Source organism: Balaenoptera acutorostrata, chromosome 21 (assembly GCF_949987535.1).
Source record: "Balaenoptera acutorostrata chromosome 21, mBalAcu1.1, whole genome shotgun sequence".
NCBI classification, from domain to species: domain Eukaryota; kingdom Metazoa; phylum Chordata; class Mammalia; order Artiodactyla; family Balaenopteridae; genus Balaenoptera; species Balaenoptera acutorostrata.
Window position 1 is genome coordinate 783,233 of NC_080084.1, and position 285,419 is coordinate 1,068,651.

Consider the following 285,419-nt stretch of genomic DNA (forward strand, 5'->3'; position numbering starts at 1 on the left):
CTGGCGTTTGGTAGCAAAATCGCCTATTCTGAAGAGAAACATTTCGTTGTAAGCGGGTTGCATCAGCCTTGCCTCATTTTCACAAGTGGCTATAAAGGAGGGCATTCAGTAGGCCTCACCCTTCAAGCCCACTCCAATTTCCTAGAGAAAAGACCAGGCCTCGGTGTGTTTTCCTGTGGCAAGTTAACTTTGCTTTCATTCCTTAGGGGGCACTTTCGCTCAGAATTGCCCTACCCCAAGAATTCAGGAATGTTCAGCCCGATTGTTTGAGAACAGCTTTTCTGGCTCTTTCATGGATGAAACCAACTGGGAAAAGAGCCGTTCTAAGCTGGGGACCATGGTGTTTTTCCCTAGTCTACACAGAAACAGCACTCTGAGGGAGAGGAGCTGCTGGCGTTTGGTAGCAAAATCTCCTATTCCTAAGAGAAACATTTCGTTGTAAGCGGGTTGCATCAGCCTTGCCACATTTTCTCAACTGGCTTTAAAGAAGGGCAGTCAGTTGGTAGACTTACTTGAGGCCCTGCTGCCCAGGCTGGAAATTTTGCTTTCATTCCTTAGGTGGCACATTGGCTCAGGACGACCTTACACCAAGGATTCACGGATGTGCAGCCCGATTACTTGAGATCACCCCTTCTGGCTCTTTCATGGATGAAACCAACTGGGAAAAGAGCCGTTCTAAGTTGGGCACCATGGTGTCTTACCCTAGTCTACACAAAAACAGCACCCTGAGGGACAGGAACTACTGGTGTTTGGTAGCCCAATCTCCTATTCTGAAGAGAAACATTTCGTTGTAAGCGGGTTGCATCAGCCTTGCCACATTTTCTCAACTGGCTTTAAAGAAGGGCAGTCAATTGGCAAACTTCCTTGAGGCCCTGCTTCCCAGGCTGTAAACTTTGCTTTCATTCCTTAGTTGGCACATTGGCTCAGGACTGCCTTACCCCAAAGATTCAGGGATGTGCAGCCCTATTAGTTGAGATCAGCCCTTCTGGCTCTTTCATGGATGAAACCAACTGGGAAAAAGCCGTTCTAAGTTGGGCACCATGGTTTCTTAACCTAGTCTACACAAAAACCGCACTCTGAGGGAGAGGAGCTGCTGGTGTTTGGTAGCACAATCTCCTATTCTGAAGAGAAACATTTCGTTGTAAGCGGGTTGCATCAGCCTTGCCTCATTTTCACAAGTGGCTATAAAGGAGGGCAGTCAGTAGGCCTCACCCTTGAAGCCCACTCCAAATTAACAGAGAAAACACCAGGCCTCGGTGTGCTTTCCTGTGGCAAGTAAACTTTGCTTTCATTCCTTAGGGGGCACTTTGGCTCAGAGCTGCCCTACCCCAAGGATTCAGGAATGGTCAGCACGATTGTTTGAGAACAGCTTTTCTGGCTCTTTCATGGATGAAACCAACTGGGAAAAGAGCCGTTCTAAGCTGGGGACCATGGTGTCTTTCCCTAGTCTACACAGAAACAGCACTCTGAGGGAGAGGAGCTGCTGGCGTTTGGTAGCACAATCTCCTATTCTGAAGAGAAACATTTCGTTGTAATCGGATTGCATCAGCCTTGCCACATTTTCTCAATTGGCTTTAAAGAAGGGCAGTCAGTTGGCAGACTTACTTGAGGTCCTGCTTCCCACGCTGGAAAATTTGCTTTCATTCCTTTGTTAGCACATTGGCTCAGGACGGCCTTAACCCAAGGATTCAGGGATGTGCAGCCCGATTACTTGAGATCAGCCCTTCTGGCTCTTTCATGGATGAAACCAACTGGGAAAAGAGCCGTTCTAAGCTGGGGACCATGGTGTCTTACCCTAGTCTACACAGAAACAGCATTCTGAGTGAAACCAGCTCCTCCCGTTTGGTAGCAATATCTCCTATTCTGAAGAGAAACATTTCGTTGTAAGCGGGTTGCATCAGCCTTGCCTCATTTTCACAAGTGGCTATAAAGGAGGGCAGTCAGTAGGCCTCACCCTTCAAGCCCACTCCAAATTAACAAAGAATACACCAGGCCTCGGTGTGCTTTCCTGTGGCAAGTAAACTTTGCTTTCATTCCTTAGGGGGCACTTTGGCTCAGAACTGCCCTACCCCAAGGATTCAGGAATGTTCAGCCTGATTGTTTGAGAACAGCTTTTCTGACTCTTTCATGGATGAAACCAACTGGGAAAAGAGCCGTTCTAAGCTGGGGACCATGGTGTCTTTCCCTAGTCTACACAGAAACAGCACTCTGAGGGAGAGGAGCTGCTGGCATTTGGTAGCACAATCTCCTATTCTGAAGAGAAATATTTCGTTGTAAGCGGGTTGCATCAGCCTTGCCACATTTTCTCAACTGGCTTTAAAGGAGGGCAGTCAAATGGCAAACTTCCTTGAGGCCCTGCATCCCAGGCTGTAAACTTTGCTTTCATTCCTTAGTTGGCACATTGGCTCAGGACTGCCTTACCCCAAAGATTCAGGGATGTGCAGCCCTATTAGTTGAGATCAGCCCTTCTGGCTCTTTCATGGATGAAACTAACTGGGATAAGAGCTGTTCTAAGCTGGGAACCATGGTGTCTTACCCTAGTCTACACAGAAACAACACTCTGAGGGAGAGGAGTTGCTGGTGTTTGGTAGCACAATCTCCTATTCTGAAGAGAAACATTTCGTTGTAAGCGGGTTGCATCAGCCTTGCCACATTTTCCAAACTGGCTTTAAAGAAGGGCAGTCAGTTGGTAGACTTACTTGAGGCCCTGCTGCCCAGGCTGGAAATTTTGCTTTCATTCCTTAGGTGGCACATTTGCTCAGGACGGCCTTACCCCAAGGATTCAGGGATGTGCAGCCCGATTACTCGAGATCAGCCCTTCTGGCTCTTTCATGGATGAAACCAACTGGGAAAAGAGCCGTTCTAAGCTGGGGACCATGTTGTCTTTCCCTAGTCTACACAGAAACAGCACTCTGAGGGAGACGAGCTGCTGGCGTTTGGTAGCAAAATCGCCTATTCTGAAGAGAAACATTTCGTTGTAAGCGGGTTGCATCAGCCTTGCCTCATTTTCACAAGTGGCTATAAAGGAGGGCATTCAGTAGGCCTCACCCTTCAAGCCCACTCCAATTTCCTAGAGAAAACACCAGGCCTCGGTGTGTTTTCCTGTGGCAAGTTAACTTTGCTTTCATTCCTTAGGGGGCACTTTGGCTCAGAACTGCCCTACCCCAAGAATTCAGGAATGTTCAGCCCGATTGTTTGAGAACAGCTTTTCTGGCTCTTTCATGGATGAAACCAACTGGGAAAAGAGCCGTTCTAAGCTGGGGACCATGGTGTCTTTCCCTAGTCTACACAGAAACAGCACTCTGAGGGAGAGGAGCTGCTGGCGTTTGGTAGCAAAATCTCCTATTCCTAAGAGAAACATTTCGTTGTAAGCGGGTTGCATCAGCCTTGCCACATTTTCTCAACTGGCTTTAAAGAAGGGCAGTCAGTTGGTAGACTTACTTGAGGCCCTGCTGCCCAGGCTGGAAATTTTGCTTTCATTCCTTAGTTGGCACATTGGCTCAGGACGACCTTACACCAAGGATTCACGGATGTGCAGCCCGATTACTTGAGATCACCCCTTCTGGCTCTTTCATGGATGAAACCAACTGGGAAAAGAGCCGTTCTAAGTTGGGCACCATGGTGTCTTACCCTAGTCTACACAAAAACAGCACCCTGAGGGACAGGAACTACTGGTGTTTGGTAGCCCAATCTCCTATTCTGAAGAGAAACATTTCGTTGTAAGCGGGTTGCATCAGCCTTGCCACATTTTCTCAACTGGCTTTAAAGAAGGGCAGTCAATTGGCAAACTTCCTTGAGGCCCTGCTTCCCAGGCTGTAAACTTTGCTTTCATTCCTTAGTTGGCACATTGGCTCAGGACTGCCTTACCCCAAAGATTCAGGGATGTGCAGCCCTATTAGTTGAGATCAGCCCTTCTGGCTCTTTCATGGATGAAACCAACTGGGAAAAAGCCGTTCTAAGTTGGGCACCATGGTTTCTTAACCTAGTCTACACAAAAACCGCACTCTGAGGGAGAGGAGCTGCTGGTGTTTGGTAGCACAATCTCCTATTCTGAAGAGAAACATTTCGTTGTAAGCGGGTTGCATCAGCCTTGCCTCATTTTCACAAGTGGCTATAAAGGAGGGCAGTCAGTAGGCCTCACCCTTGAAGCCCACTCCAAATTAACAGAGAAAACACCAGGCCTCGGTGTGCTTTCCTGTGGCAAGTAAACTTTGCTTTCATTCCTTAGGGGGCACTTTGGCTCAGAGCTGCCCTACCCCAAGGATTCAGGAATGGTCAGCACGATTGTTTGAGAACAGCTTTTCTGGCTCTTTCATGGATGAAACCAACTGGGAAAAGAGCCGTTCTAAGCTGGGGACCATGGTGTCTTTCCCTAGTCTACACAGAAACAGCACTCTGAGGGAGAGGAGCTGCTGGCGTTTGGTAGCACAATCTCCTATTCTGAAGAGAAACATTTCGTTGTAATCGGATTGCATCAGCCTTGCCACATTTTCTCAATTGGCTTTAAAGAAGGGCAGTCAGTTGGCAGACTTACTTGAGGTCCTGCTTCCCACGCTGGAAAATTTGCTTTCATTCCTTTGTTAGCACATTGGCTCAGGACGGCCTTAACCCAAGGATTCAGGGATGTGCAGCCCGATTACTTGAGATCAGCCCTTCTGGCTCTTTCATGGATGAAACCAACTGGGAAAAGAGCCGTTCTAAGCTGGGGACCATGGTGTCTTACCCTAGTCTACACAGAAACAGCATTCTGAGTGAAACCAGCTCCTCCCGTTTGGTAGCAATATCTCCTATTCTGAAGAGAAACATTTCGTTGTAAGCGGGTTGCATCAGCCTTGCCTCATTTTCACAAGTGGCTATAAAGGAGGGCAGTCAGTAGGCCTCACCCTTCAAGCCCACTCCAAATTAACAAAGAATACACCAGGCCTCGGTGTGCTTTCCTGTGGCAAGTAAACTTTGCTTTCATTCCTTAGGGGGCACTTTGGCTCAGAACTGCCCTACCCCAAGGATTCAGGAATGTTCAGCCTGATTGTTTGAGAACAGCTTTTCTGACTCTTTCATGGATGAAACCAACTGGGAAAAGAGCCGTTCTAAGCTGGGGACCATGGTGTCTTTCCCTAGTCTACACAGAAACAGCACTCTGAGGGAGAGGAGCTGCTGGCATTTGGTAGCACAATCTCCTATTCTGAAGAGAAATATTTCGTTGTAAGCGGGTTGCATCAGCCTTGCCACATTTTCTCAACTGGCTTTAAAGGAGGGCAGTCAAATGGCAAACTTCCTTGAGGCCCTGCATCCCAGGCTGTAAACTTTGCTTTCATTCCTTAGTTGGCACATTGGCTCAGGACTGCCTTACCCCAAAGATTCAGGGATGTGCAGCCCTATTAGTTGAGATCAGCCCTTCTGGCTCTTTCATGGATGAAACTAACTGGGATAAGAGCTGTTCTAAGCTGGGAACCATGGTGTCTTACCCTAGTCTACACAGAAACAACACTCTGAGGGAGAGGAGTTGCTGGTGTTTGGTAGCACAATCTCCTATTCTGAAGAGAAACATTTCGTTGTAACCGGGTTGCATCAGCCTTGCCACATTTTCCAAACTGGCTTTAAAGAAGGGCAGTCAGTTGGTAGACTTACTTGAGGCCCTGCTGCCCAGGCTGGAAATTTTGCTTTCATTCCTTAGGTGGCACATTTGCTCAGGACGGCCTTACCCCAAGGATTCAGGGATGTGCAGCCCGATTACTCGAGATCAGCCCTTCTGGCTCTTTCATGGATGAAACCAACTGGGAAAAGAGCCGTTCTAAGCTGGGGACCATGGTGTCTTTCCCTAGTCTACACAGAAACAGCACTCTGAGGGAGACGAGCTGCTGGTGTTTGGTAGCAAAATCGCCTATTCTGAAGAGAAACATTTCGTTGTAAGCGGGTTGCATCAGCCTTGCCTCATTTTCACAAGTGGCTATAAAGGAGGGCATTCAGTAGGCCTCACCCTTCAAGCCCACTCCAATTTCCTAGAGAAAACACCAGGCCTCGGTGTGCTTTCCTGTGGCAAGTTAACTTTGCTTTCATTCCTTAGGGGGCACTTTGGCTCAGAACTGCCCTACCCCAAGAATTCAGGAATGTTCAGCCCGATTGTTTGAGAACAGCTTTTCTGGCTCTTTCATGGATGAAACCAACTGGGAAAAGAGCCGTTCTAAGCTGGGGACCATGGTGTCTTTCCCTAGTCTACACAGAAACAGCACTCTGAGGGAGAGGAGCTGCTGGCGTTTTTTAGCAAAATATCCTATTCTGATGAGAAACATTTCTTTGCAAGCGGGTTGCATCAGCCTTGCCACATTTTTTCAACTGGCTTTAAGGAAGGGCAGTCAATTGGCAAACTTCCTTGAGGCCCTGCTTCCCAGGCTGTAAACTTTGCTTTCATTCCTTAGTTGGCACATTGGCTCAGGACTGCCTTACCCCAAAGATTCAGGGATGTGCAGCCCTATTAGTTGAGATCAGCCCTTCTGGCTCTTTCATGGATGAAACTAACTGGGATAAGAGCTGTTCTAAGCTGGGGACCATGGTGTCTTACCCTAGTCTACACAGAAACAACACTCTGAGGGAGAGGAGTTGCTGGTGTTTGGTAGCACAATCTCCTATTCTGAAGAGAAACATTTCGTTGTAAGCGGGTTGCATCAGCCTTGCCACATTTTCCAAACTGGCTTTAAAGAAGGGCAGTCAGTTGGTAGACTTACTTGAGGCCCTGCTGCCCAGGCTGGAAATTTTGCTTTCATTCCTTAGGTGGCACATTTGCTCAGGACGGCCTTACCCCAAGGATTCAGGGATGTGCAGCCCGATTACTCGAGATCAGCCCTTCTGTCTCTTTCATGGATGAAACCAACTGGGAAAAGAGCCGTTCTAAGCTGGGGACCATGGTGTCTTTCCCTAGTCTACACAGAAACAGCACTCTGAGGGAGACGAGCTGCTGGCGTTTGGTAGCAAAATCGCCTATTCTGAAGAGAAACATTTCGTTGTAAGCGGGTTGCATCAGCCTTGCCACATTTTCTCAACTGGCTTTAAAGAAGGGCAGTCAGTTGGCAGACTTAGTTGAGGCCCTGCTTACCACGCTGGAAACTTTGCTTTCATTCCTTCGTTAGCACATTGGCTCAGGACGGCCTTACCCCAAGGATTCAGGGATATGCAGCCCGATTACTTGAGATCAGCCCGTCTGGCTCTTTCATGGATGAAACCAACTGGGAAAAGAGCCGTTCTAAGTTGGGCACCATGGTGTCTTACGCTAGTCTACACAGAAACAGCACTCTGAGGGATAGGAGCTGCTGGTGTTTGGTAGCACAATCTCCTATTCTGAAGAGAAACATTTCGTTGTAAGTGGGATGCATCAGACTTGCCACATTTTCTCAACTGGCTTTAAAGAAGGGCAGTCAGTTGGCAGACTTCCTTGAGTCCCTGCGTCCCAGGCTGGAAACTTTGCTTTCATTCCTTAGTTAGCACATTGGCTCAGGACGGCCTTACCCCAAGGATTCAGGGATGTGCAGCCCGATTACTCGAGATCAGCCCTTCTGGCTCTTTCATTGATGAAACCAACTGGGAAAAGAGCCGTTCTAATCTGGGGACCATGGTGTCTTTCCCTAGTCTACACAGAAACAGCACTCTGAGGGAGACGAGCTGCTGGCGTTTGGAAGCAAAATCGCATATTCTGAAGAGAAACATTTCGTTGTAAGCGGGTTGCATCAGCCTTGCCTCATTTTCACAAGTGGCTATAAAGGAGGGCAGTCAGTAGGCCTCACCCTTCAAGCCCACTCCAATTTCCTAGAGAAAACACCAGGCCTCGGTGTGCTTTCCTGTGGCAAGTAAACTTTGCTTTCATTCCTTAGGGGGCACTTTGGCTCAGAACTGCCCTACCCCAAGGATTCAGGAATGTTCAGCCCGATTGTTTGAGAACAGCTTTTGTGGCTCTTTCATGGATGAAACCAACTGGGAAAAGAGCCGTTCTAAGCTGGGGACCATGGTGTCTTTCCCTAGTCTACACAGAAACAGCACTCTGAGGGAGAGGAGCTGCTGGCGTTGTTTAGCAAAATCTCCTATTCTGATGAGAAACATTTCTTTGCAAGCTGGTTGCATCAGCCTTGCCACATTTTCTCAACTGGCTTTAAAGAAGGGCAGTCAATTGGCAAACTTCCTTGAGGCCCTGCTTCCCAGGCTGTAAACTTTGCTTTCATTCCTTAGTTGGCACATTGGCTCAGGACTGCCTTACCCCAAAGATTCAGGGATGTGCAGCCCTATTGGTTGAGATCAGCCCTTCTGGCTCTTTCATGGATGAAACTAACTGGGATAAGAGCCGTTCTAAGCTGGGAACCATGGTGTCTTACCCTAGTCTACACAGAAACAGCACTCTGAGGGAGAGGAGTTGCTGGTGTTTGGTAGCACAATCTCCTATTCTGAAGAGAAACATTTCGTTGTAAGCGGGTTGCATCAGCCTTGCCACATTTTCTCAACTGGCTTTAAAGAAGGGCAGTCAGTTGGGAGACTTACTTGAGGCCCTGCTGCCCAGGCTGGAAATTTTGCTTTCATTCCTTAGGTGGCACATTGGCTCAGGACGGCCTTACACGAAGGATTCAGAGATGTGTAGCCCGATTATTTGAGATCAGCCCTTCTGGCTCTTTCATGGATGAAACCAACTGGGAAAAGAACCGTTCTAAGCTGGGGACCATGGTGTCTTACCCTAGTCAACACAGAAACAGCACTCTGAGGGAGAGGAGTTGCTGGTGTTTGGTAGCACAATCTCCTATTCTGAAGAGAAACATTTCGTTGTAAGCGGGTTGCATCAGCCTTGCCACATTTTCCAAACTGGCTTTAAAGAAGGGCAGTCAGTTGGTAGACATACTTGAGGCCCTGCTGCCCAGGCTGGAAATTTTGCTTTCATTCCTTAGGTGGCACATTGGCTCACGACGGCCTTACACCAAGGATTCAGGGATGTGCAGCCCTATTAGTTGAGATCAGCCCTTCTGGCTCTTTCATGGATGAAACCAACTGGGAAAAGAGCCGTTCTAAGCTGGGGCCATGGTGTCTTTCCCTAGTCTACACAGAAACAGCACTCTGAGGGAGAGGAGTTGCTGGTGTTTGGTAGCACAATCTCCTATTCTGAAGAGAAACATTTCGTTGTAAGCGGGTTGCATCAGCCTTGCCACATTTTCTCAACTGGCTTAAAAGAAGGGCAGTCAGTTGGTAGACTTACTTGAGGCCCTGCTGCCCAGGCTGGAAATTTTGCTTTCATTCCTTAGGTAACACATTGGCTCAGGACGGCCTTACCCCAAGGATTCAGGGATATGCAGCCCGATTACTTGAGATCAGCCTTTCTGGCTCTTTCATGGATGAAATCAACTGGGCAAAGAGCCGTTCTAAGTTGGGCACCATGGTGTCTTACCCTAGTCTACACAGTAACAGCACTCTGAGGGATAGGAGCTGCTGGTGTTTGGTAGCACAATCTCCTATTCTGAAGAGAAACATTTCGTTGTAAGCGGGTTGCATCAGCCTTGCCACATTTTCTCAACTGGCTTTAAAGAAGGGCAGTCAGTTGGCAGACTTCCTTGAGTCCCTGCGTCCCAGGCTGGAAACTTTGCTTTCATTCCTTAGTTAGCACATTGGCTCAGGACGGCCTTACCCCAAGGATTCAGGGATGTGCAGCCCGATTACTTGAGATCAGCCCTTCTGGCTCTTTCATGGATGAAACCAACTGGGAAAAGAGCCGTTCTAAGCTGGGGACCATGGTGTCTTTCCCTAGTCTACAAAGAAACAGCACTCTGAGGGAGACGAGCTGCTGGCGTTTGGTAGAAAAATCGACTATTCTGAAGAGAAACATTTCGTTGTAAGCGGGTTGCATCAGCCTTGCCTCATTTTCACAAGTGGCTATAAAGGAGGGCAGTCAGTAGGCCTCACCCTTCAAGCCCACTCCAATTTCCTAGAGAAAACACCAGGCCTCGGTGTGCTTTCCTGTGGCAAGTAAACTTTGCTTTCATTCCTTAGGGGGCACTTTGGCTCAGAACTGCCCTACCCCAAGGATTCAGGAATGTTCAGCCCGATTGTTTGAGAACAGCTTTTCTGGCTCTTTCATGGATGAAACCAACTGGGAAAAGAGCCGTTCTAAGCTGGGGACCATGGTGTCTTTCCCTAGTCTACACAGAAACAGCACTCTGAGGGAGAGGAGCTGCTGGCGTTGTTTAGCAAAATCTCCTATTCTGATGAGAAACATTTCTTTGCAAGCGGGTTGCATCAGCCTTGCCACATTTTCTCAACTGGCTTTAAAGAAGGGCAGTCAATTGGCAAACTTCCTTGAGGCCCTGCTTCCCAGGCTGTAAACTTTGCTTTCATTCCTTAGTTGGCACATTGGCTCAGGACTGCCTTACCCCAAAGATTCAGGGATGTGCAGCCGTATTAGTTGAGATCAGCCCTTCTGGCTCTTTCATGGATGAAACTAACTGGGATAAGAGCCGTTCTAAGCTGGGGACCATGGTGTCTTACCCTAGTCTACACAGAAACAGCACTCTGAGGGAGAGGAGTTGCTGTTGTTTGGTAGCACAATCTCCTATTCTGAAGAGAAACATTTCGTTGTAAGCGGGTTGCATCAGCCTTGCCACATTTTCTCAACTGGCTTTAAAGAAGGGCAGTCAGTTGGTAGACTTACTTGAGGCCCTGCTGCCCAGGCTGGAAATTTTGCTTTCATTCCTTAGGTGGCACATTGGCTCAGGACGGCCTTACACCAAGGATTCAGGGATGTGCAGCCCTATTAGTTGAGATCAGCCCTTCTGGCTCTTTCATGGATGAAACCAACTGGGAAAAGAGCCGTTCTAAGCAGGGGACCATGGTGTCTTTCCCTAGTCTACACAGAAACAGCACTCTGAGGGAGACGAGCTGCTGGTGTTTGGTAGCACAATCTCCTATTCTGAAAAGAAACATTTCATTGTAAGTCGGATGCATCAGACTTGCCACATTTTCTCAACTGGCTTTAAAGAAGGGCAGTCAGTTGGCAGACTTCCTTGAGTCCCTCCGTCCCAGGCTGGAAACTTTGCTTTCATTCCTTAGTTAGCACATTGGCTCAGGACGGCCTTACCCCAAGGATTCAGGGATGTGCAGCCCGATTACTTGAGATCAGCCCTTCTGGCTCTTTCATGGATGAAACCAACTGGGAAAAGAGCCGTTCTAAGCTGGGGACCATGGTGTCTTTCCCTAGTCTACACAGAAACAGCACTCTGAGGGAGAGGAGCTGCTGGCGTTGTTTAGCAAAATCTCCTATTAGATGAGAAACATTTCTTTGCAAGCGGGTTGCATCAGCCTTGCCACATTTTCTCAACTGGCTTTAAAGAAGGGCAGGCAATTGGCAAACTTCCTTGAGGCCCTGCTTCCCAGGCTGTAAACTTTGCTTTCATTCCTTAGTTGGCACATTGGCTCAGGACTGCCTTACCCCAAAGATTCAGGGATGTGCAGCCCTATTAGTTGAGATCAGCCCTTCTGGCTCTTTCATGGATGAAACTAACTGGGAAAAGAGCCGTTCTAAGCTGGGGACCATGGTGTCTTTCCCTAGTCTACACAGAAACAGCACTCTGAGGGAGAGGAGCTGCTGGCGTTGTTTAGCAAACTCTCCTATTCTGATGAGAAGCATTTCTTTGCAAGCGGGTTGCATCAGCCTTGCCACATTTTCTCAACTGGCTTTAAAGAAGGGCAGTCAATTGGGAAACTTCCTTGAGGCCCTGCTTCCCAGGCTGTAAACTTTGCTTTCATTCCTTAGTTGGCACATTGGCTCAGGACTGCCTTACCCCAAAGATTCAGGGATGTGCAGCCCTATTAGTTGAGATCAGCCCTTCTGGCTCTTTCATGGATGAAACTAACTGGGATAAGAGTCGTTCAAAGCTGGGGACCATGGTGTCTTACCCTAGTCTACACAGAAACAGCACTCTGAGGGAGAGGAGTTGCTGGTGTTTGGTAGCACAATCTCCTATTCTGAAGAGAAACATTTCGTTGTAAGCGGGTTGCATCAGCCTTGCCACATTTTCTCAACTGGCTTTAAAGAAGGGCAGTCAGTTGGTAGACTTACTTGAGTCCCTGCTGCCCAGGCTGGAAATTTTGCTTTCATTCCTTAGGTGGCACATTGGCTCACGACGGCCTTACACCAAGGATTCAGGGATGTGCAGCCCGATTAATTGAGATCAGACCTTCTGGCTCTTTCATGGATGAAACCAACTGGGAAAAGAGCCGTTCTAAGCTGGGGACCATGGTGTCTTTCCCTAGTCTACACAGAAACAGCACTCTGAGGGAGACGAGCTGCTGGTGTTTGGTAGCACAATCTCCTATTCTGAAGAGAAACATTTCGTTGTAATCGGGTTGCATCAGCCTTGCCACATTTTCTCAACTGGCTTTAAAGAAGGGCAGTCAGTTGGCAGACTTAGTTGAGGCCCTGCTTCCCACGCTGGAAACTTTGCTTTCATTCCTTCGTTAGAACATTGGCTCAGGACGGCCTTACCCCAAGGATTCAGGGATATGCAGCCCGATTACTTGAGATCAGCCCTTCTGGCTCTTTCATGGATGAAACCAACTGGGAAAAGAGCCGTTCTAAGTTGGGCACCATGGTGTCTTACCCTATTCTACACAGAAACAGCACTCTGAGGGATAGGAGCTGCTGGTGTTTGGTAGCACAATCTCCTATTCTGAAGAGAAACATTTCGTTGTAAGTGGGATGCATCAGACTTGCCACATTTTCTCAACTGGCTTTAAAGAAGGGCAGTCAGTTGGCAGACTTCCTTGAGTCCCTGCGTCCCAGGCTGGAAACTTTGCTTTCATTCCTTAGTTAGCACATTGGCTCAGGACGGCCTTACCCCAAGGATTCAGGGATGTGCAGCCCGATTACTCGAGATCAGCCCTTCTGGCTCTTTCATGGATGAAACCAACTGGGAAAAGAGCCGTTCTAAGCTGGGGACCATGGTGTCTTTCCCTAGTCTACACAGAAACAGCACTCTTAGGGAGACGAGCTGCTGGCGTTTGGTAGCAAAATCGCCTATTCTGAAGAGAAACATTTCGTTGTAAGCGGGTTGCATCAGCCTTGCCTCATTTTCACAAGTGGCTATAAAGGAGGGCAGTCAGTAGGCCTCACCCTTCAAGCCCACTCCAATTTCCTAGAGAAAACACCAGGCCTCGGTGTGCTTTCCTGTGGCAAGTAAACTTTGCTTTCATTCCTTAGGGGGCACTTTGGCTCAGAACTGCCCTACCCCAAGGATTCAGGAATGTTCAGCCCGATTGTTTGAGAACAGCTTTTCTGGCTCTTTCATGGATGAAACCAACTGGGAAAAGAGTCGTTCTAAGCTGGGGACCATGGTGTCTTTCCCTAGTCTACACAGAAACAGCACTCTGAGGGAGAGGAGCTGCTGGCGTTGTTTAGCAAAATCTCCTATTCTGATGAGAAACATTTCTTTGCAAGCGGGTTGCATCAGCCTTGCCACATTTTCTCAACTGGCTTTAAAGAAGGGCAGGCAATTGGCAAACTTCCTTGAGGCCCTGCTTCCCAGGCTGTAAACTTTGCTTTCATTCCTTAGTTGGCACATTGGCTCAGGACTGCCTTACCCCAAAGATTCAGGGATGTGCAGCCCTATTAGTTGAGATCAGCCCTTCTGGCTCTTTCATGGATGAAACTAACTGGGATAAGAGCCGTTCTAAGCTGGGGACCATGGTGTCTTACCCTAGTCTACACAGAAACAGCACTCTGAGGGAGACGAGCTGCTGGCGTTTGGTAGCAAAATCGACTATTCTGAAGAGAAACATTTCGTTGTAAGCGGGTTGCATCAGCCTTGCCTCATTTTCACAAGTGTCTATAAAGGAGGGCAGTCAGTAGGCCTCACCCTTCAAGCCCACTCCAATTTCCTAGAGAAAACACCAGGCCTCGGTGTGCTTTCCTGTGGCAAGTAAACTTTGCTTTCATTCCTTAGGGGGCACTTTGGCTCAGAACTGCCCTACCCCAAGGATTCAGGAATGCTCAGCCCGATTGTTTGAGAACAGCTTTTCTGGCTCTTTCATGGATGAAACCAACTGGGAAAAGAGCCGTTCTAAGCTGGGGACCATGGTGTCTTTCCCTAGTCTACACAGAAACAGCACTCTGAGGGAGAGGAGCTGCTGGCGTTGTTTAGCAAAATCTCCTATTCTGATGAGAAACATTTCTTTGCAAGCGGGTTGCATCAGCCTTGCCACATTTTCTCAACTGGCTTTAAAGAAGGGCAGTCAATTGGCAAACTTCCTTGAGGCCCTGCTTCCCAGGCTGTAAACTTTGCTTTCATTCCTTAGTTGGCACATTGGCTCAGGACTGCCTTACCCCAAAGATTCAGGGATGTGCAGCCCTATTAGTTGAGATCAGCCCTTCTGGCTCTTTCATGGATGAAACTAACTGGGATAAGAGCCGTTCTAAGCTGGGGACCATGGTGTCTTACCCTAGTCTACACAGAAACAGCACTCTGAGGGAGAGGAGTTGCTGGTGTTTGGTAGCACAATCTCCTATTCTGAAGAGAAACATTTCGTTGTAAGCGGGTTGCATCAGCCTTGCCACATTTTCTCAACTGGCTTTAAAGAAGGGCAGTCAGTTGGTAGACTTACTTGAGGCCCTGCTGCCCAGGCTGGAAATTTTGCTTTCATTCCTTAGGTGGCACATTGGCTCACGACGGCCTTACACCAAGGATTCAGGGATGTGCAGCCCTATTAGTTGAGATCAGCCCTTCTGGCTCTTTCATGGATGAAACCAACTGGGAAAAGAGCCGTTCTAAGCTGGGGACCATGGTGTCTTTCCCTAGTCTACACAGAAACAGCACTCTGAGGGAGACGAGCTGCTGGTGTTTGGTAGCACAATCTCCTATTCTGAAGAGAAACATTTCGTTGTAATCGGGTTGCATCAGCCTTGCCACATTTTCTCAACTGGCTTTAAAGAAGGGCAGTCAGTTGGCAGACTTAGTTGAGGCCCTGCTTCCCACGCTGGAAACTTTGCTTTCATTCCTTCGTTAGCACATTGGCTCAGGACGGCCTTACCCCAAGGATTCAGGGATATGCAGCCCGATTACTTGAGATCAGCCCTTCTGGCTCTTTCATGGATGAAACCAACTGGGAAAAGAGCCGTTCTAAGTTGGGCACCATGGTGTCTTACCCTCGTCTACACAGAAACAGCACTCTGAGGGATAGGAGCTGCTGGTGTTTGGTAGCACAATCTCCTATTCTGAAGAGAAACATTTCGTTGTAAGTGGGATGCATCAGACTTGCCACATTTTCTCAACTGGCTTTAAAGAAGGGCAGTCAGTTGGCAGACTTCCTTGAGTCCCTGCGTCCCAGGCTGGAAATTTTGCTTTCATTCCTTAGTTAGCACATTGGCTCAGGACGGCCTTACCCCAAGGATTCAGGGATGTGCAGCCCGATTACTGGAGATCAGCCCTTCTGGCTCTTTCATGGATGAAAGCAACTGGGAAAAGAGCCGTTCTAAGCGGGGGACCATGGTGTCTTTCCCTAGTCTACACAGAAACAGCACTCTTAGGGAGACGAGCTGCTGGCGTTTGGTAGCAAAATCGCCTATTCTGAAGAGAAACATTTCGTTGTAAGCGGGTTGCATCAGCCTTGCCTCATTTTCACAAGTGGCTATAAAGGAGGGCAGTCAGTAGGCCTCACCCTTCAAGCCCACTCCAATTTCCTAGAGAAAACACCAGGCCTCGGTGTGCTTTCCTGTGGCAAGTAAACTTTGCTTTCATTCCTTAGGGGGCACTTTGGCTCAGAACTGCCCTACCCCAAGGATTCAGGAATGTTCAGCCCGATTGTTTGAGAACAGCTTTTCTGGCTCTTTCATGGATGAAACCAACTGGGAAAAGAGCCGTTCTAAGCTTGGGACCATGGTGTCTTTCCCTAGTCTACACAGAAACAGCACTCTGAGGGAGAGGAGCTGCTGGCGTTTGGTAGCAAAATCTCCTATTCCTAAGAGAAACATTTCGTTGTAAGCGGGTTGCATCAGCCTTGCCACATTTTCTCAACTGGCTTTAAAGAAGGGCAGTCAGTTGGTAGACTTACTTGAGGCCCTGCTGCCCAGGCTGGAAATTTTGCTTTCATTCCTTAGGTGGCACATTGGCTCAGGACGACCTTACACCAAGGATTCACGGATGTGCAGCCCGATTACTTGAGATCACCCCTTCTGGCTCTTTCATGGATGAAACCAACTGGGAAAAGAGCCGTTCTAAGTTGGGCACCATGGTGTCTTACCCTAGTCTACACAAAAACAGCACCCTGAGGGACAGGAACTACTGGTGTTTGGTAGCCCAATCTCCTATTCTGAAGAGAAACATTTCGTTGTAAGCGGGTTGCATCAGCCTTGCCACATTTTCTCAACTGGCTTTAAAGAAGGGCAGTCAATTGGCAAACTTCCTTGAGGCCCTGCTTCCCAGGCTGTAAACTTTGCTTTCATTCCTTAGTTGGCACATTGGCTCAGGACTGCCTTACCCCAAAGATTCAGGGATGTGCAGCCCTATTAGTTGAGATCAGCCCTTCTGGCTCTTTCATGGATGAAACCAACTGGGAAAAAGCCGTTCTAAGTTGGGCACCATGGTTTCTTAACCTAGTCTACACAAAAACCGCACTCTGAGGGAGAGGAGCTGCTGGTGTTTGGTAGCACAATCTCCTATTCTGAAGAGAAACATTTCGTTGTAAGCGGGTTGCATCAGCCTTGCCTCATTTTCACAAGTGGCTATAAAGGAGGGCAGTCAGTAGGCCTCACCCTTGAAGCCCACTCCAAATTAACAGAGAAAACACCAGGCCTCGGTGTGCTTTCCTGTGGCAAGTAAACTTTGCTTTCATTCCTTAGGGGGCACTTTGGCTCAGAGCTGCCCTACCCCAAGGATTCAGGAATGGTCAGCACGATTGTTTGAGAACAGCTTTTCTGGCTCTTTCATGGATGAAACCAACTGGGAAAAGAGCCGTTCTAAGCTGGGGACCATGGTGTCTTTCCCTAGTCTACACAGAAACAGCACTCTGAGGGAGAGGAGCTGCTGGCGTTTGGTAGCACAATCTCCTATTCTGAAGAGAAACATTTCGTTGTAATCGGATTGCATCAGCCTTGCCACATTTTCTCAATTGGCTTTAAAGAAGGGCAGTCAGTTGGCAGACTTACTTGAGGTCCTGCTTCCCACGCTGGAAAATTTGCTTTCATTCCTTTGTTAGCACATTGGCTCAGGACGGCCTTAACCCAAGGATTCAGGGATGTGCAGCCCGATTACTTGAGATCAGCCCTTCTGGCTCTTTCATGGATGAAACCAACTGGGAAAAGAGCCGTTCTAAGCTGGGGACCATGGTGTCTTACCCTAGTCTACACAGAAACAGCATTCTGAGTGAAACCAGCTCCTCCCGTTTGGTAGCAATATCTCCTATTCTGAAGAGAAACATTTCGTTGTAAGCGGGTTGCATCAGCCTTGCCTCATTTTCACAAGTGGCTATAAAGGAGGGCAGTCAGTAGGCCTCACCCTTCAAGCCCACTCCAAATTAACAAAGAATACACCAGGCCTCGGTGTGCTTTCCTGTGGCAAGTAAACTTTGCTTTCATTCCTTAGGGGGCACTTTGGCTCAGAACTGCCCTACCCCAAGGATTCAGGAATGTTCAGCCTGATTGTTTGAGAACAGCTTTTCTGACTCTTTCATGGATGAAACCAACTGGGAAAAGAGCCGTTCTAAGCTGGGGACCATGGTGTCTTTCCCTAGTCTACACAGAAACAGCACTCTGAGGGAGAGGAGCTGCTGGCATTTGGTAGCACAATCTCCTATTCTGAAGAGAAATATTTCGTTGTAAGCGGGTTGCATCAGCCTTGCCACATTTTCTCAACTGGCTTTAAAGGAGGGCAGTCAAATGGCAAACTTCCTTGAGGCCCTGCATCCCAGGCTGTAAACTTTGCTTTCATTCCTTAGTTGGCACATTGGCTCAGGACTGCCTTACCCCAAAGATTCAGGGATGTGCAGCCCTATTAGTTGAGATCAGCCCTTCTGGCTCTTTCATGGATGAAACTAACTGGGATAAGAGCTGTTCTAAGCTGGGAACCATGGTGTCTTACCCTAGTCTACACAGAAACAACACTCTGAGGGAGAGGAGTTGCTGGTGTTTGGTAGCACAATCTCCTATTCTGAAGAGAAACATTTCGTTGTAAGCGGGTTGCATCAGCCTTGCCACATTTTCCAAACTGGCTTTAAAGAAGGGCAGTCAGTTGGTAGACTTACTTGAGGCCCTGCTGCCCAGGCTGGAAATTTTGCTTTCATTCCTTAGGTGGCACATTTGCTCAGGACGGCCTTACCCCAAGGATTCAGGGATGTGCAGCCCGATTACTCGAGATCAGCCCTTCTGGCTCTTTCATGGATGAAACCAACTGGGAAAAGAGCCGTTCTAAGCTGGGGACCATGTTGTCTTTCCCTAGTCTACACAGAAACAGCACTCTGAGGGAGACGAGCTGCTGGCGTTTGGTAGCAAAATCGCCTATTCTGAAGAGAAACATTTCGTTGTAAGCGGGTTGCATCAGCCTTGCCTCATTTTCACAAGTGGCTATAAAGGAGGGCATTCAGTAGGCCTCACCCTTCAAGCCCACTCCAATTTCCTAGAGAAAACACCAGGCCTCGGTGTGTTTTCCTGTGGCAAGTTAACTTTGCTTTCATTCCTTAGGGGGCACTTTGGCTCAGAACTGCCCTACCCCAAGAATTCAGGAATGTTCAGCCCGATTGTTTGAGAACAGCTTTTCTGGCTCTTTCATGGATGAAACCAACTGGGAAAAGAGCCGTTCTAAGCTGGGGACCATGGTGTCTTTCCCTAGTCTACACAGAAACAGCACTCTGAGGGAGAGGAGCTGCTGGCGTTTGGTAGCAAAATCTCCTATTCCTAAGAGAAACATTTCGTTGTAAGCGGGTTGCATCAGCCTTGCCACATTTTCTCAACTGGCTTTAAAGAAGGGCAGTCAGTTGGTAGACTTACTTGAGGCCCTGCTGCCCAGGCTGGAAATTTTGCTTTCATTCCTTAGGTGGCACATTGGCTCAGGACGACCTTACACCAAGGATTCACGGATGTGCAGCACAATTACTTGAGATCACCCCTTCTGGCTCTTTCATGGATGAAACCAACTGGGAAAAGAGCCGTTCTAAGTTGGGCACCATGGTGTCTTACCCTAGTCTACACAAAAACAGCACCCTGAGGGACAGGAACTACTGGTGTTTGGTAGCCCAATCTCCTATTCTGAAGAGAAACATTTCGTTGTAAGCGGGTTGCATCAGCCTTGCCACATTTTCTCAACTGGCTTTAAAGAAGGGCAGTCAATTGGCAAACTTCCTTGAGGCCCTGCTTCCCAGGCTGTAAACTTTGCTTTCATTCCTTAGTTGGCACATTGGCTCAGGACTGCCTTACCCCAAAGATTCAGGGATGTGCAGCCCTATTAGTTGAGATCAGCCCTTCTGGCTCTTTCATGGATGAAACCAACTGGGAAAAAGCCGTTCTAAGTTGGGCACCATGGTTTCTTAACCTAGTCTACACAAAAACCGCACTCTGAGGGAGAGGAGCTGCTGGTGTTTGGTAGCACAATCTCCTATTCTGAAGAGAAACATTTCGTTGTAAGCGGGTTGCATCAGCCTTGCCTCATTTTCACAAGTGGCTATAAAGGAGGGCAGTCAGTAGGCCTCACCCTTGAAGCCCACTCCAAATTAACAGAGAAAACACCAGGCCTCGGTGTGCTTTCCTGTGGCAAGTAAACTTTGCTTTCATTCCTTAGGGGGCACTTTGGCTCAGAGCTGCCCTACCCCAAGGATTCAGGAATGGTCAGCACGATTGTTTGAGAACAGCTTTTCTGGCTCTTTCATGGATGAAACCAACTGGGAAAAGAGCCGTTCTAAGCTGGGGACCATGGTGTCTTTCCCTAGTCTACACAGAAACAGCACTCTGAGGGAGAGGAGCTGCTGGCGTTTGGTAGCACAATCTCCTATTCTGAAGAGAAACATTTCGTTGTAATCTCATTGCATCAGCCTTGCCACATTTTCTCAATTGGCTTTAAAGAAGGGCAGTCAGTTGGCAGACTTACTTGAGGTCCTGCTTCCCACGCTGGAAAATTTGCTTTCATTCCTTTGTTAGCACATTGGCTCAGGACGGCCTTAACCCAAGGATTCAGGGATGTGCAACCCGATTACTTGAGATCAGCCCTTCTGGCTCTTTCATGGATGAAACCAACTGGGAAAAGAGCCGTTCTAAGCTGGGGACCATTGTGTCTTACCCTAGTCTACACAGAAACAGCATTCTGAGTGAAACCAGCTCCTCCCGTTTGGTAGCAATATCTCCTATTCTGAAGAGAAACATTTCGTTGTAAGCGGGTTGCATTAGCCTTGCCTCATTTTCACAAGTGGCTATAAAGGAGGGCAGTCAGTAGGCCTCACCCTTCAAGCCCACTCCAAATTAACAAAGAATACACCAGGCCTCGGTGTGCTTTCCTGTGGCAAGTAAACTTTGCTTTCATTCCTTAGGGGGCACTTTGGCTCAGAACTGCCCTACCCCAAGGATTCAGGAATGTTCAGCCTGATTGTTTGAGAACAGCTTTTCTGACTCTTTCATGGATGAAACCAACTGGGAAAAGAGCCGTTCTAAGCTGGGGACCATGGTGTCTTTCCCTAGTCTACACAGAAACAGCACTCTGAGGGAGAGGAGCTGCTGGCATTTGGTAGCACAATCTCCTATTCTGAAGAGAAATATTTCGTTGTAAGCGGGTTGCATCAGCCTTGCCACATTTTCTCAACTGGCTTTAAAGGAGGGCAGTCAAATGGCAAACTTCCTTGAGGCCCTGCATCCCAGGCTGTAAACTTTGCTTTCATTCCTTAGTTGGCACATTGGCTCAGGACTGCCTTACCCCAAAGATTCAGGGATGTGCAGCCCTATTAGTTGAGATCAGCCCTTCTGGCTCTTTCATGGATGAAACTAACTGGGATAAGAGCTGTTTTAAGCTGGGAACCATGGTGTCTTACCCTAGTCTACACAGAAACAACACTCTGAGGGAGAGGAGTTGCTGGTGTTTGGTAGCACAATCTCCTATTCTGAAGAGAAACATTTCGTTGTAAGCGGGTTGCATCAGCCTTGCCACATTTTCCAAACTGGCTTTAAAGAAGGGCAGTCAGTTGGTAGACTTACTTGAGGCCCTGCTGCCCAGGCTGGAAATTTTGCTTTCATTCCTTAGGTGGCACATTTGCTCAGGACGGCCTTACCCCAAGGATTCAGGGATGTGCAGCCCGATTACTCGAGATCAGCCCTTCTGGCTCTTTCATGGATGAAACCAACTGGGAAAAGAGCCGTTCTAAGCTGGGGACCATGGTGTCTTTCCCTAGTCTACACAGAAACAGCACTCTGAGGGAGAGGAGCTGCTGGCGTTTTTTAGCAAAATATCCTATTCTGATGAGAAACATTTCTTTGCAAGCGGGTTGCATCAGCCTTGCCACATTTTTTCAACTGGCTTTAAGGAAGGGCAGTCAATTGGCAAACTTCCTTGAGGCCCTGCTTCCCAGGCTGTAAACTTTGCTTTCATTCCTTAGTTGGCACATTGGCTCAGGACTGCCTTACCCCAAAGATTCAGGGATGTGCAGCCCTATTAGTTGAGATCAGCCCTTCTGGCTCTTTCATGGATGAAACTAACTGGGATAAGAGCTGTTCTAAGCTGGGGACCATGGTGTCTTACCCTAGTCTACACAGAAACAACACTCTGAGGGAGAGGAGTTGCTGGTGTTTGGTAGCACAATCTCCTATTCTGAAGAGAAACATTTCGTTGTAAGCGGGTTGCATCAGCCTTGCCACATTTTCCAAACTGGCTTTAAAGAAGGGCAGTCAGTTGGTAGACTTACTTGAGGCCCTGCTGCCCAGGCTGGAAATTTTGCTTTCATTCCTTAGGTGGCACATTTGCTCAGGACGGCCTTACCCCAAGGATTCAGGGATGTGCAGCCCGATTACTCGAGATCAGCCCTTCTGTCTCTTTCATGGATGAAACCAACTGGGAAAAGAGCCGTTCTAAGCTGGGGACCATGGTGTCTTTCCCTAGTCTACACAGAAACAGCACTCTGAGGGAGACGAGCTGCTGGCGTTTGGTAGCAAAATCGCCTATTCTGAAGAGAAACATTTCGTTGTAAGCGGGTTGCATCAGCCTTGCCACATTTTCTCAACTGGCTTTAAAGAAGGGCAGTCAGTTGGCAGACTTAGTTGAGGCCCTGCTTACCACGCTGGAAACTTTGCTTTCATTCCTTCGTTAGCACATTGGCTCAGGACGGCCTTACCCCAAGGATTCAGGGATATGCAGCCCGATTACTTGAGATCAGCCCGTCTGGCTCTTTCATGGATGAAACCAACTGGGAAAAGAGCCGTTCTAAGTTGGGCACCATGGTGTCTTACGCTAGTCTACACAGAAACAGCACTCTGAGGGATAGGAGCTGCTGGTGTTTGGTAGCACAATCTCCTATTCTGAAGAGAAACATTTCGTTGTAAGTGGGATGCATCAGACTTGCCACATTTTCTCAACTGGCTTTAAAGAAGGGCAGTCAGTTGGCAGACTTCCTTGAGTCCCTGCGTCCCAGGCTGGAAACTTTGCTTTCATTCCTTAGTTAGCACATTGGCTCAGGACGGCCTTACCCCAAGGATTCAGGGATGTGCAGCCCGATTACTCGAGATCAGCCCTTCTGGCTCTTTCATTGATGAAACCAACTGGGAAAAGAGCCGTTCTAAGCTGGGGACCATGGTGTCTTTCCCTAGTCTACACAGAAACAGCACTCTGAGGGAGACGAGCTGCTGGCGTTTGGAAGCAAAATCGCATATTCTGAAGAGAAACATTTCGTTGTAAGCGGGTTGCATCAGCCTTGCCTCATTTTCACAAGTGGCTATAAAGGAGGGCAGTCAGTAGGCCTCACCCTTCAAGCCCACTCCAATTTCCTAGAGAAAACACCAGGCCTCGGTGTGCTTTCCTGTGGCAAGTAAACTTTGCTTTCATTCCTTAGGGGGCACTTTGGCTCAGAACTGCCCTACCCCAAGGATTCAGGAATGTTCAGCCCGATTGTTTGAGAACAGCTTTTCTGGCTCTTTCATGGATGAAACCAACTGGGAAAAGAGCCGTTCTAAGCTGGGGACCATGGTGTCTTTCCCTAGTCTACACAGAAACAGCACTCTGAGGGAGAGGAGCTGCTGGCGTTGTTTAGCAAAATCTCCTATTCTGATGAGAAACATTTCTTTGCAAGCTGGTTGCATCAGCCTTGCCACATTTTCTCAACTGGCTTTAAAGAAGGGCAGTCAATTGGCAAACTTCCTTGAGGCCCTGCTTCCCAGGCTGTAAACTTTGCTTTCATTCCTTAGTTGGCACATTGGCTCAGGACTGCCTTACCCCAAAGATTCAGGGATGTGCAGCCCTATTGGTTGAGATCAGCCCTTCTGGCTCTTTCATGGATGAAACTAACTGGGATAAGAGCCGTTCTAAGCTGGGAACCATGGTGTCTTACCCTAGTCTACACAGAAACAGCACTCTGAGGGAGAGGAGTTGCTGGTGTTTGGTAGCACAATCTCCTATTCTGAAGAGAAACATTTCGTTGTAAGCGGGTTGCATCAGCCTTGCCACATTTTCTCAACTGGCTTTAAAGAAGGGCAGTCAGTTGGGAGACTTACTTGAGGCCCTGCTGCCCAGGCTGGAAATTTTGCTTTCATTCCTTAGGTGGCACATTGGCTCAGGACGGCCTTACACGAAGGATTCAGAGATGTGTAGCCCGATTATTTGAGATCAGCCCTTCTGGCTCTTTCATGGATGAAACCAACTGGGAAAAGAACCGTTCTAAGCTGGGGACCATGGTGTCTTACCCTAGTCTACACAGAAACAGCACTCTGAGGGAGAGGAGTTGCTGGTGTTTGGTAGCACAATCTCCTATTCTGAAGAGAAACATTTCGTTGTAAGCGGGTTGCATCAGCCTTGCCACATTTTCCAAACTGGCTTTAAAGAAGGGCAGTCAGTTGGTAGACTTACTTGAGGCCCTGCTGCCCAGGCTGGAAATTTTGCTTTCATTCCTTAGGTGGCACATTGGCTCAGGACGGCCTTACACCAAGGATTCAGGGATGTGCAGCCCTATTAGTTGAGATCAGCCCTTCTGGCTCTTTCATGGATGAAACCAACTGGGAAAAGAGCCGTTCTAAGCAGGGGACCATGGTGTCTTTCCCTAGTCTACACAGAAACAGCACTCTGAGGGAGACGAGCTGCTGGTGTTTGGTAGCACAATCTCCTATTCTGAAAAGAAACATTTCGTTGTAAGTCGGATGCATCAGACTTGCCACATTTTCTCAACTGGCTTTAAAGAAGGGCAGTCAGTTGGCAGACTTCCTTGAGTCCCTGCGTCCCAGGCTGGAAACTTTGCTTTCATTCCTTAGTTAGCACATTGGCTCAGGACGGCCTTACCCCAAGGATTCAGGGATGTGCAGCCCGATTACTTGAGATCAGCCCTTCTGGCTCTTTCATGGATGAAACCAACTGGGAAAAGAGCCGTTCTAAGCTGGGGACCATGGTGTCTTTCCCTAGTCTACACAGAAACAGCACTCTGAGGGAGAGGAGCTGCTGGCGTTGTTTAGCAAAATCTCCTATTCTGATGAGAAACATTTCTTTGCAAGCGGGTTGCATCAGCCTTGCCACATTTTCTCAACTGGCTTTAAAGAAGGGCAGGCAATTGGCAAACTTCCTTGAGGCCCTGCTTCCCAGGCTGTAAACTTTGCTTTCATTCCTTAGTTGGCACATTGGCTCAGGACTGCCTTACCCCAAAGATTCAGGGATGTGCAGCCCTATTAGTTGAGATCAGCCCTTCTGGCTCTTTCATGGATGAAACTAACTGGGAAAAGAGCCGTTCTAAGCTGGGGACCATGGTGTCTTTCCCTAGTCTACACAGAAACAGCACTCTGAGGGAGAGGAGCTGCTGGCGTTGTTTAGCAAACTCTCCTATTCTGATGAGAAGCATTTCTTTGCAAGCGGCTTGCATCAGCCTTGCCACATTTTCTCAACTGGCTTTAAAGAAGGGCAGTCAATTGGGAAACTTCCTTGAGGCCCTGCTTCCCAGGCTGTAAACTTTGCTTTCATTCCTTAGTTGGCACATTGGCTCAGGACTGCCTTACCCCAAAGATTCAGGGATGTGCAGCCCTATTAGTTGAGATCAGCCCTTCTGGCTCTTTCATGGATGAAACTAACTGGGATAAGAGTCGTTCAAAGCTGGGGACCATGGTGTCTTACCCTAGTCTACACAGAAACAGCACTCTGAGGGAGACGAGCTGCTGGTGTTTGGTAGCACAATCTCCTATTCTGAAGAGAAACATTTCGTTGTAATCGGGTTGCATCAGCCTTGCCACATTTTCTCAACTGGCTTTAAAGAAGGGCAGTCAGTTGGCAGACTTAGTTGAGGCCCTGCTTCCCACGCTGGAAACTTTGCTTTCATTCCTTCGTTAGCACATTGGCTCAGGACGGCCTTACCCCAAGGATTCAGGGATATGCAGCCCGATTACTTGAGATCAGCCCTTCTGGCTCTTTCATGGATGAAACCAACTGGGAAAAGAGCCGTTCTAAGTTGGGCACCATGGTGTCTTACCCTATTCTACACAGAAACAGCACTCTGAGGGATAGGAGCTGCTGGTGTTTGGTAGCACAATCTCCTATTCTGAAGAGAAACATTTCGTTGTAAGTGGGATGCATCAGACTTGCCACATTTTCTCAACTGGCTTTAAAGAAGGGCAGTCAGTTGGCAGACTTCCTTGAGTCCCTGCGTCCCAGGCTGGAAACTTTGCTTTCATTCCTTAGTTAGCACATTGGCTCAGGACGGCCTTACCCCAAGGATTCAGGGATGTGCAGCCCGATTACTCGAGATCAGCCCTTCTGGCTCTTTCATTGATGAAAACAACTGGGAAAAGAGCCGTTCTAAGCTGGGGACCATGGTGTCTTTCCCTAGTCTACACAGAAACAGCACTCTTAGGGAGACGAGCTGCTGGCGTTTGGTAGCAAAATCGCCTATTCTGAAGAGAAACATTTCGTTGTAAGCGGGTTGCATCAGCCTTGCCTCATTTTCACAAGTGGCTATAAAGGAGGGCAGTCAGTAGGCCTCACCCTTCAAGCCCACTCCAATTTCCTAGAGAAAACACCAGGCCTCGGTGTGCTTTCCTGTGGCAAGTAAACTTTGCATTCATTCCTTAGGGGGCACTTTGGCTCAGAACTGCCCTACCCCAAGGATTCAGGAATGTTCAGCCCGATTGTTTGAGAACAGCTTTTCTGGCTCTTTCATGGATGAAACCAACTGGGAAAAGAGCCGTTCTAAGCTGGGGACCATGGTGTCTTTCCCTAGTCTACACAGAAACAGCACTCTGAGGGAGAGGAGCTGCTGGCGTTGTTTAGCAAAATCTCCTATTCTGATGAGAAACATTTCTTTGCAAGCTGGTTGCATCAGCCTTGCCACATTTTCTCAACTGGCTTTAAAGAAGGGCAGTCAATTGGCAAACTTCCTTGAGGCCCTGCTTCCCAGGCTGTAAACTTTGCTTTCATTCCTTAGTTGGCACATTGGCTCAGGACTGCCTTACCCCAAAGATTCAGGGATGTGCAGCCCTATTGGTTGAGATCAGCCCTTCTGGCTCTTTCATGGATGAAACTAACTGGGATAAGAGCCGTTCTAAGCTGGGAACCATGGTGTCTTACCCTAGTCTACACAGAAACAGCACTCTGAGGGAGAGGAGTTGCTGGTGTTTGGTAGCACAATCTCCTATTCTGAAGAGAAACATTTCGTTGTAAGCGGGTTGCATCAGCCTTGCCACATTTTCTCAACTGGCTTTAAAGAAGGGCAGTCAGTTGGGAGACTTACTTGAGGCCCTGCTGCCCAGGCTGGAAATTTTGCTTTCATTCCTTAGGTGGCACATTGGCTCAGGACGGCCTTACACGAAGGATTCAGAGATGTGTAGCCCGATTATTTGAGATCAGCCCTTCTGGCTCTTTCATGGATGAAACCAACTGGGAAAAGAACCGTTCTAAGCTGGGGACCATGGTGTCTTACCCTAGTCTACACAGAAACAGCACTCTGAGGGAGAGGAGTTGCTGGTGTTTGGTAGCACAATCTCCTATTCTGAAGAGAAACATTTCGTTGTAAGCGGGTTGCATCAGCCTTGCCACATTTTCCAAACTGGCTTTAAAGAAGGGCAGTCAGTTGGTAGACTTACTTGAGGCCCTGCTGCCCAGGCTGGAAATTTTGCTTTCATTCCTTAGGTGGCACATTGGCTCAGGACGGCCTTACACCAAGGATTCAGGGATGTGCAGCCCTATTAGTTGAGATCAGCCCTTCTGGCTCTTTCATGGATGAAACCAACTGGGAAAAGAGCCGTTCTAAGCAGGGGACCATGGTGTCTTTCCCTAGTCTACACAGAAACAGCACTCTGAGGGAGACGAGCTGCTGGTGTTTGGTAGCACAATCTCCTATTCTGAAAAGAAACATTTCGTTGTAAGTCGGATGCATCAGACTTGCCACATTTTCTCAACTGGCTTTAAAGAAGGGCAGTCAGTTGGCAGACTTCCTTGAGTCCCTGCGTCCCAGGCTGGAAACTTTGCTTTCATTCCTTAGTTAGCACATTGGCTCAGGACGGCCTTACCCCAAGGATTCAGGGATGTGCAGCCCGATTACTTGAGATCAGCCCTTCTGGCTCTTTCATGGATGAAACCAACTGGGAAAAGAGCCGTTCTAAGCTGGGGACCATGGTGTCTTTCCCTAGTCTACACAGAAACAGCACTCTGAGGGAGAGGAGCTGCTGGCGTTGTTTAGCAAAATCTCCTATTCTGATGAGAAACATTTCTTTGCAAGCGGGTTGCATCAGCCTTGCCACATTTTCTCAACTGGCTTTAAAGAAGGGCAGGCAATTGGCAAACTTCCTTGAGGCCCTGCTTCCCAGGCTGTAAACTTTGCTTTCATTCCTTAGTTGGCACATTGGCTCAGGACTGCCTTACCCCAAAGATTCAGGGATGTGCAGCCCTATTAGTTGAGATCAGCCCTTCTGGCTCTTTCATGGATGAAACTAACTGGGAAAAGAGCCGTTCTAAGCTGGGGACCATGGTGTCTTTCCCTAGTCTACACAGAAACAGCACTCTGAGGGAGAGGAGCTGCTGGCGTTGTTTAGCAAACTCTCCTATTCTGATGAGAAGCATTTCTTTGCAAGCGGCTTGCATCAGCCTTGCCACATTTTCTCAACTGGCTTTAAAGAAGGGCAGTCAATTGGGAAACTTCCTTGAGGCCCTGCTTCCCAGGCTGTAAACTTTGCTTTCATTCCTTAGTTGGCACATTGGCTCAGGACTGCCTTACCCCAAAGATTCAGGGATGTGCAGCCCTATTAGTTGAGATCAGCCCTTCTGGCTCTTTCATGGATGAAACTAACTGGGATAAGAGTCGTTCAAAGCTGGGGACCATGGTGTCTTACCCTAGTCTACACAGAAACAGCACTCTGAGGGAGACGAGCTGCTGGTGTTTGGTAGCACAATCTCCTATTCTGAAGAGAAACATTTCGTTGTAATCGGGTTGCATCAGCCTTGCCACATTTTCTCAACTGGCTTTAAAGAAGGGCAGTCAGTTGGCAGACTTAGTTGAGGCCCTGCTTCCCACGCTGGAAACTTTGCTTTCATTCCTTCGTTAGCACATTGGCTCAGGACGGCCTTACCCCAAGGATTCAGGGATATGCAGCCCGATTACTTGAGATCAGCCCTTCTGGCTCTTTCATGGATGAAACCAACTGGGAAAAGAGCCGTTCTAAGTTGGGCACCATGGTGTCTTACCCTATTCTACACAGAAACAGCACTCTGAGGGATAGGAGCTGCTGGTGTTTGGTAGCACAATCTCCTATTCTGAAGAGAAACATTTCGTTGTAAGTGGGATGCATCAGACTTGCCACATTTTCTCAACTGGTTTAAAGAAGGGCAGTCAGTTGGCAGACTTCCTTGAGTCCCTGCGTCCCAGGCTGGAAACTTTGCTTTCATTCCTTAGTTAGCACATTGGCTCAGGACGGCCTTACCCTAAGGATTCAGGGATGTGCAGCCCGATTACTCGAGATCAGCCCTTCTGGCTCTTTCATTGATGAAAACAACTGGGAAAAGAGCCGTTCTAAGCTGGGGACCATGGTGTCTTTCCCTAGTCTACACAGAAACAGCACTCTTAGGGAGACGAGCTGCTGGCGTTTGGTAGCAAAATCGCCTATTCTGAAGAGAAACATTTCGTTGTAAGCGGGTTGCATCAGCCTTGCCTCATTTTCACAAGTGGCTATAAAGGAGGGCAGTCAGTAGGCCTCACCCTTCAAGCCCACTCCAATTTCCTAGAGAAAACACCAGGCCTCGGTGTGCTTTCCTGTGGCAAGTAAACTTTGCATTCATTCCTTAGGGGGCACTTTGGCTCAGAACTGCCCTACCCCAAGGATTCAGGAATGTTCAGCCCGATTGTTTGAGAACAGCTTTTCTGGCTCTTTCATGGATGAAACCAACTGGGAAAAGAGCCGTTCTAAGCTGGGGACCATGGTGTCTTTCCCTAGTCTACACAGAAACAGCACTCTGAGGGAGAGGAGCTGCTGGCGTTGTTTAGCAAAATCTCCTATTCTGATGAGAAACATTTCTTTGCAAGCGGGTTGCATCAGCCTTGCCACATTTTCTCAACTGGCTTTAAAGAAGGGCAGGCAATTGGCAAACTTCCTTGAGGCCCTGCTTCCCAGGCTGTAAACTTTGCTTTCATTCCTTAGTTGGCACATTGGCTCAGGACTGCCTTACCCCAAAGATTCAGGGATGTGCAGCCCTATTAGTTGAGATCAGCCCTTCTGGCTCTTTCATGGATGAAACTAACTGGGATAAGAGCCGTTCTAAGCTGGGGACCATGGTGTCTTACCCTAGTCTACACAGAAACAGCACTCTGAGGGAGACGAGCTGCTGGCGTTTGGTAGCAAAATCGACTATTCTGAAGAGAAACATTTCGTTGTAAGCGGTTTGCATCAGCCTTGCCTCATTTTCACAAGTGTCTATAAAGGAGGGCAGTCAGTAGGCCTCACCCTTCAAGCCCACTCCAATTTCCTAGAGAAAACACCAGGCCTCGGTGTGATTTCCTGTGGCAAGTAAACTTTGCTTTCATTCCTTAGGGGGCACTTTGGCTCAGAACTGCCCTACCCCAAGGATTCAGGAATGTTCAGCCCGATTGTTTGAGAACAGCTTTTCTGGCTCTTTCATGGATGAAACCAACTGGGAAAAGAGCCGTTCTAAGCTGGGGACCATGGTGTCTTTCCCTAGTCTACACAGAAACAGCACTCTGAGGGAGAGGAGCTGCTGGCGTTGTTTAGCAAAATCTCCTATTCTGATGAGAAACATTTCTTTGCAAGCGGGTTGCATCAGCCTTGCCACATTTTCTCAACTGGCTTTAAAGAAGGGCAGGCAATTGGCAAACTTCCTTGAGGCCCTGCTTCCCAGGCTGTAAACTTTGCTTTCATTCCTTAGTTGGCACATTGGCTCAGGACTGCCTTACCCCAAAGATTCAGGGATGTGCAGCCCTATTAGTTGAGATCAGCCCTTCTGGCTCTTTCATGGATGAAACTAACTGGGATAAGAGCCGTTCTAAGCTGGGGACCATGGTGTCTTACCCTAGTCTACACAGAAACAGCACTCTGAGGGAGAGGAGTTGCTGGTGTTTGGTAGCACAATCTCCTATTCTGAAGAGAAACATTTCGTTGTAAGCGGGTTGCATCAGCCTTGCCACATTTTCTCAACTGGCTTTAAAGAAGGGCAGTCAGTTGGTAGACTTACTTGAGGCCCTGCTGCCCAGGCTGGAAATTTTGCTTTCATTCCTTAGGTGGCACATTGGCTCACGACGGCCTTACACCAAGGATTCAGGGATGTGCAGCCCTATTAGTTGAGATCAGCCCTTCTGGCTCTTTCATGGATGAAACCAACTGGGAAAAGAGCCGTTCTAAGCTGGGGACCATGGTGTCTTTCCCTAGTCTACACAGAAACAGCACTCTGAGGGAGACGAGCTGCTGGTGTTTGGTAGCACAATCTCCTATTCTGAAGAGAAACATTTCGTTGTAATCGGGTTGCATCAGCCTTGCCACATTTTCTCAACTGGCTTTAAAGAAGGGCAGTCAGTTGGTAGACTTACTTGAGGCCCTGCTGCCCAGGCTGGAAATTTTGCTTTCATTCCTTAGGTGGCACATTTGCTCAGGACGACCTTACACCAAGGATTCAGGGATGTGCAGCCCGATTACTTGAGATCAGCCCTTCTGGCTCTTTCATGGATGAAACCAACTGGGAAAAGAGCCGTTCTAATTTGGGCACCATGGTGTCTTACCCTAGTCTACACAAAAACAGCACCCTGAGGGAGAGGAACTGCTGGTGTTTGGTAGCCCAATCTCCTATTCTGAAGAGAAACATTTCGTTGTAAGCGGGTTGCATCAGCCTTGCCACATTTTCTCAACTGGCTTTAAAGAAGGGCAGTCAATTGGCAAACTTCCTTGAGGCCCTGCTTCCCAGGCTGTAAACTTTGCTTTCATTCCTTAGTTGGCACATTGGCTCAGGACTGCCTTACCCCAAAGATTCAGGGATGTGCAGCCCTATTAGTTGAGATCAGCCCTTCTGGCTCTTTCATGGATGAAACCAACTGGGAAAAAGCCGTTCTAAGTTGGGCACCATGGTTTCTTAACCTAGTCTACACAAAAACCGCACTCTGAGGGAGAGGAGCTGCTGGTGTTTGGTAGCACAATCTCCTATTCTGAAGAGAAACATTTCGTTGTAAGCGGGTTGCATCAGCCTTGCCTCATTTTCACAAGTGGCTATAAAGGAGGGCAGTCAGTAGGCCTCACCCTTGAAGCCCACTCCAAATTAACAGAGAAAACACCAGGCCTCGGTGTGCTTTCCTGTGGCAAGTAAACTTTGCTTTCATTTCTTAGGGGGCACTTTGGCTCAGAGCTGCCCTACCCCAAGGATTCAGGAATGGTCAGCACGATTGTTTGAGAACAGCTTTTCTGGCTCTTTCATGGATGAAACCAACTGGGAAAAGAGCCGTTCTAAGCTGGGGACCATGGTGACTTTCCCAAGTCTACACAGAAACAGCACTCTGAGGGAGAGGAGCTGCTGGCGTTTGGTAGCACAATCTCCTATTCTGAAGAGAAACATTTCGTTGTAATCGGATTGCATCAGCCTTGCCACATTTTCTCAATTGGCTTTAAAGAAGGGCAGTCAGTTGGCAGACTTACTTGAGGTCCTGCTTCCCACGCTGGAAAATTTGCTTTCATTCCTTTGTTAGCACATTGGCTCAGGACGGCCTTAACCCAAGGATTCAGGGATGTGCAGCCCGATTACTTGAGATCAGCCCTTCTGGCTCTTTCATGGATGAAACCAACTGGGAAAAGAGCCGTTCTAAGCTGGGGACCATGGTGTCTTACCCTAGTCTACACAGAAACAGCATTCTGAGTGAAACCAGCTCCTCCCGTTTGGTAGCAATATCTCCTATTCTGAAGAGAAACATTTCGTTGTAAGCGGGTTGCATCAGCCTTGCCTCATTTTCACAAGTGGCTATAAAGGAGGGCAGTCAGTAGGCCTCACCCTTCAAGCCCACTCCAATTTCCTAGAGAAAACACCAGGCCTCGGTGTGCTTTCCTGTGGCAAGTAAACTTTGCTTTCATTCCTTAGGGGGCACTTTGGCTCAGAACTGCCCTACCCCAAGGATTCAGGAATGTTCAGCCTGATTGTTTGAGAACAGCTTTTCTGGCTCTTTCATGGATGAAACCAACTGGGAAAAGAGCCGTTCTAAGCTGGGGACCATGGTGTCTTTCCCTAGTCTACACAGAAACAGCACTCTGAGGGAGAGGAGCTGCTGGCGTTTGGTAGCACAATCTCCTATTCTGAAGAGAAATATTTCATTGTAAGCGGGTTGCATCAGCCTTGCCACATTTTCTCAACTGGCTTTAAAGGAGGGCAGTCAAATGGCAAACTTCCTTGAGGCCCTGCATCCCAGGCTGTAAACTTTGCTTTCATTCCTTAGTTGGCACATTGGCTCAGGACTGCCTTACCCCAAAGATTCAGGGATGTGCAGCCCTATTAGTTGAGATCAGCCCTTCTGGCTCTTTCATGGATGAAACTAACTGGGATAAGAGCTGTTCTAAGCTGGGAACCATGGTGTCTTACCCTAGTCTACACAGAAACAACACTCTGAGGGAGAGGAGTTGCTGGTGTTTGGTAGCACAATCTCCTATTCTGAAGAGAAATATTTCGTTGTAAGCGGGTTGCATCAGCCTTGCCACATTTTCCAAACTGGCTTTAAAGAAGGGCAGTCAGTTGGTAGACTTACTTGAGGCCCTGCTGCCCAGGCTGGAAATTTTGCTTTCATTCCTTAGGTGGCACATTTGCTCAGGACGGCCTTACCCCAAGGATTCAGGGATGTGCAGCCCGATTACTCGAGATCAGCCCTTCTGGCTCTTTCATGGATGAAACCAACTGGGAAAAGAGCCGTTCTAAGCTGGGGACCATGGTGTCTTTCCCTAGTCTACACAGAAACAGCACTCTGAGGGAGACGAGCTGCTGGCGTTTGGTAGCAAAATCGCCTATTCTGAAGAGAAACATTTCGTTGTAAGCGGGTTGCATCAGCCTTGCCTCATTTTCACAAGTGGCTATAAAGGAGGGCATTCAGTAGGCCTCACCCTTCAAGCCCACTCCAATTTCCTAGAGAAAACACCAGGCCTCGGTGTGTTTTCCTGTGGCAAGTTAACTTTGCTTTCATTCCTTAGGGGGCACTTTGGCTCAGAGCTGCCCTACCCCAAGGATTCAGGAATGGTCAGCACGATTGTTTGAGAACAGCTTTTCTGGCTCTTTCATGGATGAAACCAACTGGGAAAAGAGCCGTTCTAAGCTGGGGACCATGGTGTCTTTCCCTAGTCTACACAGAAACAGCACTCTGAGGGAGAGGAGCTCCTGGCGTTTGGTAGCACAATCTCCTATTCTGAAGAGAAACATTTCGTTGTAATCGGATTGCATCAGCCTTGCCACATTTTCTCAATTGGCTTTAAAGAAGGGCAGTCAGTTGGCAGACTTACTTGAGGTCCTGCTTCCCACGCTGGAAAATTTGCTTTCATTCCTTTGTTAGCACATTGGCTCAGGACGGTCTTAACCCAAGGATTCAGGGATGTGCAGCCCGATTACTTGAGATCAGCCCTTCTGGCTCTTTCATGGATGAAACCAACTGGGAAAAGAGCCGTTCTAAGCTGGGGACCATGGTGTCTTACCCTAGTCTACACAGAAACAGCATTCTGAGTGAAACCAGCTCCTCCCGTTTGGTAGCAATATCTCCTATTCTGAAGAGAAACATTTCGTTGTAAGCGGGTTGCATCAGCCTTGCCTCATTTTCACAAGTGGCTATAAAGGAGGGCAGTCAGTAGGCCTCACCCTTCAAGCCCACTCCAATTTCCTAGAGAAAACACCAGGCCTCGGTGTGCTTTCCTGTGGCAAGTAAACTTTGCTTTCATTCCTTAGGGGGCACTTTGGCTCAGAACTGCCCTACCCCAAGGATTCAGGAATGTTCAGCCTGATTGTTTGAGAACAGCTTTTCTGGCTCTTTCATGGATGAAACCAACTGGGAAAAGAGCCGTTCTAAGCTGGGGACCATGGTGTCTTTCCCTAGTCTACACAGAAACAGCACTCTGAGGGAGAGGAGCTGCTGGCGTTTGGTAGCACAATCTCCTATTCTGAAGAGAAATATTTCGTTGTAAGCGGGTTGCATCAGCCTTGCCACATTTTCTCAACTGGCTTTAAAGGAGGGCAGTCAAATGGCAAACTTCCTTGAGGCCCTGCATCCCAGGCTGTAAACTTTGCTTTCATTCCTTAGTTGGCACATTGGCTCAGGACTGCCTTACCCCAAAGATTCAGGGATGTGCAGCCCTATTAGTTGAGATCAGCCCTTCTGGCTCTTTCATGGATGAAACTAACTGGGATAAGAGCTGTTCTAAGCTGGGAACCATGGTGTCTTACCCTAGTCTACACAGAAACAACACTCTGAGGGAGAGGAGTTGCTGGTGTTTGGTAGCACAATCCCCTATTCTGAAGAGAAACATTTCGTTGTAAGCGGGTTGCATCAGCCTTGCCACATTTTCCAAACTGGCTTTAAAGAAGGGCAGTCAGTTGGTAGACTTACTTGAGGCCCTGCTGCCCAGGCTGGAAATTTTGCTTTCATTCCTTAGGTGGCACATTTGCTCAGGACGGCCTTACCCCAAGGATTCAGGGATGTGCAGCCCGATTACTCGAGATCAGCCCTTCTGGCTCTTTCATGGATGAAACCAACTGGGAAAAGAGCCGTTCTAAGTTGGGCACCATGGTGTCTTACCCTATTCTACACAGAAACAGCACTCTGAGGGATAGGAGCTGCTGGTGTTTGGTAGCACAATCTCCTATTCTGAAGAGAAACATTTCGTTGTAAGTGGGATGCATCAGACTTGCCACATTTTCTCAACTGGTTTAAAGAAGGGCAGTCAGTTGGCAGACTTCCTTGAGTCCCTGCGTCCCAGGCTGGAAACTTTGCTTTCATTCCTTAGTTAGCACATTGGCTCAGGACGGCCTTACCCCAAGGATTCAGGGATGTGCAGCCCGATTACTCGAGATCAGCCCTTCTGGCTCTTTCATTGATGAAAACAACTGGGAAAAGAGCCGTTCTAAGCTGGGGACCATGGTGTCTTTCCCTAGTCTACACAGAAACAGCACTCTTAGGGAGACGAGCTGCTGGCGTTTGGTAGCAAAATCGCCTATTCTGAAGAGAAACATTTCGTTGTAAGCGGGTTGCATCAGCCTTGCCTCATTTTCACAAGTGGCTATAAAGGAGGGCAGTCAGTAGGCCTCACCCTTCAAGCCCACTCCAATTTCCTAGAGAAAACACCAGGCCTCGGTGTGCTTTCCTGTGGCAAGTAAACTTTGCATTCATTCCTTAGGGGGCACTTTGGCTCAGAACTGCCCTACCCCAAGGATTCAGGAATGTTCAGCCCGATTGTTTGAGAACAGCTTTTCTGGCTCTTTCATGGATGAAACCAACTGGGAAAAGAGCCGTTCTAAGCTGGGGACCATGGTGTCTTTCCCTAGTCTACACAGAAACAGCACTCTGAGGGAGAGGAGCTGCTGGCGTTGTTTAGCAAAATCTCCTATTCTGATGAGAAACATTTCTTTGCAAGCGGGTTGCATCAGCCTTGCCACATTTTCTCAACTGGCTTTAAAGAAGGGCAGGCAATTGGCAAACTTCCTTGAGGCCCTGCTTCCCAGGCTGTAAACTTTGCTTTCATTCCTTAGTTGGCACATTGGCTCAGGACTGCCTTACCCCAAAGATTCAGGGATGTGCAGCCCTATTAGTTGAGATCAGCCCTTCTGGCTCTTTCATGGATGAAACTAACTGGGATAAGAGCCGTTCTAAGCTGGGGACCATGGTGTCTTACCCTAGTCTACACAGAAACAGCACTCTGAGGGAGACGAGCTGCTGGCGTTTGGTAGCAAAATCGACTATTCTGAAGAGAAACATTTCGTTGTAAGCGGTTTGCATCAGCCTTGCCTCATTTTCACAAGTGTCTATAAAGGAGGGCAGTCAGTAGGCCTCACCCTTCAAGCCCACTCCAATTTCCTAGAGAAAACACCAGGCCTCGGTGTGATTTCCTGTGGCAAGTAAACTTTGCTTTCATTCCTTAGGGGGCACTTTGGCTCAGAACTGCCCTACCCCAAGGATTCAGGAATGTTCAGCCCGATTGTTTGAGAACAGCTTTTCTGGCTCTTTCATGGATGAAACCAACTGGGAAAAGAGCCGTTCTAAGCTGGGGACCATGGTGTCTTTCCCTAGTCTACACAGAAACAGCACTCTGAGGGAGAGGAGCTGCTGGCGTTGTTTAGCAAAATCTCCTATTCTGATGAGAAACATTTCTTTGCAAGCGGGTTGCATCAGCCTTGCCACATTTTCTCAACTGGCTTTAAAGAAGGGCAGTCAATTGGCAAACTTCCTTGAGGCCCTGCTTCCCAGGCTGTAAACTTTGCTTTCATTCCTTAGTTGGCACATTGGCTCAGGACTGCCTTACCCCAAAGATTCAGGGATGTGCAGCCCTATTAGTTGAGATCAGCCCTTCTGGCTCTTTCATGGATGAAACTAACTGGGATAAGAGCCGTTCTAAGCTGGGGACCATGGTGTCTTACCCTAGTCTACACAGAAACAGCACTCTGAGGGAGAGGAGTTGCTGGTGTTTGGTAGCACAATCTCCTATTCTGAAGAGAAACATTTCGTTGTAAGCGGGTTGCATCAGCCTTGCCACATTTTCTCAACTGGCTTTAAAGAAGGGCAGTCAGTTGGTAGACTTACTTGAGGCCCTGCTGCCCAGGCTGGAAATTTTGCTTTCATTCCTTAGGTGGCACATTGGCTCACGACGGCCTTACACCAAGGATTCAGGGATGTGCAGCCCTATTAGTTGAGATCAGCCCTTCTGGCTCTTTCATGGATGAAACCAACTGGGAAAAGAGCCGTTCTAAGCTGGGGACCATGGTGTCTTTCCCTAGTCTACACAGAAACAGCACTCTGAGGGAGACGAGCTGCTGGTGTTTGGTAGCACAATCTCCTATTCTGAAGAGAAACATTTCGTTGTAATCGGGTTGCATCAGCCTTGCCACATTTTCTCAACTGGCTTTAAAGAAGGGCAGTCAGTTGGTAGACTTACTTGAGGCCCTGCTGCCCAGGCTGGAAATTTTGCTTTCATTCCTTAGGTGGCACATTTGCTCAGGACGACCTTACACCAAGGATTCAGGGATGTGCAGCCCGATTACTTGAGATCAGCCCTTCTGGCTCTTTCATGGATGAAACCAACTGGGAAAAGAGCCGTTCTAATTTGGGCACCATGGTGTCTTACCCTAGTCTACACAAAAACAGCACCCTGAGGGAGAGGAACTGCTGGTGTTTGGTAGCCCAATCTCCTATTCTGAAGAGAAACATTTCGTTGTAAGCGGGTTGCATCAGCCTTGCCACATTTTCTCAACTGGCTTTAAAGAAGGGCAGTCAATTGGCAAACTTCCTTGAGGCCCTGCTTCCCAGGCTGTAAACTTTGCTTTCATTCCTTAGTTGGCACATTGGCTCAGGACTGCCTTACCCCAAAGATTCAGGGATGTGCAGCCCTATTAGTTGAGATCAGCCCTTCTGGCTCTTTCATGGATGAAACCAACTGGGAAAAAGCCGTTCTAAGTTGGGCACCATGGTTTCTTAACCTAGTCTACACAAAAACCGCACTCTGAGGGAGAGGAGCTGCTGGTGTTTGGTAGCACAATCTCCTATTCTGAAGAGAAACATTTCGTTGTAAGCGGGTTGCATCAGCCTTGCCTCATTTTCACAAGTGGCTATAAAGGAGGGCAGTCAGTAGGCCTCACCCTTGAAGCCCACTCCAAATTAACAGAGAAAACACCAGGCCTCGGTGTGCTTTCCTGTGGCAAGTAAACTTTGCTTTCATTTCTTAGGGGGCACTTTGGCTCAGAGCTGCCCTACCCCAAGGATTCAGGAATGGTCAGCACGATTGTTTGAGAACAGCTTTTCTGGCTCTTTCATGGATGAAACCAACTGGGAAAAGAGCCGTTCTAAGCTGGGGACCATGGTGACTTTCCCAAGTCTACACAGAAACAGCACTCTGAGGGAGAGGAGCTGCTGGCGTTTGGTAGCACAATCTCCTATTCTGAAGAGAAACATTTCGTTGTAATCGGATTGCATCAGCCTTGCCACATTTTCTCAATTGGCTTTAAAGAAGGGCAGTCAGTTGGCAGACTTACTTGAGGTCCTGCTTCCCACGCTGGAAAATTTGCTTTCATTCCTTTGTTAGCACATTGGCTCAGGACGGCCTTAACCCAAGGATTCAGGGATGTGCAGCCCGATTACTTGAGATCAGCCCTTCTGGCTCTTTCATGGATGAAACCAACTGGGAAAAGAGCCGTTCTAAGCTGGGGACCATGGTGTCTTACCCTAGTCTACACAGAAACAGCATTCTGAGTGAAACCAGCTCCTCCCGTTTGGTAGCAATATCTCCTATTCTGAAGAGAAACATTTCGTTGTAAGCGGGTTGCATCAGCCTTGCCTCATTTTCACAAGTGGCTATAAAGGAGGGCAGTCAGTAGGCCTCACCCTTCAAGCCCACTCCAATTTCCTAGAGAAAACACCAGGCCTCGGTGTGCTTTCCTGTGGCAAGTAAACTTTGCTTTCATTCCTTAGGGGGCACTTTGGCTCAGAACTGCCCTACCCCAAGGATTCAGGAATGTTCAGCCTGATTGTTTGAGAACAGCTTTTCTGGCTCTTTCATGGATGAAACCAACTGGGAAAAGAGCCGTTCTAAGCTGGGGACCATGGTGTCTTTCCCTAGTCTACACAGAAACAGCACTCTGAGGGAGAGGAGCTGCTGGCGTTTGGTAGCACAATCTCCTATTCTGAAGAGAAATATTTCATTGTAAGCGGGTTGCATCAGCCTTGCCACATTTTCTCAACTGGCTTTAAAGGAGGGCAGTCAAATGGCAAACTTCCTTGAGGCCCTGCATCCCAGGCTGTAAACTTTGCTTTCATTCCTTAGTTGGCACATTGGCTCAGGACTGCCTTACCCCAAAGATTCAGGGATGTGCAGCCCTATTAGTTGAGATCAGCCCTTCTGGCTCTTTCATGGATGAAACTAACTGGGATAAGAGCTGTTCTAAGCTGGGAACCATGGTGTCTTACCCTAGTCTACACAGAAACAACACTCTGAGGGAGAGGAGTTGCTGGTGTTTGGTAGCACAATCTCCTATTCTGAAGAGAAATATTTCGTTGTAAGCGGGTTGCATCAGCCTTGCCACATTTTCCAAACTGGCTTTAAAGAAGGGCAGTCAGTTGGTAGACTTACTTGAGGCCCTGCTGCCCAGGCTGGAAATTTTGCTTTCATTCCTTAGGTGGCACATTTGCTCAGGACGGCCTTACCCCAAGGATTCAGGGATGTGCAGCCCGATTACTCGAGATCAGCCCTTCTGGCTCTTTCATGGATGAAACCAACTGGGAAAAGAGCCGTTCTAAGCTGGGGACCATGGTGTCTTTCCCTAGTCTACACAGAAACAGCACTCTGAGGGAGACGAGCTGCTGGCGTTTGGTAGCAAAATCGCCTATTCTGAAGAGAAACATTTCGTTGTAAGCGGGTTGCATCAGCCTTGCCTCATTTTCACAAGTGGCTATAAAGGAGGGCATTCAGTAGGCCTCACCCTTCAAGCCCACTCCAATTTCCTAGAGAAAACACCAGGCCTCGGTGTGTTTTCCTGTGGCAAGTTAACTTTGCTTTCATTCCTTAGGGGGCACTTTGGCTCAGAGCTGCCCTACCCCAAGGATTCAGGAATGGTCAGCACGATTGTTTGAGAACAGCTTTTCTGGCTCTTTCATGGATGAAACCAACTGGGAAAAGAGCCGTTCTAAGCTGGGGACCATGGTGTCTTTCCCTAGTCTACACAGAAACAGCACTCTGAGGGAGAGGAGCTCCTGGCGTTTGGTAGCACAATCTCCTATTCTGAAGAGAAACATTTCGTTGTAATCGGATTGCATCAGCCTTGCCACATTTTCTCAATTGGCTTTAAAGAAGGGCAGTCAGTTGGCAGACTTACTTGAGGTCCTGCTTCCCACGCTGGAAAATTTGCTTTCATTCCTTTGTTAGCACATTGGCTCAGGACGGTCTTAACCCAAGGATTCAGGGATGTGCAGCCCGATTACTTGAGATCAGCCCTTCTGGCTCTTTCATGGATGAAACCAACTGGGAAAAGAGCCGTTCTAAGCTGGGGACCATGGTGTCTTACCCTAGTCTACACAGAAACAGCATTCTGAGTGAAACCAGCTCCTCCCGTTTGGTAGCAATATCTCCTATTCTGAAGAGAAACATTTCGTTGTAAGCGGGTTGCATCAGCCTTGCCTCATTTTCACAAGTGGCTATAAAGGAGGGCAGTCAGTAGGCCTCACCCTTCAAGCCCACTCCAATTTCCTAGAGAAAACACCAGGCCTCGGTGTGCTTTCCTGTGGCAAGTAAACTTTGCTTTCATTCCTTAGGGGGCACTTTGGCTCAGAACTGCCCTACCCCAAGGATTCAGGAATGTTCAGCCTGATTGTTTGAGAACAGCTTTTCTGGCTCTTTCATGGATGAAACCAACTGGGAAAAGAGCCGTTCTAAGCTGGGGACCATGGTGTCTTTCCCTAGTCTACACAGAAACAGCACTCTGAGGGAGAGGAGCTGCTGGCGTTTGGTAGCACAATCTCCTATTCTGAAGAGAAATATTTCGTTGTAAGCGGGTTGCATCAGCCTTGCCACATTTTCTCAACTGGCTTTAAAGGAGGGCAGTCAAATGGCAAACTTCCTTGAGGCCCTGCATCCCAGGCTGTAAACTTTGCTTTCATTCCTTAGTTGGCACATTGGCTCAGGACTGCCTTACCCCAAAGATTCAGGGATGTGCAGCCCTATTAGTTGAGATCAGCCCTTCTGGCTCTTTCATGGATGAAACTAACTGGGATAAGAGCTGTTCTAAGCTGGGAACCATGGTGTCTTACCCTAGTCTACACAGAAACAACACTCTGAGGGAGAGGAGTTGCTGGTGTTTGGTAGCACAATCCCCTATTCTGAAGAGAAACATTTCGTTGTAAGCGGGTTGCATCAGCCTTGCCACATTTTCCAAACTGGCTTTAAAGAAGGGCAGTCAGTTGGTAGACTTACTTGAGGCCCTGCTGCCCAGGCTGGAAATTTTGCTTTCATTCCTTAGGTGGCACATTTGCTCAGGACGGCCTTACCCCAAGGATTCAGGGATGTGCAGCCCGATTACTCGAGATCAGCCCTTCTGGCTCTTTCATGGATGAAACCAACTGGGAAAAGAGCCGTTCTAAGCTGGGGACCATGGTGTCTTTCCCTAGTCTACACAGAAACAGCACTCTGAGGGAGACGAGCTGCTGGCGTTTGGTAGCAAAATCGCCTATTCTGAAGAGAAACATTTCGTTGTAAGCGGGTTGCATCAGCCTTGCCTCATTTTCACAAGTGGCTATAAAGGAGGGCATTCAGTAGGCCTCACCCTTCAAGCCCACTCCAATTTCCTAGAGAAAACACCAAGCCTCGGTGTGTTTTCCTGTGGCAAGTTAACTTTGCTTTCATTCCTTAGGGGGCACTTTGGCTCAGAGCTGCCCTACCCCAAGGATTCAGGAATGGTCAGCACGATTGTTTGAGAACAGCTTTTCTGGCTCTTTCATGGATGAAACCAACTGGGAAAAGAGCCGTTCTAAGCTGGGGACCATGGTGTCTTTCCCTAGTCTACACAGAAACAGCACTCTGAGGGAGAGGAGCTGCTGGCGTTTGGTAGCACAATCTCCTATTCTGAAGAGAAACATTTCGTTGTAATCGGATTGCATCAGCCTTGCCACATTTTCTCAATTGGCTTTAAAGAAGGGCAGTCAGTTGGCAGACTTACTTGAGGTCCTGCTTCCCACGCTGGAAAATTTGCTTTCATTCCTTTGTTAGCACATTGGCTCAGGACGGCCTTAACCCAAGGATTCAGGGATGTGCAGCCCGATTACTTGAGATCAGCCCTTCTGGCTCTTTCATGGATGAAACCAACTGGGAAAAGAGCCGTTCTAAGCTGGGGACCATGGTGTCTTACCCTAGTCTACACAGAAACAGCATTCTGAGTGAAACCAGCTCCTCCCGTTTGGTAGCAATATCTCCTATTCTGAAGAGAAACATTTCGTTGTAAGCGGGTTGCATCAGCCTTGCCTCATTTTCACAAGTGGCTATAAAGGAGGGCAGTCAGTAGGCCTCACCCTTCAAGCCCACTCCAAATTAACAAAGAATACACCAGGCCTCGGTGTGCTTTCCTGTGGCAAGTAAACTTTGCTTTCATTCCTTAGGGGGCACTTTGGCTCAGGACTGCCTTACCCCAAAGATTCAGGGATGTGCAGCCCTATTAGTTGAGATCAGCCCTTCTGGCTCTTTCATGGATGAAACTAACTGGGATAAGAGCTGTTCTAAGCTGGGAACCATGGTGTCTTACCCTAGTCTACACAGAAACAACACTCTGAGGGAGAGGAGTTGCTGGTGTTTGGTAGCACAATCTCCTATTCTGAAGAGAAACATTTCGTTGTAAGCGGGTTGCATCAGCCTTGCCACATTTTCCAAACTGGCTTTAAAGAAGGGCAGTCAGTTGGTAGACTTACTTGAGGCCCTGCTGCCCAGGCTGGAAATTTTGCTTTCATTCCTTAGGTGGCACATTGGCTCAGGACGGCCTTACCCCAAGGATTCAGGGATGTGCAGCCCGATTACTCGAGATCAGCCCTTCTGGCTCTTTCATGGATGAAACCACCTGGGAAAAGAGCCGTTCTAAGCTGGGGACCATGGTGTCTTTCCCTAGTCTACACAGAAACAGCACTCTGAGGGAGACGAGCTGCTGGCGTTTGGTAGCAAAATCGCCTATTCTGAAGAGAAACATTTCGTTGTAAGCGGGTTGCATCAGCCTTGCCTCATTTTCACAAGTGGCTATAAAGGAGGGCATTCAGTAGGCCTCACCCTTCAAGCCCACTCCAATTTCCTAGAGAAAACACCAGGCCTCGGTGTGCTTTCCTGTGGCAAGTTAACTTTGCTTTCATTCCTTAGGGGGCACTTTGGCTCAGAACTGCCCTACCCCAAGAATTCAGGAATGTTCAGCCCGATTGTTTGAGAACAGCTTTTCTGGCTCTTTCATGGATGAAACCAACTGGGAAAAGAGCCGTTCTAAGCTGGGGACCATGGTGTCTTTCCCTAGTCTACACAGAAACAGCACTCTGAGGGAGAGGAGCTGCTGGCGTTTTTTAGCAAAATCTCCTATTCTGTTGAGAAACATTTCTTTGCAAGCGGGTTGCATCAGCCTTGCCACATTTTTTCAACTGGCTTTAAAGAAGGGCAGTCAATTGGCAAACTTCCTTGAGGCCCTGCTTCCCAGGCTGTAAACTTTGCTTTCATTCCTTAGTTGGCACATTGGCTCAGGACTGCCTTACCCCAAAGATTCAGGGATGTGCAGCCCTATTAGTTGAGATCAGCCCTTCTGGCTCTTTCATGGATGAAACTAACTGGGATAAGAGCTGTTCTAAGCTGGGGACCATGGTGTCTTACCCTAGTCTACACAGAAACAACACTCTGAGGGAGAGGAGTTGCTGGTGTTTGGTAGCACAATCTCCTATTCTGAAGAGAAACATTTCGTTGTAAGCGGGTTGCATCAGCCTTGCCACATTTTCCAAACTGGCTTTAAAGAAGGGCAGTCAGTTGGTAGACTTACTTGAGGCCCTGCTGCCCAGGCTGGAAATTTTGCTTTCATTCCTTAGGTGGCACATTTGCTCAGGACGGCCTTACCCCAAGGATTCAGGGATGTGCAGCCCGATTACTCGAGATCAGCCCTTCTGTCTCTTTCATGGATGAAACCAACTGGGAAAAGAGCCGTTCTAAGCTGGGGACCATGGTGTCTTTCCCTAGTCTACACAGAAACAGCACTCTGAGGGAGACGAGCTGCTGGCGTTTGGTAGCAAAATCGCCTATTCTGAAGAGAAACATTTCGTTGTAAGCGGGTTGCATCAGCCTTGCCACATTTTCTCAACTGGCTTTAAAGAAGGGCAGTCAGTTGGCAGACTTAGTTGAGGCCCTGCTTACCACGCTGGAAACTTTGCTTTCATTCCTTCGTTAGCACATTGGCTCAGGACGGCCTTACCCCAAGGATTCAGGGATATGCAGCCCGATTACTTGAGATCAGCCCGTCTGGCTCTTTCATGGATGAAACCAACTGGGAAAAGTGCCGTTCTAAGTTGGGCACCATGGTGTCTTACCCTAGTCTACACAGAAACAGCACTCTGAGGGAGAGGAGCTGCTGGCGTTTGGTAGCACAATCTCCTATTCTGAAGAGAAATATTTCGTTGTAAGCGGGTTGCATCAGCCTTGCCACATTTTCTCAACTGGCTTTAAAGGAGGGCAGTCAAATGGCAAACTTCCTTGAGGCCCTGCATCCCAGGCTGTAAACTTTGCTTTCATTCCTTAGTTGGCACATTGGCTCAGGACTGCCTTACCCCAAAGATTCAGGGATGTGCAGCCCTATTAGTTGAGATCAGCCCTTCTGGCTCTTTCATGGATGAAACTAACTGGGATAAGAGCTGTTCTAAGCTGGGAACCATGGTGTCTTACCCTAGTCTACACAGAAACAACACTCTGAGGGAGAGGAGTTGCTGGTGTTTGGTAGCACAATCCCCTATTCTGAAGAGAAACATTTCGTTGTAAGCGGGTTGCATCAGCCTTGCCACATTTTCCAAACTGGCTTTAAAGAAGGGCAGTCAGTTGGTAGACTTACTTGAGGCCCTGCTGCCCAGGCTGGAAATTTTGCTTTCATTCCTTAGGTGGCACATTTGCTCAGGACGGCCTTACCCCAAGGATTCAGGGATGTGCAGCCCGATTACTCGAGATCAGCCCTTCTGGCTCTTTCATGGATGAAACCAACTGGGAAAAGAGCCGTTCTAAGTTGGGCACCATGGTGTCTTACCCTATTCTACACAGAAACAGCACTCTGAGGGATAGGAGCTGCTGGTGTTTGGTAGCACAATCTCCTATTCTGAAGAGAAACATTTCGTTGTAAGTGGGATGCATCAGACTTGCCACATTTTCTCAACTGGTTTAAAGAAGGGCAGTCAGTTGGCAGACTTCCTTGAGTCCCTGCGTCCCAGGCTGGAAACTTTGCTTTCATTCCTTAGTTAGCACATTGGCTCAGGACGGCCTTACCCCAAGGATTCAGGGATGTGCAGCCCGATTACTCGAGATCAGCCCTTCTGGCTCTTTCATTGATGAAAACAACTGGGAAAAGAGCCGTTCTAAGCTGGGGACCATGGTGTCTTTCCCTAGTCTACACAGAAACAGCACTCTTAGGGAGACGAGCTGCTGGCGTTTGGTAGCAAAATCGCCTATTCTGAAGAGAAACATTTCGTTGTAAGCGGGTTGCATCAGCCTTGCCTCATTTTCACAAGTGGCTATAAAGGAGGGCAGTCAGTAGGCCTCACCCTTCAAGCCCACTCCAATTTCCTAGAGAAAACACCAGGCCTCGGTGTGCTTTCCTGTGGCAAGTAAACTTTGCATTCATTCCTTAGGGGGCACTTTGGCTCAGAACTGCCCTACCCCAAGGATTCAGGAATGTTCAGCCCGATTGTTTGAGAACAGCTTTTCTGGCTCTTTCATGGATGAAACCAACTGGGAAAAGAGCCGTTCTAAGCTGGGGACCATGGTGTCTTTCCCTAGTCTACACAGAAACAGCACTCTGAGGGAGAGGAGCTGCTGGCGTTGTTTAGCAAAATCTCCTATTCTGATGAGAAACATTTCTTTGCAAGCGGGTTGCATCAGCCTTGCCACATTTTCTCAACTGGCTTTAAAGAAGGGCAGGCAATTGGCAAACTTCCTTGAGGCCCTGCTTCCCAGGCTGTAAACTTTGCTTTCATTCCTTAGTTGGCACATTGGCTCAGGACTGCCTTACCCCAAAGATTCAGGGATGTGCAGCCCTATTAGTTGAGATCAGCCCTTCTGGCTCTTTCATGGATGAAACTAACTGGGATAAGAGCCGTTCTAAGCTGGGGACCATGGTGTCTTACCCTAGTCTACACAGAAACAGCACTCTGAGGGAGACGAGCTGCTGGCGTTTGGTAGCAAAATCGACTATTCTGAAGAGAAACATTTCGTTGTAAGCGGTTTGCATCAGCCTTGCCTCATTTTCACAAGTGTCTATAAAGGAGGGCAGTCAGTAGGCCTCACCCTTCAAGCCCACTCCAATTTCCTAGAGAAAACACCAGGCCTCGGTGTGATTTCCTGTGGCAAGTAAACTTTGCTTTCATTCCTTAGGGGGCACTTTGGCTCAGAACTGCCCTACCCCAAGGATTCAGGAATGTTCAGCCCGATTGTTTGAGAACAGCTTTTCTGGCTCTTTCATGGATGAAACCAACTGGGAAAAGAGCCGTTCTAAGCTGGGGACCATGGTGTCTTTCCCTAGTCTACACAGAAACAGCACTCTGAGGGAGAGGAGCTGCTGGCGTTGTTTAGCAAAATCTCCTATTCTGATGAGAAACATTTCTTTGCAAGCGGGTTGCATCAGCCTTGCCACATTTTCTCAACTGGCTTTAAAGAAGGGCAGTCAATTGGCAAACTTCCTTGAGGCCCTGCTTCCCAGGCTGTAAACTTTGCTTTCATTCCTTAGTTGGCACATTGGCTCAGGACTGCCTTACCCCAAAGATTCAGGGATGTGCAGCCCTATTAGTTGAGATCAGCCCTTCTGGCTCTTTCATGGATGAAACTAACTGGGATAAGAGCCGTTCTAAGCTGGGGACCATGGTGTCTTACCCTAGTCTACACAGAAACAGCACTCTGAGGGAGAGGAGTTGCTGGTGTTTGGTAGCACAATCTCCTATTCTGAAGAGAAACATTTCGTTGTAAGCGGGTTGCATCAGCCTTGCCACATTTTCTCAACTGGCTTTAAAGAAGGGCAGTCAGTTGGTAGACTTACTTGAGGCCCTGCTGCCCAGGCTGGAAATTTTGCTTTCATTCCTTAGGTGGCACATTGGCTCACGACGGCCTTACACCAAGGATTCAGGGATGTGCAGCCCTATTAGTTGAGATCAGCCCTTCTGGCTCTTTCATGGATGAAACCAACTGGGAAAAGAGCCGTTCTAAGCTGGGGACCATGGTGTCTTTCCCTAGTCTACACAGAAACAGCACTCTGAGGGAGACGAGCTGCTGGTGTTTGGTAGCACAATCTCCTATTCTGAAGAGAAACATTTCGTTGTAATCGGGTTGCATCAGCCTTGCCACATTTTCTCAACTGGCTTTAAAGAAGGGCAGTCAGTTGGTAGACTTACTTGAGGCCCTGCTGCCCAGGCTGGAAATTTTGCTTTCATTCCTTAGGTGGCACATTTGCTCAGGACGACCTTACACCAAGGATTCAGGGATGTGCAGCCCGATTACTTGAGATCAGCCCTTCTGGCTCTTTCATGGATGAAACCAACTGGGAAAAGAGCCGTTCTAATTTGGGCACCATGGTGTCTTACCCTAGTCTACACAAAAACAGCACCCTGAGGGAGAGGAACTGCTGGTGTTTGGTAGCCCAATCTCCTATTCTGAAGAGAAACATTTCGTTGTAAGCGGGTTGCATCAGCCTTGCCACATTTTCTCAACTGGCTTTAAAGAAGGGCAGTCAATTGGCAAACTTCCTTGAGGCCCTGCTTCCCAGGCTGTAAACTTTGCTTTCATTCCTTAGTTGGCACATTGGCTCAGGACTGCCTTACCCCAAAGATTCAGGGATGTGCAGCCCTATTAGTTGAGATCAGCCCTTCTGGCTCTTTCATGGATGAAACCAACTGGGAAAAAGCCGTTCTAAGTTGGGCACCATGGTTTCTTAACCTAGTCTACACAAAAACCGCACTCTGAGGGAGAGGAGCTGCTGGTGTTTGGTAGCACAATCTCCTATTCTGAAGAGAAACATTTCGTTGTAAGCGGGTTGCATCAGCCTTGCCTCATTTTCACAAGTGGCTATAAAGGAGGGCAGTCAGTAGGCCTCACCCTTGAAGCCCACTCCAAATTAACAGAGAAAACACCAGGCCTCGGTGTGCTTTCCTGTGGCAAGTAAACTTTGCTTTCATTTCTTAGGGGGCACTTTGGCTCAGAGCTGCCCTACCCCAAGGATTCAGGAATGGTCAGCACGATTGTTTGAGAACAGCTTTTCTGGCTCTTTCATGGATGAAACCAACTGGGAAAAGAGCCGTTCTAAGCTGGGGACCATGGTGACTTTCCCAAGTCTACACAGAAACAGCACTCTGAGGGAGAGGAGCTGCTGGCGTTTGGTAGCACAATCTCCTATTCTGAAGAGAAACATTTCGTTGTAATCGGATTGCATCAGCCTTGCCACATTTTCTCAATTGGCTTTAAAGAAGGGCAGTCAGTTGGCAGACTTACTTGAGGTCCTGCTTCCCACGCTGGAAAATTTGCTTTCATTCCTTTGTTAGCACATTGGCTCAGGACGGCCTTAACCCAAGGATTCAGGGATGTGCAGCCCGATTACTTGAGATCAGCCCTTCTGGCTCTTTCATGGATGAAACCAACTGGGAAAAGAGCCGTTCTAAGCTGGGGACCATGGTGTCTTACCCTAGTCTACACAGAAACAGCATTCTGAGTGAAACCAGCTCCTCCCGTTTGGTAGCAATATCTCCTATTCTGAAGAGAAACATTTCGTTGTAAGCGGGTTGCATCAGCCTTGCCTCATTTTCACAAGTGGCTATAAAGGAGGGCAGTCAGTAGGCCTCACCCTTCAAGCCCACTCCAATTTCCTAGAGAAAACACCAGGCCTCGGTGTGCTTTCCTGTGGCAAGTAAACTTTGCTTTCATTCCTTAGGGGGCACTTTGGCTCAGAACTGCCCTACCCCAAGGATTCAGGAATGTTCAGCCTGATTGTTTGAGAACAGCTTTTCTGGCTCTTTCATGGATGAAACCAACTGGGAAAAGAGCCGTTCTAAGCTGGGGACCATGGTGTCTTTCCCTAGTCTACACAGAAACAGCACTCTGAGGGAGAGGAGCTGCTGGCGTTTGGTAGCACAATCTCCTATTCTGAAGAGAAATATTTCATTGTAAGCGGGTTGCATCAGCCTTGCCACATTTTCTCAACTGGCTTTAAAGGAGGGCAGTCAAATGGCAAACTTCCTTGAGGCCCTGCATCCCAGGCTGTAAACTTTGCTTTCATTCCTTAGTTGGCACATTGGCTCAGGACTGCCTTACCCCAAAGATTCAGGGATGTGCAGCCCTATTAGTTGAGATCAGCCCTTCTGGCTCTTTCATGGATGAAACTAACTGGGATAAGAGCTGTTCTAAGCTGGGAACCATGGTGTCTTACCCTAGTCTACACAGAAACAACACTCTGAGGGAGAGGAGTTGCTGGTGTTTGGTAGCACAATCTCCTATTCTGAAGAGAAATATTTCGTTGTAAGCGGGTTGCATCAGCCTTGCCACATTTTCCAAACTGGCTTTAAAGAAGGGCAGTCAGTTGGTAGACTTACTTGAGGCCCTGCTGCCCAGGCTGGAAATTTTGCTTTCATTCCTTAGGTGGCACATTTGCTCAGGACGGTCTTACCCCAAGGATTCAGGGATGTGCAGCCCGATTACTCGAGATCAGCCCTTCTGGCTCTTTCATGGATGAAACCAACTGGGAAAAGAGCCGTTCTAAGCTGGGGACCATGGTGTCTTACCCTAGTCTACACAGAAACAGCATTCTGAGTGAAACCAGCTCCTCCCGTTTGGTAGCAATATCTCCTATTCTGAAGAGAAACATTTCGTTGTAAGCGGGTTGCATCAGCCTTGCCTCATTTTCACAAGTGGCTATAAAGGAGGGCAGTCAGTAGGCCTCACCCTTCAAGCCCACTCCAATTTCCTAGAGAAAACACCAGGCCTCGGTGTGCTTTCCTGTGGCAAGTAAACTTTGCTTTCATTCCTTAGGGGGCACTTTGGCTCAGAACTGCCCTACCCCAAGGATTCAGGAATGTTCAGCCTGATTGTTTGAGAACAGCTTTTCTGGCTCTTTCATGGATGAAACCAACTGGGAAAAGAGCCGTTCTAAGCTGGGGACCATGGTGTCTTTCCCTAGTCTACACAGAAACAGCACTCTGAGGGAGAGGAGCTGCTGGCGTTTGGTAGCACAATCTCCTATTCTGAAGAGAAATATTTCATTGTAAGCGGGTTGCATCAGCCTTGCCACATTTTCTCAACTGGCTTTAAAGGAGGGCAGTCAAATGGCAAACTTCCTTGAGGCCCTGCATCCCAGGCTGTAAACTTTGCTTTCATTCCTTAGTTGGCACATTGGCTCAGGACTGCCTTACCCCAAAGATTCAGGGATGTGCAGCCCTATTAGTTGAGATCAGCCCTTCTGGCTCTTTCATGGATGAAACTAACTGGGATAAGAGCTGTTCTAAGCTGGGAACCATGGTGTCTTACCCTAGTCTACACAGAAACAACACTCTGAGGGAGAGGAGTTGCTGGTGTTTGGTAGCACAATCTCCTATTCTGAAGAGAAATATTTCGTTGTAAGCGGGTTGCATCAGCCTTGCCACATTTTCCAAACTGGCTTTAAAGAAGGGCAGTCAGTTGGTAGACTTACTTGAGGCCCTGCTGCCCAGGCTGGAAATTTTGCTTTCATTCCTTAGGTGGCACATTTGCTCAGGACGGCCTTACCCCAAGGATTCAGGGATGTGCAGCCCGATTACTCGAGATCAGCCCTTCTGGCTCTTTCATGGATGAAACCAACTGGGAAAAGAGCCGTTCTAAGCTGGGGACCATGGTGTCTTTCCCTAGTCTACACAGAAACAGCACTCTGAGGGAGACGAGCTGCTGGCGTTTGGTAGCAAAATCGCCTATTCTGAAGAGAAACATTTCGTTGTAAGCGGGTTGCATCAGCCTTGCCTCATTTTCACAAGTGGCTATAAAGGAGGGCATTCAGTAGGCCTCACCCTTCAAGCCCACTCCAATTTCCTAGAGAAAACACCAGGCCTCGGTGTGTTTTCCTGTGGCAAGTTAACTTTGCTTTCATTCCTTAGGGGGCACTTTGGCTCAGAGCTGCCCTACCCCAAGGATTCAGGAATGGTCAGCACGATTGTTTGAGAACAGCTTTTCTGGCTCTTTCATGGATGAAACCAACTGGGAAAAGAGCCGTTCTAAGCTGGGGACCATGGTGTCTTTCCCTAGTCTACACAGAAACAGCACTCTGAGGGAGAGGAGCTCCTGGCGTTTGGTAGCACAATCTCCTATTCTGAAGAGAAACATTTCGTTGTAATCGGATTGCATCAGCCTTGCCACATTTTCTCAATTGGCTTTAAAGAAGGGCAGTCAGTTGGCAGACTTACTTGAGGTCCTGCTTCCCACGCTGGAAAATTTGCTTTCATTCCTTTGTTAGCACATTGGCTCAGGACGGTCTTAACCCAAGGATTCAGGGATGTGCAGCCCGATTACTTGAGATCAGCCCTTCTGGCTCTTTCATGGATGAAACCAACTGGGAAAAGAGCCGTTCTAAGCTGGGGACCATGGTGTCTTACCCTAGTCTACACAGAAACAGCATTCTGAGTGAAACCAGCTCCTCCCGTTTGGTAGCAATATCTCCTATTCTGAAGAGAAACATTTCGTTGTAAGCGGGTTGCATCAGCCTTGCCTCATTTTCACAAGTGGCTATAAAGGAGGGCAGTCAGTAGGCCTCACCCTTCAAGCCCACTCCAATTTCCTAGAGAAAACACCAGGCCTCGGTGTGCTTTCCTGTGGCAAGTAAACTTTGCTTTCATTCCTTAGGGGGCACTTTGGCTCAGAACTGCCCTACCCCAAGGATTCAGGAATGTTCAGCCTGATTGTTTGAGAACAGCTTTTCTGGCTCTTTCATGGATGAAACCAACTGGGAAAAGAGCCGTTCTAAGCTGGGGACCATGGTGTCTTTCCCTAGTCTACACAGAAACAGCACTCTGAGGGAGAGGAGCTGCTGGCGTTTGGTAGCACAATCTCCTATTCTGAAGAGAAATATTTCGTTGTAAGCGGGTTGCATCAGCCTTGCCACATTTTCTCAACTGGCTTTAAAGGAGGGCAGTCAAATGGCAAACTTCCTTGAGGCCCTGCATCCCAGGCTGTAAACTTTGCTTTCATTCCTTAGTTGGCACATTGGCTCAGGACTGCCTTACCCCAAAGATTCAGGGATGTGCAGCCCTATTAGTTGAGATCAGCCCTTCTGGCTCTTTCATGGATGAAACTAACTGGGATAAGAGCTGTTCTAAGCTGGGAACCATGGTGTCTTACCCTAGTCTACACAGAAACAACACTCTGAGGGAGAGGAGTTGCTGGTGTTTGGTAGCACAATCCCCTATTCTGAAGAGAAACATTTCGTTGTAAGCGGGTTGCATCAGCCTTGCCACATTTTCCAAACTGGCTTTAAAGAAGGGCAGTCAGTTGGTAGACTTACTTGAGGCCCTGCTGCCCAGGCTGGAAATTTTGCTTTCATTCCTTAGGTGGCACATTTGCTCAGGACGGCCTTACCCCAAGGATTCAGGGATGTGCAGCCCGATTACTCGAGATCAGCCCTTCTGGCTCTTTCATGGATGAAACCAACTGGGAAAAGAGCCGTTCTAAGCTGGGGACCATGGTGTCTTTCCCTAGTCTACACAGAAACAGCACTCTGAGGGAGACGAGCTGCTGGCGTTTGGTAGCAAAATCGCCTATTCTGAAGAGAAACATTTCGTTGTAAGCGGGTTGCATCAGCCTTGCCTCATTTTCACAAGTGGCTATAAAGGAGGGCATTCAGTAGGCCTCACCCTTCAAGCCCACTCCAATTTCCTAGAGAAAACACCAAGCCTCGGTGTGTTTTCCTGTGGCAAGTTAACTTTGCTTTCATTCCTTAGGGGGCACTTTGGCTCAGAGCTGCCCTACCCCAAGGATTCAGGAATGGTCAGCACGATTGTTTGAGAACAGCTTTTCTGGCTCTTTCATGGATGAAACCAACTGGGAAAAGAGCCGTTCTAAGCTGGGGACCATGGTGTCTTTCCCTAGTCTACACAGAAACAGCACTCTGAGGGAGAGGAGCTGCTGGCGTTTGGTAGCACAATCTCCTATTCTGAAGAGAAACATTTCGTTGTAATCGGATTGCATCAGCCTTGCCACATTTTCTCAATTGGCTTTAAAGAAGGGCAGTCAGTTGGCAGACTTACTTGAGGTCCTGCTTCCCACGCTGGAAAATTTGCTTTCATTCCTTTGTTAGCACATTGGCTCAGGACGGCCTTAACCCAAGGATTCAGGGATGTGCAGCCCGATTACTTGAGATCAGCCCTTCTGGCTCTTTCATGGATGAAACCAACTGGGAAAAGAGCCGTTCTAAGCTGGGGACCATGGTGTCTTACCCTAGTCTACACAGAAACAGCATTCTGAGTGAAACCAGCTCCTCCCGTTTGGTAGCAATATCTCCTATTCTGAAGAGAAACATTTCGTTGTAAGCGGGTTGCATCAGCCTTGCCTCATTTTCACAAGTGGCTATAAAGGAGGGCAGTCAGTAGGCCTCACCCTTCAAGCCCACTCCAAATTAACAAAGAATACACCAGGCCTCGGTGTGCTTTCCTGTGGCAAGTAAACTTTGCTTTCATTCCTTAGGGGGCACTTTGGCTCAGGACTGCCTTACCCCAAAGATTCAGGGATGTGCAGCCCTATTAGTTGAGATCAGCCCTTCTGGCTCTTTCATGGATGAAACTAACTGGGATAAGAGCTGTTCTAAGCTGGGAACCATGGTGTCTTACCCTAGTCTACACAGAAACAACACTCTGAGGGAGAGGAGTTGCTGGTGTTTGGTAGCACAATCTCCTATTCTGAAGAGAAACATTTCGTTGTAAGCGGGTTGCATCAGCCTTGCCACATTTTCCAAACTGGCTTTAAAGAAGGGCAGTCAGTTGGTAGACTTACTTGAGGCCCTGCTGCCCAGGCTGGAAATTTTGCTTTCATTCCTTAGGTGGCACATTGGCTCAGGACGGCCTTACCCCAAGGATTCAGGGATGTGCAGCCCGATTACTCGAGATCAGCCCTTCTGGCTCTTTCATGGATGAAACCACCTGGGAAAAGAGCCGTTCTAAGCTGGGGACCATGGTGTCTTTCCCTAGTCTACACAGAAACAGCACTCTGAGGGAGACGAGCTGCTGGCGTTTGGTAGCAAAATCGCCTATTCTGAAGAGAAACATTTCGTTGTAAGCGGGTTGCATCAGCCTTGCCTCATTTTCACAAGTGGCTATAAAGGAGGGCATTCAGTAGGCCTCACCCTTCAAGCCCACTCCAATTTCCTAGAGAAAACACCAGGCCTCGGTGTGCTTTCCTGTGGCAAGTTAACTTTGCTTTCATTCCTTAGGGGGCACTTTGGCTCAGAACTGCCCTACCCCAAGAATTCAGGAATGTTCAGCCCGATTGTTTGAGAACAGCTTTTCTGGCTCTTTCATGGATGAAACCAACTGGGAAAAGAGCCGTTCTAAGCTGGGGACCATGGTGTCTTTCCCTAGTCTACACAGAAACAGCACTCTGAGGGAGAGGAGCTGCTGGCGTTTTTTAGCAAAATCTCCTATTCTGTTGAGAAACATTTCTTTGCAAGCGGGTTGCATCAGCCTTGCCACATTTTTTCAACTGGCTTTAAAGAAGGGCAGTCAATTGGCAAACTTCCTTGAGGCCCTGCTTCCCAGGCTGTAAACTTTGCTTTCATTCCTTAGTTGGCACATTGGCTCAGGACTGCCTTACCCCAAAGATTCAGGGATGTGCAGCCCTATTAGTTGAGATCAGCCCTTCTGGCTCTTTCATGGATGAAACTAACTGGGATAAGAGCTGTTCTAAGCTGGGGACCATGGTGTCTTACCCTAGTCTACACAGAAACAACACTCTGAGGGAGAGGAGTTGCTGGTGTTTGGTAGCACAATCTCCTATTCTGAAGAGAAACATTTCGTTGTAAGCGGGTTGCATCAGCCTTGCCACATTTTCCAAACTGGCTTTAAAGAAGGGCAGTCAGTTGGTAGACTTACTTGAGGCCCTGCTGCCCAGGCTGGAAATTTTGCTTTCATTCCTTAGGTGGCACATTTGCTCAGGACGGCCTTACCCCAAGGATTCAGGGATGTGCAGCCCGATTACTCGAGATCAGCCCTTCTGTCTCTTTCATGGATGAAACCAACTGGGAAAAGAGCCGTTCTAAGCTGGGGACCATGGTGTCTTTCCCTAGTCTACACAGAAACAGCACTCTGAGGGAGACGAGCTGCTGGCGTTTGGTAGCAAAATCGCCTATTCTGAAGAGAAACATTTCGTTGTAAGCGGGTTGCATCAGCCTTGCCACATTTTCTCAACTGGCTTTAAAGAAGGGCAGTCAGTTGGCAGACTTAGTTGAGGCCCTGCTTACCACGCTGGAAACTTTGCTTTCATTCCTTCGTTAGCACATTGGCTCAGGACGGCCTTACCCCAAGGATTCAGGGATATGCAGCCCGATTACTTGAGATCAGCCCGTCTGGCTCTTTCATGGATGAAACCAACTGGGAAAAGTGCCGTTCTAAGTTGGGCACCATGGTGTCTTACCCTAGTCTACACAGAAACAGCACTCTGAGGGATAGGAGCTGCTGGTGTTTGGTAGCACAATCTCCTATTCTGAAGAGAAACATTTCGTTGTAAGTGGGATGCATCAGACTTGCCACATTTTCTCAACTGGCTTTAAAGAAGGGCAGTCAGTTGGCAGACTTCCTTGAGTCCCTGCGTCCCAGGCTGGAAACTTTGCTTTCATTCCTTAGTTAGCACATTGGCTCAGGACGGCCTTACCCCAAGGATTCAGGGATGTGCAGCCCGATTACTTGAGATCAGCCCTTCTGGCTCTTTCATTGATGAAAACAACTGGGAAAAGAGCCGTTCTAAGCTGGGGACCATGGTGTCTTTCCCTAGTCTACACAGAAACAGCACTCTGAGGGATACGAGCTGCTGGCGTTTGGAAGCAAAATCGCATATTCTGAAGAGAAACATTTCGTTGTAAGCGGGTTGCATCAGCCTTGCCTCATTTTCACAAGTGGCTATAAAGGAGGGCAGTCAGTAGGCCTCACCCTTCAAGCCCACTCCAATTTCCTAGAGAAAACACCAGGCCTCGGTGTGCTTTCCTGTGGCAAGTAAACTTTGCTTTCATTCCTTAGGGGGCACTTTGGCTCAGAACTGCCCTACCCCAAGGATTCAGGAATGTTCAGCCCGATTGTTTGAGAACAGCTTTTCTGGCTCTTTCATGGATGAAACCAACTGGGAAAAGAGCCGTTCTAAGCTGGGGACCATGGTGTCTTTCCCTAGTCTACACAGAAACAGCACTCTGAGGGAGAGGAGCTGCTGGCGTTGTTTAGCAAAATCTCCTATTCTGATGAGAAACATTTCTTTGCAAGCTGGTTGCATCAGCCTTGCCACATTTTCTCAACTGGCTTTAAAGAAGGGCAGTCAATTGGCAAACTTCCTTGAGGCCCTGCTTCCCAGGCTGTAAACTTTGCTTTCATTCCTTAGTTGGCACATTGGCTCAGGACTGCCTTACCCCAAAGATTCAGGGATGTGCAGCCCTATTGGTTGAGACCAGCCCTTCTGGCTCTTTCACGGATGAAACTAACTGGGATAAGAGCCGTTCTAAGCTGGGAACCATGGTGTCTTACCCTAGTCTACACAGAAACAGCACTCTGAGGGAGAGGAGTTGCTGGTGTTTGGTAGCACAATCTCCTATTCTGAAGAGAAACATTTCGTTGTAAGCGGGTTGCATCAGCCTTGCCACATTTTCTCAACTGGCTTTAAAGAAGGGCAGTCAGTTGGGAGACTTACTTGAGGCCCTGCTGCCCAGGCTGGAAATTTTGCTTTCATTCCTTAGGTGGCACATTGGCTCAGGACGGCCTTACACGAAGGATTCAGAGATGTGTAGCCCGATTATTTGAGATCAGCCCTTCTGGCTCTTTCATGGATGAAACCAACTGGGAAAAGAACCGTTCTAAGCTGGGGACCATGGTGTCTTACCCTAGTCTACACAGAAACAGCACTCTGAGGGAGAGGAGTTGCTGGTGTTTGGTAGCACAATCTCCTATTCTGAAGAGAAACATTTCGTTGTAAGCGGGTTGCATCAGCCTTGCCACATTTTCCAAACTGGCTTTAAAGAAGGGCAGTCAGTTGGTAGACTTACTTGAGGCCCTGCTGCCCAGGCTGGAAATTTTGCTTTCATTCCTTAGGTGGCACATTGGCTCAGGACGGCCTTACCCCAAGGATTCAGGGATGTGCAGCCCGATTACTCGAGATCAGCCCTTCTGGCTCTTTCATGGATGAAACCAACTGGGAAAAGAGCCGTTCTAAGCTGGGGACCATGGTGTCTTTCCCTAGTCTACACAGAAACAGCACTCTGAGGGAGACGAGCTGCTGGCGTTTGGTAGCAAAATCGCCTATTCTGAAGAGAAACATTTCGTTGTAAGCGGGTTGCATCAGCCTTGCCACATTTTCTCAACTGGCTTTAAAGAAGGGCAGTCAGTTGGCAGACTTAGTTGAGGCCCTGCTTACCACGCTGGAAACTTTGCTTTCATTCCTTCGTTAGCACATTGGCTCAGGACGGCCTTACCCCAAGGATTCAGGGATATGCAGCCCGATTACTTGAGATCAGCCCGTCTGGCTCTTTCATGGATGAAACCAACTGGGAAAAGAGCCGTTCTAATTTGGGCACCATGGTGTCTTACCCTAGTCTACACAGAAACAGCACTCTGAGGGATAGGAGCTGCTGGTGTTTGGTAGCACAATCTCCTATTCTGAAGAGAAACATTTCGTTGTAAGTGGGATGCATCAGACGCCACATTTTCTCAACTGGCTTTAAAGAAGGGCAGTCAGTTGGCAGACTTCCTTGAGTCCCTGCGTCCCAGGCTGGAAACTTTGCTTTCATTCCTTAGTTAGCACATTGGCTCAGGACGGCCTTACCCCAAGGATTCAGGGATGTGCAGCCCGATTACTCGAGATCAGCCCTTCTGGCTCTTTCATAGATGAAACCAACTGGGAAAAGAGCCGTTCTAAGCTGGGGACCATGGTGTCTTTCCCTAGTCTACACAGAAACAGCACTCTGAGCGAGACGAGCTGCTGGCGTTTGGTAGCAAAATCGCCTATTCTGAAGAGAAACATTTCGTTGTAAGCGGGTTGCATCAGCCTTGCCTCATTTTCACAAGTGGCTATAAAGGAGGGCAGTCAGTAGGCCTCACCCTTCAAGCCCACTCCAATTTCCTAGAGAAAACACCAGGCCTCGGTGTGCTTTCCTGTGGCAAGTAAACTTTGCTTTCATTCCTTAGTTGGCACATTGGCTCAGGACTGCCTTACCCCAAAGATTCAGGGATGTGCAGCCCTATTAGTTGAGATCAGCCCTTCTGGCTCTTTCATGGATGAAACTAACTGGGATAAGAGCCGTTCTAAGCTGGGGACCATGGTGTCTTACCCTAGTCTACACAGAAACAGCACTCTGAGGGAGAGGAGTTGCTGGTGTTTGGTAGCACAATCTCCTATTCTGAAGAGAAACATTTCGTTGTAAGCGGGTTGCATCAGCCTTGCCACATTTTCTCAACTGGCTTTAAAGAAGGGCAGTCAGTTGGCAGACTTCCTTGAGTCCCTGCGTCCCAGGCTGGAAACTTTGCTTTCATTCCTTAGTTAGCACATTGGCTCAGCACGTCCTTACCCCAAGGATTCAGGGATGTGCAGCCCGATTACTCGAGATCAGCCCTTCTGGCTCTTTCATGGATGAAAGCAACTGGGAAAAGAGCCGTTCTAAGCTGGGGACCATGGTGTCTTTCCCTAGTCTACACAGAAACAGCACTCTGAGGGAGACGAGCTGCTGGCGTTTGGTAGCAAAATCGCCTATTCTGAAGAGAAACATTTCGTTGTAAGCGGGTTGCATCAGCCTTGCCTCATTTTCACAAGTGGCTATAAAGGAGGGCAGTCAGTAGGCCTCACCCTTCAAGCCCACTCCAATTTCCTAGAGAAAACACCAGGCCTCGGTGTGCTTTCCTGTGTCAAGTAAACTTTGCTTTCATTCCTTAGGGGGCACTTTGGCTCAGAACTGCCCTACCCCAAGGATTAAGGAATGTTCAGCCCGATTGTTTGAGAACAGCTTTTCTGGCTCTTTCATGGATGAAACCAACTGGGAAAAGAGCCGTTCTAAGCTGGGGACCATGGTGTCTTTCCCTAGTCTACACAGAAACAGCACTCTGAGGGAGAGGAGCTGCTGGCGTTTTTTAGCAAAATCTCCTATTCTGATGAGAAACATTTCTTTGCAAGCGGGTTGCATCAGCCTTTCCACATTTTCTCAACTGGCTTTAAAGAAGGGCAGTCAATTGGCAAACTTCCTTGAGGCCCTGCTTCCCAGGCTGTAAACTTTGCTTTCATTCCTTAGTTGGCACATTGGCTCAGGACTGCCTTACCCCAAAGATTCAGGGATGTGCAGCCCTATTAGTTGAGATCAGCCCTTCTGGCTCTTTCATGGATGAAACTAACTGGGATAAGAGCCGTTCTAAGCTGGGGACCATGGTGTCTTACCCTAGTCTACACAGAAACAGCACTCTGAGGGAGAGGAGTTGCTGGTGTTTGGTAGCACAATCTCCTATTCTGAAGAGAAACATTTCGTTGTAAGCGGGTTGCATCAGCCTTGCCACATTTTCTCAACTGGCTTTAAAGAAGGGCAGTCAGTTGGTAGACTTACTTGAGGCCCTGCTGCCCAGGCTGGAAATTTTGCTTTCATTCCTTAGGTAACAGACTGGCTCAGGACGGCCTTACCCCAAGGATTCAGGGATATGCAGCCCGATTACTTGAGATCAGCCTTTCTGGCTCTTTCATGGATGAAACCAACTGGGCAAAGAGCCGTTCTAAGTTGGGCACGATGGTGTCTTACCCTAGTCTACACAGTAACAGCACTCTGAGGGATAGGAGCTGCTGGTGTTTGGTAGCACAATCTCCTATTCTGAAGAGAAACATTTCGTTGTAAGTGGGATGCATCAGACGCCACATTTTCTCAACTGGCTTTAAAGAAGGGCCGTCAGTTGGCAGACTTCCTTGAGTCCCTGCGTCCCAGGCTGGAAACTTTGCTTTCATTCCTTAGTTAGCACATTGGCTCAGGACGGCCTTACCCCAAGGATTCAGGGATGTGCAGCCCGATTACTCGAGATCAGCCCTTCTGGCTCTTTCATGGATGAAACCAACTGGGAAAAGAGCCGTTCTAAGCTGGGGACCATGGTGTCTTTCCCTAGTCTACACAGAAACAGCACTCTGAGCGAGACGAGCTGCTGGCGTTTGGTAGCAAAATCGCCTATTCTGAAGAGAAACATTTCATTGTAAGCGGGTTGCATCAGCCTTGCCTCATTTTCACAAGTGGCTATAAAGGAGGGCAGTCAGTCGGCCTCACCCTTCAAGCCCACTCCAATTTCCTAGAGAAAACACCAGGCCTCGGTGTGCTTTCCTGTGGCAAGTAAACTTTGCTTTCATTCCTTAGTTGGCACATTGGCTCAGGACTGCCTTACCCCAAAGATTCAGGGATGTGCAGCCCTATTAGTTGAGATCAGCCCTTCTGGCTCTTTCATGGATGAAACTAACTGGGATAAGAGCCGTTCTAAGCTGGGGACCATGGTGTCTTACCCTAGTCTACACAGAAACAGCACTCTGAGGGAGAGGAGTTGCTGGTGTTTGGTAGCACAATCTCCTATTCTGAAGAGAAACATTTCGTTGTAAGCGGGTTGCATCAGCCTTGCCACATTTTCTCAACTGGCTTTAAAGAAGGGCAGTCAGTTGGCAGACTTCCTTGAGTCCCTGCGTCCCAGGCTGGAAACTTTGCTTTCATTCCTTAGTTAGCACATTGGCTCAGCACGTCCTTACCCCAAGGATTCAGGGATGTGCAGCCCGATTACTCGAGATCAGCCCTTCTGGCTCTTTCATGGATGAAAGCAACTGGGAAAAGAGCCGTTCTAGGCTGGGGACCATGGTGTCTTTCCCTAGTCTACACAGAAACAGCACTCTGAGGGAGACGAGCTGCTGGCGTTTGGTAGCAAAATCGCCTATTCTGAAGAGAAACATTTCGTTGTAAGCGGGTTGCATCAGCCTTGCCTCATTTTCACAAGTGGCTATAAAGGAGGGCAGTCAGTAGGCCTCACCCTTCAAGCCCACTCCAATTTCCTAGAGAAAACACCAGGCCTCGGTGTGCTTTCCTGTGTCAAGTAAACTTTGCTTTCATTCCTTAGGGGGCACTTTGGCTCAGAACTGCCCTACCCCAAGGATTCAGGAATGTTCAGCCCGATTGTTTGAGAACAGCTTTTCTGGCTCTTTCATGGATGAAACCAACTGGGAAAAGAGCCGTTCTAAGCTGGGGACCATGGTGTCTTTCCCTAGTCTACACAGAAACAGCACTCTGAGGGAGAGGAGCTGCTGGCGTTGTTTAGCAAAATCTCCTATTCTGATGAGAAACATTTCTTTGCAAGCGGGTTGCATCAGCCTTGCCACATTTTCTCAACTGGCTTTAAAGAAGGGCAGTCAATTGGCAAACTTCCTTGAGGCCCTGCTTCCCAGGCTGTAAACTTTGCTTTCATTCCTTAGTTGGTACATTGGCTCAGGACTGCCTTACCCCAAAGATTCAGGGATGTGCAGCCCTATTAGTTGAGATCAGCCCTTCTGGCTCTTTCATGGATGAAACTAACTGGGATAAGAGCCGTTCTAAGCTGGGGACCATGGTGTCTTACCCTAGTCTACACAGAAACAGCACTCTGAGGGAGAGGAGTTGCTGGTGTTTGGTAGCACAATCTCCTATTCTGAAGAGAAACATTTCGTTGTAAGCGGGTTGCATCAGCCTTGCCACATTTTCTCAACTGGCTTTAAAGAAGGGCAGTCAGTTGGTAGACTTACTTGAGGCCCTGCTGCCCAGGCTGGAAATTTTGCTTTCATTCCTTAGGTAACACATTGGCTCAGGACGGCCTTACCCCAAGGATTCAGGGATATGCAGCCCGATTACTTGAGATCAGCCTTTCTGGCTCTTTCATGGATGAAACCAACTGGGCAAAGAGCCGTTCTAAGTTGGGCACCATGGTGTCTTACCCTAGTCTACACAGTAACAGCACTCTGAGGGATAGGAGCTGCTGGTGTTTGGTAGCACAATCTCCTATTCTGAAGAGAAACATTTCGTTGTAAGTGGGATGCATCAGACGCCACATTTTCTCAACTGGCTTTAAAGAAGGGCAGTCAGTTGGCAGACTTCCTAGAGTCCCTGCGTCCCAGGCTGGAAACTTTGCTTTCATTCCTTAGTTAGCACATTGGCTCAGGACGGCCTTACCCCAAGGATTCAGGGATGTGCAGCCCGATTACTCGAGATCAGCCCTTCTGGCTCTTTCATGGATGAAACCAACTGGGAAAAGAGCCGTTCTAAGCTGGGGACCATGGTGTCTTTCCCTAGTCTACACAGAAACAGCACTCTGAGTGAGACGAGCTGCTGGCGTTTGGTAGCAAAATCGCCTATTCTGAAGAGAAACATTTCATTGTAAGCGGGTTGCATCAGCCTTGCCTCATTTTCACAAGTGGCTATAAAGGAGGGCAGTCAGTCGGCCTCACCCTTCAAGCCCACTCCAATTTCCTAGCGAAAACACCAGGCCTCGGTGTGCTTTCCTGTGGCAAGTAAACTTTGCTTTCATTCCTTAGGGGGCACTTTGGCTCAGAACTGCCCTACCCCAAGGATTCAGGAATGTTCAGCCCGATTGTTTGAGAACAGCTTTTCTGGCTCTTTCATGGATGAAACCAACTGGGAAAAGAGCCGTTCTAAGCTGGGGACCATGGTGTCTTTCCCTAGTCTACACAGAAACAGCACTCTGAGGGAGAGGAGCTGCTGGCATTTTTTAGCAAAATCTCCTATTCTGATGAGAAACATTTCTTTGCAAGCGGGTTGCATCAGCCTTTCCACATTTTCTCAACTGGCTTTAAAGAAGGGCAGTCAATTGGCAAACTTCCTTGAGGCCCTGCTTCCCAGGCTGTAAACTTTGCTTTCATTCCTTAGTTGGCACATTGGCTCAGGACTGCCTTACCCCAAAGATTCAGGGATGTGCAGCCCTATTAGTTGAGATCAGCCCTTCTGGCTCTTTCATGGATGAAACTAACTGGTATAAGAGTCGTTCTAAGCTGGGGACCATGGTGTCTTACCCTAGTCTACACAGAAACAGCACTCTGAGGGAGAGGAGTTGCTGGTGTTTGGTAGCACAATCTCATATTCTAAAGAGAAACATTTCGTTGTAAGTGGGATGCATCAGACGCCACATTTTCTCAACTGGCTTTAAAGAAGGGCCGTCAGTTGGCAGACTTCCTTGAGTCCCTGCGTCCCAGGCTGCAAACTTTGCTTTCATTCCTTAGTTAGCACATTGGCTCAGGACGGCCTTACCCCAAGGATTCAGGGATGTGCAGCCCGATTACTCGAGATCAGCCCTTCTGGCTCTTTCATTGATGAAACCAACTGGGAAAAGAGCCGTTCTAAGCTGGGGACCATGGTGTCTTTCCCTAGTCTACACAGAAACAGCACTCTGAGGGAGACGAGCTGCTGGCGTTTGGTAGCAAAATCGCCTATTCTGAAGAGAAACATTTCGTTGTAAGCGGGTTGCATCAGCCTTGCCTCATTTTCACAAGTGGCTATAAAGGAGGGCAGTCAGTAGGCCTCACCCTTCAAGCCCACTTCAATTTCCTAGAGAAAACACCAGGCCTCGGTGTGCTTTCCTGTGGCAAGTAAACTTTGCTTTCATTCCTTAGGGGGCACTTTGGCTCAGAACTGCCCTACCCCAAGGATTCAGGAATGTTCAGCCCGATTGTTTGAGAACAGCTTTTCTGGCTCTTTCATGGATGAAACCAACTGGGAAAAGAGCCGTTCTAAGCTGGGGACCATGGTGTCTTTCCCTAGTCTACACAGAAACAGCACTCTGAGGGAGAGGAGCTGCTGGCGTTGTTTAGCAAAATCTCCTATTCTGATGAGAAACATTTCTTTGCAAGCGGGTTGCATCAGCCTTGCCACATTTTCTCAACTGGCTTTAAAGAAGGGCAGTCAATTGGCAAACTTCCTTGAGGCCCTGCTTCCCAGGCTGTAAACTTTGCTTTCATTCCTTAGTTGGCACATTGGCTCAGGACTGCCTTACCCCAAAGATTCAGGGATGTGCAGCCGTATTAGTTGAGATCAGCCCTTCTGGCTCTTTCATGGATGAAACTAACTGGGATAAGAGCCGTTCTAAGCTGGGGACCATGGTGTCTTACCCTAGTCTACACAGAAACAGCACTCTGAGGGAGAGGAGTTGCTGGTGTTTGGTAGCACAATCTCCTATTCTGAAGAGAAACATTTCGTTGTAAGCGGGTTGCATCAGCCTTGCCACATTTTCTCAACTGGGTTTGAAGAAGGGCAGTCAGTTGGTAGACTTACTTGAGGCCCTGCTGCCCAGGCTGGAAATTTTGCTTTCATTCCTTAGGTGGCACATTGGCTCAGGACGGCCTTACACCAAGGATTCAGGGATGTGCAGCCCGATTACTTGAGATCAGCCCTTCTGGCTCTTTCATGGATGAAACCAACTGGGAAAAGAGCCGTTCTAAGCTGGGGACCATGGTGTCTTTCCCTAGTCTACACAGAAACAGCACTCTGAGGGAGACGAGCTGCTGGTGTTTGGTAGCACAATCTCCTATTCTGAAGAGAAACATTTCGTTGTAAGCGGGTTGCATCAGCCTTGCCACATTTTCTCAACTGGCTTTAAAGAAGGGCAGTCAGTTGGTAGACATACTTGAGGCCCTGCTGCCCAGGCTGGAAATTTTGCTTTCATTCCTTAGGTGGCACATTGGCTCACGACGGCCTTACACCAAGGATTCAGGGATGTGCAGCCCTATTAGTTGAGATCAGCCCTTCTGGCTCTTTCATGGATGAAACCAACTGGGAAAAGAGCCGTTCTAAGCTGGGGACCATGGTGTCTTTCCCTAGTCTACACAGAAACAGCACTCTGAGGGAGAGGAGTTGCTGGTGTTTGGTAGCACAATCTCCTATTCTGAAGAGAAACATTTCGTTGTAAGCGGGTTGCATCAGCCTTGCCACATTTTCTCAACTGGCTTTAAAGAAGGGCAGTCAGTTGGTAGACTTACTTGAGGCCCTGCTGCCCAGGCTGGAAATTTTGCTTTCATTCCTTAGGTAACACATTGGCTCAGGACGGCCTTACCCCAAGGATTCAGGGATATGCAGCCCGATTACTTGAGATCAGCCTTTCTGGCTCTTTCATGGATGAAATCAACTGGGCAAAGAGCCGTTCTAAGTTGGGCACCATGGTGTCTTACCCTAGTCTACACAGTAACAGCACTCTGAGGGATAGGAGCTGCTGGTGTTTGGTAGCACAATCTCCTATTCTGAAGAGAAACATTTCGTTGTAAGTGGGATGCATCAGACGCCACATTTTCTCAACTGGCTTTAAAGAAGGGCAGTCAGTTGGCAGACTTCCTAGAGTCCCTGCTGCCCAGGCTGGAAATTTTGCTTTCATTCCTTAGGTGGCACATTGGCTCAGGACGGCCTTACCCCAAGGATTCAGGGATGTGCAGCCCGATTACTCGAGATCAGCCCTTCTGGCTCTTTCATGGATGAAACCAACTGGGAAAAGAGCCGTTCTAAGCTGGGGACCATGGTGTCTTTCCCTAGTCTACACAGAAACAGCACTCTGAGGGAGACGAGCTGCTGGCGTTGGGTAGCAAAATCGCCTATTCTGAAGAGAAACATTTCGTTGTAAGCGGGTTGCATCAGCCTTGCCACATTTTCTCAACTGGCTTTAAAGAAGGGCAGTCAGTTGGCAGACTTAGTTGAGGCCCTGCTTACCACGCTGGAAACTTTGCTTTCATTCCTTCGTTAGCACATTGGCTCAGGACGGCCTTACCCCAAGGATTCAGGGATATGCAGCCCGATTACTTGAGATCAGCCCGTCTGGCTCTTTCATGGATGAAACCAACTGGGAAAAGAGCCGTTCTAATTTGGGCACCATGGTGTCTTACCCTAGTCTACACAGAAACAGCACTCTGAGGGATAGGAGCTGCTGGTGTTTGGTAGCACAATCTCCTATTCTGAAGAGAAACATTTCGTTGTAAGTGGGATGCATCAGACGCCACATTTTCTCAACTGGCTTTAAAGAAGGGCAGTCAGTTGGCAGACTTCCTTGAGTCCCTGCGTCCCAGGCTGGAAACTTTGCTTTCATTCCTTAGTTAGCACATTGGCTCAGGACGGCCTTACCCCAAGGATTCAGGGATGTGCAGCCCGATTACTCGAGATCAGCCCTTCTGGCTCTTTCATAGATGAAACCAACTGGGAAAAGAGCCGTTCTAAGCTGGGGACCATGGTGTCTTTCCCTAGTCTACACAGAAACAGCACTCTGAGCGAGACGAGCTGCTGGCGTTTGGTAGCAAAATCGCCTATTCTGAAGAGAAACATTTCGTTGTAAGCGGGTTGCATCAGCCTTGCCTCATTTTCACAAGTGGCTATAAAGGAGGGCAGTCAGTAGGCCTCACCCTTCAAGCCCACTCCAATTTCCTAGAGAAAACACCAGGCCTCGGTGTGCTTTCCTGTGGCAAGTAAACTTTGCTTTCATTCCTTAGTTGGCACATTGGCTCAGGACTGCCTTACCCCAAAGATTCAGGGATGTGCAGCCCTATTAGTTGAGATCAGCCCTTCTGGCTCTTTCATGGATGAAACTAACTGGGATAAGAGCCGTTCTAAGCTGGGGACCATGGTGTCTTACCCTAGTCTACACAGAAACAGCACTCTGAGGGAGAGGAGTTGCTGGTGTTTGGTAGCACAATCTCCTATTCTGAAGAGAAACATTTCGTTGTAAGCGGGTTGCATCAGCCTTGCCACATTTTCTCAACTGGCTTTAAAGAAGGGCAGTCAGTTGGCAGACTTCCTTGAGTCCCTGCGTCCCAGGCTGGAAACTTTGCTTTCATTCCTTAGTTAGCACATTGGCTCAGCACGTCCTTACCCCAAGGATTCAGGGATGTGCAGCCCGATTACTCGAGATCAGCCCTTCTGGCTCTTTCATGGATGAAAGCAACTGGGAAAAGAGCCGTTCTAAGCTGGGGACCATGGTGTCTTTCCCTAGTCTACACAGAAACAGCACTCTGAGGGAGACGAGCTGCTGGCGTTTGGTAGCAAAATCGCCTATTCTGAAGAGAAACATTTCGTTGTAAGCGGGTTGCATCAGCCTTGCCTCATTTTCACAAGTGGCTATAAAGGAGGGCAGTCAGTAGGCCTCACCCTTCAAGCCCACTCCAATTTCCTAGAGAAAACACCAGGCCTCGGTGTGCTTTCCTGTGTCAAGTAAACTTTGCTTTCATTCCTTACGGGGCACTTTGGCTCAGAACTGCCCTACCCCAAGGATTCAGGAATGTTCAGCCCGATTGTTTGAGAACAGCTTTTCTGGCTCTTTCATGGATGAAACCAACTGGGAAAAGAGCCGTTCTAAGCTGGGGACCATGGTGTCTTTCCCTAGTCTACACAGAAACAGCACTCTGAGGGAGAGGAGCTGCTGGCGTTTTTTAGCAAAATCTCCTATTCTGATGAGAAACATTTCTTTGCAAGCGGGTTGCATCAGCCTTTCCACATTTTCTCAACTGGCTTTAAAGAAGGGCAGTCAATTGGCAAACTTCCTTGAGGCCCTGCTTCCCAGGCTGTAAACTTTGCTTTCATTCCTTAGTTGGCACATTGGCTCAGGACTGCCTTACCCCAAAGATTCAGGGATGTGCAGCCCTATTAGTTGAGATCAGCCCTTCTGGCTCTTTCATGGATGAAACTAACTGGGATAAGAGCCGTTCTAAGCTGGGGACCATGGTGTCTTACCCTAGTCTACACAGAAACAGCACTCTGAGGGAGAGGAGTTGCTGGTGTTTGGTAGCACAATCTCCTATTCTGAAGAGAAACATTTCGTTGTAAGCGGGTTGCATCAGCCTTGCCACATTTTCTCAACTGGCTTTAAAGTAGGGCAGTCAGTTGGTAGACTTACTTGAGGCCCTGCTGCCCAGGCTGGAAATTTTGCTTTCATTCCTTAGGTAACAGACTGGCTCAGGACGGCCTTACCCCAAGGATTCAGGGATATGCAGCCCGATTACTTGAGATCAGCCTTTCTGGCTCTTTCATGGATGAAACCAACTGGGCAAAGAGCCGTTCTAAGTTGGGCACGATGGTGTCTTACCCTAGTCTACACAGTAACAGCACTCTGAGGGATAGGAGCTGCTGGTGTTTGGTAGCACAATCTCCTATTCTGAAGAGAAACATTTCGTTGTAAGTGGGATGCATCAGACGCCACATTTTCTCAACTGGCTTTAAAGAAGGGCCGTCAGTTGGCAGACTTCCTTGAGTCCCTGCGTCCCAGGCTGGAAACTTTGCTTTCATTCCTTAGTTAGCACATTGGCTCAGGACGGCCTTACCCCAAGGATTCAGGGATGTGCAGCCCGATTACTCGAGATCAGCCCTTCTGGCTCTTTCATGGATGAAACCAACTGGGAAAAGAGCCGTTCTAAGCTGGGGACCATGGTGTCTTTCCCTAGTCTACACAGAAACAGCACTCTGAGGGAGACGAGCTGCTGGCGTTGGGTAGCAAAATCGCCTATTCTGAAGAGAAACATTTCGTTGTAAGCGGGTTGCATCAGCCTTGCCTCATTTTCACAAGTGGCTATAAAGGAGGGCAGTCAGTAGGCCTCACCCTTCAAGCCCACTCCAATTTCCTAGAGAAAACACCAGGCCTCGGTGTGCTTTCCTGTGGCAAGTAAACTTTGCTTTCATTCCTTAGGGGGCACTTTGGCTCAGAACTGCCCTACCCCATGGATTCAGGAATGTTCAGCCCGATTGTTTGAGAACAGCTTTTCTGGCTCTTTCATGGATGAAACCAACTGGGAAAAGAGCCGTTCTAAGCTGGGGACCATGGTGTCTTTCCCTAGTCTACACAGAAACAGCACTCTGAGGGAGAGGAGCTGCTGGCGTTTTTTAGCAAAATCTCCTATTCTGATGAGAAACATTTCTTTGCAAGCGGGTTGCATCAGCCTTTCCACATTTTCTCAACTGGCTTTAAAGAAGGGCAGTCAATTGGCAAACTTCCTTGAGGCCCTGCTTCCCAGGCTGTAAACTTTGCTTTCATTCCTTAGTTGGCACATTGGCTCAGGACTGCCTTACCCCAAAGATTCAGGGATGTGCAGCCCTATTAGTTGAGATCAGCCCTTCTGGCTCTTTCATGGATGAAACTAACTGGGATAAGAGCCGTTCTAAGCTGGGGACCATGGTGTCTTACCCTAGTCTACACAGAAACAGCACTCTGAGGGAGAGGAGTTGCTGGTGTTTGGTAGCACAATCTCCTATTCTGAAGAGAAACATTTCGTTGTAAGCGGGTTGCATCAGCCTTGCCACATTTTCTCAACTGGCTTTAAAGAAGGGCAGTCAGTTGGTAGACTTACTTGAGGCCCTGCTGCCCAGGCTGGAAATTTTGCTTTCATTCCTTAGGTAACAGATTGGCTCAGTACGGCCTTACCCCAAGGATTCAGGGATATGCAGCCCGATTACTTGAGATCAGCCTTTCTGGCTCTTTCATGGATGAAACCAACTGGGCAAAGAGCCGTTCTAAGTTGGGCACCATGGTGTCTTACCCTAGTCTACACAGTAACAGCACTCTGAGGGATAGGAGCTGCTGGTGTTTGGTAGCACAATCTCCTATTCTGAAGAGAAACATTTCGTTGTAAGTGGGATGCATCAGACGCCACATTTTCTCAACTGGCTTTAAAGAAGGGCAGTCAGTTGGCAGACTTCCTAGAGTCCCTGCGTCCCAGGCTGGAAACTTTGCTTTCATTCCTTAGTTAGCACATTGGCTCAGGACGGCCTTACCCCAAGGATTCAGGGATGTGCAGCCCGATTACTCGAGATCAGCCCTTCTGGCTCTTTCATGGATGAAACCAACTGGGAAAAGAGCCGTTCTAAGCTGGGGACCATGGTGTCTTTCCCTAGTCTACACAGAAACAGCACTCTGAGTGAGACGAGCTGCTGGCGTTTGGTAGCAAAATCGCCTATTCTGAAGAGAAACATTTCATTGTAAGCGGGTTGCATCAGCCTTGCCTCATTTTCACAAGTGGCTATAAAGGAGGGCAGTCAGTCGGCCTCACCCTTCAAGCCCACTCCAATTTCCTAGCGAAAACACCAGGCCTCGGTGTGCTTTCCTGTGGCAAGTAAACTTTGCTTTCATTCCTTAGGGGGCACTTTGGCTCAGAACTGCCCTACCCCAAGGATTCAGGAATATTCAGCCCGATTGTTTGAGAACAGCTTTTCTGGCTCTTTCATGGATGAAACCAACTGGGAAAAGAGCCGTTCTAAGCTGGGGACCATGGTGTCTTTCCCTAGTCTACACAGAAACAGCACTCTGAGGGAGAGGAGCTGCTGGCATTTTTTAGCAAAATCTCCTATTCTGATGAGAAACATTTCTTTGCAAGCGGGTTGCATCAGCCTTTCCACATTTTCTCAACTGGCTTTAAAGAAGGGCAGTCAATTGGCAAACTTCCTTGAGGCCCTGCTTCCCAGGCTGTAAACTTTGCTTTCATTCCTTAGTTGGCACATTGGCTCAGGACTGCCTTACCCCAAAGATTCAGGGATGTGCAGCCCTATTAGTTGAGATCAGCCCTTCTGGCTCTTTCATGGATGAAACTAACTGGGATAAGAGCCGTTCTAAGCTGGGGACCATGGTGTCTTACCCTAGTCTACACAGAAACAGCACTCTGAGGGAGAGGAGTTGCTGGTGTTTGGTAGCACAATCTCCTATTCTGAAGAGAAACATTTCGTTGTAAGCGGGTTGCATCAGCCTTGCCACATTTTCTCAACTGGGTTTGAAGAAGGGCAGTCAGTTGGTAGACTTACTTGAGGCCCTGCTGCCCAGGCTGGAAATTTTGCTTTCATTCCTTAGGTGGCACATTGGCTCAGGACGGCCTTACACCAAGGATTCAGGGATGTGCAGCCCGATTACTTGAGATCAGCCCTTCTGGCTCTTTCATGGATGAAACCAACTGGGAAAAGAGCCGTTCTAAGCTGGGGACCATGGTGTCTTTCCCTAGTCTACACAGAAACAGCACTCTGAGGGAGACGAGCTGCTGGTGTTTGGTAGCACAATCTCCTATTCTGAAGAGAAACATTTCGTTGTAAGCGGGTTGCATCAGCCTTGCCACATTTTCTCAACTGGCTTTAAAGAAGGGCAGTCAGTTGGTAGACATACTTGAGGCCCTGCTGCCCAGGCTGGAAATTTTGCTTTCATTCCTTAGGTGGCATATTGGCTCACGACGGCCTTACACCAAGGATTCAGGGATGTGCAGCCCTATTAGTTGAGATCAGCCCTTCTGGCTCTTTCATGGATGAAACCAACTGGGAAAAGAGCCGTTCTAAGCTGGGGACCATGGTGTCTTACCCTAGTCTACACAGAAACAGCACTCTGAGGGATAGGAGCTGCTGGTGTTTGGTAGCACAATCTCCTATTCTGAAGAGAAACATTTCGTTGTAAGTGGGATGCATCAGACGCCACATTTTCTCAACTGGCTTTAAAGAAGGGCAGTCAGTTGGCAGACTTCCTTGAGTCCCTGCGTCCCAGGCTGGAAACTTTGCTTTCATTCCTTAGTTAGCACATTGGCTCAGGACGGCCTTACCCCAAGGATTCAGGGATGTGCAGCCCGATTACTCGAGATCAGCCCTTCTGGCTCTTTCATAGATGAAACCAACTGGGAAAAGAGCCGTTCTAAGCTGGGGACCATGGTGTCTTTCCCTAGTCTACACAGAAACAGCACTCTGAGCGAGACGAGCTGCTGGCGTTTGGTAGCAAAATCGCCTATTCTGAAGAGAAACATTTCGTTGTAAGCGGGTTGCATCAGCCTTGCCTCATTTTCACAAGTGGCTATAAAGGAGGGCAGTCAGTAGGCCTCACCCTTCAAGCCCACTCCAATTTCCTAGAGAAAACACCAGGCCTCGGTGTGCTTTCCTGTGGCAAGTAAACTTTGCTTTCATTCCTTAGTTGGCACATTGGCTCAGGACTGCCTTACCCCAAAGATTCAGGGATGTGCAGCCCTATTAGTTGAGATCAGCCCTTCTGGCTCTTTCATGGATGAAACTAACTGGGATAAGAGCCGTTCTAAGCTGGGGACCATGGTGTCTTACCCTAGTCTACACAGAAACAGCACTCTGAGGGAGAGGAGTTGCTGGTGTTTGGTAGCACAATCTCCTATTCTGAAGAGAAACATTTCGTTGTAAGCGGGTTGCATCAGCCTTGCCACATTTTCTCAACTGGCTTTAAAGAAGGGCAGTCAGTTGGCAGACTTCCTTGAGTCCCTGCGTCCCAGGCTGGAAACTTTGCTTTCATTCCTTAGTTAGCACATTGGCTCAGCACGTCCTTACCCCAAGGATTCAGGGATGTGCAGCCCGATTACTCGAGATCAGCCCTTCTGGCTCTTTCATGGATGAAAGCAACTGGGAAAAGAGCCGTTCTAAGCTGGGGACCATGGTGTCTTTCCCTAGTCTACACAGAAACAGCACTCTGAGGGAGACGAGCTGCTGGCGTTTGGTAGCAAAATCGCCTATTCTGAAGAGAAACATTTCGTTGTAAGCGGGTTGCATCAGCCTTGCCTCATTTTCACAAGTGGCTATAAAGGAGGGCAGTCAGTAGGCCTCACCCTTCAAGCCCACTCCAATTTCCTAGAGAAAACACCAGGCCTCGGTGTGCTTTCCTGTGTCAAGTAAACTTTGCTTTCATTCCTTAGGGGGCACTTTGGCTCAGAACTGCCCTACCCCAAGGATTCAGGAATGTTCAGCCCGATTGTTTGAGAACAGCTTTTCTGGCTCTTTCATGGATGAAACCAACTGGGAAAAGAGCCGTTCTAAGCTGGGGACCATGGTGTCTTTCCCTAGTCTACACAGAAACAGCACTCTGAGGGAGAGGAGCTGCTGGCGTTTTTTAGCAAAATCTCCTATTCTGATGAGAAACATTTCTTTGCAAGCGGGTTGCATCAGCCTTTCCACATTTTCTCAACTGGCTTTAAAGAAGGGCAGTCAATTGGCAAACTTCCTTGAGGCCCTGCTTCCCAGGCTGTAAACTTTGCTTTCATTCCTTAGTTGGCACATTGGCTCAGGACTGCCTTACCCCAAAGATTCAGGGATGTGCAGCCCTATTAGTTGAGATCAGCCCTTCTGGCTCTTTCATGGATGAAACTAACTGGGATAAGAGCCGTTCTAAGCTGGGGACCATGGTGTCTTACCCTAGTCTACACAGAAACAGCACTCTGAGGGAGAGGAGTTGCTGGTGTTTGGTAGCACAATCTCCTATTCTGAAGAGAAACATTTCGTTGTAAGCGGGTTGCATCAGCCTTGCCACATTTTCTCAACTGGCTTTAAAGAAGGGCAGTCAGTTGGTAGACTTACTTGAGGCCCTGCTGCCCAGGCTGGAAATTTTGCTTTCATTCCTTAGGTAACAGACTGGCTCAGGACGGCCTTACCCCAAGGATTCAGGGATATGCAGCCCGATTACTTGAGATCAGCCTTTCTGGCTCTTTCATGGATGAAACCAACTGGGCAAAGAGCCGTTCTAAGTTGGGCACGATGGTGTCTTACCCTAGTCTACACAGTAACAGCACTCTGAGGGATAGGAGCTGCTGGTGTTTGGTAGCACAATCTCCTATTCTGAAGAGAAACATTTCGTTGTAAGTGGGATGCATCAGACGCCACATTTTCTCAACTGGCTTTAAAGAAGGGCCGTCAGTTGGCAGACTTCCTTGAGTCCCTGCGTCCCAGGCTGGAAACTTTGCTTTCATTCCTTAGTTAGCACATTGGCTCAGGACGGCCTTACCCCAAGGATTCAGGGATGTGCAGCCCGATTACTCGAGATCAGCCCTTCTGGCTCTTTCATGGATGAAACCAACTGGGAAAAGAGCCGTTCTAAGCTGGGGACCATGGTGTCTTTCCCTAGTCTACACAGAAACAGCACTCTGAGCGAGACGAGCTGCTGGCGTTTGGTAGCAAAATCGCCTATTCTGAAGAGAAACATTTCATTGTAAGCGGGTTGCATCAGCCTTGCCTCATTTTCACAAGTGGCTATAAAGGAGGGCAGTCAGTCGGCCTCACCCTTCAAGCCCACTCCAATTTCCTAGAGAAAACACCAGGCCTCGGTGTGCTTTCCTGTGGCAAGTAAACTTTGCTTTCATTCCTTAGTTGGCACATTGGCTCAGGACTGCCTTACCCCAAAGATTCAGGGATGTGCAGCCCTATTAGTTGAGATCAGCCCTTCTGGCTCTTTCATGGATGAAACTAACTGGGATAAGAGCCGTTCTAAGCTGGGGACCATGGTGTCTTACCCTAGTCTACACAGAAACAGCACTCTGAGGGAGAGGAGTTGCTGGTGTTTGGTAGCACAATCTCCTATTCTGAAGAGAAACATTTCGTTGTAAGCGGGTTGCATCAGCCTTGCCACATTTTCTCAACTGGCTTTAAAGAAGGGCAGTCAGTTGGCAGACTTAGTTGAGGCCCTGCTTACCACGCTGGAAACTTTGCTTTCATTCCTTCGTTAGCACATTGGCTCAGGACGGCCTTACCCCAAGGATTCAGGGATATGCAGCCCGATTACTTGAGATCAGCCCGTCTGGCTCTTTCATGGATGAAACCAACTGGGAAAAGAGCCGTTCTAATTTGGGCACCATGGTGTCTTACCCTAGTCTACACAGAAACAGCACTCTGAGGGATAGGAGCTGCTGGTGTTTGGTAGCACAATCTCCTATTCTGAAGAGAAACATTTCGTTGTAAGTGGGATGCATCAGACGCCACATTTTCTCAACTGGCTTTAAAGAAGGGCAGTCAGTTGGCAGACTTCCTTGAGTCCCTGCGTCCCAGGCTGGAAACTTTGCTTTCATTCCTTAGTTAGCACATTGGCTCAGGACGGCCTTACCCCAAGGATTCAGGGATGTGCAGCCCGATTACTCGAGATCAGCCCTTCTGGCTCTTTCATAGATGAAACCAACTGGGAAAAGAGCCGTTCTAAGCTGGGGACCATGGTGTCTTTCCCTAGTCTACACAGAAACAGCACTCTGAGCGAGACGAGCTGCTGGCGTTTGGTAGCAAAATCGCCTATTCTGAAGAGAAACATTTCGTTGTAAGCGGGTTGCATCAGCCTTGCCTCATTTTCACAAGTGGCTATAAAGGAGGGCAGTCAGTAGGCCTCACCCTTCAAGCCCACTCCAATTTCCTAGAGAAAACACCAGGCCTCGGTGTGCTTTCCTGTGGCAAGTAAACTTTGCTTTCATTCCTTAGTTGGCACATTGGCTCAGGACTGCCTTACCCCAAAGATTCAGGGATGTGCAGCCCTATTAGTTGAGATCAGCCCTTCTGGCTCTTTCATGGATGAAACTAACTGGGATAAGAGCCGTTCTAAGCTGGGGACCATGGTGTCTTACCCTAGTCCACACAGAAACAGCACTCTGAGGGAGAGGAGTTGCTGGTGTTTGGTAGCACAATCTCCTATTCTGAAGAGAAACATTTCGTTGTAAGCGGGTTGCATCAGCCTTGCCACATTTTCTCAACTGGCTTTAAAGAAGGGCAGTCAGTTGGCAGACTTCCTTGAGTCCCTGCGTCCCAGGCTGGAAACTTTGCTTTCATTCCTTAGTTAGCACATTGGCTCAGCACGTCCTTACCCCAAGGATTCAGGGATGTGCAGCCCGATTACTCGAGATCAGCCCTTCTGGCTCTTTCATGGATGAAAGCAACTGGGAAAAGAGCCGTTCTAAGCTGGGGACCATGGTGTCTTTCCCTAGTCTACACAGAAACAGCACTCTGAGGGAGACGAGCTGCTGGCGTTTGGTAGCAAAATCGCCTATTCTGAAGAGAAACATTTCGTTGTAAGCGGGTTGCATCAGCCTTGCCTCATTTTCACAAGTGGCTATAAAGGAGGGCAGTCAGTAGGCCTCACCCTTCAAGCCCACTCCAATTTCCTAGAGAAAACACCAGGCCTCGGTGTGCTTTCCTGTGTCAAGTAAACTTTGCTTTCATTCCTTAGGGGGCACTTTGGCTCAGAACTGCCCTACCCCAAGGATTCAGGAATGTTCAGCCCGATTGTTTGAGAACAGCTTTTCTGGCTCTTTCATGGATGAAACCAACTGGGAAAAGAGCCGTTCTAAGCTGGGGACCATGGTGTCTTTCCCTAGTCTACACAGAAACAGCACTCTGAGGGAGAGGAGCTGCTGGCGTTTTTTAGCAAAATCTCCTATTCTGATGAGAAACATTTCTTTGCAAGCGGGTTGCATCAGCCTTTCCACATTTTCTCAACTGGCTTTAAAGAAGGGCAGTCAATTGGCAAACTTCCTTGAGGCCCTGCTTCCCAGGCTGTAAACTTTGCTTTCATTCCTTAGTTGGCACATTGGCTCAGGACTGCCTTACCCCAAAGATTCAGGGATGTGCAGCCCTATTAGTTGAGATCAGCCCTTCTGGCTCTTTCATGGATGAAACTAACTGGGATAAGAGCCGTTCTAAGCTGGGGACCATGGTGTCTTACCCTAGTCTACACAGAAACAGCACTCTGAGGGAGAGGAGTTGCTGGTGTTTGGTAGCACAATCTCCTATTCTGAAGAGAAACATTTCGTTGTAAGCGGGTTGCATCAGCCTTGCCACATTTTCTCAACTGGCTTTAAAGAAGGGCAGTCAGTTGGTAGACTTACTTGAGGCCCTGCTGCCCAGGCTGGAAATTTTGCTTTCATTCCTTAGGTAACAGACTGGCTCAGGACGGCCTTACCCCAAGGATTCAGGGATATGCAGCCCGATTACTTGAGATCAGCCTTTCTGGCTCTTTCATGGATGAAACCAACTGGGCAAAGAGCCGTTCTAAGTTGGGCACGATGGTGTCTTACCCTAGTCTACACAGTAACAGCACTCTGAGGGATAGGAGCTGCTGGTGTTTGGTAGCACAATCTCCTATTCTGAAGAGAAACATTTCGTTGTAAGTGGGATGCATCAGACGCCACATTTTCTCAACTGGCTTTAAAGAAGGGCCGTCAGTTGGCAGACTTCCTTGAGTCCCTGCGTCCCAGGCTGGAAACTTTGCTTTCATTCCTTAGTTAGCACATTGGCTCAGGACGGCCTTACCCCAAGGATTCAGGGATGTGCAGCCCGATTACTCGAGATCAGCCCTTCTGGCTCTTTCATGGATGAAAGCAACTGGGAAAAGAGCCGTTCTAAGCTGGGGACCATGGTGTCTTTCCCTAGTCTACACAGAAACAGCACTCTGAGGGAGACGAGCTGCTGGCGTTTGGTAGCAAAATCGCCTATTCTGAAGAGAAACATTTCGTTGTAAGCGGGTTGCATCAGCCTTGCCTCATTTTCACAAGTGGCTATAAAGGAGGGCAGTCAGTAGGCCTCACCCTTCAAGCCCACTCCAATTTCCTAGAGAAAACACCAGGCCTCGGTGTGCTTTCCTGTGTCAAGTAAACTTTGCTTTCATTCCTTAGGGGGCACTTTGGCTCAGAACTGCCCTACCCCAAGGATTCAGGAATGTTCAGCCCGATTGTTTGAGAACAGCTTTTCTGGCTCTTTCATGGATGAAACCAACTGGGAAAAGAGCCGTTCTAAGCTGGGGACCATGGTGTCTTTCCCTAGTCTACACAGAAACAGCACTCTGAGGGAGAGGAGCTGCTGGCGTTTTTTAGCAAAATCTCCTATTCTGATGAGAAACATTTCTTTGCAAGCGGGTTGCATCAGCCTTTCCACATTTTCTCAACTGGCTTTAAAGAAGGGCAGTCAATTGGCAAACTTCCTTGAGGCCCTGCTTCCCAGGCTGTAAACTTTGCTTTCATTCCTTAGTTGGCACATTGGCTCAGGACTGCCTTACCCCAAAGATTCAGGGATGTGCAGCCCTATTAGTTGAGATCAGCCCTTCTGGCTCTTTCATGGATGAAACTAACTGGGATAAGAGCCGTTCTAAGCTGGGGACCATGGTGTCTTACCCTAGTCTACACAGAAACAGCACTCTGAGGGAGAGGAGTTGCTGGTGTTTGGTAGCACAATCTCCTATTCTGAAGAGAAACATTTCGTTGTAAGCGGGTTGCATCAGCCTTGCCACATTTTCTCAACTGGCTTTAAAGAAGGGCAGTCAGTTGGTAGACTTACTTGAGGCCCTGCTGCCCAGGCTGGAAATTTTGCTTTCATTCCTTAGGTAACAGACTGGCTCAGGACGGCCTTACCCCAAGGATTCAGGGATATGCAGCCCGATTACTTGAGATCAGCCTTTCTGGCTCTTTCATGGATGAAACCAACTGGGCAAAGAGCCGTTCTAAGTTGGGCACGATGGTGTCTTACCCTAGTCTACACAGTAACAGCACTCTGAGGGATAGGAGCTGCTGGTGTTTGGTAGCACAATCTCCTATTCTGAAGAGAAACATTTCGTTGTAAGTGGGATGCATCAGACGCCACATTTTCTCAACTGGCTTTAAAGAAGGGCCGTCAGTTGGCAGACTTCCTTGAGTCCCTGCGTCCCAGGCTGGAAACTTTGCTTTCATTCCTTAGTTAGCACATTGGCTCAGGACGGCCTTACCCCAAGGATTCAGGGATGTGCAGCCCGATTACTCGAGATCAGCCCTTCTGGCTCTTTCATGGATGAAACCAACTGGGAAAAGAGCCGTTCTAAGCTGGGGACCATGGTGTCTTTCCCTAGTCTACACAGAAACAGCACTCTGAGCGAGACGAGCTGCTGGCGTTTGGTAGCAAAATCGCCTATTCTGAAGAGAAACATTTCATTGTAAGCGGGTTGCATCAGCCTTGCCTCATTTTCACAAGTGGCTATAAAGGAGGGCAGTCAGTCGGCCTCACCCTTCAAGCCCACTCCAATTTCCTAGAGAAAACACCAGGCCTCGGTGTGCTTTCCTGTGGCAAGTAAACTTTGCTTTCATTCCTTAGTTGGCACATTGGCTCAGGACTGCCTTACCCCAAAGATTCAGGGATGTGCAGCCCTATTAGTTGAGATCAGCCCTTCTGGCTCTTTCATGGATGAAACTAACTGGGATAAGAGCCGTTCTAAGCTGGGGACCATGGTGTCTTACCCTAGTCTACACAGAAACAGCACTCTGAGGGAGAGGAGTTGCTGGTGTTTGGTAGCACAATCTCCTATTCTGAAGAGAAACATTTCGTTGTAAGCGGGTTGCATCAGCCTTGCCACATTTTCTCAACTGGCTTTAAAGAAGGGCAGTCAGTTGGCAGACTTAGTTGAGGCCCTGCTTACCACGCTGGAAACTTTGCTTTCATTCCTTCGTTAGCACATTGGCTCAGGACGGCCTTACCCCAAGGATTCAGGGATATGCAGCCCGATTACTTGAGATCAGCCCGTCTGGCTCTTTCATGGATGAAACCAACTGGGAAAAGAGCCGTTCTAATTTGGGCACCATGGTGTCTTACCCTAGTCTACACAGAAACAGCACTCTGAGGGATAGGAGCTGCTGGTGTTTGGTAGCACAATCTCCTATTCTGAAGAGAAACATTTCGTTGTAAGTGGGATGCATCAGACGCCACATTTTCTCAACTGGCTTTAAAGAAGGGCAGTCAGTTGGCAGACTTCCTTGAGTCCCTGCGTCCCAGGCTGGAAACTTTGCTTTCATTCCTTAGTTAGCACATTGGCTCAGGACGGCCTTACCCCAAGGATTCAGGGATGTGCAGCCCGATTACTCGAGATCAGCCCTTCTGGCTCTTTCATAGATGAAACCAACTGGGAAAAGAGCCGTTCTAAGCTGGGGACCATGGTGTCTTTCCCTAGTCTACACAGAAACAGCACTCTGAGCGAGACGAGCTGCTGGCGTTTGGTAGCAAAATCGCCTATTCTGAAGAGAAACATTTCGTTGTAAGCGGGTTGCATCAGCCTTGCCTCATTTTCACAAGTGGCTATAAAGGAGGGCAGTCAGTAGGCCTCACCCTTCAAGCCCACTCCAATTTCCTAGAGAAAACACCAGGCCTCGGTGTGCTTTCCTGTGGCAAGTAAACTTTGCTTTCATTCCTTAGTTGGCACATTGGCTCAGGACTGCCTTACCCCAAAGATTCAGGGATGTGCAGCCCTATTAGTTGAGATCAGCCCTTCTGGCTCTTTCATGGATGAAACTAACTGGGATAAGAGCCGTTCTAAGCTGGGGACCATGGTGTCTTACCCTAGTCCACACAGAAACAGCACTCTGAGGGAGAGGAGTTGCTGGTGTTTGGTAGCACAATCTCCTATTCTGAAGAGAAACATTTCGTTGTAAGCGGGTTGCATCAGCCTTGCCACATTTTCTCAACTGGCTTTAAAGAAGGGCAGTCAGTTGGCAGACTTCCTTGAGTCCCTGCGTCCCAGGCTGGAAACTTTGCTTTCATTCCTTAGTTAGCACATTGGCTCAGCACGTCCTTACCCCAAGGATTCAGGGATGTGCAGCCCGATTACTCGAGATCAGCCCTTCTGGCTCTTTCATGGATGAAAGCAACTGGGAAAAGAGCCGTTCTAAGCTGGGGACCATGGTGTCTTTCCCTAGTCTACACAGAAACAGCACTCTGAGGGAGACGAGCTGCTGGCGTTTGGTAGCAAAATCGCCTATTCTGAAGAGAAACATTTCGTTGTAAGCGGGTTGCATCAGCCTTGCCTCATTTTCACAAGTGGCTATAAAGGAGGGCAGTCAGTAGGCCTCACCCTTCAAGCCCACTCCAATTTCCTAGAGAAAACACCAGGCCTCGGTGTGCTTTCCTGTGTCAAGTAAACTTTGCTTTCATTCCTTAGGGGGCACTTTGGCTCAGAACTGCCCTACCCCAAGGATTCAGGAATGTTCAGCCCGATTGTTTGAGAACAGCTTTTCTGGCTCTTTCATGGATGAAACCAACTGGGAAAAGAGCCGTTCTAAGCTGGGGACCATGGTGTCTTTCCCTAGTCTACACAGAAACAGCACTCTGAGGGAGAGGAGCTGCTGGCGTTTTTTAGCAAAATCTCCTATTCTGATGAGAAACATTTCTTTGCAAGCGGGTTGCATCAGCCTTTCCACATTTTCTCAACTGGCTTTAAAGAAGGGCAGTCAATTGGCAAACTTCCTTGAGGCCCTGCTTCCCAGGCTGTAAACTTTGCTTTCATTCCTTAGTTGGCACATTGGCTCAGGACTGCCTTACCCCAAAGATTCAGGGATGTGCAGCCCTATTAGTTGAGATCAGCCCTTCTGGCTCTTTCATGGATGAAACTAACTGGGATAAGAGCCGTTCTAAGCTGGGGACCATGGTGTCTTACCCTAGTCTACACAGAAACAGCACTCTGAGGGAGAGGAGTTGCTGGTGTTTGGTAGCACAATCTCCTATTCTGAAGAGAAACATTTCGTTGTAAGCGGGTTGCATCAGCCTTGCCACATTTTCTCAACTGGCTTTAAAGAAGGGCAGTCAGTTGGTAGACTTACTTGAGGCCCTGCTGCCCAGGCTGGAAATTTTGCTTTCATTCCTTAGGTAACAGACTGGCTCAGGACGGCCTTACCCCAAGGATTCAGGGATATGCAGCCCGATTACTTGAGATCAGCCTTTCTGGCTCTTTCATGGATGAAACCAACTGGGCAAAGAGCCGTTCTAAGTTGGGCACGATGGTGTCTTACCCTAGTCTACACAGTAACAGCACTCTGAGGGATAGGAGCTGCTGGTGTTTGGTAGCACAATCTCCTATTCTGAAGAGAAACATTTCGTTGTAAGTGGGATGCATCAGACGCCACATTTTCTCAACTGGCTTTAAAGAAGGGCCGTCAGTTGGCAGACTTCCTTGAGTCCCTGCGTCCCAGGCTGGAAACTTTGCTTTCATTCCTTAGTTAGCACATTGGCTCAGGACGGCCTTACCCCAAGGATTCAGGGATGTGCAGCCCGATTACTCGAGATCAGCCCTTCTGGCTCTTTCATGGATGAAACCAACTGGGAAAAGAGCCGTTCTAAGCTGGGGACCATGGTGTCTTTCCCTAGTCTACACAGAAACAGCACTCTGAGCGAGACGAGCTGCTGGCGTTTGGTAGCAAAATCGCCTATTCTGAAGAGAAACATTTCATTGTAAGCGGGTTGCATCAGCCTTGCCTCATTTTCACAAGTGGCTATAAAGGAGGGCAGTCAGTCGGCCTCACCCTTCAAGCCCACTCCAATTTCCTAGAGAAAACACCAGGCCTCGGTGTGCTTTCCTGTGGCAAGTAAACTTTGCTTTCATTCCTTAGTTGGCACATTGGCTCAGGACTGCCTTACCCCAAAGATTCAGGGATGTGCAGCCCTATTAGTTGAGATCAGCCCTTCTGGCTCTTTCATGGATGAAACTAACTGGGATAAGAGCCGTTCTAAGCTGGGGACCATGGTGTCTTACCCTAGTCTACACAGAAACAGCACTCTGAGGGAGAGGAGTTGCTGGTGTTTGGTAGCACAATCTCCTATTCTGAAGAGAAACATTTCGTTGTAAGCGGGTTGCATCAGCCTTGCCACATTTTCTCAACTGGCTTTAAAGAAGGGCAGTCAGTTGGCAGACTTCCTTGAGTCCCTGCGTCCCAGGCTGGAAACTTTGCTTTCATTCCTTAGTTAGCACATTGGCTCAGCACGTCCTTACCCCAAGGATTCAGGGATGTGCAGCCCGATTACTCGAGATCAGCCCTTCTGGCTCTTTCATGGATGAAAGCAACTGGGAAAAGAGCCGTTCTAGGCTGGGGACCATGGTGTCTTTCCCTAGTCTACACAGAAACAGCACTCTGAGGGAGACGAGCTGCTGGCGTTTGGTAGCAAAATCGCCTATTCTGAAGAGAAACATTTCGTTGTAAGCGGGTTGCATCAGCCTTGCCTCATTTTCACAAGTGGCTATAAAGGAGGGCAGTCAGTAGGCCTCACCCTTCAAGCCCACTCCAATTTCCTAGAGAAAACACCAGGCCTCGGTGTGCTTTCCTGTGTCAAGTAAACTTTGCTTTCATTCCTTAGGGGGCACTTTGGCTCAGAACTGCCCTACCCCAAGGATTCAGGAATGTTCAGCCCGATTGTTTGAGAACAGCTTTTCTGGCTCTTTCATGGATGAAACCAACTGGGAAAAGAGCCGTTCTAAGCTGGGGACCATGGTGTCTTTCCCTAGTCTACACAGAAACAGCACTCTGAGGGAGAGGAGCTGCTGGCGTTGTTTAGCAAAATCTCCTATTCTGATGAGAAACATTTCTTTGCAAGCGGGTTGCATCAGCCTTTCCACATTTTCTCAACTGGCTTTAAAGAAGGGCAGTCAATTGGCAAACTTCCTTGAGGCCCTGCTTCCCAGGCTGTAAACTTTGCTTTCATTCCTTAGTTGGTACATTGGCTCAGGACTGCCTTACCCCAAAGATTCAGGGATGTGCAGCCCTATTAGTTGAGATCAGCCCTTCTGGCTCTTTCATGGATGAAACTAACTGGGATAAGAGCCGTTCTAAGCTGGGGACCATGGTGTCTTACCCTAGTCTACACAGAAACAGCACTCTGAGGGAGAGGAGTTGCTGGTGTTTGGTAGCACAATCTCCTATTCTGAAGAGAAACATTTCGTTGTAAGCGGGTTGCATCAGCCTTGCCACATTTTCTCAACTGGCTTTAAAGAAGGGCAGTCAGTTGGTAGACTTACTTGAGGCCCTGCTGCCCAGGCTGGAAATTTTGCTTTCATTCCTTAGGTAACACATTGGCTCAGGACGGCCTTACCCCAAGGATTCAGGGATATGCAGCCCGATTACTTGAGATCAGCCTTTCTGGCTCTTTCATGGATGAAACCAACTGGGCAAAGAGCCGTTCTAAGTTGGGCACCATGGTGTCTTACCCTAGTCTACACAGTAACAGCACTCTGAGGGATAGGAGCTGCTGGTGTTTGGTAGCACAATCTCCTATTCTGAAGAGAAACATTTCGTTGTAAGTGGGATGCATCAGACGCCACATTTTCTCAACTGGCTTTAAAGAAGGGCCGTCAGTTGGCAGACTTCCTTGAGTCCCTGCGTCCCAGGCTGGAAACTTTGCTTTCATTCCTTAGTTAGCACATTGGCTCAGGACGGCCTTACCCCAAGGATTCAGGGATGTGCAGCCCGATTACTCGAGATCAGCCCTTCTGGCTCTTTCATGGATGAAACCAACTGGGAAAAGAGCCGTTCTAAGCTGGGGACCATGGTGTCTTTCCCTAGTCTACACAGAAACAGCACTCTGAGTGAGACGAGCTGCTGGCGTTTGGTAGCAAAATCGCCTATTCTGAAGAGAAACATTTCATTGTAAGCGGGTTGCATCAGCCTTGCCTCATTTTCACAAGTGGCTATAAAGGAGGGCAGTCAGTCGGCCTCACCCTTCAAGCCCACTCCAATTTCCTAGCGAAAACACCAGGCCTCGGTGTGCTTTCCTGTGGCAAGTAAACTTTGCTTTCATTCCTTAGGGGGCACTTTGGCTCAGAACTGCCCTACCCCAAGGATTCAGGAATGTTCAGCCCGATTGTTTGAGAACAGCTTTTCTGGCTCTTTCATGGATGAAACCAACTGGGAAAAGAGCCGTTCTAAGCTGGGGACCATGGTGTCTTTCCCTAGTCTACACAGAAACAGCACTCTGAGGGAGAGGAGCTGCTGGCATTTTTTAGCAAAATCTCCTATTCTGATGAGAAACATTTCTTTGCAAGCGGGTTGCATCAGCCTTTCCACATTTTCTCAACTGGCTTTAAAGAAGGGCAGTCAATTGGCAAACTTCCTTGAGGCCCTGCTTCCCAGGCTGTAAACTTTGCTTTCATTCCTTAGTTGGCACATTGGCTCAGGACTGCCTTACCCCAAAGATTCAGGGATGTGCAGCCCTATTAGTTGAGATCAGCCCTTCTGGCTCTTTCATGGATGAAACTAACTGGTATAAGAGTCGTTCTAAGCTGGGGACCATGGTGTCTTACCCTAGTCTACACAGAAACAGCACTCTGAGGGAGAGGAGTTGCTGGTGTTTGGTAGCACAATCTCATATTCTAAAGAGAAACATTTCGTTGTAAGTGGGATGCATCAGACGCCACATTTTCTCAACTGGCTTTAAAGAAGGGCCGTCAGTTGGCAGACTTCCTTGAGTCCCTGCGTCCCAGGCTGCAAACTTTGCTTTCATTCCTTAGTTAGCACATTGGCTCAGGACGGCCTTACCCCAAGGATTCAGGGATGTGCAGCCCGATTACTCGAGATCAGCCCTCCTGGCTCTTTCATTGATGAAACCAACTGGGAAAAGAGCCGTTCTAAGCTGGGGACCATGGTGTCTTTCCCTAGTCTACACAGAAACAGCACTCTGAGGGAGACGAGCTGCTGGCGTTTGGTAGCAAAATCGCCTATTCTGAAGAGAAACATTTCGTTGTAAGCGGGTTGCATCAGCCTTGCCTCATTTTCACAAGTGGCTATAAAGGAGGGCAGTCAGTAGGCCTCACCCTTCAAGCCCACTTCAATTTCCTAGAGAAAACACCAGGCCTCGGTGTGCTTTCCTGTGGCAAGTAAACTTTGCTTTCATTCCTTAGGGGGCACTTTGGCTCAGAACTGCCCTACCCCAAGGATTCAGGAATGTTCAGCCCGATTGTTTGAGAACAGCTTTTCTGGCTCTTTCATGGATGAAACCAACTGGGAAAAGAGCCGTTCTAAGCTGGGGACCATGGTGTCTTTCCCTAGTCTACACAGAAACAGCACTCTGAGGGAGAGGAGCTGCTGGCGTTGTTTAGCAAAATCTCCTATTCTGATGAGAAACATTTCTTTGCAAGCGGGTTGCATCAGCCTTGCCACATTTTCTCAACTGGCTTTAAAGAAGGGCAGTCAATTGGCAAACTTCCTTGAGGCCCTGCTTCCCAGGCTGTAAACTTTGCTTTCATTCCTTAGTTGGCACATTGGCTCAGGACTGCCTTACCCCAAAGATTCAGGGATGTGCAGCCGTATTAGTTGAGATCAGCCCTTCTGGCTCTTTCATGGATGAAACTAACTGGGATAAGAGCCGTTCTAAGCTGGGGACCATGGTGTCTTACCCTAGTCTACACAGAAACAGCACTCTGAGGGAGAGGAGTTGCTGGTGTTTGGTAGCACAATCTCCTATTCTGAAGAGAAACATTTCGTTGTAAGCGGGTTGCATCAGCCTTGCCACATTTTCTCAACTGGGTTTGAAGAAGGGCAGTCAGTTGGTAGACTTACTTGAGGCCCTGCTGCCCAGGCTGGAAATTTTGCTTTCATTCCTTAGGTGGCACATTGGCTCAGGACGGCCTTACACCAAGGATTCAGGGATGTGCAGCCCGATTACTTGAGATCAGCCCTTCTGGCTCTTTCATGGATGAAACCAACTGGGAAAAGAGCCGTTCTAAGCTGGGGACCATGGTGTCTTTCCCTAGTCTACACAGAAACAGCACTCTGAGGGAGACGAGCTGCTGGTGTTTGGTAGCACAATCTCCTATTCTGAAGAGAAACATTTCGTTGTAAGCGGGTTGCATCAGCCTTGCCACATTTTCTCAACTGGCTTTAAAGAAGGGCAGTCAGTTGGTAGACATACTTGAGGCCCTGCTGCCCAGGCTGGAAATTTTGCTTTCATTCCTTAGGTGGCACATTGGCTCACGACGGCCTTACACCAAGGATTCAGGGATGTGCAGCCCTATTAGTTGAGATCAGCCCTTCTGGCTCTTTCATGGATGAAACCAACTGGGAAAAGAGCCGTTCTAAGCTGGGGACCATGGTGTCTTTCCCTAGTCTACACAGAAACAGCACTCTGAGGGAGAGGAGTTGCTGGTGTTTGGTAGCACAATCTCCTATTCTGAAGAGAAACATTTCGTTGTAAGCGGGTTGCATCAGCCTTGCCACATTTTCTCAACTGGCTTTAAATAAGGGCAGTCAGTTGGTAGACTTACTTGAGGCCCTGCTGCCCAGGCTGGAAATTTTGCTTTCATTCCTTAGGTAACACATTGGCTCAGGACGGCCTTACCCCAAGGATTCAGGGATATGCAGCCCGATTACTTGAGATCAGCCTTTCTGGCTCTTTCATGGATGAAATCAACTGGGCAAAGAGCCGTTCTAAGTTGGGCACCATGGTGTCTTACCCTAGTCTACACAGTAACAGCACTCTGAGGGATAGGAGCTGCTGGTGTTTGGTAGCACAATCTCCTATTCTGAAGAGAAACATTTCGTTGTAAGTGGGATGCATCAGACGCCACATTTTCTCAACTGGCTTTAAAGAAGGGCAGTCAGTTGGCAGACTTCCTAGAGTCCCTGCGTCCCAGGCTGGAAACTTTGCTTTCATTCCTTAGTTAGCACATTGGCTCAGGACGGCCTTACCCCAAGGATTCAGGGATGTGCAGCCCGATTACTCGAGATCAGCCCTTCTGGCTCTTTCATGGATGAAACCAACTGGGAAAAGAGCCGTTCTAAGCTGGGGACCATGGTGTCTTTCCCTAGTCTACACAGAAACAGCACTCTGAGGGAGACGAGCTGCTGGCGTTGGGTAGCAAAATCGCCTATTCTGAAGAGAAACATTTCGTTGTAAGCGGGTTGCATCAGCCTTGCCTCATTTTCACAAGTGGCTATAAAGGAGGGCAGTCAGTAGGCCTCACCCTTCAAGCCCACTCCAATTTCCTAGAGAAAACACCAGGCCTCGGTGTGCTTTCCTGTGGCAAGTAAACTTTGCTTTCATTCCTTAGGGGGCACTTTGGCTCAGAACTGCCCTACCCCAAGGATTCAGGAATGTTCAGCCCGATTGTTTGAGAACAGCTTTTCTGGCTCTTTCATGGATGAAACCAACTGGGAAAAGAGCCGTTCTAAGCTGGGGACCATGGTGTCTTTCCCTAGTCTACACAGAAACAGCACTCTGAGGGAGAGGAGCTGCTGGCGTTTTTTAGCAAAATCTCCTATTCTGATGAGAAACATTTCTTTGCAAGCGGGTTGCATCAGCCTTTCCACATTTTCTCAACTGGCTTTAAAGAAGGGCAGTCAATTGGCAAACTTCCTTGAGGCCCTGCTTCCCAGGCTGTAAACTTTGCTTTCATTCCTTAGTTGGCACATTGGCTCAGGACTGCCTTACCCCAAAGATTCAGGGATGTGCAGCCCTATTAGTTGAGATCAGCCCTTCTGGCTCTTTCATGGATGAAACTAACTGGGATAAGAGCCGTTCTAAGCTGGGGACCATGGTGTCTTACCCTAGTCTACACAGAAACAGCACTCTGAGGGAGAGGAGTTGCTGGTGTTTGGTAGCACAATCTCCTATTCTGAAGAGAAACATTTCGTTGTAAGCGGGTTGCATCAGCCTTGCCACATTTTCTCAACTGGCTTTAAAGAAGGGCAGTCAGTTGGTAGACTTACTTGAGGCCCTGCTGCCCAGGCTGGAAATTTTGCTTTCATTCCTTAGGTAACAGATTGGCTCAGGACGGCCTTACCCCAAGGATTCAGGGATATGCAGCCCGATTACTTGAGATCAGCCTTTCTGGCTCTTTCATGGATGAAACCAACTGGGCAAAGAGCCGTTCTAAGTTGGGCACGATGGTGTCTTACCCTAGTCTACACAGTAACAGCACTCTGAGGGATAGGAGCTGCTGGTGTTTGGTAGCACAATCTCCTATTCTGAAGAGAAACATTTCGTTGTAAGTGGGATGCATCAGACGCCACATTTTCTCAACTGGCTTTAAAGAAGGGCAGTCAGTTGGCAGACTTCCTAGAGTCCCTGCGTCCCAGGCTGGAAACTTTGCTTTCATTCCTTAGTTAGCACATTGGCTCAGGACGGCCTTACCCCAAGGATTCAGGGATGTGCAGCCCGATTACTCGAGATCAGCCCTTCTGGCTCTTTCATGGATGAAACCAACTGGGAAAAGAGCCGTTCTAAGCTGGGGACCATGGTGTCTTTCCCTAGTCTACACAGAAACAGCACTCTGAGTGAGACGAGCTGCTGGCGTTTGGTAGCAAAATCGCCTATTCTGAAGAGAAACATTTCATTGTAAGCGGGTTGCATCAGCCTTGCCTCATTTTCACAAGTGGCTATAAAGGAGGGCAGTCAGTCGGCCTCACCCTTCAAGCCCACTCCAATTTCCTAGCGAAAACACCAGGCCTCGGTGTGCTTTCCTGTGGCAAGTAAACTTTGCTTTCATTCCTTAGGGGGCACTTTGGCTCAGAACTGCCCTACCCCAAGGATTGAGGAATGTTCAGCCCGATTGTTTGAGAACAGCTTTTCTGGCTCTTTCATGGATGAAACCAACTGGGAAAAGAGCCGTTCTAAGCTGGGGACCATGGTGTCTTTCCCTAGTCTACACAGAAACAGCACTCTGAGGGAGAGGAGCTGCTGGCATTTTTTAGCAAAATCTCCTATTCTGATGAGAAACATTTCTTTGCAAGCGGGTTGCATCAGCCTTTCCACATTTTCTCAACTGGCTTTAAAGAAGGGCAGTCAATTGGCAAACTTCCTTGAGGCCCTGCTTCCCAGGCTGTAAACTTTGCTTTCATTCCTTAGTTGGCACATTGGCTCAGGACTGCCTTACCCCAAAGATTCAGGGATGTGCAGCCCTATTAGTTGAGATCAGCCCTTCTGGCTCTTTCATGGATGAAACTAACTGGTATAAGAGTCGTTCTAAGCTGGGGACCATGGTGTCTTACCCTAGTCTACACAGAAACAGCACTCTGAGGGAGAGGAGTTGCTGGTGTTTGGTAGCACAATCTCATATTCTAAAGAGAAACATTTCGTTGTAAGTGGGATGCATCAGACGCCACATTTTCTCAACTGGCTTTAAAGAAGGGCCGTCAGTTGGCAGACTTCCTTGAGTCCCTGCGTCCCAGGCTGCAAACTTTGCTTTCATTCCTTAGTTAGCACATTGGCTCAGGACGGCCTTACCCCAAGGATTCAGGGATGTGCAGCCCGATTACTCGAGATCAGCCCTTCTGGCTCTTTCATTGATGAAACCAACTGGGAAAAGAGCCGTTCTAAGCTGGGGACCATGGTGTCTTTCCCTAGTCTACACAGAAACAGCACTCTGAGGGAGACGAGCTGCTGGCGTTTGGTAGCAAAATCGCCTATTCTGAAGAGAAACATTTCGTTGTAAGCGGGTTGCATCAGCCTTGCCTCATTTTCACAAGTGGCTATAAAGGAGGGCAGTCAGTAGGCCTCACCCTTCAAGCCCACTTCAATTTCCTAGAGAAAACACCAGGCCTCGGTGTGCTTTCCTGTGGCAAGTAAACTTTGCTTTCATTCCTTAGGGGGCACTTTGGCTCAGAACTGCCCTACCCCAAGGATTCAGGAATGTTCAGCCCGATTGTTTGAGAACAGCTTTTCTGGCTCTTTCATGGATGAAACCAACTGGGAAAAGAGCCGTTCTAAGCTGGGGACCATGGTGTCTTTCCCTAGTCTACACAGAAACAGCACTCTGAGGGAGAGGAGCTGCTGGCGTTGTTTAGCAAAATCTCCTATTCTGATGAGAAACATTTCTTTGCAAGCGGGTTGCATCAGCCTTGCCACATTTTCTCAACTGGCTTTAAAGAAGGGCAGTCAATTGGCAAACTTCCTTGAGGCCCTGCTTCCCAGGCTGTAAACTTTGCTTTCATTCCTTAGTTGGCACATTGGCTCAGGACTGCCTTACCCCAAAGATTCAGGGATGTGCAGCCGTATTAGTTGAGATCAGCCCTTCTGGCTCTTTCATGGATGAAACTAACTGGGATAAGAGCCGTTCTAAGCTGGGGACCATGGTGTCTTACCCTAGTCTACACAGAAACAGCACTCTGAGGGAGAGGAGTTGCTGGTGTTTGGTAGCACAATCTCCTATTCTGAAGAGAAACATTTCGTTGTAAGCGGGTTGCATCAGCCTTGCCACATTTTCTCAACTGGGTTTGAAGAAGGGCAGTCAGTTGGTAGACTTACTTGAGGCCCTGCTGCCCAGGCTGGAAATTTTGCTTTCATTCCTTAGGTGGCACATTGGCTCAGGACGGCCTTACACCAAGGATTCAGGGATGTGCAGCCCGATTACTTGAGATCAGCCCTTCTGGCTCTTTCATGGATGAAACCAACTGGGAAAAGAGCCGTTCTAAGCTGGGGACCATGGTGTCTTTCCCTAGTCTACACAGAAACAGCACTCTGAGGGAGACGAGCTGCTGGTGTTTGGTAGCACAATCTCCTATTCTGAAGAGAAACATTTCGTTGTAAGCGGGTTGCATCAGCCTTGCCACATTTTCTCAACTGGCTTTAAAGAAGGGCAGTCAGTTGGTAGACTTACTTGAGGCCCTGCTGCCCAGGCTGGAAATTTTGCTTTCATTCCTTAGGTAACAGATTGGCTCAGGACGGCCTTACCCCAAGGATTCAGGGATATGCAGCCCGATTACTTGAGATCAGCCTTTCTGGCTCTTTCATGGATGAAACCAACTGGGCAAAGAGCCGTTCTAAGTTGGGCACCATGGTGTCTTACCCTAGTCTACACAGTAACAGCACTCTGAGGGATAGGAGCTGCTGGTGTTTGGTAGCACAATCTCCTATTCTGAAGAGAAACATTTCGTTGTAAGTGGGATGCATCAGACGCCACATTTTCTCAACTGGCTTTAAAGAAGGGCAGTCAGTTGGCAGACTTCCTAGAGTCCCTGCGTCCCAGGCTGGAAACTTTGCTTTCATTCCTTAGTTAGCACATTGGCTCAGGACGGCCTTACCCCAAGGATTCAGGGATGTGCAGCCCGATTACTCGAGATCAGCCCTTCTGGCTCTTTCATGGATGAAACCAACTGGGAAAAGAGCCGTTCTAAGCTGGGGACCATGGTGTCTTTCCCTAGTCTACACAGAAACAGCACTCTGAGTGAGACGAGCTGCTGGCGTTTGGTAGCAAAATCGCCTATTCTGAAGAGAAACATTTCATTGTAAGCGGGTTGCATCAGCCTTGCCTCATTTTCACAAGTGGCTATAAAGGAGGGCAGTCAGTCGGCCTCACCCTTCAAGCCCACTCCAATTTCCTAGCGAAAACACCAGGCCTCGGTGTGCTTTCCTGTGGCAAGTAAACTTTGCTTTCATTCCTTAGGGGGCACTTTGGCTCAGAACTGCCCTACCCCAAGGATTCAGGAATGTTCAGCCCGATTGTTTGAGAACAGCTTTTCTGGCTCTTTCATGGATGAAACCAACTGGGAAAAGAGCCGTTCTAAGCTGGGGACCATGGTGTCTTTCCCTAGTCTACACAGAAACAGCACTCTGAGGGAGAGGAGCTGCTGGCATTTTTTAGCAAAATCTCCTATTCTGATGAGAAACATTTCTTTGCAAGCGGGTTGCATCAGCCTTTCCACATTTTCTCAACTGGCTTTAAAGAAGGGCAGTCAATTGGCAAACTTCCTTGAGGCCCTGCTTCCCAGGCTGTAAACTTTGCTTTCATTCCTTAGTTGGCACATTGGCTCAGGACTGCCTTACCCCAAAGATTCAGGGATGTGCAGCCCTATTAGTTGAGATCAGCCCTTCTGGCTCTTTCATGGATGAAACTAACTGGTATAAGAGTCGTTCTAAGCTGGGGACCATGGTGTCTTACCCTAGTCTACACAGAAACAGCACTCTGAGGGAGAGGAGTTGCTGGTGTTTGGTAGCACAATCTCATATTCTAAAGAGAAACATTTCGTTGTAAGTGGGATGCATCAGACGCCACATTTTCTCAACTGGCTTTAAAGAAGGGCCGTCAGTTGGCAGACTTCCTTGAGTCCCTGCGTCCCAGGCTGCAAACTTTGCTTTCATTCCTTAGTTAGCACATTGGCTCAGGACGGCCTTACCCCAAGGATTCAGGGATGTGCAGCCCGATTACTCGAGATCAGCCCTTCTGGCTCTTTCATTGATGAAACCAACTGGGAAAAGAGCCGTTCTAAGCTGGGGACCATGGTGTCTTTCCCTAGTCTACACAGAAACAGCACTCTGAGGGAGACGAGCTGCTGGCGTTTGGTAGCAAAATCGCCTATTCTGAAGAGAAACATTTCGTTGTAAGCGGGTTGCATCAGCCTTGCCTCATTTTCACAAGTGGCTATAAAGGAGGGCAGTCAGTAGGCCTCACCCTTCAAGCCCACTTCAATTTCCTAGAGAAAACACCAGGCCTCGGTGTGCTTTCCTGTGGCAAGTAAACTTTGCTTTCATTCCTTAGGGGGCACTTTGGCTCAGAACTGCCCTACCCCAAGGATTCAGGAATGTTCAGCCCGATTGTTTGAGAACAGCTTTTCTGGCTCTTTCATGGATGAAACCAACTGGGAAAAGAGCCGTTCTAAGCTGGGGACCATGGTGTCTTTCCCTAGTCTACACAGAAACAGCACTCTGAGGGAGAGGAGCTGCTGGCGTTGTTTAGCAAAATCTCCTATTCTGATGAGAAACATTTCTTTGCAAGCGGGTTGCATCAGCCTTGCCACATTTTCTCAACTGGCTTTAAAGAAGGGCAGTCAATTGGCAAACTTCCTTGAGGCCCTGCTTCCCAGGCTGTAAACTTTGCTTTCATTCCTTAGTTGGCACATTGGCTCAGGACTGCCTTACCCCAAAGATTCAGGGATGTGCAGCCGTATTAGTTGAGATCAGCCCTTCTGGCTCTTTCATGGATGAAACTAACTGGGATAAGAGCCGTTCTAAGCTGGGGACCATGGTGTCTTACCCTAGTCTACACAGAAACAGCACTCTGAGGGAGAGGAGTTGCTGGTGTTTGGTAGCACAATCTCCTATTCTGAAGAGAAACATTTCGTTGTAAGCGGGTTGCATCAGCCTTGCCACATTTTCTCAACTGGGTTTGAAGAAGGGCAGTCAGTTGGTAGACTTACTTGAGGCCCTGCTGCCCAGGCTGGAAATTTTGCTTTCATTCCTTAGGTGGCACATTGGCTCAGGACGGCCTTACACCAAGGATTCAGGGATGTGCAGCCCGATTACTTGAGATCAGCCCTTCTGGCTCTTTCATGGATGAAACCAACTGGGAAAAGAGCCGTTCTAAGCTGGGGACCATGGTGTCTTTCCCTAGTCTACACAGAAACAGCACTCTGAGGGAGACGAGCTGCTGGTGTTTGGTAGCACAATCTCCTATTCTGAAGAGAAACATTTCGTTGTAAGCGGGTTGCATCAGCCTTGCCACATTTTCTCAACTGGCTTTAAAGAAGGGCAGTCAGTTGGTAGACATACTTGAGGCCCTGCTGCCCAGGCTGGAAATTTTGCTTTCATTCCTTAGGTGGCACATTGGCTCACGACGGCCTTACACCAAGGATTCAGGGATGTGCAGCGCTATTAGTTGAGATCAGCCCTTCTGGCTCTTTCATGGATGAAACTAACTGGGATAAGAGCCGTTCTAAGCTGGGGACCATGGTGTCTTACCCTAGTCTACACAGAAACAGCACTCTGAGGGAGAGGAGTTGCTGGTGTTTGGTAGCACAATCTCCTATTCTGAAGAGAAACATTTCGTTGTAAGCGGGTTGCATCAGCCTTGCCACATTTTCTCAACTGGCTTTAAAGAAGGGCAGTCAGTTGGTAGACTTACTTGAGGCCCTGCTGCCCAGCCTGGAAATTTTGCTTTCATTCCTTAGGTAACACATTGGCTCAGGACGGCCTTACCCCAAGGATTCAGGGATATGCAGCCCGATTACTTGAGATCAGCCTTTCTGGCTCTTTCATGGATGAAACCAACTGGGCAAAGAGCCGTTCTAAGTTGGGCACCATGGTGTCTTACCATAGTCTACACAGGAACAGCACTCTGAGGGATAGGAGCTGCTGGTGTTTGGTAGCACAATCTCCTATTCTGAAGAGAAACATTTCGTTGTAAGTGGGATGCATCAGACGCCACATTTTCTCAACTGGCTTTAAAGAAGGGCAGTCAGTTGGTAGACATACTTGAGGCCCTGCTGCCCAGGCTGGAAATTTTGCTTTCATTCCTTAGGTGGCACATTGGCTCAGGACGGCCTTACCCCAAGGATTCAGGGATGTGCAGCCCGATTACTCGAGATCAGCCCTTCTGGCTCTTTCATGGATGAAACCAACTGGGAAAAGAGCCGTTCTAAGCTGGGGACCATGGTGTCTTTCCCTAGTCTACACAGAAACAGCACTCTGAGGGAGACGAGCTGCTGGCGTTTGGAAGCAAAATCGCCTAGTCTGAAGAGAAACATTTCGTTGTAAGCGGGTTGCATCAGCCTTGCCTCATTTTCACAAGTGGCTATAAAGGAGGGCAGTCAGTAGGCCTCACCCTTCAAGCCCACTCCAATTTCCTAGAGAAAACACCAGGCCTCGGTGTGCTTTCCTGTGGCAAGTAAACTTTGCTTTCATTCCTTAGGGGGCACTTTGGCTCAGAACTGCCCTACCCCAAGGATTCAGGAATGTTCAGCCCGATTGTTTGAGAACAGCTTTTCTGGCTCTTTCATGGATGAAACCAACTGGGAAAAGAGCCGTTCTAAGCTGGGGACCATGGTGTCTTTCCCTAGTCTACACAGAAACAGCACTCTGAGGGAGAGGAGCTGCTGGCGTTGTTTAGCAAAATCTCCTATTCTGATGAGAAACATTTCTTTGCAAGCGGGTTGCATCAGCCTTGCCACATTTTCTCAACTGGCTTTAAAGAAGGGCAGGCAATTGGCAAACTTCCTTGAGGCCCTGCTTCCCAGGCTGTAAACTTTGCTTTCATTCCTTAGTTGGCACATTGGCTCAGGACTGCCTTACCCCAAAGATTCAGGGATGTGCAGCCCTATTAGTTGAGATCAGCCCTTCTGGCTCTTTCATGGATGAAACTAACTGGGATAAGAGTCGTTCTAAGCTGGGGACCATGGTGTCTTACCCTAGTCTACACAGAAACAGCACTCTGAGGGAGAGGAGTTGCTGGTGTTTGGTAGCACAATCTCCTATTCTAAAGAGAAACATTTCGTTGTAAGCGGGTTGCATCAGCCTTGCCACATTTTCTCAACTGGCTTTGAAGAAGGGCAGTCAGTTGGTAGACTTACTTGAGGCCCTGCTGCCCAGGCTGGAAATTTTGCTTTCATTCCTTAGGTGGCACATTGGCTCAGGACGGCCTTACACCAAGGATTCAGGGATGTGCAGCCCGATTACTTGAGATCAGCCCTTCTGGCTCTTTCATGGATGAAACCAACTGGGAAAAGAGCCGTTCTAAGCTGGGGACCATGGTGTCTTTCCCTAGTCTACACAGAAACAGCACTCTGAAGGAGACGAGCTGCTGGTGTTTGGTAGCACAATCTCCTATTCTGAAGAGAAACATTTCGTTGTAAGCGGGTTGCATCAGCCTTGCCACATTTTCTCAACTGGCTTTAAAGAAGGGCAGTCAGTTGGTAGACATACTTGAGGCCCTGCTGCCCAGGCTGGAAATTTTGCTTTCATTCCTTAGGTGGCACATTGGCTCACGACGGCCTTACACCAAGGATTCAGGGATGTGCAGCCCGATTACTTGAGATCAGCCCTTCTGGCTCTTTCATGGATGAAACCAACTGGGAAAAGAGCCGTTCTAAGCTGGGGACCATGGTGTCTTTCCGTAGTCTACACAGAAACAGCACTCTTAGGGAGACGAGCTGCTGGCGTTTGGTAGAAAAATCGACTATTCTGAAGAGAAACATTTCGTTGTAAGCGGGTTGCATCAGCCTTGCCTCATTTTCACAAGTGGCTATAAAGGAGGGCAGTCAGTAGGCCTCACCCTTCAAGCCCACTCCAATTTCCGAGAGAAAACACCAGGCCTCGGTGTGCTTTCCTGTGGCAAGTAAACTTTGCTTTCATTCCTTAGGGGGCACTTTGGCTCAGAACTGCCCTACCCCAAGGATTCAGGAATGTTCAGCCCGATTGTTTGAGAACAGCTTTTCTGGCTCTTTCATGGATGAAACCAACTGGGAAAAGAGCCGTTCTAAGCTGGGGACCATGGTGTCTTTCCCTAGTCTACACAGAAACAGCACTCTGAGGGAGAGGAGCTGCTGGCGTTGTTTAGCAAAATCTCCTATTCTGATGAGAAACATTTCTTTGCAAGCGGGTTGCATCAGCCTTGCCACATTTTCTCAACTGGCTTTAAAGAAGGGCAGTCAATTGGCAAACTTCCTTGAGGCCCTGCTTCCCAGGCTGTAAACTTTGCTTTCATTCCTTAGTTGGCACATTGGCTCAGGACTGCCTTACCCCAAAGATTCAGGGATGTGCAGCCGTATTAGTTGAGATCAGCCCTTCTGGCTCTTTCATGGATGAAACTAACTGGGACAAGAGCCGTTCTAAGCTGGGGACCATGGTGTCTTTCCCTAGTCTACACAGAAACAGCACTCTGAGGGAGAGGAGTTGCTGGTGTTTGGTAGCACAATCTCCTATTCTGAAGAGAAACATTTCGTTGTAAGCGGGTTGCATCAGCCTTGCCACATTTTCTCAACTGGCTTTAAAGAAGGGCAGTCAGTTGGTAGACTTACTTGAGGCCCTGCTGCCCAGGCTGGAAATTTTGCTTTCATTCCTTAGGTGGCACATTGGCTCAGGACGGCCTTACACCAAGGATTCAGGGATGTGCAGCCCTATTAGTTGAGATCAGCCCTTCTGGCTCTTTCATGGATGAAACCAACTGGGAAAAGAGCCGTTCTAAGCAGGGGACCATGGTGTCTTTCCCTAGTCTACACAGAAACAGCACTCTGAGGGAGACGAGCTGCTGGTGTTTGGTAGCACAATGTCCTATTCTGAAAAGAAACATTTCGTTGTAAGTCGGATGCATCAGACTTGCCACATTTTCTCAACTGGCTTTAAAGAAGGGCAGTCAGTTGGCAGACTTCCTTGAGTCCCTGCGTCCCAGGCTGGAAACTTTGCTTTCATTCCTTAGTTAGCACATTGGCTCAGGACGGCCTTACCCCAAGGATTCAGGGATGTGCAGCCCGATTACTTGAGATCAGCCCTTCTGGCTCTTTCATGGATGAAACCAACTGGGAAAAGAGCCGTTCTAAGCTGGGGACCATGGTGTCTTTCCCTAGTCTACACAGAAACAGCACTCTGAGGGAGACGAGCTGCTGGCGTTTGGTAGCAAAATCGCCTATTCTGAAGAGAAACATTTCGTTGTAAGCGGGTTGCATCAGCCTTGCCTCATTTTCACAAGTGGCTATAAAGGAGGGCAGTCAGTAGGCCTCACCCTTCAAGCCCACTCCAATTTCCTAGAGAAAACACCAGGCCTCGGTGTGCTTTCCTGTGGCAAGTAAACTTTGCTTTCATTCCTTAGGGGGCACTTTGGCTCAGAACTGCCCTACCCCAAGGATTCAGGAATGTTCAGCCCGATTGTTTGAGAACAGCTTTTCTGGCTCTTTCATGGATGAAACCAACTGGGAAAAGAGCCGTTCTAAGCTGGGGACCATGGTGTCTTTCCCTAGTCTACACAGAAACAGCACTCTGAGGGAGAGGAGCTCCTGGCGTTGTTTAGCAAAATCTCCTATTCTGATGAGAAACATTTCTTTGCAAGCGGGTTGCATCAGCCTTGCCACATTTTCTCAACTGGCTTTAAAGAAGGGCAGGCAATTGGCAAACTTCCTTGAGGCCCTGCTTCCCAGGCTGTAAACTTTGCTTTCATTCCTTAGTTGGCACATTGGCTCAGGACTGCCTTACCCCAAAGATTCAGGGATGTGCAGCCCTATTAGTTGAGATCAGCCCTTCTGGCTCTTTCATGGATGAAACTAACTGGGATAAGAGTCGTTCTAAGCTGGGGACCATGGTGTCTTACCCTAGTCTACACAGAAACAGCACTCTGAGGGAGAGGAGTTGCTGGTGTTTGGTAGCACAATCTCCTATTCTGAAGAGAAACATTTCGTTGTAAGCGGGTTGCATCAGCCTTGCCACATTTTCTCAACTGGCTTTGAAGAAGGGCAGTCAGTTGGTAGACTTACTTGAGGCCCTGCTGCCCAGGCTGGAAATTTTGCTTTCATTCCTTAGGTGGCACATTGGCTCAGGACGGCCTTACACCAAGGATTCAGGGATGTGCAGCCCGATTACTTGAGATCAGCCCTTCTGGCTCTTTCATGGATGAAACCAACTGGGAAAAGAGCCGTTCTAAGCTGGGGACCATGGTGTCTTACCCTAGTCTACACAGAAACAGCACTCTGAAGGAGACGAGCTGCTGGTGTTTGGTAGCACAATCTCCTATTCTGAAGAGAAACATTTCGTTGTAAGCGGGTTGCATCAGCCTTGCCACATTTTCTCAACTGGCTTTAAAGAAGGGCAGTCAGTTGGTAGACATACTTGAGGCCCTGCTGCCCAGGCTGGAAATTTTGCTTTCATTCCTTAGGTGGCACATTGGCTCACGACGGCCTTACACCAAGGATTCAGGGATGTGCAGCCCTATTAGTTGAGATGAGCCCTTCTGGCTCTTTCATGGATGAAACCAACTGGGAAAAGAGCCGTTCTAAGCTGGGGACCATGGTGTCTTTCCCTAATCTACACAGAAACAGCACTCTGAGGGAGACGAGCTGCTGGTGTTTGGTAGCACAATCTCCTATTCTGAAAAGAAACATTTCGTTGTAAGTGGGATGCATCAGACTTGCCACATTTTCTCAACTGGCTTTAAAGAAGGGCAGTCAGTTGGCAGACTTCCTTGAGTCCCTGCGTCCCAGGCTGGAAACTTTGCTTTCATTCCTTAGTTAGCACATTGGCTCAGGACGGCCTTACCCCAAGGATTCAGGGATGTGCAGCCCGATTACTTGAGATCAGCCCTTCTGGCTCTTTCATGGATGAAACCAACTGGGAAAAGAGCCGTTCTAAGCTGGGGACCATGGTGTCTTTCCCTAGTCTACAAAGAAACAGCACTCTGAGGGAGACGAGCTGCTGGCGTTTGGTAGAAAAATCGACTATTCTGAAGAGAAACATTTCGTTGTAAGCGGGTTGCATCAGCCTTGCCTCATTTTCACAAGTGGCTATAAAGGAGGGCAGTCAGTAGGCCTCACCCTTCAAGCCCACTCCAATTTCCGAGAGAAAACACCAGGCCTCGGTGTGCTTTCCTGTGGCAAGTAAACTTTGCTTTCATTCCTTAGGGGGCACTTTGGCTCAGAACTGCCCTACCCCAAGGATTCAGGAATGTTCAGCCCGATTGTTTGAGAACAGCTTTTCTGGCTCTTTCATGGATGAAACCAACTGGGAAAAGAGCCGTTCTAAGCTGGGGACCATGGTGTCTTTCCCTAGTCTACACAGAAACAGCACTCTGAGGGAGAGGAGCTGCTGGCGTTGTTTAGCAAAATCTCCTATTCTGATGAGAAACATTTCTTTGCAAGCGGGTTGCATCAGCCTTGCCACATTTTCTCAACTGGCTTTAAAGAAGGGCAGGCAATTGGCAAACTTCCTTGAGGCCCTGCTTCCCAGGCTGTAAACTTTGCTTTCATTCCTTAGTTGGCACATTGGCTCAGGACTGCCTTACCCCAAAGATTCAGGGATGTGCAGCCCTATTAGTTGAGATCAGCCCTTCTGGCTCTTTCATGGATGAAACTAACTGGGATAAGAGCCGTTCTAAGCTGGGGACCATGGTGTCTTACCCTAGTCTACACAGAAACAGCACTCTGAGGGAGAGGAGTTGCTGGTGTTTGGTAGCACAATCTCCTATTCTGAAGAGAAACATTTCGTTGTAAGCGGGTTGCATCAGCCTTGCCACATTTTCTCAACTGGCTTTAAAGAAGGGCAGTCAGTTGGTAGACTTACTTGAGGCCCTGCTGCCCAGGCTGGAAATTTTGCTTTCATTCCTTAGGTGGCACATTGGCTCAGGACGGCCTTACACCAAGGATTCAGGGATGTGCAGCCCTATTAGTTGAGATCAGCCCTTCTGGCTCTTTCATGGATGAAACCAACTGGGAAAAGAGCCGTTCTAAGCAGGGGACCATGGTGTCTTTCCCTAGTCTACACAGAAACAGCACTCTGAGGGAGACGAGCTGCTGGTGTTTGGTAGCACAATCTCCTATTCTGAAAAGAAACATTTCGTTGTAAGTCGGATGCATCAGACTTGCCACATTTTCTCAACTGGCTTTAAAGAAGGGCAGTCAGTTGGCAGACTTCCTTGAGTCCCTGCGTCCCAGGCTGGAAACTTTGCTTTCATTCCTTAGTTAGCACATTGGCTCAGGACGGCCTTACCCCAAGGATTCAGGGATGTGCAGGCCGATTACTTGAGATCAGCCCTTCTGGCTCTTTCATGGATGAAACCAACTGGGAAAAGAGCCGTTCTAAGCTGGGGACCATGGTGTCTTTCCCTAGTCTACACAGAAACAGCACTCTGAGGGAGACGAGCTGCTGGCGTTTGGTAGCAAAATCGCCTATTCTGAAGAGAAACATTTCGTTGTAAGCGGGTTGCATCAGCCTTGCCTCATTTTCACAAGTGGCTATAAAGGAGGGCAGTCAGTAGGCCTCACCCTTCAAGCCCACTCCAATTTCCTAGAGAAAACACCAGGCCTCGGTGTGCTTTCCTGTGGCAAGTAAACTTTGCTTTCATTCCTTAGGGGGCACTTTGGCTCAGAACTGCCCTACCCCAAGGATTCAGGAATGTTCAGCCCGATTGTTTGAGAACAGCTTTTCTGGCTCTTTCATGGATGAAACCAACTGGGAAAAGAGCCGTTCTAAGCTGGGGACCATGGTGTCTTTCCCTAGTCTACACAGAAACAGCACTCTGAGGGAGAGGAGCTGCTGGCGTTGTTTAGCAAAATCTCCTATTCTGATGAGAAACATTTCTTTGCAAGCGGGTTGCATCAGCCTTGCCACATTTTCTCAACTGGCTTTAAAGAAGGGCAGGCAATTGGCAAACTTCCTTGAGGCCCTGCTTCCCAGGCTGTAAACTTTGCTTTCATTCCTTAGTTGGCACATTGGCTCAGGACTGCCTTACCCCAAAGATTCAGGGATGTGCAGCCCTATTAGTTGAGATCAGCCCTTCTGGCTCTTTCATGGATGAAACTAACTGGGATAAGAGCCGTTCTAAGCTGGGGACCATGGTGTCTTTCCCTAGTCTACACAGAAACAGCACTCTGAGGGAGAGGAGCTGCTGGCGTTGTTTAGCAAACTCTCCTATTCTGATGAGAAGCATTTCTTTGCAAGCGGGTTGCATCAGCCTTGCCACATTTTCTCAACTGGCTTTAAAGAAGGGCAGTCAATTGGGAAACTTCCTTGAGGCCCTGCTTCCCAGGCTGTAAACTTTGCTTTCATTCCTTAGTTGGCACATTGGCTCAGGACTGCCTTACCCCAAAGATTCAGGGATGTGCAGCCCTATTAGTTGAGATCAGCCCTTCTGGCTCTTTCATGGATGAAACTAACTGGGATAAGAGTCGTTCAAAGCTGGGGACCATGGTGTCTTACCCTAGTCTACACAGAAACAGCACTCTGAGGGAGAGGAGTTGCTGGTGTTTGGTAGCACAATCTCCTATTCTGAAGAGAAACATTTCGTTGTAAGCGGGTTGCATCAGCCTTGCCACATTTTCTCAACTGGCTTTAAAGAAGGGCAGTCAGTTGGTAGACTTACTTGAGGCCCTGCTGCCCAGGCTGGAAATTTTGCTTTCATTCCTTAGGTGGCACATTGGCTCACGACGGCCTTACACCAAGGATTCAGGGATGTGCAGCCCGATTAATTGAGATCAGACCTTCTGGCTCTTTCATGGATGAAACCAACTGGGAAAAGAGCCGTTCTAAGTTGGGCACCATGGTGTCTTTCCCTAGTCTACACAGAAACAGCACTCTGAGGGAGACGAGCTGCTGGTGTTTGGTAGCACAATCTCCTATTCTGAAGAGAAACATTTCGTTGTAAGTGGGATGCATCAGACTTGCCACATTTTCTCAACTGGCTTTAAAGAAGGGCAGTCAGTTGGCAGACTTCCTTGAGTCCCTGCGTCCCAGGCTGGAAACTTTGCTTTCATTCCTTAGTTGGCACATTGGCTCAGGACTGCCTTACCCCAAAGATTCAGGGATGTGCAGCCCTATTAGTTGAGATCAGCCCTTCTGGCTCTTTCATGGATGAAACTAACTGGGAAAAGAGCCGTTCTAAGCTGGGGACCATGGTGTCTTTCCCTAGTCTACACAGAAACAGCACTCTGAGGGAGACGAGCTGCTGGCGTTTGGTAGCAAAATCGACTATTCTGAAGAGAAACATTTCGTTGTAAGCGGGTTGCATCAGCCTTGCCTCATTTTCACAAGTGTCTATAAAGGAGGGCAGTCAGTAGGCCTCACCCTTCAAGCCCACTCCAATTTCCTAGAGAAAACACCAGGCCTCGGTGTGCTTTCCTGTGGCAAGTAAACTTTGCTTTCATTCCTTAGGGGGCACTTTGGCTCAGAACTGCCCTACCCCAAGGATTCAGGAATGTTCAGCCCGATTGTTTGAGAACAGCTTTTCTGGCTCTTTCATGGATGAAACCAACTGGGAAAAGAGCCGTTCTAAGCTGGGGACCATGGTGTCTTTCCCTAGTCTACACAGAAACAGCACTCTGAGGGAGAGGAGCTGCTGGCGTTGTTTAGCAAAATCTCCTATTCTGATGAGAAACATTTCTTTGCAAGCGGGTTGCATCAGCCTTGCCACATTTTCTCAACTGGCTTTAAAGAAGGGCAGGCAATTGGCAAACTTCCTTGAGGCCCTGCTTCCCAGGCTGTAAACTTTGCTTTCATTCCTTAGTTGGCACATTGGCTCAGGACTGCCTTACCCCAAAGATTCAGGGATGTGCAGCCCTATTAGTTGAGATCAGCCCTTCTGGCTCTTTCATGGATGAAACTAACTGGGATAAGAGTCGTTCTAAGCTGGGGACCATGGTGTCTTACCCTAGTCTACACAGAAACAGCACTCTGAGGGAGAGGAGTTGCTGGTGTTTGGTAGCACAATCTCCTATTCTAAAGAGAAACATTTCGTTGTAAGCGGGTTGCATCAGCCTTGCCACATTTTCTCAACTGGCTTTGAAGAAGGGCAGTCAGTTGGTAGACTTACTTGAGGCCCTGCTGCCCAGGCTGGAAATTTTGCTTTCATTCCTTAGGTGGCACATTGGCTCAGGACGGCCTTACACCAAGGATTCAGGGATGTGCAGCCCGATTACTTGAGATCAGCCCTTCTGGCTCTTTCATGGATGAAACCAACTGGGAAAAGAGCCGTTCTAAGCTGGGGACCATGGTGTCTTTCCCTAGTCTACACAGAAACAGCACTCTGAAGGAGACGAGCTGCTGGTGTTTGGTAGCACAATCTCCTATTCTGAAGAGAAACATTTCGTTGTAAGCGGGTTGCATCAGCCTTGCCACATTTTCTCAACTGGCTTTAAAGAAGGGCAGTCAGTTGGTAGACATACTTGAGGCCCTGCTGCCCAGGCTGGAAATTTTGCTTTCATTCCTTAGGTGGCACATTGGCTCACGACGGCCTTACACCAAGGATTCAGGGATGTGCAGCCCGATTACTTGAGATCAGCCCTTCTGGCTCTTTCATGGATGAAACCAACTGGGAAAAGAGCCGTTCTAAGCTGGGGACCATGGTGTCTTTCCGTAGTCTACACAGAAACAGCACTCTTAGGGAGACGAGCTGCTGGCGTTTGGTAGAAAAATCGACTATTCTGAAGAGAAACATTTCGTTGTAAGCGGGTTGCATCAGCCTTGCCTCATTTTCACAAGTGGCTATAAAGGAGGGCAGTCAGTAGGCCTCACCCTTCAAGCCCACTCCAATTTCCGAGAGAAAACACCAGGCCTCGGTGTGCTTTCCTGTGGCAAGTAAACTTTGCTTTCATTCCTTAGGGGGCACTTTGGCTCAGAACTGCCCTACCCCAAGGATTCAGGAATGTTCAGCCCGATTGTTTGAGAACAGCTTTTCTGGCTCTTTCATGGATGAAACCAACTGGGAAAAGAGCCGTTCTAAGCTGGGGACCATGGTGTCTTTCCCTAGTCTACACAGAAACAGCACTCTGAGGGAGAGGAGCTGCTGGCGTTGTTTAGCAAAATCTCCTATTCTGATGAGAAACATTTCTTTGCAAGCGGGTTGCATCAGCCTTGCCACATTTTCTCAACTGGCTTTAAAGAAGGGCAGTCAATTGGCAAACTTCCTTGAGGCCCTGCTTCCCAGGCTGTAAACTTTGCTTTCATTCCTTAGTTGGCACATTGGCTCAGGACTGCCTTACCCCAAAGATTCAGGGATGTGCAGCCGTATTAGTTGAGATCAGCCCTTCTGGCTCTTTCATGGATGAAACTAACTGGGACAAGAGCCGTTCTAAGCTGGGGACCATGGTGTCTTTCCCTAGTCTACACAGAAACAGCACTCTGAGGGAGAGGAGTTGCTGGTGTTTGGTAGCACAATCTCCTATTCTGAAGAGAAACATTTCGTTGTAAGCGGGTTGCATCAGCCTTGCCACATTTTCTCAACTGGCTTTAAAGAAGGGCAGTCAGTTGGTAGACTTACTTGAGGCCCTGCTGCCCAGGCTGGAAATTTTGCTTTCATTCCATAGGTGGCACATTGGCTCAGGACGGCCTTACACCAAGGATTCAGGGATGTGCAGCCCTATTAGTTGAGATCAGCCCTTCTGGCTCTTTCATGGATGAAACCAACTGGGAAAAGAGCCGTTCTAAGCAGGGGACCATGGTGTCTTTCCCTAGTCTACACAGAAACAGCACTCTGAGGGAGACGAGCTGCTGGTGTTTGGTAGCACAATGTCCTATTCTGAAAAGAAACATTTCGTTGTAAGTCGGATGCATCAGACTTGCCACATTTTCTCAACTGGCTTTAAAGAAGGGCAGTCAGTTGGCAGACTTCCTTGAGTCCCTGCGTCCCAGGCTGGAAACTTTGCTTTCATTCCTTAGTTAGCACATTGGCTCAGGACGGCCTTACCCCAAGGATTCAGGGATGTGCAGCCCGATTACTTGAGATCAGCCCTTCTGGCTCTTTCATGGATGAAACCAACTGGGAAAAGAGCCGTTCTAAGCTGGGGACCATGGTGTCTTTCCCTAGTCTACACAGAAACAGCACTCTGAGGGAGACGAGCTGCTGGCGTTTGGTAGCAAAATCGCCTATTCTGAAGAGAAACATTTCGTTGTAAGCGGGTTGCATCAGCCTTGCCTCATTTTCACAAGTGGCTATAAAGGAGGGCAGTCAGTAGGCCTCACCCTTCAAGCCCACTCCAATTTCCTAGAGAAAACACCAGGCCTCGGTGTGCTTTCCTGTGGCAAGTAAACTTTGCTTTCATTCCTTAGGGGGCACTTTGGCTCAGAACTGCCCTACCCCAAGGATTCAGGAATGTTCAGCCCGATTGTTTGAGAACAGCTTTTCTGGCTCTTTCATGGATGAAACCAACTGGGAAAAGAGCCGTTCTAAGCTGGGGACCATGGTGTCTTTCCCTAGTCTACACAGAAACAGCACTCTGAGGGAGAGGAGCTCCTGGCGTTGTTTAGCAAAATCTCCTATTCTGATGAGAAACATTTCTTTGCAAGCGGGTTGCATCAGCCTTGCCACATTTTCTCAACTGGCTTTAAAGAAGGGCAGGCAATTGGCAAACTTCCTTGAGGCCCTGCTTCCCAGGCTGTAAACTTTGCTTTCATTCCTTAGTTGGCACATTGGCTCAGGACTGCCTTACCCCAAAGATTCAGGGATGTGCAGCCCTATTAGTTGAGATCAGCCCTTCTGGCTCTTTCATGGATGAAACTAACTGGGATAAGAGTCGTTCTAAGCTGGGGACCATGGTGTCTTACCCTAGTCTACACAGAAACAGCACTCTGAGGGAGAGGAGTTGCTGGTGTTTGGTAGCACAATCTCCTATTCTGAAGAGAAACATTTCGTTGTAAGCGGGTTGCATCAGCCTTGCCACATTTTCTCAACTGGCTTTGAAGAAGGGCAGTCAGTTGGTAGACTTACTTGAGGCCCTGCTGCCCAGGCTGGAAATTTTGCTTTCATTCCTTAGGTGGCACATTGGCTCAGGACGGCCTTACACCAAGGATTCAGGGATGTGCAGCCCGATTACTTGAGATCAGCCCTTCTGGCTCTTTCATGGATGAAACCAACTGGGAAAAGAGCCGTTCTAAGCTGGGGACCATGGTGTCTTACCCTAGTCTACACAGAAACAGCACTCTGAAGGAGACGAGCTGCTGGTGTTTGGTAGCACAATCTCCTATTCTGAAGAGAAACATTTCGTTGTAAGCGGGTTGCATCAGCCTTGCCACATTTTCTCAACTGGCTTTAAAGAAGGGCAGTCAGTTGGTAGACATACTTGAGGCCCTGCTGCCCAGGCTGGAAATTTTGCTTTCATTCCTTAGGTGGCACATTGGCTCACGACGGCCTTACACCAAGGATTCAGGGATGTGCAGCCCTATTAGTTGAGATGAGCCCTTCTGGCTCTTTCATGGATGAAACCAACTGGGAAAAGAGCCGTTCTAAGCTGGGGACCATGGTGTCTTTCCCTAATCTACACAGAAACAGCACTCTGAGGGAGACGAGCTGCTGGTGTTTGGTAGCACAATCTCCTATTCTGAAAAGAAACATTTCGTTGTAAGTGGGATGCATCAGACTTGCCACATTTTCTCAACTGGCTTTAAAGAAGGGCAGTCAGTTGGCAGACTTCCTTGAGTCCCTGCGTCCCAGGCTGGAAACTTTGCTTTCATTCCTTAGTTAGCACATTGGCTCAGGACGGCCTTACCCCAAGGATTCAGGGATGTGCAGCCCGATTACTTGAGATCAGCCCTTCTGGCTCTTTCATGGATGAAACCAACTGGGAAAAGAGCCGTTCTAAGCTGGGGACCATGGTGTCTTTCCCTAGTCTACAAAGAAACAGCACTCTGAGGGAGACGAGCTGCTGGCGTTTGGTAGAAAAATCGACTATTCTGAAGAGAAACATTTCGTTGTAAGCGGGTTGCATCAGCCTTGCCTCATTTTCACAAGTGGCTATAAAGGAGGGCAGTCAGTAGGCCTCACCCTTCAAGCCCACTCCAATTTCCGAGAGAAAACACCAGGCCTCGGTGTGCTTTCCTGTGGCAAGTAAACTTTGCTTTCATTCCTTAGGGGGCACTTTGGCTCAGAACTGCCCTACCCCAAGGATTCAGGAATGTTCAGCCCGATTGTTTGAGAACAGCTTTTCTGGCTCTTTCATGGATGAAACCAACTGGGAAAAGAGCCGTTCTAAGCTGGGGACCATGGTGTCTTTCCCTAGTCTACACAGAAACAGCACTCTGAGGGAGAGGAGCTGCTGGCGTTGTTTAGCAAAATCTCCTATTCTGATGAGAAACATTTCTTTGCAAGCGGGTTGCATCAGCCTTGCCACATTTTCTCAACTGGCTTTAAAGAAGGGCAGGCAATTGGCAAACTTCCTTGAGGCCCTGCTTCCCAGGCTGTAAACTTTGCTTTCATTCCTTAGTTGGCACATTGGCTCAGGACTGCCTTACCCCAAAGATTCAGGGATGTGCAGCCCTATTAGTTGAGATCAGCCCTTCTGGCTCTTTCATGGATGAAACTAACTGGGATAAGAGCCGTTCTAAGCTGGGGACCATGGTGTCTTACCCTAGTCTACACAGAAACAGCACTCTGAGGGAGAGGAGTTGCTGGTGTTTGGTAGCACAATCTCCTATTCTGAAGAGAAACATTTCGTTGTAAGCGGGTTGCATCAGCCTTGCCACATTTTCTCAACTGGCTTTAAAGAAGGGCAGTCAGTTGGTAGACTTACTTGAGGCCCTGCTGCCCAGGCTGGAAATTTTGCTTTCATTCCTTAGGTGGCACATTGGCTCAGGACGGCCTTACACCAAGGATTCAGGGATGTGCAGCCCTATTAGTTGAGATCAGCCCTTCTGGCTCTTTCATGGATGAAACCAACTGGGAAAAGAGCCGTTCTAAGCAGGGGACCATGGTGTCTTTCCCTAGTCTACACAGAAACAGCACTCTGAGGGAGACGAGCTGCTGGTGTTTGGTAGCACAATCTCCTATTCTGAAAAGAAACATTTCGTTGTAAGTCGGATGCATCAGACTTGCCACATTTTCTCAACTGGCTTTAAAGAAGGGCAGTCAGTTGGCAGACTTCCTTGAGTCCCTGCGTCCCAGGCTGGAAACTTTGCTTTCATTCCTTAGTTAGCACATTGGCTCAGGACGGCCTTACCCCAAGGATTCAGGGATGTGCAGGCCGATTACTTGAGATCAGCCCTTCTGGCTCTTTCATGGATGAAACCAACTGGGAAAAGAGCCGTTCTAAGCTGGGGACCATGGTGTCTTTCCCTAGTCTACACAGAAACAGCACTCTGAGGGAGACGAGCTGCTGGCGTTTGGTAGCAAAATCGCCTATTCTGAAGAGAAACATTTCGTTGTAAGCGGGTTGCATCAGCCTTGCCTCATTTTCACAAGTGGCTATAAAGGAGGGCAGTCAGTAGGCCTCACCCTTCAAGCCCACTCCAATTTCCTAGAGAAAACACCAGGCCTCGGTGTGCTTTCCTGTGGCAAGTAAACTTTGCTTTCATTCCTTAGGGGGCACTTTGGCTCAGAACTGCCCTACCCCAAGGATTCAGGAATGTTCAGCCCGATTGTTTGAGAACAGCTTTTCTGGCTCTTTCATGGATGAAACCAACTGGGAAAAGAGCCGTTCTAAGCTGGGGACCATGGTGTCTTTCCCTAGTCTACACAGAAACAGCACTCTGAGGGAGAGGAGCTGCTGGCGTTGTTTAGCAAAATCTCCTATTCTGATGAGAAACATTTCTTTGCAAGCGGGTTGCATCAGCCTTGCCACATTTTCTCAACTGGCTTTAAAGAAGGGCAGGCAATTGGCAAACTTCCTTGAGGCCCTGCTTCCCAGGCTGTAAACTTTGCTTTCATTCCTTAGTTGGCACATTGGCTCAGGACTGCCTTACCCCAAAGATTCAGGGATGTGCAGCCCTATTAGTTGAGATCAGCCCTTCTGGCTCTTTCATGGATGAAACTAACTGGGATAAGAGCCGTTCTAAGCTGGGGACCATGGTGTCTTTCCCTAGTCTACACAGAAACAGCACTCTGAGGGAGAGGAGCTGCTGGCGTTGTTTAGCAAACTCTCCTATTCTGATGAGAAGCATTTCTTTGCAAGCGGGTTGCATCAGCCTTGCCACATTTTCTCAACTGGCTTTAAAGAAGGGCAGTCAATTGGGAAACTTCCTTGAGGCCCTGCTTCCCAGGCTGTAAACTTTGCTTTCATTCCTTAGTTGGCACATTGGCTCAGGACTGCCTTACCCCAAAGATTCAGGGATGTGCAGCCCTATTAGTTGAGATCAGCCCTTCTGGCTCTTTCATGGATGAAACTAACTGGGATAAGAGTCGTTCAAAGCTGGGGACCATGGTGTCTTACCCTAGTCTACACAGAAACAGCACTCTGAGGGAGAGGAGTTGCTGGTGTTTGGTAGCACAATCTCCTATTCTGAAGAGAAACATTTCGTTGTAAGCGGGTTGCATCAGCCTTGCCACATTTTCTCAACTGGCTTTAAAGAAGGGCAGTCAGTTGGTAGACTTACTTGAGGCCCTGCTGCCCAGGCTGGAAATTTTGCTTTCATTCCTTAGGTGGCACATTGGCTCACGACGGCCTTACACCAAGGATTCAGGGATGTGCAGCCCGATTAATTGAGATCAGACCTTCTGGCTCTTTCATGGATGAAACCAACTGGGAAAAGAGCCGTTCTAAGTTGGGCACCATGGTGTCTTTCCCTAGTCTACACAGAAACAGCACTCTGAGGGAGACGAGCTGCTGGTGTTTGGTAGCACAATCTCCTATTCTGAAGAGAAACATTTCGTTGTAAGTGGGATGCATCAGACTTGCCACATTTTCTCAACTGGCTTTAAAGAAGGGCAGTCAGTTGGCAGACTTCCTTGAGTCCCTGCGTCCCAGGCTGGAAACTTTGCTTTCATTCCTTAGTTGGCACATTGGCTCAGGACTGCCTTACCCCAAAGATTCAGGGATGTGCAGCCCTATTAGTTGAGATCAGCCCTTCTGGCTCTTTCATGGATGAAACTAACTGGGAAAAGAGCCGTTCTAAGCTGGGGACCATGGTGTCTTTCCCTAGTCTACACAGAAACAGCACTCTGAGGGAGACGAGCTGCTGGCGTTTGGTAGCAAAATCGACTATTCTGAAGAGAAACATTTCGTTGTAAGCGGGTTGCATCAGCCTTGCCTCATTTTCACAAGTGGCTATAAAGGAGGGCAGTCAGTAGGCCTCACCCTTCAAGCCCACTCCAATTTCCTAGAGAAAACACCAGGCCTCGGTGTGCTTTCCTGTGGCAAGTAAACTTTGCTTTCATTCCTTAGGGGGCACTTTGGCTCAGAACTGCCCTACCCCAAGGATTCAGGAATGTTCAGCCCGATTGTTTGAGAACAGCTTTTCTGGCTCTTTCATGGATGAAACCAACTGGGAAAAGAGCCGTTCTAAGCTGGGGACCATGGTGTCTTTCCCTAGTCTACACAGAAACAGCACTCTGAGGGAGAGGAGCTGCTGGCGTTGTTTAGCAAAATCTCCTATTCTGATGAGAAACATTTCTTTGCAAGCGGGTTGCATCAGCCTTGCCACATTTTCTCAACTGGCTTTAAAGAAGGGCAGGCAATTGGCAAACTTCCTTGAGGCCCTGCTTCCCAGGCTGTAAACTTTGCTTTCATTCCTTAGTTGGCACATTGGCTCAGGACTGCCTTACCCCAAAGATTCAGGGATGTGCAGCCCTATTAGTTGAGATCAGCCCTTCTGGCTCTTTCATGGATGAAACTAACTGGGATAAGAGCCGTTCTAAGCTGGGGACCATGGTGTCTTTCCCTAGTCTACACAGAAACAGCACTCTGAGGGAGAGGAGCTGCTGGCGTTGTTTAGCAAACTCTCCTATTCTGATGAGAAGCATTTCTTTGCAAGCGGGTTGCATCAGCCTTGCCACATTTTCTCAACTGGCTTTAAAGAAGGGCAGTCAATTGGGAAACTTCCTTGAGGCCCTGCTTCCCAGGCTGTAAACTTTGCTTTCATTCCTTAGTTGGCACATTGGCTCAGGACTGCCTTACCCCAAAGATTCAGGGATGTGCAGCCCTATTAGTTGAGATCAGCCCTTCTGGCTCTTTCATGGATGAAACTAACTGGGATAAGAGTCGTTCAAAGCTGGGGACCATGGTGTCTTACCCTAGTCTACACAGAAACAGCACTCTGAGGGAGAGGAGTTGCTGGTGTTTGGTAGCACAATCTCCTATTCTGAAGAGAAACATTTCGTTGTAAGCGGGTTGCATCAGCCTTGCCACATTTTCTCAACTGGCTTTAAAGAAGGGCAGTCAGTTGGTAGACTTACTTGAGGCCCTGCTGCCCAGGCTGGAAATTTTGCTTTCATTCCTTAGGTGGCACATTGGCTCACGACGGCCTTACACCAAGGATTCAGGGATGTGCAGCCCGATTAATTGAGATCAGACCTTCTGGCTCTTTCATGGATGAAACCAACTGGGAAAAGAGCCGTTCTAAGTTGGGCACCATGGTGTCTTTCCCTAGTCTACACAGAAACAGCACTCTGAGGGAGACGAGCTGCTGGTGTTTGGTAGCACAATCTCCTATTCTGAAGAGAAACATTTCGTTGTAAGTGGGATGCATCAGACTTGCCACATTTTCTCAACTGGCTTTAAAGAAGGGCAGTCAGTTGGCAGACTTCCTTGAGTCCCTGCGTCCCAGGCTGGAAACTTTGCTTTCATTCCTTAGTTGGCACATTGGCTCAGGACTGCCTTACCCCAAAGATTCAGGGATGTGCAGCCCTATTAGTTGAGATCAGCCCTTCTGGCTCTTTCATGGATGAAACTAACTGGGAAAAGAGCCGTTCTAAGCTGGGGACCATGGTGTCTTTCCCTAGTCTACACAGAAACAGCACTCTGAGGGAGACGAGCTGCTGGCGTTTGGTAGCAAAATCGACTATTCTGAAGAGAAACATTTCGTTGTAAGCGGGTTGCATCAGCCTTGCCTCATTTTCACAAGTGTCTATAAAGGAGGGCAGTCAGTAGGCCTCACCCTTCAAGCCCACTCCAATTTCCTAGAGAAAACACCAGGCCTCGGTGTGCTTTCCTGTGGCAAGTAAACTTTGCTTTCATTCCTTAGGGGGCACTTTGGCTCAGAACTGCCCTACCCCAAGGATTCAGGAATGTTCAGCCCGATTGTTTGAGAACAGCTTTTCTGGCTCTTTCATGGATGAAACCAACTGGGAAAAGAGCCGTTCTAAGCTGGGGACCATGGTGTCTTTCCCTAGTCTACACAGAAACAGCACTCTGAGGGAGAGGAGCTGCTGGCGTTGTTTAGCAAAATCTCCTATTCTGATGAGAAACATTTCTTTGCAAGCGGGTTGCATCAGCCTTGCCACATTTTCTCAACTGGCTTTAAAGAAGGGCAGGCAATTGGCAAACTTCCTTGAGGCCCTGCTTCCCAGGCTGTAAACTTTGCTTTCATTCCTTAGTTGGCACATTGGCTCAGGACTGCCTTACCCCAAAGATTCAGGGATGTGCAGCCCTATTAGTTGAGATCAGCCCTTCTGGCTCTTTCATGGATGAAACTAACTGGGATAAGAGTCGTTCTAAGCTGGGGACCATGGTGTCTTACCCTAGTCTACACAGAAACAGCACTCTGAGGGAGAGGAGTTGCTGGTGTTTGGTAGCACAATCTCCTATTCTGAAGAGAAACATTTCGTTGTAAGCGGGTTGCATCAGCCTTGCCACATTTTCTCAACTGGCTTTGAAGAAGGGCAGTCAGTTGGTAGACTTACTTGAGGCCCTGCTGCCCAGGCTGGAAATTTTGCTTTCATTCCTTAGGTGGCACATTGGCTCAGGACGGCCTTACACCAAGGATTCAGGGATGTGCAGCCCGATTACTTGAGATCAGCCCTTCTGGCTCTTTCATGGATGAAACCAACTGGGAAAAGAGCCGTTCTAAGCTGGGGACCATGGTGTCTTTCCCTAGTCTACACAGAAACAGCACTCTGAAGGAGACGAGCTGCTGGTGTTTGGTAGCACAATCTCCTATTCTGAAGAGAAACATTTCGTTGTTAGCGGGTTGCATCAGCCTTGCCACATTTTCTCAACTGGCTTTAAAGAAGGGCAGTCAGTTGGTAGACATACTTGAGGCCCTGCTGCCCAGGCTGGAAATTTTGCTTTCATTCCTTAGGTGGCACATTGGCTCACGACGGCCTTACACCAAGGATTCAGGGATGTGCAGCCCTATTAGTTGAGATGAGCCCTTCTGGCTCTTTCATGGATGAAACCAACTGGGAAAAGAGCCGTTCTAAGCTGGGGACCATGGTGTCTTTCCCTAATCTACACAGAAACAGCACTCTGAGGGAGACGAGCTGCTGGTGTTTGGTAGCACAATCTCCTATTCTGAAAAGAAACATTTCGTTGTAAGTGGGATGCATCAGACTTGCCACATTTTCTCAACTGGCTTTAAAGAAGGGCAGTCAGTTGGCAGACTTCCTTGAGTCCCTGCGTCCCAGGCTGGAAACTTTGCTTTCATTCCTTAGTTAGCACATTGGCTCAGGACGGCCTTACCCCAAGGATTCAGGGATGTGCAGCCCGATTACTTGAGATCAGCCCTTCTGGCTCTTTCATGGATGAAACCAACTGGGAAAAGAGCCGTTCTAAGCTGGGGACCATGGTGTCTTTCCCTAGTCTACAAAGAAACAGCACTCTGAGGGAGACGAGCTGCTGGCGTTTGGTAGAAAAATCGACTATTCTGAAGAGAAACATTTCGTTGTAAGCGGGTTGCATCAGCCTTGCCTCATTTTCACAAGTGGCTATAAAGGAGGGCAGTCAGTAGGCCTCACCCTTCAAGCCCACTCCAATTTCCGAGAGAAAACACCAGGCCTCGGTGTGCTTTCCTGTGGCAAGTAAACTTTGCTTTCATTCCTTAGGGGGCACTTTGGCTCAGAACTGCCCTACCCCAAGGATTCAGGAATGTTCAGCCCGATTGTTTGAGAACAGCTTTTCTGGCTCTTTCATGGATGAAACCAACTGGGAAAAGAGCCGTTCTAAGCTGGGGACCATGGTGTCTTTCCTAGTCTACACAGAAACAGCACTCTGAGGGAGAGGAGCTGCTGGCGTTGTTTAGCAAAATCTCCTATTCTGATGAGAAACATTTCTTTGCAAGCGGGTTGCATCAGCCTTGCCACATTTTCTCAACTGGCTTTAAAGAAGGGCAGTCAATTGGTAAACTTCCTTGAGGCCCTGCTTCCCAGGCTGTAAACTTTGCTTTCATTCCTTAGTTGGCACATTGGCTCAGGACTGCCTTACCCCAAAGATTCAGGGATGTGCAGCCGTATTAGTTGAGATCAGCCCTTCTGGCTCTTTCATGGATGAAACTAACTGGGATAAGAGCCGTTCTAAGCTGGGGACCATGGTGTCTTACCCTAGTCTACACAGAAACAGCACTCTGAGGGAGAGGAGTTGCTGGTGTTTGGTAGCACAATCTCCTATTCTGAAGAGAAACATTTCGTTGTAAGCGGGTTGCATCAGCCTTGCCACATTTTCTCAACTGGCTTTAAAGAAGGGCAGTCAGTTGGTAAACTTACTTGAGGCCCTGCTGCCCAGGCTGGAAATTTTGCTTTCATTCCTTAGGTGGGACATTGGCTCAGGACGGCCTTACACCAAGGATTCAGGGATGTGCAGCCCTATTAGTTGAGATCAGCCCTTCTGGCTCTTTCATGGATGAAACCAACTGGGAAAAGAGCCGTTCTAAGCAGGGGACCATGGTGTCTTTCCCTAGTCTACACAGAAACAGCACTCTGAGGGAGACGAGCTGCTGGCGTTTGGAAGCAAAATCGCCTAGTCTGAAGAGAAACATTTCGTTGTAAGCGGGTTGCATCAGCCTTGCCTCATTTTCACAAGTGGCTATAAAGGAGGGCAGTCAGTAGGCCTCACCCTTCAAGCCCACTCCAATTTCCTAGAGAAAACACCAGGCCTCGGTGTGCTTTCCTGTGGCAAGTAAACTTTGCTTTCATTCCTTAGGGGGCACTTTGGCTCAGAACTGCCCTACCCCAATGATTCAGGAATGTTCAGCCCGATTGTTTGAGAACAGCTTTTCTGGCTCTTTCATGGATGAAACCAACTGGGAAAAGAGCCGTTCTAAGCTGGGGACCATGGTGTCTTTCCCTAGTCTACACAGAAACAGCACTCTGAGGGAGAGGAGCTGCTGGCGTTGTTTAGCAAAATCTCCTATTCTGATGAGAAACATTTCTTTGCAAGCGGGTTGCATCAGCCTTGCCACATTTTCTCAACTGGCTTTAAAGAAGGGCAGGCAATTGGCAAACTTCCTTGAGGCCCTGCTTCCCAGGCTGTAAACTTTGCTTTCATTCCTTAGTTGGCACATTGGCTCAGGACTGCCTTACCCCAAAGATTCAGGGATGTGCAGCCCTATTAGTTGAGATCAGCCCTTCTGGCTCTTTCATGGATGAAACTAACTGGGAAAAGAGCCGTTCTAAGCTGGGGACCATGGTGTCTTTCCCTAGTCTACACAGAAACAGCACTCTGAGGGAGAGGAGCTGCTGGCGTTGTTTAGCAAACTCTCCTATTCTGATGAGAAGCATTTCTTTGCAAGCGGGTTGCATCAGCCTTGCCACATTTTCTCAACTGGCTTTAAAGAAGGGCAGTCAATTGGGAAACTTCCTTGAGGCCCTGCTTCCCAGGCTGTAAACTTTGCTTTCATTCCTTAGTTGGCACATTGGCTCAGGACTGCCTTACCCCAAAGATTCAGGGATGTGCAGCCCTATTAGTTGAGATCAGCCCTTCTGGCTCTTTCATGGATGAAACTAACTGGGATAAGAGTCGTTCAAAGCTGGGGACCATGGTGTCTTACCCTAGTCTACACAGAAACAGCACTCTGAGGGAGAGGAGTTGCTGGTGTTTGGTAGCACAATCTCCTATTCTGAAGAGAAACATTTCGTTGTAAGCGGGTTGCATCAGCCTTGCCACATTTTCTCAACTGGCTTTAAAGAAGGGCAGTCAGTTGGTAGACTTACTTGAGGCCCTGCTGCCCAGGCTGGAAATTTTGCTTTCATTCCTTAGGTGGCACATTGGCTCACGACGGCCTTACACCAAGGATTCAGGGATGTGCAGCCCGATTAATTGAGATCAGACCTTCTGGCTCTTTCATGGATGAAACCAACTGGGAAAAGAGCCGTTCTAAGCTGGGGACCATGGTGTCTTTCCCTAGTCTACACAGAAACAGCACTCTGAGGGAGACGAGCTGCTGGTGTTTGGTAGCACAATCTCCTATTCTGAAGAGAAACATTTCGTTGTAATCGGGTTGCATCAGCCTTGCCACATTTTCTCAACTGGCTTTAAAGAAGGGCAGTCAGTTGGCAGACTTAGTTGAGGCCCTGCTTCCCACGCTGGAAACTTTGCTTTCATTCCTTCGTTAGCACATTGGCTCAGGACGGCCTTACCCCAAGGATTCAGGGATATGCAGCCCGATTACTTGAGATCAGCCCTTCTGGCTCTTTCATGGATGAAACCAACTGGGAAAAGAGCCGTTCTAAGTTGGGCACCATGGTGTCTTACCCTATTCTACACAGAAACAGCACTCTGAGGGATAGGAGCTGCTGGTGTTTGGTAGCACAATCTCCTATTCTGAAGAGAAACATTTCGTTGTAAGTGGGATGCATCAGACTTGCCACATTTTCTCAACTGGTTTTAAAGAAGGGCAGTCAGTTGGCAGACTTCCTTGAGTCCCTGCGTCCCAGGCTGTAAACTTTGCTTTCATTCCTTAGTTGGCACATTGGCTCAGGACTGCCTTACCCCAAAGATTCACGGATGTGCAGCCCTATTAGTTGAGATCAGCCCTTCTGGCTCTTTCATGGATGAAACTAACTGGGAAAAGAGCCGTTCTAAGCTGGGGACCATGGTGTCTTTCCCTAGTCTACACAGAAACAGCACTCTGAGGGAGACGAGCTGCTGGCGTTTGGTAGCAAAATCGACTATTCTGAAGAGAAACATTTCGTTGTAAGCGGGTTGCATCAGCCTTGCCTCATTTTCACAAGTGTCTATAAAGGAGGGCAGTCAGTAGGCCTCACCCTTCAAGCCCACTCCAATTTCCTAGAGAAAACACCAGGCCTCGGTGTGCTTTCCTGTGGCAAGTAAACTTTGCTTTCATTCCTTAGGGGGCACTTTGGCTCAGAACTGCCCTACCCCAAGGATTCAGGAATGTTCAGCCCGATTGTTTGAGAACAGCTTTTCTGGCTCTTTCATGGATGAAACCAACTGGGAAAAGAGCCGTTCTAAGCTGGGGACCATGGTGTCTTTCCCTAGTCTACACAGAAACAGCACTCTGAGGGAGAGGAGCTGCTGGCGTTGTTTAGCAAAATCTCCTATTCTGATGAGAAACATTTCTTTGCAAGCGGGTTGCATCAGCCTTGCCACATTTTCTCAACTGGCTTTAAAGAAGGGCAGGCAATTGGCAAACTTCCTTGAGGCCCTGCTTCCCAGGCTGTAAACTTTGCTTTCATTCCTTAGTTGGCACATTGGCTCAGGACTGCCTTACCCCAAAGATTCAGGGATGTGCAGCCCTATTAGTTGAGATCAGCCCTTCTGGCTCTTTCATGGATGAAACTAACTGGGATAAGAGCCGTTCTAAGCTGGGGACCATGGTGTCTTACCCTAGTCTACACAGAAACAGCACTCTGAGGGAGAGGAGTTGCTGGTGTTTGGTAGCACAATCTCCTATTCTGAAGAGAAACATTTCGTTGTAAGCGGGTTGCATCAGCCTTGCCACATTTTCTCAACTGGCTTTAAAGAAGGGCAGTCAGTTGGTAGACTTACTTGAGGCCCTGCTGCCCAGGCTGGAAATTTTGCTTTCATTCCTTAGGTGGCACATTGGCTCAGGACGGCCTTACACCAAGGATTCAGGGATGTGCAGCCCGATCACTTGAGATCAGCACTTCTGGCTCTTTCATGGATGAAACCAACTGGGAAAAGAGCCGTTCTAAGCTGGGGACCATGGTGTCTTTCCCTAGTCTACACAGAAACAGCACTCTGAGGGAGAGGAGCTGCTGGCGTTTGGTAGCACAATCTCCTATTCTGAAGAGAAACATTTCGTTGTAAGCGGGTTGCATCAGCCTTGCCACATTTTCACAAGTGTCTATAAAGGAGGGCAGTCAGTAGGCCTCACCCTTCAAGCCCACTCCAATTTCCGAGAGAAAACACCAGGCCTCGGTGTGCTTTCCTGTGGCAAGTAAACTTTGCTTTCATTCCTTAGGGGGCACTTTGGCTCAGAACTGCCCTACCCCAAGGATTCAGGAATGTTCAGCCCGATTGTTTGAGAACAGCTTTTCTGGCTCTTTCATGGATGAAACCAACTGGGAAAAGAGCCGTTCTAAGCTGGGGACCATGGTGTCTTTCCCTAGTCTACACAGAAACAGCACTCTGAGGGAGAGGAGCTGCTGGCGTTGTTTAGCAAAATCTCCTATTCTGATGAGAAACATTTCTTTGCAAGCGGGTTGCATCAGCCTTGCCACATTTTCTCAACTGGCTTTAAAGAAGGGCAGTCAATTGGCAAACTTCCTTGAGGCCCTGCTTCCCAGGCTGTAAACTTTGCTTTCATTCCTTAGTTGGCACATTGGCTCAGGACTGCCTTACCCCAAAGATTCAGGGATGTGCAGCCCTATTAGTTGAGATCAGCCCTTCTGGCTCTTTCATGGATGAAACTAACTGGGATAAGAGCCGTTCTAAGCTGGGGACCATGGTGTCTTACCCTAGTCTACACAGAAACAGCACTCTGAGGGAGAGGAGTTGCTGGTGTTTGGTAGCACAATCTCCTATTCTGAAGAGAAACATTTCGTTGTAAGCGGGTTGCATCAGCCTTGCCACATTTTCTCAACTGGCTTTAAAGAAGGGCAGTCAGTTGGTAGACTTACTTGAGGCCCTGCTGCCCAGGCTGGAAATTTTGCTTTCATTCCTTAGGTGGCACATTGGCTCACGACGGCCTTACACCAAGGATTCAGGGATGTGCAGCCCTATTAGTTGAGATCAGCCCTTCTGGCTCTTTCATGGATGAAACCAACTGGGAAAAGAGCCGTTCTAAGCTGGGGACCATGGTGTCTTTCCCTAGTCTACACAGAAACAGCACTCTGAGGGAGACGAGCTGCTGGTGTTTGGTAGCACAATCTCCTATTCTGAAGAGAAACATTTCGTTGTAATCGGGTTGCATCAGCCTTGCCACATTTTCTCAACTGGCTTTAAAGAAGGGCAGTCAGTTGGCAGACTTAGTTGAGGCCCTGCTTCCCACGCTGGAAACTTTGCTTTCATTCCTTCGTTAGCACATTGGCTCAGGACGGCCTTACCCCAAGGATTCAGGGATATGCAGCCCGATTACTTGAGATCAGCCCTTCTGGCTCTTTCATGGATGAAACCAACTGGGAAAAGAGCCGTTCTAAGTTGGGCACCATGGTGTCTTACCCTATTCTACACAGAAACAGCACTCTGAGGGATAGGAGCTGCTGGTGTTTGGTAGCACAATCTCCTATTCTGAAGAGAAACATTTCGTTGTAAGTGGGATGCATCAGACTTGCCACATTTTCTCAACTGGCTTCAAAGAAGGGCAGTCAGTTGGCAGACTTCCTTGAGTCCCTACGTCCCAGGCTGGAAACTTTGCTTTCATTCCTTAGTTAGCACATGGGCTCAGGACGGCCTTACCCCAAGGATTCAGGGATGTGCAGCCCGATTACTCGAGATCAGCCCTTCTGGCTCTTTCATGGATGAAAGCAACTGGGAAAAGAGCCGTTCTAAGCTGGGGACCATGGTGTCTTTCCCTAGTCTACACAGAAACAGCACTCTTAGGGAGACGAGCCGCTGGCGTTTGGTAGCAAAATCGCCTATTCTGAAGAGAAACATTTCGTTGTAAGCGGGTTGCATCAGCCTTGCCTCATTTTCACAAGTGGCTATAAAGGAGGGCAGTCAGTAGGCCTCACCCTTCAAGCCCACTCCAATTTCCTAGAGAAAACACCAGGCCTCGGTGTGCTTTCCTGTGGCAAGTAAACTTTGCTTTCATTCCTTAGGGGGCACTTTGGCTCAGAACTGCCCTACCCCAAGGATTCAGGAATGTTCAGCCCGATTGTTTGAGAACAGCTTTTCTGGCTCTTTCATGGATGAAACCAACTGGGAAAAGAGCCGTTCTAAGCTGGGGACCATGGTGTCTTTCCCTAGTCTACACAGAAACAGCACTCTGAGGGAGAGGAGCTGCTGGCGTTGTTTAGCAAAATCTCCTATTCTGATGAGAAACATTTCTTTGCAAGCGGGTTGCATCAGCCTTGCCACATTTTCTCAACTGGCTTTAAAGAAGGGCAGTCAATTGGCAAACTTCCTTGAGGCCCTGCTTCCCAGGCTGTAAACTTTGCTTTCATTCCTTAGTTGGCACATTGGCTCAGGACTGCCTTACCCCAAAGATTCAGGGATGTGCAGCCCTATTAGTTGAGATCAGCCCTTCTGGCTCTTTCATGGATGAAACTAACTGGGATAAGAGCCGTTCTAAGCTGGGGACCATGGTGTCTTACCCTAGTCTACACAGAAACAGCACTCTGAGGGAGGGGAGTTGCTGGTGTTTGGTAGCACAATCTCCTATTCTGAAGAGAAACATTTCGTTGTAAGCGGGTTGCATCAGCCTTGCCACATTTTCTCAACTGGCTTTAAAGAAGGGCAGTCAGTTGGTAGACTTACTTGAGGCCCTGCTGCCCAGGCTGGAAATTTTGCTTTCATTCCTTAGGTGGCACATTGGCTCACGACGGCCTTACACCAAGGATTCAGGGATGTGCAGCCCTATTAGTTGAGATCAGCCCTTCTGGCTCTTTCATGGATGAAACCAACTGGGAAAAGAGCCGTTCTAAGCTGGGGACCATGGTGTCTTTCCCTAGTCTACACAGAAACAGCACTCTGAGGGAGACGAGCTGCTGGTGTTTGGTAGCACAATCTCCTATTCTGAAGAGAAACATTTCGTTGTAATCGGGTTGCATCAGCCTTGCCACATTTTCTCAACTGGCTTTAAAGAAGGGCAGTCAGTTGGCAGACTTAGTTGAGGCCCTGCTTCCCACGCTGGAAACTTTGCTTTCATTCCTTCGTTAGCACATTGGCTCAGGACGGCCTTACCCCAAGGATTCAGGGATATGCAGCCCGATTACTTGAGATCAGCCCTTCTGGCTCTTTCATGGATGAAACCAACTGGGAAAAGAGCCGTTCTAAGTTGGGCACCATGGTGTCTTACCCTATTCTACACAGAAACAGCACTCTGAGGGATAGGAGCTGCTGGTGTTTGGTAGCACAATCTCCTATTCTGAAGAGAAACATTTCGTTGTAAGTGGGATGCATCAGACTTGCCACATTTTCTCAACTGGCTTTAAAGAAGGGCAGTCAGTTGGCAGACTTCTTTGAGTCCCTGCGTCCCAGGCTGGAAACTTTGCTTTCATTCCTTAGTTAGCACATTGGCTCAGGACGGCCTTACCCCAAGGATTCAGGGATGTGCAGCCCGATTACTCGAGATCAGCCCTTCTGGCTCTTTCATGGATGAAAGCAACTGGGAAAAGAGCCGTTCTAAGCTGGGGACCATGGTGTCTTTCCCTAGTCTACACAGAAACAGCACTCTTAGGGAGACGAGCTGCTGGCGTTTGGTAGCAAAATCGCCTATTCTGAAGAGAAACATTTCGTTGTAAGCGGGTTGCATCAGCCTTGCCTCATTTTCACAAGTGGCTATAAAGGAGGGCAGTCAGTAGGCCTCACCCTTCAAGCCCACTCCAATTTCCTAGAGAAAACACCAGGCCTCGGTGTGCTTTCCTGTGGCAAGTAAACTTTGCTTTCATTCCTTAGGGGGCACTTTGGCTCAGAACTGCCCTACCCCAAGGATTCAGGAATGTTCAGCCCGATTGTTTGAGAACAGCTTTTCTGGCTCTTTCATGGATGAAACCAACTGGGAAAAGAGCCGTTCTAAGCTGGGGACCATGGTGTCTTTCCCTAGTCTACACAGAAACAGCACTCTGAGGGAGAGGAGCTGCTGGCGTTGTTAAGCAAAATCTCCTATTCTGATGAGAAACATTTCTTTGCAAGCGGGTTGCATCAGCCTTGCCACATTTTCTCACCTGGCTTTAAAGAAGGGCAGTCAATTGGTAAACTTCCTTGAGGCCCTGCTTCCCAGGCTGTAAACTTTGCTTTCATTCCTTAGTTGGCACATTGGCTCAGGACTGCCTTACCCCAAAGCTTCAGGGATGTCCAGCCCTATTAGTTGAGATCAGCCCTTCTGGCTCTTTCATGGATGAAACTAACTGGGATAAGAGCCGTTCTAAGCTCGGGACCATGGTGTCTTACCCTAGTCTACACAGAAACAGCACTCTGAGGGAGAGGAGTTGCTGGTGTTTGGTAGCACAATCTCCTATTCTGAAGAGAAACATTTCGTTGTAAGCGGGTTGCATCAGCCTTGCCACATTTTCTCAACTGGCTTTAAAGAAGGGCAGTCAGTTGGTAGACTTACTTGAGGCCCTGCTGCCCAGGCTGGAAATTTTGCTTTCATTCCTTAGGTGGCACATTGGCTCACGACGGCCTTACACCAAGGATTCAGGGATGTGCAGCCCGATTACTTGAGATCAGCCCTTCTGGCTCTTTAATGGATGAAACCAACTGGGAAAAGAGCCGTTCTAAGCTGGGGACCATGGTGTCTTTCCCTAGTCTACACAGAAACAGCACTCTGAAGGAGACGAGCTGCTGGTGTTTGGTAGCACAATCTCCTATTCTGAAGAGAAACATTTCGTTGTTAGCGGGTTGCATCAGCCTTGCCACATTTTCTCAACTGGCTTTAAAGAAGGGCAGTCAGTTGGTAGACATACTTGAGGCCCTGCTGCCCAGGCTGGAAATTTTGCTTTCATTCCTTAGGTGGCACATTGGCTCACGACGGCCTTACACCAAGGATTCAGGGATGTGCAGCCCTATTAGTTGAGATGAGCCCTTCTGGCTCTTTCATGGATGAAACCAACTGGGAAAAGAGCCGTTCTAAGCTGGGGACCATGGTGTCTTTCCCTAATCTACACAGAAACAGCACTCTGAGGGAGACGAGCTGCTGGTGTTTGGTAGCACAATCTCCTATTCTGAAAAGAAACATTTCGTTGTAAGTGGGATGCATCAGACTTGCCACATTTTCTCAACTGGCTTTAAAGAAGGGCAGTCAGTTGGCAGACTTCCTTGAGTCCCTGCGTCCCAGGCTGGAAACTTTGCTTTCATTCCTTAGTTAGCACATTGGCTCAGGACGGCCTTACCCCAAGGATTCAGGGATGTGCAGCCCGATTACTTGAGATCAGCCCTTCTGGCTCTTTCATGGATGAAACCAACTGGGAAAAGAGCCGTTCTAAGCTGGGGACCATGGTGTCTTTCCCTAGTCTACAAAGAAACAGCACTCTGAGGGAGACGAGCTGCTGGCGTTTGGTAGAAAAATCGACTATTCTGAAGAGAAACATTTCGTTGTAAGCGGGTTGCATCAGCCTTGCCTCATTTTCACAAGTGGCTATAAAGGAGGGCAGTCAGTAGGCCTCACCCTTCAAGCCCACTCCAATTTCCGAGAGAAAACACCAGGCCTCGGTGTGCTTTCCTGTGGCAAGTAAACTTTGCTTTCATTCCTTAGGGGGCACTTTGGCTCAGAACTGCCCTACCCCAAGGATTCAGGAATGTTCAGCCCGATTGTTTGAGAACAGCTTTTCTGGCTCTTTCATGGATGAAACCAACTGGGAAAAGAGCCGTTCTAAGCTGGGGACCATGGTGTCTTTCCCTAGTCTACACAGAAACAGCACTCTGAGGGAGAGGAGCTGCTGGCGTTGTTTAGCAAAATCTCCTATTCTGATGAGAAACATTTCTTTGCAAGCGGGTTGCATCAGCCTTGCCACATTTTCTCAACTGGCTTTAAAGAAGGGCAGTCAATTGGTAAACTTCCTTGAGGCCCTGCTTCCCAGGCTGTAAACTTTGCTTTCATTCCTTAGTTGGCACATTGGCTCAGGACTGCCTTACCCCAAAGATTCAGGGATGTGCAGCCGTATTAGTTGAGATCAGCCCTTCTGGCTCTTTCATGGATGAAACTAACTGGGATAAGAGCCGTTCTAAGCTGGGGACCATGGTGTCTTACCCTAGTCTACACAGAAACAGCACTCTGAGGGAGAGGAGTTGCTGGTGTTTGGTAGCACAATCTCCTATTCTGAAGAGAAACATTTCGTTGTAAGCGGGTTGCATCAGCCTTGCCACATTTTCTCAACTGGCTTTAAAGAAGGGCAGTCAGTTGGTAGACTTACTTGAGGCCCTGCTGCCCAGGCTGGAAATTTTGCTTTCATTCCTTAGGTGGCACATTGGCTCAGGACGGCCTTACACCAAGGATTCAGGGATGTGCAGCCCTATTAGTTGAGATCAGCCCTTCTGGCTCTTTCATGGATGAAACCAACTGGGAAAAGAGCCGTTCTAAGCAGGGGACCATGGTGTCTTTCCCTAGTCTACACAGAAACAGCACTCTGAGGGAGACGAGCTGCTGGCGTTTGGAAGCAAAATCGCCTAGTCTGAAGAGAAACATTTCGTTGTAAGCGGGTTGCATCAGCCTTGCCTCATTTTCACAAGTGGCTATAAAGGAGGGCAGTCAGTAGGCCTCACCCTTCAAGCCCACTCCAATTTCCTAGAGAAAACACCAGGCCTCGGTGTGCTTTCCTGTGGCAAGTAAACTTTGCTTTCATTCCTTAGGGGGCACTTTGGCTCAGAACTGCCCTACCCCAAGGATTCAGGAATGTTCAGCCCGATTGTTTGAGAACAGCTTTTCTGGCTCTTTCATGGATGAAACCAACTGGGAAAAGAGCCGTTCTAAGCTGGGGACCATGGTGTCTTTCCCTAGTCTACACAGAAACAGCACTCTGAGGGAGAGGAGCTGCTGCCGTTGTTTAGCAAAATCTCCTATTCTGATGAGAAACATTTCTTTGCAAGCGGGTTGCATCAGCCTTGCCACATTTTCTCAACTGGCTTTAAAGAAGGGCAGGCAATTGGCAAACTTCCTTGAGGCCCTGCTTCCCAGGCTGTAAACTTTGCTTTCATTCCTTAGTTGGCACATTGGCTCAGGACTGCCTTACCCCAAAGATTCAGGGATGTGCAGCCCTATTAGTTGAGATCAGCCCTTCTGGCTCTTTCATGGATGAAACTAACTGGGAAAAGAGCCGTTCTAAGCTGGGGACCATGGTGTCTTTCCCTAGTCTACACAGAAACAGCACTCTGAGGGAGAGGAGCTGCTGGCGTTGTTTAGCAAACTCTCCTATTCTGATGAGAAGCATTTCTTTGCAAGCGGGTTGCATCAGCCTTGCCACATTTTCTCAACTGGCTTTAAAGAAGGGCAGTCAATTGGGAAACTTCCTTGAGGCCCTGCTTCCCAGGCTGTAAACTTTGCTTTCATTCCTTAGTTGGCACATTGGCTCAGGACTGCCTTACCCCAAAGATTCAGGGATGTGCAGCCCTATTAGTTGAGATCAGCCCTTCTGGCTCTTTCATGGATGAAACTAACTGGGATAAGAGTCGTTCAAAGCTGGGGACCATGGTGTCTTACCCTAGTCTACACAGAAACAGCACTCTGAGGGAGAGGAGTTGCTGGTGTTTGGTAGCACAATCTCCTATTCTGAAGAGAAACATTTCGTTGTAAGCGGGTTGCATCAGCCTTGCCACATTTTCTCAACTGGCTTTAAAGAAGGGCAGTCAGTTGGTAGACTTACTTGAGGCCCTGCTGCCCAGGCTGGAAATTTTGCTTTCATTCCTTAGGTGGCACATTGGCTCACGACGGCCTTACACCAAGGATTCAGGGATGTGCAGCCCGATTAATTGAGATCAGAACTTCTGGCTCTTTCATGGATGAAACCAACTGGGAAAAGAGCCGTTCTAAGCTGGGGACCATGGTGTCTTTCCCTAGTCTACACAGAAACAGCACTCTGAGGGAGACGAGCTGCTGGTGTTTGGTAGCACAATCTCCTATTCTGAAGAGAAACATTTCGTTGTAATCGGGTTGCATCAGCCTTGCCACATTTTCTCAACTGGCTTTAAAGAAGGGCAGTCAGTTGGCAGACTTAGTTGAGGCCCTGCTTCCCACGCTGGAAACTTTGCTTTCATTCCTTCATTAGCACATTGGCTCAGGACGGCCTTACCCCAAGGATTCAGGGATATGCAGCCCGATTACTTGAGATCAGCCCTTCTGGCTCTTTCATGGATGAAACCAACTGGGAAAAGAGCCGTTCTAAGTTGGGCACCATGGTGTCTTACCCTATTCTACACAGAAACAGCACTCTGAGGGATAGGAGCTGCTGGTGTTTGGTAGCACAATCTCCTATTCTGAAGAGAAACATTTCGTTGTAAGTGGGATGCATCAGACTTGCCACATTTTCTCAACTGGTTTTAAAGAAGGGCAGTCAGTTGGCAGACTTCCTTGAGTCCCTGCGTCCCAGGCTGTAAACTTTGCTTTCATTCCTTAGTTGGCACATTGGCTCAGGACTGCCTTACCCCAAAGATTCACGGATGTGCAGCCCTATTAGTTGAGATCAGCCCTTCTGGCTCTTTCATGGATGAAACTAACTGGGAAAAGAGCCGTTGTAAGCTGGGGACCATGGTGTCTTTCCCTAGTCTACACAGAAACAGCACTCTGAGGGAGACGAGCTGCTGGCGTTTGGTAGCAAAATCGACTATTCTGAAGAGAAACATTTCGTTGTAAGCGGGTTGCATCAGCCTTGCCTCATTTTCACAAGTGTCTATAAAGGAGGGCAGTCAGTAGGCCTCACCCTTCAAGCCCACTCCAATTTCCTAGAGAAAACACCAGGCCTCGGTGTGCTTTCCTGTGGCAAGTACACTTTGCTTTCATTCCTTAGGGGGCACTTTGGCTCAGAACTGCCCTACCCCAAGGATTCAGGAATGTTCAGCCCGATTGTTTGAGAACAGCTTTTCTGGCTCTTTCATGGATGAAACCAACTGGGAAAAGAGCCGTTCTAAGCTGGGGACCATGGTGTCTTTCCCTAGTCTACACAGAAACAGCACTCTGAGGGAGAGGAGCTGCTGGCGTTGTTTAGCAAAATCTCCTATTCTGATGAGAAACATTTCTTTGCAAGCGGGTTGCATCAGCCTTGCCACATTTTCTCAACTGGCTTTAAAGAAGGGCAGGCAATTGGCAAACTTCCTTGAGGCCCTGCTTCCCAGGCTGTAAACTTTGCTTTCATTCCTTAGTTGGCACATTGGCTCAGGACTGCCTTACCCCAAAGATTCAGGGATGTGCAGCCCTATTAGTTGAGATCAGCCCTTCTGGCTCTTTCATGGATGAAACTAACTGGGATAAGAGCCGTTCTAAGCTGGGGACCATGGTGTCTTACCCTAGTCTACACAGAAACAGCACTCTGAGGGAGAGGAGTTGCTGGTGTTTGGTAGCACAATCTCCTATTCTGAAGAGAAACATTTCGTTGTAAGCGGGTTGCATCAGCCTTGCCACATTTTCTCAACTGGCTTTAAAGAAGGGCAGTCAGTTGGTAGACTTACTTGAGGCCCTGCTGCCCAGGCTGGAAATTTTGCTTTCATTCCTTAGGTGGCACATTGGCTCAGGACGGCCTTACACCAAGGATTCAGGGATGTGCAGCCCGATCACTTGAGATCAGCCCTTCTGGCTCTTTCATGGATGAAACCAACTGGGAAAAGAGCCGTTCTAAGCTGGGGACCATGGTGTCTTTCCCTAGTCTACACAGAAACAGCACTCTGAGGGAGAGGAGCTGCTGGCGTTTGGTAGCACAATCTCCTATTCTGAAGAGAAACATTTCGTTGTAAGCGGGTTGCATCAGCCTTGCCACATTTTCACAAGTGTCTATAAAGGAGGGCAGTCAGTAGGCCTCACCCTTCAAGCCCACTCCAATTTCCGAGAGAAAACACCAGGCCTCGGTGTGCTTTCCTGTGGCAAGTAAACTTTGCTTTCATTCCTTAGGGGGCACTTTGGCTCAGAACTGCCCTACCCCAAGGATTCAGGAATGTTCAGCCCGATTGTTTGAGAACAGCTTTTCTGGCTCTTTCATGGATGAAACCAACTGGGAAAAGAGCCGTTCTAAGCTGGGGACCATGGTGTCTTTCCCTAGTCTACACAGAAACAGCACTCTGAGGGAGAGGAGCTGCTGGCGTTGTTTAGCAAAATCTCCTATTCTGATGAGAAACATTTCTTTGCAAGCGGGTTGCATCAGCCTTGCCACATTTTCTCAACTGGCTTTAAAGAAGGGCAGTCAATTGGCAAACTTCCTTGAGGCCCTGCTTCCCAGGCTGTAAACTTTGCTTTCATTCCTTAGTTGGCACATTGGCTCAGGACTGCCTTACCCCAAAGATTCAGGGATGTGCAGCCCTATTAGTTGAGATCAGCCCTTCTGGCTCTTTCATGGATGAAACTAACTGGGATAAGAGCCGTTCTAAGCTGGGGACCATGGTGTCTTACCCTAGTCTACACAGAAACAGCACTCTGAGGGAGAGGAGTTGCTGGTGTTTGGTAGCACAATCTCCTATTCTGAAGAGAAACATTTCGTTGTAAGCGGGTTGCATCAGCCTTGCCACATTTTCTCAACTGGCTTTAAAGAAGGGCAGTCAGTTGGTAGACTTACTTGAGGCCCTGCTGCCCAGGCTGGAAATTTTGCTTTCATTCCTTAGGTGGCACATTGGCTCACGACGGCCTTACACCAAGGATTCAGGGATGTGCAGCCCTATTAGTTGAGATCAGCCCTTCTGGCTCTTTCATGGATGAAACCAACTGGGAAAAGAGCCGTTCTAAGCTGGGGACCATGGTGTCTTTCCCTAGTCTACACAGAAACAGCACTCTGAGGGAGACGAGCTGCTGGTGTTTGGTAGCACAATCTCCTATTCTGAAGAGAAACATTTCGTTGTAATCGGGTTGCATCAGCCTTGCCACATTTTCTCAACTGGCTTTAAAGAAGGGCAGTCAGTTGGCAGACTTAGTTGAGGCCCTGCTTCCCACGCTGGAAACTTTGCTTTCATTCCTTCGTTAGCACATTGGCTCAGGACGGCCTTACCCCAAGGATTCAGGGATATGCAGCCCGATTACTTGAGATCAGCCCTTCTGGCTCTTTCATGGATGAAACCAACTGGGAAAAGAGCCGTTCTAAGTTGGGCACCATGGTGTCTTACCCTATTCTACACAGAAACAGCACTCTGAGGGATAGGAGCTGCTGGTGTTTGGTAGCACAATCTCCTATTCTGAAGAGAAACATTTCGTTGTAAGTGGGATGCATCAGACTTGCCACATTTTCTCAACTGGCTTCAAAGAAGGGCAGTCAGTTGGCAGACTTCCTTGAGTCCCTACGTCCCAGGCTGGAAACTTTGCTTTCATTCCTTAGTTAGCACATGGGCTCAGGACGGCCTTACCCCAAGGATTCAGGGATGTGCAGCCCGATTACTCGAGATCAGCCCTTCTGGCTCTTTCATGGATGAAAGCAACTGGGAAAAGAGCCGTTCTAAGCTGGGGACCATGGTGTCTTTCCCTAGTCTACACAGAAACAGCACTCTTAGGGAGACGAGCCGCTGGCGTTTGGTAGCAAAATCGCCTATTCTGAAGAGAAACATTTCGTTGTAAGCGGGTTGCATCAGCCTTGCCTCATTTTCACAAGTGGCTATAAAGGAGGGCAGTCAGTAGGCCTCACCCTTCAAGCCCACTCCAATTTCCTAGAGAAAACACCAGGCCTCGGTGTGCTTTCCTGTGGCAAGTAAACTTTGCTTTCATTCCTTAGGGGGCACTTTGGCTCAGAACTGCCCTACCCCAAGGATTCAGGAATGTTCAGCCCGATTGTTTGAGAACAGCTTTTCTGGCTCTTTCATGGATGAAACCAACTGGGAAAAGAGCCGTTCTAAGCTGGGGACCATGGTGTCTTTCCCTAGTCTACACAGAAACAGCACTCTGAGGGAGAGGAGCTGCTGGCGTTGTTTAGCAAAATCTCCTATTCTGATGAGAAACATTTCTTTGCAAGCGGGTTGCATCAGCCTTGCCACATTTTCTCAACTGGCTTTAAAGAAGGGCAGTCAATTGGCAAACTTCCTTGAGGCCCTGCTTCCCAGGCTGTAAACTTTGCTTTCATTCCTTAGTTGGCACATTGGCTCAGGACTGCCTTACCCCAAAGATTCAGGGATGTGCAGCCCTATTAGTTGAGATCAGCCCTTCTGGCTCTTTCATGGATGAAACTAACTGGGATAAGAGCCGTTCTAAGCTGGGGACCATGGTGTCTTACCCTAGTCTACACAGAAACAGCACTCTGAGGGAGGGGAGTTGCTGGTGTTTGGTAGCACAATCTCCTATTCTGAAGAGAAACATTTCGTTGTAAGCGGGTTGCATCAGCCTTGCCACATTTTCTCAACTGGCTTTAAAGAAGGGCAGTCAGTTGGTAGACTTACTTGAGGCCCTGCTGCCCAGGCTGGAAATTTTGCTTTCATTCCTTAGGTGGCACATTGGCTCACGACGGCCTTACACCAAGGATTCAGGGATGTGCAGCCCTATTAGTTGAGATCAGCCCTTCTGGCTCTTTCATGGATGAAACCAACTGGGAAAAGAGCCGTTCTAAGCTGGGGACCATGGTGTCTTTCCCTAGTCTACACAGAAACAGCACTCTGAGGGAGACGAGCTGCTGGTGTTTGGTAGCACAATCTCCTATTCTGAAGAGAAACATTTCGTTGTAATCGGGTTGCATCAGCCTTGCCACATTTTCTCAACTGGCTTTAAAGAAGGGCAGTCAGTTGGCAGACTTAGTTGAGGCCCTGCTTCCCACGCTGGAAACTTTGCTTTCATTCCTTCGTTAGCACATTGGCTCAGGACGGCCTTACCCCAAGGATTCAGGGATATGCAGCCCGATTACTTGAGATCAGCCCTTCTGGCTCTTTCATGGATGAAACCAACTGGGAAAAGAGCCGTTCTAAGTTGGGCACCATGGTGTCTTACCCTATTCTACACAGAAACAGCACTCTGAGGGATAGGAGCTGCTGGTGTTTGGTAGCACAATCTCCTATTCTGAAGAGAAACATTTCGTTGTAAGTGGGATGCATCAGACTTGCCACATTTTCTCAACTGGCTTCAAAGAAGGGCAGTCAGTTGGCAGACTTCCTTGAGTCCCTACGTCCCAGGCTGGAAACTTTGCTTTCATTCCTTAGTTAGCACATGGGCTCAGGACGGCCTTACCCCAAGGATTCAGGGATGTGCAGCCCGATTACTCGAGATCAGCCCTTCTGGCTCTTTCATGGATGAAAGCAACTGGGAAAAGAGCCGTTCTAAGCTGGGGACCATGGTGTCTTTCCCTAGTCTACACAGAAACAGCACTCTTAGGGAGACGAGCCGCTGGCGTTTGGTAGCAAAATCGCCTATTCTGAAGAGAAACATTTCGTTGTAAGCGGGTTGCATCAGCCTTGCCTCATTTTCACAAGTGGCTATAAAGGAGGGCACTCAGTAGGCCTCACCCTTCAAGCCCACTCTAATTTCCTAGAGAAAACATCAGGCCTCGGTGTGCTTTCCTGTGGCAAGTAAACTTTGCTTTCATTCCTTAGGGGGCACTTTGGCTCAGAACTGCCCTACCCCAAGGATTCAGGAATGTTCAGCCCGATTGTTTGAGAACAGCTTTTCTGGCTCTTTCATGGATGAAACCAACTGGGAAAAGAGCCGTTCTAAGCTGGGGACCATGGTGTCTTTCCCTAGTCTACACAGAAACAGCACTCTGAGGGAGAGGAGCTGCTGGCGTTGTTTAGCAAAATCTCCTATTCTGATGAGAAACATTTCTTTGCAAGCGGGTTGCATCAGCCTTGCCACATTTTCTCAACTGGCTTTAAAGAAGGGCAGTCAATTGGCAAACTTCCTTGAGGCCCTGCTTCCCAGGCTGTAAACTTTGCTTTCATTCCTTAGTTGGCACATTGGCTCAGGACTGCCTTACCCCAAAGATTCAGGGATGTGCAGCCCTATTAGTTGAGATCAGCCCTTCTGGCTCTTTCATGGATGAAACTAACTGGGATAAGAGCCGTTCTAAGCTGGGGACCATGGTGTCTTACCCTAGTCTACACAGAAACAGCACTCTGAGGGAGGGGAGTTGCTGGTGTTTGGTAGCACAATCTCCTATTCTGAAGAGAAACATTTCGTTGTAAGCGGGTTGCATCAGCCTTGCCACATTTTCTCAACTGGCTTTAAAGAAGGGCAGTCAGTTGGTAGACTTACTTGAGGCCCTGCTGCCCAGGCTGGAAATTTTGCTTTCATTCCTTAGGTGGCACATTGGCTCACGACGGCCTTACACCAAGGATTCAGGGATGTGCAGCCCTATTAGTTGAGATCAGCCCTTCTGGCTCTTTCATGGATGAAACCAACTGGGAAAAGAGCCGTTCTAAGCTGGGGACCATGGTGTCTTTCCCTAGTCTACACAGAAACAGCACTCTGAGGGAGACGAGCTGCTGGTGTTTGGTAGCACAATCTCCTATTCTGAAGAGAAACATTTCGTTGTAATCGGGTTGCATCAGCCTTGCCACATTTTCTCAACTGGCTTTAAAGAAGGGCAGTCAGTTGGCAGACTTAGTTGAGGCCCTGCTTCCCACGCTGGAAACTTTGCTTTCATTCCTTCGTTAGCACATTGGCTCAGGACGGCCTTACCCCAAGGATTCAGGGATATGCAGCCCGATTACTTGAGATCAGCCCTTCTGGCTCTTTCATGGATGAAACCAACTGGGAAAAGAGCCGTTCTAAGTTGGGCACCATGGTGTCTTACCCTATTCTACACAGAAACAGCACTCTGAGGGATAGGAGCTGCTGGTGTTTGGTAGCACAATCTCCTATTCTGAAGAGAAACATTTCGTTGTAAGTGGGATGCATCAGACTTGCCACATTTTCTCAACTGGCTTTAAAGAAGGGCAGTCAGTTGGCAGACTTCTTTGAGTCCCTGCGTCCCAGGCTGGAAACTTTGCTTTCATTCCTTAGTTAGCACATTGGCTCAGGACGGCCTTACCCCAAGGATTCAGGGATGTGCAGCCCGATTACTCGAGATCAGCCCTTCTGGCTCTTTCATGGATGAAAGCAACTGGGAAAAGAGCCGTTCTAAGCTGGGGACCATGGTGTCTTTCCCTAGTCTACACAGAAACAGCACTCTTAGGGAGACGAGCTGCTGGCGTTTGGTAGCAAAATCGCCTATTCTGAAGAGAAACATTTCGTTGTAAGCGGGTTGCATCAGCCTTGCCTCATTTTCACAAGTGGCTATAAAGGAGGGCAGTCAGTAGGCCTCACCCTTCAAGCCCACTCCAATTTCCTAGAGAAAACACCAGGCCTCGGTGTGCTTTCCTGTGGCAAGTAAACTTTGCTTTCATTCCTTAGGGGGCACTTTGGCTCAGAACTGCCCTACCCCAAGGATTCAGGAATGTTCAGCCCGATTGTTTGAGAACAGCTTTTCTGGCTCTTTCATGGATGAAACCAACTGGGAAAAGAGCCGTTCTAAGCTGGGGACCATGGTGTCTTTCCCTAGTCTACACAGAAACAGCACTCTGAGGGAGAGGAGCTGCTGGCGTTGTTAAGCAAAATCTCCTATTCTGATGAGAAACATTTCTTTGCAAGCGGGTTGCATCAGCCTTGCCACATTTTCTCACCTGGCTTTAAAGAAGGGCAGTCAATTGGTAAACTTCCTTGAGGCCCTGCTTCCCAGGCTGTAAACTTTGCTTTCATTCCTTAGTTGGCACATTGGCTCAGGACTGCCTTACCCCAAAGCTTCAGGGATGTCCAGCCCTATTAGTTGAGATCAGCCCTTCTGGCTCTTTCATGGATGAAACTAACTGGGATAAGAGCCGTTCTAAGCTCGGGACCATGGTGTCTTACCCTAGTCTACACAGAAACAGCACTCTGAGGGAGAGGAGTTGCTGGTGTTTGGTAGCACAATCTCCTATTCTGAAGAGAAACATTTCGTTGTAAGCGGGTTGCATCAGCCTTGCCACATTTTCTCAACTGGCTTTAAAGAAGGGCAGTCAGTTGGTAGACTTACTTGAGGCCCTGCTGCCCAGGCTGGAAATTTTGCTTTCATTCCTTAGGTGGCACATTGGCTCACGACGGCCTTACACCAAGGATTCAGGGATGTGCAGCCCGATTACTTGAGATCAGCCCTTCTGGCTCTTTCATGGATGAAACCAACTGGGAAAAGAGCCGTTCTAAGCTGGGGACCATGGTGTCTTTCCCTAGTCTACACAGAAACAGCACTCTGAGGGAGAGGAGCTGCTGGCGTTGTTTAGCAAAATCTCCTATTCTGATGAGAAACATTTCTTTGCAAGCGGGTTGCATCAGCCTTGCCACATTTTCTCAACTGGCTTTAAAGAAGGGCAGTCAATTGGCAAACTTCCTTGAGGCCCTGCTTCCCAGGCTGTAAACTTTGCTTTCATTCCTTAGTTGGCACATTGGCTCAGGACTGCCTTACCCCAAAGATTCAGGGATGTGCAGCCCTATTAGTTGAGATCAGCCCTTCTGGCTCTTTCATGGATGAAACTAACTGGGATAAGAGCCGTTCTAAGCTGGGGACCATGGTGTCTTACCCTAGTCTACACAGAAACAGCACTCTGAGGGAGGGGAGTTGCTGGTGTTTGGTAGCACAATCTCCTATTCTGAAGAGAAACATTTCGTTGTAAGCGGGTTGCATCAGCCTTGCCACATTTTCTCAACTGGCTTTAAAGAAGGGCAGTCAGTTGGTAGACTTACTTGAGGCCCTGCTGCCCAGGCTGGAAATTTTGCTTTCATTCCTTAGGTGGCACATTGGCTCACGACGGCCTTACACCAAGGATTCAGGGATGTGCAGCCCTATTAGTTGAGATCAGCCCTTCTGGCTCTTTCATGGATGAAACCAACTGGGAAAAGAGCCGTTCTAAGCTGGGGACCATGGTGTCTTTCCCTAGTCTACACAGAAACAGCACTCTGAGGGAGACGAGCTGCTGGTGTTTGGTAGCACAATCTCCTATTCTGAAGAGAAACATTTCGTTGTAATCGGGTTGCATCAGCCTTGCCACATTTTCTCAACTGGCTTTAAAGAAGGGCAGTCAGTTGGCAGACTTAGTTGAGGCCCTGCTTCCCACGCTGGAAACTTTGCTTTCATTCCTTCGTTAGCACATTGGCTCAGGACGGCCTTACCCCAAGGATTCAGGGATATGCAGCCCGATTACTTGAGATCAGCCCTTCTGGCTCTTTCATGGATGAAACCAACTGGGAAAAGAGCCGTTCTAAGTTGGGCACCATGGTGTCTTACCCTATTCTACACAGAAACAGCACTCTGAGGGATAGGAGCTGCTGGTGTTTGGTAGCACAATCTCCTATTCTGAAGAGAAACATTTCGTTGTAAGTGGGATGCATCAGACTTGCCACATTTTCTCAACTGGCTTTAAAGAAGGGCAGTCAGTTGGCAGACTTCTTTGAGTCCCTGCGTCCCAGGCTGGAAACTTTGCTTTCATTCCTTAGTTAGCACATTGGCTCAGGACGGCCTTACCCCAAGGATTCAGGGATGTGCAGCCCGATTACTCGAGATCAGCCCTTCTGGCTCTTTCATGGATGAAACCAACTGGGAAAAGAGCCGTTCTAAGCTGGGGACCATGGTGTCTTTCCCTAGTCTACACAGAAACAGCACTCTGAGTGAGACGAGCTGCTGGCGTTTGGTAGCAAAATCGCCTATTCTGAAGAGAAACATTTCATTGTAAGCGGGTTGCATCAGCCTTGCCTCATTTTCACAAGTGGCTATAAAGGAGGGCAGTCAGTCGGCCTCACCCTTCAAGCCCACTCCAATTTCCTAGCGAAAACACCAGGCCTCGGTGTGCTTTCCTGTGGCAAGTAAACTTTGCTTTCATTCCTTAGGGGGCACTTTGGCTCAGAACTGCCCTACCCCAAGGATTCAGGAATATTCAGCCCGATTGTTTGAGAACAGCTTTTCTGGCTCTTTCATGGATGAAACCAACTGGGAAAAGAGCCGTTCTAAGCTGGGGACCATGGTGTCTTTCCCTAGTCTACACAGAAACAGCACTCTGAGGGAGAGGAGCTGCTGGCATTTTTTAGCAAAATCTCCTATTCTGATGAGAAACATTTCTTTGCAAGCGGGTTGCATCAGCCTTTCCACATTTTCTCAACTGGCTTTAAAGAAGGGCAGTCAATTGGCAAACTTCCTTGAGGCCCTGCTTCCCAGGCTGTAAACTTTGCTTTCATTCCTTAGTTGGCACATTGGCTCAGGACTGCCTTACCCCAAAGATTCAGGGATGTGCAGCCGTATTAGTTGAGATCAGCCCTTCTGGCTCTTTCATGGATGAAACTAACTGGGATAAGAGCCGTTCTAAGCTGGGGACCATGGTGTCTTACCCTAGTCTACACAGAAACAGCACTCTGAGGGAGAGGAGTTGCTGGTGTTTGGTAGCACAATCTCCTATTCTGAAGAGAAACATTTCGTTGTAAGCGGGTTGCATCAGCCTTGCCACATTTTCTCAACTGGGTTTGAAGAAGGGCAGTCAGTTGGTAGACTTACTTGAGGCCCTGCTGCCCAGGCTGGAAATTTTGCTTTCATTCCTTAGGTGGCACATTGGCTCAGGACGGCCTTACACCAAGGATTCAGGGATGTGCAGCCCGATTACTTGAGATCAGCCCTTCTGGCTCTTTCATGGATGAAACCAACTGGGAAAAGAGCCGTTCTAAGCTGGGGACCATGGTGTCTTTCCCTAGTCTACACAGAAACAGCACTCTGAGGGAGACGAGCTGCTGGTGTTTGGTAGCACAATCTCCTATTCTGAAGAGAAACATTTCGTTGTAAGCGGGTTGCATCAGCCTTGCCACATTTTCTCAACTGGCTTTAAAGAAGGGCAGTCAGTTGGTAGACATACTTGAGGCCCTGCTGCCCAGGCTGGAAATTTTGCTTTCATTCCTTAGGTGGCACATTGGCTCACGACGGCCTTACACCAAGGATTCAGGGATGTGCAGCCCTATTAGTTGAGATCAGCCCTTCTGGCTCTTTCATGGATGAAACCAACTGGGAAAAGAGCCGTTCTAAGCTGGGGACCATGGTGTCTTTCCCTAGTCTACACAGAAACAGCACTCTGAGGGAGAGGAGTTGCTGGTGTTTGGTAGCACAATCTCCTATTCTGAAGAGAAACATTTCGTTGTAAGCGGGTTGCATCAGCCTTGCCACATTTTCTCAACTGGCTTTAAAGAAGGGCAGTCAGTTGGTAGACTTACTTGAGGCCCTGCTGCCCAGGCTGGAAATTTTGCTTTCATTCCTTAGGTAACACATTGGCTCAGGACGGCCTTACCCCAAGGATTCAGGGATATGCAGCCCGATTACTTGAGATCAGCCTTTCTGGCTCTTTCATGGATGAAATCAACTGGGCAAAGAGCCGTTCTAAGTTGGGCACCATGGTGTCTTACCCTAGTCTACACAGTAACAGCACTCTGAGGGATAGGAGCTGCTGGTGTTTGGTAGCACAATCTCCTATTCTGAAGAGAAACATTTCGTTGTAAGTGGGATGCATCAGACGCCACATTTTCTCAACTGGCTTTAAAGAAGGGCAGTCAGTTGGCAGACTTCCTAGAGTCCCTGCTGCCCAGGCTGGAAATTTTGCTTTCATTCCTTAGGTGGCACATTGGCTCAGGACGGCCTTACCCCAAGGATTCAGGGATGTGCAGCCCGATTACTCGAGATCAGCCCTTCTGGCTCTTTCATGGATGAAACCAACTGGGAAAAGAGCCGTTCTAAGCTGGGGACCATGGTGTCTTTCCCTAGTCTACACAGAAACAGCACTCTGAGGGAGACGAGCTGCTGGCGTTGGGTAGCAAAATCGCCTATTCTGAAGAGAAACATTTCGTTGTAAGCGGGTTGCATCAGCCTTGCCACATTTTCTCAACTGGCTTTAAAGAAGGGCAGTCAGTTGGCAGACTTAGTTGAGGCCCTGCTTACCACGCTGGAAACTTTGCTTTCATTCCTTCGTTAGCACATTGGCTCAGGACGGCCTTACCCCAAGGATTCAGGGATATGCAGCCCGATTACTTGAGATCAGCCCGTCTGGCTCTTTCATGGATGAAACCAACTGGGAAAAGAGCCGTTCTAATTTGGGCACCATGGTGTCTTACCCTAGTCTACACAGAAACAGCACTCTGAGGGATAGGAGCTGCTGGTGTTTGGTAGCACAATCTCCTATTCTGAAGAGAAACATTTCGTTGTAAGTGGGATGCATCAGACGCCACATTTTCTCAACTGGCTTTAAAGAAGGGCAATCAGTTGGCAGACTTCCTTGAGTCCCTGCGTCCCAGGCTGGAAACTTTGCTTTCATTCCTTAGTTAGCACATTGGCTCAGGACGGCCTTACCCCAAGGATTCAGGGATGTGCAGCCCGATTACTCGAGATCAGCCCTTCTGGCTCTTTCATAGATGAAACCAACTGGGAAAAGAGCCGTTCTAAGCTGGGGACCATGGTGTCTTTCCCTAGTCCACACAGAAACAGCACTCTGAGCGAGACGAGCTGCTGGCGTTTGGTAGCAAAATCGCCTATTCTGAAGAGAAACATTTCGTTGTAAGCGGGTTGCATCAGCCTTGCCTCATTTTCACAAGTGGCTATAAAGGAGGGCAGTCAGTAGGCCTCACCCTTCAAGCCCACTCCAATTTCCTAGAGAAAACACCAGGCCTCGGTGTGCTTTCCTGTGGCAAGTAAACTTTGCTTTCATTCCTTAGTTGGCACATTGGCTCAGGACTGCCTTACCCCAAAGATTCAGGGATGTGCAGCCCTATTAGTTGAGATCAGCCCTTCTGGCTCTTTCATGGATGAAACTAACTGGGATAAGAGCCGTTCTAAGCTGGGGACCATGGTGTCTTACCCTAGTCTACACAGAAACAGCACTCTGAGGGAGAGGAGTTGCTGGTGTTTGGTAGCACAATCTCCTATTCTGAAGAGAAACATTTCGTTGTAAGCGGGTTGCATCAGCCTTGCCACATTTTCTCAACTGGCTTTAAAGAAGGGCAGTCAGTTGGCAGACTTCCTTGAGTCCCTGCGTCCCAGGCTGGAAACTTTGCTTTCATTCCTTAGTTAGCACATTGGCTCAGCACGTCCTTACCCCAAGGATTCAGGGATGTGCAGCCCGATTACTCGAGATCAGCCCTTCTGGCTCTTTCATGGATGAAAGCAACTGGGAAAAGAGCCGTTCTAAGCTGGGGACCATGGTGTCTTTCCCTAGTCTACACAGAAACAGCACTCTGAGGGAGACGAGCTGCTGGCGTTTGGTAGCAAAATCGCCTATTCTGAAGAGAAACATTTCGTTGTAAGCGGGTTGCATCAGCCTTGCCTCATTTTCACAAGTGGCTATAAAGGAGGGCAGTCAGTAGGCCTCACCCTTCAAGCCCACTCCAATTTCCTAGAGAAAACACCAGGCCTCGGTGTGCTTTCCTGTGTCAAGTAAACTTTGCTTTCATTCCTTAGGGGGCACTTTGGCTCAGAACTGCCCTACCCCAAGGATTCAGGAATGTTCAGCCCGATTGTTTGAGAACAGCTTTTCTGGCTCTTTCATGGATGAAACCAACTGGGAAAAGAGCCGTTCTAAGCTGGGGACCATGGTGTCTTTCCCTAGTCTACACAGAAACAGCACTCTGAGGGAGAGGAGCTGCTGGCGTTTTTTAGCAAAATCTCCTATTCTGATGAGAAACATTTCTTTGCAAGCGGGTTGCATCAGCCTTTCCACATTTTCTCAACTGGCTTTAAAGAAGGGCAGTCAATTGGCAAACTTCCTTGAGGCCCTGCTTCCCAGGCTGTAAACTTTGCTTTCATTCCTTAGTTGGCACATTGGCTCAGGACTGCCTTACCCCAAAGATTCAGGGATGTGCAGCCCTATTAGTTGAGATCAGCCCTTCTGGCTCTTTCATGGATGAAACTAACTGGGATAAGAGCCGTTCTAAGCTGGGGACCATGGTGTCTTACCCTAGTCTACACAGAAACAGCACTCTGAGGGAGAGGAGTTGCTGGTGTTTGGTAGCACAATCTCCTATTCTGAAGAGAAACATTTCGTTGTAAGCGGGTTGCATCAGCCTTGCCACATTTTCTCAACTGGCTTTAAAGAAGGGCAGTCAGTTGGTAGACTTACTTGAGGCCCTGCTGCCCAGGCTGGAAATTTTGCTTTCATTCCTTAGGTAACAGACTGGCTCAGGACGGCCTTACCCCAAGGATTCAGGGATATGCAGCCCGATTACTTGAGATCAGCCTTTCTGGCTCTTTCATGGATGAAACCAACTGGGCAAAGAGCCGTTCTAAGTTGGGCACGATGGTGTCTTACCCTAGTCTACACAGTAACAGCACTCTGAGGGATAGGAGCTGCTGGTGTTTGGTAGCACAATCTCCTATTCTGAAGAGAAACATTTCGTTGTAAGTGGGATGCATCAGACGCCACATTTTCTCAACTGGCTTTAAAGAAGGGCCGTCAGTTGGCAGACTTCCTTGAGTCCCTGCGTCCCAGGCTGGAAACTTTGCTTTCATTCCTTAGTTAGCACATTGGCTCAGGACGGCCTTACCCCAAGGATTCAGGGATGTGCAGCCCGATTACTCGAGATCAGCCCTTCTGGCTCTTTCATGGATGAAACCAACTGGGAAAAGAGCCGTTCTAAGCTGGGGACCATGGTGTCTTTCCCTAGTCTACACAGAAACAGCACTCTGAGCGAGACGAGCTGCTGGCGTTTGGTAGCAAAATCGCCTATTCTGAAGAGAAACATTTCATTGTAAGCGGGTTGCATCAGCCTTGCCTCATTTTCACAAGTGGCTATAAAGGAGGGCAGTCAGTCGGCCTCACCCTTCAAGCCCACTCCAATTTCCTAGAGAAAACACCAGGCCTCGGTGTGCTTTCCTGTGGCAAGTAAACTTTGCTTTCATTCCTTAGTTGGCACATTGGCTCAGGACTGCCTTACCCCAAAGATTCAGGGATGTGCAGCCCTATTAGTTGAGATCAGCCCTTCTGGCTCTTTCATGGATGAAACTAACTGGGATAAGAGCCGTTCTAAGCTGGGGACCATGGTGTCTTACCCTAGTCTACACAGAAACAGCACTCTGAGGGAGAGGAGTTGCTGGTGTTTGGTAGCACAATCTCCTATTCTGAAGAGAAACATTTCGTTGTAAGCGGGTTGCATCAGCCTTGCCACATTTTCTCAACTGGCTTTAAAGAAGGGCAGTCAGTTGGCAGACTTAGTTGAGGCCCTGCTTACCACGCTGGAAACTTTGCTTTCATTCCTTCGTTAGCACATTGGCTCAGGACGGCCTTACCCCAAGGATTCAGGGATATGCAGCCCGATTACTTGAGATCAGCCCGTCTGGCTCTTTCATGGATGAAACCAACTGGGAAAAGAGCCGTTCTAATTTGGGCACCATGGTGTCTTACCCTAGTCTACACAGAAACAGCACTCTGAGGGATAGGAGCTGCTGGTGTTTGGTAGCACAATCTCCTATTCTGAAGAGAAACATTTCGTTGTAAGTGGGATGCATCAGACGCCACATTTTCTCAACTGGCTTTAAAGAAGGGCAGTCAGTTGGCAGACTTCCTTGAGTCCCTGCGTCCCAGGCTGGAAACTTTGCTTTCATTCCTTAGTTAGCACATTGGCTCAGGACGGCCTTACCCCAAGGATTCAGGGATGTGCAGCCCGATTACTCGAGATCAGCCCTTCTGGCTCTTTCATAGATGAAACCAACTGGGAAAAGAGCCGTTCTAAGCTGGGGACCATGGTGTCTTTCCCTAGTCTACACAGAAACAGCACTCTGAGCGAGACGAGCTGCTGGCGTTTGGTAGCAAAATCGCCTATTCTGAAGAGAAACATTTCGTTGTAAGCGGGTTGCATCAGCCTTGCCTCATTTTCACAAGTGGCTATAAAGGAGGGCAGTCAGTAGGCCTCACCCTTCAAGCGCACTCCAATTTCCTAGAGAAAACACCAGGCCTCGGTGTGCTTTCCTGTGGCAAGTAAACTTTGCTTTCATTCCTTAGTTGGCACATTGGCTCAGGACTGCCTTACCCCAAAGATTCAGGGATGTGCAGCCCTATTAGTTGAGATCAGCCCTTCTGGCTCTTTCATGGATGAAACTAACTGGGATAAGAGCCGTTCTAAGCTGGGGACCATGGTGTCTTACCCTAGTCCACACAGAAACAGCACTCTGAGGGAGAGGAGTTGCTGGTGTTTGGTAGCACAATCTCCTATTCTGAAGAGAAACATTTCGTTGTAAGCGGGTTGCATCAGCCTTGCCACATTTTCTCAACTGGCTTTAAAGAAGGGCAGTCAGTTGGCAGACTTCCTTGAGTCCCTGCGTCCCAGGCTGGAAACTTTGCTTTCATTCCTTAGTTAGCACATTGGCTCAGCACGTCCTTACCCCAAGGATTCAGGGATGTGCAGCCCGATTACTCGAGATCAGCCCTTCTGGCTCTTTCATGGATGAAAGCAACTGGGAAAAGAGCCGTTCTAAGCTGGGGACCATGGTGTCTTTCCCTAGTCTACACAGAAACAGCACTCTGAGGGAGACGAGCTGCTGGCGTTTGGTAGCAAAATCGCCTATTCTGAAGAGAAACATTTCGTTGTAAGCGGGTTGCATCAGCCTTGCCTCATTTTCACAAGTGGCTATAAAGGAGGGCAGTCAGTAGGCCTCACCCTTCAAGCCCACTCCAATTTCCTAGAGAAAACACCAGGCCTCGGTGTGCTTTCCTGTGTCAAGTAAACTTTGCTTTCATTCCTTAGGGGGCACTTTGGCTCAGAACTGCCCTACCCCAAGGATTCAGGAATGTTCAGCCCGATTGTTTGAGAACAGCTTTTCTGGCTCTTTCATGGATGAAACCAACTGGGAAAAGAGCCGTTCTAAGCTGGGGACCATGGTGTCTTTCCCTAGTCTACACAGAAACAGCACTCTGAGGGAGAGGAGCTGCTGGCGTTTTTTAGCAAAATCTCCTATTCTGATGAGAAACATTTCTTTGCAAGCGGGTTGCATCAGCCTTTCCACATTTTCTCAACTGGCTTTAAAGAAGGGCAGTCAATTGGCAAACTTCCTTGAGGCCCTGCTTCCCAGGCTGTAAACTTTGCTTTCATTCCTTAGGGGGCACTTTGGCTCAGAACTGCCCTACCCCAAGGATTCAGGAATGTTCAGCCCGATTGTTTGAGAACAGCTTTTCTGGCTCTTTCATGGATGAAACCAACTGGGAAAAGAGCCGTTCTAAGCTGGGGACCATGGTGTCTTTCCCTAGTCTACACAGAAACAGCACTCTGAGGGAGAGGAGCTGCTGGCATTTTTTAGCAAAATCTCCTATTCTGATGAGAAACATTTCTTTGCAAGCGGGTTGCATCAGCCTTTCCACATTTTCTCAACTGGCTTTAAAGAAGGGCAGTCAATTGGCAAACTTCCTTGAGGCCCTGCTTCCCAGGCTGTAAACTTTGCTTTCATTCCTTAGTTGGCACATTGGCTCAGGACTGCCTTACCCCAAAGATTCAGGGATGTGCAGCCCTATTAGTTGAGATCAGCCCTTCTGGCTCTTTCATGGATGAAACTAACTGGTATAAGAGTCGTTCTAAGCTGGGGACCATGGTGTCTTACCCTAGTCTACACAGAAACAGCACTCTGAGGGAGAGGAGTTGCTGGTGTTTGGTAGCACAATCTCATATTCTAAAGAGAAACATTTCGTTGTAAGTGGGATGCATCAGACGCCACATTTTCTCAACTGGCTTTAAAGAAGGGCCGTCAGTTGGCAGACTTCCTTGAGTCCCTGCGTCCCAGGCTGCAAACTTTGCTTTCATTCCTTAGTTAGCACATTGGCTCAGGACGGCCTTACCCCAAGGATTCAGGGATGTGCAGCCCGATTACTCGAGATCAGCCCTCCTGGCTCTTTCATTGATGAAACCAACTGGGAAAAGAGCCGTTCTAAGCTGGGGACCATGGTGTCTTTCCCTAGTCTACACAGAAACAGCACTCTGAGGGAGACGAGCTGCTGGCGTTTGGTAGCAAAATCGCCTATTCTGAAGAGAAACATTTCGTTGTAAGCGGGTTGCATCAGCCTTGCCTCATTTTCACAAGTGGCTATAAAGGAGGGCAGTCAGTAGGCCTCACCCTTCAAGCCCACTTCAATTTCCTAGAGAAAACACCAGGCCTCGGTGTGCTTTCCTGTGGCAAGTAAACTTTGCTTTCATTCCTTAGGGGGCACTTTGGCTCAGAACTGCCCTACCCCAAGGATTCAGGAATGTTCAGCCCGATTGTTTGAGAACAGCTTTTCTGGCTCTTTCATGGATGAAACCAACTGGGAAAAGAGCCGTTCTAAGCTGGGGACCATGGTGTCTTTCCCTAGTCTACACAGAAACAGCACTCTGAGGGAGAGGAGCTGCTGGCGTTGTTTAGCAAAATCTCCTATTCTGATGAGAAACATTTCTTTGCAAGCGGGTTGCATCAGCCTTGCCACATTTTCTCAACTGGCTTTAAAGAAGGGCAGTCAATTGGCAAACTTCCTTGAGGCCCTGCTTCCCAGGCTGTAAACTTTGCTTTCATTCCTTAGTTGGCACATTGGCTCAGGACTGCCTTACCCCAAAGATTCAGGGATGTGCAGCCGTATTAGTTGAGATCAGCCCTTCTGGCTCTTTCATGGATGAAACTAACTGGGATAAGAGCCGTTCTAAGCTGGGGACCATGGTGTCTTACCCTAGTCTACACAGAAACAGCACTCTGAGGGAGAGGAGTTGCTGGTGTTTGGTAGCACAATCTCCTATTCTGAAGAGAAACATTTCGTTGTAAGCGGGTTGCATCAGCCTTGCCACATTTTCTCAACTGGGTTTGAAGAAGGGCAGTCAGTTGGTAGACTTACTTGAGGCCCTGCTGCCCAGGCTGGAAATTTTGCTTTCATTCCTTAGGTGGCACATTGGCTCAGGACGGCCTTACACCAAGGATTCAGGGATGTGCAGCCCGATTACTTGAGATCAGCCCTTCTGGCTCTTTCATGGATGAAACCAACTGGGAAAAGAGCCGTTCTAAGCTGGGGACCATGGTGTCTTTCCCTAGTCTACACAGAAACAGCACTCTGAGGGAGACGAGCTGCTGGTGTTTGGTAGCACAATCTCCTATTCTGAAGAGAAACATTTCGTTGTAAGCGGGTTGCATCAGCCTTGCCACATTTTCTCAACTGGCTTTAAAGAAGGGCAGTCAGTTGGTAGACATACTTGAGGCCCTGCTGCCCAGGCTGGAAATTTTGCTTTCATTCCTTAGGTGGCACATTGGCTCACGACGGCCTTACACCAAGGATTCAGGGATGTGCAGCCCTATTAGTTGAGATCAGCCCTTCTGGCTCTTTCATGGATGAAACCAACTGGGAAAAGAGCCGTTCTAAGCTGGGGACCATGGTGTCTTTCCCTAGTCTACACAGAAACAGCACTCTGAGGGAGAGGAGTTGCTGGTGTTTGGTAGCACAATCTCCTATTCTGAAGAGAAACATTTCGTTGTAAGCGGGTTGCATCAGCCTTGCCACATTTTCTCAACTGGCTTTAAAGAAGGGCAGTCAGTTGGTAGACTTACTTGAGGCCCTGCTGCCCAGGCTGGAAATTTTGCTTTCATTCCTTAGGTAACACATTGGCTCAGGACGGCCTTACCCCAAGGATTCAGGGATATGCAGCCCGATTACTTGAGATCAGCCTTTCTGGCTCTTTCATGGATGAAATCAACTGGGCAAAGAGCCGTTCTAAGTTGGGCACCATGGTGTCTTACCCTAGTCTACACAGTAACAGCACTCTGAGGGATAGGAGCTGCTGGTGTTTGGTAGCACAATCTCCTATTCTGAAGAGAAACATTTCGTTGTAAGTGGGATGCATCAGACGCCACATTTTCTCAACTGGCTTTAAAGAAGGGCAGTCAGTTGGCAGACTTCCTAGAGTCCCTGCGTCCCAGGCTGGAAACTTTGCTTTCATTCCTTAGTTAGCACATTGGCTCAGGACGGCCTTACCCCAAGGATTCAGGGATGTGCAGCCCGATTACTCGAGATCAGCCCTTCTGGCTCTTTCATGGATGAAACCAACTGGGAAAAGAGCCGTTCTAAGCTGGGGACCATGGTGTCTTTCCCTAGTCTACACAGAAACAGCACTCTGAGGGAGACGAGCTGCTGGCGTTGGGTAGCAAAATCGCCTATTCTGAAGAGAAACATTTCGTTGTAAGCGGGTTGCATCAGCCTTGCCTCATTTTCACAAGTGGCTATAAAGGAGGGCAGTCAGTAGGCCTCACCCTTCAAGCCCACTCCAATTTCCTAGAGAAAACACCAGGCCTCGGTGTGCTTTCCTGTGTCAAGTAAACTTTGCTTTCATTCCTTAGGGGGCACTTTGGCTCAGAACTGCCCTACCCCAAGGATTCAGGAATGTTCAGCCCGATTGTTTGAGAACAGCTTTTCTGGCTCTTTCATGGATGAAACCAACTGGGAAAAGAGCCGTTCTAAGCTGGGGACCATGGTGTCTTTCCCTAGTCTACACAGAAACAGCACTCTGAGGGAGAGGAGCTGCTGGCGTTTTTTAGCAAAATCTCCTATTCTGATGAGAAACATTTCTTTGCAAGCGGGTTGCATCAGCCTTTCCACATTTTCTCAACTGGCTTTAAAGAAGGGCAGTCAATTGGCAAACTTCCTTGAGGCCCTGCTTCCCAGGCTGTAAACTTTGCTTTCATTCCTTAGTTGGCACATTGGCTCAGGACTGCCTTACCCCAAAGATTCAGGGATGTGCAGCCCTATTAGTTGAGATCAGCCCTTCTGGCTCTTTCATGGATGAAACTAACTGGGATAAGAGCCGTTCTAAGCTGGGGACCATGGTGTCTTACCCTAGTCTACACAGAAACAGCACTCTGAGGGAGAGGAGTTGCTGGTGTTTGGTAGCACAATCTCCTATTCTGAAGAGAAACATTTCGTTGTAAGCGGGTTGCATCAGCCTTGCCACATTTTCTCAACTGGCTTTAAAGAAGGGCAGTCAGTTGGTAGACTTACTTGAGGCCCTGCTGCCCAGGCTGGAAATTTTGCTTTCATTCCTTAGGTAACAGATTGGCTCAGGACGGCCTTACCCCAAGGATTCAGGGATATGCAGCCCGATTACTTGAGATCAGCCTTTCTGGCTCTTTCATGGATGAAACCAACTGGGCAAAGAGCCGTTCTAAGTTGGGCACCATGGTGTCTTACCCTAGTCTACACAGTAACAGCACTCTGAGGGATAGGAGCTGCTGGTGTTTGGTAGCACAATCTCCTATTCTGAAGAGAAACATTTCGTTGTAAGTGGGATGCATCAGACGCCACATTTTCTCAACTGGCTTTAAAGAAGGGCAGTCAGTTGGCAGACTTCCTAGAGTCCCTGCGTCCCAGGCTGGAAACTTTGCTTTCATTCCTTAGTTAGCACATTGGCTCAGGACGGCCTTACCCCAAGGATTCAGGGATGTGCAGCCCGATTACTCGAGATCAGCCCTTCTGGCTCTTTCATGGATGAAACCAACTGGGAAAAGAGCCGTTCTAAGCTGGGGACCATGGTGTCTTTCCCTAGTCTACACAGAAACAGCACTCTGAGTGAGACGAGCTGCTGGCGTTTGGTAGCAAAATCGCCTATTCTGAAGAGAAACATTTCATTGTAAGCGGGTTGCATCAGCCTTGCCTCATTTTCACAAGTGGCTATAAAGGAGGGCAGTCAGTCGGCCTCACCCTTCAAGCCCACTCCAATTTCCTAGCGAAAACACCAGGCCTCGGTGTGCTTTCCTGTGGCAAGTAAACTTTGCTTTCATTCCTTAGGGGGCACTTTGGCTCAGAACTGCCCTACCCCAAGGATTGAGGAATGTTCAGCCCGATTGTTTGAGAACAGCTTTTCTGGCTCTTTCATGGATGAAACCAACTGGGAAAAGAGCCGTTCTAAGCTGGGGACCATGGTGTCTTTCCCTAGTCTACACAGAAACAGCACTCTGAGGGAGAGGAGCTGCTGGCATTTTTTAGCAAAATCTCCTATTCTGATGAGAAACATTTCTTTGCAAGCGGGTTGCATCAGCCTTTCCACATTTTCTCAACTGGCTTTAAAGAAGGGCAGTCAATTGGCAAACTTCCTTGAGGCCCTGCTTCCCAGGCTGTAAACTTTGCTTTCATTCCTTAGTTGGCACATTGGCTCAGGACTGCCTTACCCCAAAGATTCAGGGATGTGCAGCCCTATTAGTTGAGATCAGCCCTTCTGGCTCTTTCATGGATGAAACTAACTGGTATAAGAGTCGTTCTAAGCTGGGGACCATGGTGTCTTACCCTAGTCTACACAGAAACAGCACTCTGAGGGAGAGGAGTTGCTGGTGTTTGGTAGCACAATCTCATATTCTAAAGAGAAACATTTCGTTGTAAGTGGGATGCATCAGACGCCACATTTTCTCAACTGGCTTTAAAGAAGGGCCGTCAGTTGGCAGACTTCCTTGAGTCCCTGCGTCCCAGGCTGCAAACTTTGCTTTCATTCCTTAGTTAGCACATTGGCTCAGGACGGCCTTACCCCAAGGATTCAGGGATGTGCAGCCCGATTACTCGAGATCAGCCCTTCTGGCTCTTTCATTGATGAAACCAACTGGGAAAAGAGCCGTTCTAAGCTGGGGACCATGGTGTCTTTCCCTAGTCTACACAGAAACAGCACTCTGAGGGAGACGAGCTGCTGGCGTTTGGTAGCAAAATCGCCTATTCTGAAGAGAAACATTTCGTTGTAAGCGGGTTGCATCAGCCTTGCCTCATTTTCACAAGTGGCTATAAAGGAGGGCAGTCAGTAGGCCTCACCCTTCAAGCCCACTTCAATTTCCTAGAGAAAACACCAGGCCTCGGTGTGCTTTCCTGTGGCAAGTAAACTTTGCTTTCATTCCTTAGGGGGCACTTTGGCTCAGAACTGCCCTACCCCAAGGATTCAGGAATGTTCAGCCCGATTGTTTGAGAACAGCTTTTCTGGCTCTTTCATGGATGAAACCAACTGGGAAAAGAGCCGTTCTAAGCTGGGGACCATGGTGTCTTTCCCTAGTCTACACAGAAACAGCACTCTGAGGGAGAGGAGCTGCTGGCGTTGTTTAGCAAAATCTCCTATTCTGATGAGAAACATTTCTTTGCAAGCGGGTTGCATCAGCCTTGCCACATTTTCTCAACTGGCTTTAAAGAAGGGCAGTCAATTGGCAAACTTCCTTGAGGCCCTGCTTCCCAGGCTGTAAACTTTGCTTTCATTCCTTAGTTGGCACATTGGCTCAGGACTGCCTTACCCCAAAGATTCAGGGATGTGCAGCCGTATTAGTTGAGATCAGCCCTTCTGGCTCTTTCATGGATGAAACTAACTGGGATAAGAGCCGTTCTAAGCTGGGGACCATGGTGTCTTACCCTAGTCTACACAGAAACAGCACTCTGAGGGAGAGGAGTTGCTGGTGTTTGGTAGCACAATCTCCTATTCTGAAGAGAAACATTTCGTTGTAAGCGGGTTGCATCAGCCTTGCCACATTTTCTCAACTGGGTTTGAAGAAGGGCAGTCAGTTGGTAGACTTACTTGAGGCCCTGCTGCCCAGGCTGGAAATTTTGCTTTCATTCCTTAGGTGGCACATTGGCTCAGGACGGCCTTACACCAAGGATTCAGGGATGTGCAGCCCGATTACTTGAGATCAGCCCTTCTGGCTCTTTCATGGATGAAACCAACTGGGAAAAGAGCCGTTCTAAGCTGGGGACCATGGTGTCTTTCCCTAGTCTACACAGAAACAGCACTCTGAGGGAGACGAGCTGCTGGTGTTTGGTAGCACAATCTCCTATTCTGAAGAGAAACATTTCGTTGTAAGCGGGTTGCATCAGCCTTGCCACATTTTCTCAACTGGCTTTAAAGAAGGGCAGTCAGTTGGTAGACTTACTTGAGGCCCTGCTGCCCAGGCTGGAAATTTTGCTTTCATTCCTTAGGTAACAGATTGGCTCAGGACGGCCTTACCCCAAGGATTCAGGGATATGCAGCCCGATTACTTGAGATCAGCCTTTCTGGCTCTTTCATGGATGAAACCAACTGGGCAAAGAGCCGTTCTAAGTTGGGCACCATGGTGTCTTACCCTAGTCTACACAGTAACAGCACTCTGAGGGATAGGAGCTGCTGGTGTTTGGTAGCACAATCTCCTATTCTGAAGAGAAACATTTCGTTGTAAGTGGGATGCATCAGACGCCACATTTTCTCAACTGGCTTTAAAGAAGGGCAGTCAGTTGGCAGACTTCCTAGAGTCCCTGCGTCCCAGGCTGGAAACTTTGCTTTCATTCCTTAGTTAGCACATTGGCTCAGGACGGCCTTACCCCAAGGATTCAGGGATGTGCAGCCCGATTACTCGAGATCAGCCCTTCTGGCTCTTTCATGGATGAAACCAACTGGGAAAAGAGCCGTTCTAAGCTGGGGACCATGGTGTCTTTCCCTAGTCTACACAGAAACAGCACTCTGAGTGAGACGAGCTGCTGGCGTTTGGTAGCAAAATCGCCTATTCTGAAGAGAAACATTTCATTGTAAGCGGGTTGCATCAGCCTTGCCTCATTTTCACAAGTGGCTATAAAGGAGGGCAGTCAGTCGGCCTCACCCTTCAAGCCCACTCCAATTTCCTAGCGAAAACACCAGGCCTCGGTGTGCTTTCCTGTGGCAAGTAAACTTTGCTTTCATTCCTTAGGGGGCACTTTGGCTCAGAACTGCCCTACCCCAAGGATTCAGGAATGTTCAGCCCGATTGTTTGAGAACAGCTTTTCTGGCTCTTTCATGGATGAAACCAACTGGGAAAAGAGCCGTTCTAAGCTGGGGACCATGGTGTCTTTCCCTAGTCTACACAGAAACAGCACTCTGAGGGAGAGGAGCTGCTGGCATTTTTTAGCAAAATCTCCTATTCTGATGAGAAACATTTCTTTGCAAGCGGGTTGCATCAGCCTTTCCACATTTTCTCAACTGGCTTTAAAGAAGGGCAGTCAATTGGCAAACTTCCTTGAGGCCCTGCTTCCCAGGCTGTAAACTTTGCTTTCATTCCTTAGTTGGCACATTGGCTCAGGACTGCCTTACCCCAAAGATTCAGGGATGTGCAGCCCTATTAGTTGAGATCAGCCCTTCTGGCTCTTTCATGGATGAAACTAACTGGTATAAGAGTCGTTCTAAGCTGGGGACCATGGTGTCTTACCCTAGTCTACACAGAAACAGCACTCTGAGGGAGAGGAGTTGCTGGTGTTTGGTAGCACAATCTCATATTCTAAAGAGAAACATTTCGTTGTAAGTGGGATGCATCAGACGCCACATTTTCTCAACTGGCTTTAAAGAAGGGCCGTCAGTTGGCAGACTTCCTTGAGTCCCTGCGTCCCAGGCTGCAAACTTTGCTTTCATTCCTTAGTTAGCACATTGGCTCAGGACGGCCTTACCCCAAGGATTCAGGGATGTGCAGCCCGATTACTCGAGATCAGCCCTTCTGGCTCTTTCATTGATGAAACCAACTGGGAAAAGAGCCGTTCTAAGCTGGGGACCATGGTGTCTTTCCCTAGTCTACACAGAAACAGCACTCTGAGGGAGACGAGCTGCTGGCGTTTGGTAGCAAAATCGCCTATTCTGAAGAGAAACATTTCGTTGTAAGCGGGTTGCATCAGCCTTGCCTCATTTTCACAAGTGGCTATAAAGGAGGGCAGTCAGTAGGCCTCACCCTTCAAGCCCACTTCAATTTCCTAGAGAAAACACCAGGCCTCGGTGTGCTTTCCTGTGGCAAGTAAACTTTGCTTTCATTCCTTAGGGGGCACTTTGGCTCAGAACTGCCCTACCCCAAGGATTCAGGAATGTTCAGCCCGATTGTTTGAGAACAGCTTTTCTGGCTCTTTCATGGATGAAACCAACTGGGAAAAGAGCCGTTCTAAGCTGGGGACCATGGTGTCTTTCCCTAGTCTACACAGAAACAGCACTCTGAGGGAGAGGAGCTGCTGGCGTTGTTTAGCAAAATCTCCTATTCTGATGAGAAACATTTCTTTGCAAGCGGGTTGCATCAGCCTTGCCACATTTTCTCAACTGGCTTTAAAGAAGGGCAGTCAATTGGCAAACTTCCTTGAGGCCCTGCTTCCCAGGCTGTAAACTTTGCTTTCATTCCTTAGTTGGCACATTGGCTCAGGACTGCCTTACCCCAAAGATTCAGGGATGTGCAGCCGTATTAGTTGAGATCAGCCCTTCTGGCTCTTTCATGGATGAAACTAACTGGGATAAGAGCCGTTCTAAGCTGGGGACCATGGTGTCTTACCCTAGTCTACACAGAAACAGCACTCTGAGGGAGAGGAGTTGCTGGTGTTTGGTAGCACAATCTCCTATTCTGAAGAGAAACATTTCGTTGTAAGCGGGTTGCATCAGCCTTGCCACATTTTCTCAACTGGGTTTGAAGAAGGGCAGTCAGTTGGTAGACTTACTTGAGGCCCTGCTGCCCAGGCTGGAAATTTTGCTTTCATTCCTTAGGTGGCACATTGGCTCAGGACGGCCTTACACCAAGGATTCAGGGATGTGCAGCCCGATTACTTGAGATCAGCCCTTCTGGCTCTTTCATGGATGAAACCAACTGGGAAAAGAGCCGTTCTAAGCTGGGGACCATGGTGTCTTTCCCTAGTCTACACAGAAACAGCACTCTGAGGGAGACGAGCTGCTGGTGTTTGGTAGCACAATCTCCTATTCTGAAGAGAAACATTTCGTTGTAAGCGGGTTGCATCAGCCTTGCCACATTTTCTCAACTGGCTTTAAAGAAGGGCAGTCAGTTGGTAGACATACTTGAGGCCCTGCTGCCCAGGCTGGAAATTTTGCTTTCATTCCTTAGGTGGCACATTGGCTCACGACGGCCTTACACCAAGGATTCAGGGATGTGCAGCGCTATTAGTTGAGATCAGCCCTTCTGGCTCTTTCATGGATGAAACTAACTGGGATAAGAGCCGTTCTAAGCTGGGGACCATGGTGTCTTACCCTAGTCTACACAGAAACAGCACTCTGAGGGAGAGGAGTTGCTGGTGTTTGGTAGCACAATCTCCTATTCTGAAGAGAAACATTTCGTTGTAAGCGGGTTGCATCAGCCTTGCCACATTTTCTCAACTGGCTTTAAAGAAGGGCAGTCAGTTGGTAGACTTACTTGAGGCCCTGCTGCCCAGCCTGGAAATTTTGCTTTCATTCCTTAGGTAACACATTGGCTCAGGACGGCCTTACCCCAAGGATTCAGGGATATGCAGCCCGATTACTTGAGATCAGCCTTTCTGGCTCTTTCATGGATGAAACCAACTGGGCAAAGAGCCGTTCTAAGTTGGGCACCATGGTGTCTTACCATAGTCTACACAGTAACAGCACTCTGAGGGATAGGAGCTGCTGGTGTTTGGTAGCACAATCTCCTATTCTGAAGAGAAACATTTCGTTGTAAGTGGGATGCATCAGACGCCACATTTTCTCAACTGGCTTTAAAGAAGGGCAGTCAGTTGGTAGACATACTTGAGGCCCTGCTGCCCAGGCTGGAAATTTTGCTTTCATTCCTTAGGTGGCACATTGGCTCAGGACGGCCTTACCCCAAGGATTCAGGGATGTGCAGCCCGATTACTCGAGATCAGCCCTTCTGGCTCTTTCATGGATGAAACCAACTGGGAAAAGAGCCGTTCTAAGCTGGGGACCATGGTGTCTTTCCCTAGTCTACACAGAAACAGCACTCTGAGGGAGACGAGCTGCTGGCGTTTGGAAGCAAAATCGCCTAGTCTGAAGAGAAACATTTCGTTGTAAGCGGGTTGCATCAGCCTTGCCTCATTTTCACAAGTGGCTATAAAGGAGGGCAGTCAGTAGGCCTCACCCTTCAAGCCCACTCCAATTTCCTAGAGAAAACACCAGGCCTCGGTGTGCTTTCCTGTGGCAAGTAAACTTTGCTTTCATTCCTTAGGGGGCACTTTGGCTCAGAACTGCCCTACCCCAAGGATTCAGGAATGTTCAGCCCGATTGTTTGAGAACAGCTTTTCTGGCTCTTTCATGGATGAAACCAACTGGGAAAAGAGCCGTTCTAAGCTGGGGACCATGGTGTCTTTCCCTAGTCTACACAGAAACAGCACTCTGAGGGAGAGGAGCTGCTGGCGTTGTTTAGCAAAATCTCCTATTCTGATGAGAAACATTTCTTTGCAAGCGGGTTGCATCAGCCTTGCCACATTTTCTCAACTGGCTTTAAAGAAGGGCAGGCAATTGGCAAACTTCCTTGAGGCCCTGCTTCCCAGGCTGTAAACTTTGCTTTCATTCCTTAGTTGGCACATTGGCTCAGGACTGCCTTACCCCAAAGATTCAGGGATGTGCAGCCCTATTAGTTGAGATCAGCCCTTCTGGCTCTTTCATGGATGAAACTAACTGGGATAAGAGTCGTTCTAAGCTGGGGACCATGGTGTCTTACCCTAGTCTACACAGAAACAGCACTCTGAGGGAGAGGAGTTGCTGGTGTTTGGTAGCACAATCTCCTATTCTAAAGAGAAACATTTCGTTGTAAGCGGGTTGCATCAGCCTTGCCACATTTTCTCAACTGGCTTTGAAGAAGGGCAGTCAGTTGGTAGACTTACTTGAGGCCCTGCTGCCCAGGCTGGAAATTTTGCTTTCATTCCTTAGGTGGCACATTGGCTCAGGACGGCCTTACACCAAGGATTCAGGGATGTGCAGCCCGATTACTTGAGATCAGCCCTTCTGGCTCTTTCATGGATGAAACTAACTGGGATAAGAGTCGTTCTAAGCTGGGGACCATGGTGTCTTTCCCTAGTCTACACAGAAACAGCACTCTGAAGGAGACGAGCTGCTGGTGTTTGGTAGCACAATCTCCTATTCTGAAGAGAAACATTTCGTTGTAAGCGGGTTGCATCAGCCTTGCCACATTTTCTCAACTGGCTTTAAAGAAGGGCAGTCAGTTGGTAGACATACTTGAGGCCCTGCTGCCCAGGCTGGAAATTTTGCTTTCATTCCTTAGGTGGCACATTGGCTCACGACGGCCTTACACCAAGGATTCAGGGATGTGCAGCCCGATTACTTGAGATCAGCCCTTCTGGCTCTTTCATGGATGAAACCAACTGGGAAAAGAGCCGTTCTAAGCTGGGGACCATGGTGTCTTTCCGTAGTCTACACAGAAACAGCACTCTTAGGGAGACGAGCTGCTGGCGTTTGGTAGAAAAATCGACTATTCTGAAGAGAAACATTTCGTTGTAAGCGGGTTGCATCAGCCTTGCCTCATTTTCACAAGTGGCTATAAAGGAGGGCAGTCAGTAGGCCTCACCCTTCAAGCCCACTCCAATTTCCGAGAGAAAACACCAGGCCTCGGTGTGCTTTCCTGTGGCAAGTAAACTTTGCTTTCATTCCTTAGGGGGCACTTTGGCTCAGAACTGCCCTACCCCAAGGATTCAGGAATGTTCAGCCCGATTGTTTGAGAACAGCTTTTCTGGCTCTTTCATGGATGAAACCAACTGGGAAAAGAGCCGTTCTAAGCTGGGGACCATGGTGTCTTTCCCTAGTCTACACAGAAACAGCACTCTGAGGGAGAGGAGCTGCTGGCGTTGTTTAGCAAAATCTCCTATTCTGATGAGAAACATTTCTTTGCAAGCGGGTTGCATCAGCCTTGCCACATTTTCTCAACTGGCTTTAAAGAAGGGCAGTCAATTGGCAAACTTCCTTGAGGCCCTGCTTCCCAGGCTGTAAACTTTGCTTTCATTCCTTAGTTGGCACATTGGCTCAGGACTGCCTTACCCCAAAGATTCAGGGATGTGCAGCCGTATTAGTTGAGATCAGCCCTTCTGGCTCTTTCATGGATGAAACTAACTGGGACAAGAGCCGTTCTAAGCTGGGGACCATGGTGTCTTTCCCTAGTCTACACAGAAACAGCACTCTGAGGGAGAGGAGTTGCTGGTGTTTGGTAGCACAATCTCCTATTCTGAAGAGAAACATTTCGTTGTAAGCGGGTTGCATCAGCCTTGCCACATTTTCTCAACTGGCTTTAAAGAAGGGCAGTCAGTTGGTAGACTTACTTGAGGCCCTGCTGCCCAGGCTGGAAATTTTGCTTTCATTCCATAGGTGGCACATTGGCTCAGGACGGCCTTACACCAAGGATTCAGGGATGTGCAGCCCTATTAGTTGAGATCAGCCCTTCTGGCTCTTTCATGGATGAAACCAACTGGGAAAAGAGCCGTTCTAAGCAGGGGACCATGGTGTCTTTCCCTAGTCTACACAGAAACAGCACTCTGAGGGAGACGAGCTGCTGGTGTTTGGTAGCACAATGTCCTATTCTGAAAAGAAACATTTCGTTGTAAGTCGGATGCATCAGACTTGCCACATTTTCTCAACTGGCTTTAAAGAAGGGCAGTCAGTTGGCAGACTTCCTTGAGTCCCTGCGTCCCAGGCTGGAAACTTTGCTTTCATTCCTTAGTTAGCACATTGGCTCAGGACGGCCTTACCCCAAGGATTCAGGGATGTGCAGCCCGATTACTTGAGATCAGCCCTTCTGGCTCTTTCATGGATGAAACCAACTGGGAAAAGAGCCGTTCTAAGCTGGGGACCATGGTGTCTTTCCCTAGTCTACACAGAAACAGCACTCTGAGGGAGACGAGCTGCTGGCGTTTGGTAGCAAAATCGCCTATTCTGAAGAGAAACATTTCGTTGTAAGCGGGTTGCATCAGCCTTGCCTCATTTTCACAAGTGGCTATAAAGGAGGGCAGTCAGTAGGCCTCACCCTTCAAGCCCACTCCAATTTCCTAGAGAAAACACCAGGCCTCGGTGTGCTTTCCTGTGGCAAGTAAACTTTGCTTTCATTCCTTAGGGGGCACTTTGGCTCAGAACTGCCCTACCCCAAGGATTCAGGAATGTTCAGCCCGATTGTTTGAGAACAGCTTTTCTGGCTCTTTCATGGATGAAACCAACTGGGAAAAGAGCCGTTCTAAGCTGGGGACCATGGTGTCTTTCCCTAGTCTACACAGAAACAGCACTCTGAGGGAGAGGAGCTCCTGGCGTTGTTTAGCAAAATCTCCTATTCTGATGAGAAACATTTCTTTGCAAGCGGGTTGCATCAGCCTTGCCACATTTTCTCAACTGGCTTTAAAGAAGGGCAGGCAATTGGCAAACTTACTTGAGGCCCTGCTTCCCAGGCTGTAAACTTTGCTTTCATTCCTTAGTTGGCACATTGGCTCAGGACTGCCTTACCCCAAAGATTCAGGGATGTGCAGCCCTATTAGTTGAGATCAGCCCTTCTGGCTCTTTCATGGATGAAACTAACTGGGATAAGAGTCGTTCTAAGCTGGGGACCATGGTGTCTTACCCTAGTCTACACAGAAACAGCACTCTGAGGGAGAGGAGTTGCTGGTGTTTGGTAGCACAATCTCCTATTCTGAAGAGAAACATTTCGTTGTAAGCGGGTTGCATCAGCCTTGCCACATTTTCTCAACTGGCTTTGAAGAAGGGCAGTCAGTTGGTAGACTTACTTGAGGCCCTGCTGCCCAGGCTGGAAATTTTGCTTTCATTCCTTAGGTGGCACATTGGCTCAGGACGGCCTTACACCAAGGATTCAGGGATGTGCAGCCCGATTACTTGAGATCAGCCCTTCTGGCTCTTTCATGGATGAAACCAACTGGGAAAAGAGCCGTTCTAAGCTGGGGACCATGGTGTCTTTCCCTAGTCTACAAAGAAACAGCACTCTGAGGGAGACGAGCTGCTGGCGTTTGGTAGAAAAATCGACTATTCTGAAGAGAAACATTTCGTTGTAAGCGGGTTGCATCAGCCTTGCCTCATTTTCACAAGTGGCTATAAAGGAGGGCAGTCAGTAGGCCTCACCCTTCAAGCCCACTCCAATTTCCGAGAGAAAACACCAGGCCTCGGTGTGCTTTCCTGTGGCAAGTAAACTTTGCTTTCATTCCTTAGGGGGCACTTTGGCTCAGAACTGCCCTACCCCAAGGATTCAGGAATGTTCAGCCCGATTGTTTGAGAACAGCTTTTCTGGCTCTTTCATGGATGAAACCAACTGGGAAAAGAGCCGTTCTAAGCTGGGGACCATGGTGTCTTTCCCTAGTCTACACAGAAACAGCACTCTGAGGGAGAGGAGCTGCTGGCGTTGTTTAGCAAAATCTCCTATTCTGATGAGAAACATTTCTTTGCAAGCGGGTTGCATCAGCCTTGCCACATTTTCTCAACTGGCTTTAAAGAAGGGCAGGCAATTGGCAAACTTCCTTGAGGCCCTGCTTCCCAGGCTGTAAACTTTGCTTTCATTCCTTAGTTGGCACATTGGCTCAGGACTGCCTTACCCCAAAGATTCAGGGATGTGCAGCCCTATTAGTTGAGATCAGCCCTTCTGGCTCTTTCATGGATGAAACTAACTGGGATAAGAGCCGTTCTAAGCTGGGGACCATGGTGTCTTACCCTAGTCTACACAGAAACAGCACTCTGAGGGAGAGGAGTTGCTGGTGTTTGGTAGCACAATCTCCTATTCTGAAGAGAAACATTTCGTTGTAAGCGGGTTGCATCAGCCTTGCCACATTTTCTCAACTGGCTTTAAAGAAGGGCAGTCAGTTGGTAGACTTACTTGAGGCCCTGCTGCCCAGGCTGGAAATTTTGCTTTCATTCCTTAGGTGGCACATTGGCTCAGGACGGCCTTACACCAAGGATTCAGGGATGTGCAGCCCTATTAGTTGAGATCAGCCCTTCTGGCTCTTTCATGGATGAAACCAACTGGGAAAAGAGCCGTTCTAAGCAGGGGACCATGGTGTCTTTCCCTAGTCTACACAGAAACAGCACTCTGAGGGAGACGAGCTGCTGGTGTTTGGTAGCACAATCTCCTATTCTGAAAAGAAACATTTCGTTGTAAGTCGGATGCATCAGACTTGCCACATTTTCTCAACTGGCTTTAAAGAAGGGCAGTCAGTTGGCAGACTTCCTTGAGTCCCTGCGTCCCAGGCTGGAAACTTTGCTTTCATTCCTTAGTTAGCACATTGGCTCAGGACGGCCTTACCCCAAGGATTCAGGGATGTGCAGGCCGATTACTTGAGATCAGCCCTTCTGGCTCTTTCATGGATGAAACCAACTGGGAAAAGAGCCGTTCTAAGCTGGGGACCATGGTGTCTTTCCCTAGTCTACACAGAAACAGCACTCTGAGGGAGACGAGCTGCTGGCGTTTGGTAGCAAAATCGCCTATTCTGAAGAGAAACATTTCGTTGTAAGCGGGTTGCATCAGCCTTGCCTCATTTTCACAAGTGGCTATAAAGGAGGGCAGTCAGTAGGCCTCACCCTTCAAGCCCACTCCAATTTCCTAGAGAAAACACCAGGCCTCGGTGTGCTTTCCTGTGGCAAGTAAACTTTGCTTTCATTCCTTAGGGGGCACTTTGGCTCAGAACTGCCCTACCCCAAGGATTCAGGAATGTTCAGCCCGATTGTTTGAGAACAGCTTTTCTGGCTCTTTCATGGATGAAACCAACTGGGAAAAGAGCCGTTCTAAGCTGGGGACCATGGTGTCTTTCCCTAGTCTACACAGAAACAGCACTCTGAGGGAGAGGAGCTGCTGGCGTTGTTTAGCAAAATCTCCTATTCTGATGAGAAACATTTCTTTGCAAGCGGGTTGCATCAGCCTTGCCACATTTTCTCAACTGGCTTTAAAGAAGGGCAGGCAATTGGCAAACTTCCTTGAGGCCCTGCTTCCCAGGCTGTAAACTTTGCTTTCATTCCTTAGTTGGCACATTGGCTCAGGACTGCCTTACCCCAAAGATTCAGGGATGTGCAGCCCTATTAGTTGAGATCAGCCCTTCTGGCTCTTTCATGGATGAAACTAACTGGGATAAGAGCCGTTCTAAGCTGGGGACCATGGTGTCTTTCCCTAGTCTACACAGAAACAGCACTCTGAGGGAGAGGAGCTGCTGGCGTTGTTTAGCAAACTCTCCTATTCTGATGAGAAGCATTTCTTTGCAAGCGGGTTGCATCAGCCTTGCCACATTTTCTCAACTGGCTTTAAAGAAGGGCAGTCAATTGGGAAACTTCCTTGAGGCCCTGCTTCCCAGGCTGTAAACTTTGCTTTCATTCCTTAGTTGGCACATTGGCTCAGGACTGCCTTACCCCAAAGATTCAGGGATGTGCAGCCCTATTAGTTGAGATCAGCCCTTCTGGCTCTTTCATGGATGAAACTAACTGGGATAAGAGTCGTTCAAAGCTGGGGACCATGGTGTCTTACCCTAGTCTACACAGAAACAGCACTCTGAGGGAGAGGAGTTGCTGGTGTTTGGTAGCACAATCTCCTATTCTGAAGAGAAACATTTCGTTGTAAGCGGGTTGCATCAGCCTTGCCACATTTTCTCAACTGGCTTTAAAGAAGGGCAGTCAGTTGGTAGACTTACTTGAGGCCCTGCTGCCCAGGCTGGAAATTTTGCTTTCATTCCTTAGGTGGCACATTGGCTCACGACGGCCTTACACCAAGGATTCAGGGATGTGCAGCCCGATTAATTGAGATCAGACCTTCTGGCTCTTTCATGGATGAAACCAACTGGGAAAAGAGCCGTTCTAAGTTGGGCACCATGGTGTCTTTCCCTAGTCTACACAGAAACAGCACTCTGAGGGAGACGAGCTGCTGGTGTTTGGTAGCACAATCTCCTATTCTGAAGAGAAACATTTCGTTGTAAGTGGGATGCATCAGACTTGCCACATTTTCTCAACTGGCTTTAAAGAAGGGCAGTCAGTTGGCAGACTTCCTTGAGTCCCTGCGTCCCAGGCTGGAAACTTTGCTTTCATTCCTTAGTTGGCACATTGGCTCAGGACTGCCTTACCCCAAAGATTCAGGGATGTGCAGCCCTATTAGTTGAGATCAGCCCTTCTGGCTCTTTCATGGATGAAACTAACTGGGAAAAGAGCCGTTCTAAGCTGAGGACCATGGTGTCTTTCCCTAGTCTACACAGAAACAGCACTCTGAGGGAGACGAGCTGCTGGCGTTTGGTAGCAAAATCGACTATTCTGAAGAGAAACATTTCGTTGTAAGCGGGTTGCATCAGCCTTGCCTCATTTTCACAAGTGTCTATAAAGGAGGGCAGTCAGTAGGCCTCACCCTTCAAGCCCACTCCAATTTCCTAGAGAAAACACCAGGCCTCGGTGTGCTTTCCTGTGGCAAGTAAACTTTGCTTTCATTCCTTAGGGGGCACTTTGGCTCAGAACTGCCCTACCCCAAGGATTCAGGAATGTTCAGCCCGATTGTTTGAGAACAGCTTTTCTGGCTCTTTCATGGATGAAACCAACTGGGAAAAGAGCCGTTCTAAGCTGGGGACCATGGTGTCTTTCCCTAGTCTACACAGAAACAGCACTCTGAGGGAGAGGAGCTGCTGGCGTTGTTTAGCAAAATCTCCTATTCTGATGAGAAACATTTCTTTGCAAGCGGGTTGCATCAGCCTTGCCACATTTTCTCAACTGGCTTTAAAGAAGGGCAGGCAATTGGCAAACTTCCTTGAGGCCCTGCTTCCCAGGCTGTAAACTTTGCTTTCATTCCTTAGTTGGCACATTGGCTCAGGACTGCCTTACCCCAAAGATTCAGGGATGTGCAGCCCTATTAGTTGAGATCAGCCCTTCTGGCTCTTTCATGGATGAAACTAACTGGGATAAGAGTCGTTCTAAGCTGGGGACCATGGTGTCTTACCCTAGTCTACACAGAAACAGCACTCTGAGGGAGAGGAGTTGCTGGTGTTTGGTAGCACAATCTCCTATTCTAAAGAGAAACATTTCGTTGTAAGCGGGTTGCATCAGCCTTGCCACATTTTCTCAACTGGCTTTAAAGAAGGGCAGTCAGTTGGCAGACTTCCTTGAGTCCCTGCGTCCCAGGCTGGAAACTTTGCTTTCATTCCTTAGTTAGCACATTGGCTCAGGACGGCCTTACCCCAAGGATTCAGGGATGTGCAGGCCGATTACTTGAGATCAGCCCTTCTGGCTCTTTCATGGATGAAACCAACTGGGAAAAGAGCCGTTCTAAGCTGGGGACCATGGTGTCTTTCCCTAGTCTACACAGAAACAGCACTCTGAGGGAGACGAGCTGCTGGCGTTTGGTAGCAAAATCGCCTATTCTGAAGAGAAACATTTCGTTGTAAGCGGGTTGCATCAGCCTTGCCTCATTTTCACAAGTGGCTATAAAGGAGGGCAGTCAGTAGGCCTCACCCTTCAAGCCCACTCCAATTTCCTAGAGAAAACACCAGGCCTCGGTGTGCTTTCCTGTGGCAAGTAAACTTTGCTTTCATTCCTTAGGGGGCACTTTGGCTCAGAACTGCCCTACCCCAAGGATTCAGGAATGTTCAGCCCGATTGTTTGAGAACAGCTTTTCTGGCTCTTTCATGGATGAAACCAACTGGGAAAAGAGCCGTTCTAAGCTGGGGACCATGGTGTCTTTCCCTAGTCTACACAGAAACAGCACTCTGAGGGAGAGGAGCTGCTGGCGTTGTTTAGCAAAATCTCCTATTCTGATGAGAAACATTTCTTTGCAAGCGGGTTGCATCAGCCTTGCCACATTTTCTCAACTGGCTTTAAAGAAGGGCAGGCAATTGGCAAACTTCCTTGAGGCCCTGCTTCCCAGGCTGTAAACTTTGCTTTCATTCCTTAGTTGGCACATTGGCTCAGGACTGCCTTACCCCAAAGATTCAGGGATGTGCAGCCCTATTAGTTGAGATCAGCCCTTCTGGCTCTTTCATGGATGAAACTAACTGGGATAAGAGCCGTTCTAAGCTGGGGACCATGGTGTCTTTCCCTAGTCTACACAGAAACAGCACTCTGAGGGAGAGGAGCTGCTGGCGTTGTTTAGCAAACTCTCCTATTCTGATGAGAAGCATTTCTTTGCAAGCGGGTTGCATCAGCCTTGCCACATTTTCTCAACTGGCTTTAAAGAAGGGCAGTCAATTGGGAAACTTCCTTGAGGCCCTGCTTCCCAGGCTGTAAACTTTGCTTTCATTCCTTAGTTGGCACATTGGCTCAGGACTGCCTTACCCCAAAGATTCAGGGATGTGCAGCCCTATTAGTTGAGATCAGCCCTTCTGGCTCTTTCATGGATGAAACTAACTGGGATAAGAGTCGTTCAAAGCTGGGGACCATGGTGTCTTACCCTAGTCTACACAGAAACAGCACTCTGAGGGAGAGGAGTTGCTGGTGTTTGGTAGCACAATCTCCTATTCTGAAGAGAAACATTTCGTTGTAAGCGGGTTGCATCAGCCTTGCCACATTTTCTCAACTGGCTTTAAAGAAGGGCAGTCAGTTGGTAGACTTACTTGAGGCCCTGCTGCCCAGGCTGGAAATTTTGCTTTCATTCCTTAGGTGGCACATTGGCTCACGACGGCCTTACACCAAGGATTCAGGGATGTGCAGCCCGATTAATTGAGATCAGACCTTCTGGCTCTTTCATGGATGAAACCAACTGGGAAAAGAGCCGTTCTAAGTTGGGCACCATGGTGTCTTTCCCTAGTCTACACAGAAACAGCACTCTGAGGGAGACGAGCTGCTGGTGTTTGGTAGCACAATCTCCTATTCTGAAGAGAAACATTTCGTTGTAAGTGGGATGCATCAGACTTGCCACATTTTCTCAACTGGCTTTAAAGAAGGGCAGTCAGTTGGCAGACTTCCTTGAGTCCCTGCGTCCCAGGCTGGAAACTTTGCTTTCATTCCTTAGTTGGCACATTGGCTCAGGACTGCCTTACCCCAAAGATTCAGGGATGTGCAGCCCTATTAGTTGAGATCAGCCCTTCTGGCTCTTTCATGGATGAAACTAACTGGGAAAAGAGCCGTTCTAAGCTGGGGACCATGGTGTCTTTCCCTAGTCTACACAGAAACAGCACTCTGAGGGAGACGAGCTGCTGGCGTTTGGTAGCAAAATCGACTATTCTGAAGAGAAACATTTCGTTGTAAGCGGGTTGCATCAGCCTTGCCTCATTTTCACAAGTGTCTATAAAGGAGGGCAGTCAGTAGGCCTCACCCTTCAAGCCCACTCCAATTTCCTAGAGAAAACACCAGGCCTCGGTGTGCTTTCCTGTGGCAAGTAAACTTTGCTTTCATTCCTTAGGGGGCACTTTGGCTCAGAACTGCCCTACCCCAAGGATTCAGGAATGTTCAGCCCGATTGTTTGAGAACAGCTTTTCTGGCTCTTTCATGGATGAAACCAACTGGGAAAAGAGCCGTTCTAAGCTGGGGACCATGGTGTCTTTCCCTAGTCTACACAGAAACAGCACTCTGAGGGAGAGGAGCTGCTGGCGTTGTTTAGCAAAATCTCCTATTCTGATGAGAAACATTTCTTTGCAAGCGGGTTGCATCAGCCTTGCCACATTTTCTCAACTGGCTTTAAAGAAGGGCAGGCAATTGGCAAACTTCCTTGAGGCCCTGCTTCCCAGGCTGTAAACTTTGCTTTCATTCCTTAGTTGGCACATTGGCTCAGGACTGCCTTACCCCAAAGATTCAGGGATGTGCAGCCCTATTAGTTGAGATCAGCCCTTCTGGCTCTTTCATGGATGAAACTAACTGGGATAAGAGTCGTTCTAAGCTGGGGACCATGGTGTCTTACCCTAGTCTACACAGAAACAGCACTCTGAGGGAGAGGAGTTGCTGGTGTTTGGTAGCACAATCTCCTATTCTAAAGAGAAACATTTCGTTGTAAGCGGGTTGCATCAGCCTTGCCACATTTTCTCAACTGGCTTTGAAGAAGGGCAGTCAGTTGGTAGACTTACTTGAGGCCCTGCTGCCCAGGCTGGAAATTTTGCTTTCATTCCTTAGGTGGCACATTGGCTCAGGACGGCCTTACACCAAGGATTCAGGGATGTGCAGCCCGATTACTTGAGATCAGCCCTTCTGGCTCTTTCATGGATGAAACCAACTGGGAAAAGAGCCGTTCTAAGCTGGGGACCATGGTGTCTTTCCCTAGTCTACACAGAAACAGCACTCTGAAGGAGACGAGCTGCTGGTGTTTGGTAGCACAATCTCCTATTCTGAAGAGAAACATTTCGTTGTAAGCGGGTTGCATCAGCCTTGCCACATTTTCTCAACTGGCTTTAAAGAAGGGCAGTCAGTTGGTAGACATACTTGAGGCCCTGCTGCCCAGGCTGGAAATTTTGCTTTCATTCCTTAGGTGGCACATTGGCTCACGACGGCCTTACACCAAGGATTCAGGGATGTGCAGCCCGATTACTTGAGATCAGCCCTTCTGGCTCTTTCATGGATGAAACCAACTGGGAAAAGAGCCGTTCTAAGCTGGGGACCATGGTGTCTTTCCGTAGTCTACACAGAAACAGCACTCTTAGGGAGACGAGCTGCTGGCGTTTGGTAGAAAAATCGACTATTCTGAAGAGAAACATTTCGTTGTAAGCGGGTTGCATCAGCCTTGCCTCATTTTCACAAGTGGCTATAAAGGAGGGCAGTCAGTAGGCCTCACCCTTCAAGCCCACTCCAATTTCCGAGAGAAAACACCAGGCCTCGGTGTGCTTTCCTGTGGCAAGTAAACTTTGCTTTCATTCCTTAGGGGGCACTTTGGCTCAGAACTGCCCTACCCCAAGGATTCAGGAATGTTCAGCCCGATTGTTTGAGAACAGCTTTTCTGGCTCTTTCATGGATGAAACCAACTGGGAAAAGAGCCGTTCTAAGCTGGGGACCATGGTGTCTTTCCCTAGTCTACACAGAAACAGCACTCTGAGGGAGAGGAGCTGCTGGCGTTGTTTAGCAAAATCTCCTATTCTGATGAGAAACATTTCTTTGCAAGCGGGTTGCATCAGCCTTGCCACATTTTCTCAACTGGCTTTAAAGAAGGGCAGTCAATTGGCAAACTTCCTTGAGGCCCTGCTTCCCAGGCTGTAAACTTTGCTTTCATTCCTTAGTTGGCACATTGGCTCAGGACTGCCTTACCCCAAAGATTCAGGGATGTGCAGCCGTATTAGTTGAGATCAGCCCTTCTGGCTCTTTCATGGATGAAACTAACTGGGACAAGAGCCGTTCTAAGCTGGGGACCATGGTGTCTTTCCCTAGTCTACACAGAAACAGCACTCTGAGGGAGAGGAGTTGCTGGTGTTTGGTAGCACAATCTCCTATTCTGAAGAGAAACATTTCGTTGTAAGCGGGTTGCATCAGCCTTGCCACATTTTCTCAACTGGCTTTAAAGAAGGGCAGTCAGTTGGTAGACTTACTTGAGGCCCTGCTGCCCAGGCTGGAAATTTTGCTTTCATTCCATAGGTGGCACATTGGCTCAGGACGGCCTTACACCAAGGATTCAGGGATGTGCAGCCCTATTAGTTGAGATCAGCCCTTCTGGCTCTTTCATGGATGAAACCAACTGGGAAAAGAGCCGTTCTAAGCAGGGGACCATGGTGTCTTTCCCTAGTCTACACAGAAACAGCACTCTGAGGGAGACGAGCTGCTGGTGTTTGGTAGCACAATGTCCTATTCTGAAAAGAAACATTTCGTTGTAAGTCGGATGCATCAGACTTGCCACATTTTCTCAACTGGCTTTAAAGAAGGGCAGTCAGTTGGCAGACTTCCTTGAGTCCCTGCGTCCCAGGCTGGAAACTTTGCTTTCATTCCTTAGTTAGCACATTGGCTCAGGACGGCCTTACCCCAAGGATTCAGGGATGTGCAGCCCGATTACTTGAGATCAGCCCTTCTGGCTCTTTCATGGATGAAACCAACTGGGAAAAGAGCCGTTCTAAGCTGGGGACCATGGTGTCTTTCCCTAGTCTACACAGAAACAGCACTCTGAGGGAGACGAGCTGCTGGCGTTTGGTAGCAAAATCGCCTATTCTGAAGAGAAACATTTCGTTGTAAGCGGGTTGCATCAGCCTTGCCTCATTTTCACAAGTGGCTATAAAGGAGGGCAGTCAGTAGGCCTCACCCTTCAAGCCCACTCCAATTTCCTAGAGAAAACACCAGGCCTCGGTGTGCTTTCCTGTGGCAAGTAAACTTTGCTTTCATTCCTTAGGGGGCACTTTGGCTCAGAACTGCCCTACCCCAAGGATTCAGGAATGTTCAGCCCGATTGTTTGAGAACAGCTTTTCTGGCTCTTTCATGGATGAAACCAACTGGGAAAAGAGCCGTTCTAAGCTGGGGACCATGGTGTCTTTCCCTAGTCTACACAGAAACAGCACTCTGAGGGAGAGGAGCTCCTGGCGTTGTTTAGCAAAATCTCCTATTCTGATGAGAAACATTTCTTTGCAAGCGGGTTGCATCAGCCTTGCCACATTTTCTCAACTGGCTTTAAAGAAGGGCAGGCAATTGGCAAACTTCCTTGAGGCCCTGCTTCCCAGGCTGTAAACTTTGCTTTCATTCCTTAGTTGGCACATTGGCTCAGGACTGCCTTACCCCAAAGATTCAGGGATGTGCAGCCCTATTAGTTGAGATCAGCCCTTCTGGCTCTTTCATGGATGAAACTAACTGGGATAAGAGTCGTTCTAAGCTGGGGACCATGGTGTCTTACCCTAGTCTACACAGAAACAGCACTCTGAGGGAGAGGAGTTGCTGGTGTTTGGTAGCACAATCTCCTATTCTGAAGAGAAACATTTCGTTGTAAGCGGGTTGCATCAGCCTTGCCACATTTTCTCAACTGGCTTTGAAGAAGGGCAGTCAGTTGGTAGACTTACTTGAGGCCCTGCTGCCCAGGCTGGAAATTTTGCTTTCATTCCTTAGGTGGCACATTGGCTCAGGACGGCCTTACACCAAGGATTCAGGGATGTGCAGCCCGATTACTTGAGATCAGCCCTTCTGGCTCTTTCATGGATGAAACCAACTGGGAAAAGAGCCGTTCTAAGCTGGGGACCATGGTGTCTTACCCTAGTCTACACAGAAACAGCACTCTGAAGGAGACGAGCTGCTGGTGTTTGGTAGCACAATCTCCTATTCTGAAGAGAAACATTTCGTTGTAAGCGGGTTGCATCAGCCTTGCCACATTTTCTCAACTGGCTTTAAAGAAGGGCAGTCAGTTGGTAGACATACTTGAGGCCCTGCTGCCCAGGCTGGAAATTTTGCTTTCATTCCTTAGGTGGCACATTGGCTCACGACGGCCTTACACCAAGGATTCAGGGATGTGCAGCCCTATTAGTTGAGATGAGCCCTTCTGGCTCTTTCATGGATGAAACCAACTGGGAAAAGAGCCGTTCTAAGCTGGGGACCATGGTGTCTTTCCCTAATCTACACAGAAACAGCACTCTGAGGGAGACGAGCTGCTGGTGTTTGGTAGCACAATCTCCTATTCTGAAAAGAAACATTTCGTTGTAAGTGGGATGCATCAGACTTGCCACATTTTCTCAACTGGCTTTAAAGAAGGGCAGTCAGTTGGCAGACTTCCTTGAGTCCCTGCGTCCCAGGCTGGAAACTTTGCTTTCATTCCTTAGTTAGCACATTGGCTCAGGACGGCCTTACCCCAAGGATTCAGGGATGTGCAGCCCGATTACTTGAGATCAGCCCTTCTGGCTCTTTCATGGATGAAACCAACTGGGAAAAGAGCCGTTCTAAGCTGGGGACCATGGTGTCTTTCCCTAGTCTACAAAGAAACAGCACTCTGAGGGAGACGAGCTGCTGGCGTTTGGTAGAAAAATCGACTATTCTGAAGAGAAACATTTCGTTGTAAGCGGGTTGCATCAGCCTTGCCTCATTTTCACAAGTGGCTATAAAGGAGGGCAGTCAGTAGGCCTCACCCTTCAAGCCCACTCCAATTTCCGAGAGAAAACACCAGGCCTCGGTGTGCTTTCCTGTGGCAAGTAAACTTTGCTTTCATTCCTTAGGGGGCACTTTGGCTCAGAACTGCCCTACCCCAAGGATTCAGGAATGTTCAGCCCGATTGTTTGAGAACAGCTTTTCTGGCTCTTTCATGGATGAAACCAACTGGGAAAAGAGCCGTTCTAAGCTGGGGACCATGGTGTCTTTCCCTAGTCTACACAGAAACAGCACTCTGAGGGAGAGGAGCTGCTGGCGTTGTTTAGCAAAATCTCCTATTCTGATGAGAAACATTTCTTTGCAAGCGGGTTGCATCAGCCTTGCCACATTTTCTCAACTGGCTTTAAAGAAGGGCAGGCAATTGGCAAACTTCCTTGAGGCCCTGCTTCCCAGGCTGTAAACTTTGCTTTCATTCCTTAGTTGGCACATTGGCTCAGGACTGCCTTACCCCAAAGATTCAGGGATGTGCAGCCCTATTAGTTGAGATCAGCCCTTCTGGCTCTTTCATGGATGAAACTAACTGGGATAAGAGCCGTTCTAAGCTGGGGACCATGGTGTCTTACCCTAGTCTACACAGAAACAGCACTCTGAGGGAGAGGAGTTGCTGGTGTTTGGTAGCACAATCTCCTATTCTGAAGAGAAACATTTCGTTGTAAGCGGGTTGCATCAGCCTTGCCACATTTTCTCAACTGGCTTTAAAGAAGGGCAGTCAGTTGGTAGACTTACTTGAGGCCCTGCTGCCCAGGCTGGAAATTTTGCTTTCATTCCTTAGGTGGCACATTGGCTCAGGACGGCCTTACACCAAGGATTCAGGGATGTGCAGCCCTATTAGTTGAGATCAGCCCTTCTGGCTCTTTCATGGATGAAACCAACTGGGAAAAGAGCCGTTCTAAGCAGGGGACCATGGTGTCTTTCCCTAGTCTACACAGAAACAGCACTCTGAGGGAGACGAGCTGCTGGTGTTTGGTAGCACAATCTCCTATTCTGAAAAGAAACATTTCGTTGTAAGTCGGATGCATCAGACTTGCCACATTTTCTCAACTGGCTTTAAAGAAGGGCAGTCAGTTGGCAGACTTCCTTGAGTCCCTGCGTCCCAGGCTGGAAACTTTGCTTTCATTCCTTAGTTAGCACATTGGCTCAGGACGGCCTTACCCCAAGGATTCAGGGATGTGCAGGCCGATTACTTGAGATCAGCCCTTCTGGCTCTTTCATGGATGAAACCAACTGGGAAAAGAGCCGTTCTAAGCTGGGGACCATGGTGTCTTTCCCTAGTCTACACAGAAACAGCACTCTGAGGGAGACGAGCTGCTGGCGTTTGGTAGCAAAATCGCCTATTCTGAAGAGAAACATTTCGTTGTAAGCGGGTTGCATCAGCCTTGCCTCATTTTCACAAGTGGCTATAAAGGAGGGCAGTCAGTAGGCCTCACCCTTCAAGCCCACTCCAATTTCCTAGAGAAAACACCAGGCCTCGGTGTGCTTTCCTGTGGCAAGTAAACTTTGCTTTCATTCCTTAGGGGGCACTTTGGCTCAGAACTGCCCTACCCCAAGGATTCAGGAATGTTCAGCCCGATTGTTTGAGAACAGCTTTTCTGGCTCTTTCATGGATGAAACCAACTGGGAAAAGAGCCGTTCTAAGCTGGGGACCATGGTGTCTTTCCCTAGTCTACACAGAAACAGCACTCTGAGGGAGAGGAGCTGCTGGCGTTGTTTAGCAAAATCTCCTATTCTGATGAGAAACATTTCTTTGCAAGCGGGTTGCATCAGCCTTGCCACATTTTCTCAACTGGCTTTAAAGAAGGGCAGGCAATTGGCAAACTTCCTTGAGGCCCTGCTTCCCAGGCTGTAAACTTTGCTTTCATTCCTTAGTTGGCACATTGGCTCAGGACTGCCTTACCCCAAAGATTCAGGGATGTGCAGCCCTATTAGTTGAGATCAGCCCTTCTGGCTCTTTCATGGATGAAACTAACTGGGATAAGAGCCGTTCTAAGCTGGGGACCATGGTGTCTTTCCCTAGTCTACACAGAAACAGCACTCTGAGGGAGAGGAGCTGCTGGCGTTGTTTAGCAAACTCTCCTATTCTGATGAGAAGCATTTCTTTGCAAGCGGGTTGCATCAGCCTTGCCACATTTTCTCAACTGGCTTTAAAGAAGGGCAGTCAATTGGGAAACTTCCTTGAGGCCCTGCTTCCCAGGCTGTAAACTTTGCTTTCATTCCTTAGTTGGCACATTGGCTCAGGACTGCCTTACCCCAAAGATTCAGGGATGTGCAGCCCTATTAGTTGAGATCAGCCCTTCTGGCTCTTTCATGGATGAAACTAACTGGGATAAGAGTCGTTCAAAGCTGGGGACCATGGTGTCTTACCCTAGTCTACACAGAAACAGCACTCTGAGGGAGAGGAGTTGCTGGTGTTTGGTAGCACAATCTCCTATTCTGAAGAGAAACATTTCGTTGTAAGCGGGTTGCATCAGCCTTGCCACATTTTCTCAACTGGCTTTAAAGAAGGGCAGTCAGTTGGTAGACTTACTTGAGGCCCTGCTGCCCAGGCTGGAAATTTTGCTTTCATTCCTTAGGTGGCACATTGGCTCACGACGGCCTTACACCAAGGATTCAGGGATGTGCAGCCCGATTAATTGAGATCAGACCTTCTGGCTCTTTCATGGATGAAACCAACTGGGAAAAGAGCCGTTCTAAGTTGGGCACCATGGTGTCTTTCCCTAGTCTACACAGAAACAGCACTCTGAGGGAGACGAGCTGCTGGTGTTTGGTAGCACAATCTCCTATTCTGAAGAGAAACATTTCGTTGTAAGTGGGATGCATCAGACTTGCCACATTTTCTCAACTGGCTTTAAAGAAGGGCAGTCAGTTGGCAGACTTCCTTGAGTCCCTGCGTCCCAGGCTGGAAACTTTGCTTTCATTCCTTAGTTGGCACATTGGCTCAGGACTGCCTTACCCCAAAGATTCAGGGATGTGCAGCCCTATTAGTTGAGATCAGCCCTTCTGGCTCTTTCATGGATGAAACTAACTGGGAAAAGAGCCGTTCTAAGCTGGGGACCATGGTGTCTTTCCCTAGTCTACACAGAAACAGCACTCTGAGGGAGACGAGCTGCTGGCGTTTGGTAGCAAAATCGACTATTCTGAAGAGAAACATTTCGTTGTAAGCGGGTTGCATCAGCCTTGCCTCATTTTCACAAGTGTCTATAAAGGAGGGCAGTCAGTAGGCCTCACCCTTCAAGCCCACTCCAATTTCCTAGAGAAAACACCAGGCCTCGGTGTGCTTTCCTGTGGCAAGTAAACTTTGCTTTCATTCCTTAGGGGGCACTTTGGCTCAGAACTGCCCTACCCCAAGGATTCAGGAATGTTCAGCCCGATTGTTTGAGAACAGCTTTTCTGGCTCTTTCATGGATGAAACCAACTGGGAAAAGAGCCGTTCTAAGCTGGGGACCATGGTGTCTTTCCCTAGTCTACACAGAAACAGCACTCTGAGGGAGAGGAGCTGCTGGCGTTGTTTAGCAAAATCTCCTATTCTGATGAGAAACATTTCTTTGCAAGCGGGTTGCATCAGCCTTGCCACATTTTCTCAACTGGCTTTAAAGAAGGGCAGGCAATTGGCAAACTTCCTTGAGGCCCTGCTTCCCAGGCTGTAAACTTTGCTTTCATTCCTTAGTTGGCACATTGGCTCAGGACTGCCTTACCCCAAAGATTCAGGGATGTGCAGCCCTATTAGTTGAGATCAGCCCTTCTGGCTCTTTCATGGATGAAACTAACTGGGATAAGAGTCGTTCTAAGCTGGGGACCATGGTGTCTTACCCTAGTCTACACAGAAACAGCACTCTGAGGGAGAGGAGTTGCTGGTGTTTGGTAGCACAATCTCCTATTCTGAAGAGAAACATTTCGTTGTAAGCGGGTTGCATCAGCCTTGCCACATTTTCTCAACTGGCTTTGAAGAAGGGCAGTCAGTTGGTAGACTTACTTGAGGCCCTGCTGCCCAGGCTGGAAATTTTGCTTTCATTCCTTAGGTGGCACATTGGCTCAGGACGGCCTTACACCAAGGATTCAGGGATGTGCAGCCCGATTACTTGAGATCAGCCCTTCTGGCTCTTTCATGGATGAAACCAACTGGGAAAAGAGCCGTTCTAAGCTGGGGACCATGGTGTCTTTCCCTAGTCTACACAGAAACAGCACTCTGAAGGAGACGAGCTGCTGGTGTTTGGTAGCACAATCTCCTATTCTGAAGAGAAACATTTCGTTGTTAGCGGGTTGCATCAGCCTTGCCACATTTTCTCAACTGGCTTTAAAGAAGGGCAGTCAGTTGGTAGACATACTTGAGGCCCTGCTGCCCAGGCTGGAAACTTTGCTTTCATTCCTTAGTTAGCACATTGGCTCAGGACGGCCTTACCCCAAGGATTCAGGGATGTGCAGCCCGATTACTTGAGATCAGCCCTTCTGGCTCTTTCATGGATGAAACCAACTGGGAAAAGAGCCGTTCTAAGCTGGGGACCATGGTGTCTTTCCCTAGTCTACAAAGAAACAGCACTCTGAGGGAGACGAGCTGCTGGCGTTTGGTAGAAAAATCGACTATTCTGAAGAGAAACATTTCGTTGTAAGCGGGTTGCATCAGCCTTGCCTCATTTTCACAAGTGGCTATAAAGGAGGGCAGTCAGTAGGCCTCACCCTTCAAGCCCACTCCAATTTCCTAGAGAAAACACCAGGCCTCGGTGTGCTTTCCTGTGGCAAGTAAACTTTGCTTTCATTCCTTAGGGGGCACTTTGGCTCAGAACTGCCCTACCCCAAGGATTCAGGAATGTTCAGCCCGATTGTTTGAGAACAGCTTTTCTGGCTCTTTCATGGATGAAACCAACTGGGAAAAGAGCCGTTCTAAGCTGGGGACCATGGTGTCTTTCCTAGTCTACACAGAAACAGCACTCTGAGGGAGAGGAGCTGCTGGCGTTGTTTAGCAAAATCTCCTATTCTGATGAGAAACATTTCTTTGCAAGCGGGTTGCATCAGCCTTGCCACATTTTCTCAACTGGCTTTAAAGAAGGGCAGTCAATTGGTAAACTTCCTTGAGGCCCTGCTTCCCAGGCTGTAAACTTTGCTTTCATTCCTTAGTTGGCACATTGGCTCAGGACTGCCTTACCCCAAAGATTCAGGGATGTGCAGCCGTATTAGTTGAGATCAGCCCTTCTGGCTCTTTCATGGATGAAACTAACTGGGATAAGAGCCGTTCTAAGCTGGGGACCATGGTGTCTTACCCTAGTCTACACAGAAACAGCACTCTGAGGGAGAGGAGTTGCTGGTGTTTGGTAGCACAATCTCCTATTCTGAAGAGAAACATTTCGTTGTAAGCGGGTTGCATCAGCCTTGCCACATTTTCTCAACTGGCTTTAAAGAAGGGCAGTCAGTTGGTAAACTTACTTGAGGCCCTGCTGCCCAGGCTGGAAATTTTGCTTTCATTCCTTAGGTGGGACATTGGCTCAGGACGGCCTTACACCAAGGATTCAGGGATGTGCAGCCCTATTAGTTGAGATCAGCCCTTCTGGCTCTTTCATGGATGAAACCAACTGGGAAAAGAGCCGTTCTAAGCAGGGGACTATGGTGTCTTTCCCTAGTCTACACAGAAACAGCACTCTGAGGGAGACGAGCTGCTGGCGTTTGGAAGCAAAATCGCCTAGTCTGAAGAGAAACATTTCGTTGTAAGCGGGTTGCATCAGCCTTGCCTCATTTTCACAAGTGGCTATAAAGGAGGGCAGTCAGTAGGCCTCACCCTTCAAGCCCACTCCAATTTCCTAGAGAAAACACCAGGCCTCGGTGTGCTTTCCTGTGGCAAGTAAACTTTGCTTTCATTCCTTAGGGGGCACTTTGGCTCAGAACTGCCCTACCCCAAGGATTCAGGAATGTTCAGCCCGATTGTTTGAGAACAGCTTTTCTGGCTCTTTCATGGATGAAACCAACTGGGAAAAGAGCCGTTCTAAGCTGGGGACCATGGTGTCTTTCCCTAGTCTACACAGAAACAGCACTCTGAGGGAGAGGAGCTGCTGGCGTTGTTTAGCAAAATCTCCTATTCTGATGAGAAACATTTCTTTGCAAGCGGGTTGCATCAGCCTTGCCACATTTTCTCAACTGGCTTTAAAGAAGGGCAGGCAATTGGCAAACTTCCTTGAGGCCCTGCTTCCCAGGCTGTAAACTTTGCTTTCATTCCTTAGTTGGCACATTGGCTCAGGACTGCCTTACCCCAAAGATTCAGGGATGTGCAGCCCTATTAGTTGAGATCAGCCCTTCTGGCTCTTTCATGGATGAAACTAACTGGGAAAAGAGCCGTTCTAAGCTGGGGACCATGGTGTCTTTCCCTAGTCTACACAGAAACAGCACTCTGAGGGAGAGGAGCTGCTGGCGTTGTTTAGCAAACTCTCCTATTCTGATGAGAAGCATTTCTTTGCAAGCGGGTTGCATCAGCCTTGCCACATTTTCTCAACTGGCTTTAAAGAAGGGCAGTCAATTGGGAAACTTCCTTGAGGCCCTGCTTCCCAGGCTGTAAACTTTGCTTTCATTCCTTAGTTGGCACATTGGCTCAGGACTGCCTTACCCCAAAGATTCAGGGATGTGCAGCCCTATTAGTTGAGATCAGCCCTTCTGGCTCTTTCATGGATGAAACTAACTGGGATAAGAGTCGTTCAAAGCTGGGGACCATGGTGTCTTACCCTAGTCTACACAGAAACAGCACTCTGAGGGAGAGGAGTTGCTGGTGTTTGGTAGCACAATCTCCTATTCTGAAGAGAAACATTTCGTTGTAAGCGGGTTGCATCAGCCTTGCCACATTTTCTCAACTGGCTTTAAAGAAGGGCAGTCAGTTGGTAGACTTACTTGAGGCCCTGCTGCCCAGGCTGGAAATTTTGCTTTCATTCCTTAGGTGGCACATTGGCTCACGACGGCCTTACACCAAGGATTCAGGGATGTGCAGCCCGATTAATTGAGATCAGACCTTCTGGCTCTTTCATGGATGAAACCAACTGGGAAAAGAGCCGTTCTAAGCTGGGGACCATGGTGTCTTTCCCTAGTCTACACAGAAACAGCACTCTGAGGGAGACGAGCTGCTGGTGTTTGGTAGCACAATCTCCTATTCTGAAGAGAAACATTTCGTTGTAATCGGGTTGCATCAGCCTTGCCACATTTTCTCAACTGGCTTTAAAGAAGGGCAGTCAGTTGGCAGACTTAGTTGAGGCCCTGCTTCCCACGCTGGAAACTTTGCTTTCATTCCTTCGTTAGCACATTGGCTCAGGACGGCCTTACCCCAAGGATTCAGGGATATGCAGCCCGATTACTTGAGATCAGCCCTTCTGGCTCTTTCATGGATGAAACCAACTGGGAAAAGAGCCGTTCTAAGTTGGGCACCATGGTGTCTTACCCTATTCTACACAGAAACAGCACTCTGAGGGATAGGAGCTGCTGGTGTTTGGTAGCACAATCTCCTATTCTGAAGAGAAACATTTCGTTGTAAGTGGGATGCATCAGACTTGCCACATTTTCTCAACTGGTTTTAAAGAAGGGCAGTCAGTTGGCAGACTTCCTTGAGTCCCTGCGTCCCAGGCTGTAAACTTTGCTTTCATTCCTTAGTTGGCACATTGGCTCAGGACTGCCTTACCCCAAAGATTCACGGATGTGCAGCCCTATTAGTTGAGATCAGCCCTTCTGGCTCTTTCATGGATGAAACTAACTGGGAAAAGAGCCGTTCTAAGCTGGGGACCATGGTGTCTTTCCCTAGTCTACACAGAAACAGCACTCTGAGGGAGACGAGCTGCTGGCGTTTGGTAGCAAAATCGACTATTCTGAAGAGAAACATTTCGTTGTAAGCGGGTTGCATCAGCCTTGCCTCATTTTCACAAGTGTCTATAAAGGAGGGCAGTCAGTAGGCCTCACCCTTCAAGCCCACTCCAATTTCCTAGAGAAAACACCAGGCCTCGGTGTGCTTTCCTGTGGCAAGTAAACTTTGCTTTCATTCCTTAGGGGGCACTTTGGCTCAGAACTGCCCTACCCCAAGGATTCAGGAATGTTCAGCCCGATTGTTTGAGAACAGCTTTTCTGGCTCTTTCATGGATGAAACCAACTGGGAAAAGAGCCGTTCTAAGCTGGGGACCATGGTGTCTTTCCCTAGTCTACACAGAAACAGCACTCTGAGGGAGAGGAGCTGCTGGCGTTGTTTAGCAAAATCTCCTATTCTGATGAGAAACATTTCTTTGCAAGCGGGTTGCATCAGCCTTGCCACATTTTCTCAACTGGCTTTAAAGAAGGGCAGGCAATTGGCAAACTTCCTTGAGGCCCTGCTTCCCAGGCTGTAAACTTTGCTTTCATTCCTTAGTTGGCACATTGGCTCAGGACTGCCTTACCCCAAAGATTCAGGGATGTGCAGCCCTATTAGTTGAGATCAGCCCTTCTGGCTCTTTCATGGATGAAACTAACTGGGATAAGAGCCGTTCTAAGCTGGGGACCATGGTGTCTTACCCTAGTCTACACAGAAACAGCACTCTGAGGGAGAGGAGTTGCTGGTGTTTGGTAGCACAATCTCCTATTCTGAAGAGAAACATTTCGTTGTAAGCGGGTTGCATCAGCCTTGCCACATTTTCTCAACTGGCTTTAAAGAAGGGCAGTCAGTTGGTAGACTTACTTGAGGCCCTGCTGCCCAGGCTGGAAATTTTGCTTTCATTCCTTAGGTGGCACATTGGCTCAGGACGGCCTTACACCAAGGATTCAGGGATGTGCAGCCCGATCACTTGAGATCAGCACTTCTGGCTCTTTCATGGATGAAACCAACTGGGAAAAGAGCCGTTCTAAGCTGGGGACCATGGTGTCTTTCCCTAGTCTACACAGAAACAGCACTCTGAGGGAGAGGAGCTGCTGGCGTTTGGTAGCACAATCTCCTATTCTGAAGAGAAACATTTCGTTGTAAGCGGGTTGCATCAGCCTTGCCACATTTTCACAAGTGTCTATAAAGGAGGGCAGTCAGTAGGCCTCACCCTTCAAGCCCACTCCAATTTCCGAGAGAAAACACCAGGCCTCGGTGTGCTTTCCTGTGGCAAGTAAACTTTGCTTTCATTCCTTAGGGGGCACTTTGGCTCAGAACTGCCCTACCCCAAGGATTCAGGAATGTTCAGCCCGATTGTTTGAGAACAGCTTTTCTGGCTCTTTCATGGATGAAACCAACTGGGAAAAGAGCCGTTCTAAGCTGGGGACCATGGTGTCTTTCCCTAGTCTACACAGAAACAGCACTCTGAGGGAGAGGAGCTGCTGGCGTTGTTTAGCAAAATCTCCTATTCTGATGAGAAACATTTCTTTGCAAGCGGGTTGCATCAGCCTTGCCACATTTTCTCAACTGGCTTTAAAGAAGGGCAGTCAATTGGCAAACTTCCTTGAGGCCCTGCTTCCCAGGCTGTAAACTTTGCTTTCATTCCTTAGTTGGCACATTGGCTCAGGACTGCCTTACCCCAAAGATTCAGGGATGTGCAGCCCTATTAGTTGAGATCAGCCCTTCTGGCTCTTTCATGGATGAAACTAACTGGGATAAGAGCCGTTCTAAGCTGGGGACCATGGTGTCTTACCCTAGTCTACACAGAAACAGCACTCTGAGGGAGAGGAGTTGCTGGTGTTTGGTAGCACAATCTCCTATTCTGAAGAGAAACATTTCGTTGTAAGCGGGTTGCATCAGCCTTGCCACATTTTCTCAACTGGCTTTAAAGAAGGGCAGTCAGTTGGTAGACTTACTTGAGGCCCTGCTGCCCAGGCTGGAAATTTTGCTTTCATTCCTTAGGTGGCACATTGGCTCACGACGGCCTTACACCAAGGATTCAGGGATGTGCAGCCCTATTAGTTGAGATCAGCCCTTCTGGCTCTTTCATGGATGAAACCAACTGGGAAAAGAGCCGTTCTAAGCTGGGGACCATGGTGTCTTTCCCTAGTCTACACAGAAACAGCACTCTGAGGGAGACGAGCTGCTGGTGTTTGGTAGCACAATCTCCTATTCTGAAGAGAAACATTTCGTTGTAATCGGGTTGCATCAGCCTTGCCACATTTTCTCAACTGGCTTTAAAGAAGGGCAGTCAGTTGGCAGACTTAGTTGAGGCCCTGCTTCCCACGCTGGAAACTTTGCTTTCATTCCTTCGTTAGCACATTGGCTCAGGACGGCCTTACCCCAAGGATTCAGGGATATGCAGCCCGATTACTTGAGATCAGCCCTTCTGGCTCTTTCATGGATGAAACCAACTGGGAAAAGAGCCGTTCTAAGTTGGGCACCATGGTGTCTTACCCTATTCTACACAGAAACAGCACTCTGAGGGATAGGAGCTGCTGGTGTTTGGTAGCACAATCTCCTATTCTGAAGAGAAACATTTCGTTGTAAGTGGGATGCATCAGACTTGCCACATTTTCTCAACTGGCTTCAAAGAAGGGCAGTCAGTTGGCAGACTTCCTTGAGTCCCTACGTCCCAGGCTGGAAACTTTGCTTTCATTCCTTAGTTAGCACATGGGCTCAGGACGGCCTTACCCCAAGGATTCAGGGATGTGCAGCCCGATTACTCGAGATCAGCCCTTCTGGCTCTTTCATGGATGAAAGCAACTGGGAAAAGAGCCGTTCTAAGCTGGGGACCATGGTGTCTTTCCCTAGTCTACACAGAAACAGCACTCTTAGGGAGACGAGCCGCTGGCGTTTGGTAGCAAAATCGCCTATTCTGAAGAGAAACATTTCGTTGTAAGCGGGTTGCATCAGCCTTGCCTCATTTTCACAAGTGGCTATAAAGGAGGGCAGTCAGTAGGCCTCACCCTTCAAGCCCACTCCAATTTCCTAGAGAAAACACCAGGCCTCGGTGTGCTTTCCTGTGGCAAGTAAACTTTGCTTTCATTCCTTAGGGGGCACTTTGGCTCAGAACTGCCCTACCCCAAGGATTCAGGAATGTTCAGCCCGATTGTTTGAGAACAGCTTTTCTGGCTCTTTCATGGATGAAACCAACTGGGAAAAGAGCCGTTCTAAGCTGGGGACCATGGTGTCTTTCCCTAGTCTACACAGAAACAGCACTCTGAGGGAGAGGAGCTGCTGGCGTTGTTTAGCAAAATCTCCTATTCTGATGAGAAACATTTCTTTGCAAGCGGGTTGCATCAGCCTTGCCACATTTTCTCAACTGGCTTTAAAGAAGGGCAGTCAATTGGCAAACTTCCTTGAGGCCCTGCTTCCCAGGCTGTAAACTTTGCTTTCATTCCTTAGTTGGCACATTGGCTCAGGACTGCCTTACCCCAAAGATTCAGGGATGTGCAGCCCTATTAGTTGAGATCAGCCCTTCTGGCTCTTTCATGGATGAAACTAACTGGGATAAGAGCCGTTCTAAGCTGGGGACCATGGTGTCTTACCCTAGTCTACACAGAAACAGCACTCTGAGGGAGGGGAGTTGCTGGTGTTTGGTAGCACAATCTCCTATTCTGAAGAGAAACATTTCGTTGTAAGCGGGTTGCATCAGCCTTGCCACATTTTCTCAACTGGCTTTAAAGAAGGGCAGTCAGTTGGTAGACTTACTTGAGGCCCTGCTGCCCAGGCTGGAAATTTTGCTTTCATTCCTTAGGTGGCACATTGGCTCACGACGGCCTTACACCAAGGATTCAGGGATGTGCAGCCCTATTAGTTGAGATCAGCCCTTCTGGCTCTTTCATGGATGAAACCAACTGGGAAAAGAGCCGTTCTAAGCTGGGGACCATGGTGTCTTTCCCTAGTCTACACAGAAACAGCACTCTGAGGGAGACGAGCTGCTGGTGTTTGGTAGCACAATCTCCTATTCTGAAGAGAAACATTTCGTTGTAATCGGGTTGCATCAGCCTTGCCACATTTTCTCAACTGGCTTTAAAGAAGGGCAGTCAGTTGGCAGACTTAGTTGAGGCCCTGCTTCCCACGCTGGAAACTTTGCTTTCATTCCTTCGTTAGCACATTGGCTCAGGACGGCCTTACCCCAAGGATTCAGGGATATGCAGCCCGATTACTTGAGATCAGCCCTTCTGGCTCTTTCATGGATGAAACCAACTGGGAAAAGAGCCGTTCTAAGTTGGGCACCATGGTGTCTTACCCTATTCTACACAGAAACAGCACTCTGAGGGATAGGAGCTGCTGGTGTTTGGTAGCACAATCTCCTATTCTGAAGAGAAACATTTCGTTGTAAGTGGGATGCATCAGACTTGCCACATTTTCTCAACTGGCTTTAAAGAAGGGCAGTCAGTTGGCAGACTTCTTTGAGTCCCTGCGTCCCAGGCTGGAAACTTTGCTTTCATTCCTTAGTTAGCACATTGGCTCAGGACGGCCTTACCCCAAGGATTCAGGGATGTGCAGCCCGATTACTCGAGATCAGCCCTTCTGGCTCTTTCATGGATGAAAGCAACTGGGAAAAGAGCCGTTCTAAGCTGGGGACCATGGTGTCTTTCCCTAGTCTACACAGAAACAGCACTCTTAGGGAGACGAGCCGCTGGCGTTTGGTAGCAAAATCGCCTATTCTGAAGAGAAACATTTCGTTGTAAGCGGGTTGCATCAGCCTTGCCTCATTTTCACAAGTGGCTATAAAGGAGGGCAGTCAGTAGGCCTCACCCTTCAAGCCCACTCCAATTTCCTAGAGAAAACACCAGGCCTCGGTGTGCTTTCCTGTGGCAAGTAAACTTTGCTTTCATTCCTTAGGGGGCACTTTGGCTCAGAACTGCCCTACCCCAAGGATTCAGGAATGTTCAGCCCGATTGTTTGAGAACAGCTTTTCTGGCTCTTTCATGGATGAAACCAACTGGGAAAAGAGCCGTTCTAAGCTGGGGACCATGGTGTCTTTCCCTAGTCTACACAGAAACAGCACTCTGAGGGAGAGGAGCTGCTGGCGTTGTTTAGCAAAATCTCCTATTCTGATGAGAAACATTTCTTTGCAAGCGGGTTGCATCAGCCTTGCCACATTTTCTCAACTGGCTTTAAAGAAGGGCAGTCAATTGGCAAACTTCCTTGAGGCCCTGCTTCCCAGGCTGTAAACTTTGCTTTCATTCCTTAGTTGGCACATTGGCTCAGGACTGCCTTACCCCAAAGATTCAGGGATGTGCAGCCCTATTAGTTGAGATCAGCCCTTCTGGCTCTTTCATGGATGAAACTAACTGGGATAAGAGCCGTTCTAAGCTGGGGACCATGGTGTCTTACCCTAGTCTACACAGAAACAGCACTCTGAGGGAGGGGAGTTGCTGGTGTTTGGTAGCACAATCTCCTATTCTGAAGAGAAACATTTCGTTGTAAGCGGGTTGCATCAGCCTTGCCACATTTTCTCAACTGGCTTTAAAGAAGGGCAGTCAGTTGGTAGACTTACTTGAGGCCCTGCTGCCCAGGCTGGAAATTTTGCTTTCATTCCTTAGGTGGCACATTGGCTCACGACGGCCTTACACCAAGGATTCAGGGATGTGCAGCCCTATTAGTTGAGATCAGCCCTTCTGGCTCTTTCATGGATGAAACCAACTGGGAAAAGAGCCGTTCTAAGCTGGGGACCATGGTGTCTTTCCCTAGTCTACACAGAAACAGCACTCTGAGGGAGACGAGCTGCTGGTGTTTGGTAGCACAATCTCCTATTCTGAAGAGAAACATTTCGTTGTAATCGGGTTGCATCAGCCTTGCCACATTTTCTCAACTGGCTTTAAAGAAGGGCAGTCAGTTGGCAGACTTAGTTGAGGCCCTGCTTCCCACGCTGGAAACTTTGCTTTCATTCCTTCGTTAGCACATTGGCTCAGGACGGCCTTACCCCAAGGATTCAGGGATATGCAGCCCGATTACTTGAGATCAGCCCTTCTGGCTCTTTCATGGATGAAACCAACTGGGAAAAGAGCCGTTCTAAGTTGGGCACCATGGTGTCTTACCCTATTCTACACAGAAACAGCACTCTGAGGGATAGGAGCTGCTGGTGTTTGGTAGCACAATCTCCTATTCTGAAGAGAAACATTTCGTTGTAAGTGGGATGCATCAGACTTGCCACATTTTCTCAACTGGCTTTAAAGAAGGGCAGTCAGTTGGCAGACTTCTTTGAGTCCCTGCGTCCCAGGCTGGAAACTTTGCTTTCATTCCTTAGTTAGCACATTGGCTCAGGACGGCCTTACCCCAAGGATTCAGGGATGTGCAGCCCGATTACTCGAGATCAGCCCTTCTGGCTCTTTCATGGATGAAAGCAACTGGGAAAAGAGCCGTTCTAAGCTGGGGACCATGGTGTCTTTCCCTAGTCTACACAGAAACAGCACTCTTAGGGAGACGAGCTGCTGGCGTTTGGTAGCAAAATCGCCTATTCTGAAGAGAAACATTTCGTTGTAAGCGGGTTGCATCAGCCTTGCCTCATTTTCACAAGTGGCTATAAAGGAGGGCAGTCAGTAGGCCTCACCCTTCAAGCCCACTCCAATTTCCTAGAGAAAACACCAGGCCTCGGTGTGCTTTCCTGTGGCAAGTAAACTTTGCTTTCATTCCTTAGGGGGCACTTTGGCTCAGAACTGCCCTACCCCAAGGATTCAGGAATGTTCAGCCCGATTGTTTGAGAACAGCTTTTCTGGCTCTTTCATGGATGAAACCAACTGGGAAAAGAGCCGTTCTAAGCTGGGGACCATGGTGTCTTTCCCTAGTCTACACAGAAACAGCACTCTGAGGGAGAGGAGCTGCTGGCGTTGTTAAGCAAAATCTCCTATTCTGATGAGAAACATTTCTTTGCAAGCGGGTTGCATCAGCCTTGCCACATTTTCTCACCTGGCTTTAAAGAAGGGCAGTCAATTGGTAAACTTCCTTGAGGCCCTGCTTCCCAGGCTGTAAACTTTGCTTTCATTCCTTAGTTGGCACATTGGCTCAGGACTGCCTTACCCCAAAGCTTCAGGGATGTCCAGCCCTATTAGTTGAGATCAGCCCTTCTGGCTCTTTCATGGATGAAACTAACTGGGATAAGAGCCGTTCTAAGCTCGGGACCATGGTGTCTTACCCTAGTCTACACAGAAACAGCACTCTGAGGGAGAGGAGTTGCTGGTGTTTGGTAGCACAATCTCCTATTCTGAAGAGAAACATTTCGTTGTAAGCGGGTTGCATCAGCCTTGCCACATTTTCTCAACTGGCTTTAAAGAAGGGCAGTCAGTTGGTAGACTTACTTGAGGCCCTGCTGCCCAGGCTGGAAATTTTGCTTTCATTCCTTAGGTGGCACATTGGCTCACGACGGCCTTACACCAAGGATTCAGGGATGTGCAGCCCGATTACTTGAGATCAGCCCTTCTGGCTCTTTAATGGATGAAACCAACTGGGAAAAGAGCCGTTCTAAGCTGGGGACCATGGTGTCTTTCCCTAGTCTACACAGAAACAGCACTCTGAAGGAGACGAGCTGCTGGTGTTTGGTAGCACAATCTCCTATTCTGAAGAGAAACATTTCGTTGTTAGCGGGTTGCATCAGCCTTGCCACATTTTCTCAACTGGCTTTAAAGAAGGGCAGTCAGTTGGTAGACATACTTGAGGCCCTGCTGCCCAGGCTGGAAATTTTGCTTTCATTCCTTAGGTGGCACATTGGCTCACGACGGCCTTACACCAAGGATTCAGGGATGTGCAGCCCTATTAGTTGAGATGAGCCCTTCTGGCTCTTTCATGGATGAAACCAACTGGGAAAAGAGCCGTTCTAAGCTGGGGACCATGGTGTCTTTCCCTAATCTACACAGAAACAGCACTCTGAGGGAGACGAGCTGCTGGTGTTTGGTAGCACAATCTCCTATTCTGAAAAGAAACATTTCGTTGTAAGTGGGATGCATCAGACTTGCCACATTTTCTCAACTGGCTTTAAAGAAGGGCAGTCAGTTGGCAGACTTCCTTGAGTCCCTGCGTCCCAGGCTGGAAACTTTGCTTTCATTCCTTAGTTAGCACATTGGCTCAGGACGGCCTTACCCCAAGGATTCAGGGATGTGCAGCCCGATTACTTGAGATCAGCCCTTCTGGCTCTTTCATGGATGAAACCAACTGGGAAAAGAGCCGTTCTAAGCTGGGGACCATGGTGTCTTTCCCTAGTCTACAAAGAAACAGCACTCTGAGGGAGACGAGCTGCTGGCGTTTGGTAGAAAAATCGACTATTCTGAAGAGAAACATTTCGTTGTAAGCGGGTTGCATCAGCCTTGCCTCATTTTCACAAGTGGCTATAAAGGAGGGCAGTCAGTAGGCCTCACCCTTCAAGCCCACTCCAATTTCCGAGAGAAAACACCAGGCCTCGGTGTGCTTTCCTGTGGCAAGTAAACTTTGCTTTCATTCCTTAGGGGGCACTTTGGCTCAGAACTGCCCTACCCCAAGGATTCAGGAATGTTCAGCCCGATTGTTTGAGAACAGCTTTTCTGGCTCTTTCATGGATGAAACCAACTGGGAAAAGAGCCGTTCTAAGCTGGGGACCATGGTGTCTTTCCCTAGTCTACACAGAAACAGCACTCTGAGGGAGAGGAGCTGCTGGCGTTGTTTAGCAAAATCTCCTATTCTGATGAGAAACATTTCTTTGCAAGCGGGTTGCATCAGCCTTGCCACATTTTCTCAACTGGCTTTAAAGAAGGGCAGTCAATTGGTAAACTTCCTTGAGGCCCTGCTTCCCAGGCTGTAAACTTTGCTTTCATTCCTTAGTTGGCACATTGGCTCAGGACTGCCTTACCCCAAAGATTCAGGGATGTGCAGCCGTATTAGTTGAGATCAGCCCTTCTGGCTCTTTCATGGATGAAACTAACTGGGATAAGAGCCGTTCTAAGCTGGGGACCATGGTGTCTTACCCTAGTCTACACAGAAACAGCACTCTGAGGGAGAGGAGTTGCTGGTGTTTGGTAGCACAATCTCCTATTCTGAAGAGAAACATTTCGTTGTAAGCGGGTTGCATCAGCCTTGCCACATTTTCTCAACTGGCTTTAAAGAAGGGCAGTCAGTTGGTAGACTTACTTGAGGCCCTGCTGCCCAGGCTGGAAATTTTGCTTTCATTCCTTAGGTGGCACATTGGCTCAGGACGGCCTTACACCAAGGATTCAGGGATGTGCAGCCCTATTAGTTGAGATCAGCCCTTCTGGCTCTTTCATGGATGAAACCAACTGGGAAAAGAGCCGTTCTAAGCAGGGGACCATGGTGTCTTTCCCTAGTCTACACAGAAACAGCACTCTGAGGGAGACGAGCTGCTGGCGTTTGGAAGCAAAATCGCCTAGTCTGAAGAGAAACATTTCGTTGTAAGCGGGTTGCATCAGCCTTGCCTCATTTTCACAAGTGGCTATAAAGGAGGGCAGTCAGTAGGCCTCACCCTTCAAGCCCACTCCAATTTCCTAGAGAAAACACGAGGCCTCGGTGTGCATTCCTGTGGCAAGTAAACTTGGCTTTCATTCCTTAGGGGGCACTTTGGCTCAGAACTGCCCTAACCCAAGGATTCAGGAATGTTCAGCACGATTGTTTGAGAACAGCATTTCTGGCTCTTTCATGGATGAAACCAACTGGGAAAAGAGCCGTTCGAAGCTGGGGACCATGGTGTCTTTCCCTAGTCTACACAGAAACAGCACTCTGAGGGAGAGGAGCTGCTGGCGTTGTTTAGCAAACTCTCCTATTCTGATGAGAAGCATTTCTTTGCAAGCGGGTTGCATCAGCCTTGCCACATTTTCTCAACTGGCTTTAAAGAAGGGCAGTCAATTGGGAAACTTCCTTGAGGCCCTGCTTCCCAGGCTGTAAACTTTGCTTTCATTCCTTAGTTGGCACATTGGCTCAGGACTGCCTTACCCCAAAGATTCAGGGATGTGCAGCCCTATTAGTTGAGATCAGCCCTTCTGGCTCTTTCATGGATGAAACTAACTGGGATAAGAGTCGTTCAAAGCTGGGGACCATGGTGTCTTACCCTAGTCTACACAGAAACAGCACTCTGAGGGAGAGGAGTTGCTGGTGTTTGGTAGCACAATCTCCTATTCTGAAGAGAAACATTTCGTTGTAAGCGGGTTGCATCAGCCTTGCCACATTTTCTCAACTGGCTTTAAAGAAGGGCAGTCAGTTGGTAGACTTACTTGAGGCCCTGCTGCCCAGGCTGGAAATTTTGCTTTCATTCCTTAGGTGGCACATTGGCTCACGACGGCCTTACACCAAGGATTCAGGGATGTGCAGCCCGATTAATTGAGATCAGACCTTCTGGCTCTTTCATGGATGAAACCAACTGGGAAAAGAGCCGTTCTAAGCTGGGGACCATGGTGTCTTTCCCTAGTCTACACAGAAACAGCACTCTGAGGGAGACGAGCTGCTGGTGTTTGGTAGCACAATCTCCTATTCTGAAGAGAAACATTTCGTTGTAATCGGGTTGCATCAGCCTTGCCACATTTTCTCAACTGGCTTTAAAGAAGGGCAGTCAGTTGGCAGACTTAGTTGAGGCCCTGCTTCCCACGCTGGAAACTTTGCTTTCATTCCTTCATTAGCACATTGGCTCAGGACGGCCTTACCCCAAGGATTCAGGGATATGCAGCCCGATTACTTGAGATCAGCCCTTCTGGCTCTTTCATGGATGAAACCAACTGGGAAAAGAGCCGTTCTAAGTTGGGCACCATGGTGTCTTACCCTATTCTACACAGAAACAGCACTCTGAGGGATAGGAGCTGCTGGTGTTTGGTAGCACAATCTCCTATTCTGAAGAGAAACATTTCGTTGTAAGTGGGATGCATCAGACTTGCCACATTTTCTCAACTGGTTTTAAAGAAGGGCAGTCAGTTGGCAGACTTCCTTGAGTCCCTGCGTCCCAGGCTGTAAACTTTGCTTTCATTCCTTAGTTGGCACATTGGCTCAGGACTGCCTTACCCCAAAGATTCACGGATGTGCAGCCCTATTAGTTGAGATCAGCCCTTCTGGCTCTTTCATGGATGAAACTAACTGGGAAAAGAGCCGTTGTAAGCTGGGGACCATGGTGTCTTTCCCTAGTCTACACAGAAACAGCACTCTGAGGGAGACGAGCTGCTGGCGTTTGGTAGCAAAATCGACTATTCTGAAGAGAAACATTTCGTTGTAAGCGGGTTGCATCAGCCTTGCCTCATTTTCACAAGTGTCTATAAAGGAGGGCAGTCAGTAGGCCTCACCCTTCAAGCCCACTCCAATTTCCTAGAGAAAACACCAGGCCTCGGTGTGCTTTCCTGTGGCAAGTACACTTTGCTTTCATTCCTTAGGGGGCACTTTGGCTCAGAACTGCCCTACCCCAAGGATTCAGGAATGTTCAGCCCGATTGTTTGAGAACAGCTTTTCTGGCTCTTTCATGGATGAAACCAACTGGGAAAAGAGCCGTTCTAAGCTGGGGACCATGGTGTCTTTCCCTAGTCTACACAGAAACAGCACTCTGAGGGAGAGGAGCTGCTGGCGTTGTTTAGCAAAATCTCCTATTCTGATGAGAAACATTTCTTTGCAAGCGGGTTGCATCAGCCTTGCCACATTTTCTCAACTGGCTTTAAAGAAGGGCAGGCAATTGGCAAACTTCCTTGAGGCCCTGCTTCCCAGGCTGTAAACTTTGCTTTCATTCCTTAGTTGGCACATTGGCTCAGGACTGCCTTACCCCAAAGATTCAGGGATGTGCAGCCCTATTAGTTGAGATCAGCCCTTCTGGCTCTTTCATGGATGAAACTAACTGGGATAAGAGCCGTTCTAAGCTGGGGACCATGGTGTCTTACCCTAGTCTACACAGAAACAGCACTCTGAGGGAGAGGAGTTGCTGGTGTTTGGTAGCACAATCTCCTATTCTGAAGAGAAACATTTCGTTGTAAGCGGGTTGCATCAGCCTTGCCACATTTTCTCAACTGGCTTTAAAGAAGGGCAGTCAGTTGGTAGACTTACTTGAGGCCCTGCTGCCCAGGCTGGAAATTTTGCTTTCATTCCTTAGGTGGCACATTGGCTCAGGACGGCCTTACACCAAGGATTCAGGGATGTGCAGCCCGATCACTTGAGATCAGCCCTTCTGGCTCTTTCATGGATGAAACCAACTGGGAAAAGAGCCGTTCTAAGCTGGGGACCATGGTGTCTTTCCCTAGTCTACACAGAAACAGCACTCTGAGGGAGAGGAGCTGCTGGCGTTTGGTAGCACAATCTCCTATTCTGAAGAGAAACATTTCGTTGTAAGCGGGTTGCATCAGCCTTGCCACATTTTCACAAGTGTCTATAAAGGAGGGCAGTCAGTAGGCCTCACCCTTCAAGCCCACTCCAATTTCCGAGAGAAAACACCAGGCCTCGGTGTGCTTTCCTGTGGCAAGTAAACTTTGCTTTCATTCCTTAGGGGGCACTTTGGCTCAGAACTGCCCTACCCCAAGGATTCAGGAATGTTCAGCCCGATTGTTTGAGAACAGCTTTTCTGGCTCTTTCATGGATGAAACCAACTGGGAAAAGAGCCGTTCTAAGCTGGGGACCATGGTGTCTTTCCCTAGTCTACACAGAAACAGCACTCTGAGGGAGAGGAGCTGCTGGCGTTGTTTAGCAAAATCTCCTATTCTGATGAGAAACATTTCTTTGCAAGCGGGTTGCATCAGCCTTGCCACATTTTCTCAACTGGCTTTAAAGAAGGGCAGTCAATTGGCAAACTTCCTTGAGGCCCTGCTTCCCAGGCTGTAAACTTTGCTTTCATTCCTTAGTTGGCACATTGGCTCAGGACTGCCTTACCCCAAAGATTCAGGGATGTGCAGCCCTATTAGTTGAGATCAGCCCTTCTGGCTCTTTCATGGATGAAACTAACTGGGATAAGAGCCGTTCTAAGCTGGGGACCATGGTGTCTTACCCTAGTCTACACAGAAACAGCACTCTGAGGGAGAGGAGTTGCTGGTGTTTGGTAGCACAATCTCCTATTCTGAAGAGAAACATTTCGTTGTAAGCGGGTTGCATCAGCCTTGCCACATTTTCTCAACTGGCTTTAAAGAAGGGCAGTCAGTTGGTAGACTTACTTGAGGCCCTGCTGCCCAGGCTGGAAATTTTGCTTTCATTCCTTAGGTGGCACATTGGCTCACGACGGCCTTACACCAAGGATTCAGGGATGTGCAGCCCTATTAGTTGAGATCAGCCCTTCTGGCTCTTTCATGGATGAAACCAACTGGGAAAAGAGCCGTTCTAAGCTGGGGACCATGGTGTCTTTCCCTAGTCTACACAGAAACAGCACTCTGAGGGAGACGAGCTGCTGGTGTTTGGTAGCACAATCTCCTATTCTGAAGAGAAACATTTCGTTGTAATCGGGTTGCATCAGCCTTGCCACATTTTCTCAACTGGCTTTAAAGAAGGGCAGTCAGTTGGCAGACTTAGTTGAGGCCCTGCTTCCCACGCTGGAAACTTTGCTTTCATTCCTTCGTTAGCACATTGGCTCAGGACGGCCTTACCCCAAGGATTCAGGGATATGCAGCCCGATTACTTGAGATCAGCCCTTCTGGCTCTTTCATGGATGAAACCAACTGGGAAAAGAGCCGTTCTAAGTTGGGCACCATGGTGTCTTACCCTATTCTACACAGAAACAGCACTCTGAGGGATAGGAGCTGCTGGTGTTTGGTAGCACAATCTCCTATTCTGAAGAGAAACATTTCGTTGTAAGTGGGATGCATCAGACTTGCCACATTTTCTCAACTGGCTTCAAAGAAGGGCAGTCAGTTGGCAGACTTCCTTGAGTCCCTACGTCCCAGGCTGGAAACTTTGCTTTCATTCCTTAGTTAGCACATGGGCTCAGGACGGCCTTACCCCAAGGATTCAGGGATGTGCAGCCCGATTACTCGAGATCAGCCCTTCTGGCTCTTTCATGGATGAAAGCAACTGGGAAAAGAGCCGTTCTAAGCTGGGGACCATGGTGTCTTTCCCTAGTCTACACAGAAACAGCACTCTTAGGGAGACGAGCCGCTGGCGTTTGGTAGCAAAATCGCCTATTCTGAAGAGAAACATTTCGTTGTAAGCGGGTTGCATCAGCCTTGCCTCATTTTCACAAGTGGCTATAAAGGAGGGCAGTCAGTAGGCCTCACCCTTCAAGCCCACTCCAATTTCCTAGAGAAAACACCAGGCCTCGGTGTGCTTTCCTGTGGCAAGTAAACTTTGCTTTCATTCCTTAGGGGGCACTTTGGCTCAGAACTGCCCTACCCCAAGGATTCAGGAATGTTCAGCCCGATTGTTTGAGAACAGCTTTTCTGGCTCTTTCATGGATGAAACCAACTGGGAAAAGAGCCGTTCTAAGCTGGGGACCATGGTGTCTTTCCCTAGTCTACACAGAAACAGCACTCTGAGGGAGAGGAGCTGCTGGCGTTGTTTAGCAAAATCTCCTATTCTGATGAGAAACATTTCTTTGCAAGCGGGTTGCATCAGCCTTGCCACATTTTCTCAACTGGCTTTAAAGAAGGGCAGTCAATTGGCAAACTTCCTTGAGGCCCTGCTTCCCAGGCTGTAAACTTTGCTTTCATTCCTTAGTTGGCACATTGGCTCAGGACTGCCTTACCCCAAAGATTCAGGGATGTGCAGCCCTATTAGTTGAGATCAGCCCTTCTGGCTCTTTCATGGATGAAACTAACTGGGATAAGAGCCGTTCTAAGCTGGGGACCATGGTGTCTTACCCTAGTCTACACAGAAACAGCACTCTGAGGGAGGGGAGTTGCTGGTGTTTGGTAGCACAATCTCCTATTCTGAAGAGAAACATTTCGTTGTAAGCGGGTTGCATCAGCCTTGCCACATTTTCTCAACTGGCTTTAAAGAAGGGCAGTCAGTTGGTAGACTTACTTGAGGCCCTGCTGCCCAGGCTGGAAATTTTGCTTTCATTCCTTAGGTGGCACATTGGCTCACGACGGCCTTACACCAAGGATTCAGGGATGTGCAGCCCTATTAGTTGAGATCAGCCCTTCTGGCTCTTTCATGGATGAAACCAACTGGGAAAAGAGCCGTTCTAAGCTGGGGACCATGGTGTCTTTCCCTAGTCTACACAGAAACAGCACTCTGAGGGAGACGAGCTGCTGGTGTTTGGTAGCACAATCTCCTATTCTGAAGAGAAACATTTCGTTGTAATCGGGTTGCATCAGCCTTGCCACATTTTCTCAACTGGCTTTAAAGAAGGGCAGTCAGTTGGCAGACTTAGTTGAGGCCCTGCTTCCCACGCTGGAAACTTTGCTTTCATTCCTTCGTTAGCACATTGGCTCAGGACGGCCTTACCCCAAGGATTCAGGGATATGCAGCCCGATTACTTGAGATCAGCCCTTCTGGCTCTTTCATGGATGAAACCAACTGGGAAAAGAGCCGTTCTAAGTTGGGCACCATGGTGTCTTACCCTATTCTACACAGAAACAGCACTCTGAGGGATAGGAGCTGCTGGTGTTTGGTAGCACAATCTCCTATTCTGAAGAGAAACATTTCGTTGTAAGTGGGATGCATCAGACTTGCCACATTTTCTCAACTGGCTTCAAAGAAGGGCAGTCAGTTGGCAGACTTCCTTGAGTCCCTACGTCCCAGGCTGGAAACTTTGCTTTCATTCCTTAGTTAGCACATGGGCTCAGGACGGCCTTACCCCAAGGATTCAGGGATGTGCAGCCCGATTACTCGAGATCAGCCCTTCTGGCTCTTTCATGGATGAAAGCAACTGGGAAAAGAGCCGTTCTAAGCTGGGGACCATGGTGTCTTTCCCTAGTCTACACAGAAACAGCACTCTTAGGGAGACGAGCCGCTGGCGTTTGGTAGCAAAATCGCCTATTCTGAAGAGAAACATTTCGTTGTAAGCGGGTTGCATCAGCCTTGCCTCATTTTCACAAGTGGCTATAAAGGAGGGCAGTCAGTAGGCCTCACCCTTCAAGCCCACTCCAATTTCCTAGAGAAAACACCAGGCCTCGGTGTGCTTTCCTGTGGCAAGTAAACTTTGCTTTCATTCCTTAGGGGGCACTTTGGCTCAGAACTGCCCTACCCCAAGGATTCAGGAATGTTCAGCCCGATTGTTTGAGAACAGCTTTTCTGGCTCTTTCATGGATGAAACCAACTGGGAAAAGAGCCGTTCTAAGCTGGGGACCATGGTGTCTTTCCCTAGTCTACACAGAAACAGCACTCTGAGGGAGAGGAGCTGCTGGCGTTGTTTAGCAAAATCTCCTATTCTGATGAGAAACATTTCTTTGCAAGCGGGTTGCATCAGCCTTGCCACATTTTCTCAACTGGCTTTAAAGAAGGGCAGTCAATTGGCAAACTTCCTTGAGGCCCTGCTTCCCAGGCTGTAAACTTTGCTTTCATTCCTTAGTTGGCACATTGGCTCAGGACTGCCTTACCCCAAAGATTCAGGGATGTGCAGCCCTATTAGTTGAGATCAGCCCTTCTGGCTCTTTCATGGATGAAACTAACTGGGATAAGAGCCGTTCTAAGCTGGGGACCATGGTGTCTTACCCTAGTCTACACAGAAACAGCACTCTGAGGGAGGGGAGTTGCTGGTGTTTGGTAGCACAATCTCCTATTCTGAAGAGAAACATTTCGTTGTAAGCGGGTTGCATCAGCCTTGCCACATTTTCTCAACTGGCTTTAAAGAAGGGCAGTCAGTTGGTAGACTTACTTGAGGCCCTGCTGCCCAGGCTGGAAATTTTGCTTTCATTCCTTAGGTGGCACATTGGCTCACGACGGCCTTACACCAAGGATTCAGGGATGTGCAGCCCTATTAGTTGAGATCAGCCCTTCTGGCTCTTTCATGGATGAAACCAACTGGGAAAAGAGCCGTTCTAAGCTGGGGACCATGGTGTCTTTCCCTAGTCTACACAGAAACAGCACTCTGAGGGAGACGAGCTGCTGGTGTTTGGTAGCACAATCTCCTATTCTGAAGAGAAACATTTCGTTGTAATCGGGTTGCATCAGCCTTGCCACATTTTCTCAACTGGCTTTAAAGAAGGGCAGTCAGTTGGCAGACTTAGTTGAGGCCCTGCTTCCCACGCTGGAAACTTTGCTTTCATTCCTTCGTTAGCACATTGGCTCAGGACGGCCTTACCCCAAGGATTCAGGGATATGCAGCCCGATTACTTGAGATCAGCCCTTCTGGCTCTTTCATGGATGAAACCAACTGGGAAAAGAGCCGTTCTAAGTTGGGCACCATGGTGTCTTACCCTATTCTACACAGAAACAGCACTCTGAGGGATAGGAGCTGCTGGTGTTTGGTAGCACAATCTCCTATTCTGAAGAGAAACATTTCGTTGTAAGTGGGATGCATCAGACTTGCCACATTTTCTCAACTGGCTTTAAAGAAGGGCAGTCAGTTGGCAGACTTCTTTGAGTCCCTGCGTCCCAGGCTGGAAACTTTGCTTTCATTCCTTAGTTAGCACATTGGCTCAGGACGGCCTTACCCCAAGGATTCAGGGATGTGCAGCCCGATTACTCGAGATCAGCCCTTCTGGCTCTTTCATGGATGAAAGCAACTGGGAAAAGAGCCGTTCTAAGCTGGGGACCATGGTGTCTTTCCCTAGTCTACACAGAAACAGCACTCTTAGGGAGACGAGCTGCTGGCGTTTGGTAGCAAAATCGCCTATTCTGAAGAGAAACATTTCGTTGTAAGCGGGTTGCATCAGCCTTGCCTCATTTTCACAAGTGGCTATAAAGGAGGGCAGTCAGTAGGCCTCACCCTTCAAGCCCACTCCAATTTCCTAGAGAAAACACCAGGCCTCGGTGTGCTTTCCTGTGGCAAGTAAACTTTGCTTTCATTCCTTAGGGGGCACTTTGGCTCAGAACTGCCCTACCCCAAGGATTCAGGAATGTTCAGCCCGATTGTTTGAGAACAGCTTTTCTGGCTCTTTCATGGATGAAACCAACTGGGAAAAGAGCCGTTCTAAGCTGGGGACCATGGTGTCTTTCCCTAGTCTACACAGAAACAGCACTCTGAGGGAGAGGAGCTGCTGGCGTTGTTAAGCAAAATCTCCTATTCTGATGAGAAACATTTCTTTGCAAGCGGGTTGCATCAGCCTTGCCACATTTTCTCACCTGGCTTTAAAGAAGGGCAGTCAATTGGTAAACTTCCTTGAGGCCCTGCTTCCCAGGCTGTAAACTTTGCTTTCATTCCTTAGTTGGCACATTGGCTCAGGACTGCCTTACCCCAAAGCTTCAGGGATGTCCAGCCCTATTAGTTGAGATCAGCCCTTCTGGCTCTTTCATGGATGAAACTAACTGGGATAAGAGCCGTTCTAAGCTCGGGACCATGGTGTCTTACCCTAGTCTACACAGAAACAGCACTCTGAGGGAGAGGAGTTGCTGGTGTTTGGTAGCACAATCTCCTATTCTGAAGAGAAACATTTCGTTGTAAGCGGGTTGCATCAGCCTTGCCACATTTTCTCAACTGGCTTTAAAGAAGGGCAGTCAGTTGGTAGACTTACTTGAGGCCCTGCTGCCCAGGCTGGAAATTTTGCTTTCATTCCTTAGGTGGCACATTGGCTCACGACGGCCTTACACCAAGGATTCAGGGATGTGCAGCCCGATTACTTGAGATCAGCCCTTCTGGCTCTTTCATGGATGAAACCAACTGGGAAAAGAGCCGTTCTAAGCTGGGGACCATGGTGTCTTTCCCTAGTCTACACAGAAACAGCACTCTGAGGGAGAGGAGCTGCTGGCGTTGTTTAGCAAAATCTCCTATTCTGATGAGAAACATTTCTTTGCAAGCGGGTTGCATCAGCCTTGCCACATTTTCTCAACTGGCTTTAAAGAAGGGCAGTCAATTGGCAAACTTCCTTGAGGCCCTGCTTCCCAGGCTGTAAACTTTGCTTTCATTCCTTAGTTGGCACATTGGCTCAGGACTGCCTTACCCCAAAGATTCAGGGATGTGCAGCCCTATTAGTTGAGATCAGCCCTTCTGGCTCTTTCATGGATGAAACTAACTGGGATAAGAGCCGTTCTAAGCTGGGGACCATGGTGTCTTACCCTAGTCTACACAGAAACAGCACTCTGAGGGAGGGGAGTTGCTGGTGTTTGGTAGCACAATCTCCTATTCTGAAGAGAAACATTTCGTTGTAAGCGGGTTGCATCAGCCTTGCCACATTTTCTCAACTGGCTTTAAAGAAGGGCAGTCAGTTGGTAGACTTACTTGAGGCCCTGCTGCCCAGGCTGGAAATTTTGCTTTCATTCCTTAGGTGGCACATTGGCTCACGACGGCCTTACACCAAGGATTCAGGGATGTGCAGCCCTATTAGTTGAGATCAGCCCTTCTGGCTCTTTCATGGATGAAACCAACTGGGAAAAGAGCCGTTCTAAGCTGGGGACCATGGTGTCTTTCCCTAGTCTACACAGAAACAGCACTCTGAGGGAGACGAGCTGCTGGTGTTTGGTAGCACAATCTCCTATTCTGAAGAGAAACATTTCGTTGTAATCGGGTTGCATCAGCCTTGCCACATTTTCTCAACTGGCTTTAAAGAAGGGCAGTCAGTTGGCAGACTTAGTTGAGGCCCTGCTTCCCACGCTGGAAACTTTGCTTTCATTCCTTCGTTAGCACATTGGCTCAGGACGGCCTTACCCCAAGGATTCAGGGATATGCAGCCCGATTACTTGAGATCAGCCCTTCTGGCTCTTTCATGGATGAAACCAACTGGGAAAAGAGCCGTTCTAAGTTGGGCACCATGGTGTCTTACCCTATTCTACACAGAAACAGCACTCTGAGGGATAGGAGCTGCTGGTGTTTGGTAGCACAATCTCCTATTCTGAAGAGAAACATTTCGTTGTAAGTGGGATGCATCAGACTTGCCACATTTTCTCAACTGGCTTTAAAGAAGGGCAGTCAGTTGGCAGACTTCTTTGAGTCCCTGCGTCCCAGGCTGGAAACTTTGCTTTCATTCCTTAGTTAGCACATTGGCTCAGGACGGCCTTACCCCAAGGATTCAGGGATGTGCAGCCCGATTACTCGAGATCAGCCCTTCTGGCTCTTTCATGGATGAAAGCAACTGGGAAAAGAGCCGTTCTAAGCTGGGGACCATGGTGTCTTTCCCTAGTCTACACAGAAACAGCACTCTTAGGGAGACGAGCTGCTGGCGTTTGGTAGCAAAATCGCCTATTCTGAAGAGAAACATTTCGTTGTAAGCGGGTTGCATCAGCCTTGCCTCATTTTCACAAGTGGCTATAAAGGAGGGCAGTCAGTAGGCCTCACCCTTCAAGCCCACTCCAATTTCCTAGAGAAAACACCAGGCCTCGGTGTGCTTTCCTGTGGCAAGTAAACTTTGCTTTCATTCCTTAGGGGGCACTTTGGCTCAGAACTGCCCTACCCCAAGGATTCAGGAATGTTCAGCCCAATTGTTTGAGAACAGCTTTTCTGGCTCTTTCATGGATGAAACCAACTGGGAAAAGAGCCGTTCTAAGCTGGGGACCATGGTGTCTTTCCCTAGTCTACACAGAAACAGCACTCTGAGGGAGAGGAGCTGCTGGCGTTGTTAAGCAAAATCTCCTATTCTGATGAGAAACATTTCTTTGCAAGCGGGTTGCATCAGCCTTGCCACATTTTCTCACCTGGCTTTAAAGAAGGGCAGTCAATTGGGAAACTTCCTTGAGGCCCTGCTTCCCAGGCTGTAAACTTTGCTTTCATTCCTTAGTTGGCACATTGGCTCAGGACTGCCTTACCCCAAAGCTTCAGGGATGTCCAGCCCTATTAGTTGAGATCAGCCCTTCTGGCTCTTTCATGGATGAAACTAACTGGGATAAGAGCCGTTCTAAGCTGGGGACCATGGTGTCTTACCCTAGTCTACACAGAAACAGCACTCTGAGGGAGGGGAGTTGCTGGTGTTTGGTAGCACAATCTCCTATTCTGAAGAGAAACATTTCGTTGTAAGCGGGTTGCATCAGCCTTGCCACATTTTCTCAACTGGCTTTAAAGAAGGGCAGTCAGTTGGTAGACTTACTTGAGGCCCTGCTGCCCAGGCTGGAAATTTTGCTTTCATTCCTTAGGTGGCACATTGGCTCACGACGGCCTTACACCAAGGATTCAGGGATGTGCAGCCCTATTAGTTGAGATCAGCCCTTCTGGCTCTTTCATGGATGAAACCAACTGGGAAAAGAGCCGTTCTAAGCTGGGGACCATGGTGTCTTTCCCTAGTCTACACAGAAACAGCACTCTGAGGGAGACGAGCTGCTGGTGTTTGGTAGCACAATCTCCTATTCTGAAGAGAAACATTTCGTTGTAATCGGGTTGCATCAGCCTTGCCACATTTTCTCAACTGGCTTTAAAGAAGGGCAGTCAGTTGGCAGACTTAGTTGAGGCCCTGCTTCCCACGCTGGAAACTTTGCTTTCATTCCTTCGTTAGCACATTGGCTCAGGACGGCCTTACCCCAAGGATTCAGGGATATGCAGCCCGATTACTTGAGATCAGCCCTTCTGGCTCTTTCATGGATGAAACCAACTGGGAAAAGAGCCGTTCTAAGTTGGGCACCATGGTGTCTTACCCTATTCTACACAGAAACAGCACTCTGAGGGATAGGAGCTGCTGGTGTTTGGTAGCACAATCTCCTATTCTGAAGAGAAACATTTCGTTGTAAGTGGGATGCATCAGACTTGCCACATTTTCTCAACTGGCTTTAAAGAAGGGCAGTCAGTTGGCAGACTTCTTTGAGTCCCTGCGTCCCAGGCTGGAAACTTTGCTTTCATTCCTTAGTTAGCACATTGGCTCAGGACGGCCTTACCCCAAGGATTCAGGGATGTGCAGCCCGATTACTCGAGATCAGCCCTTCTGGCTCTTTCATGGATGAAAGCAACTGGGAAAAGAGCCGTTCTAAGCTGGGGACCATGGTGTCTTTCCCTAGTCTACACAGAAACAGCACTCTTAGGGAGACGAGCTGCTGGCGTTTGGTAGCAAAATCGCCTATTCTGAAGAGAAACATTTCGTTGTAAGCGGGTTGCATCAGCCTTGCCTCATTTTCACAAGTGGCTATAAAGGAGGGCAGTCAGTAGGCCTCACCCTTCAAGCCCACTCCAATTTCCTAGAGAAAACACCAGGCCTCGGTGTGCTTTCCTGTGGCAAGTAAACTTTGCTTTCATTCCTTAGGGGGCACTTTGGCTCAGAACTGCCCTACCCCAAGGATTCAGGAATGTTCAGCCCGATTGTTTGAGAACAGCTTTTCTGGCTCTTTCATGGATGAAACCAACTGGGAAAAGAGCCGTTCTAAGCTGGGGACCATGGTGTCTTTCCCTAGTCTACACAGAAACAGCACTCTGAGGGAGAGGAGCTGCTGGCGTTGTTAAGCAAAATCTCCTATTCTGATGAGAAACATTTCTTTGCAAGCGGGTTGCATCAGCCTTGCCACATTTTCTCACCTGGCTTTAAAGAAGGGCAGTCAATTGGTAAACTTCCTTGAGGCCCTGCTTCCCAGGCTGTAAACTTTGCTTTCATTCCTTAGTTGGCACATTGGCTCAGGACTGCCTTACCCCAAAGCTTCAGGGATGTCCAGCCCTATTAGTTGAGATCAGCCCTTCTGGCTCTTTCATGGATGAAACTAACTGGGATAAGAGCCGTTCTAAGCTCGGGACCATGGTGTCTTACCCTAGTCTACACAGAAACAGCACTCTGAGGGAGAGGAGTTGCTGGTGTTTGGTAGCACAATCTCCTATTCTGAAGAGAAACATTTCGTTGTAAGCGGGTTGCATCAGCCTTGCCACATTTTCTCAACTGGCTTTAAAGAAGGGCAGTCAGTTGGTAGACTTACTTGAGGCCCTGCTGCCCAGGCTGGAAATTTTGCTTTCATTCCTTAGGTGGCACATTGGCTCACGACGGCCTTACACCAAGGATTCAGGGATGTGCAGCCCGATTACTTGAGATCAGCCCTTCTGGCTCTTTCATGGATGAAACCAACTGGGAAAAGAGCCGTTCTAAGCTGGGGACCATGGTGTCTTTCCCTAGTCTACACAGAAACAGCACTCTGAGGGAGAGGAGCTGCTGGCGTTGTTTAGCAAAATCTCCTATTCTGATGAGAAACATTTCTTTGCAAGCGGGTTGCATCAGCCTTGCCACATTTTCTCAACTGGCTTTAAAGAAGGGCAGTCAATTGGCAAACTTCCTTGAGGCCCTGCTTCCCAGGCTGTAAACTTTGCTTTCATTCCTTAGTTGGCACATTGGCTCAGGACTGCCTTACCCCAAAGATTCAGGGATGTGCAGCCCTATTAGTTGAGATCAGCCCTTCTGGCTCTTTCATGGATGAAACTAACTGGGATAAGAGCCGTTCTAAGCTGGGGACCATGGTGTCTTACCCTAGTCTACACAGAAACAGCACTCTGAGGGAGGGGAGTTGCTGGTGTTTGGTAGCACAATCTCCTATTCTGAAGAGAAACATTTCGTTGTAAGCGGGTTGCATCAGCCTTGCCACATTTTCTCAACTGGCTTTAAAGAAGGGCAGTCAGTTGGTAGACTTACTTGAGGCCCTGCTGCCCAGGCTGGAAATTTTGCTTTCATTCCTTAGGTGGCACATTGGCTCACGACGGCCTTACACCAAGGATTCAGGGATGTGCAGCCCTATTAGTTGAGATCAGCCCTTCTGGCTCTTTCATGGATGAAACCAACTGGGAAAAGAGCCGTTCTAAGCTGGGGACCATGGTGTCTTTCCCTAGTCTACACAGAAACAGCACTCTGAGGGAGACGAGCTGCTGGTGTTTGGTAGCACAATCTCCTATTCTGAAGAGAAACATTTCGTTGTAATCGGGTTGCATCAGCCTTGCCACATTTTCTCAACTGGCTTTAAAGAAGGGCAGTCAGTTGGCAGACTTAGTTGAGGCCCTGCTTCCCACGCTGGAAACTTTGCTTTCATTCCTTCGTTAGCACATTGGCTCAGGACGGCCTTACCCCAAGGATTCAGGGATATGCAGCCCGATTACTTGAGATCAGCCCTTCTGGCTCTTTCATGGATGAAACCAACTGGGAAAAGAGCCGTTCTAAGTTGGGCACCATGGTGTCTTACCCTATTCTACACAGAAACAGCACTCTGAGGGATAGGAGCTGCTGGTGTTTGGTAGCACAATCTCCTATTCTGAAGAGAAACATTTCGTTGTAAGTGGGATGCATCAGACTTGCCACATTTTCTCAACTGGCTTTAAAGAAGGGCAGTCAGTTGGCAGACTTCTTTGAGTCCCTGCGTCCCAGGCTGGAAACTTTGCTTTCATTCCTTAGTTAGCACATTGGCTCAGGACGGCCTTACCCCAAGGATTCAGGGATGTGCAGCCCGATTACTCGAGATCAGCCCTTCTGGCTCTTTCATGGATGAAAGCAACTGGGAAAAGAGCCGTTCTAAGCTGGGGACCATGGTGTCTTTCCCTAGTCTACACAGAAACAGCACTCTTAGGGAGACGAGCTGCTGGCGTTTGGTAGCAAAATCGCCTATTCTGAAGAGAAACATTTCGTTGTAAGCGGGTTGCATCAGCCTTGCCTCATTTTCACAAGTGGCTATAAAGGAGGGCAGTCAGTAGGCCTCACCCTTCAAGCCCACTCCAATTTCCTAGAGAAAACACCAGGCCTCGGTGTGCTTTCCTGTGGCAAGTAAACTTTGCTTTCATTCCTTAGGGGGCACTTTGGCTCAGAACTGCCCTACCCCAAGGATTCAGGAATGTTCAGCCCAATTGTTTGAGAACAGCTTTTCTGGCTCTTTCATGGATGAAACCAACTGGGAAAAGAGCCGTTCTAAGCTGGGGACCATGGTGTCTTTCCCTAGTCTACACAGAAACAGCACTCTGAGGGAGAGGAGCTGCTGGCGTTGTTAAGCAAAATCTCCTATTCTGATGAGAAACATTTCTTTGCAAGCGGGTTGCATCAGCCTTGCCACATTTTCTCACCTGGCTTTAAAGAAGGGCAGTCAATTGGGAAACTTCCTTGAGGCCCTGCTTCCCAGGCTGTAAACTTTGCTTTCATTCCTTAGTTGGCACATTGGCTCAGGACTGCCTTACCCCAAAGCTTCAGGGATGTCCAGCCCTATTAGTTGAGATCAGCCCTTCTGGCTCTTTCATGGATGAAACTAACTGGGATAAGAGCCGTTCTAAGCTCGGGACCATGGTGTCTTACCCTAGTCTACACAGAAACAGCACTCTGAGGGAGAGGAGTTGCTGGTGTTTGGTAGCACAATCTCCTATTCTGAAGAGAAACATTTCGTTGTAAGCGGGATGCATCAGCCTTGCCACATTTTCTCAACTGGCTTTAAAGAAGGGCAGTCAGTTGGTAGACTTACTTGAGGCCCTGCTGCCCAGGCTGGAAATTTTGCTTTCATTCCTTAGGTGGCACATTGGCTCACGACGGCCTTACACCAAGGATTCAGGGATGTGCAGCCCGATTACTTGAGATCAGCCCTTCTGGCTCTTTCATGGATGAAACCAACTGGGAAAAGAGCCGTTCTAAGCTGGGGACCATGGTGTCTTTCCCTAGTCTACACAGAAACAGCACTCTGAGGGAGACGAGCTGCTGGTGTTTGGTAGCACAATCTCCTATTCTGAAGAGAAACATTTCGTTGTAATCGGGTTGCATCAGCCTTGCCACATTTTCTCAACTGGCTTTAAAGAAGGGCAGTCAGTTAGCAGACTTAGTTGAGGCCCTGCTTCCCACGCTGGAAACTTTGCTTTCATTCCTTCGTTAGCACATTGGCTCAGGACGGCCTTACCCCAAGGATTCAGGGATATGCAGCCCGATTACTTGAGATCAGCCCTTCTGGCTCTTTCATGGATGAAACCAACTGGGAAAAGAGCCGTTCTAAGTTGGGCACCATGGTGTCTTAGCCTAGTCTACACAGAAACAGCACTCTGAGGGATAGGAGCTGCTGGTGTTTGGTAGCACAATCTCCTATTCTGAAGAGAAACATTTCGTTGTAAGTGGGATGCATCAGACTTGCCACATTTTCTCAACTGGCTTTAAAGAAGGGCAGTCAGTTGGCAGACTTCCTTGAGTGCCTGCGTCCCAGGCTGGAAACTTTGCTTTCATTCCTTAGTTAGCACATTGGCTCAGGACGGCCTTACCCCACGGATTCAGGGATGTGCAGCCCGATTACTCGAGATCAGCCCTTCTGGCTCTTTCATGGATGAAAGCAACTGGGAAAAGAGCCGTTCTAAGCTGGGGACCATGGTGTCTTTCCCTAGTCTACACAGAAACAGCACTCTGAGGGAGAGGAGCTGCTGGCGTTGTTTAGCAAAATCTCCTATTCTGATGAGAAACATTTCTTTGCAAGCGGGTTGCATCAGCCTTGCCACATTTTCTCAACTGGCTTTAAAGAAGGGCAGTCAATTGGCAAACTTCCTTGAGGCCCTGCTTCCCAGGCTGTAAATTTTGCTTTCATTCCTTAGTTGGCACATTGGCTCAGGACTGCCTTACCCCAAAGATTCAGGGATGTGCAGCCCTATTAGTTGAGATCAGCCCTTCTGGCTCTTTCATGGATGAAACTAACTGGGATAAGAGCCGTTCTAAGCTGGGGACCATGGTGTCTTACCCTAGTCTACACAGAAGGAGCACTCTGAGGGAGAGGAGTTGCTGGTGTTTGGTAGCACAATCTCCTATTCTGAAGAGAAACATTTCGTTGTAAGCGGGTTGCATCAGCCTTGCCTCATTTTCACAAGTGGCTATAAAGGAGGGCAGTCAGTAGGCCTCACCCTTCAAGCCCACTCCAATTTCCTAGAGAAAACACCAGGCCTCGGTGTGCTTTCCTGTGGCAAGTAAACTTTGCTTTCATTCCTTAGGGGGCACTTTGGCTCAGAACTGCCCTACCCCAAGGATTCAGGAATGTTCAGCCCGATTGTTTGAGAACAGCTTTTCTGGCTCTTTCATGGATGAAACCAACTGGGAAAAGAGCCGTTGTAAGCTGGGGACCATGGTGTCTTTCCCTAGTCTACACAGAAACAGCACTCTGAAGGAGAGGAGCTCCTGGCGTTTGGTAGCAAAATCTCCTATTCTGATGAGAAACATTTCTTTGCAAGCGGGTTGCATCAGCCTTGCCTCATTTTCTCAACTGGCTTTAAAGAAGGGCAGTCAGTTGGTAGACTTACTTGAGGCCCTGCTGCCCAGGCTGGAAATTTTGCTTTCATTCCTTAGGTGGCACATTGGCTCATGACGGCCTTACACCAAGGATTCAGGGATGTGCAGCCCGATTACTTGAGATCAGCCCTTCTGGCTCTTTCATGGATGAAACCAACTGGGAAAAGAGCCGTTCTAAGCTGGGGACCATGGTGTCTTTCCGTAGTCTACACAGAAACAGCACTCTGAGGGAGAGGAGTTGCTGGTATTTGGTAGCACAATCTCCTATTCTGAAGAGAAACATTTCGTTGTAAGCGGGTTGCATCAGCCTTGCCACATTTTCTCAACTGGCTTTAAAGAAGGGCAGTCAGTTGGTAGACTTACTTGAGGCCCTGCTGCCCAGGCTGGAAATTTTGCTTTCATTCCTTAGGTGGCACATTGGCTCACGACGGCCTTACACCAAGGATTCAGGGATGTGCAGCCCGATTACTTGAGATCAGCCCTTCTGGCTCTTTCATGGATGAAACCAACTGGGAAAAGAGCCGTTCTAAGCTGGGGACCATGGTGTCTTTCCCTAGTCTACACAGAAACAGCACTCTGAGGGAGACGAGCTGCTGGTGTTTGGTAGCACAATCTCCTATTCTGAAGAGAAACATTTCGTTGTAATCGGGTTGCATCAGCCTTGCCACATTTTCTCAACTGGCTTTAAAGAAGGGCAGTCAGTTAGCAGACTTAGTTGAGGCCCTGCTTCCCACGCTGGAAACTTTGCTTTCATTCCTTCGTTAGCACATTGGCTCAGGACGGCCTTACCCCAAGGATTCAGGGATATGCAGCCCGATTACTTGAGATCAGCCCTTCTGGCTCTTTCATGGATGAAACCAACTGGGAAAAGAGCCGTTCTAAGTTGGGCACCATGGTGTCTTACCCTAGTCTACACAGAAACAGCACTCTGAGGGATAGGAGCTGCTGGTGTTTGGTAGCACAATCTCCTATTCTGAAGAGAAACATTTCGTTGTAAGTGGGATGCATCAGACTTGCCACATTTTCTCAACTGGCTTTAAAGAAGGGCAGTCAGTTGGCAGACTTCCTTGAGTGCCTGCGTCCCAGGCTGGAAACTTTGCTTTCATTCCTTAGTTAGCACATTGGCTCAGGACGGCCTTACCCCACGGATTCAGGGATGTGCAGCCCGATTACTCGAGATCAGCCCTTCTGGCTCTTTCATGGATGAAAGCAACTGGGAAAAGAGCCGTTCTAAGCTGGGGACCATGGTGTCTTTCCCTAGTCTACACAGAAACAGCACTCTGAGGGAGAGGAGCTGCTGGCGTTGTTTAGCAAAATCTCCTATTCTGATGAGAAACATTTCTTTGCAAGCGGGTTGCATCAGCCTTGCCACATTTTCTCAACTGGCTTTAAAGAAGGGCAGTCAATTGGCAAACTTCCTTGAGGCCCTGCTTCCCAGGCTGTAAATTTTGCTTTCATTCCTTAGTTGGCACATTGGCTCAGGACTGCCTTACCCCAAAGATTCAGGGATGTGCAGCCCTATTAGTTGAGATCAGCCCTTCTGGCTCTTTCATGGATGAAACTAACTGGGATAAGAGCCGTTCTAAGCTGGGGACCATGGTGTCTTACCCTAGTCTACACAGAAGGAGCACTCTGAGGGAGAGGAGTTGCTGGTGTTTGGTAGCACAATCTCCTATTCTGAAGAGAAACATTTCGTTGTAAGCGGGTTGCATCAGCCTTGCCTCATTTTCACAAGTGGCTATAAAGGAGGGCAGTCAGTAGGCCTCACCCTTCAAGCCCACTCCAATTTCCTAGAGAAAACACCAGGCCTCGGTGTGCTTTCCTGTGGCAAGTAAACTTTGCTTTCATTCCTTAGGGGGCACTTTGGCTCAGAACTGCCCTACCCCAAGGATTCAGGAATGTTCAGCCCGATTGTTTGAGAACAGCTTTTCTGGCTCTTTCATGGATGAAACCAACTGGGAAAAGAGCCGTTGTAAGCTGGGGACCATGGTGTCTTTCCCTAGTCTACACAGAAACAGCACTCTGAAGGAGAGGAGCTGCTGGCGTTTGGTAGCAAAATCTCCTATTCTGATGAGAAACATTTCTTTGCAAGCGGGTTGCATCAGCCTTGCCACATTTTCTCAACTGGCTTTAAAGAAGGGCAGTCAGTTGGTAGACTTACTTGAGGCCCTGCTGCCCAGGCTGGAAATTTTGCTTTCATTCCTTAGGTGGCACATTGGCTCACGACGGCCTTACACCAAGGATTCAGGGATGTGCAGCCCGATTACTTGAGATCAGCCCTTCTGGCTCTTTCATGGATGAAACCAACTGGGAAAAGAGCCGTTCTAAGCTGGGGACCATGGTGTCTTTCCGTAGTCTACACAGAAACAGCACTCTGAGGGAGAGGAGTTGCTGGTGTTTGGTAGCACAATCTCCTATTCTGAAGAGAAACATTTCGTTGTAATCGGGTTGCATCAGCCTTGCCACATTTTCTCAACTGGCTTTAAAGAAGGGCAGTCAGTTGGCAGACTTAGTTGAGGCCCTGCTTCCCACGCTGGAAACTTTGCTTTCATTCCTTCGTTAGCACATTGGCTCAGGACGGCCTTACCCCAAGGATTCAGGGATATGCAGCCCGATTACTTGAGATCAGCCCTTCTGGCTCTTTCATGGATGAAACCAACTGGGAAAAGAGCCGTTCTAAGTTGGGCACCATGGTGTCTTTCCCTAGTCTACACAGAAACAGCACTCTGAGGGATAGGAGCTGCTGGTGTTTGGTAGCACAATCTCCTATTCTGAAGAGAAACATTTCGTTGTAAGTGGGATGCATCAGACTTGCCACATTTTCTCAACTGGATTTAAAGAAGGGCAGTCAGTTGGCAGACTTCCTTGAGTGCCTGCGTCCCAGGCTGGAAACTTTGCTTTCATTCCTTAGTTAGCACATTGGCTCAGGACGGCCTTACCCCAAGGATTCAGGGATGTGCAGCCCGATTACTCGAGATCAGCCCTTCTGGCTCTTTCATGGATGAAACCAACTAGGAAAAGAGCCGTTCTAAGCTGGGGACCATGGTGTCTTTCCCTATTCTACACAGAAACAGCACTCTGAGGGAGACGAGCTGCTGGCGTTTGGTAGCAAAATCGCCTATTCTGAAGAGAAACATTTCGTTGTAAGCGGGTTGCATCAGCCTTGCCTCACTTTCACAAGTGGCTATAAAGGAGGGCAGTCAGTAGGCCTCATCCTTCAAGACCACTCCAATTTCCTAGAGAAAACACCAGGCCTCGGTGTGCTTTCCTGTGGCAAGTAAACTTTGCTTTCATTCCTTAGGGGGCACTTTGGCTCAGAACTGCCCTACCCCAAGGATTCAGGAATGTTCAGTCCGATTGTTTGAGAACAGCTTTTCTGGCTCTTTCATGGATGAAACCAACTGGGAAAAGAGCCGTTGTAAGCTGGGGACCATGGTGTCTTTCCCTAGTCTACACAGAAACAGCACTCTGAGGGAGAGGAGCTGCTGGCGTTGTTTAGCAAAATCTCCTATTCTGATGAGAAACATTTCTTTGCAAGCGGGTTGCATCAGCCTTGCCACATTTTCTCAACTGGCTTTAAAGAAGGGCAGTCAATTGGCAAACTTCCTTGAGGCCCTGCTTCCCAGGCTGTAAACTTTGCCTTCATTCCTTAGTTGGCACATTGGCTCAGGACTGCCTTACCCCAAAGATTCAGGGATGTGCAGCCCTATTAGTTGAGATCAGCCCTTCTGGCTCTTTCATGGATGAAACTAACTGGGATAAGAGCCGTTCTAAGCTGGAGACCATGGTGTCTTACCCTAGTCTACACAGAAACAGCACTCTGAGGGAGACGAGCTGCTGGTGTTTGGTAGCACAATCTCCTAATCTGAAGAGAAACATTTCGTTGTAATCGGGTTGCATCAGCCTTGCCACATTTTCTCAACTGGCTTTAAAGAGGGGCAGTCAGTTGGCAGACTTACTTGAGGCCCTGCTTCCCACGCTGGAAACTTTGCTTTCATTCCTTCGTTAGCACATTGGCTCAGGACGGCCTTACCCCAAGGATTAAGGGATATGCAGGCCGATTACTTGAGATCAGCCCTTCTGGCTCTTTCATGGATGAAACCAACTGGGAAAAGAGCCGTTCTAAGTTGGGCACCATGGTGTCTTTCCCTAGTCTACACAGAAACAGCACTCTGAGGGATAGGAGCTGCTGGTGTTTGGTAGCACAATCTCCTATTCTGAAGAGAAACATTTCGTTGTAAGTGGGATGCATCAGACTTGCCACATTTTCTCAACTGGATTTAAAGAAGGGCAGTCAGTTGGCAGACTTCCTTGAGTGCCTGCGTCCCAGGCTGGAAACTTTGCTTTCATTCCTTAGTTAGCACATTGGCTCAGGACGGCCTTACCCCAAGGATTCAGGGATGTGCAGCCCGATTACTCGAGATCAGCCCTTCTGGCTCTTTCATGGATGAAACCAACTGGGAAAAGAGCCGTTCTAAGCTGGGGACCATGGTGTCTTTCCCTATTCTACACAGAAACAGCACTCTGAGGGAGACGAGCTGCTGGCGTTTGGTAGCAAAATCGCCTATTCTGAAGAGAAACATTTCGTTGTAAGCGGGTTGCATCAGCCTTGCCTCACTTTCACAAGTGGCTATAAAGGAGGGCAGTCAGTAGGCCTCATCCTTCAAGACCACTCCAATTTCCTAGAGAAAACACCAGGCCTCGGTGTGCTTTCCTGTGGCAAGTAAACTTTGCTTTCATTCCTTAGGGGGCACTTTGGCTCAGAACTGCCCTACCCCAAGGATTCAGGAATGTTCAGCCCGATTGTTTGAGAACAGCTTTTCTGGCTCTTTCATGGATGAAACCAACTGGGAAAAGAGCCGTTGTAAGCTGGGGACCATGGTGTCTTTCCCTAGTCTACACAGAAACAGCACTCTGAGGGAGAGGAGCTGCTGGCGTTGTTTAGCAAAATCTCCTATTCTGATGAGAAACATTTCTTTGCAAGCGGGTTGCATCAGCCTTGCCACATTTTCTCAACTGGCTTTAAAGAAGGGCAGTCAATTGGCAAACTTCCTTGAGGCCCTGCTTCCCAGGCTGTAAACTTTGCCTTCATTCCTTAGTTGGCACATTGGCTCAGGACTGCCTTACCCCAAAGATTCAGGGATGTGCAGCCCTATTAGTTGAGATCAGCCCTTCTGGCTCTTTCATGGATGAAACTAACTGGGATAAGAGCCGTTCTAAGCTGGAGACCATGGTGTCTTACCCTAGTCTACACAGAAACAGCACTCTGAGGGAGACGAGCTGCTGGTGTTTGGTAGCACAATCTCCTAATCTGAAGAGAAACATTTCGTTGTAATCGGGTTGCATCAGCCTTGCCACATTTTCTCAACTGGCTTTAAAGAAGGGCAGTCAGTTGGCAGACTTAGTTGAGGCCCTGCTTCCCAGGCTGGAAACTTTGCTTTCATTCCTTCGTTAGCACATTGGCTCAGGACGGCCTTACCCCAAGGATTAAGGGATATGCAGGCCGATTACTTGAGATCAGCCCTTCTGGCTCTTTCATGGATGAAACCAACTGGGAAAAGAGCCGTTCTAAGTTGGGCAGCATGGTGTCTTACCATAGTCTACACAGAAACAGCACTCTGAGGGATAGGAGCTGCTGGTGTTTGGTAGCACAATATCCTATTCTGAAGAGAAACAATTCGTTGTAAGTGGGATGCATCAGACTTGCCACATTTTCTCAACTGGCTTTAAAGAAGGGCAGTCAGTTGGCAGACTTCCTTGAGTCCCTGCGTCCCAGGCTGGAAACTTTGCTTTCATTCCTTAGTTAGCACATTGGCTCAGGACGGCCTTACCCCAAGGATTCAGGGATGTGCAGCCCGATTACTCGAGATCAGCCCTTCTGGCTCTTTCATGGATGAAAGCAACTGGGAAAAGAGCCGTTCTAAGCTGGGGACCATGGTGTCTTTCCCTAGTCTACACAGAAACAGCACTCTTAGGGAGACGAGCTGCTGGCGTTTGGTAGCAAAATCGCCTATTCTGAAGAGAAACATTTCGTTGTAAGCGGGTTGCATCAGCCTTGCCTCATTTTCACAAGTGGCTATAAAGGAGGGCAGTCAGTAGGCCTCACCCTTCAAGCCCACTCCAATTTCCTAGAGAAAACACCAGGCCTCGGTGTGCTTTCCTGTGGCAAGTAAACTTTGCTTTCATTCCTTAGGGGGCACTTTGGCTCAGAACTGCCCTACCCCAAGGATTCAGGAATGTTCAGCCCGATTGTTTGAGAACAGCTTTTCTGGCTCTTTCATGGATGAAACCAACTGGGAAAAGAGCCGTTCTAAGCTGGGGACCATGGTGTCTTTCCCTAGTCTACACAGAAACAGCACTCTGAGGGAGACGAGCTGCTGGTGTTTGGTAGCACAATCTCCTAATCTGAAGAGAAACATTTCGTTGTAATCGGGTTGCATCAGCCTTGCCACATTTTCTCAACTGGCTTTAAAGAAGGGCAGTCAGTTGGCAGACTTACTTGAGGCCCTGCTTCCCACGCTGGAAACTTTGCTTTCATTCCTTCGTTAGCACATTGGCTCAGGACGGCCTTACCCCAAGGATTAAGGGATATGCAGGCCGATTACTTGAGATCAGCCCTTCTGGCTCTTTCATGGATGAAACCAACTGGGAAAAGAGCCGTTCTAAGTTGGGCAGCATGGTGTCTTACCATAGTCTACACAGAAACAGCACTCTGAGGGATAGGAGCTGCTGGTGTTTGGTAGCACAATCTCCTATTCTGAAGAGAAACAATTCGTTGTAAGTGGGATGCATCAGACTTGCCACATTTTCTCAACTGGCTTTAAAGAAGGGCAGTCAGTTGGCAGACTTCCTTGAGTCCCTGTGTCCCAGGCTGGAAACTTTGCTTTCATTCCTTAGTTAGCACATTGGCTCAGGACGGCCTTACCCCAAGGATTCAGGGATGTGCAGCCCGATTACTCGAGATCAGCCCTTCTGGCTCTTTCATGGATGAAAGCAACTGGGAAAAGAGCCGTTCTAAGCTGGGGACCATGGTGTCTTTCCCTAGTCTACACAGAAACAGCACTCTTAGGGAGACGAGCTGCTGGCGTTTGGTAGCAAAATCGCCTATTCTGAAGAGAAACATTTCGTTGTAAGCGGGTTGCATCAGCCTTGCCTCATTTTCACAAGTGGCTATAAAGGAGGGAAGTCAGTAGGCCTCACCCTTCAAACCCACTCCAATTTCCTAGAGAAAACACCAGGCCTCGGTGTGCTTTCCTGTGGCAAGTAAACTTTGCTTTCATTCCTTAGGGGGCACTTTGGCTCAGAACTGCCCTACCCCAAGGATTCAGGAATGTTCAGCCCGATTGTTTGAGAACAGCTTTTCTGGCTCTTTCATGGATGAAACCAACTGGGAAAAGAGCCGTTCTAAGCTGGGGACCATGGTGTCTTTCCCTAGTCTACACAGAAACAGCACTCTGAGGGAGAGGAGCTGCTGGCGTTGTTTAGCAAAATCTCCTATTCTGATGAGAAACATTTCTTTGCAAGCGGGTTGCATCAGCCTTGCCACATTTTCTCAACTGGCTTTAAAGAAGGGCAGTCAATTGGCAAACTTCCTTGAGGCCCTGCTTCCCAGGCTGTAAACTTTGCTTTCATTCCTTAGGTGGCACATTGGCTCACGTCGGCCTTACACCAAGGATTCAGGGATGTGCAGCCCGATTACTTGAGATCAGCCCTTTTGGCTCTTTCATGGATGAAACCAACTGGGAAAAGAGCCGTTCTAAGATGGGGACCATGGTGTCTTTCCCTAGTCTACACAGAAACAGCACTCTTAGGGAGACGAGCTGCTGGCGTTTGGTAGCAAAATCGCCTATTCTGAAGAGAATCATTTCGTTGTAAGCGGGTTGCATCAGCCTTGCCTCATTTTCAAAAGTGGCTATAAAGGAGGGCAGTCAGTAGGCCTCACCCTTCAAGCCCACTCCAATTTCCTAGAGAAAACACCAGGCCTCAGTGTGCTTTCCTGTGGCAAGTAAACTTTGCTTTCATTCCTTTGGGGGCACTTTGGCTCAGAATTGCCCTACCCCAAGGATTCAGGAATGTTCAGCCCGATTGTTTCAGAACAGCTTTTCTGGCTCTTTCATGGATGAAACCAACTGGGAAAAGAGCCGTTCTAAGCTGGGGACCATGGTGTCTTTCCCTAGTCTACACAGAAACAGCAGTCTGAATGAAACCAGCTCCTCCCGTTTGGTAGCAAAATCTCCTATTCTGAAGAGAAACATTTCGTTGTAAGCGGGTTGCATCAGCCTTGCCTCATTTTCACAAGTGGCTATAAAGGAGGGCAGTCAGTAGGCCTCACCCTTCAAGCCCACTCCAATTTCCTAGAGAAAACACGAGGCCTCGGTGTGCATTCCTGTGGCAAGTAAACTTGGCTTTCATTCCGTAGGGGGCACTTTGGCTCAGAACTGCCCTAACCCAAGGATTCAGGAATGTTCAGCACGATTGTTTGAGAACAGCTTTTCTGGCTCTTTCATGGATGAAACCAACTGGGAAAAGAGCCGTTCTAAGCTGGGGACCATGGTGTCTTTCCCTAGTCTACACAGAAACAGCACTCTGAGGGAGAGGAGCTGCTGGCGTTGTTTAGCAAAATCTCCTATTCTGATGAGAAACATTTCTTTGCAAGCGGGTTGCATCAGCCTTGCCACATTTTCTCAACTGGCTTTAAAGAAGGGCAGGCAATTGGCAAACTTCCTTGAGGCCCTGCTTCCCAGGCTGTAAACTTTGCTTTCATTCCTTAGTTGGCACATTGGCTCAGGACTGCCTTACCCCAAAGATTTAGGGATGTGCAGCCCTATTAGTTGAGATCAGCCCTTCTGGCTCTTTCATGGATGAAACTAACTGGGATAAGAGCCGTTCTAAGCTGGGGACCATGGTGTCTTACCCTAGTCTACACAGAAACAGCACTCTGAGGGAGAGGAGTTGCTGGTGTTTGGTAGCACAATCTCCTATTCTGAAGAGAAACATTTCGTTGTAAGCGAGTTGCATCAGCCTTGCCACATTTTCTCAACTGGCTTTAAAGAAGGGCAGTCAGTTGGTAGACTTACTTGAGGCCCTGCTGCCCAGGCTGGAAATTTTGCTTTCATTCCTTAGGTGGCACATTGGCTCACGACGGCCTTACACCAAGGATTCAGGGATGTGCAGCCCGATTACTTGAGATCAGCCCTTCTGGCTCTTTCATGGATGAAACCAACTGGGAAAAGAGCCGTTCTAAGCTGGGGACCATGGTGTCTTTCCCTAGTCTACACAGAAACAGCACTCTTAGGGAGACGAGCTGCTGGCGTTTGGTAGCAAAATCGCCTATTCTGAAGAGAAACATTTCGTTGTAAGCGGGTTGCATCAGCCTTGCCTCATTTTCACAAGTGGCTATAAAGGAGGGCAGTCAGTAGGCCTCACCCTTCAAGCCCACTCCAATTTCCTAGAGAAAACACCAGGCCTCAGTGTGCTTTCCTGTGGCAAGTAAACTTTGCTTTCATTCCTTTGGGGGCACTTTGGCTCAGAATTGCCCTACCCCAAGGATTCAGGAATGTTCAGCCCGATTGTTTGAGAACAGCTTTTCTGGCTCTTTCATGGATGAAACCAACTGGGAAAAGAGCCGTTGTAAGCTGGGGACCATGGTGTCTTTCCCTAGTCTACACAGAAACAGCAGTCTGAATGAAACCAGCTCCTCCCGTTTGGTAGCAAAATCTCCTATTCTGAAGAGAAACATTTCGTTGTAAGCGGGTTGCATCAGCCTTGCCTCATTTTCACAAGTGGCTATAAAGGAGGGCAGTCAGTAGGCCTCACCCTTCAAGCCCACTCCAATTTCCTAGAGAAAACACGAGGCCTCGGTGTGCATTCCTGTGGCAAGTAAACTTGGCTTTCATTCCTTAGGGGGCACTTTGGCTCAGAACTGCCCTAACCCAAGGATTCAGGAATGTTCAGCACGATTGTTTGAGAACAGCATTTCTGGCTCTTTCATGGATGAAACCAACTGGGAAAAGAGCCGTTCGAAGCTGGGGACCATGGTGTCTTTCCCTAGTCTACACAGAAACAGCACTCTGAGGGAGAGGAGCTGCTGGCGTTGTTTAGCAAAATCTCCTATTCTGATGAGAAACATTTCTTTGCAAGCGGGTTGCATCAGCCTTGCCACATTTTCTCAACTGGCTTTAAAGAAGGGCAGTCAATTGGCAAACTTCCTTGAGGCCCTGCTTCCCAGGCTGTAAACTTTGCTTTCATTCCTTAGTTGGCACATTGGCTCAGGACTGCCTTACCCCAAAGATTTAGGGATGTGCAGCCCTATTAGTTGAGATCAGCCCTTCTGGCTCTTTCATGGATGAAACTAACTGGGATAAGAGCCGTTCTAAGCTGGGGACCATGGTGTCTTACCCTAGTCTACACAGAAACAGCACTCTGAGGGAGAGGAGTTGCTGGTGTTTGGTAGCACAATCTCCTATTCTGAAGAGAAACATTTCGTTGTAAGCGAGTTGCATCAGCCTTGCCACATTTTCTCAACTGGCTTTAAAGAAGGGCAGTCAGTTGGTAGACTTACTTGAGGCCCTGCTGCCCAGGCTGGAAATTTTGCTTTCATTCCTTAGGTGGCACATTGGCTCACGACGGCCTTACACCAAGGATTCAGGGATGTGCAGCCCGATTACTTGAGATCAGCCCTTTTGGCTCTTTCATGGATGAAACCAACTGGGAAAAGAGCCGTTCTAAGCTGGGGACCATGGTGTCTTTCCCTAGTCTACACAGAAACAGCACTCTTAGGGAGACGAGCTGCTGGCGTTTGGTAGCAAAATCGCCTATTCTGAAGAGAAACATTTCGTTGTAAGCGGGTTGCATCAGCCTTGCCTCATTTTCACAAGTGGCTATAAAGGAGGGCAGTCAGTAGGCCTCACCCTTCAAGCCCACTCCAATTTCCTAGAGAAAACACCAGGCCTCGGTGTGCTTTCCTGTGGCAAGTAAACTTTGCTTTCATTCCTTAGGGGGCACTTTGGCTCAGAACTGCCCTACCCCAAGGATTCAGGAATGTTCAGCCCGATTGTTTGAGAACAGCTTTTCTGGCTCTTTCATGGATGAAACCAACTGGGAGAAGAGCCGTTCTAAGCTGGGGACCATGGTGTCTTTCCCTAGTCTACACAGAAACAGCACTCTGAAGGAGAGGAGCTGCTGGCGTTTGGTAGCAAAATCTCCTATTCTGATGAGAAACATTTCTTTGCAAGCGGGTTGCATCAGCCTTGCCACATTTTCTCAACTGGCTTTAAAGAAGGGCAGTCAGTTGGTAGAGTTACTTGAGGCCCTGCTGCCCAGGCTGGAAATTTTGCTTTCATTCCTTAGGTGGCACATTGGCTCACGACGGCCTTACACCAAGGATTCAGGGATGTGCAGCCCGATTACTTGAGATCAGCCCTTCTGGCTCTTTCATGGATGAAACCAACTGGGAAAAGAGCCGTTCTAAGCTGGGGACCATGGTGTCTTTCCGTAGTCTACACAGAAACAGCACTCTGAGGGAGAGGAGTTGCTGGTGTTTGGTAGCACAATCTCCTATTCTGAAGAGAAACATTTCGTTGTAATCGGGTTGCATCAGCCTTGCCACATTTTCTCAACTGGCTTTAAAGAAGGGCAGTCAGTTGGCAGACTTAGTTGAGGCCCTGCTTCCCACGCTGGAAACTTTGCTTTCATTCCTTCGTTAGCACATTGGCTCAGGACGGCCTTACCCCAAGGATTCAGGGATATGCAGCCCGATTACTTGAGATCAGCCCTTCTGGCTCTTTCATGGATGAAACCAACTGGGAAAAGAGCCGTTCTAAGCTGGGGACCATGGTGTCTTTCCCTAGTCTACACAGAAACAGCACTCTGAGGGAGACGAGCTGCTGGCGTTTGGTAGCAAAATCGCCTATTCTGAAGAGAAACATTTCGTTGTAAGCGGGTTGCATCAGCCTTGCCTCACTTTCACAAGTGGCTATAAAGGAGGGCAGTCAGTAGGCCTCAGCCTTCAAGACCACTCCAATTTCCTAGAGAAAACACCAGGCCTCGGTGTGCTTTCCTGTGGCAAGTAAACTTTGCTTTCATTCCTTAGGGGGCACTTTGGCTCAGAACTGCCCTACCCCAAGGATTCAGGAATCTTCAGCCCGATTGTTTGAGAACAGCTTTTCTGGCTCTTTCATGGATGAAACCAACTGGGAAAAGAGCCGTTCTAAGCTGGGGACCATGGTGTCTTTCCCTAGTCTACACAGAAACAGCACTCTGAGGGAGAGGAGCTGCTGGCGTTGTTTAGCAAAATCTCCTATTCTGATGAGAAACATTTCTTTGCAAGCGGGTTGCATCAGCCTTGCCACATTTTCTCAACTGGCTTTAAAGAAGGGCAGTCAATTGGCAAACTTCCTTGAGGCCCTGCTTCCCAGGCTGTAAACTTTGCCTTCATTCCTTAGTTGGCACATTGGCTCAGGACTGCCTTACCCCAAAGATTCAGGGATGTGCAGCCCTATTAGTTGAGATCAGCCCTTCTGGCTCTTTCATGGATGAAACTAACTGGGATAAGAGCCGTTCTAAGCTGGAGACCATGGTGTCTTACCGTAGTCTACACAGAAACAGCACTCTGAGGGAGACGAGCTGCTGGTGTTTGGTTGCACAATCTCCTAATCTGAAGAGAAACATTTCGTTGTAATCGGGTTGCATCAGCCTTGCCACATTTTCTCAACTGGCTTTAAAGAAGGGCAGTCAGTTGGCAGACTTACTTGAGGCCCTGCTTCCCACGCTGGAAACTTTGCTTTCATTCCTTCGTTAGCACATTGGCTCAGGACGGCCTTACCCCAAGGATTAAGGGATATGCAGGCCGATTACTTGAGATCAGCCCTTCTGGCTCTTTCATGGATGAAACCAACTGGGAAAAGAGCCGTTCTAAGTTGGGCAGCATGGTGTCTTACCATAGTCTACACAGAAACAGCACTCTGAGGGATAGGAGCTGCTGGTGTTTGGTAGCACAATATCCTATTCTGAAGAGAAACAATTCGTTGTAAGTGGGATGCATCAGACTTGCCACATTTTCTCAACTGGCTTTAAAGAAGGGCAGTCAGTTGGCAGACTTCCTTGAGTCCCTGCGTCCCAGGCTGGAAACTTTGCTTTCATTCCTTAGTTAGCACATTGGCTCAGGACGGCCTTACCCCAAGGATTCAGGGATGTGCAGCCCGATTACTCGAGATCAGCCCTTCTGGCTCTTTCATGGATGAAAGCAACTGGGAAAAGAGCCGTTCTAAGCTGGGGACCATGGTGTCTTTCCCTAGTCTACACAGAAACAGCACTCTTAGGGAGACGAGCTGCTGGCGTTTGGTAGCAAAATCGCCTATTCTGAAGAGAAACATTTCGTTGTAAGCGGGTTGCATCAGCCTTGCCTCATTTTCACAAGTGGCTATAAAGGAGGGCAGTCAGTAGGCCTCACCCTTCAAGCCCACTCCAATTTCATAGAGAAAACACCAGGCCTCGGTGTGCTTTCCTGTGGCAAGTAAACTTTGCTTTCATTCCTTAGGGGGCACTTTGGCTCAGAACTGCCCTACCCCAAGGATTCAGGAATGTTCAGCCCGATTGTTTGAGAACAGCTCTTCTGGCTCTTTCATGGATGAAACCAACTGGGAAAAGAGCCGTTCTAAGCTGGGGACCATGGTGTCTTTCCCTAGTCTACACAGAAACAGCACTCTGAGGGAGACGAGCTGCTGGTGTTTGGTAGCACAATCTCCTAATCTGAAGAGAAACATTTCGTTGTAATCGGGTTGCATTAGCCTTGCCACATTTTCTCAACTGGCTTTAAAGAAGGGCAGTCAGTTGGCAGACTTACTTGAGGCCCTGCTTCCCACGCTGGAAACTTTGCTTTCATTCCTTCGTTAGCACATTGGCTCAGGACGGCCTTACCCCAAGGATTAAGGGATATGCAGGCCGATTACTTGAGATCAGCCCTTCTGGCTCTTTCATGGATGAAACCAACTGGGAAAAGAGCCGTTCTAAGTTGGGCAGCATGGTGTCTTACCATAGTCTACACAGAAACAGCACTCTGAGGGATAGGAGCTGCTGGTGTTTGGTAGCACAATCTCCTATTCTGAAGAGAAACAATTCGTTGTAAGTGGGATGCATCAGACTTGCCACATTTTCTCAACTGGCTTTAAAGAAGGGCAGTCAGTTGGCAGACTTCCTTGAGTCCCTGTGTCCCAGGCTGGAAACTTTGCTTTCATTCCTTAGTTAGCACATTGGCTCAGGACGGCCTTACCCCAAGGATTCAGGGATGTGCAGCCCGATTACTCGAGATCAGCCCTTCTGGCTCTTTCATGGATGAAAGCAACTGGGAAAAGAGCCGTTCTAAGCTGGGGACCATGGTGTCTTTCCCTAGTCTACACAGAAAGAGCACTCTTAGGGAGACGAGCTGCTGGCGTTTGGTAGCAAAATCGCCTATTCTGAAGAGAAACATTTCGTTGTAAGCGGGTTGCATCAGCCTTGCCTCATTTTCACAAGTGGCTATAAAGGAGGGCAGTCAGTAGGCCTCACCCTTCAAACCCACTCCAATTTCCTAGAGAAAACACCAGGCCTCGGTGTGCTTTCCTGTGGCAAGTAAACTTTGCTTTCATTCCTTAGGGGGCACTTTGGCTCAGAACTGCCCTACCCCAAGGATTCAGGAATGTTCAGCCCGATTGTTTGAGAACAGCTTTTCTGGCTCTTTCATGGATGAAACCAACTGGGAAAAGAGCCGTTCTAAGCTGGGGACCATGGTGTCTTTCCCTAGTCTACACAGAAACAGCACTCTGAGGGAGAGGAGCTGCTGGCGTTGTTTAGCAAAATCTCCTATTCTGATGAGAAACATTTCTTTGCAAGCGGGTTGCATCAGCCTTGCCACATTTTCTCAACTGGCTTTAAAGAAGGGCAGTCAATTGGCAAACTTCCTTGAGGCCCTGCTTCCCAGGCTGTAAACTTTGCTTTCATTCCTTAGGTGGCACATTGGCTCACGTCGGCCTTACACCAAGGATTCAGGGATGTGCAGCCCGATTACTTGAGATCAGCCCTTTTGGCTCTTTCATGGATGAAACCAACTGGGAAAAGAGCCGTTCTAAGATGGGGACCATGGTGTCTTTCCCTAGTCTACACAGAAACAGCACTCTTAGGGAGACGAGCTGCTGGCGTTTGGTAGCAAAATCGCCTATTCTGAAGAGAAACATTTCGTTGTAAGCGGGTTGCATCAGCCTTGCCTCATTTTCAAAAGTGGCTATAAAGGAGGGCAGTCAGTAGGCCTCACCCTTCAAGCCCACTCCAATTTCCTAGAGAAAACACCAGGCCTCAGTGTGCTTTCCTGTGGCAAGTAAACTTTGCTTTCATTCCTTTGGGGGCACTTTGGCTCAGAATTGCCCTACCCCAAGGATTCAGGAATGTTCAGCCCGATTGTTTCAGAACAGCTTTTCTGGCTCTTTCATGGATGAAACCAACTGGGAAAAGAGCCGTTCTAAGCTGGAGACCATGGTGTCTTTCCCTAGTCTACACAGAAACAGCAGTCTGAATGAAACCAGCTCCTCCCGTTTGGTAGCAAAATCTCCTATTCTGAAGAGAAACATTTCGTTGTAAGCGGGTTGCATCAGCCTTGCCTCATTTTCACAAGTGGCTATAAAGGAGGGCAGTCAGTAGGCCTCACCCTTCAAGCCCACTCCAATTTCCTAGAGAAAACACGAGGCCTCGGTGTGCATTCCTGTGGCAAGTAAACTTGGCTTTCATTCCGTAGGGGGCACTTTGGCTCAGAACTGCCCTAACCCAAGGATTCAGGAATGTTCAGCACGATTGTTTGAGAACAGCTTTTCTGGCTCTTTCATGGATGAAACCAACTGGGAAAAGAGCCGTTCTAAGCTGGGGACCATGGTGTCTTTCCCTAGTCTACACAGAAACAGCACTCTGAGGGAGAGGAGCTGCTGGCGTTGTTTAGCAAAATCTCCTATTCTGATGAGAAACATTTCTTTGCAAGCGGGTTGCATCAGCCTTGCCACATTTTCTCAACTGGCTTTAAAGAAGGGCAGGCAATTGGCAAACTTCCTTGAGGCCCTGCTTCCCAGGCTGTAAACTTTGCTTTCATTCCTTAGTTGGCACATTGGCTCAGGACTGCCTTACCCCAAAGATTTAGGGATGTGCAGCCCTATTAGTTGAGATCAGCCCTTCTGGCTCTTTCATGGATGAAACTAACTGGGATAAGAGCCGTTCTAAGCTGGGGACCATGGTGTCTTACCCTAGTCTACACAGAAACAGCACTCTGAGGGAGAGGAGTTGCTGGTGTTTGGTAGCACAATCTCCTATTCTGAAGAGAAACATTTCGTTGTAAGCGAGTTGCATCAGCCTTGCCACATTTTCTCAACTGGCTTTAAAGAAGGGCAGTCAGTTGGTAGACTTACTTGAGGCCCTGCTGCCCAGGCTGGAAATTTTGCTTTCATTCCTTAGGTGGCACATTGGCTCACGACGGCCTTACACCAAGGATTCAGGGATGTGCAGCCCGATTACTTGAGATCAGCCCTTCTGGCTCTTTCATGGATGAAACCAACTGGGAAAAGAGCCGTTCTAAGCTGGGGACCATGGTGTCTTTCCCTAGTCTACACAGAAACAGCACTCTTAGGGAGACGAGCTGCTGGCGTTTGGTAGCAAAATCGCCTATTCTGAAGAGAAACATTTCGTTGTAAGCGGGTTGCATCAGCCTTGCCTCATTTTCACAAGTGGCTATAAAGGAGGGCAGTCAGTAGGCCTCACCCTTCAAGCCCACTCCAATTTCCTAGAGAAAACACCAGGCCTCAGTGTGCTTTCCTGTGGCAAGTAAACTTTGCTTTCATTCCTTTGGGGGCACTTTGGCTCAGAATTGCCCTACCCCAAGGATTCAGGAATGTTCAGCCCGATTGTTTGAGAACAGCTTTTCTGGCTCTTTCATGGATGAAACCAACTGGGAAAAGAGCCGTTGTAAGCTGGGGACCATGGTGTCTTTCCCTAGTCTACACAGAAACAGCAGTCTGAATGAAACCAGCTCCTCCCGTTTGGTAGCAAAATCTCCTATTCTGAAGAGAAACATTTCGTTGTAAGCGGGTTGCATCAGCCTTGCCTCATTTTCACAAGTGGCTATAAAGGAGGGCAGTCAGTAGGCCTCACCCTTCAAGCCCACTCCAATTTCCTAGAGAAAACACGAGGCCTCGGTGTGCATTCCTGTGGCAAGTAAACTTGGCTTTCATTCCTTAGGGGGCACTTTGGCTCAGAACTGCCCTAACCCAAGGATTCAGGAATGTTCAGCACGATTGTTTGAGAACAGCATTTCTGGCTCTTTCATGGATGAAACCAACTGGGAAAAGAGCCGTTCGAAGCTGGGGACCATGGTGTCTTTCCCTAGTCTACACAGAAACAGCACTCTGAGGGAGAGGAGCTGCTGGCGTTGTTTAGCAAAATCTCCTATTCTGATGAGAAACATTTCTTTGCAAGCGGGTTGCATCAGCCTTGCCACATTTTCTCAACTGGCTTTAAAGAAGGGCAGTCAATTGGCAAACTTCCTTGAGGCCCTGCTTCCCAGGCTGTAAACTTTGCTTTCATTCCTTAGTTGGCACATTGGCTCAGGACTGCCTTACCCCAAAGATTTAGGGATGTGCAGCCCTATTAGTTGAGATCAGCCCTTCTGGCTCTTTCATGGATGAAACTAACTGGGATAAGAGCCGTTCTAAGCTGGGGACCATGGTGTCTTACCCTAGTCTACACAGAAACAGCACTCTGAGGGAGAGGAGTTGCTGGTGTTTGGTAGCACAATCTCCTATTCTGAAGAGAAACATTTCGTTGTAAGCGAGTTGCATCAGCCTTGCCACATTTTCTCAACTGGCTTTAAAGAAGGGCAGTCAGTTGGTAGACTTACTTGAGGCCCTGCTGCCCAGGCTGGAAATTTTGCTTTCATTCCTTAGGTGGCACATTGGCTCACGACGGCCTTACACCAAGGATTCAGGGATGTGCAGCCCGATTACTTGAGATCAGCCCTTTTGGCTCTTTCATGGATGAAACCAACTGGGAAAAGAGCCGTTCTAAGCTGGGGACCATGGTGTCTTTCCCTAGTCTACACAGAAACAGCACTCTTAGGGAGACGAGCTGCTGGCGTTTGGTAGCAAAATCGCCTATTCTGAAGAGAAACATTTCGTTGTAAGCGGGTTGCATCAGCCTTGCCTCATTTTCACAAGTGGCTATAAAGGAGGGCAGTCAGTAGGCCTCACCCTTCAAGCCCACTCCAATTTCCTAGAGAAAACACCAGGCCTCGGTGTGCTTTCCTGTGGCAAGTAAACTTTGCTTTCATTCCTTAGGGGGCACTTTGGCTCAGAACTGCCCTACCCCAAGGATTCAGGAATGTTCAGCCCGATTGTTTGAGAACAGCTTTTCTGGCTCTTTCATGGATGAAACCAACTGGGAGAAGAGCCGTTCTAAGCTGGGGACCATGGTGTCTTTCCCTAGTCTACACAGAAACAGCACTCTGAAGGAGAGGAGCTGCTGGCGTTTGGTAGCAAAATCTCCTATTCTGATGAGAAACATTTCTTTGCAAGCGGGTTGCATCAGCCTTGCCACATTTTCTCAACTGGCTTTAAAGAAGGGCAGTCAGTTGGTAGAGTTACTTGAGGCCCTGCTGCCCAGGCTGGAAATTTTGCTTTCATTCCTTAGGTGGCACATTGGCTCACGACGGCCTTACACCAAGGATTCAGGGATGTGCAGCCCGATTACTTGAGATCAGCCCTTCTGGCTCTTTCATGGATGAAACCAACTGGGAAAAGAGCCGTTCTAAGCTGGGGACCATGGTGTCTTTCCGTAGTCTACACAGAAACAGCACTCTGAGGGAGAGGAGTTGCTGGTGTTTGGTAGCACAATCTCCTATTCTGAAGAGAAACATTTCGTTGTAATCGGGTTGCATCAGCCTTGCCACATTTTCTCAACTGGCTTTAAAGAAGGGCAGTCAGTTGGCAGACTTAGTTGAGGCCCTGCTTCCCACGCTGGAAACTTTGCTTTCATTCCTTCGTTAGCACATTGGCTCAGGACGGCCTTACCCCAAGGATTCAGGGATATGCAGCCCGATTACTTGAGATCAGCCCTTCTGGCTCTTTCATGGATGAAACCAACTGGGAAAAGAGCCGTTCTAAGCTGGGGACCATGGTGTCTTTCCCTAGTCTACACAGAAACAGCACTCTGAGGGAGACGAGCTGCTGGCGTTTGGTAGCAAAATCGCCTATTCTGAAGAGAAACATTTCGTTGTAAGCGGGTTGCATCAGCCTTGCCTCACTTTCACAAGTGGCTATAAAGGAGGGCAGTCAGTAGGCCTCAGCCTTCAAGACCACTCCAATTTCCTAGAGAAAACACCAGGCCTCGGTGTGCTTTCCTGTGGCAAGTAAACTTTGCTTTCATTCCTTAGGGGGCACTTTGGCTCAGAACTGCCCTACCCCAAGGATTCAGGAATGTTCAGCCCGATTGTTTGAGAACAGCTTTTCTGGCTCTTTCATGGATGAAACCAACTGGGAAAAGAGCCGTTCTAAGCTGGGGACCATGGTGTCTTTCCCTAGTCTACACAGAAACAGCACTCTGAGGGAGAGGAGCTGCTGGCGTTGTTTAGCAAAATCTCCTATTCTGATGAGAAACATTTCTTTGCAAGCGGGTTGCATCAGCCTTGCCACATTTTCTCAACTGGCTTTAAAGAAGGGCAGTCAATTGGCAAACTTCCTTGAGGCCCTGCTTCCCAGGCTGTAAACTTTGCCTTCATTCCTTAGTTGGCACATTGGCTCAGGACTGCCTTACCCCAAAGATTCAGGGATGTGCAGCCCTATTAGTTGAGATCAGCCCTTCTGGCTCTTTCATGGATGAAACTAACTGGGATAAGAGCCGTTCTAAGCTGGAGACCATGGTGTCTTACCGTAGTCTACACAGAAACAGCACTCTGAGGGAGACGAGCTGCTGGTGTTTGGTTGCACAATCTCCTAATCTGAAGAGAAACATTTCGTTGTAATCGGGTTGCATCAGCCTTGCCACATTTTCTCAACTGGCTTTAAAGAAGGGCAGTCAGTTGGCAGACTTACTTGAGGCCCTGCTTCCCACGCTGGAAACTTTGCTTTCATTCCTTCGTTAGCACATTGGCTCAGGACGGCCTTACCCCAAGGATTAAGGGATATGCAGGCCGATTACTTGAGATCAGCCCTTCTGGCTCTTTCATGGATGAAACCAACTGGGAAAAGAGCCGTTCTAAGTTGGGCAGCATGGTGTCTTACCATAGTCTACACAGAAACAGCACTCTGAGGGATAGGAGCTGCTGGTGTTTGGTAGCACAATATCCTATTCTGAAGAGAAACAATTCGTTGTAAGTGGGATGCATCAGACTTGCCACATTTTCTCAACTGGCTTTAAAGAAGGGCAGTCAGTTGGCAGACTTCCTTGAGTCCCTGCGTCCCAGGCTGGAAACTTTGCTTTCATTCCTTAGTTAGCACATTGGCTCAGGACGGCCTTACCCCAAGGATTCAGGGATGTGCAGCCCGATTACTCGAGATCAGCCCTTCTGGCTCTTTCATGGATGAAAGCAACTGGGAAAAGAGCCGTTCTAAGCTGGGGACCATGGTGTCTTTCCCTAGTCTACACAGAAACAGCACTCTTAGGGAGACGAGCTGCTGGCGTTTGGTAGCAAAATCGCCTATTCTGAAGAGAAACATTTCGTTGTAAGCGGGTTGCATCAGCCTTGCCTCATTTTCACAAGTGGCTATAAAGGAGGGCAGTCAGTAGGCCTCACCCTTCAAGCCCACTCCAATTTCCTAGAGAAAACACCAGGCCTCGGTGTGCTTTCCTGTGGCAAGTAAACTTTGCTTTCATTCCTTAGGGGGCACTTTGGCTCAGAACTGCCCTACCCCAAGGATTCAGGAATGTTCAGCCCGATTGTTTGAGAACAGCTCTTCTGGCTCTTTCATGGATGAAACCAACTGGGAAAAGAGCCGTTCTAAGCTGGGGACCATGGTGTCTTTCCCTAGTCTACACAGAAACAGCACTCTGAGGGAGACGAGCTGCTGGTGTTTGGTAGCACAATCTCCTAATCTGAAGAGAAACATTTCGTTGTAATCGGGTTGCATCAGCCTTGCCACATTTTCTCAACTGGCTTTAAAGAAGGGCAGTCAGTTGGCAGACTTACTTGAGGCCCTGCTTCCCACGCTGGAAACTTTGCTTTCATTCCTTCGTTAGCACATTGGCTCAGGACGGCCTTACCCCAAGGATTAAGGGATATGCAGGCCGATTACTTGAGATCAGCCCTTCTGGCTCTTTCATGGATGAAACCAACTGGGAAAAGAGCCGTTCTAAGTTGGGCAGCATGGTGTCTTACCATAGTCTACACAGAAACAGCACTCTGAGGGATAGGAGCTGCTGGTGTTTGGTAGCACAATCTCCTATTCTGAAGAGAAACAATTCGTTGTAAGTGGGATGCATCAGACTTGCCACATTTTCTCAACTGGCTTTAAAGAAGGGCAGTCAGTTGGCAGACTTCCTTGAGTCCCTGTGTCCCAGGCTGGAAACTTTGCTTTCATTCCTTAGTTAGCACATTGGCTCAGGACGGCCTTACCCCAAGGATTCAGGGATGTGCAGCCCGATTACTCGAGATCAGCCCTTCTGGCTCTTTCATGGATGAAAGCAACTGGGAAAAGAGCCGTTCTAAGCTGGGGACCATGGTGTCTTTCCCTAGTCTACACAGAAAGAGCACTCTTAGGGAGACGAGCTGCTGGCGTTTGGTAGCAAAATCGCCTATTCTGAAGAGAAACATTTCGTTGTAAGCGGGTTGCATCAGCCTTGCCTCATTTTCACAAGTGGCTATAAAGGAGGGCAGTCAGTAGGCCTCACCCTTCAAACCCACTCCAATTTCCTAGAGAAAACACCAGGCCTCGGTGTGCTTTCCTGTGGCAAGTAAACTTTGCTTTCATTCCTTAGGGGGCACTTTGGCTCAGAACTGCCCTACCCCAAGGATTCAGGAATGTTCAGCCCGATTGTTTGAGAACAGCTTTTCTGGCTCTTTCATGGATGAAACCAACTGGGAAAAGAGCCGTTCTAAGCTGGGGACCATGGTGTCTTTCCCTAGTCTACACAGAAACAGCACTCTGAGGGAGAGGAGCTGCTGGCGTTGTTTAGCAAAATCTCCTATTCTGATGAGAAACATTTCTTTGCAAGCGGGTTGCATCAGCCTTGCCACATTTTCTCAACTGGCTTTAAAGAAGGGCAGTCAATTGGCAAACTTCCTTGAGGCCCTGCTTCCCAGGCTGTAAACTTTGCTTTCATTCCTTAGGTGGCACATTGGCTCACGTCGGCCTTACACCAAGGATTCAGGGATGTGCAGCCCGATTACTTGAGATCAGCCCTTTTGGCTCTTTCATGGATGAAACCAACTGGGAAAAGAGCCGTTCTAAGATGGGGACCATGGTGTCTTTCCCTAGTCTACACAGAAACAGCACTCTTAGGGAGACGAGCTGCTGGCGTTTGGTAGCAAAATCGCCTATTCTGAAGAGAAACATTTCGTTGTAAGCGGGTTGCATCAGCCTTGCCTCATTTTCAAAAGTGGCTATAAAGGAGGGCAGTCAGTAGGCCTCACCCTTCAAGCCCACTCCAATTTCCTAGAGAAAACACCAGGCCTCAGTGTGCTTTCCTGTGGCAAGTAAACTTTGCTTTCATTCCTTTGGGGGCACTTTGGCTCAGAATTGCCCTACCCCAAGGATTCAGGAATGTTCAGCCCGATTGTTTCAGAACAGCTTTTCTGGCTCTTTCATGGATGAAACCAACTGGGAAAAGAGCCGTTCTAAGCTGGGGACCATGGTGTCTTTCCCTAGTCTACACAGAAACAGCAGTCTGAATGAAACCAGCTCCTCCCGTTTGGTAGCAAAATCTCCTATTCTGAAGAGAAACATTTCGTTGTAAGCGGGTTGCATCAGCCTTGCCTCATTTTCACAAGTGGCTATAAAGGAGGGCAGTCAGTAGGCCTCACCCTTCAAGCCCACTCCAATTTCCTAGAGAAAACACGAGGCCTCGGTGTGCATTCCTGTGGCAAGTAAACTTGGCTTTCATTCCTTAGGGGGCACTTTGGCTCAGAACTGCCCTAACCCAAGGATTCAGGAATGTTCAGCACGATTGTTTGAGAACAGCATTTCTGGCTCTTTCATGGATGAAACCAACTGGGAAAAGAGCCGTTCGAAGCTGGGGACCATGGTGTCTTTCCCTAGTCTACACAGAAACAGCACTCTGAGGGAGAGGAGCTGCTGGCGTTGTTTAGCAAAATCTCCTATTCTGATGAGAAACATTTCTTTGCAAGGGGGTTGCATCAGCCTTGCCACATTTTCTCAACTGGCTTTTAAGAAGGGCAGTCAATTGGCAAACTTCCTTGAGGCCCTGCTTCCCAGGCTGTAAACTTTGCTTTCATTCCTTAGTTGGCACATTGGCTCAGGACTGCCTTACCCCAAAGATTTAGGGATGTGCAGCCCTATTAGTTGAGATCAGCCCTTCTGGCTCTTTCATGGATGAAACTAACTGGGATAAGAGCCGTTCTAAGCTGGGGACCATGGTGTCTTACCCTAGTCTACACAGAAACAGCACTCTGAGGGAGAGGAGTTGCTGGTGTTTGGTAGCACAATCTCCTATTCTGAAGAGAAACATTTCGTTGTAAGCGAGTTGCATCAGCCTTGCCACATTTTCTCAACTGGCTTTAAAGAAGGGCAGTCAGTTGGTAGACTTACTTGAGGCCCTGCTGCCCAGGCTGGAAATTTTGCTTTCATTCCTTAGGTGGCACATTGGCTCACGACGGCCTTACACCAAGGATTCAGGGATGTGCAGCCCGATTACTTGAGATCAGCCCTTCTGGCTCTTTCATGGATGAAACCAACTGGGAAAAGAGCCGTTCTAAGCTGGGGACCATGGTGTCTTTCCCTAGTCTACACAGAAACAGCACTCTTAGGGAGACGAGCTGCTGGCGTTTGGTAGCAAAATCGCCTATTCTGAAGAGAAACATTTCGTTGTAAGCGGGTTGCATCAGCCTTGCCTCATTTTCACAAGTGGCTATAAAGGAGGGCAGTCAGTAGGCCTCACCCTTCAAGCCCACTCCAATTTCCTAGAGAAAACACCAGGCCTCAGTGTGCTTTCCTGTGGCAAGTAAACTTTGCTTTCATTCCTTTGGGGGCACTTTGGCTCAGAATTGCCCTACCCCAAGGATTCAGGAATGTTCAGCCCGATTGTTTCAGAACAGCTTTTCTGGCTCTTTCATGGATGAAACCAACTGGGAAAAGAGCCGTTGTAAGCTGGGGACCATGGTGTCTTTCCCTAGTCTACACAGAAACAGCAGTCTGAATGAAACCAGCTCCTCCCGTTTGGTAGCAAAATCTCCTATTCTGAAGAGAAACATTTCGTTGTAAGTGGGTTGCATCAGCCTTGCCACATTTTCTCAACTGGATTTAAAGAAGGGCAGTCAGTTGGCAGACTTCCTTGAGTGCCTGCGTCCCAGGCTGGAAACTTTGCTTTCATTCCTTAGTTAGCACATTGGCTCAGGACGGCCTTACCCCAAGGATTCAGGGATGTGCAGCCCGATTACTCGAGATCAGCCCTTCTGGCTCTTTCATGGATGAAACCAACTGGGAAAAGAGCCGTTCTAAGCTGGGGACCATGGTGTCTTTCCCTATTCTACACAGAAACAGCACTCTGAGGGAGACGAGCTGCTGGCGTTTGGTAGCAAAATCGCCTATTCTGAAGAGAAACATTTCGTTGTAAGCGGGTTGCATCAGCCTTGCCTCACTTTCACAAGTGGCTATAAAGGAGGGCAGTCAGTAGGCCTCATCCTTCAAGACCACTCCAATTTCCTAGAGAAAACACCAGGCCTCGGTGTGCTTTCCTGTGGCAAGTAAACTTTGCTTTCATTCCTTAGGGGGCACTTTGGCTCAGAACTGCCCTACCCCAAGGATTCAGGAATGTTCAGCCCGATTGTTTGAGAACAGCTTTTCTGGCTCTTTCATGGATGAAACCAACTGGGAAAAGAGCCGTTGTAAGCTGGGGACCATGGTGTCTTTCCCTAGTCTACACAGAAACAGCACTCTGAGGGAGAGGAGCTGCTGGCGTTGTTTAGCAAAATCTCCTATTCTGATGAGAAACATTTCTTTGCAAGCGGGTTGCATCAGCCTTGCCACATTTTCTCAACTGGCTTTAAAGAAGGGCAGTCAATTGGCAAACTTCCTTGAGGCCCTGCTTCCCAGGCTGTAAACTTTGCCTTCATTCCTTAGTTGGCACATTGGCTCAGGACTGCCTTACCCCAAAGATTCAGGGATGTGCAGCCCTATTAGTTGAGATCAGCCCTTCTGGCTCTTTCATGGATGAAACTAACTGGGATAAGAGCCGTTCTAAGCTGGAGACCATGGTGTCTTACCCTAGTCTACACAGAAACAGCACTCTGAGGGAGACGAGCTGCTGGTGTTTGGTAGCACAATCTCCTAATCTGAAGAGAAACATTTCGTTGTAATCGGGTTGCATCAGCCTTGCCACATTTTCTCAACTGGCTTTAAAGAAGGGCAGTCAGTTGGCAGACTTACTTGAGGCCCTGCTTCCCACGCTGGAAACTTTGCTTTCATTCCTTCGTTAGCACATTGGCTCAGGACGGCCTTACCCCAAGGATTAAGGGATATGCAGGCCGATTACTTGAGATCAGCCCTTCTGGCTCTTTCATGGATGAAACCAACTGGGAAAAGAGCCGTTCTAAGTTGGGCAGCATGGTGTCTTACCATAGTCTACACAGAAACAGCACTCTGAGGGATAGGAGCTGCTGGTGTTTGGTAGCACAATCTCCTATTCTGAAGAGAAACAATTCGTTGTAAGTGGGATGCATCAGACTTGCCACATTTTCTCAACTGGCTTTAAAGAAGGGCAGTCAGTTGGCAGACTTCCTTGAGTCCCTGCGTCCCAGGCTGGAAACTTTGCTTTCATTCCTTAGTTAGCACATTGGCTCAGGACGGCCTTACCCCAAGGATTCAGGGATGTGCAGCCCGATTACTCGAGATCAGCCCTTCTGGCTCTTTCATGGATGAAAGCAACTGGGAAAAGAGCCGTTCTAAGCTGGGGACCATGGTGTCTTTCCCTAGTCTACACAGAAACAGCACTCTGAGGGAGACGAGCTGCTGGCGTTTGGTAGCAAAATCGCCTATTCTGAAGAGAAACATTTCGTTGTAAGCGGGTTGCATCAGCCTTGCCTCATTTTCACAAGTGGCTATAAAGGAGGGCAGTCAGTAGGCCTCACCCTTCAAGCCCACTCCAATTTCCTAGAGAAAACACCAGGCCTCGGTGTGCTTTCCTGTGGCAAGTAAACTTTGCTTTCATTCCTTAGGGGGCACTTTGGCTCAGAACTGCCCTACCCCAAGGATTCAGGAATGTTCAGCCCGATTGTTTGAGAACAGCTTTTCTGGCTCTTTCATGGATGAAACCAACTGGGAAAAGAGCCGTTCTAAGCTGGGGACCATGGTGTCTTTCCCTAGTCTACACAGAAACAGCACTCTGAGGGAGACGAGCTGCTGGTGTTTGGTAGCACAGTCTCCTAATCTGAAGAGAAACATTTCGTTGTAATCGGGTTGCATCAGCCTTGCCACATTTTCTCAACTGGCTTTAAAGAAGGGCAGTCAGTTGGCAGACTTACTTGAGGCCCTGCTTCCCACGCTGGAAACTTTGCTTTCATTCCTTCGTTAGCACATTGGCTCAGGACGGCCTTACCCCAAGGATTAAGGGATATGCAGGCCGATTACTTGAGATCAGCCCTTCTGGCTCTTTCATGGATGAAACCAACTGGGAAAAGAGCCGTTCTAAGTTGGGCAGCATGGTGTCTTACCATAGTCTACACAGAAACAGCACTCTGAGGGATAGGAGCTGCTGGTGTTTGGTAGCACAATCTCCTATTCTGAAGAGAAACAATTCGTTGTAAGTGGGATGCATCAGACTTGCCACATTTTCTCAACTGGCTTTAAAGAAGGGCAGTCAGTTGGCAGACTTCCTTGAGTCCCTGTGTCCCAGGCTGGAAACTTTGCTTTCATTCCTTAGTTAGCACATTGGCTCAGGACGGCCTTACCCCAAGGATTCAGGGATGTGCAGCCCGATTACTCGAGATCAGCCCTTCTGGCTCTTTCATGGATGAAAGCAACTGGGAAAAGAGCCGTTCTAAGCTGGGGACCATGGTGTCTTTCCCTAGTCTACACAGAAACAGCACTCTTAGGGAGACGAGCTGCTGGCGTTTGGTAGCAAAATCGCCTATTCTGAAGAGAAACATTTCGTTGTAAGCGGGTTGCATCAGCCTTGCCTCATTTTCACAAGTGGCTATAAAGGAGGGCAGTCAGTAGGCCTCACCCTTCAAGCCCACTCCAATTTCCTAGAGAAAACACCAGGCCTCGGTGTGCTTTCCTGTGGCAAGTAAACTTTGCTTTCATTCCTTAGGGGGCACTTTGGCTCAGAACTGCCCTACCCCAAGGATTCAGGAATGTTCAGCCCGATTGTTTGAGAACAGCTTTTCTGGCTCTTTCATGGATGAAACCAACTGGGAAAAGAGCCGTTCTAAGCTGGGGACCATGGTGTCTTTCCCTAGTCTACACAGAAACAGCACTCTGAGGGAGAGGAGCTGCTGGCGTTGTTTAGCAAAATCTCCTATTCTGATGAGAAACATTTCTTTGCAAGCGGGTTGCATCAGCCTTGCCACATTTTCTCAACTGGCTTTAAAGAAGGGCAGTCAATTGGCAAACTTCCTTGAGGCCCTGCTTCCCAGGCTGTAAACTTTGCTTTCATTCCTTAGGTGGCACATTGGCTCACGTCGGCCTTACACCAAGGATTCAGGGATGTGCAGCCCGATTACTTGAGATCAGCCCTTTTGGCTCTTTCATGGATGAAACCAACTGGGAAAAGAGCCGTTCTAAGATGGGGACCATGGTGTCTTTCCCTAGTCTACACAGAAACAGCACTCTTAGGGAGACGAGCTGCTGGCGTTTGGTAGCAAAACCGCCTATTCTGAAGAGAAACATTTCGTTGTAAGCGGGTTGCATCAGCCTTGCCTCATTTTCACAAGTGGCTATAAAGGAGGGCAGTCAGTAGGCCTCACCCTTCAAGCCCACTCCAATTTCCTAGAGAAAACACCAGGCCTCAGGGTGCTTTCCTGTGGCAAGTAAACTTTGCTTTCATTCCTTTGGGGGCACTTTGGCTCAGAATTGCCCTACCCCAAGGATTCAGGAATGTTCAGCCCGATTGTTTGAGAACAGCTTTTCTGGCTCTTTCATGGATGAAACCAACTGGGAAAAGAGCCGTTCTAAGCTGGGGACCATGGTGTCTTTCCCTAGTCTACACAGAAACAGCACTCTGAGGGAGAGGAGCTGCTGGCGTTGTTTAGCAAAATCTCCTATTCTGATGAGAAACATTTCTTTGCAAGCGGGTTGCATCAGCCTTGCCACATTTTCTCAACTGGCTTTAAAGAAGGGCAGTCAATTGGCAAACTTCCTTGAGGCCCTGCTTCCCAGGCTGTAAACTTTGCTTTCATTCCTTAGTTGGCACATTGGCTCAGGACTGCCTTACCCCAAAGATTCAGGGATGTGCAGCCCTATTAGTTGAGATCAGCCCTTCTGGCTCTTTCATGGATGAAACTAACTGGGATAAGAGCCGTTCTAAGCTGGGGACCATGGTGTCTTACCCTAGTCTACACAGAAACAGCACTCTGAGGGAGAGGAGTTGCTGGTGTTTGGTAGCACAATCTCCTATTCTGAAGAGAAACATTTCGTTGTAAGCGAGTTGCATCAGCCTTGCCACATTTTCTCAACTGGCTTTAAAGAAGGGCAGTCAGTTGGTAGACTTACTTGAGGCCCTGCTGCCCAGGCTGGAAATTTTGCTTTCATTCCTTAGGTGGCACATTGGCTCACGACGGCCTTACACCAAGGATTCAGGGATGTGCAGCCCTATTAGTTGAGATCAGCCCTTCTGGCTCTTTCATGGATGAAACCAACTGGGAAAAGAGCCGTTCTAAGCTGGGGACCATGGTGTCTTTCCCTAGTCTACACAGAAACAGCACTCTGAGGGAGACGAGCTGCTGGTGTTTGGTAGCACAATCTCCTATTCTGAAGAGAAACATTTCGTTGTAATCGGGTTGCATCAGCCTTGCCACATTTTCTCAACTGGCTTTAAAGAAGGGCAGTCAGTTGGCAGACTTAGTTGAGGCCCTGCTTCCCACGCTGGAAACTTTGCTTTCATTCCTTCGTTAGCACATTGGCTCAGGACGGCCTTACCCCAAGGATTCAGGGATATGCAGCCCGATTACTTGAGATCAGCCCTTCTGGCTCTTTCATGGATGAAACCAACTGGGAAAAGAGCCGTTCTAAGTTGGGCACCATGGTGTCTTACCCTATTCTACACAGAAACAGCACTCTGAGGGATAGGAGCTGCTGGTGTTTGGTAGCACAATCTCCTATTCTGAAGAGAAACATTTCGTTGTAAGTGGGATGCATCAGACTTGCCACATTTTCTCAACTGGCTTCAAAGAAGGGCAGTCAGTTGGCAGACTTCCTTGAGTCCCTACGTCCCAGGCTGGAAACTTTGCTTTCATTCCTTAGTTAGCACATGGGCTCAGGACGGCCTTACCCCAAGGATTCAGGGATGTGCAGCCCGATTACTCGAGATCAGCCCTTCTGGCTCTTTCATGGATGAAAGCAACTGGGAAAAGAGCCGTTCTAAGCTGGGGACCATGGTGTCTTTCCCTAGTCTACACAGAAACAGCACTCTTAGGGAGACGAGCCGCTGGCGTTTGGTAGCAAAATCGCCTATTCTGAAGAGAAACATTTCGTTGTAAGCGGGTTGCATCAGCCTTGCCTCATTTTCACAAGTGGCTATAAAGGAGGGCAGTCAGTAGGCCTCACCCTTCAAGCCCACTCCAATTTCCTAGAGAAAACACCAGGCCTCGGTGTGCTTTCCTGTGGCAAGTAAACTTTGCTTTCATTCCTTAGGGGGCACTTTGGCTCAGAACTGCCCTACCCCAAGGATTCAGGAATGTTCAGCCCGATTGTTTGAGAACAGCTTTTCTGGCTCTTTCATGGATGAAACCAACTGGGAAAAGAGCCGTTCTAAGCTGGGGACCATGGTGTCTTTCCCTAGTCTACACAGAAACAGCACTCTGAGGGAGAGGAGCTGCTGGCGTTGTTTAGCAAAATCTCCTATTCTGATGAGAAACATTTCTTTGCAAGCGGGTTGCATCAGCCTTGCCACATTTTCTCAACTGGCTTTAAAGAAGGGCAGTCAATTGGCAAACTTCCTTGAGGCCCTGCTTCCCAGGCTGTAAACTTTGCTTTCATTCCTTAGTTGGCACATTGGCTCAGGACTGCCTTACCCCAAAGATTCAGGGATGTGCAGCCCTATTAGTTGAGATCAGCCCTTCTGGCTCTTTCATGGATGAAACTAACTGGGATAAGAGCCGTTCTAAGCTGGGGACCATGGTGTCTTACCCTAGTCTACACAGAAACAGCACTCTGAGGGAGGGGAGTTGCTGGTGTTTGGTAGCACAATCTCCTATTCTGAAGAGAAACATTTCGTTGTAAGCGGGTTGCATCAGCCTTGCCACATTTTCTCAACTGGCTTTAAAGAAGGGCAGTCAGTTGGTAGACTTACTTGAGGCCCTGCTGCCCAGGCTGGAAATTTTGCTTTCATTCCTTAGGTGGCACATTGGCTCACGACGGCCTTACACCAAGGATTCAGGGATGTGCAGCCCTATTAGTTGAGATCAGCCCTTCTGGCTCTTTCATGGATGAAACCAACTGGGAAAAGAGCCGTTCTAAGCTGGGGACCATGGTGTCTTTCCCTAGTCTACACAGAAACAGCACTCTGAGGGAGACGAGCTGCTGGTGTTTGGTAGCACAATCTCCTATTCTGAAGAGAAACATTTCGTTGTAATCGGGTTGCATCAGCCTTGCCACATTTTCTCAACTGGCTTTAAAGAAGGGCAGTCAGTTGGCAGACTTAGTTGAGGCCCTGCTTCCCACGCTGGAAACTTTGCTTTCATTCCTTCGTTAGCACATTGGCTCAGGACGGCCTTACCCCAAGGATTCAGGGATATGCAGCCCGATTACTTGAGATCAGCCCTTCTGGCTCTTTCATGGATGAAACCAACTGGGAAAAGAGCCGTTCTAAGTTGGGCACCATGGTGTATTACCCTATTCTACACAGAAACAGCACTCTGAGGGATAGGAGCTGCTGGTGTTTGGTAGCACAATCTCCTATTCTGAAGAGAAACATTTCGTTGTAAGTGGGATGCATCAGACTTGCCACATTTTCTCAACTGGCTTCAAAGAAGGGCAGTCAGTTGGCAGACTTCCTTGAGTCCCTACGTCCCAGGCTGGAAACTTTGCTTTCATTCCTTAGTTAGCACATGGGCTCAGGACGGCCTTACCCCAAGGATTCAGGGATGTGCAGCCCGATTACTCGAGATCAGCCCTTCTGGCTCTTTCATGGATGAAAGCAACTGGGAAAAGAGCCGTTCTAAGCTGGGGACCATGGTGTCTTTCCCTAGTCTACACAGAAACAGCACTCTTAGGGAGACGAGCCGCTGGCGTTTGGTAGCAAAATCGCCTATTCTGAAGAGAAACATTTCGTTGTAAGCGGGTTGCATCAGCCTTGCCTCATTTTCACAAGTGGCTATAAAGGAGGGCAGTCAGTAGGCCTCACCCTTCAAGCCCACTCCAATTTCCTAGAGAAAACATCAGGCCTCGGTGTGCTTTCCTGTGGCAAGTAAACTTTGCTTTCATTCCTTAGGGGGCACTTTGGCTCAGAACTGCCCTACCCCAAGGATTCAGGAATGTTCAGCCCGATTGTTTGAGAACAGCTTTTCTGGCTCTTTCATGGATGAAACCAACTGGGAAAAGAGCCGTTCTAAGCTGGGGACCATGGTGTCTTTCCCTAGTCTACACAGAAACAGCACTCTGAGGGAGAGGAGCTGCTGGCGTTGTTTAGCAAAATCTCCTATTCTGATGAGAAACATTTCTTTGCAAGCGGGTTGCATCAGCCTTGCCACATTTTCTCAACTGGCTTTAAAGAAGGGCAGTCAATTGGCAAACTTCCTTGAGGCCCTGCTTCCCAGGCTGTAAACTTTGCTTTCATTCCTTAGTTGGCACATTGGCTCAGGACTGCCTTACCCCAAAGATTCAGGGATGTGCAGCCCTATTAGTTGAGATCAGCCCTTCTGGCTCTTTCATGGATGAAACTAACTGGGATAAGAGCCGTTCTAAGCTGGGGACCATGGTGTCTTACCCTAGTCTACACAGAAACAGCACTCTGAGGGAGGGGAGTTGCTGGTGTTTGGTAGCACAATCTCCTATTCTGAAGAGAAACATTTCGTTGTAAGCGGGTTGCATCAGCCTTGCCACATTTTCTCAACTGGCTTTAAAGAAGGGCAGTCAGTTGGTAGACTTACTTGAGGCCCTGCTGCCCAGGCTGGAAATTTTGCTTTCATTCCTTAGGTGGCACATTGGCTCACGACGGCCTTACACCAAGGATTCAGGGATGTGCAGCCCTATTAGTTGAGATCAGCCCTTCTGGCTCTTTCATGGATGAAACCAACTGGGAAAAGAGCCGTTCTAAGCTGGGGACCATGGTGTCTTTCCCTAGTCTACACAGAAACAGCACTCTGAGGGAGACGAGCTGCTGGTGTTTGGTAGCACAATCTCCTATTCTGAAGAGAAACATTTCGTTGTAATCGGGTTGCATCAGCCTTGCCACATTTTCTCAACTGGCTTTAAAGAAGGGCAGTCAGTTGGCAGACTTAGTTGAGGCCCTGCTTCCCACGCTGGAAACTTTGCTTTCATTCCTTCGTTAGCACATTGGCTCAGGACGGCCTTACCCCAAGGATTCAGGGATATGCAGCCCGATTACTTGAGATCAGCCCTTCTGGCTCTTTCATGGATGAAACCAACTGGGAAAAGAGCCGTTCTAAGTTGGGCACCATGGTGTCTTACCCTATTCTACACAGAAACAGCACTCTGAGGGATAGGAGCTGCTGGTGTTTGGTAGCACAATCTCCTATTCTGAAGAGAAACATTTCGTTGTAAGTGGGATGCATCAGACTTGCCACATTTTCTCAACTGGCTTTAAAGAAGGGCAGTCAGTTGGCAGACTTCTTTGAGTCCCTGCGTCCCAGGCTGGAAACTTTGCTTTCATTCCTTAGTTAGCACATTGGCTCAGGACGGCCTTACCCCAAGGATTCAGGGATGTGCAGCCCGATTACTCGAGATCAGCCCTTCTGGCTCTTTCATGGATGAAAGCAACTGGGAAAAGAGCCGTTCTAAGCTGGGGACCATGGTGTCTTTCCCTAGTCTACACAGAAACAGCACTCTTAGGGAGACGAGCTGCTGGCGTTTGGTAGCAAAATCGCCTATTCTGAAGAGAAACATTTCGTTGTAAGCGGGTTGCATCAGCCTTGCCTCATTTTCACAAGTGGCTATAAAGGAGGGCAGTCAGTAGGCCTCACCCTTCAAGCCCACTCCAATTTCCTAGAGAAAACACCAGGCCTCGGTGTGCTTTCCTGTGGCAAGTAAACTTTGCTTTCATTCCTTAGGGGGCACTTTGGCTCAGAACTGCCCTACCCCAAGGATTCAGGAATGTTCAGCCCGATTGTTTGAGAACAGCTTTTCTGGCTCTTTCATGGATGAAACCAACTGGGAAAAGAGCCGTTCTAAGCTGGGGACCATGGTGTCTTTCCCTAGTCTACACAGAAACAGCACTCTGAGGGAGAGGAGCTGCTGGCGTTGTTAAGCAAAATCTCCTATTCTGATGAGAAACATTTCTTTGCAAGCGGGTTGCATCAGCCTTGCCACATTTTCTCACCTGGCTTTAAAGAAGGGCAGTCAATTGGTAAACTTCCTTGAGGCCCTGCTTCCCAGGCTGTAAACTTTGCTTTCATTCCTTAGTTGGCACATTGGCTCAGGACTGCCTTACCCCAAAGCTTCAGGGATGTCCAGCCCTATTAGTTGAGATCAGCCCTTCTGGCTCTTTCATGGATGAAACTAACTGGGATAAGAGCCGTTCTAAGCTCGGGACCATGGTGTCTTACCCTAGTCTACACAGAAACAGCACTCTGAGGGAGAGGAGTTGCTGGTGTTTGGTAGCACAATCTCCTATTCTGAAGAGAAACATTTCGTTGTAAGCGGGTTGCATCAGCCTTGCCACATTTTCACAACTGGCTTTAAAGAAGGGCAGTCAGTTGGTAGACTTACTTGAGGCCCTGCTGCCCAGGCTGGAAATTTTGCTTTCATTCCTTAGGTGGCACATTGGCTCACGACGGCCTTACACCAAGGATTCAGGGATGTGCAGCCCGATTACTTGAGATCAGCCCTTCTGGCTCTTTCATGGATGAAACCAACTGGGAAAAGAGCCGTTCTAAGCTGGGGACCATGGTGTCTTTCCCTAGTCTACACAGAAACAGCACTCTGAGGGAGAGGAGCTGCTGGCGTTGTTTAGCAAAATCTCCTATTCTGATGAGAAACATTTCTTTGCAAGCGGGTTGCATCAGCCTTGCCACATTTTCTCAACTGGCTTTAAAGAAGGGCAGTCAATTGGCAAACTTCCTTGAGGCCCTGCTTCCCAGGCTGTAAACTTTGCTTTCATTCCTTAGTTGGCACATTGGCTCAGGACTGCCTTACCCCAAAGATTCAGGGATGTGCAGCCCTATTAGTTGAGATCAGCCCTTCTGGCTCTTTCATGGATGAAACTAACTGGGATAAGAGCCGTTCTAAGCTGGGGACCATGGTGTCTTACCCTAGTCTACACAGAAACAGCACTCTGAGGGAGGGGAGTTGCTGGTGTTTGGTAGCACAATCTCCTATTCTGAAGAGAAACATTTCGTTGTAAGCGGGTTGCATCAGCCTTGCCACATTTTCTCAACTGGCTTTAAAGAAGGGCAGTCAGTTGGTAGACTTACTTGAGGCCCTGCTGCCCAGGCTGGAAATTTTGCTTTCATTCCTTAGGTGGCACATTGGCTCACGACGGCCTTACACCAAGGATTCAGGGATGTGCAGCCCTATTAGTTGAGATCAGCCCTTCTGGCTCTTTCATGGATGAAACCAACTGGGAAAAGAGCCGTTCTAAGCTGGGGACCATGGTGTCTTTCCCTAGTCTACACAGAAACAGCACTCTGAGGGAGACGAGCTGCTGGTGTTTGGTAGCACAATCTCCTATTCTGAAGAGAAACATTTCGTTGTAATCGGGTTGCATCAGCCTTGCCACATTTTCTCAACTGGCTTTAAAGAAGGGCAGTCAGTTGGCAGACTTAGTTGAGGCCCTGCTTCCCACGCTGGAAACTTTGCTTTCATTCCTTCGTTAGCACATTGGCTCAGGACGGCCTTACCCCAAGGATTCAGGGATATGCAGCCCGATTACTTGAGATCAGCCCTTCTGGCTCTTTCATGGATGAAACCAACTGGGAAAAGAGCCGTTCTAAGTTGGGCACCATGGTGTCTTACCCTATTCTACACAGAAACAGCACTCTGAGGGATAGGAGCTGCTGGTGTTTGGTAGCACAATCTCCTATTCTGAAGAGAAACATTTCGTTGTAAGTGGGATGCATCAGACTTGCCACATTTTCTCAACTGGCTTTAAAGAAGGGCAGTCAGTTGGCAGACTTCTTTGAGTCCCTGCGTCCCAGGCTGGAAACTTTGCTTTCATTCCTTAGTTAGCACATTGGCTCAGGACGGCCTTACCCCAAGGATTCAGGGATGTGCAGCCCGATTACTCGAGATCAGCCCTTCTGGCTCTTTCATGGATGAAAGCAACTGGGAAAAGAGCCGTTCTAAGCTGGGGACCATGGTGTCTTTCCCTAGTCTACACAGAAACAGCACTCTTAGGGAGACGAGCTGCTGGCGTTTGGTAGCAAAATCGCCTATTCTGAAGAGAAACATTTCGTTGTAAGCGGGTTGCATCAGCCTTGCCTCATTTTCACAAGTGGCTATAAAGGAGGGCAGTCAGTAGGCCTCACCCTTCAAGCCCACTCCAATTTCCTAGAGAAAACACCAGGCCTCGGTGTGCTTTCCTGTGGCAAGTAAACTTTGCTTTCATTCCTTAGGGGGCACTTTGGCTCAGAACTGCCCTACCCCAAGGATTCAGGAATGTTCAGCCCAATTGTTTGAGAACAGCTTTTCTGGCTCTTTCATGGATGAAACCAACTGGGAAAAGAGCCGTTCTAAGCTGGGGACCATGGTGTCTTTCCCTAGTCTACACAGAAACAGCACTCTGAGGGAGAGGAGCTGCTGGCGTTGTTAAGCAAAATCTCCTATTCTGATGAGAAACATTTCTTTGCAAGCGGGTTGCATCAGCCTTGCCACATTTTCTCACCTGGCTTTAAAGAAGGGCAGTCAATTGGGAAACTTCCTTGAGGCCCTGCTTCCCAGGCTGTAAACTTTGCTTTCATTCCTTAGTTGGCACATTGGCTCAGGACTGCCTTACCCCAAAGCTTCAGGGATGTCCAGCCCTATTAGTTGAGATCAGCCCTTCTGGCTCTTTCATGGATGAAACTAACTGGGATAAGAGCCGTTCTAAGCTCGGGACCATGGTGTCTTACCCTAGTCTACACAGAAACAGCACTCTGAGGGAGAGGAGTTGCTGGTGTTTGGTAGCACAATCTCCTATTCTGAAGAGAAACATTTCGTTGTAAGCGGGTTGCATCAGCCTTGCCACATTTTCTCAACTGGCTTTAAAGAAGGGCAGTCAGTTGGTAGACTTACTTGAGGCCCTGCTGCCCAGGCTGGAAATTTTGCTTTCATTCCTTAGGTGGCACATTGGCTCACGACGGCCTTACACCAAGGATTCAGGGATGTGCAGCCCGATTACTTGAGATCAGCCCTTCTGGCTCTTTCATGGATGAAACCAACTGGGAAAAGAGCCGTTCTAAGCTGGGGACCATGGTGTCTTTCCCTAGTCTACACAGAAACAGCACTCTGAGGGAGACGAGCTGCTGGTGTTTGGTAGCACAATCTCCTATTCTGAAGAGAAACATTTCGTTGTAATCGGGTTGCATCAGCCTTGCCACATTTTCTCAACTGGCTTTAAAGAAGGGCAGTCAGTTAGCAGACTTAGTTGAGGCCCTGCTTCCCACGCTGGAAACTTTGCTTTCATTCCTTCGTTAGCACATTGGCTCAGGACGGCCTTACCCCAAGGATTCAGGGATATGCAGCCCGATTACTTGAGATCAGCCCTTCTGGCTCTTTCATGGATGAAACCAACTGGGAAAAGAGCCGTTCTAAGTTGGGCACCATGGTGTCTTAGCCTAGTCTACACAGAAACAGCACTCTGAGGGATAGGAGCTGCTGGTGTTTGGTAGCACAATCTCCTATTCTGAAGAGAAACATTTCGTTGTAAGTGGGATGCATCAGACTTGCCACATTTTCTCAACTGGCTTTAAAGAAGGGCAGTCAGTTGGCAGACTTCCTTGAGTGCCTGCGTCCCAGGCTGGAAACTTTGCTTTCATTCCTTAGTTAGCACATTGGCTCAGGACGGCCTTACCCCACGGATTCAGGGATGTGCAGCCCGATTACTCGAGATCAGCCCTTCTGGCTCTTTCATGGATGAAAGCAACTGGGAAAAGAGCCGTTCTAAGCTGGGGACCATGGTGTCTTTCCCTAGTCTACACAGAAACAGCACTCTGAGGGAGAGGAGCTGCTGGCGTTGTTTAGCAAAATCTCCTATTCTGATGAGAAACATTTCTTTGCAAGCGGGTTGCATCAGCCTTGCCACATTTTCTCAACTGGCTTTAAAGAAGGGCAGTCAATTGGCAAACTTCCTTGAGGCCCTGCTTCCCAGGCTGTAAATTTTGCTTTCATTCCTTAGTTGGCACATTGGCTCAGGACTGCCTTACCCCAAAGATTCAGGGATGTGCAGCCCTATTAGTTGAGATCAGCCCTTCTGGCTCTTTCATGGATGAAACTAACTGGGATAAGAGCCGTTCTAAGCTGGGGACCATGGTGTCTTACCCTAGTCTACACAGAAGGAGCACTCTGAGGGAGAGGAGTTGCTGGTGTTTGGTAGCACAATCTCCTATTCTGAAGAGAAACATTTCGTTGTAAGCGGGTTGCATCAGCCTTGCCTCATTTTCACAAGTGGCTATAAAGGAGGGCAGTCAGTAGGCCTCACCCTTCAAGCCCACTCCAATTTCCTAGAGAAAACACCAGGCCTCGGTGTGCTTTCCTGTGGCAAGTAAACTTTGCTTTCATTCCTTAGGGGGCACTTTGGCTCAGAACTGCCCTACCCCAAGGATTCAGGAATGTTCAGCCCGATTGTTTGAGAACAGCTTTTCTGGCTCTTTCATGGATGAAACCAACTGGGAAAAGAGCCGTTGTAAGCTGGGGACCATGGTGTCTTTCCCTAGTCTACACAGAAACAGCACTCTGAAGGAGAGGAGCTCCTGGCGTTTGGTAGCAAAATCTCCTATTCTGATGAGAAACATTTCTTTGCAAGCGGGTTGCATCAGCCTTGCCACATTTTCTCAACTGGCTTTAAAGAAGGGCAGTCAGTTGGTAGACTTACTTGAGGCCCTGCTGCCCAGGCTGGAAATTTTGCTTTCATTCCTTAGGTGGCACATTGGCTCACGACGGCCTTACACCAAGGATTCAGGGATGTGCAGCCCGATTACTTGAGATCAGCCCTTCTGGCTCTTTCATGGATGAAACCAACTGGGAAAAGAGCCGTTCTAAGCTGGGGACCATGGTGTCTTTCCGTAGTCTACACAGAAACAGCACTCTGAGGGAGAGGAGTTGCTGGTATTTGGTAGCACAATCTCCTATTCTGAAGAGAAACATTTCGTTGTAAGCGGGTTGCATCAGCCTTGCCACATTTTCTCAACTGGCTTTAAAGAAGGGCAGTCAGTTGGTAGACTTACTTGAGGCCCTGCTGCCCAGGCTGGAAATTTTGCTTTCATTCCTTAGGTGGCACATTGGCTCACGACGGCCTTACACCAAGGATTCAGGGATGTGCAGCCCGATTACTTGAGATCAGCCCTTCTGGCTCTTTCATGGATGAAACCAACTGGGAAAAGAGCCGTTCTAAGCTGGGGACCATGGTGTCTTTCCCTAGTCTACACAGAAACAGCACTCTGAGGGAGACGAGCTGCTGGTGTTTGGTAGCACAATCTCCTATTCTGAAGAGAAACATTTCGTTGTAATCGGGTTGCATCAGCCTTGCCACATTTTCTCAACTGGCTTTAAAGAAGGGCAGTCAGTTAGCAGACTTAGTTGAGGCCCTGCTTCCCACGCTGGAAACTTTGCTTTCATTCCTTCGTTAGCACATTGGCTCAGGACGGCCTTACCCCAAGGATTCAGGGATATGCAGCCCGATTACTTGAGATCAGCCCTTCTGGCTCTTTCATGGATGAAACCAACTGGGAAAAGAGCCGTTCTAAGTTGGGCACCATGGTGTCTTACCCTAGTCTACACAGAAACAGCACTCTGAGGGATAGGAGCTGCTGGTGTTTGGTAGCACAATCTCCTATTCTGAAGAGAAACATTTCGTTGTAAGTGGGATGCATCAGACTTGCCACATTTTCTCAACTGGCTTTAAAGAAGGGCAGTCAGTTGGCAGACTTCCTTGAGTGCCTGCGTCCCAGGCTGGAAACTTTGCTTTCATTCCTTAGTTAGCACATTGGCTCAGGACGGCCTTACCCCACGGATTCAGGGATGTGCAGCCCGATTACTCGAGATCAGCCCTTCTGGCTCTTTCATGGATGAAAGCAACTGGGAAAAGAGCCGTTCTAAGCTGGGGACCATGGTGTCTTTCCCTAGTCTACACAGAAACAGCACTCTGAGGGAGAGGAGCTGCTGGCGTTGTTTAGCAAAATCTCCTATTCTGATGAGAAACATTTCTTTGCAAGCGGGTTGCATCAGCCTTGCCACATTTTCTCAACTGGCTTTAAAGAAGGGCAGTCAATTGGCAAACTTCCTTGAGGCCCTGCTTCCCAGGCTGTAAATTTTGCTTTCATTCCTTAGTTGGCACATTGGCTCAGGACTGCCTTACCCCAAAGATTCAGGGATGTGCAGCCCTATTAGTTGAGATCAGCCCTTCTGGCTCTTTCATGGATGAAACTAACTGGGATAAGAGCCGTTCTAAGCTGGGGACCATGGTGTCTTACCCTAGTCTACACAGAAGGAGCACTCTGAGGGAGAGGAGTTGCTGGTGTTTGGTAGCACAATCTCCTATTCTGAAGAGAAACATTTCGTTGTAAGCGGGTTGCATCAGCCTTGCCTCATTTTCACAAGTGGCTATAAAGGAGGGCAGTCAGTAGGCCTCACCCTTCAAGCCCACTCCAATTTCCTAGAGAAAACACCAGGCCTCGGTGTGCTTTCCTGTGGCAAGTAAACTTTGCTTTCATTCCTTAGGGGGCACTTTGGCTCAGAACTGCCCTACCCCAAGGATTCAGGAATGTTCAGCCCGATTGTTTGAGAACAGCTTTTCTGGCTCTTTCATGGATGAAACCAACTGGGAAAAGAGCCGTTCTAAGCTGGGGACCATGGTGTCTTTCCCTAGTCTACACAGAAACAGCACTCTGAAGGAGAGGAGCTGCTGGCGTTTGGTAGCAAAATCTCCTATTCTGATGAGAAACATTTCTTTGCAAGCGGGTTGCATCAGCCTTGCCACATTTTCTCAACTGGCTTTAAAGAAGGGCAGTCAGTTGGTAGACTTACTTGAGGCCCTGCTGCCCAGGCTGGAAATTTTGCTTTCATTCCTTAGGTGGCACATTGGCTCACGACGGCCTTACACCAAGGATTCAGGGATGTGCAGCCCGATTACTTGAGATCAGCCCTTCTGGCTCTTTCATGGATGAAACCAACTGGGAAAAGAGCCGTTCTAAGCTGGGGACCATGGTGTCTTTCCGTAGTCTACACAGAAACAGCACTCTGAGGGAGAGGAGTTGCTGGTGTTTGGTAGCACAATCTCCTATTCTGAAGAGAAACATTTCGTTGTAATCGGGTTGCATCAGCCTTGCCACATTTTCTCAACTGGCTTTAAAGAAGGGCAGTCAGTTGGCAGACTTAGTTGAGGCCCTGCTTCCCACGCTGGAAACTTTGCTTTCATTCCTTCGTTAGCACATTGGCTCAGGACGGCCTTACCCCAAGGATTCAGGGATATGCAGCCCGATTACTTGAGATCAGCCCTTCTGGCTCTTTCATGGATGAAACCAACTGGGAAAAGAGCCGTTCTAAGTTGGGCACCATGGTGTCTTTCCCTAGTCTACACAGAAACAGCACTCTGAGGGATAGGAGCTGCTGGTGTTTGGTAGCACAATCTCCTATTCTGAAGAGAAACATTTCGTTGTAAGTGGGATGCATCAGACTTGCCACATTTTCTCAACTGGATTTAAAGAAGGGCAGTCAGTTGGCAGACTTCCTTGAGTGCCTGCGTCCCAGGCTGGAAACTTTGCTTTCATTCCTTAGTTAGCACATTGGCTCAGGACGGCCTTACCCCAAGGATTCAGGGATGTGCAGCCCGATTACTCGAGATCAGCCCTTCTGGCTCTTTCATGGATGAAACCAACTAGGAAAAGAGCCGTTCTAAGCTGGGGACCATGGTGTCTTTCCCTATTCTACACAGAAACAGCACTCTGAGGGAGACGAGCTGCTGGCGTTTGGTAGCAAAATCGCCTATTCTGAAGAGAAACATTTCGTTGTAAGCGGGTTGCATCAGCCTTGCCTCACTTTCACAAGTGGCTATAAAGGAGGGCAGTCAGTAGGCCTCATCCTTCAAGACCACTCCAATTTCCTAGAGAAAACACCAGGCCTCGGTGTGCTTTCCTGTGGCAAGTAAACTTTGCTTTCATTCCTTAGGGGGCACTTTGGCTCAGAACTGCCCTACCCCAAGGATTCAGGAATGTTCAGTCCGATTGTTTGAGAACAGCTTTTCTGGCTCTTTCATGGATGAAACCAACTGGGAAAAGAGCCGTTGTAAGCTGGGGACCATGGTGTCTTTCCCTAGTCTACACAGAAACAGCACTCTGAGGGAGAGGAGCTGCTGGCGTTGTTTAGCAAAATCTCCTATTCTGATGAGAAACATTTCTTTGCAAGCGGGTTGCATCAGCCTTGCCACATTTTCTCAACTGGCTTTAAAGAAGGGCAGTCAATTGGCAAACTTCCTTGAGGCCCTGCTTCCCAGGCTGTAAACTTTGCCTTCATTCCTTAGTTGGCACATTGGCTCAGGACTGCCTTACCCCAAAGATTCAGGGATGTGCAGCCCTATTAGTTGAGATCAGCCCTTCTGGCTCTTTCATGGATGAAACTAACTGGGATAAGAGCCGTTCTAAGCTGCAGACCATGGTGTCTTACCCTAGTCTACACAGAAACAGCACTCTGAGGGAGACGAGCTGCTGGTGTTTGGTAGCACAATCTCCTAATCTGAAGAGAAACATTTCGTTGTAATCGGGTTGCATCAGCCTTGCCACATTTTCTCAACTGGCTTTAAAGAAGGGCAGTCAGTTGGCAGACTTACTTGAGGCCCTGCTTCCCACGCTGGAAACTTTGCTTTCATTCCTTCGTTAGCACATTGGCTCAGGACGGCCTTACCCCAAGGATTAAGGGATATGCAGGCCGATTACTTGAGATCAGCCCTTCTGGCTCTTTCATGGATGAAACCAACTGGGAAAAGAGCCGTTCTAAGTTGGGCACCATGGTGTCTTTCCCTAGTCTACACAGAAACAGCACTCTGAGGGATAGGAGCTGCTGGTGTTTGGTAGCACAATCTCCTATTCTGAAGAGAAACATTTCGTTGTAAGTGGGATGCATCAGACTTGCCACATTTTCTCAACTGGATTTAAAGAAGGGCAGTCAGTTGGCAGACTTCCTTGAGTGCCTGCGTCCCAGGCTGGAAACTTTGCTTTCATTCCTTAGTTAGCACATTGGCTCAGGACGGCCTTACCCCAAGGATTCAGGGATGTGCAGCCCGATTACTCGAGATCAGCCCTTCTGGCTCTTTCATGGATGAAACCAACTGGGAAAAGAGCCGTTCTAAGCTGGGGACCATGGTGTCTTTCCCTATTCTACACAGAAACAGCACTCTGAGGGAGACGAGCTGCTGGCGTTTGGTAGCAAAATCGCCTATTCTGAAGAGAAACATTTCGTTGTAAGCGGGTTGCATCAGCCTTGCCTCACTTTCACAAGTGGCTATAAAGGAGGGCAGTCAGTAGGCCTCATCCTTCAAGACCACTCCAATTTCCTAGAGAAAACACCAGGCCTCGGTGTGCTTTCCTGTGGCAAGTAAACTTTGCTTTCATTCCTTAGGGGGCACTTTGGCTCAGAACTGCCCTACCCCAAGGATTCAGGAATGTTCAGCCCGATTGTTTGAGAACAGCTTTTCTGGCTCTTTCATGGATGAAACCAACTGGGAAAAGAGCCGTTGTAAGCTGGGGACCATGGTGTCTTTCCCTAGTCTACACAGAAACAGCACTCTGAGGGAGAGGAGCTGCTGGCGTTGTTTAGCAAAATCTCCTATTCTGATGAGAAACATTTCTTTGCAAGCGGGTTGCATCAGCCTTGCCACATTTTCTCAACTGGCTTTAAAGAAGGGCAGTCAATTGGCAAACTTCCTTGAGGCCCTGCTTCCCAGGCTGTAAACTTTGCCTTCATTCCTTAGTTGGCACATTGGCTCAGGACTGCCTTACCCCAAAGATTCAGGGATGTGCAGCCCTATTAGTTGAGATCAGCCCTTCTGGCTCTTTCATGGATGAAACTAACTGGGATAAGAGCCGTTCTAAGCTGGAGACCATGGTGTCTTACCCTAGTCTACACAGAAACAGCACTCTGAGGGAGACGAGCTGCTGGTGTTTGGTAGCACAATCTCCTAATCTGAAGAGAAACATTTCGTTGTAATCGGGTTGCATCAGCCTTGCCACATTTTCTCAACTGGCTTTAAAGAAGGGCAGTCAGTTGGCAGACTTAGTTGAGGCCCTGCTTCCCAGGCTGGAAACTTTGCTTTCATTCCTTCGTTAGCACATTGGCTCAGGACGGCCTTACCCCAAGGATTAAGGGATATGCAGGCCGATTACTTGAGATCAGCCCTTCTGGCTCTTTCATGGATGAAACCAACTGGGAAAAGAGCCGTTCTAAGTTGGGCAGCATGGTGTCTTACCATAGTCTACACAGAAACAGCACTCTGAGGGATAGGAGCTGCTGGTGTTTGGTAGCACAATATCCTATTCTGAAGAGAAACAATTCGTTGTAAGTGGGATGCATCAGACTTGCCACATTTTCTCAACTGGCTTTAAAGAAGGGCAGTCAGTTGGCAGACTTCCTTGAGTCCCTGCGTCCCAGGCTGGAAACTTTGCTTTCATTCCTTAGTTAGCACATTGGCTCAGGACGGCCTTACCCCAAGGATTCAGGGATGTGCAGCCCGATTACTCGAGATCAGCCCTTCTGGCTCTTTCATGGATGAAAGCAACTGGGAAAAGAGCCGTTCTAAGCTGGGGACCATGGTGTCTTTCCCTAGTCTACACAGAAACAGCACTCTTAGGGAGACGAGCTGCTGGCGTTTGGTAGCAAAATCGCCTATTCTGAAGAGAAACATTTCGTTGTAAGCGGGTTGCATCAGCCTTGCCTCATTTTCACAAGTGGCTATAAAGGAGGGCAGTCAGTAGGCCTCACCCTTCAAGCCCACTCCAATTTCCTAGAGAAAACACCAGGCCTCGGTGTGCTTTCCTGTGGCAAGTAAACTTTGCTTTCATTCCTTAGGGGGCACTTTGGCTCAGAACTGCCCTACCCCAAGGATTCAGGAATGTTCAGCCCGATTGTTTGAGAACAGCTTTTCTGGCTCTTTCATGGATGAAACCAACTGGGAAAAGAGCCGTTCTAAGCTGGGGACCATGGTGTCTTTCCCTAGTCTACACAGAAACAGCACTCTGAGGGAGACGAGCTGCTGGTGTTTGGTAGCACAATCTCCTAATCTGAAGAGAAACATTTCGTTGTAATCGGGTTGCATCAGCCTTGCCACATTTTCTCAACTGGCTTTAAAGAAGGGCAGTCAGTTGGCAGACTTACTTGAGGCCCTGCTTCCCACGCTGGAAACTTTGCTTTCATTCCTTCGTTAGCACATTGGCTCAGGACGGCCTTACCCCAAGGATTAAGGGATATGCAGGCCGATTACTTGAGATCAGCCCTTCTGGCTCTTTCATGGATGAAACCAACTGGGAAAAGAGCCGTTCTAAGTTGGGCAGCATGGTGTCTTACCATAGTCTACACAGAAACAGCACTCTGAGGGATAGGAGCTGCTGGTGTTTGGTAGCACAATCTCCTATTCTGAAGAGAAACAATTCGTTGTAAGTGGGATGCATCAGACTTGCCACATTTTCTCAACTGGCTTTAAAGAAGGGCAGTCAGTTGGCAGACTTCCTTGAGTCCCTGTGTCCCAGGCTGGAAACTTTGCTTTCATTCCTTAGTTAGCACATTGGCTCAGGACGGCCTTACCCCAAGGATTCAGGGATGTGCAGCCCGATTACTCGAGATCAGCCCTTCTGGCTCTTTCATGGATGAAAGCAACTGGGAAAAGAGCCGTTCTAAGCTGGGGACCATGGTGTCTTTCCCTAGTCTACACAGAAACAGCACTCTTAGGGAGACGAGCTGCTGGCGTTTGGTAGCAAAATCGCCTATTCTGAAGAGAAACATTTCGTTGTAAGCGGGTTGCATCAGCCTTGCCTCATTTTCACAAGTGGCTATAAAGGAGGGAAGTCAGTAGGCCTCACCCTTCAAACCCACTCCAATTTCCTAGAGAAAACACCAGGCCTCGGTGTGCTTTCCTGTGGCAAGTAAACTTTGCTTTCATTCCTTAGGGGGCACTTTGGCTCAGAACTGCCCTACCCCAAGGATTCAGGAATGTTCAGCCCGATTGTTTGAGAACAGCTTTTCTGGCTCTTTCATGGATGAAACCAACTGGGAAAAGAGCCGTTCTAAGCTGGGGACCATGGTGTCTTTCCCTAGTCTACACAGAAACAGCACTCTGAGGGAGAGGAGCTGCTGGCGTTGTTTAGCAAAATCTCCTATTCTGATGAGAAACATTTCTTTGCAAGCGGGTTGCATCAGCCTTGCCACATTTTCTCAACTGGCTTTAAAGAAGGGCAGTCAATTGGCAAACTTCCTTGAGGCCCTGCTTCCCAGGCTGTAAACTTTGCTTTCATTCCTTAGGTGGCACATTGGCTCACGTCGGCCTTACACCAAGGATTCAGGGATGTGCAGCCCGATTACTTGAGATCAGCCCTTTTGGCTCTTTCATGGATGAAACCAACTGGGAAAAGAGCCGTTCTAAGATGGGGACCATGGTGTCTTTCCCTAGTCTACACAGAAACAGCACTCTTAGGGAGACGAGCTGCTGGCGTTTGGTAGCAAAATCGCCTATTCTGAAGAGAAACATTTCGTTGTAAGCGGGTTGCATCAGCCTTGCCTCATTTTCAAAAGTGGCTATAAAGGAGGGCAGTCAGTAGGCCTCACCCTTCAAGCCCACTCCAATTTCCTAGAGAAAACACCAGGCCTCAGTGTGCTTTCCTGTGGCAAGTAAACTTTGCTTTCATTCCTTTGGGGGCACTTTGGCTCAGAATTGCCCTACCCCAAGGATTCAGGAATGTTCAGCCCGATTGTTTCAGAACAGCTTTTCTGGCTCTTTCATGGATGAAACCAACTGGGAAAAGAGCCGTTCTAAGCTGGGGACCATGGTGTCTTTCCCTAGTCTACACAGAAACAGCAGTCTGAATGAAACCAGCTCCTCCCGTTTGGTAGCAAAATCTCCTATTCTGAAGAGAAACATTTCGTTGTAAGCGGGTTGCATCAGCCTTGCCTCATTTTCACAAGTGGCTATAAAGGAGGGCAGTCAGTAGGCCTCACCCTTCAAGCCCACTCCAATTTCCTAGAGAAAACACGAGGCCTCGGTGTGCATTCCTGTGGCAAGTAAACTTGGCTTTCATTCCGTAGGGGGCACTTTGGCTCAGAACTGCCCTAACCCAAGGATTCAGGAATGTTCAGCACGATTGTTTGAGAACAGCTTTTCTGGCTCTTTCATGGATGAAACCAACTGGGAAAAGAGCCGTTCTAAGCTGGGGACCATGGTGTCTTTCCCTAGTCTACACAGAAACAGCACTCTGAGGGAGAGGAGCTGCTGGCGTTGTTTAGCAAAATCTCCTATTCTGATGAGAAACATTTCTTTGCAAGCGGGTTGCATCAGCCTTGCCACATTTTCTCAACTGGCTTTAAAGAAGGGCAGTCAATTGGCAAACTTCCTTGAGGCCCTGCTTCCCAGGCTGTAAACTTTGCTTTCATTCCTTAGTTGGCACATTGGCTCAGGACTGCCTTACCCCAAAGATTTAGGGATGTGCAGCCCTATTAGTTGAGATCAGCCCTTCTGGCTCTTTCATGGATGAAACTAACTGGGATAAGAGCCGTTCTAAGCTGGGGACCATGGTGTCTTACCCTAGTCTACACAGAAACAGCACTCTGAGGGAGAGGAGTTGCTGGTGTTTGGTAGCACAATCTCCTATTCTGAAGAGAAACATTTCGTTGTAAGCGAGTTGCATCAGCCTTGCCACATTTTCTCAACTGGCTTTAAAGAAGGGCAGTCAGTTGGTAGACTTACTTGAGGCCCTGCTGCCCAGGCTGGAAATTTTGCTTTCATTCCTTAGGTGGCACATTGGCTCACGACGGCCTTACACCAAGGATTCAGGGATGTGCAGCCCGATTACTTGAGATCAGCCCTTCTGGCTCTTTCATGGATGAAACCAACTGGGAAAAGAGCCGTTCTAAGCTGGGGACCATGGTGTCTTTCCCTAGTCTACACAGAAACAGCACTCTTAGGGAGACGAGCTGCTGGCGTTTGGTAGCAAAATCGCCTATTCTGAAGAGAAACATTTCGTTGTAAGCGGGTTGCATCAGCCTTGCCTCATTTTCACAAGTGGCTATAAAGGAGGGCAGTCAGTAGGCCTCACCCTTCAAGCCCACTCCAATTTCCTAGAGAAAACACCAGGCCTCAGTGTGCTTTCCTGTGGCAAGTAAACTTTGCTTTCATTCCTTTGGGGGCACTTTGGCTCAGAATTGCCCTACCCCAAGGATTCAGGAATGTTCAGCCCGATTGTTTGAGAACAGCTTTTCTGGCTCTTTCATGGATGAAACCAACTGGGAAAAGAGCCGTTGTAAGCTGGGGACCATGGTGTCTTTCCCTAGTCTACACAGAAACAGCAGTCTGAATGAAACCAGCTCCTCCCGTTTGGTAGCAAAATCTCCTATTCTGAAGAGAAACATTTCGTTGTAAGCGGGTTGCATCAGCCTTGCCTCATTTTCACAAGTGGCTATAAAGGAGGGCAGTCAGTAGGCCTCACCCTTCAAGCCCACTCCAATTTCCTAGAGAAAACACGAGGCCTCGGTGTGCATTCCTGTGGCAAGTAAACTTGGCTTTCATTCCTTAGGGGGCACTTTGGCTCAGAACTGCCCTAACCCAAGGATTCAGGAATGTTCAGCACGATTGTTTGAGAACAGCATTTCTGGCTCTTTCATGGATGAAACCAACTGGGAAAAGAGCCGTTCGAAGCTGGGGACCATGGTGTCTTTCCCTAGTCTACACAGAAACAGCACTCTGAGGGAGAGGAGCTGCTGGCGTTGTTTAGCAAAATCTCCTATTCTGATGAGAAACATTTCTTTGCAAGCGGGTTGCATCAGCCTTGCCACATTTTCTCAACTGGCTTTAAAGAAGGGCAGTCAATTGGCAAACTTCCTTGAGGCCCTGCTTCCCAGGCTGTAAACTTTGCTTTCATTCCTTAGTTGGCACATTGGCTCAGGACTGCCTTACCCCAAAGATTTAGGGATGTGCAGCCCTATTAGTTGAGATCAGCCCTTCTGGCTCTTTCATGGATGAAACTAACTGGGATAAGAGCCGTTCTAAGCTGGGGACCATGGTGTCTTACCCTAGTCTACACAGAAACAGCACTCTGAGGGAGAGGAGTTGCTGGTGTTTGGTAGCACAATCTCCTATTCTGAAGAGAAACATTTCGTTGTAAGCGAGTTGCATCAGCCTTGCCACATTTTCTCAACTGGCTTTAAAGAAGGGCAGTCAGTTGGTAGACTTACTTGAGGCCCTGCTGCCCAGGCTGGAAATTTTGCTTTCATTCCTTAGGTGGCACATTGGCTCACGACGGCCTTACACCAAGGATTCAGGGATGTGCAGCCCGATTACTTGAGATCAGCCCTTTTGGCTCTTTCATGGATGAAACCAACTGGGAAAAGAGCCGTTCTAAGCTGGGGACCATGGTGTCTTTCCCTAGTCTACACAGAAACAGCACTCTTAGGGAGACGAGCTGCTGGCGTTTGGTAGCAAAATCGCCTATTCTGAAGAGAAACATTTCGTTGTAAGCGGGTTGCATCAGCCTTGCCTCATTTTCACAAGTGGCTATAAAGGAGGGCAGTCAGTAGGCCTCACCCTTCAAGCCCACTCCAATTTCCTAGAGAAAACACCAGGCCTCGGTGTGCTTTCCTGTGGCAAGTAAACTTTGCTTTCATTCCTTAGGGGGCACTTTGGCTCAGAACTGCCCTACCCCAAGGATTCAGGAATGTTCAGCCCGATTGTTTGAGAACAGCTTTTCTGGCTCTTTCATGGATGAAACCAACTGGGAGAAGAGCCGTTCTAAGCTGGGGACCATGGTGTCTTTCCCTAGTCTACACAGAAACAGCACTCTGAAGGAGAGGAGCTGCTGGCGTTTGGTAGCAAAATCTCCTATTCTGATGAGAAACATTTCTTTGCAAGCGGGTTGCATCAGCCTTGCCACATTTTCTCAACTGGCTTTAAAGAAGGGCAGTCAGTTGGTAGAGTTACTTGAGGCCCTGCTGCCCAGGCTGGAAATTTTGCTTTCATTCCTTAGGTGGCACATTGGCTCACGACGGCCTTACACCAAGGATTCAGGGATGTGCAGCCCGATTACTTGAGATCAGCCCTTCTGGCTCTTTCATGGATGAAACCAACTGGGAAAAGAGCCGTTCTAAGCTGGGGACCATGGTGTCTTTCCGTAGTCTACACAGAAACAGCACTCTGAGGGAGAGGAGTTGCTGGTGTTTGGTAGCACAATCTCCTATTCTGAAGAGAAACATTTCGTTGTAATCGGGTTGCATCAGCCTTGCCACATTTTCTCAACTGGCTTTAAAGAAGGGCAGTCAGTTGGCAGACTTAGTTGAGGCCCTGCTTCCCACGCTGGAAACTTTGCTTTCATTCCTTCGTTAGCACATTGGCTCAGGACGGCCTTACCCCAAGGATTCAGGGATATGCAGCCCGATTACTTGAGATCAGCCCTTCTGGCTCTTTCATGGATGAAACCAACTGGGAAAAGAGCCGTTCTAAGCTGGGGACCATGGTGTCTTTCCCTAGTCTACACAGAAACAGCACTCTGAGGGAGACGAGCTGCTGGCGTTTGGTAGCAAAATCGCCTATTCTGAAGAGAAACATTTCGTTGTAAGCGGGTTGCATCAGCCTTGCCTCACTTTCACAAGTGGCTATAAAGGAGGGCAGTCAGTAGGCCTCAGCCTTCAAGACCACTCCAATTTCCTAGAGAAAACACCAGGCCTCGGTGTGCTTTCCTGTGGCAAGTAAACTTTGCTTTCATTCCTTAGGGGGCACTTTGGCTCAGAACTGCCCTACCCCAAGGATTCAGGAATGTTCAGCCCGATTGTTTGAGAACAGCTTTTCTGGCTCTTTCATGGATGAAACCAACTGGGAAAAGAGCCGTTCTAAGCTGGGGACCATGGTGTCTTTCCCTAGTCTACACAGAAACAGCACTCTGAGGGAGAGGAGCTGCTGGCGTTGTTTAGCAAAATCTCCTATTCTGATGAGAAACATTTCTTTGCAAGCGGGTTGCATCAGCCTTGCCACATTTTCTCAACTGGCTTTAAAGAAGGGCAGTCAATTGGCAAACTTCCTTGAGGCCCTGCTTCCCAGGCTGTAAACTTTGCCTTCATTCCTTAGTTGGCACATTGGCTCAGGACTGCCTTACCCCAAAGATTCAGGGATGTGCAGCCCTATTAGTTGAGATCAGCCCTTCTGGCTCTTTCATGGATGAAACTAACTGGGATAAGAGCCGTTCTAAGCTGGAGACCATGGTGTCTTACCGTAGTCTACACAGAAACAGCACTCTGAGGGAGACGAGCTGCTGGTGTTTGGTTGCACAATCTCCTAATCTGAAGAGAAACATTTCGTTGTAATCGGGTTGCATCAGCCTTGCCACATTTTCTCAACTGGCTTTAAAGAAGGGCAGTCAGTTGGCAGACTTACTTGAGGCCCTGCTTCCCACGCTGGAAACTTTGCTTTCATTCCTTCGTTAGCACATTGGCTCAGGACGGCCTTACCCCAAGGATTAAGGGATATGCAGGCCGATTACTTGAGATCAGCCCTTCTGGCTCTTTCATGGATGAAACCAACTGGGAAAAGAGCCGTTCTAAGTTGGGCAGCATGGTGTCTTACCATAGTCTACACAGAAACAGCACTCTGAGGGATAGGAGCTGCTGGTGTTTGGTAGCACAATATCCTATTCTGAAGAGAAACAATTCGTTGTAAGTGGGATGCATCAGACTTGCCACATTTTCTCAACTGGCTTTAAAGAAGGGCAGTCAGTTGGCAGACTTCCTTGAGTCCCTGCGTCCCAGGCTGGAAACTTTGCTTTCATTCCTTAGTTAGCACATTGGCTCAGGACGGCCTTACCCCAAGGATTCAGGGATGTGCAGCCCGATTACTCGAGATCAGCCCTTCTGGCTCTTTCATGGATGAAAGCAACTGGGAAAAGAGCCGTTCTAAGCTGGGGACCATGGTGTCTTTCCCTAGTCTACACAGAAACAGCACTCTTAGGGAGACGAGCTGCTGGCGTTTGGTAGCAAAATCGCCTATTCTGAAGAGAAACATTTCGTTGTAAGCGGGTTGCATCAGCCTTGCCTCATTTTCACAAGTGGCTATAAAGGAGGGCAGTCAGTAGGCCTCACCCTTCAAGCCCACTCCAATTTCCTAGAGAAAACACCAGGCCTCGGTGTGCTTTCCTGTGGCAAGTAAACTTTGCTTTCATTCCTTAGGGGGCACTTTGGCTCAGAACTGCCCTACCCCAAGGATTCAGGAATGTTCAGCCCGATTGTTTGAGAACAGCTCTTCTGGCTCTTTCATGGATGAAACCAACTGGGAAAAGAGCCGTTCTAAGCTGGGGACCATGGTGTCTTTCCCTAGTCTACACAGAAACAGCACTCTGAGGGAGACGAGCTGCTGGTGTTTGGTAGCACAATCTCCTAATCTGAAGAGAAACATTTCGTTGTAATCGGGTTGCATCAGCCTTGCCACATTTTCTCAACTGGCTTTAAAGAAGGGCAGTCAGTTGGCAGACTTACTTGAGGCCCTGCTTCCCACGCTGGAAACTTTGCTTTCATTCCTTCGTTAGCACATTGGCTCAGGACGGCCTTACCCCAAGGATTAAGGGATATGCAGGCCGATTACTTGAGATCAGCCCTTCTGGCTCTTTCATGGATGAAACCAACTGGGAAAAGAGCCGTTCTAAGTTGGGCAGCATGGTGTCTTACCATAGTCTACACAGAAACAGCACTCTGAGGGATAGGAGCTGCTGGTGTTTGGTAGCACAATCTCCTATTCTGAAGAGAAACAATTCGTTGTAAGTGGGATGCATCAGACTTGCCACATTTTCTCAACTGGCTTTAAAGAAGGGCAGTCAGTTGGCAGACTTCCTTGAGTCCCTGTGTCCCAGGCTGGAAACTTTGCTTTCATTCCTTAGTTAGCACATTGGCTCAGGACGGCCTTACCCCAAGGATTCAGGGATGTGCAGCCCGATTACTCGAGATCAGCCCTTCTGGCTCTTTCATGGATGAAAGCAACTGGGAAAAGAGCCGTTCTAAGCTGGGGACCATGGTGTCTTTCCCTAGTCTACACAGAAAGAGCACTCTTAGGGAGACGAGCTGCTGGCGTTTGGTAGCAAAATCGCCTATTCTGAAGAGAAACATTTCGTTGTAAGCGGGTTGCATCAGCCTTGCCTCATTTTCACAAGTGGCTATAAAGGAGGGCAGTCAGTAGGCCTCACCCTTCAAACCCACTCCAATTTCCTAGAGAAAACACCAGGCCTCGGTGTGCTTTCCTGTGGCAAGTAAACTTTGCTTTCATTCCTTAGGGGGCACTTTGGCTCAGAACTGCCCTACCCCAAGGATTCAGGAATGTTCAGCCCGATTGTTTGAGAACAGCTTTTCTGGCTCTTTCATGGATGAAACCAACTGGGAAAAGAGCCGTTCTAAGCTGGGGACCATGGTGTCTTTCCCTAGTCTACACAGAAACAGCACTCTGAGGGAGAGGAGCTGCTGGCGTTGTTTAGCAAAATCTCCTATTCTGATGAGAAACATTTCTTTGCAAGCGGGTTGCATCAGCCTTGCCACATTTTCTCAACTGGCTTTAAAGAAGGGCAGTCAATTGGCAAACTTCCTTGAGGCCCTGCTTCCCAGGCTGTAAACTTTGCTTTCATTCCTTAGGTGGCACATTGGCTCACGTCGGCCTTACACCAAGGATTCAGGGATGTGCAGCCCGATTACTTGAGATCAGCCCTTTTGGCTCTTTCATGGATGAAACCAACTGGGAAAAGAGCCGTTCTAAGATGGGGACCATGGTGTCTTTCCCTAGTCTACACAGAAACAGCACTCTTAGGGAGACGAGCTGCTGGCGTTTGGTAGCAAAATCGCCTATTCTGAAGAGAAACATTTCGTTGTAAGCGGGTTGCATCAGCCTTGCCTCATTTTCAAAAGTGGCTATAAAGGAGGGCAGTCAGTAGGCCTCACCCTTCAAGCCCACTCCAATTTCCTAGAGAAAACACCAGGCCTCAGTGTGCTTTCCTGTGGCAAGTAAACTTTGCTTTCATTCCTTTGGGGGCACTTTGGCTCAGAATTGCCCTACCCCAAGGATTCAGGAATGTTCAGCCCGATTGTTTCAGAACAGCTTTTCTGGCTCTTTCATGGATGAAACCAACTGGGAAAAGAGCCGTTCTAAGCTGGAGACCATGGTGTCTTTCCCTAGTCTACACAGAAACAGCAGTCTGAATGAAACCAGCTCCTCCCGTTTGGTAGCAAAATCTCCTATTCTGAAGAGAAACATTTCGTTGTAAGCGGGTTGCATCAGCCTTGCCTCATTTTCACAAGTGGCTATAAAGGAGGGCAGTCAGTAGGCCTCACCCTTCAAGCCCACTCCAATTTCCTAGAGAAAACACGAGGCCTCGGTGTGCATTCCTGTGGCAAGTAAACTTGGCTTTCATTCCGTAGGGGGCACTTTGGCTCAGAACTGCCCTAACCCAAGGATTCAGGAATGTTCAGCACGATTGTTTGAGAACAGCTTTTCTGGCTCTTTCATGGATGAAACCAACTGGGAAAAGAGCCGTTCTAAGCTGGGGACCATGGTGTCTTTCCCTAGTCTACACAGAAACAGCACTCTGAGGGAGAGGAGCTGCTGGCGTTGTTTAGCAAAATCTCCTATTCTGATGAGAAACATTTCTTTGCAAGCGGGTTGCATCAGCCTTGCCACATTTTCTCAACTGGCTTTAAAGAAGGGCAGGCAATTGGCAAACTTCCTTGAGGCCCTGCTTCCCAGGCTGTAAACTTTGCTTTCATTCCTTAGTTGGCACATTGGCTCAGGACTGCCTTACCCCAAAGATTTAGGGATGTGCAGCCCTATTAGTTGAGATCAGCCCTTCTGGCTCTTTCATGGATGAAACTAACTGGGATAAGAGCCGTTCTAAGCTGGGGACCATGGTGTCTTACCCTAGTCTACACAGAAACAGCACTCTGAGGGAGAGGAGTTGCTGGTGTTTGGTAGCACAATCTCCTATTCTGAAGAGAAACATTTCGTTGTAAGCGAGTTGCATCAGCCTTGCCACATTTTCTCAACTGGCTTTAAAGAAGGGCAGTCAGTTGGTAGACTTACTTGAGGCCCTGCTGCCCAGGCTGGAAATTTTGCTTTCATTCCTTAGGTGGCACATTGGCTCACGACGGCCTTACACCAAGGATTCAGGGATGTGCAGCCCGATTACTTGAGATCAGCCCTTCTGGCTCTTTCATGGATGAAACCAACTGGGAAAAGAGCCGTTCTAAGCTGGGGACCATGGTGTCTTTCCCTAGTCTACACAGAAACAGCACTCTTAGGGAGACGAGCTGCTGGCGTTTGGTAGCAAAATCGCCTATTCTGAAGAGAAACATTTCGTTGTAAGCGGGTTGCATCAGCCTTGCCTCATTTTCACAAGTGGCTATAAAGGAGGGCAGTCAGTAGGCCTCACCCTTCAAGCCCACTCCAATTTCCTAGAGAAAACACCAGGCCTCAGTGTGCTTTCCTGTGGCAAGTAAACTTTGCTTTCATTCCTTTGGGGGCACTTTGGCTCAGAATTGCCCTACCCCAAGGATTCAGGAATGTTCAGCCCGATTGTTTGAGAACAGCTTTTCTGGCTCTTTCATGGATGAAACCAACTGGGAAAAGAGCCGTTGTAAGCTGGGGACCATGGTGTCTTTCCCTAGTCTACACAGAAACAGCAGTCTGAATGAAACCAGCTCCTCCCGTTTGGTAGCAAAATCTCCTATTCTGAAGAGAAACATTTCGTTGTAAGCGGGTTGCATCAGCCTTGCCTCATTTTCACAAGTGGCTATAAAGGAGGGCAGTCAGTAGGCCTCACCCTTCAAGCCCACTCCAATTTCCTAGAGAAAACACGAGGCCTCGGTGTGCATTCCTGTGGCAAGTAAACTTGGCTTTCATTCCTTAGGGGGCACTTTGGCTCAGAACTGCCCTAACCCAAGGATTCAGGAATGTTCAGCACGATTGTTTGAGAACAGCATTTCTGGCTCTTTCATGGATGAAACCAACTGGGAAAAGAGCCGTTCGAAGCTGGGGACCATGGTGTCTTTCCCTAGTCTACACAGAAACAGCACTCTGAGGGAGAGGAGCTGCTGGCGTTGTTTAGCAAAATCTCCTATTCTGATGAGAAACATTTCTTTGCAAGCGGGTTGCATCAGCCTTGCCACATTTTCTCAACTGGCTTTAAAGAAGGGCAGTCAATTGGCAAACTTCCTTGAGGCCCTGCTTCCCAGGCTGTAAACTTTGCTTTCATTCCTTAGTTGGCACATTGGCTCAGGACTGCCTTACCCCAAAGATTTAGGGATGTGCAGCCCTATTAGTTGAGATCAGCCCTTCTGGCTCTTTCATGGATGAAACTAACTGGGATAAGAGCCGTTCTAAGCTGGGGACCATGGTGTCTTACCCTAGTCTACACAGAAACAGCACTCTGAGGGAGAGGAGTTGCTGGTGTTTGGTAGCACAATCTCCTATTCTGAAGAGAAACATTTCGTTGTAAGCGAGTTGCATCAGCCTTGCCACATTTTCTCAACTGGCTTTAAAGAAGGGCAGTCAGTTGGTAGACTTACTTGAGGCCCTGCTGCCCAGGCTGGAAATTTTGCTTTCATTCCTTAGGTGGCACATTGGCTCACGACGGCCTTACACCAAGGATTCAGGGATGTGCAGCCCGATTACTTGAGATCAGCCCTTTTGGCTCTTTCATGGATGAAACCAACTGGGAAAAGAGCCGTTCTAAGCTGGGGACCATGGTGTCTTTCCCTAGTCTACACAGAAACAGCACTCTTAGGGAGACGAGCTGCTGGCGTTTGGTAGCAAAATCGCCTATTCTGAAGAGAAACATTTCGTTGTAAGCGGGTTGCATCAGCCTTGCCTCATTTTCACAAGTGGCTATAAAGGAGGGCAGTCAGTAGGCCTCACCCTTCAAGCCCACTCCAATTTCCTAGAGAAAACACCAGGCCTCGGTGTGCTTTCCTGTGGCAAGTAAACTTTGCTTTCATTCCTTAGGGGGCACTTTGGCTCAGAACTGCCCTACCCCAAGGATTCAGGAATGTTCAGCCCGATTGTTTGAGAACAGCTTTTCTGGCTCTTTCATGGATGAAACCAACTGGGAGAAGAGCCGTTCTAAGCTGGGGACCATGGTGTCTTTCCCTAGTCTACACAGAAACAGCACTCTGAAGGAGAGGAGCTGCTGGCGTTTGGTAGCAAAATCTCCTATTCTGATGAGAAACATTTCTTTGCAAGCGGGTTGCATCAGCCTTGCCACATTTTCTCAACTGGCTTTAAAGAAGGGCAGTCAGTTGGTAGAGTTACTTGAGGCCCTGCTGCCCAGGCTGGAAATTTTGCTTTCATTCCTTAGGTGGCACATTGGCTCACGACGGCCTTACACCAAGGATTCAGGGATGTGCAGCCCGATTACTTGAGATCAGCCCTTCTGGCTCTTTCATGGATGAAACCAACTGGGAAAAGAGCCGTTCTAAGCTGGGGACCATGGTGTCTTTCCGTAGTCTACACAGAAACAGCACTCTGAGGGAGAGGAGTTGCTGGTGTTTGGTAGCACAATCTCCTATTCTGAAGAGAAACATTTCGTTGTAATCGGGTTGCATCAGCCTTGCCACATTTTCTCAACTGGCTTTAAAGAAGGGCAGTCAGTTGGCAGACTTAGTTGAGGCCCTGCTTCCCACGCTGGAAACTTTGCTTTCATTCCTTCGTTAGCACATTGGCTCAGGACGGCCTTACCCCAAGGATTCAGGGATATGCAGCCCGATTACTTGAGATCAGCCCTTCTGGCTCTTTCATGGATGAAACCAACTGGGAAAAGAGCCGTTCTAAGCTGGGGACCATGGTGTCTTTCCCTAGTCTACACAGAAACAGCACTCTGAGGGAGACGAGCTGCTGGCGTTTGGTAGCAAAATCGCCTATTCTGAAGAGAAACATTTCGTTGTAAGCGGGTTGCATCAGCCTTGCCTCACTTTCACAAGTGGCTATAAAGGAGGGCAGTCAGTAGGCCTCAGCCTTCAAGACCACTCCAATTTCCTAGAGAAAACACCAGGCCTCGGTGTGCTTTCCTGTGGCAAGTAAACTTTGCTTTCATTCCTTAGGGGGCACTTTGGCTCAGAACTGCCCTACCCCAAGGATTCAGGAATGTTCAGCCCGATTGTTTGAGAACAGCTTTTCTGGCTCTTTCATGGATGAAACCAACTGGGAAAAGAGCCGTTCTAAGCTGGGGACCATGGTGTCTTTCCCTAGTCTACACAGAAACAGCACTCTGAGGGAGAGGAGCTGCTGGCGTTGTTTAGCAAAATCTCCTATTCTGATGAGAAACATTTCTTTGCAAGCGGGTTGCATCAGCCTTGCCACATTTTCTCAACTGGCTTTAAAGAAGGGCAGGCAATTGGCAAACTTCCTTGAGGCCCTGCTTCCCAGGCTGTAAACTTTGCTTTCATTCCTTAGTTGGCACATTGGCTCAGGACTGCCTTACCCCAAAGATTTAGGGATGTGCAGCCCTATTAGTTGAGATCAGCCCTTCTGGCTCTTTCATGGATGAAACTAACTGGGATAAGAGCCGTTCTAAGCTGGGGACCATGGTGTCTTACCCTAGTCTACACAGAAACAGCACTCTGAGGGAGAGGAGTTGCTGGTGTTTGGTAGCACAATCTCCTATTCTGAAGAGAAACATTTCGTTGTAAGCGAGTTGCATCAGCCTTGCCACATTTTCTCAACTGGCTTTAAAGAAGGGCAGTCAGTTGGTAGACTTACTTGAGGCCCTGCTGCCCAGGCTGGAAATTTTGCTTTCATTCCTTAGGTGGCACATTGGCTCACGACGGCCTTACACCAAGGATTCAGGGATGTGCAGCCCGATTACTTGAGATCAGCCCTTCTGGCTCTTTCATGGATGAAACCAACTGGGAAAAGAGCCGTTCTAAGCTGGGGACCATGGTGTCTTTCCCTAGTCTACACAGAAACAGCACTCTTAGGGAGACGAGCTGCTGGCGTTTGGTAGCAAAATCGCCTATTCTGAAGAGAAACATTTCGTTGTAAGCGGGTTGCATCAGCCTTGCCTCATTTTCACAAGTGGCTATAAAGGAGGGCAGTCAGTAGGCCTCACCCTTCAAGCCCACTCCAATTTCCTAGAGAAAACACCAGGCCTCAGTGTGCTTTCCTGTGGCAAGTAAACTTTGCTTTCATTCCTTTGGGGGCACTTTGGCTCAGAATTGCCCTACCCCAAGGATTCAGGAATGTTCAGCCCGATTGTTTGAGAACAGCTTTTCTGGCTCTTTCATGGATGAAACCAACTGGGAAAAGAGCCGTTGTAAGCTGGGGACCATGGTGTCTTTCCCTAGTCTACACAGAAACAGCAGTCTGAATGAAACCAGCTCCTCCCGTTTGGTAGCAAAATCTCCTATTCTGAAGAGAAACATTTCGTTGTAAGCGGGTTGCATCAGCCTTGCCTCATTTTCACAAGTGGCTATAAAGGAGGGCAGTCAGTAGGCCTCACCCTTCAAGCCCACTCCAATTTCCTAGAGAAAACACGAGGCCTCGGTGTGCATTCCTGTGGCAAGTAAACTTGGCTTTCATTCCTTAGGGGGCACTTTGGCTCAGAACTGCCCTAACCCAAGGATTCAGGAATGTTCAGCACGATTGTTTGAGAACAGCATTTCTGGCTCTTTCATGGATGAAACCAACTGGGAAAAGAGCCGTTCGAAGCTGGGGACCATGGTGTCTTTCCCTAGTCTACACAGAAACAGCACTCTGAGGGAGAGGAGCTGCTGGCGTTGTTTAGCAAAATCTCCTATTCTGATGAGAAACATTTCTTTGCAAGCGGGTTGCATCAGCCTTGCCACATTTTCTCAACTGGCTTTAAAGAAGGGCAGTCAATTGGCAAACTTCCTTGAGGCCCTGCTTCCCAGGCTGTAAACTTTGCTTTCATTCCTTAGTTGGCACATTGGCTCAGGACTGCCTTACCCCAAAGATTTAGGGATGTGCAGCCCTATTAGTTGAGATCAGCCCTTCTGGCTCTTTCATGGATGAAACTAACTGGGATAAGAGCCGTTCTAAGCTGGGGACCATGGTGTCTTACCCTAGTCTACACAGAAACAGCACTCTGAGGGAGAGGAGTTGCTGGTGTTTGGTAGCACAATCTCCTATTCTGAAGAGAAACATTTCGTTGTAAGCGAGTTGCATCAGCCTTGCCACATTTTCTCAACTGGCTTTAAAGAAGGGCAGTCAGTTGGTAGACTTACTTGAGGCCCTGCTGCCCAGGCTGGAAATTTTGCTTTCATTCCTTAGGTGGCACATTGGCTCACGACGGCCTTACACCAAGGATTCAGGGATGTGCAGCCCGATTACTTGAGATCAGCCCTTTTGGCTCTTTCATGGATGAAACCAACTGGGAAAAGAGCCGTTCTAAGCTGGGGACCATGGTGTCTTTCCCTAGTCTACACAGAAACAGCACTCTTAGGGAGACGAGCTGCTGGCGTTTGGTAGCAAAATCGCCTATTCTGAAGAGAAACATTTCGTTGTAAGCGGGTTGCATCAGCCTTGCCTCATTTTCACAAGTGGCTATAAAGGAGGGCAGTCAGTAGGCCTCACCCTTCAAGCCCACTCCAATTTCCTAGAGAAAACACCAGGCCTCGGTGTGCTTTCCTGTGGCAAGTAAACTTTGCTTTCATTCCTTAGGGGGCACTTTGGCTCAGAACTGCCCTACCCCAAGGATTCAGGAATGTTCAGCCCGATTGTTTGAGAACAGCTTTTCTGGCTCTTTCATGGATGAAACCAACTGGGAGAAGAGCCGTTCTAAGCTGGACCATGGTGTCTTTCCCTAGTCTACACAGAAACAGCACTCTGAAGGAGAGGAGCTGCTGGCGTTTGGTAGCAAAATCTCCTATTCTGATGAGAAACATTTCTTTGCAAGCGGGTTGCATCAGCCTTGCCACATTTTCTCAACTGGCTTTAAAGAAGGGCAGTCAGTTGGTAGAGTTACTTGAGGCCCTGCTGCCCAGGCTGGAAATTTTGCTTTCATTCCTTAGGTGGCACATTGGCTCACGACGGCCTTACACCAAGGATTCAGGGATGTGCAGCCCGATTACTTGAGATCAGCCCTTCTGGCTCTTTCATGGATGAAACCAACTGGGAAAAGAGCCGTTCTAAGCTGGGGACCATGGTGTCTTTCCGTAGTCTACACAGAAACAGCACTCTGAGGGAGAGGAGTTGCTGGTGTTTGGTAGCACAATCTCCTATTCTGAAGAGAAACATTTCGTTGTAATCGGGTTGCATCAGCCTTGCCACATTTTCTCAACTGGCTTTAAAGAAGGGCAGTCAGTTGGCAGACTTAGTTGAGGCCCTGCTTCCCACGCTGGAAACTTTGCTTTCATTCCTTCGTTAGCACATTGGCTCAGGACGGCCTTACCCCAAGGATTCAGGGATATGCAGCCCGATTACTTGAGATCAGCCCTTCTGGCTCTTTCATGGATGAAACCAACTGGGAAAAGAGCCGTTCTAAGCTGGGGACCATGGTGTCTTTCCCTAGTCTACACAGAAACAGCACTCTGAGGGAGACGAGCTGCTGGCGTTTGGTAGCAAAATCGCCTATTCTGAAGAGAAACATTTCGTTGTAAGCGGGTTGCATCAGCCTTGCCTCACTTTCACAAGTGGCTATAAAGGAGGGCAGTCAGTAGGCCTCAGCCTTCAAGACCACTCCAATTTCCTAGAGAAAACACCAGGCCTCGGTGTGCTTTCCTGTGGCAAGTAAACTTTGCTTTCATTCCTTAGGGGGCACTTTGGCTCAGAACTGCCCTACCCCAAGGATTCAGGAATGTTCAGCCCGATTGTTTGAGAACAGCTTTTCTGGCTCTTTCATGGATGAAACCAACTGGGAAAAGAGCCGTTCTAAGCTGGGGACCATGGTGTCTTTCCCTAGTCTACACAGAAACAGCACTCTGAGGGAGAGGAGCTGCTGGCGTTGTTTAGCAAAATCTCCTATTCTGATGAGAAACATTTCTTTGCAAGCGGGTTGCATCAGCCTTGCCACATTTTCTCAACTGGCTTTAAAGAAGGGCAGTCAATTGGCAAACTTCCTTGAGGCCCTGCTTCCCAGGCTGTAAACTTTGCCTTCATTCCTTAGTTGGCACATTGGCTCAGGACTGCCTTACCCCAAAGATTCAGGGATGTGCAGCCCTATTAGTTGAGATCAGCCCTTCTGGCTCTTTCATGGATGAAACTAACTGGGATAAGAGCCGTTCTAAGCTGGAGACCATGGTGTCTTACCGTAGTCTACACAGAAACAGCACTCTGAGGGAGACGAGCTGCTGGTGTTTGGTTGCACAATCTCCTAATCTGAAGAGAAACATTTCGTTGTAATCGGGTTGCATCAGCCTTGCCACATTTTCTCAACTGGCTTTAAAGAAGGGCAGTCAGTTGGCAGACTTACTTGAGGCCCTGCTTCCCACGCTGGAAACTTTGCTTTCATTCCTTCGTTAGCACATTGGCTCAGGACGGCCTTACCCCAAGGATTAAGGGATATGCAGGCCGATTACTTGAGATCAGCCCTTCTGGCTCTTTCATGGATGAAACCAACTGGGAAAAGAGCCGTTCTAAGTTGGGCAGCATGGTGTCTTACCATAGTCTACACAGAAACAGCACTCTGAGGGATAGGAGCTGCTGGTGTTTGGTAGCACAATATCCTATTCTGAAGACAAACAATTCGTTGTAAGTGGGATGCATCGGACTTGCCACATTTTCTCAACTGGCTTTAAAGAAGGGCAGTCAGTTGGCAGACTTCCTTGAGTCCCTGCGTCCCAGGCTGGAAACTTTGCTTTCATTCCTTAGTTAGCACATTGGCTCAGGACGGCCTTACCCCAAGGATTCAGGGATGTGCAGCCCGATTACTCGAGATCAGCCCTTCTGGCTCTTTCATGGATGAAAGCAACTGGGAAAAGAGCCGTTCTAAGCTGGGGACCATGGTGTCTTTCCCTAGTCTACACAGAAACAGCACTCTTAGGGAGACGAGCTGCTGGCGTTTGGTAGCAAAATCGCCTATTCTGAAGAGAAACATTTCGTTGTAAGCGGGTTGCATCAGCCTTGCCTCATTTTCACAAGTGGCTATAAAGGAGGGCAGTCAGTAGGCCTCACCCTTCAAGCCCACTCCAATTTCCTAGAGAAAACACCAGGCCTCGGTGTGCTTTCCTGTGGCAAGTAAACTTTGCTTTCATTCCTTAGGGGGCACTTTGGCTCAGAACTGCCCTACCCCAAGGATTCAGGAATGTTCAGCCCGATTGTTTGAGAACAGCTCTTCTGGCTCTTTCATGGATGAAACCAACTGGGAAAAGAGCCGTTCTAAGCTGGGGACCATGGTGTCTTTCCCTAGTCTACACAGAAACAGCACTCTGAGGGAGACGAGCTGCTGGTGTTTGGTAGCACAATCTCCTAATCTGAAGAGAAACATTTCGTTGTAATCGGGTTGCATCAGCCTTGCCACATTTTCTCAACTGGCTTTAAAGAAGGGCAGTCAGTTGGCAGACTTACTTGAGGCCCTGCTTCCCACGCTGGAAACTTTGCTTTCATTCCTTCGTTAGCACATTGGCTCAGGACGGCCTTACCCCAAGGATTAAGGGATATGCAGGCCGATTACTTGAGATCAGCCCTTCTGGCTCTTTCATGGATGAAACCAACTGGGAAAAGAGCCGTTCTAAGTTGGGCAGCATGGTGTCTTACCATAGTCTACACAGAAACAGCACTCTGAGGGATAGGAGCTGCTGGTGTTTGGTAGCACAATCTCCTATTCTGAAGAGAAACAATTCGTTGTAAGTGGGATGCATCAGACTTGCCACATTTTCTCAACTGGCTTTAAAGAAGGGCAGTCAGTTGGCAGACTTCCTTGAGTCCCTGTGTCCCAGGCTGGAAACTTTGCTTTCATTCCTTAGTTAGCACATTGGCTCAGGACGGCCTTACCCCAAGGATTCAGGGATGTGCAGCCCGATTACTCGAGATCAGCCCTTCTGGCTCTTTCATGGATGAAAGCAACTGGGAAAAGAGCCGTTCTAAGCTGGGGACCATGGTGTCTTTCCCTAGTCTACACAGAAAGAGCACTCTTAGGGAGACGAGCTGCTGGCGTTTGGTAGCAAAATCGCCTATTCTGAAGAGAAACATTTCGTTGTAAGCGGGTTGCATCAGCCTTGCCTCATTTTCACAAGTGGCTATAAAGGAGGGCAGTCAGTAGGCCTCACCCTTCAAACCCACTCCAATTTCCTAGAGAAAACACCAGGCCTCGGTGTGCTTTCCTGTGGCAAGTAAACTTTGCTTTCATTCCTTAGGGGGCACTTTGGCTCAGAACTGCCCTACCCCAAGGATTCAGGAATGTTCAGCCCGATTGTTTGAGAACAGCTTTTCTGGCTCTTTCATGGATGAAACCAACTGGGAAAAGAGCCGTTCTAAGCTGGGGACCATGGTGTCTTTCCCTAGTCTACACAGAAACAGCACTCTGAGGGAGAGGAGCTGCTGGCGTTGTTTAGCAAAATCTCCTATTCTGATGAGAAACATTTCTTTGCAAGCGGGTTGCATCAGCCTTGCCACATTTTCTCAACTGGCTTTAAAGAAGGGCAGTCAATTGGCAAACTTCCTTGAGGCCCTGCTTCCCAGGCTGTAAACTTTGCTTTCATTCCTTAGGTGGCACATTGGCTCACGTCGGCCTTACACCAAGGATTCAGGGATGTGCAGCCCGATTACTTGAGATCAGCCCTTTTGGCTCTTTCATGGATGAAACCAACTGGGAAAAGAGCCGTTCTAAGATGGGGACCATGGTGTCTTTCCCTAGTCTACACAGAAACAGCACTCTTAGGGAGACGAGCTGCTGGCGTTTGGTAGCAAAATCGCCTATTCTGAAGAGAAACATTTCGTTGTAAGCGGGTTGCATCAGCCTTGCCTCATTTTCAAAAGTGGCTATAAAGGAGGGCAGTCAGTAGGCCTCACCCTTCAAGCCCACTCCAATTTCCTAGAGAAAACACCAGGCCTCAGTGTGCTTTCCTGTGGCAAGTAAACTTTGCTTTCATTCCTTTGGGGGCACTTTGGCTCAGAATTGCCCTACCCCAAGGATTCAGGAATGTTCAGCCCGATTGTTTCAGAACAGCTTTTCTGGCTCTTTCATGGATGAAACCAACTGGGAAAAGAGCCGTTCTAAGCTGGGGACCATGGTGTCTTTCCCTAGACTACACAGAAACAGCAGTCTGAATGAAACCAGCTCCTCCCGTTTGGTAGCAAAATCTCCTATTCTGAAGAGAAACATTTCGTTGTAAGCGGGTTGCATCAGCCTTGCCTCATTTTCACAAGTGGCTATAAAGGAGGGCAGTCAGTAGGCCTCACCCTTCAAGCCCACTCCAATTTCCTAGAGAAAACACGAGGCCTCGGTGTGCATTCCTGTGGCAAGTAAACTTGGCTTTCATTCCTTAGGGGGCACTTTGGCTCAGAACTGCCCTAACCCAAGGATTCAGGAATGTTCAGCACGATTGTTTGAGAACAGCATTTCTGGCTCTTTCATGGATGAAACCAACTGGGAAAAGAGCCGTTCGAAGCTGGGGACCATGGTGTCTTTCCCTAGTCTACACAGAAACAGCACTCTGAGGGAGAGGAGCTGCTGGCGTTGTTTAGCAAAATCTCCTATTCTGATGAGAAACATTTCTTTGCAAGCGGGTTGCATCAGCCTTGCCACATTTTCTCAACTGGCTTTAAAGAAGGGCAGTCAATTGGCAAACTTCCTTGAGGCCCTGCTTCCCAGGCTGTAAACTTTGCTTTCATTCCTTAGTTGGCACATTGGCTCAGGACTGCCTTACCCCAAAGATTTAGGGATGTGCAGCCCTATTAGTTGAGATCAGCCCTTCTGGCTCTTTCATGGATGAAACTAACTGGGATAAGAGCCGTTCTAAGCTGGGGACCATGGTGTCTTACCCTAGTCTACACAGAAACAGCACTCTGAGGGAGAGGAGTTGCTGGTGTTTGGTAGCACAATCTCCTATTCTGAAGAGAAACATTTCGTTGTAAGCGAGTTGCATCAGCCTTGCCACATTTTCTCAACTGGCTTTAAAGAAGGGCAGTCAGTTGGTAGACTTACTTGAGGCCCTGCTGCCCAGGCTGGAAATTTTGCTTTCATTCCTTAGGTGGCACATTGGCTCACGACGGCCTTACACCAAGGATTCAGGGATGTGCAGCCCGATTACTTGAGATCAGCCCTTCTGGCTCTTTCATGGATGAAACCAACTGGGAAAAGAGCCGTTCTAAGCTGGGGACCATGGTGTCTTTCCCTAGTCTACACAGAAACAGCACTCTTAGGGAGACGAGCTGCTGGCGTTTGGTAGCAAAATCGCCTATTCTGAAGAGAAACATTTCGTTGTAAGCGGGTTGCATCAGCCTTGCCTCATTTTCACAAGTGGCTATAAAGGAGGGCAGTCAGTAGGCCTCACCCTTCAAGCCCACTCCAATTTCCTAGAGAAAACACCAGGCCTCAGTGTGCTTTCCTGTGGCAAGTAAACTTTGCTTTCATTCCTTTGGGGGCACTTTGGCTCAGAATTGCCCTACCCCAAGGATTCAGGAATGTTCAGCCCGATTGTTTCAGAACAGCTTTTCTGGCTCTTTCATGGATGAAACCAACTGGGAAAAGAGCCGTTGTAAGCTGGGGACCATGGTGTCTTTCCCTAGTCTACACAGAAACAGCAGTCTGAATGAAACCAGCTCCTCCCGTTTGGTAGCAAAATCTCCTATTCTGAAGAGAAACATTTCGTTGTAAGTGGGTTGCATCAGCCTTGCCACATTTTCTCAACTGGATTTAAAGAAGGGCAGTCAGTTGGCAGACTTCCTTGAGTGCCTGCGTCCCAGGCTGGAAACTTTGCTTTCATTCCTTAGTTAGCACATTGGCTCAGGACGGCCTTACCCCAAGGATTCAGGGATGTGCAGCCCGATTACTCGAGATCAGCCCTTCTGGCTCTTTCATGGATGAAACCAACTGGGAAAAGAGCCGTTCTAAGCTGGGGACCATGGTGTCTTTCCCTATTCTACACAGAAACAGCACTCTGAGGGAGACGAGCTGCTGGCGTTTGGTAGCAAAATCGCCTATTCTGAAGAGAAACATTTCGTTGTAAGCGGGTTGCATCAGCCTTGCCTCACTTTCACAAGTGGCTATAAAGGAGGGCAGTCAGTAGGCCTCATCCTTCAAGACCACTCCAATTTCCTAGAGAAAACACCAGGCCTCGGTGTGCTTTCCTGTGGCAAGTAAACTTTGCTTTCATTCCTTAGGGGGCACTTTGGCTCAGAACTGCCCTACCCCAAGGATTCAGGAATGTTCAGCCCGATTGTTTGAGAACAGCTTTTCTGGCTCTTTCATGGATGAAACCAACTGGGAAAAGAGCCGTTGTAAGCTGGGGACCATGGTGTCTTTCCCTAGTCTACACAGAAACAGCACTCTGAGGGAGAGGAGCTGCTGGCGTTGTTTAGCAAAATCTCCTATTCTGATGAGAAACATTTCTTTGCAAGCGGGTTGCATCAGCCTTGCCACATTTTCTCAACTGGCTTTAAAGAAGGGCAGTCAATTGGCAAACTTCCTTGAGGCCCTGCTTCCCAGGCTGTAAACTTTGCCTTCATTCCTTAGTTGGCACATTGGCTCAGGACTGCCTTACCCCAAAGATTCAGGGATGTGCAGCCCTATTAGTTGAGATCAGCCCTTCTGGCTCTTTCATGGATGAAACTAACTGGGATAAGAGACGTTCTAAGCTGGAGACCATGGTGTCTTACCCTAGTCTACACAGAAACAGCACTCTGAGGGAGACGAGCTGCTGGTGTTTGGTAGCACAATCTCCTAATCTGAAGAGAAACATTTCGTTGTAATCGGGTTGCATCAGCCTTGCCACATTTTCTCAACTGGCTTTAAAGAAGGGCAGTCAGTTGGCAGACTTACTTGAGGCCCTGCTTCCCACGCTGGAAACTTTGCTTTCATTCCTTCGTTAGCACATTGGCTCAGGACGGCCTTACCCCAAGGATTAAGGGATATGCAGGCCGATTACTTGAGATCAGCCCTTCTGGCTCTTTCATGGATGAAACCAACTGGGAAAAGAGCCGTTCTAAGTTGGGCAGCATGGTGTCTTACCATAGTCTACACAGAAACAGCACTCTGAGGGATAGGAGCTGCTGGTGTTTGGTAGCACAATCTCCTATTCTGAAGAGAAACAATTCGTTGTAAGTGGGATGCATCAGACTTGCCACATTTTCTCAACTGGCTTTAAAGAAGGGCAGTCAGTTGGCAGACTTCCTTGAGTCCCTGCGTCCCAGGCTGGAAACTTTGCTTTCATTCCTTAGTTAGCACATTGGCTCAGGACGGCCTTACCCCAAGGATTCAGGGATGTGCAGCCCGATTACTCGAGATCAGCCCTTCTGGCTCTTTCATGGATGAAAGCAACTGGGAAAAGAGCCGTTCTAAGCTGGGGACCATGGTGTCTTTCCCTAGTCTACACAGAAACAGCACTCTGAGGGAGACGAGCTGCTGGCGTTTGGTAGCAAAATCGCCTATTCTGAAGAGAAACATTTCGTTGTAAGCGGGTTGCATCAGCCTTGCCTCATTTTCACAAGTGGCTATAAAGGAGGGCAGTCAGTAGGCCTCACCCTTCAAGCCCACTCCAATTTCCTAGAGAAAACACCAGGCCTCGGTGTGCTTTCCTGTGGCAAGTAAACTTTGCTTTCATTCCTTAGGGGGCACTTTGGCTCAGAACTGCCCTACCCCAAGGATTCAGGAATGTTCAGCCCGATTGTTTGAGAACAGCTTTTCTGGCTCTTTCATGGATGAAACCAACTGGGAAAAGAGCCGTTCTAAGCTGGGGACCATGGTGTCTTTCCCTAGTCTACACAGAAACAGCACTCTGAGGGAGACGAGCTGCTGGTGTTTGGTAGCACAATCTCCTAATCTGAAGAGAAACATTTCGTTGTAATCGGGTTGCATCAGCCTTGCCACATTTTCTCAACTGGCTTTAAAGAAGGGCAGTCAGTTGGCAGACTTACTTGAGGCCCTGCTTCCCACGCTGGAAACTTTGCTTTCATTCCTTCGTTAGCACATTGGCTCAGGACGGCCTTACCCCAAGGATTAAGGGATATGCAGGCCGATTACTTGAGATCAGCCCTTCTGGCTCTTTCATGGATGAAACCAACTGGGAAAAGAGCCGTTCTAAGTTGGGCAGCATGGTGTCTTACCATAGTCTACACAGAAACAGCACTCTGAGGGATAGGAGCTGCTGGTGTTTGGTAGCACAATCTCCTATTCTGAAGAGAAACAATTCGTTGTAAGTGGGATGCATCAGACTTGCCACATTTTCTCAACTGGCTTTAAAGAAGGGCAGTCAGTTGGCAGACTTCCTTGAGTCCCTGTGTCCCAGGCTGGAAACTTTGCTTTCATTCCTTAGTTAGCACATTGGCTCAGGACGGCCTTACCCCAAGGATTCAGGGATGTGCAGCCCGATTACTCGAGATCAGCCCTTCTGGCTCTTTCATGGATGAAAGCAACTGGGAAAAGAGCCGTTCTAAGCTGGGGACCATGGTGTCTTTCCCTAGTCTACACAGAAACAGCACTCTTAGGGAGACGAGCTGCTGGCGTTTGGTAGCAAAATCGCCTATTCTGAAGAGAAACATTTCGTTGTAAGCGGGTTGCATCAGCCTTGCCTCATTTTCACAAGTGGCTATAAAGGAGGGCAGTCAGTAGGCCTCACCCTTCAAGCCCACTCCAATTTCCTAGAGAAAACACCAGGCCTCGGTGTGCTTTCCTGTGGCAAGTAAACTTTGCTTTCATTCCTTAGGGGGCACTTTGGCTCAGAACTGCCCTACCCCAAGGATTCAGGAATGTTCAGCCCGATTGTTTGAGAACAGCTTTTCTGGCTCTTTCATGGATGAAACCAACTGGGAAAAGAGCCGTTCTAAGCTGGGGACCATGGTGTCTTTCCCTAGTCTACACAGAAACAGCACTCTGAGGGAGAGGAGCTGCTGGCGTTGTTTAGCAAAATCTCCTATTCTGATGAGAAACATTTCTTTGCAAGCGGGTTGCATCAGCCTTGCCACATTTTCTCAACTGGCTTTAAAGAAGGGCAGTCAATTGGCAAACTTCCTTGAGGCCCTGCTTCCCAGGCTGTAAACTTTGCTTTCATTCCTTAGGTGGCACATTGGCTCACGTCGGCCTTACACCAAGGATTCAGGGATGTGCAGCCCGATTACTTGAGATCAGCCCTTTTGGCTCTTTCATGGATGAAACCAACTGGGAAAAGAGCCGTTCTAAGATGGGGACCATGGTGTCTTTCCCTAGTCTACACAGAAACAGCACTCTTAGGGAGACGAGCTGCTGGCGTTTGGTAGCAAAATCGCCTATTCTGAAGAGAAACATTTCGTTGTAAGCGGGTTGCATCAGCCTTGCCTCATTTTCACAAGTGGCTATAAAGGAGGGCAGTCAGTAGGCCTCACCCTTCAAGCCCACTCCAATTTCCTAGAGAAAACACCAGGCCTCAGGGTGCTTTCCTGTGGCAAGTAAACTTTGCTTTCATTCCTTTGGGGGCACTTTGGCTCAGAATTGCCCTACCCCAAGGATTCAGGAATGTTCAGCCCGATTGTTTGAGAACAGCTTTTCTGGCTCTTTCATGGATGAAACCAACTGGGAAAAGAGCCGTTCTAAGCTGGGGACCATGGTGTCTTTCCCTAGTCTACACAGAAACAGCACTCTGAGGGAGAGGAGCTGCTGGCGTTGTTTAGCAAAATCTCCTATTCTGATGAGAAACATTTCTTTGCAAGCGGGTTGCATCAGCCTTGCCACATTTTCTCAACTGGCTTTAAAGAAGGGCAGTCAATTGGCAAACTTCCTTGAGGCCCTGCTTCCCAGGCTGTAAACTTTGCTTTCATTCCTTAGTTGGCACATTGGCTCAGGACTGCCTTACCCCAAAGATTCAGGGATGTGCAGCCCTATTAGTTGAGATCAGCCCTTCTGGCTCTTTCATGGATGAAACTAACTGGGATAAGAGCCGTTCTAAGCTGGGGACCATGGTGTCTTACCCTAGTCTACACAGAAACAGCACTCTGAGGGAGAGGAGTTGCTGGTGTTTGGTAGCACAATCTCCTATTCTGAAGAGAAACATTTCGTTGTAAGCGGGTTGCATCAGCCTTGCCACATTTTCTCAACTGGCTTTAAAGAAGGGCAGTCAGTTGGTAGACTTACTTGAGGCCCTGCTGCCCAGGCTGGAAATTTTGCTTTCATTCCTTAGGTGGCACATTGGCTCAGGACGGCCTTACACCAAGGATTCAGGGATGTGCAGCCCGATCACTTGAGATCAGCCCTTCTGGCTCTTTCATGGATGAAACCAACTGGGAAAAGAGCCGTTCTAAGCTGGGGACCATGGTGTCTTTCCCTAGTCTACACAGAAACAGCACTCTGAGGGAGAGGAGCTGCTGGCGTTTGGTAGCACAATCTCCTATTCTGAAGAGAAACATTTCGTTGTAAGCGGGTTGCATCAGCCTTGCCACATTTTCTCAACTGGCTTTAAAGAAGGGCAGTCAGTTGGCAGACTTCCTTGAGTCCCTGCGTCCCAGGCTGGAAACTTTGCTTTCATTCCTTAGTTAGCACATTGGCTCAGGACGGCCTTACCCCAAGGATTCAGGGATGTGCAGCCCGATTACTCGAGATCAGCCCTTCTGGCTCTTTCATGGATGAAAGCAACTGGGAAAAGAGCCGTTCTAAGCTGGGGACCATGGTGTCTTTCCCTAGTCTACACAGAAAGAGCACTCTTAGGGAGACGAGCTGCTGGCGTTTGGTAGCAAAATCGCCTATTCTGAAGAGAAACATTTCGTTGTAAGCGGGTTGCATCAGCCTTGCCTCATTTTCACAAGTGGCTATAAAGGAGGGCAGTCAGTAGGCCTCACCCTTCAAACCCACTCCAATTTCCTAGAGAAAACACCAGGCCTCGGTGTGCTTTCCTGTGGCAAGTAAACTTTGCTTTCATTCCTTAGGGGGCACTTTGGCTGAGAACTGCCCTACCCCAAGGATTCAGGAATGTTCAGCCCGATTGTTTGAGAACAGCTTTTCTGGCTCTTTCATGGATGAAACCAACTGGGAAAAGAGCCGTTCTAAGCTGGGGACCATGGTGTCTTTCCCTAGTCTACACAGAAACAGCACTCTGAGGGAGAGGAGCTGCTGGCGTTGTTTAGCAAAATCTCCTATTCTGATGAGAAACATTTCTTTGCAAGCGGGTTGCATCAGCCTTGCCACATTTTCTCAACTGGCTTTAAAGAAGGGCAGTCAATTGGCAAACTTCCTTGAGGCCCTGCTTCCCAGGCTGTAAACTTTGCTTTCATTCCTTAGGTGGCACATTGGCTCACGTCGGCCTTACACCAAGGATTCAGGGATGTGCAGCCCGATTACTTGAGATCAGCCCTTTTGGCTCTTTCATGGATGAAACCAACTGGGAAAAGAGCCGTTCTAAGATGGGGACCATGGTGTCTTTCCCTAGTCTACACAGAAACAGCACTCTTAGGGAGACGAGCTGCTGGCGTTTGGTAGCAAAATCGCCTATTCTGAAGAGAAACATTTCGTTGTAAGCGGGTTGCATCAGCCTTGCCTCATTTTCAAAAGTGGCTATAAAGGAGGGCAGTCAGTAGGCCTCACCCTTCAAGCCCACTCCAATTTCCTAGAGAAAACACCAGGCCTCAGTGTGCTTTCCTGTGGCAAGTAAACTTTGCTTTCATTCCTTTGGGGGCACTTTGGCTCAGAATTGCCCTACCCCAAGGATTCAGGAATGTTCAGCCCGATTGTTTCAGAACAGCTTTTCTGGCTCTTTCATGGATGAAACCAACTGGGAAAAGAGCCGTTCTAAGCTGGGGACCATGGTGTCTTTCCCTAGTCTACACAGAAACAGCAGTCTGAATGAAACCAGCTCCTCCCGTTTGGTAGCAAAATCTCCTATTCTGAAGAGAAACATTTCGTTGTAAGCGGGTTGCATCAGCCTTGCCTCATTTTCACAAGTGGCTATAAAGGAGGGCAGTCAGTAGGCCTCACCCTTCAAGCCCACTCCAATTTCCTAGAGAAAACACGAGGCCTCGGTGTGCATTCCTGTGGCAAGTAAACTTGGCTTTCATTCCTTAGGGGGCACTTTGGCTCAGAACTGCCCTAACCCAAGGATTCAGGAATGTTCAGCACGATTGTTTGAGAACAGCATTTCTGGCTCTTTCATGGATGAAACCAACTGGGAAAAGAGCCGTTCGAAGCTGGGGACCATGGTGTCTTTCCCTAGTCTACACAGAAACAGCACTCTGAGGGAGAGGAGCTGCTGGCGTTGTTTAGCAAAATCTCCTATTCTGATGAGAAACATTTCTTTGCAAGCGGGTTGCATCAGCCTTGCCACATTTTCTCAACTGGCTTTAAAGAAGGGCAGTCAATTGGCAAACTTCCTTGAGGCCCTGCTTCCCAGGCTGTAAACTTTGCTTTCATTCCTTAGTTGGCACATTGGCTCAGGACTGCCTTACCCCAAAGATTTAGGGATGTGCAGCCCTATTAGTTGAGATCAGCCCTTCTGGCTCTTTCATGGATGAAACTAACTGGGATAAGAGCCGTTCTAAGCTGGGGACCATGGTGTCTTGCCCTAGTCTACACAGAAACAGCACTCTGAGGGAGAGGAGTTGCTGGTGTTTGGTAGCACAATCTCCTATTCTGAAGAGAAACATTTCGTTGTAAGCGAGTTGCATCAGCCTTGCCACATTTTCTCAACTGGCTTTAAAGAAGGGCAGTCAGTTGGTAGACTTACTTGAGGCCCTGCTGCCCAGGCTGGAAATTTTGCTTTCATTCCTTAGGTGGCACATTGGCTCACGACGGCCTTACACCAAGGATTCAGGGATGTGCAGCCCGATTACTTGAGATCAGCCCTTCTGGCTCTTTCATGGATGAAACCAACTGGGAAAAGAGCCGTTCTAAGCTGGGGACCATGGTGTCTTTCCCTAGTCTACACAGAAACAGCACTCTTAGGGAGACGAGCTGCTGGCGTTTGGTAGCAAAATCGCCTATTCTGAAGAGAAACATTTCGTTGTAAGCGGGTTGCATCAGCCTTGCCTCATTTTCACAAGTGGCTATAAAGGAGGGCAGTCAGTAGGCCTCACCCTTCAAGCCCACTCCAATTTCCTAGAGAAAACACCAGGCCTCAGTGTGCTTTCCTGTGGCAAGTAAACTTTGCTTTCATTCCTTTGGGGGCACTTTGGCTCAGAATTGCCCTACCCCAAGGATTCAGGAATGTTCAGCCCGATTGTTTCAGAACAGCTTTTCTGGCTCTTTCATGGATGAAACCAACTGGGAAAAGAGCCGTTGTAAGCTGGGGACCATGGTGTCTTTCCCTAGTCTACACAGAAACAGCAGTCTGAATGAAACCAGCTCCTCCCGTTTGGTAGCAAAATCTCCTATTCTGAAGAGAAACATTTCGTTGTAAGTGGGTTGCATCAGCCTTGCCACATTTTCTCAACTGGATTTAAAGAAGGGCAGTCAGTTGGCAGACTTCCTTGAGTGCCTGCGTCCCAGGCTGGAAACTTTGCTTTCATTCCTTAGTTAGCACATTGGCTCAGGACGGCCTTACCCCAAGGATTCAGGGATGTGCAGCCCGATTACTCGAGATCAGCCCTTCTGGCTCTTTCATGGATGAAACCAACTGGGAAAAGAGCCGTTCTAAGCTGGGGACCATGGTGTCTTTCCCTATTCTACACAGAAACAGCACTCTGAGGGAGACGAGCTGCTGGCGTTTGGTAGCAAAATCGCCTATTCTGAAGAGAAACATTTCGTTGTAAGCGGGTTGCATCAGCCTTGCCTCACTTTCACAAGTGGCTATAAAGGAGGGCAGTCAGTAGGCCTCATCCTTCAAGACCACTCCAATTTCCTAGAGAAAACACCAGGCCTCGGTGTGCTTTCCTGTGGCAAGTAAACTTTGCTTTCATTCCTTAGGGGGCACTTTGGCTCAGAACTGCCCTACCCCAAGGATTCAGGAATGTTCAGCCCGATTGTTTGAGAACAGCTTTTCTGGCTCTTTCATGGATGAAACCAACTGGGAAAAGAGCCGTTGTAAGCTGGGGACCATGGTGTCTTTCCCTAGTCTACACAGAAACAGCACTCTGAGGGAGAGGAGCTGCTGGCGTTGTTTAGCAAAATCTCCTATTCTGATGAGAAACATTTCTTTGCAAGCGGGTTGCATCAGCCTTGCCACATTTTCTCAACTGGCTTTAAAGAAGGGCAGTCAATTGGCAAACTTCCTTGAGGCCCTGCTTCCCAGGCTGTAAACTTTGCCTTCATTCCTTAGTTGGCACATTGGCTCAGGACTGCCTTACCCCAAAGATTCAGGGATGTGCAGCCCTATTAGTTGAGATCAGCCCTTCTGGCTCTTTCATGGATGAAACTAACTGGGATAAGAGCCGTTCTAAGCTGGAGACCATGGTGTCTTACCCTAGTCTACACAGAAACAGCACTCTGAGGGAGACGAGCTGCTGGTGTTTGGTAGCACAATCTCCTAATCTGAAGAGAAACATTTCGTTGTAATCGGGTTGCATCAGCCTTGCCACATTTTCTCAACTGGCTTTAAAGAAGGGCAGTCAGTTGGCAGACTTACTTGAGGCCCTGCTTCCCACGCTGGAAACTTTGCTTTCATTCCTTCGTTAGCACATTGGCTCAGGACGGCCTTACCCCAAGGATTAAGGGATATGCAGGCCGATTACTTGAGATCAGCCCTTCTGGCTCTTTCATGGATGAAACCAACTGGGAAAAGAGCCGTTCTAAGTTGGGCAGCATGGTGTCTTACCATAGTCTACACAGAAACAGCACTCTGAGGGATAGGAGCTGCTGGTGTTTGGTAGCACAATATCCTATTCTGAAGAGAAACAATTCGTTGTAAGTGGGATGCATCAGACTTGCCACATTTTCTCAACTGGCTTTAAAGAAGGGCAGTCAGTTGGCAGACTTCCTTGAGTCCCTGCGTCCCAGGCTGGAAACTTTGCTTTCATTCCTTAGTTAGCACATTGGCTCAGGACGGCCTTACCCCAAGGATTCAGGGATGTGCAGCCCGATTACTCGAGATCAGCCCTTCTGGCTCTTTCATGGATGAAAGCAACTGGGAAAAGAGCCGTTCTAAGCTGGGGACCATGGTGTCTTTCCCTAGTCTACACAGAAACAGCACTCTGAGGGAGACGAGCTGCTGGCGTTTGGTAGCAAAATCGCCTATTCTGAAGAGAAACATTTCGTTGTAAGCGGGTTGCATCAGCCTTGCCTCATTTTCACAAGTGGCTATAAAGGAGGGCAGTCAGTAGGCCTCACCCTTCAAGCCCACTCCAATTTCCTAGAGAAAACACCAGGCCTCGGTGTGCTTTCCTGTGGCAAGTAAACTTTGCTTTCATTCCTTAGGGGGCACTTTGGCTCAGAACTGCCCTACCCCAAGGATTCAGGAATGTTCAGCCCGATTGTTTGAGAACAGCTTTTCTGGCTCTTTCATGGATGAAACCAACTGGGAAAAGAGCCGTTCTAAGCTGGGGACCATGGTGTCTTTCCCTAGTCTACACAGAAACAGCACTCTGAGGGAGACGAGCTGCTGGTGTTTGGTAGCACAATCTCCTAATCTGAAGAGAAACATTTCGTTGTAATCGGGTTGCATCAGCCTTGCCACATTTTCTCAACTGGCTTTAAAGAAGGGCAGTCAGTTGGCAGACTTACTTGAGGCCCTGCTTCCCACGCTGGAAACTTTGCTTTCATTCCTTCGTTAGCACATTGGCTCAGGACGGCCTTATCCCAAGGATTAAGGGATATGCAGGCCGATTACTTGAGATCAGCCCTTCTGGCTCTTTCATGGATGAAACCAACTGGGAAAAGAGCCGTTCTAAGTTGGGCAGCATGGTGTCTTACCATAGTCTACACAGAAACAGCACTCTGAGGGATAGGAGCTGCTGGTGTTTGGTAGCACAATCTCCTATTCTGAAGAGAAACAATTCGTTGTAAGTGGGATGCATCAGACTTGCCACATTTTCTCAACTGGCTTTAAAGAAGGGCAGTCAGTTGGCAGACTTCCTTGAGTCCCTGTGTCCCAGGCTGGAAACTTTGCTTTCATTCCTTAGTTAGCACATTGGCTCAGGACGGCCTTACCCCAAGGATTCAGGGATGTGCAGCCCGATTACTCGAGATCAGCCCTTCTGGCTCTTTCATGGATGAAAGCAACTGGGAAAAGAGCCGTTCTAAGCTGGGGACCATGGTGTCTTTCCCTAGTCTACACAGAAACAGCACTCTTAGGGAGACGAGCTGCTGGCGTTTGGTAGCAAAATCGCCTATTCTGAAGAGAAACATTTCGTTGTAAGCGGGTTGCATCAGCCTTGCCTCATTTTCACAAGTGGCTATAAAGGAGGGCAGTCAGTAGGCCTCACCCTTCAAGCCCACTCCAATTTCCTAGAGAAAACACCAGGCCTCGGTGTGCTTTCCTGTGGCAAGTAAACTTTGCTTTCATTCCTTAGGGGGCACTTTGGCTCAGAACTGCCCTACCCCAAGGATTCAGGAATGTTCAGCCCGATTGTTTGAGAACAGCTTTTCTGGCTCTTTCATGGATGAAACCAACTGGGAAAAGAGCCGTTCTAAGCTGGGGACCATGGTGTCTTTCCCTAGTCTACACAGAAACAGCACTCTGAGGGAGAGGAGCTGCTGGCGTTGTTTAGCAAAATCTCCTATTCTGATGAGAAACATTTCTTTGCAAGCGGGTTGCATCAGCCTTGCCACATTTTCTCAACTGGCTTTAAAGAAGGGCAGTCAATTGGCAAACTTCCTTGAGGCCCTGCTTCCCAGGCTGTAAACTTTGCTTTCATTCCTTAGGTGGCACATTGGCTCACGTCGGCCTTACACCAAGGATTCAGGGATGTGCAGCCCGATTACTTGAGATCAGCCCTTTTGGCTCTTTCATGGATGAAACCAACTGGGAAAAGAGCCGTTCTAAGATGGGGACCATGGTGTCTTTCCCTAGTCTACACAGAAACAGCACTCTTAGGGAGACGAGCTGCTGGCGTTTGGTAGCAAAATCGCCTATTCTGAAGAGAAACATTTCGTTGTAAGCGGGTTGCATCAGCCTTGCCTCATTTTCACAAGTGGCTATAAAGGAGGGCAGTCAGTAGGCCTCACCCTTCAAGCCCACTCCAATTTCCTAGAGAAAACACCAGGCCTCAGGGTGCTTTCCTGTGGCAAGTAAACTTTGCTTTCATTCCTTTGGGGGCACTTTGGCTCAGAATTGCCCTACCCCAAGGATTCAGGAATGTTCAGCCCGATTGTTTGAGAACAGCTTTTCTGGCTCTTTCATGGATGAAACCAACTGGGAAAAGAGCCGTTCTAAGCTGGCGACCATGGTGTCTTTCCCTAGTCTACACAGAAACAGCACTCTGAGGGAGAGGAGCTGCTGGCGTTGTTTAGCAAAATCTCCTATTCTGATGAGAAACATTTCTTTGCAAGCGGGTTGCATCAGCCTTGCCACATTTTCTCAACTGGCTTTAAAGAAGGGCAGTCAATTGGCAAACTTCCTTGAGGCCCTGCTTCCCAGGCTGTAAACTTTGCTTTCATTCCTTAGTTGGCACATTGGCTCAGGACTGCCTTACCCCAAAGATTCAGGGATGTGCAGCCCTATTAGTTGAGATCAGCCCTTCTGGCTCTTTCATGGATGAAACTAACTGGGATAAGAGCCGTTCTAAGCTGGGGACCATGGTGTCTTACCCTAGTCTACACAGAAACAGCACTCTGAGGGAGAGGAGTTGCTGGTGTTTGGTAGCACAATCTCCTATTCTGAAGAGAAACATTTCGTTGTAAGCGGGTTGCATCAGCCTTGCCACATTTTCTCAACTGGCTTTAAAGAAGGGCAGTCAGTTGGTAGACTTACTTGAGGCCCTGCTGCCCAGGCTGGAAATTTTGCTTTCATTCCTTAGGTGGCACATTGGCTCAGGACGGCCTTACACCAAGGATTCAGGGATGTGCAGCCCGATCACTTGAGATCAGCCCTTCTGGCTCTTTCATGGATGAAACCAACTGGGAAAAGAGCCGTTCTAAGCTGGGGACCATGGTGTCTTTCCCTAGTCTACACAGAAACAGCACTCTGAGGGAGAGGAGCTGCTGGCGTTTGGTAGCACAATCTCCTATTCTGAAGAGAAACATTTCGTTGTAAGCGGGTTGCATCAGCCTTGCCACATTTTCTCAACTGGCTTTAAAGAAGGGCAGTCAGTTGGCAGACTTCCTTGAGTCCCTGCGTCCCAGGCTGGAAACTTTGCTTTCATTCCTTAGTTAGCACATTGGCTCAGGACGGCCTTACCCCAAGGATTCAGGGATGTGCAGCCCGATTACTCGAGATCAGCCCTTCTGGCTCTTTCATGGATGAAACCAACTGGGAAAAGAGCCGTTCTAAGCTGGGGACCATGGTGTCTTTCCCTAGTCTACACAGAAACAGCACTCTTAGGGAGACGAGCTGCTGGCGTTTGGTAGCAAAATCGCCTATTCTGAAGAGAAACATTTCGTTGTAAGCGGGTTGCATCAGCCTTGCCTCATTTTCACAAGTGGCTATAAAGGAGGGCAGTCAGTAGGCCTCACCCTTCAAGCCCACTCCAATTTCCTAGAGAAAACACCAGGCCTCAGTGTGCTTTCCTGTGGCAAGTAAACTTTGCTTTCATTCCTTTGGGGGCACTTTGGCTCAGAATTGCCCTACCCCAAGGATTCAGGAATGTTCAGCCCGATTGTTTCAGAACAGCTTTTCTGGCTCTTTCATGGATGAAACCAACTGGGAATAGAGCCGTTCTAAGCTGGGGACCATGGTGTCTTTCCCTAGTCTACACAGAAACAGCAGTCTGAATGAAACCAGCTCCTCCCGTTTGGTAGCAAAATCTCCTATTCTGAAGAGAAACATTTCGTTGTAAGCGGGTTGCATCAGCCTTGCCTCATTTTCACAAGTGGCTATAAAGGAGGGCAGTCAGTAGGCCTCACCCTTCAAGTCCACTCCAATTTCCTAGAGAAAACACGAGGCCTCGGTGTGCATTCCTGTGGCAAGTAAACTTGGCTTTCATTCCTTAGGGGGCACTTTGGCTCAGAACTGCCCTAACCCAAGGATTCAGGAATGTTCAGCACGATTGTTTGAGAACAGCATTTCTGGCTCTTTCATGGATGAAACCAACTGGGAAAAGAGCCGTTCGAAGCTGGGGACCATGGTGTCTTTCCCTAGTCTACACAGAAACAGCACTCTGAGGGAGAGGAGCTGCTGGCGTTGTTTAGCAAAATCTCCTATTGTGATGAGAAACATTTCTTTGCAAGCGGGTTGCATCAGCCTTGCCACATTTTCTCAACTGGCTTTAAAGAAGGGCAGTCAATTGGCAAACTTCCTTGAGGCCCTGCTTCCCAGGCTGTAAACTTTGCTTTCATTCCTTAGTTGGCACATTGGCTCAGGACTGCCTTACCCCAAAGATTTAGGGATGTGCAGCCCTATTAGTTGAGATCAGCCCTTCTGGCTCTTTCATGGATGAAACTAACGG